This window comes from Hippoglossus stenolepis, chromosome 4 (assembly GCF_022539355.2).
Source record: "Hippoglossus stenolepis isolate QCI-W04-F060 chromosome 4, HSTE1.2, whole genome shotgun sequence".
Classification (NCBI taxonomy): domain Eukaryota; kingdom Metazoa; phylum Chordata; class Actinopteri; order Pleuronectiformes; family Pleuronectidae; genus Hippoglossus; species Hippoglossus stenolepis.
The window spans coordinates 18,561,553-18,840,699 of record NC_061486.1 but is presented as its reverse complement, the minus strand read 5'-3'; the positions used below and the strand labels follow the sequence as shown (position 1 = coordinate 18,840,699).

The 279,147-nt window shown below is 40.5% G+C and overlaps 17 protein-coding genes, 47 non-coding genes and 13 pseudogenes across 81 annotated transcripts in view; 73 read left to right on the top strand and 4 right to left on the bottom strand.

Annotated features, from left to right (window-relative positions):
• appbp2 (amyloid beta precursor protein (cytoplasmic tail) binding protein 2) overlaps nt 1–2,613 on the top strand; it is a 15,382-nt gene extending 12,769 nt beyond the window's left edge. The window contains exon 13 of the mRNA XM_035154899.2: nt 1–2,613. This exon is cut by the window's left edge and continues 1,561 nt beyond it. The gene's annotated coding sequence lies outside the window, so the exon portion shown is untranslated.
• Nucleotides 2,614–4,717: 2,104 nt separating this feature from the next.
• On the bottom strand, nt 4,718–8,840 carry si:ch1073-145m9.1. Its single transcript, XM_035154900.1, has 6 exons — nt 8,200–8,840; nt 7,980–8,075; nt 7,241–7,353; nt 6,157–6,280; nt 5,900–6,072; nt 4,718–5,770 (listed from the first exon to the last, which is right to left on the bottom strand). Exons 1-6 carry the CDS (start codon nt 8,243–8,245, stop codon nt 5,705–5,707), a joined length of 618 nt encoding a protein of 205 aa, XP_035010791.1. The 5' UTR covers nt 8,246–8,840; the 3' UTR covers nt 4,718–5,704.
• A 270-nt stretch (nt 8,841–9,110) lies between these two features.
• usp32 (ubiquitin specific peptidase 32) lies at nt 9,111–58,812 on the top strand. 4 transcript variants are annotated; one of them, XM_035154895.2, is made up of 34 exons: nt 9,111–9,305; nt 22,430–22,557; nt 26,134–26,239; nt 28,511–28,629; nt 30,122–30,281; nt 35,441–35,572; nt 35,753–35,860; nt 36,122–36,237; nt 36,327–36,389; nt 36,613–36,696; nt 36,832–36,893; nt 37,044–37,146; nt 38,481–38,667; nt 39,650–39,831; nt 40,474–40,608; nt 42,214–42,379; nt 44,753–44,910; nt 45,800–45,881; nt 46,049–46,123; nt 46,601–46,739; nt 46,832–46,937; nt 47,175–47,348; nt 48,857–49,031; nt 49,124–49,275; nt 50,466–50,577; nt 50,702–50,901; nt 51,138–51,322; nt 52,147–52,233; nt 52,970–53,090; nt 53,379–53,570; nt 53,719–53,944; nt 54,079–54,527; nt 54,609–54,701; nt 54,853–58,812. In XM_035154895.2, the coding sequence occupies exons 1-34, from the start codon at nt 9,248–9,250 to the stop codon at nt 55,024–55,026; spliced, it is 4,809 nt and encodes a 1,602-aa protein (XP_035010786.2). In that variant the 5' UTR covers nt 9,111–9,247; the 3' UTR covers nt 55,027–58,812. The 4 variants fall into 4 exon arrangements, with proteins under 4 accessions (XP_035010786.2, XP_035010785.2, XP_035010789.2 ...); XM_035154894.2 differs by having other exon boundaries at nt 38,451–38,667; nt 39,653–39,831; XM_035154898.2 differs by having other exon boundaries at nt 38,451–38,667; nt 42,214–42,331.
• A 1,943-nt stretch (nt 58,813–60,755) lies between these two features.
• si:ch211-167j9.5 (tyrosine kinase receptor Cad96Ca) lies at nt 60,756–70,636 on the top strand. Of its 3 annotated transcripts, none has more exons than XM_035153498.2 (12): nt 60,756–60,929; nt 61,080–61,240; nt 61,321–61,414; nt 62,730–62,910; nt 63,387–63,525; nt 65,609–65,707; nt 65,875–66,035; nt 66,143–66,280; nt 67,278–67,389; nt 68,287–68,386; nt 69,248–69,347; nt 69,722–70,636. In XM_035153498.2, the coding sequence occupies exons 2-12, from the start codon at nt 61,180–61,182 to the stop codon at nt 69,833–69,835; spliced, it is 1,299 nt and encodes a 432-aa protein (XP_035009389.1). In that variant the 5' UTR covers nt 60,756–60,929; nt 61,080–61,179; the 3' UTR covers nt 69,836–70,636. The 3 variants fall into 3 exon arrangements, with proteins under 3 accessions (XP_035009389.1, XP_035009387.1, XP_035009388.1); XM_035153496.2 differs by having other exon boundaries at nt 60,757–60,929; nt 62,703–62,910; XM_035153497.2 differs by having other exon boundaries at nt 60,759–60,919; nt 62,703–62,910.
• A 2,598-nt stretch (nt 70,637–73,234) lies between these two features.
• Nucleotides 73,235–75,201, top strand: tmem97 (transmembrane protein 97). Its single transcript, XM_035154615.1, has 3 exons — nt 73,235–73,444; nt 73,557–73,701; nt 74,633–75,201. The coding sequence occupies exons 1-3, from the start codon at nt 73,331–73,333 to the stop codon at nt 74,905–74,907; spliced, it is 534 nt and encodes a 177-aa protein (XP_035010506.1). The 5' UTR covers nt 73,235–73,330; the 3' UTR covers nt 74,908–75,201.
• A 3,358-nt stretch (nt 75,202–78,559) lies between these two features.
• ulk2 (unc-51 like autophagy activating kinase 2) lies at nt 78,560–115,945 on the top strand. 2 transcript variants are annotated; one of them, XM_035153882.2, is made up of 27 exons: nt 78,560–79,625; nt 83,574–83,666; nt 83,868–83,909; nt 92,369–92,401; nt 94,085–94,121; nt 98,656–98,829; nt 99,355–99,428; nt 99,576–99,677; nt 99,767–99,825; nt 100,185–100,267; nt 100,370–100,420; nt 100,520–100,608; nt 101,143–101,311; nt 102,227–102,284; nt 105,463–105,612; nt 107,544–107,689; nt 107,801–107,881; nt 108,571–108,833; nt 108,965–109,107; nt 109,661–109,770; nt 109,971–110,108; nt 110,320–110,561; nt 110,682–110,860; nt 111,015–111,133; nt 111,326–111,483; nt 111,608–111,743; nt 112,435–115,945. In XM_035153882.2, the coding sequence occupies exons 1-27, from the start codon at nt 79,536–79,538 to the stop codon at nt 112,497–112,499; spliced, it is 3,084 nt and encodes a 1,027-aa protein (XP_035009773.1). In that variant the 5' UTR covers nt 78,560–79,535; the 3' UTR covers nt 112,500–115,945. The 2 variants fall into 2 exon arrangements, with proteins under 2 accessions (XP_035009773.1, XP_035009772.1); XM_035153881.2 differs by having other exon boundaries at nt 108,929–109,107.
• A 1,435-nt stretch (nt 115,946–117,380) lies between these two features.
• Nucleotides 117,381–127,665, top strand: LOC118105799 (aldehyde dehydrogenase family 3 member A2). The gene is made up of 11 exons (XM_035153652.2): nt 117,381–117,499; nt 118,922–119,083; nt 119,574–119,805; nt 120,252–120,337; nt 120,442–120,650; nt 120,965–121,082; nt 121,266–121,407; nt 122,814–122,980; nt 123,131–123,230; nt 123,316–123,554; nt 127,192–127,665. The coding sequence occupies exons 2-11, from the start codon at nt 118,922–118,924 to the stop codon at nt 127,210–127,212; spliced, it is 1,476 nt and encodes a 491-aa protein (XP_035009543.2). The 5' UTR covers nt 117,381–117,499; the 3' UTR covers nt 127,213–127,665.
• Nucleotides 127,666–127,807: 142 nt separating this feature from the next.
• On the top strand, nt 127,808–136,558 carry LOC118105798 (aldehyde dehydrogenase, dimeric NADP-preferring). Of its 2 annotated transcripts, XM_047339595.1 has the most exons (11): nt 127,808–128,139; nt 129,148–129,314; nt 129,410–129,641; nt 130,436–130,521; nt 131,534–131,742; nt 133,928–134,045; nt 134,139–134,280; nt 134,372–134,538; nt 134,632–134,731; nt 135,216–135,504; nt 136,225–136,558. In XM_047339595.1, coding segments are annotated over exons 2-11 (1,500 nt in total). In that variant the 5' UTR covers nt 127,808–128,139; nt 129,148–129,158; the 3' UTR covers nt 136,226–136,558. The 2 variants fall into 2 exon arrangements, with proteins under 2 accessions (XP_047195551.1, XP_035009542.2); XM_035153651.2 differs by lacking the exon at nt 136,225–136,558 and having other exon boundaries at nt 135,216–136,120.
• A 179-nt stretch (nt 136,559–136,737) lies between these two features.
• LOC118107957 lies at nt 136,738–136,856 on the top strand. The gene has a single exon (XR_004696342.1). It is a non-coding gene; the product is annotated as a 5S ribosomal RNA (ribosomal RNA).
• Nucleotides 136,857–137,353: 497 nt separating this feature from the next.
• Nucleotides 137,354–137,472, top strand: LOC124851709. Its single transcript, XR_007032666.1, has one exon. It is a non-coding gene; the product is annotated as a 5S ribosomal RNA (ribosomal RNA).
• A 491-nt stretch (nt 137,473–137,963) lies between these two features.
• Nucleotides 137,964–138,081, top strand: LOC124851714 (annotated as a pseudogene).
• Nucleotides 138,082–138,561: 480 nt separating this feature from the next.
• LOC124851667 lies at nt 138,562–138,679 on the top strand. Its single transcript, XR_007032637.1, has one exon. It is a non-coding gene; the product is annotated as a 5S ribosomal RNA (ribosomal RNA).
• Nucleotides 138,680–139,162: 483 nt separating this feature from the next.
• Nucleotides 139,163–139,280, top strand: LOC124851748. Its single transcript, XR_007032692.1, has one exon. It is a non-coding gene; the product is annotated as a 5S ribosomal RNA (ribosomal RNA).
• Nucleotides 139,281–139,765: 485 nt separating this feature from the next.
• LOC124851694 lies at nt 139,766–139,880 on the top strand (annotated as a pseudogene).
• A 489-nt stretch (nt 139,881–140,369) lies between these two features.
• Nucleotides 140,370–140,487, top strand: LOC124851752. The gene has a single exon (XR_007032696.1). It is a non-coding gene; the product is annotated as a 5S ribosomal RNA (ribosomal RNA).
• Nucleotides 140,488–140,974: 487 nt separating this feature from the next.
• LOC124851686 lies at nt 140,975–141,093 on the top strand. The gene has a single exon (XR_007032657.1). It is a non-coding gene; the product is annotated as a 5S ribosomal RNA (ribosomal RNA).
• Nucleotides 141,094–141,577: 484 nt separating this feature from the next.
• LOC124851683 lies at nt 141,578–141,693 on the top strand. Its single transcript, XR_007032653.1, has one exon. It is a non-coding gene; the product is annotated as a 5S ribosomal RNA (ribosomal RNA).
• A 491-nt stretch (nt 141,694–142,184) lies between these two features.
• LOC124851703 lies at nt 142,185–142,302 on the top strand (annotated as a pseudogene).
• A 490-nt stretch (nt 142,303–142,792) lies between these two features.
• Nucleotides 142,793–142,910, top strand: LOC124851688. Its single transcript, XR_007032659.1, has one exon. It is a non-coding gene; the product is annotated as a 5S ribosomal RNA (ribosomal RNA).
• Nucleotides 142,911–143,407: 497 nt separating this feature from the next.
• Nucleotides 143,408–143,525, top strand: LOC124851750. Its single transcript, XR_007032694.1, has one exon. It is a non-coding gene; the product is annotated as a 5S ribosomal RNA (ribosomal RNA).
• A 498-nt stretch (nt 143,526–144,023) lies between these two features.
• On the top strand, nt 144,024–144,142 carry LOC124851700. Its single transcript, XR_007032665.1, has one exon. It is a non-coding gene; the product is annotated as a 5S ribosomal RNA (ribosomal RNA).
• Nucleotides 144,143–144,641: 499 nt separating this feature from the next.
• Nucleotides 144,642–144,759, top strand: LOC124851704 (annotated as a pseudogene).
• A 488-nt stretch (nt 144,760–145,247) lies between these two features.
• LOC124851693 lies at nt 145,248–145,364 on the top strand. Its single transcript, XR_007032664.1, has one exon. It is a non-coding gene; the product is annotated as a 5S ribosomal RNA (ribosomal RNA).
• A 492-nt stretch (nt 145,365–145,856) lies between these two features.
• On the top strand, nt 145,857–145,975 carry LOC124851692. Its single transcript, XR_007032663.1, has one exon. It is a non-coding gene; the product is annotated as a 5S ribosomal RNA (ribosomal RNA).
• Nucleotides 145,976–146,473: 498 nt separating this feature from the next.
• On the top strand, nt 146,474–146,591 carry LOC124851660. The gene has a single exon (XR_007032630.1). It is a non-coding gene; the product is annotated as a 5S ribosomal RNA (ribosomal RNA).
• Nucleotides 146,592–147,086: 495 nt separating this feature from the next.
• Nucleotides 147,087–147,203, top strand: LOC124851690. Its single transcript, XR_007032661.1, has one exon. It is a non-coding gene; the product is annotated as a 5S ribosomal RNA (ribosomal RNA).
• Nucleotides 147,204–147,698: 495 nt separating this feature from the next.
• Nucleotides 147,699–147,817, top strand: LOC124851682. Its single transcript, XR_007032652.1, has one exon. It is a non-coding gene; the product is annotated as a 5S ribosomal RNA (ribosomal RNA).
• Nucleotides 147,818–148,311: 494 nt separating this feature from the next.
• On the top strand, nt 148,312–148,429 carry LOC124851663. Its single transcript, XR_007032633.1, has one exon. It is a non-coding gene; the product is annotated as a 5S ribosomal RNA (ribosomal RNA).
• A 490-nt stretch (nt 148,430–148,919) lies between these two features.
• Nucleotides 148,920–149,038, top strand: LOC124851672. The gene has a single exon (XR_007032642.1). It is a non-coding gene; the product is annotated as a 5S ribosomal RNA (ribosomal RNA).
• Nucleotides 149,039–149,523: 485 nt separating this feature from the next.
• Nucleotides 149,524–149,641, top strand: LOC124851671. Its single transcript, XR_007032641.1, has one exon. It is a non-coding gene; the product is annotated as a 5S ribosomal RNA (ribosomal RNA).
• Nucleotides 149,642–150,126: 485 nt separating this feature from the next.
• Nucleotides 150,127–150,243, top strand: LOC124851685. Its single transcript, XR_007032655.1, has one exon. It is a non-coding gene; the product is annotated as a 5S ribosomal RNA (ribosomal RNA).
• Nucleotides 150,244–150,734: 491 nt separating this feature from the next.
• Nucleotides 150,735–150,852, top strand: LOC124851746. Its single transcript, XR_007032690.1, has one exon. It is a non-coding gene; the product is annotated as a 5S ribosomal RNA (ribosomal RNA).
• A 499-nt stretch (nt 150,853–151,351) lies between these two features.
• Nucleotides 151,352–151,467, top strand: LOC124851705 (annotated as a pseudogene).
• A 486-nt stretch (nt 151,468–151,953) lies between these two features.
• On the top strand, nt 151,954–152,072 carry LOC124851665. The gene has a single exon (XR_007032635.1). It is a non-coding gene; the product is annotated as a 5S ribosomal RNA (ribosomal RNA).
• Nucleotides 152,073–152,559: 487 nt separating this feature from the next.
• Nucleotides 152,560–152,677, top strand: LOC124851751. The gene has a single exon (XR_007032695.1). It is a non-coding gene; the product is annotated as a 5S ribosomal RNA (ribosomal RNA).
• Nucleotides 152,678–153,167: 490 nt separating this feature from the next.
• LOC124851697 lies at nt 153,168–153,283 on the top strand (annotated as a pseudogene).
• Nucleotides 153,284–153,774: 491 nt separating this feature from the next.
• Nucleotides 153,775–153,892, top strand: LOC124851669. Its single transcript, XR_007032639.1, has one exon. It is a non-coding gene; the product is annotated as a 5S ribosomal RNA (ribosomal RNA).
• A 492-nt stretch (nt 153,893–154,384) lies between these two features.
• Nucleotides 154,385–154,503, top strand: LOC124851725. The gene has a single exon (XR_007032669.1). It is a non-coding gene; the product is annotated as a 5S ribosomal RNA (ribosomal RNA).
• Nucleotides 154,504–155,001: 498 nt separating this feature from the next.
• Nucleotides 155,002–155,120, top strand: LOC124851664. The gene has a single exon (XR_007032634.1). It is a non-coding gene; the product is annotated as a 5S ribosomal RNA (ribosomal RNA).
• Nucleotides 155,121–155,608: 488 nt separating this feature from the next.
• Nucleotides 155,609–155,727, top strand: LOC124851738. Its single transcript, XR_007032682.1, has one exon. It is a non-coding gene; the product is annotated as a 5S ribosomal RNA (ribosomal RNA).
• Nucleotides 155,728–156,215: 488 nt separating this feature from the next.
• LOC124851712 lies at nt 156,216–156,330 on the top strand (annotated as a pseudogene).
• A 488-nt stretch (nt 156,331–156,818) lies between these two features.
• On the top strand, nt 156,819–156,937 carry LOC124851661. Its single transcript, XR_007032631.1, has one exon. It is a non-coding gene; the product is annotated as a 5S ribosomal RNA (ribosomal RNA).
• Nucleotides 156,938–157,426: 489 nt separating this feature from the next.
• On the top strand, nt 157,427–157,543 carry LOC124851681. The gene has a single exon (XR_007032651.1). It is a non-coding gene; the product is annotated as a 5S ribosomal RNA (ribosomal RNA).
• A 486-nt stretch (nt 157,544–158,029) lies between these two features.
• On the top strand, nt 158,030–158,147 carry LOC124851675. Its single transcript, XR_007032645.1, has one exon. It is a non-coding gene; the product is annotated as a 5S ribosomal RNA (ribosomal RNA).
• Nucleotides 158,148–158,635: 488 nt separating this feature from the next.
• Nucleotides 158,636–158,752, top strand: LOC124851711 (annotated as a pseudogene).
• Nucleotides 158,753–159,242: 490 nt separating this feature from the next.
• LOC124851677 lies at nt 159,243–159,361 on the top strand. Its single transcript, XR_007032647.1, has one exon. It is a non-coding gene; the product is annotated as a 5S ribosomal RNA (ribosomal RNA).
• A 490-nt stretch (nt 159,362–159,851) lies between these two features.
• On the top strand, nt 159,852–159,969 carry LOC124851753. Its single transcript, XR_007032697.1, has one exon. It is a non-coding gene; the product is annotated as a 5S ribosomal RNA (ribosomal RNA).
• A 489-nt stretch (nt 159,970–160,458) lies between these two features.
• LOC124851745 lies at nt 160,459–160,576 on the top strand. Its single transcript, XR_007032689.1, has one exon. It is a non-coding gene; the product is annotated as a 5S ribosomal RNA (ribosomal RNA).
• A 492-nt stretch (nt 160,577–161,068) lies between these two features.
• Nucleotides 161,069–161,188, top strand: LOC124851701 (annotated as a pseudogene).
• Nucleotides 161,189–161,677: 489 nt separating this feature from the next.
• Nucleotides 161,678–161,795, top strand: LOC124851662. Its single transcript, XR_007032632.1, has one exon. It is a non-coding gene; the product is annotated as a 5S ribosomal RNA (ribosomal RNA).
• Nucleotides 161,796–162,277: 482 nt separating this feature from the next.
• On the top strand, nt 162,278–162,395 carry LOC124851666. The gene has a single exon (XR_007032636.1). It is a non-coding gene; the product is annotated as a 5S ribosomal RNA (ribosomal RNA).
• A 492-nt stretch (nt 162,396–162,887) lies between these two features.
• LOC124851679 lies at nt 162,888–163,005 on the top strand. The gene has a single exon (XR_007032649.1). It is a non-coding gene; the product is annotated as a 5S ribosomal RNA (ribosomal RNA).
• Nucleotides 163,006–163,494: 489 nt separating this feature from the next.
• On the top strand, nt 163,495–163,612 carry LOC124851747. The gene has a single exon (XR_007032691.1). It is a non-coding gene; the product is annotated as a 5S ribosomal RNA (ribosomal RNA).
• Nucleotides 163,613–164,110: 498 nt separating this feature from the next.
• On the top strand, nt 164,111–164,229 carry LOC124851749. The gene has a single exon (XR_007032693.1). It is a non-coding gene; the product is annotated as a 5S ribosomal RNA (ribosomal RNA).
• Nucleotides 164,230–164,720: 491 nt separating this feature from the next.
• On the top strand, nt 164,721–164,839 carry LOC124851687. The gene has a single exon (XR_007032658.1). It is a non-coding gene; the product is annotated as a 5S ribosomal RNA (ribosomal RNA).
• A 491-nt stretch (nt 164,840–165,330) lies between these two features.
• Nucleotides 165,331–165,449, top strand: LOC124851691. The gene has a single exon (XR_007032662.1). It is a non-coding gene; the product is annotated as a 5S ribosomal RNA (ribosomal RNA).
• Nucleotides 165,450–165,942: 493 nt separating this feature from the next.
• LOC124851724 lies at nt 165,943–166,061 on the top strand. Its single transcript, XR_007032668.1, has one exon. It is a non-coding gene; the product is annotated as a 5S ribosomal RNA (ribosomal RNA).
• A 490-nt stretch (nt 166,062–166,551) lies between these two features.
• Nucleotides 166,552–166,665, top strand: LOC124851699 (annotated as a pseudogene).
• Nucleotides 166,666–167,155: 490 nt separating this feature from the next.
• LOC124851744 lies at nt 167,156–167,273 on the top strand. Its single transcript, XR_007032688.1, has one exon. It is a non-coding gene; the product is annotated as a 5S ribosomal RNA (ribosomal RNA).
• Nucleotides 167,274–167,766: 493 nt separating this feature from the next.
• On the top strand, nt 167,767–167,885 carry LOC124851739. Its single transcript, XR_007032683.1, has one exon. It is a non-coding gene; the product is annotated as a 5S ribosomal RNA (ribosomal RNA).
• Nucleotides 167,886–169,408: 1,523 nt separating this feature from the next.
• On the top strand, nt 169,409–169,525 carry LOC124851676. The gene has a single exon (XR_007032646.1). It is a non-coding gene; the product is annotated as a 5S ribosomal RNA (ribosomal RNA).
• A 490-nt stretch (nt 169,526–170,015) lies between these two features.
• On the top strand, nt 170,016–170,131 carry LOC124851706 (annotated as a pseudogene).
• Nucleotides 170,132–170,625: 494 nt separating this feature from the next.
• LOC124851707 lies at nt 170,626–170,743 on the top strand (annotated as a pseudogene).
• Nucleotides 170,744–171,229: 486 nt separating this feature from the next.
• Nucleotides 171,230–171,350, top strand: LOC124851674. Its single transcript, XR_007032644.1, has one exon. It is a non-coding gene; the product is annotated as a 5S ribosomal RNA (ribosomal RNA).
• Nucleotides 171,351–171,839: 489 nt separating this feature from the next.
• Nucleotides 171,840–171,955, top strand: LOC124851718 (annotated as a pseudogene).
• A 489-nt stretch (nt 171,956–172,444) lies between these two features.
• LOC124851733 lies at nt 172,445–172,563 on the top strand. The gene has a single exon (XR_007032677.1). It is a non-coding gene; the product is annotated as a 5S ribosomal RNA (ribosomal RNA).
• A 499-nt stretch (nt 172,564–173,062) lies between these two features.
• On the top strand, nt 173,063–173,181 carry LOC124851726. Its single transcript, XR_007032670.1, has one exon. It is a non-coding gene; the product is annotated as a 5S ribosomal RNA (ribosomal RNA).
• A 499-nt stretch (nt 173,182–173,680) lies between these two features.
• On the top strand, nt 173,681–173,799 carry LOC118106801. Its single transcript, XR_004695237.1, has one exon. It is a non-coding gene; the product is annotated as a 5S ribosomal RNA (ribosomal RNA).
• A 786-nt stretch (nt 173,800–174,585) lies between these two features.
• Nucleotides 174,586–191,033, top strand: prpf8 (pre-mRNA processing factor 8). 2 transcript variants are annotated; one of them, XM_035153649.2, is made up of 43 exons: nt 174,586–174,778; nt 175,414–175,534; nt 175,643–175,811; nt 176,022–176,186; nt 176,304–176,522; nt 176,608–176,820; nt 177,061–177,186; nt 177,321–177,426; nt 177,699–177,889; nt 177,986–178,105; nt 178,193–178,382; nt 178,645–178,764; nt 178,971–179,105; nt 179,259–179,388; nt 179,509–179,705; nt 179,918–180,124; nt 180,605–180,768; nt 180,883–181,009; nt 181,204–181,396; nt 181,600–181,787; nt 181,949–182,187; nt 182,280–182,426; nt 182,569–182,779; nt 182,895–183,011; nt 183,110–183,357; nt 183,469–183,648; nt 183,788–183,923; nt 184,800–184,969; nt 185,156–185,285; nt 185,389–185,535; nt 185,669–185,829; nt 185,994–186,185; nt 186,724–186,961; nt 187,075–187,203; nt 187,460–187,573; nt 187,689–187,862; nt 188,161–188,354; nt 188,493–188,732; nt 188,855–188,996; nt 189,095–189,235; nt 189,328–189,467; nt 189,802–190,004; nt 190,394–191,033. In XM_035153649.2, exons 2-43 carry the CDS (start codon nt 175,426–175,428, stop codon nt 190,546–190,548), a joined length of 7,017 nt encoding a protein of 2,338 aa, XP_035009540.1. In that variant the 5' UTR covers nt 174,586–174,778; nt 175,414–175,425; the 3' UTR covers nt 190,549–191,033. The 2 variants fall into 2 exon arrangements, with proteins under 2 accessions (XP_035009540.1, XP_035009539.1); XM_035153648.2 differs by having other exon boundaries at nt 174,586–174,786.
• A 630-nt stretch (nt 191,034–191,663) lies between these two features.
• Nucleotides 191,664–201,506, top strand: LOC118106383 (Rab interacting lysosomal protein). Of its 3 annotated transcripts, none has more exons than XM_035154881.1 (8): nt 191,664–192,323; nt 194,395–194,521; nt 196,071–196,192; nt 197,812–197,997; nt 198,361–198,530; nt 198,607–198,732; nt 198,819–198,920; nt 200,184–201,506. In XM_035154881.1, exons 1-8 carry the CDS (start codon nt 191,970–191,972, stop codon nt 200,296–200,298), a joined length of 1,302 nt encoding a protein of 433 aa, XP_035010772.1. In that variant the 5' UTR covers nt 191,664–191,969; the 3' UTR covers nt 200,299–201,506. The 3 variants fall into 3 exon arrangements, with proteins under 3 accessions (XP_035010772.1, XP_035010773.1, XP_035010771.1); XM_035154882.1 differs by having other exon boundaries at nt 191,665–192,317; nt 194,392–194,521; XM_035154880.1 differs by having other exon boundaries at nt 191,666–192,323; nt 194,392–194,521.
• Nucleotides 201,507–202,080: 574 nt separating this feature from the next.
• scarf1 (scavenger receptor class F, member 1) lies at nt 202,081–210,294 on the top strand. The gene is made up of 11 exons (XM_035155038.2): nt 202,081–202,609; nt 202,925–202,986; nt 203,139–203,240; nt 204,002–204,542; nt 204,630–204,848; nt 205,481–205,609; nt 206,578–206,684; nt 206,855–206,966; nt 207,253–207,377; nt 207,610–207,747; nt 207,864–210,294. The coding sequence occupies exons 1-11, from the start codon at nt 202,509–202,511 to the stop codon at nt 208,967–208,969; spliced, it is 2,742 nt and encodes a 913-aa protein (XP_035010929.1). The 5' UTR covers nt 202,081–202,508; the 3' UTR covers nt 208,970–210,294.
• Nucleotides 209,730–214,578, bottom strand: vtna (vitronectin a). The gene is made up of 8 exons (XM_035155039.2): nt 214,440–214,578; nt 214,117–214,236; nt 213,546–213,989; nt 213,299–213,438; nt 213,053–213,209; nt 212,781–212,933; nt 212,199–212,690; nt 209,730–210,648 (listed from the first exon to the last, which is right to left on the bottom strand). The coding sequence occupies exons 1-8, from the start codon at nt 214,492–214,494 to the stop codon at nt 210,530–210,532; spliced, it is 1,680 nt and encodes a 559-aa protein (XP_035010930.1). The 5' UTR covers nt 214,495–214,578; the 3' UTR covers nt 209,730–210,529.
• Nucleotides 214,579–215,384: 806 nt separating this feature from the next.
• sarm1 (sterile alpha and TIR motif containing 1) lies at nt 215,385–221,063 on the top strand. Of its 2 annotated transcripts, XM_035155442.2 has the most exons (9): nt 215,385–215,519; nt 216,073–216,546; nt 217,444–218,062; nt 218,156–218,368; nt 218,464–218,555; nt 218,644–218,970; nt 219,101–219,290; nt 219,522–219,643; nt 220,743–221,063. In XM_035155442.2, the coding sequence occupies exons 2-9, from the start codon at nt 216,080–216,082 to the stop codon at nt 220,849–220,851; spliced, it is 2,139 nt and encodes a 712-aa protein (XP_035011333.1). In that variant the 5' UTR covers nt 215,385–215,519; nt 216,073–216,079; the 3' UTR covers nt 220,852–221,063. The 2 variants fall into 2 exon arrangements, with proteins under 2 accessions (XP_035011333.1, XP_035011334.1); XM_035155443.2 differs by lacking the exon at nt 215,385–215,519 and having other exon boundaries at nt 215,558–216,546.
• Nucleotides 221,064–223,013: 1,950 nt separating this feature from the next.
• On the bottom strand, nt 223,014–227,421 carry slc46a1 (solute carrier family 46 member 1). 2 transcript variants are annotated; one of them, XM_035154830.2, is made up of 6 exons: nt 227,119–227,421; nt 225,716–226,107; nt 225,162–225,640; nt 224,539–224,622; nt 224,139–224,295; nt 223,014–223,978 (listed from the first exon to the last, which is right to left on the bottom strand). In XM_035154830.2, exons 1-6 carry the CDS (start codon nt 227,419–227,421, stop codon nt 223,924–223,926), a joined length of 1,470 nt encoding a protein of 489 aa, XP_035010721.1. In that variant the 3' UTR covers nt 223,014–223,923. The 2 variants fall into 2 exon arrangements, with proteins under 2 accessions (XP_035010721.1, XP_035010722.1); XM_035154831.2 differs by lacking the exon at nt 223,014–223,978 and having other exon boundaries at nt 224,135–224,295.
• On the top strand, nt 227,207–239,649 carry LOC118106358 (solute carrier family 13 member 2). 5 transcript variants are annotated; one of them, XM_035154824.2, is made up of 15 exons: nt 227,207–227,342; nt 230,015–230,150; nt 230,334–230,400; nt 232,657–232,785; nt 232,919–233,055; nt 233,576–233,817; nt 233,922–233,981; nt 234,323–234,494; nt 235,337–235,459; nt 235,565–235,768; nt 235,988–236,076; nt 237,113–237,228; nt 237,323–237,484; nt 238,213–238,350; nt 238,682–239,648. In XM_035154824.2, the coding sequence occupies exons 4-15, from the start codon at nt 232,687–232,689 to the stop codon at nt 238,808–238,810; spliced, it is 1,671 nt and encodes a 556-aa protein (XP_035010715.2). In that variant the 5' UTR covers nt 227,207–227,342; nt 230,015–230,150; nt 230,334–230,400; nt 232,657–232,686; the 3' UTR covers nt 238,811–239,648. The 5 variants fall into 5 exon arrangements, with proteins under 5 accessions (XP_035010715.2, XP_035010718.2, XP_035010719.2 ...); XM_035154827.2 differs by lacking the exon at nt 230,015–230,150; XM_035154828.2 differs by lacking the exon at nt 230,015–230,150 and having other exon boundaries at nt 232,593–232,785.
• Nucleotides 239,650–251,541: 11,892 nt separating this feature from the next.
• foxn1 (forkhead box N1) lies at nt 251,542–257,996 on the top strand. The gene is made up of 7 exons (XM_035154829.2): nt 251,542–251,886; nt 252,091–252,186; nt 252,579–252,709; nt 252,808–252,904; nt 256,012–256,219; nt 256,412–256,852; nt 257,432–257,996. The coding sequence occupies exons 1-7, from the start codon at nt 251,542–251,544 to the stop codon at nt 257,749–257,751; spliced, it is 1,638 nt and encodes a 545-aa protein (XP_035010720.2). The 3' UTR covers nt 257,752–257,996.
• Nucleotides 257,997–259,857: 1,861 nt separating this feature from the next.
• unc119a (unc-119 homolog a (C. elegans)) lies at nt 259,858–277,691 on the bottom strand. 2 transcript variants are annotated; one of them, XM_035153610.2, is made up of 5 exons: nt 277,314–277,691; nt 263,730–263,843; nt 263,332–263,422; nt 261,157–261,329; nt 259,858–261,000 (listed from the first exon to the last, which is right to left on the bottom strand). In XM_035153610.2, exons 1-5 carry the CDS (start codon nt 277,435–277,437, stop codon nt 260,888–260,890), a joined length of 615 nt encoding a protein of 204 aa, XP_035009501.1. In that variant the 5' UTR covers nt 277,438–277,691; the 3' UTR covers nt 259,858–260,887. The 2 variants fall into 2 exon arrangements, with proteins under 2 accessions (XP_035009501.1, XP_035009500.1); XM_035153609.2 differs by having other exon boundaries at nt 263,332–263,425; nt 277,314–277,689.
• Nucleotides 277,692–279,147: the final 1,456 nt, after the last annotated feature.

Here is a 279,147-nt window from a genome sequence, read left to right as displayed (position 1 = left end):
GGCCTTTCCTTTCCTCTCCACTCCAATATCCCATAAATGCAAGGTACCATGTATATGTGTTTTTTACTGGACTTTTTATTTTTGCCTCCATCAGTCAAAGTGTTTACGACCAAAATCGCATCTTTTGTTTCCTCTCACAGATGAACTGTCTCGACGCATCTCTTAAAACTGTGACGCTGACCTACTCATCAGTAAAAATCATCTTTCCCACCAATCTGATACTTCATTGATGTCGCTGCTTAGCTGCTGGTCCACTTCATATTTAAAAGGATCGGTTCACTCAAATTTAATTTAATTTAAAAAGAGGATTTGTCTCACTTACCAGTAGCACAGCTGTTCCCGAACTTTCACCAGATTTATATGGCTGAACAACGTTGAATCGGCTGACACATAGCATAAACAAAATCTGCAATATTAAACCATAAAACAGGATCCATTGGTTATTCATATAGTTAATGTAGAATTTCACTTACACTACACATATTACACATGAATTTATCTCAAGCATTTCTCCTGTAGATTCGATTTCAACAGTCCAGCTCCGTCTGTTACTCTTTCATACTGTCAGAGATGATCATAGCTGGGTAACTCAAACCAAAACAATTCAAGGTAAAATCCTACTTTAATTTAAAGTGACCCATTACAATGAACGGTAAAATGAATGTAACTCTAGTCACAAATACAGTAAATGTGTAAAGAGATAACTGATGAGATTTTGCTCTGAACCGTTGCGTCCTGATGGAATGTGTGAGTCCAGCTGGAAAACAGATTTTGGCATTAATATCTGCAACATTACTGAAATGTGATGCCTTCACGTACCCCACTGTTTTTTTAATGACTGAAGAAATGAAGCTTTGTCTTGATGTTGCTTCAGTGCTGTGGGACATCTCCCTCTCGAGCAGTGATGCGAGTCAGTGGGTCCAGCTGAGGAGGTCCAGCCTTAGTCCCCTTAAAGGACGCTCCGCTCCACTCATGGTGCTTCTACAGGCACGGCCCCTCCCCAATACACCCCCCCAGTGACAGAACGTTTGCACAGTGTATGTAAACCTGAGGTCGTTATCAAATCAAGTTCACTAGTCACCCTCCCTCCTTCCTTTCTTCACCCGTTCATCCTCTCTCCCTTCATCCCTTTCCCTCCTTCCTACCCTCATCTCCCGCCTTCCCTCCTCTCCCTCATCACTTTATCCTCTTTCCTCCACCTTCATCCCAAACCTCACCCCTTCAGCATCTTCTCCCTCCTTCCCTCTCACCCTCATCATCCTCTTCTCCCTCCTTCCCTCACCCCTACCCGCATCCATTCATCCTCTTCTCCCTCCTTCCCCATCCCTTTATCCTTCTTCCCCTAATCCCTGCCCTCATCAATTCATACCCTTCTCCCTCCTACCCTCATCCCTTCATCCTCCTTCCCTACCCTCATCCATTCATCCTCTTCCCTTTATCCTCTTATCCCCCCAACCTCATCCCTTCATCCTCTTCTCCCTCCTTCTCTCCTATCTACCCTCATCCCCTTCTCCCTCTTCTCCCTTCTTCCCCATCCCTTCATCCTCTTCTCCCTTCTTCCCTCGTCCCTACCCACATCTCTATCTTCCTCTCAATCCATCTCATCCCTTCTTCCTCTTCTCTGTCCTTTGCTCCTCCATATCCATATCCCTTCATCCCCTTCTCCCCCCTTCCCTCAGCCTCAGCCTATCAGTCTGCACCTCAACCTCCAATACATCATTTCAGTGAAACCTTTAAATGACACATTGTGGTAGCATTGTCTTGCAAGTAAGCAGTTGGGAGATTCAAGATTAGACCATTTGCAGATATGTGTGTTATTGTGGAGCGGGGCTTATTGCAATGGTCAATACATATCTTGTCCTTATGAAGAAAAATTGCAAAAATTAAATGGGGAAAATCTACCCTGAGATACTCGTGCATCGTTAAGATGTGTTCATTCGATCTGTCTCATCCTCTGCTACACTGACTGCGTTTAATCAAAGGTCATTTCTCTACTTGTTGAACTTCAGTCTGGTTTGTTAGGGCTGCTGTGTTTACCCCACTGGCAAGAGACTCCTGCTTCTTCTGTGGTGGAGAAAGATTTCTCTCTGTGCCACCTGCAAAAGTTCGACAAAGCTCCTGTTCCCACTGATTTTGACATGAAGTGTTTACTGTCCATACTGAACCTGAAGTGTCAGTATCTCACCATGATGTCACATTTTCTGTTTGGCCGACAGGAAAAAGAAAAGTACATTTAAGAAGATGGACTCAGACGTGTTTTAAAGCAGTGTTTAAATGTATTGAGTGTCTTTCCTTTAATATGACCTCGATAAATCAGCTGACTGGTGGAATGTAGGAGACAGGGTCTGACTCGACAACATAGAATTGTCATCAGTGTTATCTGAAAGGGAATGAAATAGTTGTAAGGGCTGGAGGAGGGGTGGCGGGTCAGGGTGGGGGCTGGCTGTGGACGTTGGACAAATGTTAAATAAAGCTGTGATCTCTCCTTTCAGTTCAGATGAGGTGACTGACACCAAATGTGATGAGGGAATGTTTCACTGTTGTCTTGTTACTGCTTCACTGTTAGCTGCAAAAACATTAAAACTTAAAGTGTATCCTTGATCACAAACACCACATGGATCTCTCTTGTATTCACACCTTTAACATCCCAGTGAAACGAAACATGCCCAGAAAAATGGCATTGACAGATTAACATTGATGTACATGTACTAGAAATTACACCATACACGGTCAGTACGGTACGAGTTTGAGTGTCACAGGGATTTTCCATATGGAGTTCTTCCTGTGTGGCTTCATTCCAGCTTCCTTCCTCAGTCCAAAGATAATGCAAGTTAATTGGAGACTCTGAATTGCTTGTACGTGTGAATATAAGTTTGAACGGCTGAGTTGTTTTTATATAAAAGCATTAGAACGACACTTACATCCAGTAAAATAATTGGTTCATGGGCACTGGACCGACAAAACATTTGCCAAAGATCCCATTAAAGGATTGATTTACCAGTGATGTATCAAGCACAAGGCTCTTCCTTAGACTTCTGATGAAGAGCAGAGTCACCATCTTTCATACCCACAATCCATTTTGAACAAATCATATATACACCACATATCAAAGCTAAAATAAATATACATGAAATAATTGTTTACAAAATAAACCCTGATGTATAAAATACATTTCACACCAATATTTGGTGTTCTATAACTAAATGATGCTAAATAGCTGTTATAAATACTAACTATTAGAGGTGCCTTATATGTTAAAATAGTGAGAGTCAGAGTAACACCGTAGATTCAGATGATGTGTACAGAAATATAAGAAGAAAATATATTATAAAGAAAACACAGGACAGAGTGGTTGTTTACATGTCAGCCCTGAGATGAACAGGTCACCTGGTCAGGGTGGATTTTCTGTGGTATACACAATGACAGTGTTCCCACAGGCCCTCAAGTTCTCGAAAATTTGATATTTTAGAAAAACATGAGGCCTTTAACATTTTTCAAAATAAAACCTATACATTTTTTTTAATTTTTTTTATTACCATTAGTTTATATGCTTTGTGCTGCTGTAGGCATACCTCCCACTGTCTAAGTTACACATTGTGTTGTTTTGCTGTGATGTGATGGCAACAGAACACAACATCACATAAGTCTTGACACTTTTAAATCTCTCTCTCATTTTAATTGTTGCCTGTTTGCTTGGATAAATAGTTCTCATTATGACACTTAAAGTAATTAACCTGGATCCATGACTCAGACTTGTGTCATTGAATCTGAGGTAATTAGGTCTGGAACGCCCTTAAAAAGTCATTGAGTGTGATGTGTAAGAAAGTGTGGGAACCCAGTGGTGATCTTACACTTTGCCAACTTCCTTGTATGCTGACCTGTTAAGAGTCTTGTTAATTTTTTACCTTGGACTGTTTTTCATGGCTTTCCCCTTTAGTACCAGTGAAAGGGATAGTTCACAGAAAAATGAAAATTCACTCATCTACTCACCACTATGCCGATGGAGGGGTGGGTGAAGTGTTTGAGTCCACAAAACACTTTTGGAGATTCAGGGGTCAACAGCATTTCAGCCGAATCCGATACAATTGAATTAACTTGTGACTCCTTCTTCAAAAATATATTTCAGGCAAAAAACTGTTACAACACTTCCAATGACTGTCTTTCAGCATTTTAGTACGAAGCACCGGCAATGTGAAGCATCACCTACCTGACATTATAGAGAAACAAGAAAGTCATAGTATCTCTATGCATTAATGCTCACAGTAACCTCACAGAGACAATTTCAGACTTACTACAAATGGGATTATTGTTAAAAAAGTAAAATAAAGCTCACTTACCACAGATTCATCCATCCATTATCTATATCGCTTATCCTCTTGAGGGTCACGGGGGGAGCTGGAGCCAATCCCAGCTGACATTGGGCGAGACCAGCACAGGTCATGCCAGCCCATCACAGAGCCAACTGGGCACTCACTCTCATATTCACACCTACAGCCAATTTAATCAATCTGCATGGTTTGGGATTGTGGGGGGAAGCGATTCAAAATGTGAACCTTCTTGCTGTGAGACAACAGTGCTAACCACCGTGCTGCCCGCCACATATTCAATAAAAGTCAAATCTGCTATTTAAATGTTTTTCTCTTTTCATCCTTTTCATGTGCAATTTCAAGGTTTGAGCAAATGGTTTTGTGAACATATCAAATATTTACATTTTTCATGAGGTTTCACAGACAGTTTTTTATTGTAAACTTAAGACTAATGAAAAAATAACAATAATGATAAGAATATTGCAGCCTAAAGCAAAAAACAGTCAACAGAACATAACAAAAATAAATCTATATTTCAACTAAAAAACATTATTGGTTCCCAGTATTTCTCATTAATAAGACATTAAATATATCATCATCTAACTGCATGCATCTTTGCATATATAAAGTTAGTAACAGTTTGTAATAGCTCCAGTTAAGATATCGAACACTTCTTTGAGCACTTACAAACAGCCACTTCATGTCTTTTGCAGCAGGTGTACAGTGCACTTTACTTCTACTACAGTGTTACACAATCTGAATCCCTTTTATACTGACTTACTGCTTTGTATCGTTATGAGCTATGTGCACACGCAACCTCTCTTTGGTAGTAAGAGTCCTATCACTAACACAAAGTGGTGTGTGTGTACTTGTACTTACATATTTGTGGGGACCCAATTTGAGCATAGACCTTACGGAGGGAGGACATTTATGGAAAGTGAGGATATTTTGGCCGGTCAGTGTTTAGGTACTTTTACACTTTTAACTGGCCTGCTGACGTTCCTGTCTCAAAATGTTTCTTTGACTCCTCTTGTTTCTCTGATTGAAGAGTAACTGGACTCTGTGGCACTGTGTTTCCAATAAATAACAGTTCTAAAATTCCTGTATTCATTCGAACAGTTAAACAAGCTGAAGAGGCTTCTTCTCCCTGAGTCTCTCATTGTCCACAGTCTGCATCACACTCTCACATGACAGTGTGGGAGAGGTGAGATTAGCCACACCTTTTATTTCAGCAGAGGATAACCAAAACTCAAAAGTGATCATATTCACCGATACATGTTTTAACCCAAAGTTTTCAGTTAGTAGGGAATGTAATCCTGACCGTTGTTTATCTAAAAGTGATGGAATAACATCAGGGTGTAGACAGGACAGTGAAAGCCGACTCTGCTGAGAGGCTTTCAGTTCTTTTTCTCCTCTGGCTCATCATTGGTGAGATATTCAATGTGTGTCCATATACACCAGATCTGCAGAGAACAGGGACGGGAGTACATCTACAACTTTACCACAGAGCAGCAACTACATGTCTTTCAACATCTGTGTTGTCATGTTACTGATCATCGCAGGGGATTGGGTGTTGAATGCCGAGTTCTTACCTCGGCAGACAGAGCCAGTAGGCGCCCTGCAGCCAGCAGCATGGTCCCCAGGGCCTGGATCCAGAGAGGTAGATATAACCAGTGAGACAGGAAACCCCACTGATACCCATACAGCCACAGAGGGAGGCAGTGCAGCCCGCTCACCACCCATGTGCCCAGTGGTGTCCGGAACCCTAACAGCACATAAATTCAAATGAACTCACACAATCTGGGATTAGACCTGATCTGCACATTTATTTACAGCGGCAGAGTGTTACCGTTTGCCATGACGACCTGTATGAACCGAGGGCTGCTGGTGAAGCTGTTCTTCCAGTTGTCACCTCTGGGATTGTGGTTACACACAAACACACACCACTCCAGTGCAGACACCAGCCAACCCCACTAGACAACAACACACACGACAACAGACAAACATTATAAATTACAGAACAATGCCTGTACATTATGTCTTGCACCAATGTCACACATGAAGTTTTTATGTCTTTGTCTTGCTTCAAATACAGAACAGTACAAGTGTTTGAGTGAGTTCTCAGTGTGATGTCACAAAGAGCAAAATGCCTATTAAAGAACCATAGTAATGTTTTTACCACAATCATATATAAATTTACCATTTGCCATTAAAAAACAAACAGTCCAAAAAAGAACAAATGTATATTTACATCTGTTTTCACTTACTAATCTTTTCTTTTTTTTCCTCCATAACATCACTCACATTTTTCCTTCTACATCCTAAGAGAACTTCAGTCACACTATTTAAAACCTGAGACACTTGTGAGAGACAGATGAATCAAATGCAGCAGAGGCTGAAGTATCCTGACAGTCAATCAATAATGGACCAAGCTCCAAAACCACAGAATCATACACCTTGCAAACAGCAACCAGTTATCATCTTTCCTTGTGTCATAAGGGACAGATTGTAGAGATAGGAGTGATTCTCGTGTCAGTCTCCGTTTTTATGAAGGCTTGTGGAAGAGATGTTACTGGATAATACTGAGCATGATTCATATTGTAGCTGATTATTTGGAGCCAGAGTCTGAGCAGTAGCAATTGGGGGATGGAATTTGTTTAAAATGTAAAGTGTTAAACATGAAAAACATTGGCTCTGTCCTTTAATCAACTTTTAGGAGTTTAAAAGAAAAAAGGGGAATTCCTTACAAAAGATGCGGGAAAAAATGTGTTTTGTGTTTGTCATTCTGAATGAAAGGGCTCACGTGTGTGTGTGTGTGTGTGTGTGTACATTTTTTATCTAAAAGATACTCATTTAAAGGATTTCAAGTGAACACCTGGTGTGAACATGTGTGTACAGCACTGTGTGTGTTGCATGTTCTGCAGTCACCAGACCTCAAACAGCAGGCCCCACAGCATGTCTCTCCCCAGATTGTCCACCACTACGTCCAGCCAGGCCCCGAACCTGGAGCTCTGGCCCAGCCTCCTCGCCAGCCACCCATCCACTCCTGCACAGAACACATCATGACACACTAGAGACAGATGACTCTGAAAATACCCAATAGTGAAAATAATTGTATCCTGTTACATTGTTTTCTGAAGACGGATGCCGTATCTGTTCTTATTTGAGTATGTCAGAACAACTCTGTGTCATTGTAGTACTTTTAAATATTCAATTACAGGGGCCCTTCTTTCCAAAAACACATCCGTCCCTACATGAGCTTTTGTGGTTATTTTCCATCAGGTACACACTCTTTATTGTCTCCTGCCATTGCTGTAATGGCGGGTGGCAGATAGAGAAATCATTTTCCTAGCAGGCAACAAATGAATATGCTAAATATATTTCTTTATTTTTCCAAGTAGTGTCAGGGGACACTCCATTGATATAATACAGCACTAAATTAATATATAAAAATAATTTCCCTCTGAATGAAGTGGATCTTTTATATGTTGTGATAGGATTGGTTGTTTTATGTCCGATGCACCAACCACACCAAGTCAATTTCCTGTATGTGAAAATATACTTGGCAATTAAAAATAATTCTGATTCGGATTCTGATGCACCACGACTTGCAGGTGAGACAAACAAAAGTTGGAGCTACACGTCAAACGAGGTAAACCCATGCTACATTACCATCAAGTGCTATGAAGACTGAGTAAAGAGGGACGAAGGCTGCTGGTGTCTCAGAGGCAGCCCATGCAGCAAACACGAGGCCAATCCTGATGTATCCTGGAAGAGACAGACACACAAGAACAACCAAGACAAATCACCCGCATCGCTGTCCATAGAAACAGCTGCAGTAATATCCACAAACAGAAAGCACTTCCTTATAATCCAACCATGTGTTCCCCACCAATAATATTGGGCCAGTACAGCAAAACGTGGAGTCCCGTCTCCATTCAGCAGCGTGCTCATGCAAATCCACGTCTGTAGCTTTCAACTCCAGCACAACAAATCCACGTCTGTAGCTTTCAACTCCAGCACAACAAACCCACGGATGTGTCCCACGAGCTGCTCCACTCAGATGTTGCTGCTTTTACTGTGACGAGCCGCGGCCGTGGGCGCTTGTCATGTTCGTCACAGCCGCTGGGCGACGCCTATAGGCTGCGGTGCCGTGTGTCCCGCTCACAGCGCGCCCCGCCGAACTCCACTGTAAAAACCGAGACATTTAACGACACGGCGTCGGGGTATGTAGCACCGAACACGTGGCTGCCTTCGGTGCGAGGAGACGCCACAGTGAAAGAAGCTGTTGACGGTGTGTTATAGTGAAGCGTTAGTTTCCCAACCGCGGCCGTGAACATCCGCTAAGTGGTGTTCTGAGAGGAGAGTCAGCCCACATTAAACCGGTGCTTTTTTGAACGGAGGCCGGCGCAATGCCTCGATGTAAACACGAGGAGGCAAATGAAGCCCCGTGATAAAATACGACTCTACGCGAACACATGAATTACATTACAGTTGAATATACAATAAAGGCGTCACAATCAAACTATAAAGCGGTGTTACAGTTATGGAGCAGTAGCGGATCAGCCACCAGATGGCGCCACTCACACTCCTGTAAATACTATCTGCACACACATTAGCAGCTCGGTGTGACTGCGCGTTATGAATCCAAATGTCTGTTTATAGTTTGCAAAAACAAACATAGAGGTAAACACTGTGGAGCAGAGGACGTGAAAACAACCCTCGGTGTCCGTCACTCCTCTGGTTTAGACGGAGCGGATCAACTGACCTGTGGAGTCCGATCATGTGACAGAGTGGAGGCGTCGCTGAAAACATTCACCCCTTCACCACACACACACACACACCACCAGGAACCGATTTCACAATAAATGGATAAGGAGACAAACACCCCGGGCCAACTCAACACCTCTCTCCTCAGGTCGCAGTGAAATGAGGGGAGCATGGGGGCCAAAGAGTCGAGGATAGGGTTCCTGTCGTATGACGAGGCCGTCAAGAGAGGTAAGCCGCAAAGCAACAGACTAAATCCACCTCAGTGGCGCTAGCTTAGCCGATAGCTACCAGGCTAACCTGGTACATATGAGGAGCACGTCCGGACCACGCACTGGGGTCTAGCGGTTTAAGTGGCCGCAGTGATTGTACAGGATGGACCCTCGTCAGAAAATAACACACGTCCTTTGCGACATCGCTCACATCCATGGTTGTATTCGGCATAGACGCATAACGGAAAGCTGTCTGGGTTTTAATTATGCCTTAAGGTTAACTTAAGCTAAGCCTGTGTTTTCAGCCGTAGCCTTCGCCTCAAAAATACACCAAGCAGGGCAGCAGCGAGGATCGTTTCCCAGTAAATAAAGCTGAATTAAATGGTCGTTAAAGTCTATTTATGGTTTAATTTCACTTCGAAACGGTGCATTCTTCAAATGAGCATCGATACAACACTGGCTGTCATTTGTGACGTCCGAGCCGTTCCCTTTCAGCAGCGTCGCGTTAAATTGACAGCTTTTTGAACGGTGTTTGGTGTGACGCTGTCACTTTGCTGTGGGGCCCGGGAGGGAACGGGCATGGCACTATTTCATCCAGACACTTTGGCAGACAGACCGTGGATGTGGGCGAACTTTCCTGTCCGACAGCCCAGTGTGTCTATTAGCTTTTATCCCAAACGGCTAGCTTAATGTCTGTGCTGCTGCTAGCTCCCCCCCCGCGTCTGTTAGCTGCTCGCTACAGCTAAGTTCACAGGGGGAAATGCGTCCAGACGGTTTCTTTTTATTTAGTGTCCGGATCACGCCTGTGGACTGTCTGCTTGCTCGAACACTAGCTCGCGGTGTAGTCCGGTGCGTTTGGCGGAACAACAAACAGATGGGCTTTGCATTGCTGCCGCTACACTGGCTGTTTTTAAACCGAGCGAGTCCTCGTTTGATCTCTGACAACATGGAGCAGTGACTCCAGGCCTGTATCCCCCGCACCGTCCTCCACTGAGCTCCTTCTCACACAGACCCATATGTGCTTCTGCTGAGGTTTCCTCCTGCCATTGCAGGCTGTATGCAGGTGTACGTCTACATTCACCCAAGCTGTGTTGCATCTCGTGCACAGTCCCAGTGTTGGTGCACTTATGCAAGATGTGGGGGAGCATTCATCAGGAAGCACATAGCAGGTCTTATCCCTGATGGCATTCTTGCTGCACTTTACTCCCCCAGTTGGCAAAAGCTGACCTTTGTCAGGTTGGATTCCAGGCATTGAGAGGCTGTTACACATTCATCCAGGAAACTGTCATATCTTTACCAGGGTCATACAGGGAAGTCAGTCTAGTCTGTTCCTTGTGTTCATATTTAACTTCATGACTATGGCCTTTGACTGATGTTAACTTAAAGGGATAGTTCACCCAAAACTGAAAATTCCCTCATTATCTACTCACCACTATGCCGATGGAGGGGTGGGTGAAAGTGTTTGAGTCCACAAAACACTTCTGGAGTCTCAGGGGTAAACAGTGTTGCAGCCAAATCCAATACAATAGAAGTAACTGGGACCACTTCTTGAAATAATGCCTCCTCACTGCTCCTGCGGTGTCACCCAAGTGTCCAAAAGCCCCACCATTGATATAACACTCGAAATGGTGTAATTTACACCATGTTTTTAGCCTAAATGTCCGCTGTTATCCTCAGCCCAGAGCCGACTGTGGTCTCCCAGTTACTTCAATTGAATTGGATATGCCTGCAATGCTGTTTACCCCTAAACTCCAAAAGTGTTTTGTGGACTCAAACACTTCCCTTCTAACTGCAACATGACAGAACTGCTAGTTTACACCTATAATAAAACTATTATATTTGTAAAATGGGGAGATGTTGAGATATTCCTGTTTCCCAGACTCAAAGCACAGTAGCTTATCAAAGTAGCTGATGCTCAAATATTCTTGAACCTTTTATCAGTACTGTATAAGCTTGTGCATTACAAGTGTGATGCATTCAGATAAAGATTCTATTGCAATGGATAAGAAATAAGGAAGTGCTGTCACTGTGAATTAATATAGAACAACAATGTGGCTGCTTGATACACCTGGTGTATTTATGAATAATGTTAACCACTGTAGACGTAAAAGGAACTTTAACTTTAAAACAAAGTTTCCATGTAGAGCAGAGATTGAACAGACACATGTGAAAAACCAAAATAGTAGGCGGACAACGTGGTCCACTACAGCCTGATAGGGATTCTCAGAATCCATGTTTTCAGAGTTGCAGTACTCTCTCTTTTTTCTACAGAGTGTGTTGAAGGGGATACATGTGAGTTTTTGCAATTGTTACATAACCAATGTTAGCGTTAACCGCTTTAATAACTTAGCAGTCTAGAAGATGCGATCGCATCACCATCACCTGCTCTCAGTAGGAAACCACGTTTGGCGGCAGAGAAAACTCAAAAACAGTTGGTCACCAGTGTGCAACCTAAGCATATATGTAGGGATGAAATGATTACCCGGCTTCATGGTATACCGTGGTAAAATTCCTGATGGTTTTTGTACAGTTTAGTCTTTACTTAACGTGATGATTTGGTTGATACTGTCCAGCATCAACCCAGTCAGCAAGTCTCCAAGATGCAGGAGCAGCAAGCCCAGCATTTGTCGTGTGTTGTAAAAACATGTTGGAGGAGCAGCAGGCAGATGGGGGCTGTAACAGACGGAGTACTGTTAGTTATCTCTGGCCTTAGCTAACAAATGCTAACATCTACTGTCGCCACATTGCATGCGAATGCTGATATTTTGTCCCTGCTTTGGAGCCGACGTCTGCACTCAACGTAACAAGTTGTCGCTCTTCAATAAATCAGGAAAATATTATCCAAATTTCACGTATATGAAAAATCTTTTGAAGATATAAAATAGCCTAAAGAGAGAGGTCATCTGGAGTCAAAACATTCAAAAAAATAGGTCACTTGTAAGGGTAATTGGACTGTAAAACCTGTATGAAACTAAGTATATGTAATTAAGTCATCAATTTTAATTATTTCTGTCTTTAATTTTCCATCATAAGGATCAGGGTTTCTTTTTGATTGAACGACAAGCTCTTGAAGTCCTTAGTTTTTTAATTTCATAGCCGTGGTTAGCTGATCATGCTCATTGTGTGCTTCAGTGTACAAAATGGATGGGATAAAAACAGGATTTCTCATGAATGAAGATAAATCCCATATAGCTATTGTGAAATTGTCCAGAAGGAGGGTGTGATCCTGTGTTAAGTAACATCAAGGGTAATGTTTGAAGTGAAAGAATACCTGCTAAAACAGCAGTGACTTTAAATCCTTGCAACAAACAATACCTCATAATGTTCAATTACCAGAACTCCTGTCTGACCTTGTCAGGAGTCTTGCCAAACCTCAGAGGTAATTCTTAAGCCATAATTTGTTTAGCTTTTGTGTTGCAGTAATTTTTTTGTGACACATGGGAATCCATCTTCCACATGAACACGTTCGTAAATATATGGTAAAAATGTCGGATGGATGTGATCGACACGTTTATGTGACAATAGCTGTGTCCTAATTCGGTGGCCGCATCGTTCAGAGGCTGCTTTTGAAGACGATTGTATCACAGTAGTGCAACTCGGCTGTCCCATTTCAATAACGAGAAACAAAGGATTCAGTGGGTGGATTCACCTGGGGCCATCTTAGCCTAGGATTTATTTATCATTGGTGAAGAAGCTAACAAGCTAGCTATGCTGGTAGGCAAGCTGCACTAGGCACAGTTACTCAAAGTAGGCAATGATGCAATAGTGAGCCTGAGACAAGCTGGCGACGCAAATAGGAGACCAGACGGTTTATTTTGGTTCAGCCTTCACAATCTACTTGAACTACGAATTCTACAGTTCAAGTAGACTGAGTCCTCTAAAGGACGCAGTCCCTGAATGGTGACATCTAACCTCATCGACCTATCTTTTGTTGTGCGATAAAGTCCAATGGAAAATTATACACCTGTTTGTATGGGCAGGGCTGTGGAGGACATATTGAAACAGGTTGTATATTCTGTGCGTTCATGAATGAAGTTCCTGACTAAAGTTTTTTTAATAATTATTTTTTCCCGGAAATTCCCTGGAGTACCTTCACGGGCCATTCGACCCTTTTGTGGTTGACTGCCGCTTTATAGTTGACTAATACAAGCACCATGGTCATCTGTCTAATGGCACAGCCTTACAGTCACCTGAGTAACTACATAGTCTCATTCTGGTTGACGTCAGCAGGCCTTATCAGCCTGCATGATAGACCCCTGCTTTGCATTCTTACCTTGTATTCCGTAGACGTGAATGTAGATTTGTTTACCGCTCCCACAAAGGCTTCCAGTGTGGTGTTTGCTTTGGAAACATAGGCAGGTTATTGTTAAATTGTTGTAATTTGCATGATAGCGTATCAAGTTATCAGAGCGTATCAGAGCTGCAGGATATGGTGAAAAGGTCTTTCAGTATTTTTAATTTATTTATTACCTAGACTTTTTCATACAATTTCTCATAATAACATAAACGATTTCTAACTCAGTGTTTTACACCATTCCTTCATTGTAGAGCTGTGTGCAGTACTCGTTAACCTGCTGTCACTATCTTTCTTTCTCTCACACAAACGCATTGACCTGTATGTTGTAGTGAGACTGGCCATCAGAAGCATCGGGAGAAATCCTGTTGCGATGGTGGGCTCTCACAACATCCAGTATTTAAAATCCTTGGCAGACAAGCTCGTCCTAACACGGGTAGTTTCCCCTTCAGCTCTGCATGGTCTGCACGAGCATACAGTTCTCAGCAGGCAGACAGACCTGACCTCTCTGTGCCCTCTCTGTCAGTTGTACATGAGATTGGACTATGTATGTGATCACTGTACAATTGCATCAACCAACCCTCATTGGGCTGCGTACACCAAACTCATTTCTGATTTTAAATCAGGCAATTCCATTTAGTACAAGAACCCAATTCAAGGTCATGTTACTGAAGCCCCATGAGAAGTCCATGATGTGTGCACATGGAAAGTATTTGTCTCAGATTTGTTTAAATGTTAAACTTATGTTCAACCACTGAAAGTCTTAAGATTTGTTGTCCTTTGGTGTGACAAACTACTGTAAACATCCCATTTTTAACATCTTTCTGTTGTGGTTGTACACAGAATGGAAGAATTTGGGACAGTAATGCTATAACGATAATAGAACACAGTGTGTGGCACACAGTTCTAACAACAATAAGATACGATAATTATGATAAGATAAATAATCCTTTTATTAGTCCCACAATGGGTAAATTTGATGTGTTGCAGCAGCAAAAAGTACAAAAAACAGACATCAGTAGAAGTAATAATAAGTCAACAGTCAATAAAAATGCAAGGAGATGTATATAAATATAATTGAAATAATATATATACAACCTAAGCAGAATATATAGACTGTGAGCTGAGTATATACAGTGTATTGGATTGCACATGAGCCATTGAATTGCACAGACAGAAATGAGTAATCGCAAAGTGAAATGAATTGAACCTGTTTTTATAGTGCAGTCCCAGAATTGGTGCATGTGGTCGAAACACAGACGGGCACACAAACCTTACCACCAGCCTTTAATAAAGCAAAGTAGCTCTAACCCACACCTCCATCTTGTTTCATTGATTAAACTCCAGGTTTATTCACTCCTGTCTTGAATTAACTTAATCTTATTACTTAATGTGGATCATTTGTTAACAACTGTAACTTAGAGGAATTTCTGACCATATTACTAATACATATACTAATTTACACATAATTGTAGGTACTTCCTAATGGTTCTTTAACATTTTCTTTGCGACTTTTGTGGGGAAAAAAGCCAATTGTAGTTTCCCAGAGTCCACAGTTAAATCTTCAGATGACCAATTTTTTGCGACAGACTCCCAAAAGCATGAGCAAGTCATGCCAATGTGACAATGAACCAGCATGAACATTCCAATGAACCTTAAACTGAAGCAGCTAAATGGCATTCAGTCGTCATTCATTTAATGTTTTTATACCATTAAACAGCAGCCCCATGCTCAGTGTTTTGTATCAGGTCTATGTATCCGCCTGCTGGTGTTTCTGTTGACAGTTCACCATGACTAAAAGGTCACCGGGGATCATGTGAGTTCAGTATTGTCATGCTGCTGCAGAAGCCTTTGTGTTTGCTGCCGGGGTTATTCCAGTCGTGCTGCTAGCAGTGGGCCAGCTAGGCCCAGCTTATTTCATAGGACAGCAAATATTGAGTCACAGCAGAAGGCTGTGCCACTTGCTGCTTTTTTGTCATGATAACTTAGTGGAGTAGTGGTGACACCAACAATCTGTGTGTGTGTGCGTTTGTGTGCGTGCATGCATGCACAGGTTTTTTACAACACAGGTATGTGTATATTGGAGAAGCAAAGAGAGAAATGTTATGTTCAAGTCTATTTCTGAAATGTGTGAGTGTGTATGACATTATAGAATGTGTGGTTGGGGGAGGGGCATCAGAACTATTGTTTACTCTGAATTGAATGGTAACTACTGCAGTTAATGCAGCCCAGTGTCCACCCATTGCATCACAGCATGACAATACACAAAGTGTTCCCATTAATCTGGAATCCTTTTGTTTTCTTCACCATTTAATTGTAACAACTTTGCTATTATCTGCCTGTGCTGTTTAGTCATCACGTTAGCGTTATAGAACAATACTTGACTCTAATTCACAAACTAGATTTCTCAGAGGCCACACTGTGACACATTGCTGTCTAACTCTTGTGTAAGAAGAAATAAGAGCCAGCAGTGATTGTTACTGGACTTAATGAGTTTGAAAGTATCTTTATGGTAACTTTTAATGAGTCCTAATAAGAACAGTAAGTATATGACACTTTTCCACTTTATCAATTCTTTTCATTAATTCTTAAAAAATCTGAAAGCAGCTTTAGTGAGGTGCCGGTCAAGGTTTTCAGCAGATTTTGTAGACAGATCCTCGACACAGTTCTGTCTCTGATCTCTGCAGGAAGCTCCTTCAACCTCAGCTGTGAGATCTCAATGCAGACAGGTGTTGTGTGTCTTTCCACTCCAGTCATGTTGTAGAAACAGCTCAGTGATAATCAAGAGAAAAAAGAGGATCGTGAGTTAAATGTCAAGTGTAAAAGCAAACATATCTGAATACTCTGGGTTTGTTCTCCTTATTAAATAAATGTCCAATATTGCAGAAGCTACTTGATTCAAGAACACACTGATGTTTGCTCTAATTCTGATTTTAATATCAACTATCTGCTATTTGCTCCAACCATGCACCATGATGAGCTGAATGTGGTTTAGGGTTACAATACCAGTGCCGAAACCTTGACTTTTAAACAGTTTTCTGACCAATACCATTTCTTCAGCTTTATGTGCGTACATTACTTACACACTATGTTTATCTATATCTATATGTGTATATAAAACTTAGTAATAGAGATAGTGTTGCTTCATTCTAGAGATGACCCCAATCCTAACCCTATCCCCCTTTATTTTAACTGCCCTAAACAGAGCATGAGGCAATTCTTAATTACAAGAAAGCAACAATACAAAAACATTCTCATGAATGTATTTCTCTGCTTTGAAAGAAAATAATATCAGACTGTACACTCTATTGTCCTTCAGGGGTAGTGCTCTCTGAAAGTAGGTCTGTGAGATCATGGTCAGGGTGAAGGAAACATGTAGCTACCAGTCTTGTGAAATATGCAACAAGCACTATTCATAAGACCTAATTCTGACAGAGACTTGTTACGCAGGCAGGTTTTGCATCGAGTGAGTGAGTTAATAGCTAAGAAGCTTAAAACCAAGTCCGTCGTCACTTATGTCTCTGAGCAGAAAGGAATGTTTGTGACAGTAGTCTGTGACAGTAGATACAGAAATGTATCATCTAGATTTAGTGTCTTACAATCAATCTCTCAAATTTTCCAAATTAAAGGTTGTATCTTCTTAGTATTGTTTATGTACTCTGAGTAGACATTTTGACATTCACATTTTCTATATGTAAGTTTTTGCATTGACAGCTTACTTACCTCTCCAGCAGCAGTAGTTGTCTCCAGGTGGAAGCCACACCAATGTTAATATTTGTTTGGCCTTTATATCCATCACCTCTATGCTTATATATGCTAATCAGCTAGTCCCAGTTAGTGGTATAGTGTAGCGTCCAGTCTGCTCTGAAGAGCTCTATTCAGAGGACGTGTTATCACTTCTTGTCTTGTAAAAGTAATGATGGGATGAAACCATCACCGTAGACTGACAAGAGACTATGTTGATCAAAATTTTAATGTTAAAGATGGTTTTCTCCAGAAACTACACAGCAAAGATGAATATATGCTTTTTTGTTCTCTAAAATAAAAGACTCAATGCATAGGTAAGGAGTAACAGGCGGCTTGTTTGGTTTGGCAGAAAGTTTTGTGTTTCTTATCATGTGAATAAAGTTCAGTTCTACCTTGTAGCTGATTTACACATGACACCTGCTGACATGGGTTCATACTCCATTATCACACAGGTACACATATTTACACCTGGAAGTTGTCCACTGAAATCACAGTGTGGTCTGATCGCTGCTGAGGACTGAAGCAGTCAGGGGCTTGTGGGTCTTACTTAAAGGCACGTCAGTTTTTGTAAAGATGGAGGCAAATGCTCTTCTTTCCCTTTCCTTCCATTCAGATTTATACAAGTCACCAGTTTTGTGTGGGGTTGTTTGCCCCTGCTACCCAAGTGTTGCTACAGAGTGTTCAGACATGCACTGAACTCTGGAGGATCCACATTTCATATTAAAAACCTGTTAATTGGGTCAAAAAGTAGTGAGAAATATCTTTTTTTTTGGGGCGAGTGGTTAACATAAGGACAAGGTAAGGGTGTGTGTGTGTGTGTGTGTGTGTGTGTGTGTGTGTGTGTGTGTGTGTGTGTGTGTGTGTGTGTGTGTGTGTGTGTGTGTGTGTGTGTGTGTGTGTGTGTGTGTGTGTGTGTGTGTGTGTGTGTGTGTGTGTGTGTGTGTGTGTGTGTGTGTGTGTGTGTGTGGCTCATGGAATTGTGGTCCTGCAGCAGAACTGCGACAGAGGTGGTTTAATTGACTCTTCACCGTGCTCAATAAAGTGTAAGATGGGTTGGATAGGATTATTCCACAAAGGTTTAATACAGCTTGGAACCAACAGCAGCAACAGAGGCATGGTCCACCTGCAAAGTCCATTTAATTGCCCTCTTTTGAAACAAAGCAGCTTGCAGATGCTCACTGTCACACTCACTGCATGCGGTTATCCTTAATTACAACTGCAGGTTTTTTGTTTTTGCCATTTCTTGAGTAGTTAGTCATAGAGCTGCTCATCAGGAAACAGTTTCTGTGTTTAAATTGTGCCGAGTGTGGGCAGGGGGCATCTTGGACAGCTGCTCTACATGGAGCAGTGTGTTAACATAAAAAAAGGAATTCATATTTTTGCTTATCTTCCTGTTACTTATGTCAGGATATCGTGATGATGCATTATTATTTGGGTTCTTTTTTTCACTCCCACATCAACCAAAATGATCCCGGACACAGAGTGCATCACCAATAGGTTCTGGATTTTGTCTTATTCTTTTGTGCTGCAGACTGTTCTATACCAAGAGCATACTCACGACTAAGCTGCTCTGCCTTGGTTTAAAATGCTCCTTTGACTTTGGCTGTGACCTTTCTAATTTGTTTATCAGTTCTTTTTTTCTCACGGGGGAATAATTCCCTCTCACTTCCTTCTCTGCAGCCATGTAAGCAATTCCCTCTCTCCTATTTATACAAGTGTTTAATAAGCACATTCTCATCAGTCTTCATAAAGCTGAAGTTGAACTATGTCGGACTTGGGCTTTGTAGAGAAAGCCGAATCCTAAGAAGTCATGCAAATCATAACAACACAAATGTGATAATTGATGTGAAATGACTTTAGGAATGCATTGTGCTTTTTTAGTACAACATAGATAGTCATGTGTAGTCTGTCACCAGGACTGATCGTTCTTTGGTCCTGCTGTCAGCAGCATGCCTTACCAGATGCAAAAACAAAACCATACAATATCATCTGTACATTAAATGATTCCATTAAATTTACAGTTTAAGATGTTGCAAAATTGCTTGTTTACTTTCTTACCAAGACCTGGTTGATCTGCAGGGGGAGGTTGGATTAAAGACAACCCATATTTCAATCATATTTTATTTGTATAGCCCATATTCACCAATCACAATTTGTCTCATAGGGGGTGACATCCTCTGTCCTTAACCCTCAATAATAGTGAGGAAATACTACCAAAAAAAACCCTATTGGGAAAAAACGTAGAAACCTCAGAGAGAGTCACATGTGAAAGATTCCTCTCCCAGAACGAACAGAAGAGCAATAGATGCCGCGTGTCACATATTTCAATGTGTGGGATGGCTTGAAGATGAATTGGTTAAAACAGCAGCTGATCAGTATTCTTCAGATGTTCCTCATGTAATAAGTCTGATATTTGGTGTCTTTGTAGTCACAGTGATTAGAGTGGTGACTCTGTACTTTGTTCTAGAAAAACAGTGCTATAAACTGCTGAACATTACTTGTGTGCGTGCGTGGGTGCACGTGTGTGTGCGCCTGGCAGGTGTACATGTCTCTGCAAGTTGGGTAAGCTTCATGTTTACGCCATAAGGACTCTATTGCCCTCTACAGGCTGGTGTCAAAACAGTTTATAACCACATGAAACTGACTCAAATTCTAAAAATAAAAGTAACATTTTTGCCACTTATTTGCCAGTGTGTGTGACACGAGTTACCTGTGTTACTTGACCCTGTAAGCTTTTAGTTGTTCTTATCACAGGGGCGCTAAAACAAACCATTTTAACTTCAATGAATTTGATAAGTGACCTGCAGCATATTGTAAGCAGCACAGATGCTTGTCAGCCTTGGCACATATTACAAAGGCCGGACAGTGGAAGTGAGTCTGTGTTCACTCATCTGCTTTACTGTTTAATAATTCATCACATCCTGTGTAACCTAAAAATATATATGTATGTATGTATGTATACTGTTGTGGGCTCCGGGTTCTTTCCAACAGGCTACTGACAAGGCTAAGTTATTTACATTTGAGTTGCAAGGTCAGTTCTCAGATCACAGTGCTTTTTCTAGTTAACATAATTTGTAGAGTAGGACTGAAAAGTTAAATCTTACTACACAGTGAGTCATTACACCAGCTTGAAGCTGGAGGACTGTTGTGTTAAGCCCATTCTATATCTACAGCAGGTAGAGTGGACATATATTGACTTGACATAATGAACTCTGCAGAATATCCACAATTGGGTCCGGACTTTGCTTTTCACAAATGGACAACGCAGAGAGACATTCTCTGCTGAGACGCATTTACAACAACACAGAAATCGGGTGAGGGGTGGTGCAGCAGACAGAGTCTGGACGTAACTTATAAAAACGCCTGTGGAGATCACATACATTTGTTTACAGCACATCGACACTGGCGTCAGCTCTTATCACCAAAAGCTCTGTTGACATCTTCATCACTGTCCTTAATGTGTATGGCTCTGCCTTTTCATCCTGAGATATACATTTTTGTGCTTGTTCAATGTTCGTGGCGTCATCAACATGTCCATTGGCTCACGGTGAATCCTGCAGAGGATCCACAGATCTCCTCTGTGTTCAAATCGGCTCATTTTGAAAGTTTTTATTTGGGGGACTGGCCAGGAACCAGGCATATATGACGTATGATATTTTTTTGTTTTAGTGCCAACAAACACTTAACTTCAGTCCAGACTGGAGAAGATTAGAAAACTACCGCTAATGTGATCTGAATGTGTAATAACCTGTGTGCCCAAAGTCATCCATCTTCGTTTATAGTTATCCTGTCTACATTACAGCAAATAATATCTAACTCCATTAGTCTAATAGTGTTATGAAATCATTGAGGCTACGAAATGGCAAAAAAATACATAAATTTAAATGCTAAAATGTCTCATTATGTCTCATCATCAGATCAAATTCTATTAAACAAATAAGAGCAGCCAAGTCATATTTGTTACCACACATGTGTTATCATGAATGAACTTATTTGTATTGTTTGGTATACATTTGTAATCAAAATTGTCATTTTTTTTAAGTCAGTAGACCTGTTGATTAATCACGTTAGTGTTTTCAGCTCTATTGGAATGACCCGCACATCTCTACCAGTTCAGCAGACAGCTCAGTCTATAGCCGCTCATGTAACTGGAAAACTCCATCAGTGTTTGATTTGGATGAAGAAACAAAAGAGCTGCATTTTTCGCTGCAAGCTCTGCACACAACATCCACCTCACAAACAATCAAAAATGTACAGTATATTGTAGAACAGTACAACACATGACAAGGAATAATTATAACATAGGGTACCGGAGCATTACCACTGGCCAAGTAAACAGGCAGGTTTCGAAAAGGCTCTGCACTTGTATGACAAATGTGAAATATGAACATCCACAGCTAAATGGTCAACTATGATGGCTTCAATCAACTCTGACCATTCGTTATTATTCATTCTTTCTTATGATGGTTCATGTAGTGGCTGAGTTTCAGCTCTGTGGGAAAAAGATGGATATTGGATGACTTGTTGGTTGTTTAGCTGTGGTGGTTTTACTCTAAAACTGTAAACCTGACCCATCTCACTCATTAGTCAACAGTGACCAAAGTATGGTTAATAGCTCATCTTTAATGGACTGTAGGTAATTTTGTGTTTGTTTCAAGCCATAAAAATGTCAGACCTGAATACATGTGCAAGACTAACAGTTACATTTAATAACAGTTTTACCCATTTCCTCAGAAATTACAGAAAAAAAAACGTTTTTTAACCCTAATGGTATTAGGGTCAGATGCTGCTGCTAATAACAAGCTTCAAAAATGACATTTGAAATCATTTCCTGATTAAACCCCAGACCTCACTGTCAACAACTCTTTACTATGTCAGCTTTTTTTTCACCTCACTGTAAAAAGTATATGAAAGATACATTATTATATCCAGTTAAGATTTTTGCTTTTGACACTCCTCATTTCACTATAAAGATTATATTCACCATTCTCTCATGGAGAAATAAAGCACTGTGTGACATCACATACAATTACACATGTTCTGTGAAAAAAAGTTGAGCACCTCTGAATGAATTCTCTCTTCTGATCATCTCTCCTCTGTAGTCACTGATGTGGAATTGAAACGGCTGAAGGATGCCTTCAAGAGAACCAGCGGCCTCTCCTATTACATGACTCAACAGTGCTTCTACAGGGAAGTGCTGGGAGATGGAGTTCCTCCTAAAGTTGCAGAGGTAAGCCCCATTGTATACTTACATTTAGCTGAACAGTCAATATGAAGAGTTTACTTCTCATGAGCAAATGAAATAGTTAGAAATTATCCCAGAGACGCCCAGAAAAGACGGTGTTAGTGGAAGTGAGTTTCTCTTTAACTCTAGACAAACTGGAGAAGACTCAGGGGTTTTAAGTGGATGTATTGTGGGACATGGGGATCACTATTGGTCTGAATAGGAGTTCCCAGAGAATGTACTGCCAGGGTGACAATGGAGACATCAGCATTTTTCACCTAGAACTCTCTGTGTCGTTCTCTTTTAATTAAGGTGCAGTGATCCTCTGATAGTTTTACCCAGCACAAAGCTCTGCATGGCACTCGAGGACTTGCAGGTCTCATTAAGATGCATTTTTACTTCCTGTTATCCTGTTGAAAGAGCATGATAGGGACAGGAATTAGACAGCCAGGGAGCAGTCTTACGGGATCTGTCCCATAGGTCCTTTTTAAAATCAGAGTTAGTAGTTAGTATCACTGATATAATTATAGTATGGTGAAAATGATAACACAAATACATATGTATTGTCTCGATGGTATGTTAAGGATCTCTTAATTAAAGCAATTTTTTGTCACTTAAAGTTACAATACAGCTGTTTATTGTCTGACATAAATGTAACCTCAGCTAGTGCACATCTCTGGCCAACATCAGAATTTACACACCCAGAGTTACAGTAGATCAGGGCTGCATGATATATCGAAAAATCTATCGTCAACGCGATATCAACATGCGCGGCGTAAACTAAGTCAGTGTATGGAGCTGGAGGAGATGGCGACATGCTTGGTTTGGCTTGACTCGGTTGGTACAGCGCGAATGATAGAGACACAGAGAGGAGCTGTAAATTATGAACAGGGCCGGTAAAAACTGTAAAAAAAATAACCCAAATGAATGGTATGAAAAGACCCCAAATTAACACTATAGGTGGACTTAGTAAAGCTGTGCATGGCTCCCTGGGTGTCTGCCCCCGACTTGGCGGCGCTGCGGCCGGGCTGTGGAGCTGTCTGTCGTCTCTGTGTCCGTAGACAGGAACCGTTTATGTTAATTTATCGCAAGTCATATCGTCATCGCGATATTAAACAACGTTATTGCATATCGCATGTTTTCCTAATATCGTGCAGCCCTACATTAGATGACTCTTGTAATTGTATCTGACTGAGCTGTTTGACCACATGTTTCAATTTCAAGTTGAAATGTTAATAACTAACATTGTGGTCATCTGGCTATTGTTGGCAAATTGCGAAATATTTACGGGGACAATGTGCCCTCATTGTATTGCCTATAAAACTGTGGCTCAGAGGGTAGAGCGGTTGTCCTTTAAGCAGAAGGTCGCGGTTCAGTCCTAGTTTTCCCCATTCAGCCGACGTGTTCTTGGGCGAGATTCTGCCTTTTGTGGACGGGGCTGGATTTCACGCAAGGCAGTGCATCGCTTCGCTGTGCACAGCCTCATTATACTACGGCAAATTTATTGCCTATAGTTACTTCTGTTAACTAAAACAGTGTTAGAATATCCCCACAGCAGAAGAAACCATAAGCTCATGGGGGCTGCAGACCATGCATCAACCAGGGCTTCTTACAGCACTCAGTCCTTCTGGACATAAATTTCCTTCAGAGTTCATCGACAAGGCCAGTGTTAGTCATCCTGTCCTCCCCCATCTCCTGCCAGAATCCTTAACCACTATGCTTACTTCAGTGAACATTACAGCTCATCTTCCCTCGTCTTTCTCTCAGCATCTTTCTCCTTCTTCTCCTCGTTTGTCACCATAACAGCAGACAGAGGTCCAGATTTAAGGTGACTGCTGCACAGTCCGATATTTAAAAGAAAGCCTAATCACTTAGCCAAGAAACAGATGTTATTTTTAATCTTCCAGAGCAATTTAAACATAAACTAGATCTATCATGTGTTCAAATACATTATTTTGATTATTTTTTTCATATGATGCTATACACAATAATTTGTATTGGGTGAAAATAGAATCAGTGTTTCAAACAGCAGGGGCTCAGATTTGGCTGTAGTGTCACTATTTGTGTATCTGCACAGTTCGATTTACTGCTTTTCTTTTGTACATTACAAGGCGTCACAAAGGATGTTTTTCTTTTACAATGATTTAACATTTTCGAGATCTCAGCACCACCTCATATTTTCAGTTAGACCCCTTTTCAAAACTGATTGTTTAGCGCTTATTACATATGTGAACACACGCAAATTCGTCTTTAATGCTTCCTGAGATCCAGTCCCTTAGACCCCTTAGAGGTGGTCCGGGACACATGTGGCCTCATTCTTTTAGCTGCATGAACGCAAATGTGTCCTGGGCCTCATATGAAGGACCGCTCACTCAGCTGATGTCTCTGACCTGCAGTTTCATAATAAAATCAAATGTATTTTTACTCTGCAGATAATTACAGACCATTGCTCTTCTTAGTGACCATTTGGGGGGTAACGGTACACAAAAAGTAACGGTTCGGTACCTACCTCGGTTTTGAGGTCACGGCTCGGTACGTTTTCAGTACAGTAGAAACAAGGAACAGATAACACAGAAAGAACAGAAAACACTAAAACTGATTTTTTTATAAATTTGATATTTGAATAATAAAATGAACTGGTCACTTATTTTGGTGGTAGTGAAATGAAAGAGGTTTCAGAATCAGAAGGCGACCAAATGCTATAGAGGAAATAACCTTTTTCTAGTTCCCTAAAATTGATAAATCATAAAACTGTCCCACATACACTAGAAGTGAAATTCTGCCTACATTTGCCCATTTTAGTTGGTTGAAGTGTTTTGGTACTGACTTCGCTCAGAGCTCCACAGTAATGCAGCATTCCCAAGGAGCCAGCCGAGATGGACTGAAAGTGCGGCTCATGGCTTTGCTCATGCGCATAGGCAGAAGCTGGCACGTCCTGCTGGTATCTTGGTTGGTTGCCCTTGTTAGCAGACAGAGCTTTGCTACTCTGACTTTGTTTAAAATATGTTATTAAATATTGACACATCAAATAGTCTTGAATGCAACTTCAGTGGCTAGACGATAAATCTTCCACAATACAATCAAAATGAGACTTGAGGTCACTCGGTTTGATATTGAACTAGCTTTTCCAGCTAAAGATTAACAATGATGCACACAATATGTAGGAAAATACAGAAATACTGTAAAAACTCTAGGGGAGTATAATAAGATAGAAAAAAACCTTCATCAATGATTACTCAAACTAAAAAGGAACTTGACAAATGAGAAGAACAAGTGATCAGAGTAAACAAAGGCTGTGTGGTGTTTTTATCACTGACCAGGTAGAGATAACGTGTATATGTAGAGAAAGGGCGTCTCAAAGTGGACTTTCCTTTGCTTCACTGACTGAGTATAAATAGATTTGAAAACCTGCTTTACTCTGAGGGGATTAATTTAATAAAGGTTGTACACGCTAGAATCACACATACTTCAAGTTATTATATTATAACAAGTTATAATAGTCTATTAACTGTGTATTCAAGCAGCAGAGTGTGAAGTAGTTTGTCTGATTCTCACACTGCCATGTGTTTTGTTGTGGTCTAGGTTATTTACACCTCGTTTGGAGGCTCATCTAAAGGGCTACACTTCAACAATCTGATCGTGGGTCTGGTGCTTCTGACCAGAGGACGCGATGAGGAGAAGGCCAAATGTAAGTTGCTTATGATGAGTCTGTTGACGTATTGTTACCCCGATATGTCAAATCTGTTGCCGTCTGAATGTTTCTGATCAACATCTTCTGTCTAAATATCTTCTAATGAGAATCTGACCTGAACAATCTAAATCATCCAGTGTCCTACATACATTCAGCCATAAAGTCCATATACTGTTTTTTTCCATTGCACGTGGGTCTTGTTTTTACAAAAAACTGAATCTTGATAACATATCACCAACACAGTTGTATGATGGAGTAGCATCAACCCTTTTTTTTTTATCATGAGCGCCACCTGGAAAATCTCATACTATGTTTGGATGAGCCTGGCGCTTTAATCCAGAGAAGCCAGAAATATTAATCTTTGACATTATTGCCCATCTATCTTTAAAAAACAGAAGCAGCAGTAAAAGAGCCTGAGTTAGAGAAAAGAGTTAACATTATTACTTTTTATGCAGTTAGGGTTACATTTTTGAATGGATGATGAAGTGTAAAAAGTGTGGAGTGCTTTGTAGAACTGACGTGGGAGACCTGCAGACTAACTTTTCCACGACAGGATTTTGTTGCAACCTTCTTCTTCATTAACGATCATTAATATTATATTTTCAATGCATTTTTCACAAAGCTTTTAGAGGGCAAACAATGTGAAATTATAGCGCCAACATCAGGCAGATGGTGGCGCTATAATTTCATAATTTTATCATTTCAGGCCCAAACTGTAAAAACCACCCACAATATGAGTCTGCATGACTTGAAAAATGAAACTTATCTTAATCTCAATGTCTTCAACAAAAATGTCCATTAAACAATAACAGCCATGGCAATTTGCTAGTTTGTCAAACGTGACAGATAGTTTTTGGACACAGACTCAATCGTAAATGTGTTGATCGTCTTGTGGGACTTAATGGGAAAGATTGATCAAAACATTTCAGTCCAAAAAACTTCATGAAGTCCGGGCTTAGCAGGAAATTGGCCATAACTCAAGTTGTCCTTGAACAATCCTGATAAAACCCAGTGGGCACCACTGGATCCTGAGCTTTCTAACCAATAGACCTAAAATTCCAGTTAAACTCTTTTCAAAACCAATAAATCAAACATATCGCACAACCAGGAGTAATTGTAGATGAAACCGGGCAAGTATTTGCATAAAAATTGTATAATTCCTTTTTTTCTTACTTTCTGTTCATAGAAACATTTCACAGTTACGTGTCATGTGAACATTGAGTGGGAGCCCCTCTTTGTGTCTGCTCAACTGATCTGTACAGTGGGAGTATAAAAGTGGCTTGTAGACTCTTTTTCAGTTTTCTGCCTGTGTTCCTGACACAATTAGATCTGCAGATTCCATGTGTGTTCTCACTACTTCTCTTCAAGGTGCACTGTCGTTACACCCACTTCCCCCTGAAGCTAAAAACAAATCTGATTTGTTTCAGAGAAGTTCCATATTTTTGTGTCAGTTTGGCCTGGCAGATGACTCGATAGGTTCAGAGACATGAGTCCGAGCTGCAGCTAATTCAGAATGCTTTGCTGTTGCAGTTGGGAAGAAAACTCTTCTCTGTTATTGCTGAGTTGTTCCAAAATTGGATTAAAGCTGGTGAATGTTCTTGTGTTTGGAGAGAGCGTATCCTTTAGCGTTCACTCACCCTTAGAAGTATTCAAAATGCCTCTTGGGAATCAAAGTTAACTTTTTACATTTTTATTTATACAAAGACATTTTTTTGACGTTTTGTCAGTGAACTCAATTTTTTCTCACAAAGTTGCTCATCTTTTGTACTGATGAGTCAAACAGGAGTGAAAATACTCAAACTGTCAATCATCCTACGTCGTCCTTGTAAAAAAACTGAACAGGATGTGTTGTTTGAGCCTGAGACACACAAATTAACTGCAACCTCCCAATTATAACTAACAAGTCAGACATTAAGGCTTCCATTCTGTTTGTGTGACTCAGATCCAGGTGTAAATTAGTTGATGTGGACTTCACCATGTTTCAAGAAAGTTTTAACCTTCAAGAATGTAATAGTTATTTTATAGTGAACAATATTGATTGGATAAAATGTTCTTTCCATCTGACTGTTCATCTCGCCCTCTCTCTGTGTCATCCTCACTCGTATTCAGACAGTTGTGGTTGATGTGTTGCAGACGGTCTAATCCATCAGGACATTATCCACATAGCTTCTATTATCATTAATACTGCTATGTGCAAGTGGCCTGACTTCCTGTGATAAAGCTCATCTCTGACACTGTGTGTGTGTGTGTGTGTCTGTGTGTTTACAGACCTCTTCAGCCTGTTTGCCAGTGATCTGGGCGGATACGCTGCCAGAGAAGATATAGAGGCAGTTCTCCAGGTCCTGGATGGAGAAGTTCCCATCTCCCTCAAGAAATGCTTCAGCGAGGTCAGCAACACGCACCAGAACACATCTTCTAGTCAATATCTATCTAGACTGATAACTAGAATATCACCACAGTCTCTTCTGGGGTTGTATCATTGAGTTAGATTTTATCATTCTAATGGTATTTTTTTTGTTTCATGCTCATAAAACAGATTTTTGTCAGAGATGATAACTAAGTTTGGTTTTATAGAATAGAGTCTTTCAAATTAATTCACTACAAACTATGAAAAACACAGTGTAGTGAAGTGAAAATCCAGCCCAGATTAGTCTCACACTGATTTTATCATTAATATATTACATTAGATGCACTGTATTGGTTTGTCAGTGTACTTAGAGTGTGTAATTCAGTGTAGTTGTTATCCCTTAAAGGATTTGTTCACTCAATCAGCTGTGGTTTTTACCTGAGTCAGCCTCTGAAATTTTACAATTCATGTTAATGGGATTTTATTTAGAATGCTCAAAGTATTTAAAGTATTTCAATGTGTTTAGGTACTTACATACAGCTTAGTAATAACATTGTTACAGGAGAGTTATATCTTAGGAACAGCAAGGTAGTACTAGTTATTATTATTACTATTGTTATTGTACCAAGGCACACACAGATTACATAACATATCCCCTGTCTATTTCACGATTTTATGGTTTTTCACACGATGTTGAAGAAAATATCCAATATTATTATTGTGATCGAACATATTTATCTTTAACTTTAAATTCTCTTTGTTTAGGTCTTCAAAGGTGTCCTATATATACCCTTCTCTTACAGTTTTTGAAATTAAACCCCGATAAGCTTCAGTGCTCCAGTACCTTCTGCCTCCAACCACATTAAATATTACTGGAAGCAGTAGTTGGTCTGTCAGGGAGTAATTACAGGGCTGTCTCTGGACCAATGATTTTCAACACAGTGTGTAACCGATGATAATTACAGTGGGGATTGAGGATTTACATCCATCATATTAATGTAACATTAATACGTTTTCATATTCAAGTCTCCTGCAGATTTGTCCATTCTCAGTATTCTGTCAGTGGTGCATTTAAATACTGATGTTTCTGATATAACACTTTGTTCTCCTTCAAAAAAACGGTCTACTTTGAAATTAGATGAAAACTGAGGTGAAAGAAAATGAGACGTCCACAAAATCTAAAAAGAAGATGCTACATGTGTTTGTTTTAACTGCTGTGCATTAGGATTTATTTGACATGTTTTTGGTTTTTTTGGTGCTTGTGCCGTGATCTTTTGTCACGTGCTTCTGTCAAATGGCCTTCGAATGTCCCAGAGCCCAATGTCACCCCTTCAAACGATTTGTTTTATGCAACAGAAAAAGATTAAGAAATTCATATTACACTGTTTCAAAGAAACAACAGAAACTGTTGCATATAAACCTGATCATGAATGAGCAGCGTGACAGGAACACAGAACAGAACACAGGCAGAAAAGAATGGGGATGATGTCAGATATAGACCAACCTAATAGTGTGATCGTGTGTTGTGTCAGGGTGACAAGGTGAACTATGAGCGCTTCAGGAGCTGGTTGCTGCAGAATAAGGAGGCCTTCACTTTGTCCCGATGGCTTCTCTCTGGAGGAGTGTGTGTCACACTCACTGATGACAGCGACACACCCACCTTCTACCAGACCCTGGCTGGCGTCACACACCGTGAGTTCATAACCACACAACTTCTGGCTTTTGATGTGAAATATTTGTGCAGGAAGTGTTGACTTTCATTGACACCAATACAAACAACTACCAAAGTGGGGGTGAAAAGATTTTGGTTCACTATGAAACTGTAGCAGGACAAATTAGGAAATATGGGGGTTGTTTGATGGCGAACACTGATGGAGATACATAATGCATTAAAACAACTTAAAATATGAACTGCTATGTTATTAGTCTATGCACATCAGATAATTGCATCAACCATACAGTACCAAACCAAAGTAGATCAGTATACGAGTCATTAACTCTCATAAGATGCTTTCAGACATGCACTGAATCTTTCGGAAGGGCTGTATGTGAGAATGCAGATGCCTGAGTTGGTTGCATGTCATCCATCTTCAAACACATTAATAGATACCTGATTATCAATAGTTGTTTTTATTTCAAATACTGACAGTGGTAATTTCATTCTTTCTTGGTTGTTACGATAAATGTATAGGTGACCAAGTGGTGGATGCTCTTCATTCATTCTAGTTTAATTGACCTATTAATTAATCAGTGTTCAGTTCAAATGAATTAAGGTTATATCTGATTACATCAAGTGAATCAGAGAGTGAGTAAATTTCACACAAGCATTTTGCCTTCATTTTTTAAACTCCCCACTATAATGCTAGCAGCTATAGCTTTCAGGGCTCTCTATCAAACCAACACTCATTTCTGTTGACTGCTGTCTCCAAGTTCTAAACAGGGTGGAAAATGACCATTCAATTATTCTAGTGGGGAAACTACTGGCAATAATGAGGTAGAAATGGCACCTATGGACCCAAGCTGCAGCTGCACAACCGGATTAAAGCTGTTCTGAAATCATTTTAACCTTGTATGGAACATATTAGTGTTGCACAGTACACTAGTGCTGATACATTATCTGTGTGCGTGTGTGTGTGTGTTACAAGGAAAAAGAAAAACAGAGGTTGTTATTGATACTGATATTAGCCTAGCAGTTAAAGTCTATACCATATAAACACAATTCCCCAGGTAGACCTTGCATGTTGTACCCCTCTCTAACTCGCTCTTATGGATGAACCAAATGAATACACCTGGTTGTCATGACATAATCATTCCAATTCAAATAACTTTTTTGGCAGTTTTATTATTAAGTTCAGTGTTGTCTTTATTATTAACATCCATTCATTTACGACAGGTCACGGATTGAGTGTTCAGTGCCACATCAATATTGCATTGTACATGAAGGAATCCAGTCAGTGACACAAAGTGAGGTCTAAAGATTCTACATTTAGGGAGAAGAGAGCATTGTTATCAGATCGGTATTTGGTATTGGCAGATATCCTGAGAACAGGCATTCATCTTCACATCTGTGCTGAAACTCAGATATTGTTATGGTTTTCAGACATTAGCCAGCCCCAGCAGTTGCATGTTTCTAGAAGGCACATAATCTATATCTTTACAGTGTTTCAGTTCAGAAATATTTGCTTGATCATGCTATTGCATATATGTAAGACATGTAGATTTGTAAGTCTTCCATTTATTATCAAAATTCCCTACGTTTTAAGTACCATACATAATTAAAAGTTAGTACGTGGGAAATTATAATAAAAACATACATAGATAGAGTTCATCTTAAGTTGCAGGCCAAGTAAATTTAGCCAGGCTTTATTTTGCCAATTAAGGACAGAGGGCTGGAAAGAGCCTGTCTTGTCCAGAGAAACTGGACGCTGCCTGTTAATCTGCTCCCAGCTTATCCTCTTAACTTTGTGTCTCTGTATGTTTGTGTGTGTGTGTGTTGGAGAGAGTGACTGACACTCTCCTGGTCCATGACTCTTGCCAGAAGAGGAACACCAAGGTTGACTCATGGCAGAGCTTATCACAGTGAATCCTCCATGCACTAACTTGCTAGCTTCTGACTTTGTCACAATATTATCAGTGTAGAAATCCGTGGGAATATCAGCTTTCTGCACAGGATAACAGTTTGTGATCACGGCTACTACAGGGACTTTACTATGATACATGCTGGCTGTGGCGACACCTCTCTAAGGATGTTCCCTGGATAATGGTATGGTATCTCTGCTGCCACTCGGAGAGAGTCGCACCTCTAGGTGGGTATGAGGTCAGCAGTGCACCTGAGCAGTAAATTGATGGAAGAATTTGTGGCCACTACTGTTCTTTGAATGTCATTTTACCTTATGACTGACATTCATGGTCACTTGTGGAAAAAGACATTGTTGGAATAGTTTGTTTGAGTTCAGGCTCAAGTTCCTGTCATCGCCTTTCAACCTTTTTAATTGACTTAAATTAAAAAAAACATTTTATCTAATAGTGTTAGCATTGGTTTAAGAATTTACAATAAACAAGAATTTATACTCTTTATTTTTTATTTTTGTTAGACTTATGAGTAGGACTGGAGAGCATAACTTTTTGAATAACAAATTGAATGTTTGTAGGACCTAGTGCTGAAAGTTGATTGCTTATCTTTTTGGCTGTTTTACATTGCGTTTATTTATTAGGTCCTTGAATTCAGCCTTTCATTCGGTGCCAGCACTGATACTAAAAAATCTACCCTTTACTCCCTACTTGTGAGGCATATTGCTCTTTTCTGGGAAACCATAGTGTGCTTACAGACCTATGGCTGAGTAGTCAAACATATTCTGATGTCTTGAGTTCAAGTCACTCATATACCGCCAATGCATTTAAGATCCTTAAGCATTTGGCAAAGTGGATAGCCAAACTCCAACTTTAAATGCAGCCATAATTCTACAGGTTTGAAGACCAACAAAGAGTGACAGTGATGTAGCCTTGAGCACTGCACTGATGAGTGTAGAGGCAGGAACAACCCTGACATGGATGGATGTACTGTAGGAGATCCACAGTCAGGATCATGAGTTTTGCAGAGTAGCAGTCAGATGGATGCACAGCCGTCATTCGGAACGTTCAGCATAACAAACAAACGTATTTATTTTCCTATTGGTCTGCTAGTACTCATCAGTGACAGATTCAAAAAGATTCCGCAGTCATTCCCTCGCTGTCACTGATACTCAGGGCTTGATACATGTGATTGTTAGCCTGAGCTTTGTTCTTTAGCACTAATGTGTGGGTGATTGTCCGCTTGTTTTGAGAGTTCTTACCTGCTTTTTTGCTGAGTTAGAAATGTTCAACTGAACTTTGAGAACTGAAGGTAGTCTCTAGTGCTTGCTCCCTGTTTGAGTCCATAATCTAAAATATTTTATCAGTGTCATACTATTCCCTCCCCCTTAGGTTGTAAATGATAAAATTGGTAAATGCTCCCTCCTAGTCCGTTTAAGTTGAAACATCTGAGCCAGGAAGCAGTTCAACCAAGGCCGTTAAAGGGGATTCAGTGCTTCCCAGTCAGGCAAAGGTCAAGTGCAAATCACAACCGAAACAAGAGGGGAACATCCCTCTTAGGCCGTCCATTCTTCAGGGTTCTGGTTCACCTGCAGTTGGCCTTAACCAGCATCATCATCCCATCCGGGAAACTGTCACCAAAACCTGCTACAAGCACTTTCAAGCTTTCAGGAAGCTTGCTTTATCAGCTCACAGTAAATACCTGCCATGAAACACCTGCCATTTCATTTGTGTGTCTGTGTTTTGACACCTGTCATATGTATTGGCTCCATGCCAAAGGCTAACTGGTTAGCTCCAGAATCCTATTACCCTAAGCTGTGGATTAGCATGTTGGAAGGGGGAGGCTGCTTCATTGAACCTGGCAGGGCTTCATATGCTATATTGGTCTGATCTGTATCACTTCAATACAAGCTGAGTCAAATATTCCACACAGTGGCTGTTACCTAACCACACCTTGGGTTTTCCATGGTATCATGACCGCTGCCACAGTATAAATAGGTTACGTCATCTGTTGACTTCATCACCTAACCAGGGTGTTTCCAATAAGGCTGCAACAAAAGATTTTAGTTAGAGACAGACACTCATCATCAAAGTTCAGTCTCTGCAGATATTCAGTTAACCTTGAAAAAGACACAAAGCAATCTTGACACTGTAGTAACTGTTTATTTAAATGATCAGTTGACAGTAGTTGTTTATTCATCATCTGTCAACCTACTGATGGTACAGGTGTATTGATTAAAACACTAATCCTTTTACCACACACCACACCATAGGAGACTTATAACAAGACAAGAATAACTGATATCAAAGCCGAACCTATGAAAAACCCTGACGCATTAATTAGTTGATCCATTCATTGCCATTTTCATGTTTGTCCTGTTGGAGAAGGTGTGACAGTGGACGGTCGGCAAAATATCTAGAAAAGTTTGTGGATCAAACTGAAGTGATTTACTGGACTATGATGGTTGAGAGTAGAACAGAGACCAGCTTGGTGATCACAAACAAATCCCTCCAACCCCATCACCACACTCTGGTCTGTCAGAGGAGACACATTGGTCTCCCCCTCAGGTGATCTGCTGTCTGTCAGCAGCTACTCTGTGATGAAGAGTGTGTGTCAGTGTGTCATTGTTGTTCTCCTTATCCCCACCAGTCATCAGCCCCAGTCTTTGATGAACACAAGCCCTGTCGCTCAGGTTTTCTCACTGCTCTGCACTTAGTCCATTATTAAGTTTTCATGGCACTGTACCTTAATACTTAATAACACTTTTCTCCATTTGATGCATTATATATTTCTACTGTTGACCAACTCATGTGTACATGCACTACATGACAACATTTAACATACATCTTGTTATTCTTTATTTTATTTATTAATAACCATTTGGCTGGGGTGTTGTGTTTTCTTTGTGTAGCTGTGCTGTTATGATGACCAGTATTCTTTAGACATGACGTGAATCTAGAAGTTATAGTTATGTATCTGTTTTTACGAATACTTTAAAAATTTAAACCAACAAAATGATATGAGATGTTATAATATAGCTTGTGTCTTGTGTACAGTTTATACAGTCTATCAAGTGCATTCTTACTTGGTATTAATATCATTCAGGAGGCCTTGTGAATTTCTGAATAATCCTAAACAAAGACAAAGAAAACGTTCTCTCCTTCTCTCCTTTGATTCCTGAACAACACAGTGAAACAGGGAGAAGTAATCTTTCTGAAGGATGCTGCTGCAAATTGTATTCTTCTGTTTCTGATGCTTCTCCTCTCCTTCTCTCCTGCAGTGGAGGAGTCGGACATTATAGACTTGGAGAAGCGCTACTGGCTGCTGAAAGCGCAGTCAAGAACTGGCCGCTTTGACTTGGAAACCTTTGTCCCACTGGTCTCTCCACCTATCCATGCCTCTCTGAGTGAAGGTTAGACTAAATTTATTCAAATGTATTCCTCACATGCTCCTTGGATTACACACAGATAGAATTTAGAGCTACATGGTCTTATTCTGGTCTTTATTCTTTTAATCCATGCCCTCACCAGTAAATACAACCCTCGTAATACTGTGTATAAATATAATCTGTCTTTTGGATCTTATTTTCCAGGCCTGTTTCACGCCTTTGATGAGAATCGGGACAATCACATCGACTTTAAAGAGATCTCTTGTGGACTCTCAGCATGCTGCAGGGGGCCCATCGCTGAAAGGCAGAAATGTAAGCCGTGCTTTGGTTTTGAACCATTACAGATAAATTCATCCCAGAGGCTTCACATAATGACACCAAGCCTTTTTATCGTTATGTGTGTTGTCTGTTTCTTCTTTGTAGCTGTTATCTCTCAGCAATGGAAGCATATTGGATTTCCCTGCTAATAGACTATAGTGCATGGTCAAGGCTTAAAATAAAGCTTTTGAGGCAGTGCTGTGCTTCATATCCACATTTGTATTTTGCTTTGACATCCCTTTCTTTCATTGGCAGTTTGCTTCAAAGTGTTCGATGTGGATCGTGATGGGGTTCTGTCTCGAGATGAACTCCATGAAATGGTGGTGGCCTTGCTGGAGGTGTGGAAGGACAATCGCACAGACACACTCCCTGTAAGTTTACATCCGTCTGTTCATTCGTCCGCAGGATGTGATCTGGTGTTTGGTGCTACTTCATGCTGATACATTGTGTAACATTGCAGGAGCTGCACAGTAGCGTGTCAGACATCGTTGAGGGTATCCTGAAGATGCATGACACAACCAAGGTGAGACACAACTCTTTTTGACAGAATCATCTTTGATGCAGCTGACAAGAAATTGATATTTTGACCCCAACATATGACATTGATTCCGAAAACGTCAACACCACATCACACTGGGAGCTGCCCAGTACACTTTCAACAACCAAACAGCCACAAGCTTTCTTGTCTTACCTCTAAACTGGTGTCTGGAAGCTACTGACCTTCATGTTGTTTCACCCCTCACCAGCTGGGTCACCTGACTCTGGAGGACTACCAAATATGGAGCGTAAAGAGCGCATTGGCCAACGAGTTTCTAAACCTTCTTTTCCAGGTCAGTAAAGCCACAAATTGGTTAAGTTTGACTGACTATGATGATGATGATGATGATGATAGTAATAATATATAGTAATAGTAATCATAATAATTTCTATACTATGGGTGTGTTTTCTGCTTGTTATTCCTCTAGGTTTGCCACATAGTCCTGGGGCTCAGACCTGCGACTCCTGAAGAGGAGGGACAAATTATCAGGTACGTACATGTCCTAATTATTGACAAATTACAGGTACACAACTTTAAGGAATAAACTGTTTGACCTTATGATCTTTGGTGTTTGGATTTCCGTGTGTGTGTGTGCGTGGGCGTGTGTGTGCACGTGTGTGTGTACGTGTCTGCCTGTAGAGGTTGGTTAGAGAGGGAGAGCAGACATGGGCTGCAGCAAGGCCAGAACTGGTTCCTCATATCCATGCTGTGGTGGCAGCAGTGGAAGGACTATGTCAAATACGTAAGTCAAGTTTGTATATGTACTGATAATAACACTGCAATATATCCATTTAACAGATGTTGTCCTTGTCTAATGTCTCAGCCAGTGTTCTGTGTCATACAGTCTGCTGTTCTGTGCCTGGTAGCTGATAACAAGGATTCAGAAAATGTGGTGCTTTTATGATTACAACTTGTTAAAACATTTTGAAAATAAGTTCTTAAGTGTAAATAGCTGGTTTGGGATGCAGGAAATTGTTATCATTAAGTTCCACATTTTGGTTAGAGGAAGTATATGTTTTTTCCTACTATTCAGACTGAATTGCAGTTTTGTTTCCGCTGCGGCTCTAACATCCCTCACATCTACATAATTTTCAGTCAGCAGTGGCACTTTTTTGAAGCAGTTGACTATTTAAATTTCAGTCAAACTACTATGCAGATTTATGAGTTGTTCAACAATTTCACTTGAGTCCGAAAGTTTTTGTCATTTTTGATTCCCATGGTTCTTTCTCTGGTACAGAAGGAAAGTGTACCATAGATAATGAAAAGTTTCTCGTAGATATTGAAATGCATGTTGTTTTTATTGAGTAGAGGTAGGGAGGGTAATCCTTGAAGGTCCGACTACATCTTGAAGATCATTTGACATCAGGGTCTCCTGTGGCAACAAATGTGATGCACGTCGTTTTCTAATTGGTTCATTCAGATCTTGATTGACCTTGAGTTGTGCTGCAGACAGAGTTGATTCTTAATCTGGTTCCCAAAATGTAACTTGAAAATGTTTCCTCTGACTGGCTGTGGCCACGCTTTGCCTTTAAACTAGCACCATCTCTCCTCGCTTCCCTTTGAGGCTCTTTGTCAAAGTACTTGGCTGGTTGCTTGTTTTGTTTTTTTTGTATCTTGTAGAATTGGCCACAGTTCTTGTGTGTCTCATTGTCGTCTGTCTCCTCATTTGATCCTAGACTAATTCCATGATGCTGAGTAGAGGGCTCTTTGTTCTTCTTGTCTCTGAATATAGTTCTTTATGACTATATCTCTGTATGTAGGCCTCTTTGTCCTGCTGCAGATTCATTTTGGGAGCAATCAATTGTTAATATGCATTGTTAAAGTAGTGTGTCCCATTTTAAGAGCCTTGTTCATTCACAGATTTCTGTCACTCCTGTAGCTTTTAAAAGTGCCACTGATGCGGTTTTAGATGTTACTTACATACCAGTTTATAAGACGAGGTTTATAACTGCTTCTTTTACAATAGCCTCACACTGGGACAGAGGCAGTGACTGTCATAAGTGCAAACACCACATTAATATCGCATATCACTTTAAACAATGACAGGGCAGTCCCTGCTGTTGTCTTCCTGTCCAGGAGCATAAAGGCATCGTGGTGGAGCAGCCATCCATCCTGAGCTCACTGCGAAGTCCGATGGCCACAGCCGCCATAGAGCCTGCCCCTCCGGATAGACTGGGAGGACTGGGAAACTTCAGCGCTGTCAGCCCCACTGAGGAGAGGTCACCTGATGCTGTGTCCAGTGCCTCAGAGGCCACAGAGACTGGTCAGTCACTTCACATAACAATTATTCTGAAGAGATCAGAGACACATGACACATCTTACATGTCGGTTCAACAGATCCCATACTAAATTGTTTCCAAGACTTATCAATGTAATTGTCCACATTTTGTTACTTTAAAAAATATGACCCAGTCAGATGCAACTGTTAATACATTAAGACCCAAGGCGCTGAATAAAAATACCCTCTATAACCTCAGCATTGTTTGAAAATAACTACCTAAAAGCTGGGGGGTTTCTGAAGAGAAGACAGAATTGCCAAAGTAAAGTAGTAAAAAAAAGTGAGCATTCATGAATATTTTAAAAATACATGAATAAATTCATGGAGATCTCCACTTCTTCCTCCCCCTCAAACACGTCTCTTACTGACGGTCAGCAGGAATATCGTCTGGGTCTGAATATTCTTCATTGTTATTTTATCATTGATTTGTCAATGAAACTTTGCTGTAATCTGCTTCAACTCTGAAGAAAAGCCGGTCTTCAAAGTATATACACACACATATGTTGCATCAAGTATATCAGACTGCTGTAACGGCCACTTAAATTCAATCGGTCTCACAAAATAGAGACAATTATTTGACATTACATTTAATTCAGCTTTTCAGTGTTCCTGAATGACATGCATTTAATATAATTTAATTGGATCAAAACCTTAAATGCCTGTCATACTAAACTCTCTTGTTTTAGCTTGTTTAACACTGTTTTCACTTTCTGATGAATTCCTATTTCATCGACTTTGCTGTTCTGTCGTGCAATATCAAGTCATCGCGAGTTACTGTAAATTAAACAGTTACCGCAGAAGTTAAAATCCTTTCAGCTCCAATGAAAGGCTGTTCATTTGAAATATCTGCAGGGAAAATGAACCGCAAAGAAGAAGAGTAGTAATGAGTAATTATTAATAGTGATGTTTTAATATGATTTTTCCCATCTATGTGTGTGATCTGGGTGCTTTTACTCCTGTGTCCCAGCAGCCCTGAGCCCTCAGGTAGCTCCGTCCGCTACAGAGAGCTGTTTTGCCCGTCAGCACAACGTATCAGACAACAACAATCAGTGTTTTTCTGGAGCCAATGGACACCTCCCCTCGCAGGTGGCAGCACAAAGACCTGGAGCTATCGACAACCAGTCTCTGGTCACCACCGACCCCATGAAGGCAAGGAGTGTGTGTGTATGTTGTTGTTGAGCGAGTCCTTCTTGGTCTGTTGCATTAAATAAAAAGTGTACAGTAAGTGCATTAACTGTCCCAAGCATGAACTGTTTGGCTTGTTGTTGACTTTCTCTTTGAAAGCAACTTATATTACATATTGTGAGAAGACTGGCTGTCTGTAAAAAGCAGTAGCATCAATCTAGAGCTTTTCAATATGTAAAAAAATAATATTTTATGTTGTTACAGTGGTTTGTGTAATTATTTACTGCTCCAAAGATAGTTTGAGTTTTAATCCTGAGAAACTGGTGCTACATCAGAAAATCAATGTTCCGCAGTCAGGAGGTAATCATGTTGCACAGATCATACATCACATTCATTATCTCTGGCACGTTTGAAATATGAGAACAGTGAAGCTACACAGTTTCAGAGAAGACTCAGAGTGTCGTGCGTTCCCTCTGGGTTTGTGTACTGAACCAGGCTCATCTGTCCTGCAGCTGTTGCACGAAGCCATGCATTGAACACACAGTTGTGATCCTGATCCTTTGACAATAGAAGCAGATCTCACAGCTTGTTGTTCTTAACAGCATTTGCCTTCAGCACATATATAACAAACCAACAAGTGTCTTTCTTTCTGCTGGGCCCCTGCAGGCCCCCACGTTAACCATGGAGGGTGGCAGGCTGAAGCGCTCCCGGCAGCTGGTGCCAGACTTTGAGACGGTGCCAGAGCCGGTGTGGCGGGCGCTCTACCACTGGTACGGTGCCAACCTCAGTCTGCCGCGTCCGGTGAGTAAAGACAACAAAAGAACTTATCTGTGTCATACAGTACTGTCAAATATTCAATACACATGGAATACCCTGAGTGTGACGTCAGAAGAAAATGGCCGTCGTGTAAATGCACATGTAAAAACTCATTGAACACAGTTTATTTTCTCAGTGAAACCTCTGATATTTTAGAAATTATAATGAAATATTAAATTGTAATGTTTCTTAGTTGCAAATTCTATATCTCTTTTCCTAATTTCTTAATATATTTGCTCACATAGGTTCCTGTTCAGATTGACCTTTATCTTTACATGACCGAATACATTATAATGAATTCTACTGTGCCCCAGAGTTCAAGGGAATGGGTCCCAAGTCCAGTCAGACAGGGAAGGTAGGTAAGGGGTTAGTTACTTTAGTTACAGCAAAAAACTTACAAGCAGGAAGAACTTACAGTACTTAGAGTTTAAACTGATTGTTGTCAGTGGCAAAAACACAACTGATCTGTGTTCTGAGAAAACAGGAGACAAAGCTCTACAAAAGGCTGAGACACTGACAAATTAAGTAAAAGAAAAAAACTTGCAGGAAGAACAAATCGTGAGGGGAAAAATCCTAGATCCGCCACTGGTTTGATAGGTTTCCCATTTTACCAATCACGTGCTTTGGTACATCTTCAATTTGCTCAAAGTTGGTCATTCCTAAAAATGGGTTGTTTTTGTCTCTGTCCCATATCAGTGTGAGAGTTAAACTGTTAGAGAGAAGAAAAGGGAATACAATGTCTCCACTATGAATTCTTTAATAGTTTTGGGACCAGCCCTGTCCGTGCATGGTTGAGCAATTTATATTTCTACGGAGAGAGAAATGCCACCTAACCAAGACTTTTGGTTACCAAGTATCCTAATGCCACTACTGGCTAAATGTCATAAGAATGCTCATGACTGGATCCCCTTAGGGTGCTTTTACACCTGAACTGTTAATTCAGTCAGGGTAATGAAATGAACAATGAAAACCGGTCTGCTGTGTGTGTCAGTTTATTTGGTTAACTCGGGCTGGTGTGAAATGTGTCATTTGTACACTGGTGCAGTCTAAACAACTGCACCGTCTGCTCGAAGAAGGGTTTCTCTGGCCAGCTCCAGCTAAGCTCTGGTGCACGATCAGCACATGGATTGTAGGAAAAGTGAAGGAAGCAAACTTGTAAACATGGACCATGATTTAACGATGATAGCACATGGATCAGTGGAGCAGAGGTGTGTTGTGAATGTGTCCAACTCTTACATGTGTTTAGATCCTATTGTAAAAGAGAGTGAAACATAGTGACCACACAGCTGCTGATGATGCAAGATGACAGTCACCAAAACCATGAACTATTGACTATTGAGTTACCTTAGTCCATGTCAGCTTTTGCTTTATTTGAACAAAGTCTCTGAGATCCAATTATATACCATAACTAAAAGGCAACATTGTATTTTCTTTTATTTGTTTCAGCCAAGTGAAATAAATACAGGAGTGAAAGTGACAAAACCCTAGTCACATGTTTCTGGCCTGATCCGTGCACTCAGTGGTTTCATGTAAAGTAGGGAAGAAAAGTTGTTGTGCAGAAACTTGAAACTTTGTCTCTCCCCCCTGCAGGTTATCCTGGAGAGCAAGACGGGCCACGCAGAGCTGGAGCTCTTTCCCCGCTACGTCCTCTTCCTCCGCCAGCAACCAGCAACGCGCTCCCCACAGTCCAACATCTGGGTCAATATGGGTATGACCAGCCTGCGAATGTTCCCTCCGCATATAAACCCCCCAAGAGGTAACGTAAGCCTGCAGCAAGACCAGAGCAAGCCGTCAAATGCTTCACTGAGCAACCCTGCATCCCCCGTTTAATCCTCCTTCAGTGGACTGATCCAGCTCAGGCAGCGCTCTGGAGTGGGCTTGAGAATGAACAGCCCATGAAGGGGAATTACTGCTTATCACTATAAAAGATGAATAATTCAAACTTTCCAGTCTTCACAGACCTTGCCATTCACGTATTAGTTTTGACAATCCTTGTTGTAGTGCTCTACAATGATAGCAGTATTTTAAGTGTTATACTAAAATAATGAAAATGTTTAAACCATATGGAAAACACATTGGAACAGAACATCCTGGATCAAAATTTCTGAAATATCTGTTCTCATCCTTTAGGATTTAGACATTAAAATCACTACCGTTGCTTTTGAAATATTGAATCATTACACTCACTCACTCTTGTTTTTCCCAAATTTTGATCATGTTTTTACAAAACAACAAAAAAGTATTCATAATTGACAAAAGCAAATCCTTCATCCCATGTAATTTCAAACACTAACTGGCCCTTATTTTGAATACAAATTGACATTGCTACAGGTGGAAAGACTGACATTGTAGGAGGGATGTCCGTTACCTCAGATGAAAATCTTTTCTGTCGTTCATCATCAACCTGCCCTCGTCCTTCCTAGTCCCTTAGAGGTGGAGCTACAGAAGTGCACCAAAATCTATGATGAACCAGATTATAGAAACTCCACCAAAAGTAGTTTTAATCACACACATTCTGTTCACCGTTCACTGTGGCCATACAGGTAGAGGGCATAACTCAGCCAAGGTCCAACAGTGTCTATGAAATCACATTTTAAATTCACTCGATCAGGATTTTTATCAAGGTCCATGAATTATTCTCTGAGAAATCAACAAAAATTCTGAAAAACACCCATCTCACAACGTTTAAGAAATTGAAAATCTGCCCCCTGATCTGAATCCACACCAATATTCAATGTTCTTCCTCTGGTCATGCCCCACTCCTCCACAATATTTCATGAGTGTTTTTTGCGTAATCCTGCTAACAAACAAGGAATCAAACGGACAAACAAGCACAGATAGAAACGTACAGTAACCTCCTTGGTGGAGATAATGAAGAAAACTTTTTCATTTCCCTTTTACAATAAATACATTTTATATAGAAGAAAACACTAATACAGTACCATTCAATCAAGTTGAAACAAATTGTACGCACTCATTTAGATATATGAATGATCCATGAAATTGGTGCATCAAAAAATGCAATGTTAAAGAAATAAAAAAATTGAAGCAACAAAGATTAAGCAAAACCACAATTGAATAGGGGGCATAATGTTGCTGAGCATTCATTTCCTGTCACATTGTTTCATGTAGTTTGCTCTCCACCAAATTAAGCAATTTAGTAATTATTCACAATGGAAGTTGTAAACACACACCCACTCACTCCCACAGTAACTGAAAATGAACGTCTCCTGGGTTTATTCTTATCATCCCTTTGCTTGACGTCTAAATGGATATTATGGACAAGTATGAAGTGAAAATGCGTAATTGAAAGAAGAAACAAGATGACAAAGCACTAAGCAGAGACATGCAGAGTTGCTCCAGTATAATCAGATTGTGGATGGCATCAGCACTCAGCAGGAGAGCGCTGATCCAAATCCTACCAACATATCAGCTTTCAGGCCACAGACCTGAGTCCCCAGTGGAGCCTTGTCCTCCACCATGACTCACTCTCTGTCTGAGCAGCTCCTTGTCATTGCTCGGCATTTAGACCCTCGCCTGACATGTGGTAAAGTATCAAATATAAATCGAACAGCATTCAAAAAGAGCAGAGGATGTTTTCCTGTAGTGGTATAATTGAATGGCAAGTCTGTGTTGATGGTTAAGACTGCGTGATGATTTACACTTTGTAGCATTAAAAATCGAATATTTAAACAATTAATTTAATCAAATCTACATCAATGAAATTAATCTTTTGTATTGATTTAACAGGACTAATATTGATTGGTTTGCATTTGATTTAATCCGATCTTTGTCCACTAAGTTGATTGACAAATCAAGTTTGCACTGACTGATAAAACTGCCCTTTTCTTGCTGCTTCCTTACAACTAATCCTCAGTCAGCTGAATGCTGTCGTTAGTATCCATGTTCGTGTGGGTCAATTATGTCAATGATTACTTGCATCTGTAGGCATCTTCTGTGCATAAGACCATGATTGTGGTTGCCATAGCAACCAATCCGATTTAGGCATGTACTTTAGTCATTATGATTCGAGAAAGTTTTAAAATGCAGAAGGATTTTATAATTGCAGTTGGTATTGTCTACCCATTACAAAGACAAATGAAAGTCCTCTCTTCTTTGTACAATCCAGCAGGTAATGTTCCATCCCCCAATGCTCCTCTCAAGAGGGTGCTGGCCTACACAGGCTGCTTCAGCCGTATGGCCACCATCAAGGACATCCACTTCTACCTGTCCCAGAGACTCCGCATCAAGGAGGAGGACATGAGACTCTGGCTCTACAACAGTGAGGTGGGCCACAGAGCTGTCACTACATTCCCCATCACATGTACTGGGGGTTTCACACATCTGTTTTGTCGTATATTGGGCTAAATATTAGCTATTTATCAGCCTTTATTTGGTACAAAACTTCCCATGGTTGTTGATGGTGGGTGCAGGAGGGATGCAAAGGTCAGTTTGTGTCCTGTTATGGTCTCAGCTTGGCCCCTTTAAGTGGTCACCACACCACACGCCACTCCCTCACTACTACTATACTGCAAGGCCTTTTACTTTGATTTGTTTGCACTACTTCTACTACTAATCTGATTAAAGGTTAAGTGTGTACAACATGTCAGCCTCCATAAAGAGGAACCGCTCTAGATGTAAATATAAAGGGGCCATTCTAGGGTGAAGAAAACATCGCAACCCAACAATTCATACAATTTAGATGATTACACACTCGTAAAAACATCACTAGGATTATTTTATATTCAATTTCTGCCAATAGATTCTTTGACCTAAATCTAACACACTGAACGTTTAACATTGTTTTGAAATATGAGTCATGTGAGCACAAAAAAAAATGTATGTGGTACATAAACTGCAATGTGACATGAAGGACCTTTTATAAGACAGGACCTCAGGGTTGCACAGCAATGCAGGTACATTTTGTTGACACACTTGAGTTCTATAAAGTCCCAAACAGATACAGTTTAGGAACTAAAGACATTTGCATTTCATCAAATGAATTGCAGGTAGTTTGTTTTTATCTTTTTTGTTAAAATCCTCTCCGTGACATAAATAATGTCACATGGATTCCATATGTCCCAAGCATATTATGTATATATATATATGATACTGTTTTTTTTCTCAATGAGTTTAATAAACATTTGGGAATATGTTTTTTCTCATTGTTTTGCAGAACTACCTCACCCTCCTGGATGATGAAGATCACACGCTAGAGAGTCTGAAGATCCATGATGAGCAGCAGCTAGTTATAGAAGGTATGAAACACATCCCTTTCTCTATTCAAATTCTCTTCAGGATAAGCAAAAATCCTTCTTCACAGTTAAAAAGAACAGATAATTTCATCAATAATAGGTCATTCTGAATACTGGCACATGAAATTGGGAGTGAAATGTTTTAATCAGAGGAATTTCTTCTGCCACAGTCAGGAACAAAGATATGAGTTGGCCTGAGGAGATGTCTTTCATTGCCAACAGTAGTAAGATGGACAGACACAAAGGTAAGCTGGAAGACACAGTCATGATGAGCTCACTGCTTTTGTACACAAGCAGATCCTGAAAAGATTGAGGTTAACAGAATATTAGAAAAATGCATTTCCCAAAAATCGCTACAAATAATAGGGATACAATCTAAAGCTTATTTTAAAAGGAGAGAGAGAAATGTATTCTGTTTTATCTTTTTCCAAACAGGTTTAGAGTATTTTGAAAATACTTTTAGAATAGTTTAAAATGTTGTTTAATAATATATTATATGTAGTTTTTGAAAAGCATGTATCATCCAAAAACAGTTTGGCCCTAATGTGGGTTATCAATTTGACTTATTTATTTTTCACATTTTTGTCATATGTGTAACAGGAAGGGTCATAAGTGGTAGTCAAATAAAAACATTTGTTACCATGATTCCGTAGATTCCATTGTTTTGCCTCCTTCAGCTATTTCTGTAAATCTGATCAGTGTGTCCTTGTTCATTAACGCAGTTCCCACAGAGAAGGGAGCCACTGGTCTCAGTAACCTTGGCAACACCTGCTTCATGAACTCCAGTATCCAGTGTGTGAGCAACACCAAGCCACTCTCAGACTACTTCATCTCAGGGAGACACCTCTATGAGCTCAATAGGTGCCACTAAAGTGCCTCACTTTTTGTATACATCTTGCCACCATTGTTCAGAGCTTTTCATTTTAACGGGGCCTGTGTTGGTGCATTTACAGAACCAATCCCATTGGGATGCGAGGTCACATGGCCAAGTGTTACGGCGACCTGGTGATGGAGCTGTGGAGCGGCACACAGAAGAATGTGGCTCCCCTCAAACTCAGAGTGAGCAGTTTCATCAGTCTTGAGTCTGCCATGCAAAGCTTTTGTGTAGAATCTGTGTTAAAGTTGTACTTAACTGTTTCTTTAACCTTTCTGCCAGCTGAATCCCTGTTTTATTTTTTTACATATTTGTGCAGTGTCTCAGAAATAGAAGACTTTTTGTCTTTAAAAAATACGTTTAAAAGTAAAGTTAAAATACAAATATTTGATCTACATATATATATATTACTTCCTCTTCAGTGGACGATAGCAAAGTATGCCCCACGGTTCAATGGCTTCCAGCAGCAGGACTCCCAGGAGCTGCTAGCCTTCCTGCTGGATGGTCTACATGAAGATCTAAACCGAGTCCATGAGAAACCTTACGTGGAGCTGAAGGACAGTGATGGCCGGCCTGACTGGGAGGTGGCCTCTGAGGTCAGTCACACCGCTGATCAAACACAGCTATCTACAATTGGAATAAGCCCTATATATATGTCGCTCTGGCATCATGGTCCAGGTCTTCAAGATGTAAAAGGAAACATGCAGGACGCAGCTCGTAGACATCATTCAAAAATGATGCTCTTCATAATTCCACAACTTGAGAATCAGCGTGTTTGACTGTCAGACTGTGTTGCTGCTGATCAGCTGGTTAACATAGTGAAGCATTAAGTCAGAATAGTCAGAAAGAGAGTTATAATAGAAAGAAAGAAGATAATAATAGAAAGAAAGATAATAATAATAATAATAATAATACAAAGAATGAGAGTAATTGCAAGAAAGAGGGTTATAATAGAAAGACTGAAAGAAAGAGGATACAAAATAGAAAGAAAGAGTAATAATAGAAAGAAAGGAGTGTAATGGCAAAAACGAAAAAGAGAGTAATGGCATGAAAGAAAGAGATTCATAGCAAAATAGAAAGAAATTCATAGCAAGATGGGAAGAAAGAAAGAGTAATAGCAAGAAAGAGAGTAACAGTAAGAAAGAAACAAAGAAAAGAAAGTAAAGAAAGAAGGAAGGAAAACAAAACAAAACATTTCTTATGTTAGATAAGAGAAACACAATCATGGTTTTTGTTTTGTGCCGCATCACTCAATAATTTGTTTGCAGGGCCTTTACAGATTCTCAGCATGGTCTCTTTTTTGAAGTCCTATTTCTGCCTTTTACTTTCAAAACTAATGCTGCAAAGAATCAAGTGGATTGGACAGTGTGTGAAGTCATCTGTTTCAGGAAACGTATTCATATATTTAGTGTTTCAGTGAGCGATGTTTATGGAGGCCTGTGTTTAACAGTTCAAAGACAATGGTCTTGTCTCCTCACGCATACAATCTGAGTATATTTCATTATTTGCTGTCATCCATTACCTCCATCAAGTAAAATGAATATATATATATACCAAATGAATATGTTTGGGTTTTCAATGCCTTTTCCCGCCTGTTTTGGGAGATATAGGAACTGGAGCTTAAAATGCAACAAAGTACACAGATTCAATCTGAAATGCTGAATGAGTTAAACAATAGGGGGGTTACTTTTGCAATATTATTGTGTATTTACATTTCATAACTTTAAATTGACAGAATCTCTATTTGACTTTAATATAATAACAAGCAAAAAACAGCACAGCGAAGTTTGGATGAACTCAATTGTAGCTTCTCTGAATCAGATGTGCATCTAGCCTCCCTCTCCTCTGAGATATTTTGTGGTAATGAGCCGTAACATCCTCTGGTGTCCATTCTGAAAGTCAACGGATGAGGAGAGAACAGAGGAATCGATACCAGTCAGTCCATCAGCTGTGCTTTCCTTTAAATTGGTAATGGAGCTGTATTGATGTTCTGTTTGATTCTGGTTGTCCTGAGGGGAGGGATTTGCAGGATTAGTGGTGTGTGATCCCCACAACCCACTGTGTTTATATGTGTGTGTCTGTGTGTGTGTGTCTATGCCTCCAGGCATGGGAGAACCACTTGCGCAGGAACCGTTCCATCGTGGTGGATCTGTTCCACGGTCAGCTCAAGTCCCAGGTGAAATGTAAGACCTGTGGCCACATTAGCGCTCGCTTTGACCCTTTCAACTTCCTGTCTCTACCCCTGCCCATGGACAGCTCCATGCATCTGGAGATCACAGGTGAGGAGGCTGGAAGACGGGGACAGAGACTCTTAGACTGAACTCCTTCTTGTAATAACACGGCTGATCCTTGCCATGTTGTGTGTTTGTAGTCATTAAACTGGACGGCTCCACACCTGTGCGCTATGGCCTGAGGTTGAATATGGATGAAAAGTACACGGGACTGAAGAAACAGCTGAGTGAACTTTGCAGTCTGAAGCCGGAGCAGATCCTTCTGGCTGAGGTCCACACCTCCAACATCAAGGTACTGAGACTGACTGCACCTCGGCTCACAAAGCTGGAAACACAGAGTACTTTAAAGACTTTATCTTTGGTGCTTTACAACACAATTTGATAAATTAAATTAAAGTTCATTCAAATCAAATAAGACTTTATTGTCATTTTACCAGACATACAACTGTAGTGCAGGCAAGTAAGAAACAAACATTTTCTTACTTTCTTAACCAAATTCATGTTATGTCCATTGTATTGGGTCTGAAGCTTTTATTTTAGAGACTAGTAACATCACATGTGTGTCACCCCCTACGTTACAAAGACAGATAAGGACAGTTTAAAGATTTAAAAGGGTCTCATAAAGTTAGCTTAACTTGAGCATTTGAGCACAGCATTCAGATTACTCTCCCTTTCCCCAATCCCAACAACAACCAGTGCCACAGCAGACTGCAGTCCTACCAGGAATGATCTGTCTATCTCTCAGGGTGTCTGCCACTCTAACAGAGACAGTTGGAAAAGAAGAAAACACACAGAACATGTGAACAGCACCATCCTCAGGCAGGGAGGGAGAATAACCACAGCATCAACACACTCAAATACAACAGGGCAATACCAGGTCAAGACATGTCAGCTGATGATATGTTCTCTGCCTTCTCAAACCCTGTGGTAACACTCCTCTAAGCAGCTGCTTTGTAATGAAGCTAAGTGATGCCCACAGAGCAGTGGAGGCTATACAAATGTATCAAAGTGCTTCCAAGTTCAAATGTCCACTGTTCAAATGCAACTGTGGAAATCGAGACAAGTTCTGGATGACCAGAAATCTTCCAGACTAAAGTGTATGTCTGCCGTCGTTTGCAGGGGTTGGTATTTACTTTCTTCATTCCTCCAGGAGTGACCGTTTGCATACACACAGTCCACATGCACAGAGCCCAGCTGTCTTATTGGTGGTTGGGGACCATTTTGACTAAAGACATTATGGAGTGAGGACTTTTAAATAGGCCTCACTTTTTCAAAGACCTGTTTGAGGGGTTTTGGTTTTAGAGTTAGGGTTAGACTTAGGTTTAGGTTAGAGAAGGGGGCTAAGGAATGTATACCAATGAATGTCCTCACTGAGATAGAAACACAAGGTTTTGTGTGTGTGCTTGTACTTTACAGATACACACTACTTGTGCTTGTACAGAATTACAATGAAACACTGATGTACAAATGCTTTGTGTGTAGAACTTCCCTCAGGACAACCAGAAGGTGCGTCTGTCAGTAAACGGCTTCCTGTGTGCGTTTGAGATCCCGGTGCCAGGTTCACCAACGTCCCTGAGCTCGCCCACACTGACAGGTGAGCTGGACAACTCCCACTCTGTGTTTGTATTAACCTTGGCTCTGTCTGAGAGTCCACAGTTGACTAGACACTTGACAGTATTTTTCCTTTCTTTCTGCCTCTCTCTTCTCAACTTCATTAGACATCACCCCAGTGGCCAATGGCTCAGCTGCTAATGGGCACCTGGGCAATAAGTCTGTCCTCATCCCTAACGGTGGGCCCAGCACTATGGTGCCCTGCAGCCCTGACACGCCCCTCGCCAGTGGAGTCGCCAACGGACACATCACACCGGTGCAGGAAAGCCCGTTCATTGGATACATCATCGCCATGCACAGGAAGATGGTGAGAGCTGTACAGCATGTTTAAACAAGTGTTGTGTATAATTGTATGGATAAATGGATGGAAGATTTTTAAATGTATAATCTGTGATAATAATTATAATAATTATTGAATTAACATAATAATCTACATAATTATTCAGGCTACACATTTTTTTTTTCATTATATTATGTAACAGCTGCTTTACCACAGTTTCCCAGTCTGTCCCAGCTCTTACACTCTACTGTGTCCACTTTCAGATGCGCACAGAGCTGTACTTCCTGTCATCTCAGAAGAATCGGCCCAGTTTGTTCGGCATGCCCCTCATAGTTCCCTGCACTGTCCACACCAGTAAGAAAGACCTGTATGACGCCGTCTGGATCCAAGTCTCCCGTCTGGCCAGCCCACTCCCGCCACAGGAAGCTAGTAACCACGCCCAGGACTGGTAGGTTGACACTTTCCTCCCCTCATTTGTTATGTATTCTCTACATGAACAATATCAGTTTGTCCTGACGCCACAATGCTTTACTAGTATCTTTTTCTGAAGTAACCAAGGAAGCTGACACAGATCCTTTCCATCTGACTGGGGGGTATTTACTAAAATGACAGTGTTCTTGTAAATATTGATTTTTTTTTTGCTCTATATTGATAAACATTTGTCTGAGACACCAGATCCTGAGATGAAGACACAAGTTGTGTTTAGTCTGAACAGAAAGAAACTGAGACTTTAGGAAACAATGACACATTCTTTTCATGACTTGACTCCAGCGGTGAAAGCAAAGCGTAGCTAACACTTAATACACAGTTCCACCTTGTCTTCACTCACAAGAAAATAATTCCCTGTCTTTCTCATTCTTAGTATTTTGCCACAAAGCAACTAAATGCTGACGAGAACATCTGCTCTCTGTTGTATCTATGTATGTGAATGTTTTTATTTCAGGTGTAAAGCTACACCACTTGACTGGATAGAGTTCAGTTTAGTTTTAAAATGGCGTTTAGAAATAAAAATGTAATAGTGTGAATGTAGCCTCAGTGTTGCACAGCAAAGAGAACATGGTGGTGAATGGCCAGAGCTGATTCACATACTGTAGCCTTGTTGCTGATCTAAAGCTTCATCCATTTCTTTTATTTACTCCGGGTTCAACCAACTGCTGAAAAACTCATCACATACATAAAACAGAGAAATAGTTTTGTAACACAGACAGTAAGCCTGACATCAGAAGGGAACTAATGGTTCATTCTGTCTCCTCCACATCTGTGAACCTGCAGTGATGACAGTATGGGCTACCAGTACCCCTTCACTTTGCGGGTCGTGGGTAAGGATGGTAACTCGTGTGCCTGGTGTCCCTGGTACAGGTAAGATTTCTTTCATGTCATTATAAAACCCTTATTAATGTTGTATCTTGCATAACCATATTCCAAATTCACCAGATTATTAACTTAGAGTTTTCCCTCATTAACATCGTAATTACTGCTCATTGATAGTAAGTAAGGAGGGCGTGTAAAAAAAACTGAAAAATCTTAATATGCTTTGCCCAGTATCTTCCTTATACAGTATTCTCCCTTAATAACACTTAATAAATATGGTCTTTTCTTGTGTACCAATCATGTTGATGATTTAAAAATAACTGCAAATTAAGTCTTTTTAACTCATAATATTTTGTGAGGTATTTCTTATCAATAATTCACAAGGATTTTGTCACTTTTTTACTCTTCTTAATGAAATAAATCAAAATGGAACCACTGGTGCTTTTATTTTGAAACAACTGGCTTGAGCACACCTTGGAAGTTAATGGTGAATTTATGACTATTAAAGAGCTAATATGCTCCTGTTACACTTGCTGATACTCAAATAGTTAATGATGAATAACTGTACCTTGATATAAGGTATTTCTTATTATTCATTTTCTACAGTCACACTGTTTGAAAACAGAAAACCCAATAAAATCTTTTGAAATCTCCACTTGTTTTTGCGTAAGGTTGATCAGAATGATTAGATTTAATTCAAACAAGGATCGTTTTTAATGGATGGATTCCAGATTTCTGTGCCCAGGTGAATGTATGTACTGCAGCTGCATCTTTATGTTTCCAGGTTCTGTCGAGGCTGTACAATAGACTGCACAGAGGACAGAGCCTGTGTTGGGAATGCTTATATTGCTGTGGACTGGGACCCCACTGCCCTGCACCTCCGCTACCAGACCTCCCAGGAGAGGGTGAGACTTGCATTCACATACGTCACTGTTTGGGACATCACAGACTTGCATTCATTTTATGCAGACTTACTCTAACCATAACTGATACCCTGATGCTTACCAGCATTGTCCTACAAGAACGTGATTTCTCAGGACCACCTTGAGGGAAACGTTAACTTGGACTCAAAGATCAACAGATTAGATTTTTGACCATAATTCACACATTTTTCTTTCACTGTATTGAGGAACCGTGTACTGTGAATACATCCTCACCCCATGCAGTCTCATCACATCATGGTCTCTCTGCAGATTGTGGAGGAGCACTGCAGTGTGGAGCAGTCCCGTCGGGCCCAGGCTGAGCCAATCAGTTTGGACAGCTGTCTGAAGGCCTTCACCAGTGAAGAGGAGCTGGGAGAGGATGAGCTCTATTACTGTTCCAAGTGCAAGACCCATCGGCTAGCCACGAAAAAACTGGACCTCTGGAGGCTGCCACCCATTCTGGTCAGTGGCACGCTTATAAGACTCTGTCGGACCTGAGCTCTTGTCTAACTGTTGTAGTTTTTACCTAGAGCTCTGCGTGGTCATCAGTATTATCAATTACCTTTGCATCAACAATAGGACAACCCTGTTTGTGTGGTCTCCTCACCAGATTGTCCACTTGAAGCGCTTCCAGTTTGTTAATGGTCGCTGGATCAAGTCCCAGAAGATTGTCAAGTTCCCGCGGGGGAACTTTGACCCCAGCGCCTTCCTGGCTCCCAGAGACCTGGAGCAGCACTGCCTCCACTCACGTAGTGAGAGTGAGGATCTACTGAGGGTCGGAGAAGACAACCTGTCCTCCATCTCTGCTCCCGCTGGCTTCTGCAACCTCCCCAAAGGTACCACATGTTGTTCATTACACTGTGTTTGATGATTTCTTGAGAGCCTGAAATAATGTTAAACTAAAGCAATTTTAGTATAACTGAACAGAGCAGTTTATCACCAAGCTGCTTCCTCCATGGTCTCCCAACAGCCTCCCCTGCCTCGAGCAGGAAGTCAGCTCCTTCTCTCAGCCGGACCAGCAGCCCCTCCAGTAGCCCAAAGAGCGGAGGGCGAAGGCCTGGCCGACTACGCCTGCCTCAGCTGGGCAGCAGACACCGCCTGTCTAACAGCAAGGAGAACCTGGATGCAGTTGTAAATCCGGAGGCTGAGCCCCGGGAGGATGCTCCACAGGCAGACACAGAGGGGAGTGCAGTAGCAGGGGCGATGGGCCTTCCTGGATCAGCAGAAGCAAACGCATCAGAGTCAATGTGCAGTACTGAGGCATCCAGCAGCCACTGTGATGTGGTCTTGTTGAACGGTGATACCAACGGGATGAGCTCAGACTGCAGCAGTGAGAGCAACATGGATGCCGACAACTCGCTGCTTCAGCACAGAGACAACATGTGTCTGGACGCCATCTACAACCTCTATGCAATATCAGTAAGTCACTGCCATACGGATAGTTATAATAGACTTACTGTTGGAAACAAATCTAAATATTGTTGTGGTTTGTCTTCTCAGTGCCATTCAGGAATCATGGGAGGAGGCCACTATGTGACGTATGCCAAAAACCCCAATGAGAAGTGGTACTGTTACAACGACAGCAGTTGTAAGGTAAAAAACAGCAGAACAGTTTATATGTTTGTTTTTCACAGTATACCTTTCATAACATATTTACTTTAGAGTTAAATTGGCTAAACATACAATGTCACACCCACACATAACAAACAGAACTCAACTGTGACCTTTTTTCTTTCATGTTTAGGAAGTGCCCTCGGAGGAAGTCGACACCGACTCAGCCTACATCCTCTTCTATGAGCAGCAAGGTGTAAACTACTCCCAGTTCCTGCCAAAGATCGATGGCAAGAAGATGGCCGACACCAGTAGCATGGACGAAGACTTTGAGTCTGACTACAAGAAATACTGTGTCCTCCAGTGATGGCGCATTGTCTTCCATCAGCCAGCACTATGCCTGCTCTCTGCTGCCCCATGCTGCTCTGAGCAGGAAGCACCAGACATTCTGATCAGTCTGAAGAATTCTCACAAACTGCTAATGACCAGAGTCAGACTGTGCTCTCTGTCTTTAGGGATGCGTCGCAGCACTTTCTACACTTGATCGCAAACATGGATTAGTGCAAAGGTTTGCCAAGACAACATGGAAGCCCCGGTGAAAGCACTAAACTGGTGCACTTTGCTCAACCCCTCCTCCCCTTCCTTCCCCTCCTCCTCCTCACGTGAACAACATCCGCCATAACATACATGTAACATATACTCGCATACTAACACATCTCTGAATGTATGCCAGTATGGCCAAGTCATGAAGTGATGTTGCTTTGTTATTGTGCATTTATCATTTGTGATGTCAGAGTGGGGAAAAAGAGACAACTGGAGTTAACGTGTGATCTGAGCCCGGATATCTTACCTGCAGAAGGAAAATAGTAAGACTACGTAATGCTTTCTATTTGTAAATGCACAGCCAATGATTGAAGACACTTTTAATGCCAAGTGTAAACAGAGCCCAAACCGTGTGCGTTGATGTCACATTTGATGCCACAAGTCAACATGATGATGAAATCTGGTGTCTGGTAAACTTTAAAAAAAGTGGTTCTAGTAGTGATTGTTTCACGAAGGAAGATTTAAGTCATATGCTACCTCATTGCTTCTTGCAGCCGCTCAGCCACTTGTACCCTAAAAGTCTGACAGTATTAATAATATAAAAATGCGTCCTTCCTGTAGGAGACATGGTACAAACATTTCACCCCCACCCAATCAATCTGCCCCCCCTTATGGGGATAATCACACACATCCCGATGACCACATGAAATTAGGCGCTTTTGCCAAAACTGTTTCATCCTGCAGCTGCCATATATCAGTGTTGATTTGTGCAATGTTGATCTGTGTGTATCCATAACTTCGCGGAGAATCTCTGAAAAGCTTGAGCAGGAATCTTTGATTTGCTTAGGACAGGTGCCATGATTTCAGAAGAGACATGCTTATATAATAATTAATATACAACATATGTTTGATATTTCTTTTCTTTTTATACTGCACATGCATTGTTTTTTTTTTTATAGATTTGTTGTTTTGAAACAGGCCTCAGGAGCCCCTTCAGGTCAGGGATGATATTTATCTCAAAGCCACACTTAGAGCAGTCAGGCTCATCTTCACAGCTCTGTCTCAACATGTACCTTTCACCCACTGCAGGTGAGATTCAAACCCGTCCGTGACACTAACGTTCGCACCCTCCCAAATAAGAAAGGAGAAAAAGAAGTGATCAACAATTAATTCACCTTCATTTTAACATTGTTACTTAAAGAGTAATTTTAAAGACTGCTCCACAGATTTAGCATCACACTCCTCTAGCACCCCTGAACTTACCTGGACAGCTTAACAAACAGGAATCCAAATCTGTGCAGCAGAACCAAAGATGTCGTCTTTTTAATTCCCCACATTCTTAGTTATAGTCAAAACCTGGCTTCTACATCACCTACAGTGCAATTTAACTTAAATTAGCTGCTAGTAGCCTCAAACCTGAAGTCTCCAGGAGACACGAGGAGCAGGCTACAGAGTCTGTCCAGCTCACTTCTTTCTAAATTCACTCCCAAGATTTTCTAAATCATATTCTTCAGCTCAATGGCTGTAGGTAAAGAAGGAATGCGAAGACTGCTCCCTTAAATTGAAGTTAAACATATGCCCAACATATCGCCCGAGTAGAAGATGGTCCAGTAGTAGTAGTGGTAGCAGCTGTAGTGTTCCTGGTGTCACTGATGGCTGTGTTGGCACTTACCTGAACCTCCAACCACACTCAACAACGATGTCACAGTGTCATGGGGTAAACCTGTACATCCCTGCAGTCGGGTGAGAAGTTGACCCTGCTAAATATCTGTGGAAGCTTTAGTAACACTGGATTACTAACTGGGTAGAGTGGCCACCTCCACTTCCCAGACTCTTATGGGCCCAAAACTAATTTAAAAAACTGCTAATTTAGTTGATACTATGTGCAGTTAGATATGAACTTATTTGACAAGGGCCTCAGGAGGTCCTGTGTCCAAATCTAGTTTTAATACCTTCAGTATTTCACTTGTCACTATAATTGTATTTCTAAATATTATTTTTGTTGAATCTATCTTTTATTCATTTATCATAAACTAACTTTATTCCCGTTCTTGTTCATGGGTTAATCTGTCCCCGTGGACCCAGAATACCCCATGGACCCAGTTATGTCTATGTGAACTCATTGGTAGGTGATGTGGTACAGTGAGAGACAGTCATTTAAATTAATCCCTAGTGTCATATCATATATCATATCATCATAATCCCACTGGATTTCAACAAATACAAGAAAAACACAACACAACTCCAGTACCTGAAGTAAAGGAAACGATAACAACATTTCAGATCGGCTGATGATTTAAGTTGACTGTTTATTTATACTTAAAACTAACCAAAGCCTGTTGAATCTGTTGAGAGCTAAGGCATGTGTCTGGACAGTAGTTGTATCTGTTATCTTATCACTCATCACTGGACCCAACATTTAGATAATGTATATCTTTTTTTTTTTTTCTTTGTGCTGAATCTAAATACCCGTTAAATGTAAATTCTAAATTCTGTTGCTCTTCTTATCTGAAGGTTTGATGTGACTGTTGAGGTTAGTTTGTAATGAACAAACGCATGTGTTGCTGTGCAGAGTCCTGCAGCAGAGATGAGTCTGCTGTGTGGGACTCTAATCACTGTGAACAGACTGCGGACGATTTTCCCACTTTGTCTTCTAGATCACATGAGATGAATCGTTGTGTTCGCCCCTTTTAGCTGCTGTATTTATGAGAAGGTGGTGTCATTATGGACGTCTGTGTGTGGAGAGATCTCTGTCACTGTTCCCTTCCTTTGCAGAGTATGTTTATTGAACAAATGGAAATGTACATACAAGGGCTCTCTTTGAATGAGCTCTTTTTTTTCCTCCCTCCTTTGCACCGAGCTGTAGCCCATGCCCAGTTTCTGTCCGTGTTTGTCATCACATGGCTCAAAGGGAAGCATTTAACTAAGGATCTGTCTCTTCAGTCCCCAATTGGAAATGTCTGCTTCCTTTAATGTTGCAATAGCTGTCAAATTATTTTACTCCCCTTTGGCCCTCAAACGACTACTTGTGTGATGCTATGCTAACTACACCTGTGGCTTCAACTGTATTAGCAAAAATACAATGTTTAGAGTTGAGGGTAATTTCAGCACAACTTTTATAATCCCGGAACAAAGATTTTTCTGCCCAACAGAACTGAGCTCTGAAGCTGAAACTGGGCGAACGCTGATCCTGTAAAACACGGGGCTCAAATCGGAAACCCCTCCCCTCTCTAGAAGCCCTGCCCCCCCCCCACCACCACCACCACCACCACCACCAGAAGAAAGGTTCAGGGTCGCAGACAGTGCAATCTACTACTGAGCTATCTGTCAGTGTCTGTAGCCTCTTTTTATTTAAGTTCATTTCTGTTGGATCTGAACCAGACGTGTTAATTTAAAGAAATTTTTTTAAGGTGTTTGTTGAAAGAAAGTGACGTTGCACTGACATGAAAACATGTACATAAAAATGTGTTTTGTAAATAAGCCAATGAAAAGTATGTATTTGAATATGAACTGTACAAAATACTGTACTTGTAGTTGTATATGGAGTGATACTGTTGATCTGTAACTAAATATCCAACAAACGAATTAAATTCTGCAGAGCAAAAAATGACAGCAGATTGAAATGTTTTCATTTATGTCCGGGGGGGGGGAAATGCATTTTTTGTTGTCGGAAATGATGTGGGACTGACACTCACCTGGTTGGTCCGTCCATCACTATGTTCTGGAGCGGATGGATTACAAGAAGAGTTGGTACAGACGTTCATGAATTATACCTTTGGTGATCCATCACCTTTTTTCAGCCAAGGTGAACCTGGTGCTAAGGCGGCTTCAGAGCTGGTTCAGCTTCACCTTTTAAGAACAGAGCTTTTCAAGGGGCTAGATTCACCATAGAGCCTCTATACGATTTCCTTGTAACACTAGCAACGACTTCAATCACAGCATCAACAACGGCAGACTACAGCGTCTTTTTTCAATTTCATTTAAAAACATCTTCAATCTTCTTTGTAGACTACACGCATCTCTTTTTAAAAATGGTATAATAATAATCCCGCCTCCAGCCCCTGATGGAGACAGTTCTTTCTTCTAGACGTCTAGACTAGCTAAGTGTTGGTGCCAGAGTCGAACCAGTTTATCTCACCAAGAGCCAATTCTTTGATTTGTCAAAACACAAAGAACTTATTCGAGCAAAGCACTGGCTCCGAACAAGCCCTTGAACTGCCTCGGTGGAAAAGGGCCGCATGACTTATTATCTAGCATCACCAGCAGGTCAAACCTTCACTATGTGAATGCATTGTGTTAGTGTGTTACATTACACCTTCTAAACATTACCATTGTCACAGTGACCATGATTTGACATTTGCATTATTTCAGTGTGTAGCTGTACAGCCGTCAGTGGAACTTGTGGTGTTGGTGCAGTTTATCTGCAGATGAGAGAGGAAACCACGCTCAGGGTCTCTGCAGCAACTTCCCCACTTCCCCTCACTGCAGAAAATACTTCTGTCCCACGCACGTATGAGGGGGCTTTTCTTCTCTGCCTCTTATCTAATCCTCTCTGTCTTATTAACCCATTCTATTCTGTTTTCTACAGTTGAGTTCCCCTAAACAGCTCCGGAGACTCAAGTGTGATTCTCACTTCCACCTCATTTCTTTTAATTTAAATTTTGTCTGATATGTTTCTTATTAATTTCTCCAGAAATTCACCAGGAGAAATAAGTGAGACTTGAGATATATATATATTTATATATATATAAAAAATTGACAATATATAGCTGCCTGTTACTTAACTGGAGAAAATTTATGATTTTACTGTCTTAAATATTAATTTCAATGAAATTCTACTTCCACAACTTGGTCTATTTCAGTGCAATAAAGGGATAAAATCACTTGAGCTGTCACTGGTATAAAGAAAATAGTGTTTTTTCTCTTTATAAGTCTACGTCCATTATCTATAGCGCTTATTCTTTGAGGGTCCCGGAGGAGCTGGGTCCAATCCCAGCTGACATCGGGCGGGAGACCCTGGATTGGTCCCCAGCGTATCACAGGGCCAACATTCATAGACATACAACCATTCACTCACACCTACACCTGATTTAGATGTGAGACATTTAGTCTCCAATGAACCAGCTGAGGTATGTGGAGCAAACCCACACAGCACAGAACAGAAAAACATGCAAACTCCAACAGAAAGGCTCTGGTTCAAACCCAGAATCTTTGAGGCTAGATGGTGGTTATAGTGTTAACCACCATCGTGCCACACATAAAAGTAACTAGATTCAATGATTCTGAGCGTTTTTGGTTGAAAGAACATGGCAAACTTGCTTATGTGATCTGAATCTAACAAAACCAGCTAAACTTGATTCATTGTGTTTTACATTTTGTTTCATCTGAGACCTTCACACCTCTGATAATCCCATCACTGATCCATCACTGCCTGTTTAAGTTAGGTTCTAACGTCTGTGATAGTTGATATGACTGCAGTTAAGTCATAGGTGGAATGTGATACAGTGTCATGCATCTCAAACCGCATGCTGCTACAGTGCGTTTCCTCTGCTTTTGTTGGTGGTTGACATGCGATGACGTCTCCTGCTGGGGACAGTACAGACAGGGTTAGCACAAGACCATGTTGAATTGTTGAGCACAATAAACAGGACAGACCCAGACGGACTGCTCCAACTCCACTGGTGTCCCAGTCAGTTTAAGGATGATCTGGTGTTCAGGTAACCACAGGTGAGACTCCGTTGTATTGTAAAGATGTAATGTAAATGTATCAGCTTAATGTGTCTCCTCTGTGTGATATTGTTTGGGGCCATTCCTCCGTTCACAAAGAAAGTCCCATGTTTCTGAGTGTTACATTTTATGACCTTTCTTTCTGCTCAGCATTTCTTTGGATCACTGATGGTATTTTAATACCACGATCGCCATCTTCCAGTCTGACGTCTCGTGTCTGAGACAAAGTCCCCCTCAGTGAGCAGACCATATGATGGATCGTAATTACAGCAATGGAGATAAAGGCTCAAATCAGCCCTCAGACTGTACAGGTAACATTTTCATCCAGCTGAGTTTAGAGACACACTGTGAGAGCACGTTGGAGCTGAGTGTTTCTCTCCTACTCTTTAAGGTTGGATGATGGACAAGGGTGTCTACTTCCTCACGGGGGCCCTCTCCTTCACCGTCCTCACGTTCACACTGCTGGGCATCCTGTGTATCAGAAAGTAAGAGAGGTCAAAATGATTTCACGAGGAATTTACTGGTGTCAGTGTCGTTGATTGTGTTTTATATCTTTGGTACAGTTGCACTTAGGCTGGGGTTTTTTTTTGATACCAAACACATAGTGTGGCCGCTGAAACATTCAAGACTAAATCCACAAGTGCAACTACATTTGAGTTAGTAGGTCAAGGTTTTCAATTACCTGTTTGAGTAGATCTTATGTTAACAGAACATCCGGCAGAGGGTTTCATATCATTCTTTGAAAACAGAAAACTGAGTTTATACAAGAGTAAATATAACCTTGTCAAAGCAGGTAATAGCATGTGTGTAACTACTTTACTTATGTCTCTATTCCATTTAAGCGTCAGCAGGCGCAGTGCAGGAGTAAATTCAAATGGAATGCAGCCACTGCTCATGTTATTGTTGCTAGTTCCTGGTGTGGTTTTCCTGTTCTGTCAAACTGGCCTCCAGCATGTATTTCTGCAGAAACGCATCACGGGCTGACCTACATTAACCGACAGGCTGCTGGCTTCAGACCAAACGTGCATCACACTATGGTTTATAAATATAACCTTTGTTGTGGTGCTTCTTTTAAACGTTTAACACTGTTGTGCTGCTTTTATGTCATTATAAGCTACTAAGCATTGCCAGTGTGAGCATATTAGCATGCTACGATTTCAATTGGTTATAAGTGTGTTATAAGAACAGCGTCACAGAACCACTAGCATAGCCCTGTAGACTCTTTCTTTTCAATCAGTCTTAGAAACATTGTCCAGATAGGATTTATTTTCTTTTCTATTTCTTTTAGTATTTCAAAAAACAACCCCCCCACCACAGCTGCCTTGAGCTTCGTATAGAATCTTTCCCTTGTTTAGAGAAGTGATTTAAATGATGTCTCTGATCCTCGGTCAGGGAGAGTCTGAGCTGAGGCGCCCTGACTGTAAACGCTCACTGAAGTCACTGAAGCTGGAACAACCAGCAGAGCTCTGGTCGAGGATCTGAGGCTTAGCTGAGCCATGAAGCTCTTTAGAAATAAACAGCACAATCTTAAATCAAGTCTGTAGTAACCAGTGAGGTGCAGACGAGAACAGCTGTTGTGGTCATGTGTGAACTGAAGGTACCAAAGTGCTTCTTGGTTTAACCCTGAATACAATTATTTAAACAGGATGAAATTATAACCTTATAACCTTCTCCAATCAGACTGAGAGAGAAAAGACTACATCTTGAGACAGTAGAGGAAGGCACAGTGTACAGTGCTGTGTGTTTCACAATATACACCACTTTCTCTTTTAGATATCGTTCTTTGATTCGTACCATTAGAGAGCTGGAGGTGAGCAAGTCGGCGCTTCACCCTGTACCTCGGCGAGAGGCTCCCGTCAGGCCTGTGAGGCCGGACCCAGCAGCGGAGGAGGAAGATGAGGAGCTTCCTCTCCGGGCTCCCCTGCAGCACAGCAGCACAGTCAGGTCCTCGTCCAGGGGGCTGTGGAGAGGCCGGCCACAGGTACCACTACTCTGCCAACTTCTCCACCCCATTGCATGATTCAGATAGAAATATTTATCAGATATCAGATCTATTTTAGCAATTGATTTCTGCCACGAGTCTGTCACACAGCAGAGGACACCTCACATGCATGAGAGAGAAACACCACACTGATACTGGGTAGTTCCTCACTTTGCTCTCAGTTCTTGGTGCCGTGGATTTAACAAGATGTTGGAAACTTTCCTTGGAGATTCTGCTCCATGTTGACATGACTGCATCCCATCATCTCTGCAGATCTGTCAGCTAATGCTTTTGTGTGTAGCATATCATCACTGCAGCTCAAGGTGGAGCCAAAATACGACAGTTCTGGTGGAATGTGGACAATAAGTGTGACTTTGACCTGGGTGGTATTGGTTTGTTGTTGGATGCCCGTGTCACTGCTGTTCTGAAGCTGCCTCCAGCCGCCTCTGATGAATATCTCATGTCATTTATTGAAGGTTCCTCGGTTCACTAAGACAGATCTGAACCTGCTGCAGCTGATCAAATCAGGAAAGGAGGGCGCCTTCTACCAGGCCAGGATGACCAGAGGGACGTGTAAAGGCCACAACATGTTCACGTGCAAGATCAGCAAGGAAGGTTAGAAACACAGGCATTTCTTTTAGGGCAGTTTCTGAGATAAAAGGCACAAAGATTATCTTGTTTTCACAAAACTAAAACCCATGTAAGTTGTAAGAGAGGGGTCAGCATTCCATTTACCTTTGTTAGAGACAAACTGCATTAAAAATTGGACCAAATCAAATCATTTCCAAAAATGTCCACTAGGTATGGAGACGGCAATTTTCAGCTATGGAAAATCATTTTTTTTATTGTGACTGTAACAGCACATCAGTCACACATGTTGCATATTGGTTTTCTGAACCTCTGTGTACTGAGGTTAATATATATATATCAGAGTATATACAGTATAAATATCCAGCATATATACTGATTCCTCCATGATTGTGGTGAAGGGCCATGGTTGTTCCAAGCCGTATCAGTTGTTGGCTTTTTGTTAAGGCCAAAGACAGAGCTTCGTAGCCGAGGGAGGATGGAGCACTATTTAGAGGACGAATGTTGGTGAACGTTCAAATAAGTCTGTGGCAATGGACCGCCACGGGCTCTCACATACAGCCAGAGACGGAAGTGTTGTTTTAACATTCTTTATTCAACTAAACATAAATTCACCTACAAACTTAGCGGACTGGCTTTGCCCCAGTCCTCCACTCAGTGTCTGGGAGTCTCTGGGCCTCAGTCTTTGAGCTCCTTCCTGCTCTGGTCCTGAGGCAGCGCCGATGCTGCCATGAGGACCAATCAGCTACCAGCTCACCTGTGCTGATTGATCCTTAGAGGTGAGGGTGCTCTCCAGCCCCTCACCTCCCTCTCCTCGCAAATTCAGGCCAGGGTTTTCCCTCTCCCCCAACGACCAGGAGAAGCCCATCCCCGCGGCCCGGTCGAGCAGGTGGGCGGCGGCGTCGCAGCGTCTCCCGGGGCGGCGCGCCGCCCGGGCGCCGGCAAGGTACGGCCTGCGGTGTCGGCCTCCCGCCGACAGGGGACCTGGGACAGGCTGCAGGCGTCGGTCTCCCGCCGCAGGAACTGCGGGGCTGGCTGTACCGCCAGCCTGGGTCGGGGCCGGGCCGCTTCACCGCCAGCCTGGGTGCGGGACAGGGAGTGGCCACCGCCCGGGTGCAGGGACAGGGCACGCTGGCTTCACCGCCAGCCTGGGTGCGGGACAGGGAGTCGGCCGCCACCTGGTGCCTGAACAGGCACGCTGGCTTCACCGCCAGCTTAGGTGCAGGGACAGGGCGCTGGCGTCACCGCCAGCTTTGCAGGACAGGGCGCTGGCTTCACCGCCAGCCTGGGTGCAGGGACAGGCGCGCCCGCCACTGTGCGTGGGGATGCTGGCTTTACCGCCAGCCTTGGTGCAGGGGCCGGAAGGGTTGAGACCGGGCATCCGTCGCGTCACGCCATCTTCACCTCCCAGGACGCCTCAGCTCCGCCTGGTCTCGCGCTCTCCTCCCGGTACGCAGTCACCAGGTCCCCATCCTCGGTACCAGTTCCCATACCGCCTGCTGGTCACGTCTGTGGCTGTGTGGAGCCCCACGTTGCCAGTGTGGCAATGGACCTTGCACGGGCTCTCACATACAGCCAGAGACGGAAGTGTTGCTCTTTAACATTTTATTCAACTAAACATAAATTCACCCTACAACTTAAGCGGACTGGCTTTGCAGCCCAGTCCTCCACTCAGTGTCTGGGAGTCTCTGGGCCTCAGTCTCTGAGCCCTTCCTGGTTCGAGTCTGAGGCAGCGCGATGCTGCCTTAATGAGGACCAATCAGCTACCAGCTCACCTGTGCTGATTGATCCTCTATAGGGGTGCTCTCCAGCCCCTCACTCACAAAGTCATAAAGCAATGAAATTACCATGAATATCTTTGTAGCTCTCACTTAAAATGTCCATCAACTCAAAAGCGACACACTATAATCCTACACTACTGCAGAGTAATTTGAGGAGTGAATGCTGATTGAATCTGTTCTCATTGTAGATAAAGGTCGGATGTTAGTGGGTGTTAGAGGTCTTTTTGGCCAGTGCAAAAAAAAGGGCAGAATTTCACACATGGTCAAATGTTGCTAAAGTAACTTATCAAACATATTGTGCTTGATTCCTGTGTCTTTTCCCTCCTGAGGTGTCCGTTCTAAGCATGTGGACATAGAGGTTGCCATCATGAGGAAACTGGTGCATCACAAGAACATCCTGCAGTTACTGGACTGGAGCAACACTGAGGGTGAGATTCATGCAGTGTATTCTGGGAGGATGAACTTGTTCCACTGGCTGGAAAGAAAGAGGGGAAAGTCCCCTAACTTCCACCCTGTTGTACACTGCTCCTCTCTGAGTTATGACTGTGTCACCATATCTATGAGTGAGTTTGACTCTGTCTATTGCTTTGTGCAGAGCCTTACATTCTGATCATGGAGTATGTGAGCTATGGCACTCTGAGGACCTTCCTGCAGAGCAACAGAAGCCACCTGAGTGCAGATCCTGAGCTGCAGAGCCTCCTCACCATCGCCTCTTACCACATCGCTCTAGCTATGAACCACTTGCGCTCCAAAATGGTAACAACATCACAGACTTTCCTCTGTATGGGGATGAGTAATGTTTCAATCTCTTACAATTTGTCCACCAAAACTAAAATACATTTCCGCTGTGGTCTTCCCTGTAGATTGTGCACTGTGACTTGGCTCTGAGGAATATCATGGTCAATAAGTTTCCTTGGGAGGTGAAAGTGGCAGAGTTCGGCCTTGCCCGAGACTTGTCACGCATCACAAGTCGCCACAGCAACCGCTGGAGAAACCCACGGGTAAGACAACACGAGCCACACGCAGGAGGAATCTGATAATGGTGACACTCATTTCACTTTTCCTGATAGTTGACATGCATGACACCATCAGGACATTTGACTTTATCAGATGACAGGTTGTTGAAATTGTATCAATTTAAAATAAATCATCATTAACCCTCTTAGATTGAAACATTAGCACTAGTTTCATTGGTAGAACATGACTTGAATACATTTGCTGAACTGCTTTACAGCACATTCTGAAAACCTTAAAATAAATCACATTCTGCATTCTTTATGTACATATGCATCACCTATATATTATTTGTGCCATTGTTAGTCAAACCTCATCAGAATTTTGATCACCTCTTTTGACAATTTAAAAAATGTTCTCCATTTAGTCAAATTTAATTGGATTTTATTTCATTTGATCACAGCTCATGTCACCTTTTTACACCTGTTTCTAAACTATGAAACAGTTTTACGCACACTTCTACATTTTCACAATCCATCCTGTTAAAGAGTTAATGTTGGAAGTTGTTTTGATTCGGTCCCTTTCGGTTATTGAGCTATTCATTTTTAATTATTTGTATTTTTACACTATGATCTACACTTTATGTTTTTAAAAAGTACTCTTCAAATTAAATTGAAAATCGACTTGACGTCACTTTTGGTTACATTTTAGTTTTAATAAACCTATTGGTGTCATGCCTTGTGACTTTTGGTGTCATGAGGCAGAATGCACTTCATAATTTCCACACTGACCACACTCTCAATTTGATCTTTGTCAACAACAGTTTCAGAAAAACGTGGTCTTGATGAGAAAGACCAGACGTAACATGACATTATGTTTACTCTTAATTTCCACCATCAACTCACCATATATAATCACTAGTATATTACAATTGTGAGACAGTCTAAAACTGTTATGAGTGATTCATACCAGGTGACATCATGTCATTTTTCTGAGGGGGGGAAGGAAAAAAATCACATTTTCCAATATGTGTAACCTGTACAGCAGCCAGTGCCACTGCGCTGGTACCCACCTGAGTACTTCAGGGACAACTACTACAGCTTCAAGGGAGACGTGTGGGCCTTTGGAATCGTGCTGTGGGAGATGCAGACATTTGGTGAGTATAGAGTAGTATATATATATATATAATGAATAGAAGGTGTAATGTATTGTACAAAATGGCTGGTTAAAGAAAGTAACAATTATTTCTATATCTCTCCCTTTGTCCGGATCGGTGCCAACATTTAATGGATTCTTTCTTGACCCATGTCCCATCATTCCACAAAGTTTAGTGGAAATGTCCGGTAGTGTTTGAAAAACCAAAAAAATGATTACTGACTGAGTAATTGGACACAGGGGGCGGGAAGTCAAGGTGGAAACACACGAGGAGCAAAAACTACAAAAGAAAACAGGAAACAAAGAACTTAGGGAGAACACAAATCCAACAAAACCTAAACACAAGGAGACACGGGGAAAAGACCATAAACAAAAGAGTCCACAGTAAAACCAAAATACTCTTCATATCAGAGTCATGACAGATAAAGTGGAAACAACCCCCAAAACAGAAAGTTGTTATAATCCCCATCAAAACTGCTGACAGGAAATGTATTTTGATTGATTTCAGTGACACAAGACTTTCATTTGATTATTTCTGTGTTACAAGGTAAAATAAAGTGTTTGAGCTAAGAGCTAACAGGCAAGTTTACTACTTAGGATAAAGAACCATTAATCCAGTAAACAGTTATTTTTGTGATTGACACAGTTTCAAACACAAAACAATGTTTCATGTTGTTCTCTTCATAAGATCTCATTCACTTTGGGTCAATCATTAACTCATCTATCCACTTAAGAGCATTCAATGAAACTCATTACTTTAACTTTCAAAAAGACAGCAGGTAACTAAAGACCCTGAGAAGCTAAATGTATTTTAACAGTGGAAAAGTTGATTTAACCAATTTAAACTATCTGTACTCTATTTTGTCATTGTGCTCATACTTACACGTTACATTTCCAGGTACCTTACCATACCCAGACCTGGAGACCTCAGAGGCAGTGGTGTACCACATCTGTATCGGTCACAAAAACACAAACCCTGAAGGCTGCAGACCAGAGATGTGAGTAAAAATCAATAAAATCAAACTGAATAATAATGATTCATATATTTTGTTTCATGCACTTTCATGTTTCAAAAACTTAAATTTGACATAGTTTTTCTTAAGTGCATACAATATTTGCTATATTGTAATGAATAACTATTAAATTACAAATAGTTTGCTGTAAATTAGCAGTTTTCACTGTTTTACTTAATAAACTAACATTCAGTTATGGTCCAAACTAATCTCACTCTACAGGGTTCAGCTCATGAAGTGAAGTTGATTGGCTGCTTTCCCAGCTTTTTCTGTGTTGCTGTATGTTCTGGGAGACATCTCTGTGATATTACATGTTGACCTTGTCACTGATTAATCATCATTATGTCATGACTCTGAGCTCTATGTAACTAAAGAGCTTTTAGCTTGTGTTGGGATTTGGTTTGTGTTCCATTGTTTTCCCCTGAGTTCTGTTTCCTGTTGTATTTTGATATTATGCTCCCTGTGTGTCTCCAGCTTGATTTCCCGACTTTGACCTGTTTCCCACCCTTGTGATTGTCTGCAACTTTTCCTAATGTGTTTCGCCTGTGTTCAGCCCTGCCTCCTTGTGTATACAAGTCTGTGTGCTTCCCTTTTTCAGTTGGTCTTGTTCAACTTGCTCGTATGCTTTCTGCTTACGAACTTGTTTCCTTCAAGTTTCGATCTTTCGTTTTTTTAAAACCTGTTTTTTCCCTCTCCCCTTATTGTGACACATTAGTCAATGAAATAATATTCTTTCAAAATATCAGTCTTATCTTCACTAATGTCCTATGTTTCAGGTTGTATCATCATCTGTATCTTTATTCCCAGTTGTTCTTAACATGATTTGAAATGTCTAATCCCCCCCAGACTTCATATCATGCAGGACTGTTGGCGGGAGCCATACACACTGAGACCCTCATTCACAGACATTGTCCACATGCTGGAGAACATCCTGGAAAATGATGCAGTAAGAAACTGCTGAATGGCTGAACCATGTTTCTAATGGTTTACATGCTTATTTGCTAAGCTTGGATCTCTTGACCTTGTTTTAATGTGTAAAATGTAGAAAAGAAACCTAATGCAAACTTCATCTAGAATATAAAACCACATGCCCTTTAAATTCCATCATGTAACACAAAAATCCTCAGAGATGAAAGAAATAATTTACATTTAGGGGTAATTTCCTAGAATTTAAACCATGATTAAAAAATGTTTAAGAAAAAACAAATCTTTCAATGAGTTGCTCATACAGTATGTTGCATCATAGTTTGACTAGGTAGATAGTTGTGGTATGTGGTATGTTGTGGGTGAATTAAAACTTCCCTGTCCTCTTCTTTGCAGGATTATGTGGACATCGTGGGTCCAGAGCTACTGGTAACAGACGGGGCTGAATATCATGACTCTAAATATCTACGAGCAGCAAGCGTCACCTTGGATGATGAAAATCACATCTAAATAAATTAACAGGAACATCAGATCCAGCAGTTTACTGGACATTTCAAATCCATGCACACTGTTTAGACTGCACCAGTGCATCTGGTTGGGGGCAGCCTTTCAAGTGCTGTCTCAAATTAGGCAACAGTGAGATGATCACACATAAACAACCCATCAAAAATAAAAAAGTGAAAATAGATGCAACAGGAAATGGAATAATATTGTTTGGACGGTAAATGTAATGTCATTTCATGGGCTGATTTGTCACTGTAAAAAAATGATACCGTGCCTCTACTTTTTAACTTTGATCCAAGTCATTTGATGTGTTGTGCATATTCTGTTTTGACACAAGTACAACAGTTTTAGTTTGACAAAAGGGATTTCTCTCCCAGGACGGACAGAAGTGAACTAGACTTCACAGGTATCAGAGCACTTAAACAATATTTACAACGTTGATGATAGTGGATGACATAAATGGAGAGGTGTATCTATGTTTAAAATATTTGTACATAAAAAATGTCTGACAGAGATAAAGGGAGCAGCAATGACACTTGTAATGATATAGGTATTGACAATGATGGTATTATATGTGATTAGGCATAGTGTATATACTTATAAATCTGAACCCACGATCAGCTGCCACCACGATCTACAATCCATGGTCTTCATCCACGATGTGGCCATATTTTTCAATATTTATAATTTTTTCTCAATATAAGAGTAAACCCAGAATACCTTTGGTTACACAACATGGGTCAGAGGACTCACTGGTTCAGAAACACAGTACCGAGAAGAAAAACAATAAATGAATATTAAAAACAATTACATGGAGATTTCATCATTATGTGACAACTTTTTTGTTCATGTTCCGATGTGGGCAAACAGCAGAACGCTGAATGGCTCCATCCTGGATTCCCTTAAGTGTCTTCAGTTCGGTGAAGAAAATATGGAGACTTTTGCTGCTTTGGAGTTTGTGTTTGACCAGTCGTGAGGACACATATTGCCACCCTCTGCACATTTGTAATTTCTAAGTCGTTCTATGTAAAAACTTTCCTTTTGCATGATTCTTTTACTCATAATGAGCACAAGGAGCTGTCATAACTAACAGCTCTCACTGGAACCTGTTCCTGGAGCTGTCTTTTTATGTCATCATGTCTTTTTATCATTTTAGCAGAATAGAGCAAAATTATTATAATATATTATGATGTTTTCTATCTATTAGCCCAAATGTTTCAAACAAACTAGTAATAGGCTGCCTGACACATGGGGGTTGTTCAGCCTCATGTGTGACTGAATGGAAATGAAACACAGAACGACGTCAGACTCTCATCCTCTCGCTGACTGTCCCACATGCATGTTTCATACGTTCAGAGAACCAATAACTGATCTTGAAGATCAGTAAAATATTTATAATGAAGGAACACAGTTACTTTTTTTTTTTTTTCAATCAGACCCCCTTTTTGAAGGAGGATCTGAAAATATATGACAAGTAAAAATCTTGGTATTGAACACTGTAAGCCATGGGTTTCATGTACGGAAAGCAGAGTCCATCAATGTGCAGACCGTGAGTGTGTGGTCTCACTCACTGAACTCAAACACTGTCTACAGCATTTTTCCTCATGATCCTTGGCTTACTGAACCAGCAGAGCTGTCGCTGTATAAAACAGGCCAATCATTATCTTATATATGTTGGAATTAGTGATACTTTCAAAGTTTCCTTGCAGAATATCAGAGATGAATTCTGCTTTTGAATAACTTCTAGATCTTTTAACTGGTCAACAGTTAGCGGGATCTGACATAAGGGTGATATTATCCATCCTGTGTGCACAAGATATTAACTTGTTCAAATAGAACAAGTTAATATCTTGTGTGAACGAGTAAATGATCTTGTGCGAAGAAGTTAATTATCTTGTGCAAAGAATAAATATATTTTGCAAACAAGCTTTTTAAATGAGTCAAAACTGGACAAACTAAACACCTGTTGAGTTTTTATGACAACTGACGCTACCACAGGTTCTCTTTCATGTTTGGAAGAGGAGGATGAGGTGAGGGGTATTCAGCTGCAGCATGTAGCTTCACCACTAGATGTGACTAAATTCTACACACTGAACCTTTAAGTGAGTTTCTTCGGATATTTATACACTTGGGTATAAAACAGCAGTGATGTTATGACGCAGTTTGCAGCGTCTAATAGCAAATTTTTGTTTGACAATGAACATGGTCTTCATGTCTTGTCCTCCATCCTCAGCCCTACTGAACAAATGCTACACCTCTATATATACAGTCTATGAAGACACAACTGTGCAGGAACGATTTCCGGCTCAATCGAGAATCTCGCGTGAAGACCCGCCCACACACTACTTATGATTGGTTTACCCTGATAATCTCCCGTGAAGGCAAAGAGCACTAGCCAATAAGAGACAGGAAAGGGGCGGGTCTTTGTGCACCTCGGTTGAGGAATAAACAAAGGCTGCGCTCCAATAGTCAAATTTGCTCAGGAACCTTCCTCACTGAGTGACACGACCCGGAAAGTGTTTCAGCGGCTGCCATAATAAGAGTTGTTCAGATTTTCTAAATGATTAGAAAATGAGCTTCAATGCTCCCTGGACACACCCAAGTAAACATAACAAACAGAACAGCTGTATTATTCTCATGACACGATCCAGAAATGATCCTCACACGACTGTCTGTTTTCTTCTCTGCCACATCTGTCCAGTCTGGACTCACAGTGATCAACAAGCATATTTAACTTATAGTTCACAATACGACTTAATATAAAGATACAAGTTATTTCAACCTCCTGATCATTTTTTCCTCTCCATTTATATTGGGTTTTCTACATGTATATCCCTCACGTTATCATATTATTTCAACATTTCAGTCATGTTTGTTTTATTTTCATTTAAAATTCTGTTTCTGTTTTGTTGTTTCTTCCTGTGAGGAGGTAATGATTAAATGTTCCCTTTGTATAAAATGAAAACATATTTTCTCAGGGCGTGCCGTGCTGTTTTGGACAGGAAACTGTATTATAACTGTCAGCGCACAGCACAGAGTGCTGTACATTTTGTGCGTACCTTCTATTATGAATAAAGTTGTTTTTAAAAACAGCGAGTGATAATTGAGTCAGATTATCTTCGCACCGTGGTTCTCCTTTCCTAACTCCTAACATCTTCTCGTTTCCTAACTCCTAACATCTTCTCCTTTCCTAACTCCTAACAGCTTCTCCTTCTAATCTCTCCTTGCATTAGTGACATATTCCATCGGGCTCGAGGACTAGTGGTTAGGAGAGGAGATATTTTGGACTTTCTGAACGCACCTAAAAAGCAGATCAGCCTCGAGCAGACTGCAGCCAATGGTCTCCATGTGTCGATGAATGGTGCGTCCGGGAACGCCCCCATCCTTCGCTGTGAACCAATAGGATCCACCCTACCAACACGCGGTTTGGCGACATCGTGCTGCTGAAACTTCCCTGTGTGTTTACCTTCACTGTCACTTGTGTTCCGTAAACCAGGGACAATGTCTATACGTGTGTTAGAGCTCATCTTCTTCTTCTACTTTGCCTCTCACATTCCCATCACGTTATTTATCGACTTACAGGCTCTGCTCCCTGGACATGTGTACCCCCAGCTGGTAAGTAGACCAAGTTCCATGTACTGTAACCGTGCTACCAGTGACTGCTCGTTAAACAGGGACGGTGTGGTGTCAGTAACTCTTCTGTAATGTGGCCCCTTCCTACCTGCAGCTCAAAGATCTCCTGAAGTGGTATGCAGAGGAATATAAAGACCCCATGATGTTGGATCCTCCGGTCTGGTTCAAGTCCTTCATTTTCTGCGAGAGTCTGTTCCAAATTCCTTTCTTTCCCATCGCAGCTTATGCTTTCCTAAAAGGTCAGTAGGTTTCTATTGCATATGTCTATTAAATGCCACTTAGAAATACATGCACATACATATACATGTATTTCCCTGAGTGCTGGAACACATGGTGAATAAAACTCAACAACTCATAGACAGTTGTTCATCAAACTTGCCCACAGATGATTAACCTTTGTATCTGTAGGTGTAGTTTGTCAGATAAGAGAGAAGCCCTGTAGAAATAATGTGGTGTTATCCAACAGCTGCAAAGAACTGTGGTAGAGGTAAGAAGCCAGAAGCTGTGAAAGGATTCATTTTATCTTACAAGATATTCATATAATTTACTTATAATTCACATGTGTCTTTAACAACTTCAGATGCACACAGCCACCATGATGGAGAGAACTCAGCTCATCAATCAAGTCTTATTTTCACTTTAGAATTTCATATAATTAGATAATTTTTGCTCTTGTACAGAGACATGTGATTGTTATCAGCAGGAGTCATTTGCTGCACATACAAAAACTTGTTCCAACAAGGAAATTGTGTGCACAAAATGTTTATCATGTGGGAACAAGTTATTCTCTTGTTATGTTATCAAGATAAAAAAATGTCACCTGTCAGGCCTTTTTCTCCTTCCTCAGCCACTTGCTTCGAGATAGTAAGAAATGCACCTTCTGTCAAATGTTATAATTTTGACTCTGTACGCAGCACAGTGGATTTGAACTGAAGCCATCTAAGTGTGATTGAAGTGATGACTTTCAGCTTTGATTGAAGGGGTTTTACAGAAACATTACATTATCTTGAAGGAATCGTTGCCATGTTTATACATAGTTCCTACATTTTCCAGAGGCTTAAATGATTTAGAGAAACTAACATTATTCTAAATATAAGGACTATTTGTAATACTTTGAGGAGAGCTGGCTGTAGTCCACTACACTGTCTGAAGACATATGTTTCTTTTCAGGTGGCTGTAAGTGGATCAGGACTCCTGCCATCGTGTATTCCACCCATGTGGCCACCACGCTGGTGCCGATCCTAGCCCACATCCTTTTCTATCAGTTCCCTATGAAGCCCCACCCAGGGCCCCAGACTGTGCAGGAGCGCTGGCTGCTGGTCTCCATTTATGTTCCTTACCTGCTGGTGCCTGTGCTGCTGCTCCTCACCATGCTGCTGTCCTCCACATACAACTCCACCTCCAAGTCTGGAAATGCATCAGCCAAGACCAAGAAGAAGAAGTGACACATCACCATCGTCTGCCTAACTCTGAAATCAAAAGATATTTTTCTACATTTATGAATGTATCGTTTATATGTGATATATATCGATCGAAGAAGCTGTGTTTTCTACTGCGGAACATGTATTAGGAAGAAAGGGCCATTGTTAAACCAGCCAAATATAAGGATTTTCAATCTGATTGTGGTGGTGGATCCTGATCGTGGTGGCTGCTGATCGTGGTCTATGATTACAACAAAACTGCTTGATATACAGTATGTCTACTCAGATACTCTACCATTACTGACAATAACTCCTCAATTCATTTACTTTCCATTATGCTACAAACTGTTTCTTCGAATCAATGTTGTAAATACTCTTATTTTTCTGATGTTCTCAATTACACATGGCATCTATTGCACTTCTGTCTGTCCTGGGAGAGGTTTCTAGGATCCTTTCCCCCTGTTAATAGGGTTTTCAGTAGTTTTTCCTTACCCTTTTTGAGGGTTAAGGACAGAGGATGTCACACCTTGTTAAACTCTATGAGACAAATTATAATTTGTGAATATGGGCTATACAAATAAAATGTGATTGATGATTGAATGTGAAGAACCGAACCCTTTTTGACCAGTAAGTCGAATTTGTTAAGATTATTAATGAGTCTGTATGAAATTGGGATATAAGTGTAGACTCTCTAAAGGGTAAGTGTGTCATGGTGGCTCATTGGGCCCTGACGGTTGGTCAGTGACTAGAACCAAAAGCAATATGTGTCAGCCGTCAGCAGCTACTGTAGCTCAATAGTCAGTCTGTTTATCTCATTGGTTTGTACCTTAGAAAAATAAGCAGAGCTGTAAAACCTGTTTACTGGTTAATCAAAGGCCCTCAGAAAGAAAAGAGACAACTACACTATATTATTCAACTTTTACGCCTTGTTGCTATCACTGCAATAAACTAAAGTAATCTGAACTGAAAACGTTTGCACTTATCACAACTCACCTAATGTGATGGCTGGATGAAAATCTTTTGCTTTGAGTTACTATTTGCTTTGGACAGATAAATAATGTGTTCCTACTTTCCTCATACACTATGTATAACATGTTAAATGGACTGCATTTATATAGCGTTTTTCTAGTCTTAATAACCACACAAAGCACTTTACAATAGAAGTCACATTCACCCATTCACACACATTAATACACTCCCTGCACAGCCGGCAGGATCTTCCCTAAGGACACTTCAGCATAGACTGGAGGAGCCGGGGATCAAACCTCCTCTGGCTAGTTGACAACCCTCTCTACCTTGTCGAACAAATCACTGTAATAGACTTGTTCATTGTCAAAACTATTTGTAGGAACAGTGTTAAAAGTCCATGGCAATTAAATACATTTATCCACTGTATAATGTGAGCCTTGTGTTAAGATGGAAATATCCGTCAGACACAGTGTAAATGACAAGTTGTAAGACCTTGTAGCTTCTATTCATTTTATACTGTTCTAGGAGGGTTTCTTGTGTTGCTCTACAGTAGCTGATAAGTGCTAATATTCTATGCCTTTTATAATAGGCTCCTTTTTCACCACAGACGTATTGTCAGAAAGGTGTAATAACATTAACGGTGTTCAAGGGTGTCATCTGAAGAGGCTCGGAAAAATCCATCCTGTTCACCAGTGTTACGTGCAGCAAGGTCAGGCAGGGTCAAAGGGCCTGTGTGTTTTCTTCCCTCCTGTCTGTCTCTCTCTCCCTCCCCTGTCTCTCTCTCTCTCAGGTGCTGCTGTTGCTGTTGCTGTTGCTGATGATGACGATGATGATGATGATGGCTGCCATCTGTGTAGATTGAGCTGCTGCATTGGTTCAGCCTATCACAACCAAGGGCTCCAGCATACAGGGAGCAAGCCCTCAGAGTTCAGGGTCTTTTTGACTCAGTCTCAGATCTGTTGTGATGCTGTTTTGCTGTTAGCTATTGCTATTTGTAAGGTTTGTGGTGGGAGGTTTGTTTGCACATTAGGTAAGTCGGGGTACCCTATACACTTTTGCACACACAGAGTCACCTGTACAGACACACTAGGGTTATTGGTTGGTGTCACCCGTGTATTTTGGAAAACTACTCCTTTAGATTAGTTAGTTAGGCATTTTGGTGGTTTTATTTTAAGAATAGACGATAGATCAGGTCGTATTTTGACACCAACCTTGTCTTCACATCAGCCACATTTGTAAAACCTTCCCTTTGTTTGACCACACTAAACACTTTTGTCACGTACACCTTTTAACTTTATTAGTTTGGTTGTCCTTTGTTTGTCTCTTTTTAGTAAAAAAAAGGGACATAACAACCAAAGAGAGCAAATATTGTGTTTATGTAAAAAAGGCTTTTCTTCAGTGTTGTACTTTGACACAAATTTCCCCTCACCTTCCCTGAACTTTGCATAAGAACACATGATTTTGCAATACTCAGCATACATGCACGGCCCTTACTAACACATGGACTTTCATTGTGCAAAGTGACTAAGTTCAATTTCAGTTGGCAAAGTGAACATGCAGCTCTTAAAAATAATTTTACAGGCTGTACTGCTAATGTCAAGAGGTTAAAGGTCATGTATCAAATTATGCAGTATATGCCAACAATGTATTCACCATCACTGGGGATTAAATTGTTTTTTCTGAGTAGGGGAAACCCTTGTTTAAATATTCTGTTTCTATATTAGTTATATAAGTTATATATTAGTATATATTATAATAGTTATTTTATATTAGTTATATAAAATAAGCACATACTCATTTACTTTTACTAAAAAAGGGTAAATGTAAAAAAGGTCATGTGGTATTTTTATGTATTTATTTGTATATTTACCTGTTTTAAATGTTTGACGTCAGTACCTGTGTCACTCTCACATCTGTCATCCTTCGGTCACACATGTGTCATACAGTTAACATATGACAACTGTCTGCCAAAGTCTCCTTGAAACCACAGTCACTGGGCTTGAACACGTGTATGTGTCTCACAATACAGGCTTTGTTATATATGTTTAGGACATTAGTGTACTGCAAATTATGTTTGCAGCCATCAGGGGGCGTACGATTCTAGACAGCGTATAGTCTGTGGGCAACAGCAAGCCTGATTTATACGTACATGTGGAATTTAGTTATTATTTATCTGCAGCCCGAGTACTGTGTTTACTCTGAATAATTTCTGTGACAATCATGTATTACAATATCATTTCACATCTTCATAAATGTAATGAAATGTAATTGCATTTCCCTCCGGTTTCACCTCAGCTCTCTTTGTTGCAAATGATTAGAATGTTGATAAACAAGAGTAAGATACAGTGTATGTCTCAGAGGTTCTCAGATCATTTTTTGTAGCACGCAAACAAAAAACACTATTTCTATAACTATATCTATTTCTATATATTTGATTTAAATACAAGTCAAACTAAAACGGTCTTGGGACCCCTGGTAAACTGCGCACACGGCAAACATTTGATATTTTCATAAAAAGCGCATATAATTGTGAAAAAAACATCACGATTATTTCAAACAGCCCACTTAAAAAAAACAAAAAAGCAAACATGACTTTGTCAAGCGGGGTTTTAAGCTTCAGTAGACGGACTAACCCTTGCAGCGGAAGGAAAGGTGTACATCTGGCCTGCGCGGAGGGATAGAGTATAAAGCAGGAGCACGGTGGTGGGTCACAGTATTGTTGGAGACAGCAGCAGAAGAGGAGCTGTGGAGTCAGGTGATGAGATAGAGCTGTGCACTCATCTCCACTCTTTATATCAGCAGCAGCTCACAGCCTGACGTGGAAGAGACTGACAGTGAAGGCGACAGCTGCTCTCAGCGCCAACGTCAGCTTCATCCCAGAGGAGGAGTCAGTGTTCACGTTGAGACGCTTTGAGGAAACCGTGTCTTCGGGAGGACAGAGATGTGTCTCATGGACTCGGACGTCTCGTTGAAGAAGACACACAATGAGGACTAACGCCTTCAGACAAGTGTTGACATTCCTGTTGCGTCCTTGTCATTAATGCTAACACTAGCATCTTGCTAACATCTGGCTATAACGCGTATATTTCGGCAGTTGGAATTATTCAGTATTACACAACCTGCTAACGTCATTGACCTATTATTGTTAGCATGTCCGCAGAGACTTGCTAACTAGACATGGGCTATGACCATAGCTGTAGCCACAGGGTATCATCAAAGTCAGGCTAGCTCAGTGTCTGCTTCACTGTTGTCACGGTCATGTCCAGCAGGCTTGGCATCATGTAGACTGTCCCTGTGAACAGCTCCGGTGACTGGTGACACTCCGTGTTGGTGAGCGAAGCTGAATCGCAGCTTTCCCACTGGGTCAAACACTGACAGCTGGCAACGGGTGAAGCTAAGCTCAGAATCGTTGCTAGTCATGCCCAAAGCCGTCTGGTCTGTGTGACAACACAAACATCCCGACCCACTCAGAGGGCAAGTGAATGCACCATGTCCTGACTGCATCTCTTATTTATGCAATAAGCCACATCAGAGCTACTCGACATGAAATAACTCGCTGTGCACGAAGCAGCATCGCCGGGACCGAGTGGATCATCTGCTCCGGGACTGTTTTGTGAAGAGGAGAGCGACACCCGAGGCTGTTTACCAGTGCCCAGCATCAGCTGGACCATCGGCCCATCACAATGGAGACGGTGGGAGATTTTGAGTACAGCAGAAAAGACCTGGTTGGTCATGGAGCGTTTGCTGTGGTGTTCAAAGGAAGACACAGGAAGGTAAAGAAATGGCTCGGCTGCAATGTTTACTTCTTTCGTTTCCATCTTCTCCTCTCGCAGGAAATACAGGGGGCAGGTTGGCAGCTTCGTTTGTAAATCTGGGTCATTCAGTGGCAGTGCAGAGTGCGGTTCTGCAGCACTGTATGTGGGCTGTCACCATTTTTAGGGTGGTGATATCCGCTGCCACTTCAATAACTAAACATCTAGATGCAGTCTGATGTCATGTGCAGGACAGAGCCGTGACAGCGGATTCCATCTGCCTGATGTTAGCTGTGTAAGTTGTATGTGATTTGGTTCATTCATGAAACGGATGAGTCAGGCACCACTGAATGACTTGCTGACGTACTGAGGCAGGAGGGAGGATGAGGTGCAGTGTTTTTCCTTTGCCATTTTTAAAGGATACAAGCCCTCCTTATGTAAGAGCTGCACGAGGTTCATTCATACTGAAGCCATAAAACCCATGACTTCATCAGTTTGTAATGCTCAGAAATGGAATTAGATAATTACATTTGAGTTGTGTGTTATTTTCTGTCACAGGACACTAGGATAGTTTGTTTGTGTATGTGTGACAGAGATGCAGGAGGTGTCATCATGTTGCCCCCATTACTACTGGTGTGAAACAGATGGCCCTGAATTGCTCAAGAAAAGCCAACATTAGAGCATCCCCCCCACCCCCGCTTCCAGGGCAACTTCTGTCTATATTTCTATGAATTCAGAAAATAACTGGGAGCCTGGGAGCCTGGGTACTGAACTGAATGGATCCCTGAAAACAGTGACTCTTGCTTACATGAGCACAGCTTCACTGGAACATGTGCACATGTAACAACACATCATTCACATGCCACCGTGTGGTGTTTAAAACAGATGAGGCATGTGATCAACATATTTACTGTTGAAGTCCTATCATCTGCATGACCTCAACATATTAAGCTCCACCTTGGAGGAATAGCATGTTAGTGCCACCTTCATGGATGACTCCATTGCTCAGGCAGTGCTTGTATTGGCTCTAGTTACACTGTTATATCAAGTTATTATTAATATGCATAGGCTCATCAGACAGGAGATAGGACAATCGGCTAATAGCGTCAGCAGCTGTGTATTTGACATTGTTATGCAACTATCCAAAACCCATATATAATAACCACTACCAAACAAAAAGAAACAAAACTCTATAGCATAATTAACAATTGTATCAGAATCTAATTCATTTAAATCAAACAGACAGATGTGCTCCTCTACATTTCTGCTAAAACCTTCTCAGAGACAAGCTGCATCATGGCCCAGCAGTGACTACCTTGTTTGTCTTATTTTTCTATGTGAGCATGTGTCTAAAATTTATTCTGCTGGAAGAATAAATAATTTAAAAAGGACCGCAACTGCCATTTACACTTATCAATCTCATAGATCAATTCTAAATTGATAAAAAGTTGAATGTACAAAATGTATAAAAGTGAAAACCCAGCTCATGAAAAGGCTTGTTATTTGTTTGACCAGCAAATCATAAGCCAAAGTTATAATTATTAAACTGATATAAGCTGCTGTTATGTCATGTGAAGCATGTCAATTTTAGATACGTTAAACCCCCCTGACCAGATTGAGTTTCTCCAAGATATAGGAAGCACTCATTGGTACCAGTGAGGCTATTTATTTATGGTTTAGTGATTTCTTTGCTAGTAGAAAGAAAGAATAACAATAATGGATCAAACATCATCAAACACCATTTCTCTTTACTTGCATGTCTGATTTTCATGAGATTGAATGAGTTTTTTGGCCATTAACTATCCCAAAATAAATCAATTTCTAAATTGGATTAAAATGTCTGAAGTGTTCTTGGGCAAGATACTGAACCCCTATAATGGCCCTCATAGATGTTGAATGCACTAATTGTAAGCTGCTTTGGATAAAAGCTTCCGCCAAATGACATGACATCTTCCTTTTCAATGTCACAGTCTCTTTCTTCACAGGCTATAATGACAGTGTGGAAAGATGAAATAGGTGTTAAGATAGCAATTGATGCATAGAGAAATACCTAATACCTGTTGTGTTAATACTCCAAAGTCTCTGACATCCACACCTGTCAGCCCCAGCAGTACTTGATTGGCCAGCAGGTTCACTTTCTATTGATTGTGACCCATTTTTTCTATGGGTGTGTTTTGGCAGCTCAGTCACACTTGGCTGAACAGGTTGCCTGTGAGCTGGGGATGGATGCCACTCTGTTGGCCTTGTATTACGCCAGCCTCTAGGCGGTGTGCACCCGCAGAACAAGAACATCTCCTATTAACCTAGATTCATGTGGAAAGCATGTCGCTTTATTCACAAAATTCCTTCAATGGTTGTCCACTTCATTTGACTTGTGTTTTTTCTTAAAGGCATAGAAGCAGTCTAGTACTCTGCTGGATTGATTGCTGTGTCCTTAGTTGGATGTTTGCATGTGCAGCACATGTCCTGAGTGCCTTTCAGCTCACATGAGCTCCATAAGTCTTTTTATACCTGCTCCGGGAGCTCAACTGAAAATAGCTGCCCAGAGAAAAAATAGGTCCCTCTCCTCGAACTTAAATTTTAGCGTAAGCAGGCTAGCTACTGCCCTATCTGTCATCTGAGTACCTCGTCATTCAACATGTCATTCAGAGCAAAAGTGACCTGGTGTTACTGTGACCGCTCAAATTTCTTCCATCCTGCGAAGCCATCCCTTAAACATTGATGCTGACAATACAGTTTATATCAACACAGCTTGGCTTTAAGTACACAAATATATTCATGTATATTGTGACTTTATCCACTTATGTCAAATTATTTAAAAAAGGTACACTCAGTAGGGCTGTGTAATATGGTTAGAAACCAACATTATATTAATACTTAATATAATGTATTATGTATTGAATATGAGTTTTTTTTAATCATGTCATGAAAAATCATGTAGACTATAATATGACTCATTCTATTAGATTGAGTTGGTTACACAATGCACAATTGTGTAAAATGATACAACTGTCTCATCAGAAAAGCCAATAAAATGGCAGAGATAACAATTTTACTTATTTCCCGGAACAGCCCAGAATGAGTACAGTCAACAATTCTAGTCTGATTTATTCATCATCAAGTACAGTAGTTGGCTTATGACCAGGTTTAATGAGACCTGGTTCCAGCTTCCTTAATGCAAGTATTAGCTACTTTTGTTTGGCTTCTAATGTTTTAAGAGTTTTAACATCTTCTGCTAGATTGATAAGTAAGTTGTAGCAGTTAACTTACACATAGCACGAAAAGTAAGCAGAGGTGGTATTTCACACAGCAAATATCTCATGTTTACTACTAAACGAAAACGTAAATGATTTATCATATATTATCAACATATAGCACTCCCCTTCTCTCTTTTAAAAATGCAGAAGACTTCTAACTGACTAATGTACTTTTATCAGATTACATCATACACAAGTAATTCTACTTCTGCTTTTAAGTATTGGACATCTATATTTACTCTAGTAAAAGGTGTCTACAGACAAGGAGAAGCTGCTGCATCAGAGCCAAAGTAGCACTTTGTTTATTTTTATTGGAAGTCAAATAAAAAATTCTGATCATAAAAATGCTAAATTTCTGGCAGCAAATTCATGCTCTTCCGTTAGTGGTTGTTGAATGCCAATTCTGACAAATGTAGAAAATTACAAAAACATGTAGGAATAGATGGGTGGCTGTACCAAAGACTAATTGGTCGGTGTTAAGAGTAATACGACTATAATGTCTGAATGTTGTTGAATAACTTGAAAATAATGGTTCAGGAGGAATACCTATATTAAGTGTGTATGTGTCACATTATAAACAATTTTGGTTTATCACGTTTTCTTTTGATACAACATAATTGAAAACTGAGTGCTGGGAGTCAGTTAATGTCAGACGAAACCCATGTACTGCGTTTTAATCTGTTACCTTTCTCTCCTGCTCTCTGTTCTACAGAAGACCGATTGGGAGGTGGCCATTAAGTGCATTAATAAAAAGAACCTGTCCAAGTCCCAGATCCTTCTTGGCAAGGAAATCAAGATCCTGAAGGTGAGCATGATTGCCTCTCACTTATCTCCTCTGTGTTCTTACGGAAGGATTTGACATTGATCTTGTGTGAGTTTGCACTTTTGACAGAGATGAGCCTTAACTTCCCTGATAGAAATATCATTGGCAGGGATCCCATTAGCGGCTGTAGCCGAATTAATGCTCATACTAATCCATTTTGTTTTTGACTCTGTTTTTACTCAGGAGCTGCAGCATGAAAACATTGTGGCACTTTACGATGTCCAGGTAGGATTCTTATCTTTTCTGCAATAAATGAAAGTTTACCAAGAGCATCCCTCTTTATTAGGAACACCAGTCAACCTTATTCATGCAATTATCCATTATGACAGTCAAGCAGGAGCAATACAATGTATAGCTCCTGTAGACAAGGAGCTTTAGAAAATTTTCATATCAAAGATCACAAAGATGAAAAATGTGATCTCAGTGACTTTTACTGTGGTATGACTGTTTGCGTCAACGGTCCAGGCTGCTGCTGGTGATGTGATAGTGTGGGAAATGTTTTCTTGACTCACTTCGGGCCTTAAAGGGATAGTTCACCCAGAAATTTAAATTCACTCATTATCTACTCACCACTTTGCCGATGGAGGGGTGGGTAAAGTGTTTGAGTCCATAAAACACTTTAGCAGTTTCACGGGTAAACAATGTTGCAGCAGAATCCAATAAAATTGAAGTAACTAGTGACCAAAACTTCTAATAAAACAACAGAAAAGACATAACATGCCTCCATACTGCTCGTGTGGTGGCATCCAAGTGTCCGCAAGCCTCGACTCGAAACAAGGTCTAAAAATCCACCAGAAGTGGCTAAGCTAGCGGTTGTTATAATTTTCAACGGTACCGGGATGCACCTTGTTGGAAGATATCAGTGAAGATTCAGGCTAAAAAATTTGTGTAAATGGCGCCGTTTCTAGTCAAATTTCAATGTCGGGGCTTGTGGACACTTGGATGACACCACACGAGCAATATGGAGGCATGTTATGTTTTCCTGTTGTTTTATTACGTCTGAAGAAGGACTCACCATTGACTTCAATCGGATTCGGCTGCTACAAAGTTTACTTCTGGAGTCAAAGTTTACTTCTGGAGTCCAGACTCCAGAAGTGTTTTGTGGACTCAAACACTTCACGCACCCCTCCATCGGCATAGTGGTGAGTAGTTGATGAGGGAATTTTCATGTTTTGGTGAACTATCCCTTTAAAGGTTCAGTGTTTAAATATAGTGACATCTAGTGTTGAAGTTTCATGTTGCAGCTGAACACCCCTATCCTCACCCTCCCCTTCCAAACAGGAAAGAGAACCTTTGGTAGCCTTCAGTTGTTATAAAAACGTAAAGAACATGGCGGCCTCCATAGAGAAGGCCCGATCCTGATGTAAATATAAAGTATTTAAATATAAAGGGCTCATTCTAGGGTAAAGAAAACAACAACTCATACAATTATGGTGATCACACACTTGTGAAAACATCACTAGGATTATATTTCATTTTTGGCTATAGATCCCTTTCACCTAAATCTTACATACTGAGCCTTTAATCAATCATGGTTTGATTGTCACAGTCTTTTCATCTCATTTTTTTAATAACCTTTATTTATACTCAAAGTGCATTGAGGGAGGTCCCTCTTTTAAAATTAAGTCAAGTGAGAGTAATGATGCTGACCATGTTCATCTCTCTGTGGCCACAGTTTACCATCATCTAATGGCTACTTCCAGCAGAATAATGCTCCATGTTACAAAGTAAAAGTTTAGATTCATGAACAGGACAGTGAGTTCAGTGAACTTCAGTGACCTCCCCAGTCACCAGATGTGATTCCAGTAGAATAGTTGTGATGTGGTAGAACAAGAGATTGGACAAATCTGCTGAGATGATGTGATGCACTCATGTCAACATCTCAGAGGAAGTTTCAACCTCTTGTTTAAGGCTGTTTGAGGCATACTTGAAGCATGTTACAGATTCATGAGGGATTTGCGAAACCAGCAAAGACTAACTGTTCTGCTACCTCTGTTTCCCCCTGTCTTTATGCTAAGCTAAGCTATCCATTCTTTTGGGTTGGGGTTAAATAGTAGTGGCTGATTGTAAGAAAACTACTGTTGGTATTTTCATGTCTTGAGTTTATCTTGAATTTGTCTCAGGCATGATGGTTTGAAATTCATATCAGGGGACACAGTACCGTAAATGAAATCAATAGTTGACTCAGCGACTGTAATTGCTCATCACCCAACCTCAAACCACGGAGCAATAATGACAGATGCTGAGATATTGCTGCTATCTTTGCTTTTATGCATTCTCAGTCCTTCAAAGCTCACTTTGTCAGTTTAGTGTATGATTTGAGTTCGTTCATCCATTCTCTTTGTGCCCTTATTTTGTTTTCCTGCTTACTGTCATCTCTGCCTCTGTTGTCTGTAACATTCACTGAGCTGGTCTAGTGCAGCTTTAGCCACAGAGTCTTCCTGTCCTTTATTTCCCTCCCCTGTATTGATCTGTCTGTTGGTAGCCAGTGTAATGGTGTGCATTTCCTCTTCTATAGACCTTGGTGTATTGCATCCCTTTCGTGACTTAAGTCCAACTGGGACCTGCCACTTTTATTTCCCCATTTTTCATTGTTTCCATTCCTTATTCAAGTTGTATGTCTCTTTTTTGCAATTTCCCCATTTTGCCTTTTGTCAACATGACTTCCTTCATCTGCCTCATCAGCAGTTGTTGTAGTTGTTGTTGTAATCATGTGCCATATGACTGTGCTTACCCAACAGAACAGGAAATGTATCCCAAGTTGGTTGGTGCAAAAGTATAAAAGCCTATATTTATCAGAATTAGCAGAGATCTCTACGTGTTACTGTCATTTTGAATTCTGCTAATAATGACCTTTTTGACCTGTCTGTTGTAAAAACTATAGGTAAATACTGATAGACCTGGTGACAGTTGTTTGCTGTTGGGGAAGGGCATGTCTTTGTGTCATTGTATAAGCTCATAAAGGATGGCGATGGTGAGAGTTTTTGAAAGTTTTTGAATTATCCACTATGTCGGATTTTATCCGGAGGTTATGTCTGAATACGGCTTTAGTTAGTTCCAGGAGATTGACTCAATGTTGAGACATGTCTCCACTCTTGGTTAAAATAGACAGTTGCATTAAACACATGCAGGACAATTTTAGCCAATCCAGCAATGCTTGGACCAATGTTTGGACCTGTCTGAACTGTTAAATGGATTGCCATAAAATTCTCTTCAAATATTCATGGTTCCCACAGGGTTGAATCCCAATAACTTCTTTGTTCCCCTGGCTTTTCCTCCAGTTTTTTTCTTGGGGATTTGAGTGAACTATCTCAACAACTAACTGAGAGACCACAATGAAATTTGGTCCAGATTCATGTTTCCTGCTCTGTTCCTTTTAACTTTGATCAAACACCTTTAGACATGATGGCAATCCCACCAGCCTCACATGTGCTTTGGAACTTGCTAGCATGCTACACTAAGATGATAAACATTAGAAACATTATACACACTAAATATGAGCGTGTTAGCACTGTCATTTTGAGCAGGTTATCATGCTAATATTAGCATTTGCGTTAAAGTACCATTGTGCTCACACAACCTCACAGAGCTGCTTGCACATGTCATTACATGTGACATGAATTTGATAGATGGCAAAGTTCAACCCAAATATCCAATTAATTTTCACTGTAGGGTTGAAGATGTGACAAAGATATTTTAGTCATATCAAACAGATTTTGTTCCTGTGGTTGTTGAATCAAATTATTTAGATTTGGTCTTGGAACAGATTTTGACCTCTAATTAACTGTATTGTACTGTTTACAACCCGTAAAGCTAAAACCGAATCCTATATTGCAATTTCTTCTGTGAGCTCCCTCAAGCTCACACCACAGCTGACTGTTTCTGTTCACACTGCTCTGTGTGTGTATAGTGGCACTATATTCACTTGGCTGCATTGTGACAGTGTGGACACTGAATAAACACTGAGTAGAACTGCTCATGTCCCTTTTGTATGTTTGACGTGATGTGTTAACACACCACCATACTACCTCAGCACTTCTTGTGTTCTTTGCTCAATGCACAAAAGAAAACAGTCTGTTCTTTCTCAGGACTTTTTACTTCTGCAGATTTTCAGTGTATATCTGACTTCAACATAGTTGAATATGGTTAAAATTTAAAGAATATTTTTCTGTATTAATATAGTATGTGCGCCCATGACAGATTGCAGGTCCTTATTCACTGTAGTTTGTTGGAGCTCTGCTCATTTGCTGCTTTTAATGACAGTCTTAAGTGCACAGCTGAGCACCTCCAGGTCCTCCTTCATGGAGCTGTTAATGTTAAGCAAGCTGCGGCAGTGTGAGGTAGATGAGTCTAATTATAAGATTTCCTATATGTCAGAGCCCCATGACTCTCTCTCTCCTCCCTCCCTTCACCAGTGGCAGTGCAGATAATATTGTGCTTTTTTCTCTCTGTTTTAACATTAAAACTTAATTAGGAATTTCATTTGATCTGGGAATGAAGATTATTCACTGTCAAATCCTTCAAAATGTCCCTTAAAATCACTAGGTCACCTTCCATGTGCCTTGAGGAGACTGTTGAAATATATAACTGTCTGTTATATCACAGTCTCTGTTGTATCGTGGATTGCTTATTTGCTCTGCTACTGATATAAACTGAACCATAAATATATAAGTGGAGATTGGTGTTGGTGTAAAAGGTAAACAGGAGAATAGGGAGGTGGAGTTTGTTTAAGTGAAATTGCTCTTGAGGAACATTGTGTTCTTGCCAGAGGGGCCCCCAGCCTGGTGTGTTTTTTTGTGAGTCCTAATTACACAAGGTATTGAGGCAGAACTGACACGGAGAGGGCTGAAAGGAAAGAGTGGCAGTACATGTTCTTGGATACTTTCAAGGGGGATTTTTGGAACTCATTGAGTTTTCCTAGAAAACTTGTTGTATGAACCTCCCTGGCCTCTGTCCAACATTCCTTTACAGAGATTTGCTTTCCATGTATTTAACAGGCTGTGACACAAAATCAGATGAACTGTTACTGCTCACTAAAGCACAGTCACACACGTATGCCTTTTTAAACTGAAATTGCTGGTCGACCAGTTTGTCGTTCTTTTCAGACTGATGTTGAGTTGCTAGCTACTGTACAGAATGATAGACATTGCTCTCCTCATTTGTGTGTTATGAATGTGGCCTCATCAGCATATCTGTCTCAGTCACATCTGAACAAAACAAACAATCCTGACCTTTTGTCCTCAGTACATAACAAGTGTTTTCTTGTTGCCGGCACTAACACGGTCATCTGACATTGTGTGCTGCTGCTACGACCAAGTGCAGAATACTCAGGATTATGCTGGCCACTTGCGTGACAAAAGCACGTCAGCTCTCCACAAATGCTTAACCCCCCTCCTCTCTTGTAAACACACAAGCATGCACGCACACATGTAACCACTCACGCACACACACACACACACGCACACAGGCTCCTCAGCTCCTCCAACTTCTCTAGTTTGACCATATCCCATCCCCCATGTTGTTACATAACTTTTAACTCCTGGAGTTGAAGTGTGACGCAATATCTGAATGAATAACCAGAAGCTCTGTTGTTGTTTTTTAGCTCACAGTGACTCTTGGAAGTTCTGAGTATTTCTTTTATGGTTTTGTTTTTGTGCCACATATTTTTCAGTGCCTGTGTATTGTGTTGTCAGTTTTCACATCTCGGGATAAAAAACATCCTCTCAGCCTTCTATCTAGCCTACAGATTTGGTTGCTTGCAGAACAGCTTCTTAACGTTACATGAGTGTGACAAGGTTATGATGACAGTGGTGTTATTTATATCATAGTTGTTTTGGAATATTTGTGCTGGAAGGGAATGTTTTTGGAGCTCAGCCCTCATCTGGCAGCAAACCATCAATGTCCAAAGTCCAACAGTTTTTATTCCAGATGTGGCCAATGTTTGACAGTGTTCTCTAGAAGACATTTGTTCTTGTAATCACTTTGATCACTTGTCAAATTCATTACTGCTACTCTCTCAAGGTCCTCACAAGCAAAGGCTGCCCTATGTGCCTCTGTCCCCACCTGCCTCTTGAAATTCATCTAGCTCCTTGGCTATTAGGCAACAAACCAAACTGAGGAAACTGCAGCCGCCAGATAGTTGTTAAAGGGCCAAAACACACTGGATAAAATGTTCCTCCAAGCAGCAGATCTTCTTAGAATTACCCTCAGTCTCTGCTGTTTGTTGATTTACATTTTTTCTCTTACACTCACACACGTGTTTGTGTTTAAAAAAAGCATTTTTGAGCAGTAATTTATTTCTGTGTGTGTGTGCTGGAGCAGAGGTCTCCCTGGCCTCATGGTGACTCTACTCCCATCCCCCCTCTTTTCCAGACTGCAGAATACATCCTCATTATGTAATCCCTCCCCTCTATACACATGCATATTCTCAGGCACATACAGTCAGAATGGGTACTGGTGGCCCTTCCCCCACAACCACCTGCACCTAATTGGAAAAACACAGTGTGTCCTTTCACAAATGTAACACAGAACCGACTGAAAATACTTTGACTATGTCCACACTAATCCTTTTTCATTTTTAAATGGTGCTTTTTGGTGTTTTATGAACTGTGTTTTTAGCTTTAAATTCGTGTTTCAGATTAAAATGTATGAGTGCAGTGTCGGGCTGAAAACTAACTGAAAATGTATTGAAACCGACATTTATTTTAGCCCCTTACCCGAAGCTTAACCATCACAACTAAATACCTAACCCTAAACCTAATTCTAACCCTAACCCTAAAACCAAGCCTTAACCCTCAAACAACCCTTTGAATTTGTGAGGTACCGCCAAAATGTCCTCACAATGATGGTATTGAACCAAAATTTATACTATACCCCTACTAAACCCTAACTATAGAAAGACAAGCACACACACACACTCCTGCAGACAGGAGATACATTCTTCCTGCAAATTATGACGCAATGCTGTGTTTTAACTTCAGTGTTGAAGTGACGCCTTGTTTATCCAGGAACATGAATATGAATTCAGCAGGTTTTAATGATCAGTTTTACGTGTGAGTGATTATGAAAAGGAAAGAGGAACAGAATCACTTGAGAAACAACATGCAACTTCACCATAGATGTCAGTAAATCTTTAAGCAACTGACACAATCTTCAGAACCAAATTTACAACTTTTCAACGTAAGAGCTCTGTAATTCTGCTTAGTATAAACCAGTGCAACTACAAAAAAACTTTGTGCTGTTACTTTGAAGACACATTCCAAACAGGAAGAGATTCTGTGAATGGTGTTGCCATTACAGTGACCTGTCTGTGTCCGATATGGTGATGAAAAAAATCACAATGATCGGATGGGGATTTTGACCATAAATCACATTGTTTTGTTTCTATTGGGTTTTTGCACCAGTTGCTTGAAACGTCATAAACACTTAGTGGTTGTGAATTCTCCAGACACTGATCCACTCTGTTCACACATGGACTCGAGTGGACTATTCAAGCTGGCAGGGGAAAGTCTGTTCAATGTCCAAATGATGGGGACATTGTGTTCATACGTACAGCGCCGGTGGTTAAAATCTAGATAAGTTCAGGGTTACAGTGCATTATAGGATTGGATAAGACTTGAGCTACTTACCAACCAAACAAACAAGCTCTTTAGCATAGGGTCTGACGTCAGTTGACTTGCATAGTGGCACACTGTCGGAACTTGTGGTCACATTGTGTTTGAAGTGAGCTGAAGACCGTGAGAAATACTGGATTGCCTTTTGTTGTATTGTTCTACTCCTAAGAACAGAATTAAATTCTTCTGGCAGTGATTCATTGCTTTCGATTCCATATACATGCAGACAACTAGATTCTGTGTGAGTGATCAAACAAAGCAGTATTTGGATTTTGGAGGAATTAAATCACTAAAACTTATCATTAAACATTTTAACTCTTATCACCCAACACTATACCCTCTTAAAGGAGCAAGCAACAACTTCATAGCTTGTATAAATACTACTTCTACGTTTGATGCCTAAATACTACAATACTAGTGAGGTTTTATTTGCTGGGAGTTTGGTCATTTACCAAATCTCCATTGGGTCTGTGAGGGAAAAACTCCTTATGTTTACATTACATAATATTACATTTATTACAAAATTTAACTCCTCTGCTGACTTCATGACTAGTCTAAAAAGAGCCAACATTTAAATATTTTATCAGTCCAATTGATAAAGTGGTAATGGACTTTTTGTTCCTGATTTCAGTCACAGTGTCTCAGTACCTAGAACTAAGTGGTTAAAATGTTGGTGGAAGTTTGGTAGTTTCCTACAGAATTAAAGTAGCATTGTAAGATTTCTTACTGTAACAGGCATGTACAAAATGTGTGTTAAAGAACCCTTCGTGTCAAAATTAATTACTGATAACAGTCATTTAAACTCCTTTGGGATTATTTACTAAGCCATTAACCACCATTTGTACTCATGGAGTTTAAGTACAGTACATACAGTTCCTTGAATACAATATGCAAATAAAACTCTTAAAAAAAGAAAATGTTCAGAAAAAGCCCTGGGGGGGTCATAAATAGAAGTTCTGGTGTTGTGTGCATTGGATTCTATCCAGTGGCAGTTTTTTTCTTTGTGGTGAAGCAACAGCTGCTCCAGGATAAATGGCTTCTGTAACTGATTCTGTGTCTCTTCTGTTCCAGGAAACGCCCAACTCAGTTTTTCTCGTCATGGAGGTAAGTTTAGAAATGTGACTGTGTGGATATTTTCTGATCAGAAGTCATATCCTATTCTCAACAGCAACAACAATTAGTTACTTAACTATGTTTTCTTCATTAAAAGTAATTCAAGTGATGACATCAATTATTATACAGTACATGTGCCCATTACCACTACATAGCTCTCTAAATATTCATTACAGGGCAGTTGTTTACCCCCAATAATAGTTGTCTTCCCCATTTGACAGGCTGCACTGATCTCACCCTCCACTGCTCACAATCTCTTTCACATTTTGTCCAAATTTCCTCTTTTATTATGTTGAGAGCCTCACCCTCGGCATCTTTCCCAGCTCTCTCAACTAGTTTGGCCCCACACTCTCAGCTGGCTGCAGGCTTAGAAAACAAACCTCAAGTTACTCACTAAAAATACACGCCTCTGTTTTCTAAGAATCATGTTCCTCGAAAGCCTAAGTTTTGACAGCTCCACAGCATACTCCGTTTATAATCCTTCACAATCTTATAGGTTTGGATCAACTGTCAAATTACTGATAATGTTTATTTGAGGATATTTACAATAAACTGTCTCTTCATCATGCTGTTTTCATAGCTGACACGATTGAAAGACAAGGCAGGGAGTAGGATCTTTTAGTTAATTTACTTTTTGTTCTTATATTTTAAATTCTAAGCAGTCAAATGTTTTAATAAATATTGTGAGGATTATGTTCTCACTAAACTTTGAAGCATGGCCCTCAGTCTGGTTTCATCAGTGCTGATGCTGGTTTTCCTTAGCTGAAAAAAAGCCTGTCTTACTGAAACACAGGTGGAAGTATAAGATGTAAGTAGATGAGTGCACTAAGCCAGGTGGAATCCCAATGACAAGAATACTGTGCCCTTTAAAGACTCAGTCTGGCGGGGGAAAACAGAACTCATTGGTTGCAACAACATTTTAAGTGAAGGAAGATGTTGTCTTGGAAGCTTAAGCGCAGCCTTCTGCCAACGTACAGTAGCAGACCGTTTGAATTAGACTCAAATATCACAGATAAACTGCAGGCGGGCTTAACAGCGAGGCAAAATTATAGATGGCTAATTGCATACCTCTGGGTTTTTGACACTATCTTTAAATCCTGTTACCATGTAAGTGTGAAGGTGTGTGGGGCCATTATTGAGTTTTTCAGTCGCTTAAGTGTCTTAAATACACAGCACGATCTCCATCATCAATATCAAAGCATTAGATGAGGCCATGTCTTTTGGAAGGATGCTGTTCAATCAACAGCTTGTGAACCAGTACAGTTCAGACTTTTAGACCACCCCATTTCTTTTCTTTTTGCTTTAAAATGACACCTGTCTGTACATGACGATCGCCTCAGAGGCAGGAACAGCAGATTTAGAATCGTAACTTCATTCGGTCTCACTTGTCTGTTCTTATCCACTCAGCAGTTCAGGTTTTCTTAACTCACCACAACGACATCATCTGTCTGTTCTTGTCCCTCTTGAGAAGTAACTGCACTCGAGCAGAGGTTGTCAGCACAGATAAAGCAACAGCCATTCAGCGGATTAATTGATGAGGCTGCTACTATCTGGGCTAGGAACAACACACTGAAACAGATACACACCCATGATAACTAACTGTGCTTCTGAGCATGACATTGTTAAACCTTATTTTAATTGTTGCTGTTAGTGATTATGTGTCTCCCCACACAGTACTGTAATGGAGGTGATCTTGCTGACTATTTGCAAGGTAAGCATCACACTAATCTGTCTGACACACACACACACATACACACACAGATTATTGCTCATCAAAACAAAGTTACTAATGCTGCAGATGAGGAAAATCCACAAGACTGCGATTGTTGTGAATGCAGGGTTAAGAAAATGTGCATGTGGTTCACTTATTATCTATGTGTGACGGATAGCTTGTGGAATATTGTAAATTGGTATTATGTTGGAATGTTAGAGAGCATGATTGTCTGTGTGTTTGTGTGTGTGTGCACATCTGTGGGAGAGAGAGTGAGTGTTTATATGTGTCTCCATTAAAATTTCTATGTGGGGGATGTGAGTGTGTGTGTGTGTGTGTGGGAACCACTGCAGCTTTCTACAATGACTTCCTTCTCTAGTTCAGAGCCTGATAGCACACTGTTTATCATTGTGATAGTTTATAACAAAGGTCAACAGCTCTGGTTGAAGAGTAACAAGTCAGCTTCAGCTGAAATTATACATAATGGACATGTAATGGGAAGAGATGTTTAAAGATAGGGTTGGAACCTTGTTTCTGAGGCACTTTTTTTTATCTTATTTGATGAAATCTTCTTGTCCTGATAGCCCTCAATGAAGTTGTCTGGGGAAAGTGTGGCCCTTGCAGGACTGTTATAAACATGATAATTTCATTCAGACCAAATTAAATGATTTGCTGGCGTACCTGCCGGTCACTAACCGACCTGCCTGCCTGCACGCACCCTGCTCGTGCTCTCAATGCACATGACTGGAGTCTTCAGTCAGAGAGACATACACCGCTGAAGCAGAGACTATAACCAGAAGTTGGGGAGCGAGTCATAGAGAAGTCAGCTTGTAGCAGTTTTCAGGCAGTGTTCATGTGTTTTGGCAACGGCAAGAGGGTCGATCGGAAATGGGATGGGATGTATTGGTTGCAGTGTTTCAAAGTGTTGCCTGCTTACCAATCCTAGGTTTAACAGGATCAGAATCCCCCCCAAAAGTAAAAATTAAGAACATAAATCAATCCAGATGCATACACACAGTGTCCTTCACTAATGATGCAGTCCTCCTCTCAGCCTTGTAGTGAAATTAGAATATATTTATACATAGATTTTAATAAAGGCTGTCATGTATGTAGCATTCTAACACTAGTGAAACACCATGTGAGAAAAAGACAAACACTCCCAGTCATGGCTATCATTACAACACAGTTTCTATGACTAGTTTTACATTACCACTGAGGTGTCTGTGTTGTCAGTGATGTCATGGGTGAAGGATGATCTCTCTTACAGTAAGGGTCTAACGTTGCACTTGAGAGAACAGACAGTTGTTGAATAGATGTCTCTGGTAGTTCTGAGTGAAAGACATTCACCACAACGTTTCTCCTCGAATGCTTGTAGGTGGACCTTGCTGAGAGACATTATGAAAGACACTGTGATAAGACACTGTTTCAAAGCAAATTTTGCTTCATAGATTATGCACTTTATCATGCACTGTTCCATCATTGGTAAATTTATTTAACTTCATAATTGAGTTTAAAGGTTTGTTTTTTGACTTTGGAAACAGAGGTTTGATGCAAAAATCTTAACTGAAGGTTTTCAAGATGTCCTCCAGAGCTTTTAGCTGCAACCCTTTTCAACAACATCACTTGAGGGGAATTGGATGAAAGCTCCAGAGGAAATTCAGTATGTGGATTTTATAGTCTGGTATTGTGTAGTTTGTATGGGTGTCTTGGTTGTTTTTTACATTCCCCCCTCCACTGGGCCAGCGACCATATGGGACCTCATAATCCATTGGAATTTATATGTAAAACAGTCAGAGGCTAGCATACCCATTGCTCCCTCTCTCTCCCCAGTTCAGACCGTGGTTCACCTGTTGGAATCTCAAATCCCTTCAAATTAATGGCAGTTTGCCAATACACCTCCAAGGCTCCAGACCATTTAGTCACATTTTGCGAAATTTTATAACTAGTCGCACCATGGCGACTTGCAAATATGCCCCCTGTTTTTGGTTAAAATCATCAATGTATAGGCTATCACTTAAAATACCAACGGCGAGCGAAACGTGTGTGTGTGCTCCCAGACCCTTCAGACTGGGAGCGAGGTGGAGTCTTTACACATACAGGCCCCGGGGCCCCGCCCCCACTCAGTCACACACAATGATCAGCACTGCTGCTTCATGATCAGACGCAAAAGCAGAAGTCAGTTTGTACCGTGCTGGAGTTTCCTGTGTCCTTCCTCCACACTGACCTGCAAGTTATTAGCACCTGATAAGTAAATGAAGTTTGCTTAGTGTTTGTTTGATTCGCTCCATAGTTTATGAGGCTGCATTTAAACATCATGAAAAATGTGTCACAGTACAACACGAGACACGGTCAGTGCTAAAGTGACCGGAGGATCTTGATTCGTTATTGGACATCATCGATTAATAACGAAATACATGATAGTAAGTTTGTCATCTAAATCATAGCCATTCTGTTTACTGAGCTGGTTACACATACCACGTTCCAAATGTTTAATATTTATTCGAGAGCAATTTATGTTAACAGAGGCAGATTATATGATATATATATATATATATCATTTTATATATTGTTTTGGTTATGAAGAATTGAAAGTCCATTGCAAGAGTGAGCTTGCAGGATTATGCTCTAATATTATAATTTATAATTTTTCAGTGGTATGAAATGGTTCAAAATGATGACTAATATCATTTATCACATAATTTCTGGGAAAATATATCATCCAACAAAATTTATTATCATGACAGGCCTACCTTAATATTTTCAATAATGCACCAAGTTAGAGGTTTCCTTGCACATTTTACAGCTTTAGTTCTCTGAGAATCTCTTTCATATCCAAGCAAAATTGATATTGTAGACTGAAATATCCCTAACTGAATCGATATTGAATAGATTTGAGAAAGTCTGTGGCGATACCCAGCCCTAATCAGCATGAATTTAAAGTAAAAGTGCAGAATAGACAATTTCAGAATAATATACGACAGGATTCTCAGCACAGAAGAGGATTAAATCTGATGTCAGAGGGTCCCTCGATGTGGACACAGTGGAGGACCTAATTAGAATACGTCTTGAGGGAACTAGCTTGGTGGAGGTTGATGCTAAGAAGACGGTACAAATGAGGTTCAGTTGGGGCAAAAGAGCTACTAGGCTACAAGGGTTGGCCTTCAGAGGTGACAATACCTAGTGGTCCTCAGGGGGATGTGCTCTAAAGGGAGGGGAAGGAGAGGCATTCTGTAAGAGGAAGTTCCTTGTTTTGTTGTGGTTGCTATTTTGTAAATGTTCTATTTATTACAAAAACATTTATCACTAAAACCGTTTAGATGGCAAAAAATATCAATGTGTTGCATTGTGTGTCATTGTAAGTGGTACGCCCACATTTTGCGCATTTGCCCCTAAAATTTTCAGTAAGGAGCACCAGTGCTACTAGTGGAAAATGTTTGTCTGGAGCTCTGACCTCTTAGATAACCACAGGTGGTTAAAAGCACAGATTGTGTTGCTGGAACTGCTCTCTTATCACTGCACTTTTGCATAATGTCCCATATGTCCACATGTGCAGTTTGCAGAGTGGGTCATGGTCAGAGCCATCAGAAGAAGAGTAGTCTAGCAGCGTCTGCTTGAGTGACACTGATGGTTGTGAGATAAAACCACAGTATTAGTGTTCAGACTGTTACAGTGCTCTGTACCCTAAAGCTCCTCGTGGTGAACTCGTAAATCCCTGAGACAGTGTGCTTATCAGGTGGGGGGGCTTCTGTGTACACTTAGAGTTTCAGTAGGTGTTTCATAAGGCTTAAACACCACGTAGGTAATCACCATAATTCACAATATAAAAGGATCTTCATTGTGAAGGGTTCTACTACTTGTTACACAACCTTTCCATGTCAGAAGTTGGTCCACTGTGGTGGGCAGAGAGGACCTAGCCCTTCAAATCCTAGATTAATGTTGGTAAGCTTACTGGTTTGATCGATGCACACACTGCAATCACAATGACTTAACAGAGAAAAAGGGAGAGAGAAAGAGTTAGTTAGAAAGAGGGAGAGAGAGGAATCCTCTTAGTTTCACATCAGATTAGACTTATTTCACTACCACTAGGGAATAGGACCTTCACTGCCTCAATTTACTATTAACCTCAGGATTATTACTATAATATGCTAATTATAAGATTTAATCAAGTGAGGCTAATAAGTACTTTCTGTGGAACAACAGATGTTTTTCTTTCTAGTGTAGAAGTAATGAAGGAGCAGCCCCAGTACAAAAACATGTCCACTAGCCCATGTTGTTGTTGTACTGAAATCTTTCTCTTGCCTTATTTAAAGGCAGAAGTGCTGTGCTTTATTATGTAGCTGGAAGCAACTGAATGAGATCAATAGGAAAACTTTTAAACGCTTACCAAGGGATATGCCTGAGCAATAAAGGCAGCAGGTTTCTCATTATTGAGAGGAAACATTGAAGAGATCTCAACCTGTTGCATCAGCTCCAGCAAATGTGAACTGATTGACAATCCTGGGTGACTTTTCATTTTATCTCCCCTTTTCTTTAGCTAAGGGGACCCTGAGAGAAGAAACACTGAGGGTTTTCCTGCAGCAGATTTCTGCTGCCATGCGCATCCTCAAAAGCAAAGGAATCATCCACCGTGACCTAAAACCACAGAACATCCTGCTGTCGTACATTGGCCGCAAGAAGTCCACCATCAGCGGCATTCGCATCAAAATAGGTAACAATCCTTATAGACTTGTTGTGCACATTGACAAGAATTTGTCAGAACTTTATTGTAGCTACTCTCTGTAAGTGCTTCAGGTTTTCTGAAATTTGAAAATCTTTTTGTAACAATCATAATCAAATACCTTAGATTTATACATTCTAGATTTAATATGCTTATGTATCTAGTGTCTTAACAACTAGAATAAAGTATATTTCCAACCTTTCAAATACTGACTAAAATAAAAACTGTGCAGTGCATCTATTGATTCCAGATCTATAATTATCATTTTTTGGAAAGATTTTAAGCAGCTTCCTAAAAGTCATGCTGTCTGCAAGTGGCCTGAAATATGTTTGGTCAACAGTAGAATGAGAAGCAATTACAATGGCCATGGAAGAGAGCATATTATTGGCTAAACATTTTTGTGTACATTACCTTGACCATCAAACAAATAGCTCTCTAGAGTCCAACAATGCTGTATTTTGTTAGTTGTAATCGTAACATTTACTAACTGGTTTCTTTCATATTTCTGTCCTGCAGCTGACTTTGGCTTTGCACGGTACCTCCAGAGCAACATGATGGCTGCCACACTTTGTGGGTCACCCATGTACATGGTCAGTGTGTCATACTCTATGTGTTGTGTGTGTCTAGAATAGCTGTTGAGGTCAGGCCTTTTTAAAATTACCTGTCAGCTTTCTCAGCAGTATGTTACATAACTGCTAATTACTGTGGAGCTTAACTTGTGACCTCCTCACCCTCAGGCCCCAGAAGTCATCATGTCCCAGAACTATGACGCCAAGGCCGACCTCTGGAGCATAGGGACAGTCATCTACCAGTGTCTGGTTGGCAAGCCACCATTCCAGGTTCATACTGAGTGCAACAAAGTTTAAGTGACAAATGTGTTTGTAAATGTGTGTGTCTGTGCATCTAATTTCTATGTTAATCTTTGCAGGCCAATAGTCCCCAAGACCTGAGGATGTTCTACGAGAAGAACAAGAGTCTACAACCTATGTAAGTCACAGAAGCTGTTGATGAAATATCTCTGCTTGCATCTGTTTTAGTATTTGTAGTGGTCGCCATTTGATCCTCCACTTTGGTCCTAACTGAATTATCTCAACATCTATTTTATGGATTGTTATAAAATCTTATACAGACACCCACAATTCCCAGACAATGAAGCCTACTGATGATCCTTTAAATGTTCCTCTTGTCCCACTAGCAGGTTGACATGTTGTCAGCACATCAATATTTCCCCCAGGCATCCAAAGACTTTATCATCTGGCACAGTGTGACATGCATTGAACTTGTAAGATTGTTGTTTTCCCAGGCATCAAAAAAGACAATAATATACCCATGCTCTCTTTACCCAGCATCCCGAGAGAGACTTCCCCACAACTTGGCGATCTTCTTCTTGGGTTACTGCAGAGGAATCAGAAAGAAAGGATGGACTTTGGTGAGTGCTGACATAAGAGTACTGTCCTTAAATATTACATGCTACATGTATTGTTGGTTTCATATACTTTGTGTCCTGATCTTGTAACCCCTCCCTCTACAGACACATTTTTCAGCCATCCTTTCTTGGAGCCATCACCCACCATTAAAAAATGTAAGCACAAAGGTGTTCCTGAGAAGCACAAAATACTGTTCAACATGTTCTCATATTCCAGCCTGAAAACACCATTAACTGTGTATCTATTTGCCACAGCATGTCCAGTGCCGGTCCCCAGCGCCACCAATACCGTGACGGATTGTTCCTTTGGCAGCTCTCCATGCATTCGTTACAACTCTCCTCCTGTGAGTCTGATATTACTTTATATTAGAAATCCTCATTCAGAGGGGATTATACCTTCTGTGCTTGTTTGCTACAAACAGTGCTGAAAGATTAAACACTGCGTCCAAAAGGGGAAAACAGACCGAGCCTTCTTAAAATTTCTAGCATCATTTTACAAACTCATTTATCACAAATCAAATCCTTTGAAAAACTTATCTTCACCACCAAGTTTATACATGAATGATTCTGAGCATAATGTGTTCCCCAGAATAAGTGCCACTGCTCATTATAACAATCTCTTTGCACAGTGGCACATCTATCTCACAGCAGCAGTGGGAATGCAGGGCCAGTCACTTTCTCAGGATGTCAGTGTTCACTGTAACTATATGATTACATTAGTTTGACAGTCAGCACTGCCTTGCCTGGAAGTCATGTAATTTCATCATTCAGGAGCCGCACTACAACATTGTTCTCTCTCTCTCTCTCGCTCTCTCTCTCTCTCGCTCTCTCGCTCTCTCGCTCTCTCGCTCTCGCTCTGTCTCCGTCTGTGGAAACAGTCTCTCCCAGACATGCAGACTCTTGCAGAAGATGGTCTTTCATCCCCTCCGCTTGGTCCTCCCAACTTCCTGCAGCTGTCCAAAGAGTCTGCAGGAAGCACCAGCAGCAAGAACTCGTCCTGTGACACTGACGACTTTGTCTTAGTGCCTCACATCTCCACTGACAGCTGTAAGTTCTATCAGACATATTGTACAGACACATGCTGTGCCTACACCTGTATTTCCCCTAAATAGACTTATGTGTTAATCATAACATTATTTTAAAGGGATTTCCTGCTTTCACTTTGTTTATGTCGGTTGATATTGATATATTTCACAATATCAGTTAAGCCACTATTCCTGTAATGTTTGAAGAATCTCATAGACCTGAAATTCTCTTCTCTGCAGTAGATTTAGAACCTAAAAAATGACCAGGAATTGTATGAGCTTTTATGAATGACTTGAGTATCTAAAATGATCTATATATAACCATAAAAATCTCCAATCATGTCAACCATAACTATTCATCATACTGTAATATATAAACAAATGCTGGTTCACATACTAAACAGTACAAACAGTATCAACAACATGTGAGTTGTGGAACAAAAGTAAACACATTAATTTACATGTCCAATATATGAACACATGGACATGCACTAACATCTGTTCTGTACAAGCATGCAAATGTCTTGAAACATACCACATCTACAATACAGTCTCATCGAAGTCTCATTCAGTACCTGCCAGTGACACACACACAGCACGTCACTTAATCCACAGCCAGTAAATTAGACAGCTGCTAAGCATTTCATGTTGTAATTGTAGACTGCAGTCCACAAAGAGAAGGCACGCACACTTGCCCTCTTGACTGGTAAAATGAATCCTCGTGATCTGCACCTGCTGCAACACACAGACATGCACACTCACTTGCTTGTCCTTTGCTCACAATGAACTAAGTGCAAAGCTTTGTGTGTGTCGGCTGGTATTTCAAGTGGCATGTAATCAGCTAATACTGTAACTGATAATGGTACATCATCATTTATTAGTTATTAGCAAAGCTTTTTACACCACTCACATTCTATTCTTTTCTTTACTTCTGCAGATGACCAACCAATGGGAGCTTGTCGTCGGCCGTCCAGTGAGTTCCTCATGTGTGCAGGGTGAGTACTATGCCGCCTTTGGAATCAAGTGTATATTTTTAGTTTTGAAAATTAATCTCATAATGTTTTTTCAATTAGTTGAAATAATAATGAGCCAGTGCTCAAAGCTATAAAAAAAGAAATTAAGAAACCCTGAGACAGTATTTGTAAGAATAAAACCTGTTGCACACACACAAGAATAAATAGGATTAATGGAATAAAATAATCTTCTTGGCTTTCTTGGTGAGACATGTTGAAGAGTAATAGCAGAATAACAACTAGCATTGTTCTTTCTATAGGTAACGCAATCCATCTACTATCATCTGTAAGCTCACTAATAAACATATTATTTCTTGTTTCTCTTAGTTTTTCTGAAAAGGATGTGGTTTTATGAGGTTATGACAGGTTAGATGCAGCATCAGTTGAAGCACGTCAGTCTACAGAGTCACAGGAAAGATTGTGTTGGTGATAAATATCCTTTGTGCTTCAACTGCCTCCATGGTGGTCACATGTCTCTGGTACTGTTATTTAGGAGGCTGAAAAATTTGGCAGCCCCATCTCTGACGGGTTCACCAGAGTCAGAGTAAAAATACACTGTCTATGCTATCGAAGTGTGACATGGTGCTACAAGGGACACACTGCTTTGACTTCATGTGTATGTGTGTAAGGTCATATGATCTATTCTTCTCTTGAAATACCAGTAAAATAGCACGATTAGTGAGTTATGAATCAGAGTTGGCCAAACAACAGGGTGGTGCTGTGATAAATAAAGCACGCGACTCACCAAGGGCTGTGGGATAAGAATAACTTCACACAGTTGCCAAAACTCATCTGCAATAACAAATTGTGACTGTTATTACGGTGCCTCAGCTGTGTTGTGCTCACAGGTCCAGCAACCACAGTGAGAAGATGTATAAACTATAACAGTACATTTCAATATTCAACCTTTTGTTTCTGAATTGGTTTTAAATTTAGCTTTAGGTCAAATGTAAGAAGTAGAAAAATGCATATATTACAACATAGGGAATTTCTCTCTCGGAAAGTCCTGCTGTCTGTTACTTCTTTGTTTATTCTCTTTCCTTTGTTTAGGAAATATAAAGCTGGCATTATTCCCAATGTTCCTTCTGCATTGCCAACAACACTAACAAGTGTTGTTCAGTTTGTCAATACATTCTCTACTTTGTCTGTGACATTCAACCCAAATCCTATTGGCTCTTACTGAAGATGCAAATCTCTGGTTTTGCATTGTTCACAAATATATTTTCAATTTTAATAAAGTCTCAGAAATCTACTCTCCAGCAATGGAATAAGACTCAGGGCTTTAGAATGCCGGAAGGTGTCTGTATGATTGAATCAAAATAAAATACAATGTGTGTGTTCATGGTATCATAAAAACAACAAAGCTCTATTGTGCAGTAGAATATGATATGGCAGGCACTGATTATACCCACAATGCTCTTTGTTAGTGGAATACATTAATCATTTTTGTCTTTTCATGGGATTTGTTGACAGTTGGAAAAACGTTAAATGTCACCAGCCGTGTCCCTTAAATCCTGTTGTATTTTTATCAACGCAACAATAGTCATCACACCTACTACACAACATCATGTCCACCACTCATTTTCCTGTGGTTCTGTGTACTGTAGAGTTTCAGAACTGACACTATGGGTTATATGAAACCCCTTTTATCTTGCTGCTTTCCCTTTTGCACATGTTAACAGCCTCAAGCAAAACAGTTACCTCCTCTCTGTTCCCTCTTAATTGCACCTGCATTTGATTTTCTTGCTGTTCTGTCAGTCTCATCCCCCTATAACTATTTAATCCCATCTGTTGTCCTCCCAACGGCTTTCACCATACCAATCAAATGTTCCTACGTAAATTAGGTAACCATTGACACGAGATGAACCATTTTTGTCTTCATTACTGCAGTTTCCCCTTACAATTTAGTAACAAGAACTTTGCTATCAAAGAACTCCGAAATCCCAGCCTTGTTTATCCTCTGTCCTCTGTGTGACCTATATTGATTGGTGACGAAGAAGATAGAGGGAAAAAAAAGGAACAGAAAATGGGTTTGGGAAGATGGCGATAAGAGCAGGGTGCTCCCATTGTAATGGTGATGTCATTGTAAAGAAAAAAAAAAGATAAGAAACAGGACAGGAGAGTCTAGGTAGGGAAGTGAGGGAGATAGATGAGGAGAAAGAGAAGTGAAAATGAATAAATGCTCAAATGGTTTAATCCCATCCCCCCTCTGCTGGGCTGCTTGGTAAAATCCAGGTCAGTTGAGAGACAGACTTCATTCACTTCTGATCCAGTCTCCTCTTCCACTCGTGTGTCTTTTTTAAAAGCAGCTGTTCACTGACTAACAAATCCTCTCTAAATACATCTTTTCACAACTTGGAGAAAAAATAGCCTCGATCATGGGCTACAGTATCAAATGTCATTCTGGTCAGTGTTCGGTTAGTGGAGCAGGGCAGCACATGGTGAGGTTTATTTCTCAGAACTGCAGATGTCCCACAAAGAAACTGCTCCCTGATTCTTTGTCCGGACTTGTCTTTGCCTCACGTGTCCGCCTCTTCTCTCCCCTGTCGACCCACCCAGGCTTCTCATCATTACATAACACTGGTTTCCAACTGGTGCTGTACTCTAATGGCCATTTCCTTCACTCCTCCTCCTATTTTTGCATTATATATGTAGTCAGAGGCCCGGTGTTGTGATGAGGTCATGACTTTGTATTCTAGAACATTATGTCTCCTCTAGAATAACAAAGGAATGTAAATTAAGCTGTCTCTTTTCACTTCCCCTCCTGTGTCGGCTGTACACAGAGAACCAGCCTTGCATGTGCCATTGGTTGGCCCCGCCTCCAACCCTTCCCCCAGCGGGATGAGCTTGAAGCTGATTGGTCCTGCCTTTGTGTTTACAAGGAAGCCCAACCTCCTTTTTCACCCACTGACTCCCCTCATGATGTCCCAGGCTAAACTTAGTTCCTCAACCTGCCTCCATACTGAAGTAAACAAAGACCTCAGGGCGACAGAGACAAAGTCCCTACATTAAGAATTATTCGAGTAGCAGGACTCAAGCAGCAGTCCTTTGGAGATTTAAATAATTATTGGCAACCTGAAGATGTCCTGCAGTTATGGAAGTGTCAGCAGCCTTCATAGGACTAGCTAAACAAACGCCTCTCCTGGTTCTTCCCTTCCAGGCAGCCGCAGCCCACCCCAGGACAAACCCCCATGGTGTCCCCACGGGCCGAGACCACCCCCATCCCAGTTCCCACCCAGGTCCGCAACTACCAGCGCATCAAGCAAAACCTCTCCAGCAGCCCTACTACCACACTCTACGGCTCCCCCAGGTAAGAGCTGCCTCTGCTGGGTCTGAGGGTGATGTAAGTCCTGACTCGACTCTGCATGATTCATTTATTCCTCACAGTGATTAGTTATTAAACACCTGGAATGAACACCTGTTTGCCCAGATCAACTTGGGACTAATGTTTGACTCAACAATTAGTGATGAGAAGTTTTAGGAGTGACTTGTGTAATGAAAACTCAGGATGTTATTTCATCAGCCACAAAGTTGGACTAATATTGCATCAGCTTGAATTTGTGACTTCCCAACCGGTTGCCGGGAGGATTTGTCGGGGGTTTTGTCTGAAGACAAAGCAGATGGGAGGACAGAAGAAGACAAAAGGGTGACAACTTGTTTCACAGACAGATTAGTTCAGTTGTTTCCATTCCCAGTCTGTTTTCTGAAAAGGAGAGCACAAGAGTTACTGTGGATTGTAATCAGCTGTACTTTATTGGTAATGTGTTTGTTATTGCAACGCTTATTTGTGCTGGTGTCTGTATGGGCTTGTGTTCTTCTGGTGGTTTACTTGTATTGTCATTTGCCATTAAAATCCCTTTGTTGTGGTTGTAGCTCTGAAGATTAGGATTAGTTTAATGTCTCAAGAGAAGCACCTTGTTCGGTTTATGTCTCTGGGGGTTAGAGTAAATGTCTCCCTCACCCTGCACCCTTGCTCTGCTTCTTTGTTCACCTGTCTCACTCGTCTTTCTTGTCAATCTGTTCAGGGAAGATTAAAGCCTTTTACTATTGTTTTTCTCACTGTATGGAGCAACAATATGGCAGGTAGAAACTCTGAGGGAACTTCTTTATATACCTTTACTGTATAGATCTTAATATTGCTCTGTCAAACAAAAACAAATCTGTAACCAGATCCTGACATAAGACTGAAACCCAGAGGAAGCGACAAGGGAAGTTCATGTTGATCTGTTGATATTACCAATTAACATTTAGTTACAGAAATTAGCTTTTGTGCACCTGCAATATTGTTTCTCAGTTGAACAAATCCAGCACAGGTAACGTGCCACATGTTGGGAATGGGAGATGTTCCTTCCTCTTTTAAGATCCAGAGAATTTAACTGTGTTTTAACTGTAAATTGTTTCAGATGCACAATTTGTCTTTATCTAATGGACACCGGTTTTTCATTTTTTGCTTTGAGACAACTTAACGTTAACCATGCTATTTTAAATGCATTCCCCACATTTGTTAAGGCAATCTCAATGTTTGTACGATATTTATGTCTGTACTATAAACATAACTAACACTTTACATGGTATTTATTGTGAAATTTATATCCTCTGCAGTTGTATCCAGGGCATTTTATTTTACTTCTCCTCAGATGATGTAGTGCATCTCAGTAATTACATGAGACCCTACAAGCCCCGCCTCTCCTAACACCTATAACACCCTAATGTGCCGACTAGAACTTGTTTTTTTGGTGCACTTCTTTAGCTGATCTCCCACATATTGTCATATTGAGCAAATTTAGCCTTTAGTGCTTACTAAGGGTTTAGTTTTGTCTCCCAGTAAGTCAAGATAAAAGTGAGTCTGGTAAATGTACAACAACTCACTGCAGTTGTACCACATATTCTGTGGGATGGATATGAACTGTGCAAATGAGTTTCCACAGCAGAGTTTCCCACACATTCTTTGTTTCTGTGTGACTCAGATCTACTTAGTGTACAGTGTTGCAGCAGTAACAGCTTGTATTTACCAACAAACTGAAACCCTCTCAAAAAGGAGATGCATCTCAAGGGATTTATGCTGGAGAATAAACATGTACTACTAAATTATTATTTGATCATTAATATTTTATTTAACTCTTTTAATTAGTTAATGTTTAATAAGGGCATTTATTCTCATGGATCTGAAAACTGAAAAACTTTTAGAACTGAATTTTACTTCCACCTAATGTTTTTTTGTGATATGTATGTGTTTTCTAGGTCTGGCACAGTGAGGCGCTCCAACACTAGCCCAATGGGGTTTCCCAAAGTGGCCTCAGGGTCCCCAGGTTCTGCAGATGTCCCTCAGACAGTGAGCCGACGCCTCTCTATCGGCAGCTCCCGGCCCTATTCGCCCTCACCTCTTGGTAAGGTCATGTCTAGACATATCTCCAAGCTCATTTGTCAATCAGTAACATATTTTAGACAGGAGCTGGACATGTCTCAAAGCTCACAATTTGAAATCACTGTGTTTACAGTGGGCACCATCCCAGAGCAGCTGGGTCAATGCTGCTGTCATCTGCAGAACCATGAGCCTCGCAGCCGGAGCTCCTCTGGAGGTCAGTTCATGTGCAAAACTTCAGCTGCTCCCTACAAAGGCCAAATATGCTCACTTGGTTTAGCTTTTAAATTAAATGAATCAGTAAGTTATTAGCAGTAGCTCTAGTAAATTGTTTTGATCCTCTTCTCTGCGTCATGACTCTGTTATTGTCATGTCAAGTGCATGAGTCACCATGAGTCAAGGTCTTTTTAAAAGTCTCTGACGCTGCTGTTATATTCATACTTCAGACATATCACAACACCGGGACTGTTTGTGGCAAGAGGATTGCTGTCATGGTGACCATTTAAAAAGAGGGGGAGTTACAATGTACTCTCTGAAACGGAGCCTCAGTCAGACAGACAACAGTACTTTGTCCCCTGTGATGGAAAGTCTCACAAACAACCAGATTTTATGACCCACACAGTCTGTGAGGAAAGTGCCACGACTATTTTCTTTTGTTGAAACGCTTATGAAGCAAAGCTCATGAATGTGTCATCAGAGCAAATGTTAGAGCTAAAGAATACAGCTGAGTGACATCAGAGACATGCAGGGACATCTCCTCTGACCACAGAGGATGTTTACAAAGATGTACTGTCCATGATCAACCTTATTTTATAATTATTTACTATTTATTACTCTCTTGTTGGGTTGTTTATGGGAGGCTGTTAAATTTAACTAAGTTAGAGTTTCCCTCTCTACCTTCTTCAGGTTCTCCTGTCCCGTCCTCCCAGCTCCTGGGGGCTCGGCTCCAGAGCTCCCCCACGTTGACTGAGGTCTACCAAACCAGGCAGAAGCTCCACAAGCAGCTGTCAGACCCCGTTCAGCCTTCCTCCTCCTGCAGTCACTCACCTCAGCTCGGCAGACCGGCAAACCTTGGCTCCTCACCGACCAAGTTGCTGGGCTCCTCGCCCCGCACGTCCGACTGGCTGCAGAAGTCCCCGCTGCCCACCATTATTGGTTCTCCTACCAAGGTGAGTGCAATTCTTGGTGAGTCAGCAGATGGCCAATACTAATAATAGAAATAAACATGTCATTGAGGTTTTCTCAAAAATTCTTTTTCATCCAGATCATTTTGGCACCGTTTAAAATTCCCAAAACGCAGGCGTCCTGTAACTTGATGGCACTGGCAGACAGCCCTGTGCCCACCAAGACCTTAGCAGATGCCCGGGATATCTGTGCCCACCACTGCAGCCCGTACGTCACTGGACGGCCAGCTGCCCCTGAGGCCAGTAAAACCTTTGGCAGGTAGGTCTCACTGAAAGAAACACATCTCATGTCTCCATACATCTCAGCCTCTACCTTAACTAAAGGTAGAATGATGCATAAATATACATTAACGGATTGTATTAAATCTAATGGGACACTGGAAGAGTTCTTAGCTGCCTACTTATTTACTTAGTTTGCTGGGTTTAAATTGTTTAAAAGTGTTTCCACTGGCTTTTTTTTCCCCGATCTATTCCTCTGCATGAAAAATACAATTTGAGTTCAAATATTAAACATTTTTAAATTGTAGGACTTTCTTTGCATTATGAGTAAAGAAAAGTGAAAAAAAAGCAAATGTGTTTCCTTTCCAGTTTTTGATCAGTTTTAGACCCTTGATATCTTACTTATGCCACGTAAATAACACGGCAGAGTTTATAGAGGAAATGTCACCAGCTTGGAACACTGGCCACTTTATACGTGTTTACAAGATTGAATTTCGTCATTAGTGAAGTGAAATGTTGAGTCCCACTGTGGTACTGTGACGTCAGTTTTTCTGCTGTTTTACGTGCTGACGTTGCCTTTGGTTTCCCTGCAGGTCTGTTAGCACAGGTCGTCTGTCTGATCAGCCAATCAGAATCACTCTGGGCGGACAAGCCTATCAGGGGAGCACTGATAGCTTGAACACAGAGCGACCAATGGACACAGGTATGAGTATATTGCTGCACAAACTCTGAAATGTGTTTTAAACAGGTTGCGTTAACATTTGGAATGACTAATGGCTTGTCTGTGTTCTTCCATATGAAATATCTGCAATGAAAACTGTTAATTCATACATTTCATTGAAGCTTCAATGAAATGTCAACAACAGTGTATAAAAGAGATTATCTATGTTTCGTATCCCAAAGCCCCTGCGGGTCCCATTGGTCTCGTTCAGGGTGGGTCAGCGAGTCCCCGTACTGTTCTTTTCACCGTGGGTTCACCACCTAACAGCAGCACTCCTCCTGCTTGCAGCCATCTGTGCACCCGACCACGTACCACCTCTGGTGAGGACCCTTCACCTTAGCACAGCTAGCGTGCAAACCAATTACCTATAAACAGCTAGAAGTAGGAAAAGTTAGTTTGCCTCAGTGAGTGTACTTGTTAGTAGTATTTATATCATGATTTCTTTCATGCTCTTACTGCCTCAAGTCATTGCAGCAGAGGTTTGATAACAAAGGCTAAATTTTCCTCTTCTCTCTTTGTCAATTTCCTCAGTGGGATCCAACAGTTCAGCTGGTTCTCTCTGCTCCACCAGCGGTCGGATCTATGTCGGTTCTCCCCCAGGCATGACAATGGGCACCTCTCCTCCAGGAGGTTTTGGGGGTGGGCAGGCAGTCCCCGGGGCAGATGGGGCACCGAGCAGTCTGCGCTATGTCCCCTATGGGACCTCCCCTCCGAGCTTGGAAGGATTCATCACCTTCGAAGCACCTGAGCTGCCTGAGGAGACTCTTATGGAGGTGAGAGAGACTAATATGATATTTTTTCTCTCCCCACATTTAAGGGGGAAGTTCATCAATTAACCACTCAGTGAGTCATTTGTTTGATTTTACATTTAATCTTGATGTCTCCTGCTGCAGCGTGAGCATACAGACACACTGATGTACCTGCGGATGATGCTTTCTTTCACTGACTGCGTGCTGGAGATGGCAGCAATTCGTGCTGGTGGGACGGAGCTTGGAGTGTCAGCTGCGTCCCTCTACCCTCCCCAGGACAGTGTGGTTGTGGACCAGATAAGCCAGCTCAGCAAAGAGTGGGGGTAAGAAATGACCAAAGTTTTGACTTTAGTCTTTGATAATCTCATTTGATTAATAATATCATGCAGTCTTAGCAGGCCTGTTGTTCAGTAGTCTTGCTGCAGTGATGAAGATTTTCCATGCTTCTAATATACTGTGTTGTGCTGCCCTCTACAGGCAGGTGGAGCAGCTGGTTCTCTACATGAAGGCAGCTCAGCTCCTGGCTTCCTCCCTCCATCTGGCCAAGGCTCAGATTAAATCAGCCCAGCTCAATCCTTCCACTGCTGTCAAACAAGGTGAGGAAATTCTTCATGTCCCATCAGTGTATTATACTGTAACCTGCTGTTCACCCACTACATCAGCAGGAGAATGTCACCGTGGTTTTGTGTATGAAACAAACCTCTGTCTATGTACCTCATGGGTACACAAATACAGTCTGTAACCTTTTAAATACAAGTGCACTAAACCTTTTCCCTTTCTTCTCTCAGTGGTGAAGAATCTGAATGAGCGTTACAAAAGCTGCATCTCCCTCTGCCGGCAGCTGACTGACAAACTCAACCACTTCTTCTCTGATAAGCAGCGATTTGTGGATGAGATCAACAGCGTCACTGCAGAGAAGCTCATCTACAATCACGCCGTGGAGATGGTGAGTGTCAGACGCAGCACGGAAACCCCCCCCAAAAAAACCAAAAAGGAATTCATAATTTTGTCTCTTTTTCAAACGGCATGTTCAGTACATTTCTGCTGTTGTGTGTGATTGTGTGTGTCAGGTTCAGTCAGCAGCTCTTGACGAGATGTTCAAGCAGACGGAGGATATAGCTTACCGCTACAGCAAGGCCGCCATGCTGCTAGATGGCCTGTCCAAGATCCTACAGGACCCCACTGACATTGAGAATGTGGTTAAATGTGAGTAAAAACTACAATCTCTGACCTACACACACATCTGACACACTGAGCCTCATGCAGGAGCAGTTGTATGAACAGAGAAGTTGTTAAGTGGCATGTACGAGCACTAGTTGCTCTCACCAATCTTCTTGTACTTAGACTCAAACTGAGGGGTACATGTACATCTAGTCTTCCCATTCTCAACACTTAATTAACTTAACAATTCTAATATTCTCATCTCAATGAAAGCAAAGTTTCAATATTTTACAGCTATCAACTACTTATTTTGAACAAAAGATTGTATTGCCACATTGCAAGACAATTTACACAACTCACTTGATGTAGATCGTCAACTTGACCTTCCCATTTAAATCACGGATAGTTTTGCTATCTGTGATTTAAGGGTTGTGGGCGATTTCTTTAGTAGTTCTTCAGTAATACTACTATCATTTTTAGATCCCTGGCTATCATTATGTTTTGATAAATATTTTTGGGAATGAAACATCCATACATAAAGTATGACAGGAAGCCACTTTTGGGTTGTTGTTTAAGATAACGATTAAACCTTGTGAACAGATAACATTCATCAGGTTGAATCTGCATGGGGCCCATTGTGTCTTGGAGGCCTGCTCTTGATCTAATAACTGTTTTACTTCCGTTTTCTGCAACAACTTCTATTAATAACATCTTGTTTTGTTTATTTTCCCGGCAGACAAGGCCAGTGTGGACCGCAGGATCTCAGCCCTCTGCTACTGTACTGTCACGCTCTATGAGTAGCAGAGCTCACATAAACACACGCACGCACAGGGACCACGTCCTAAGACTATCGAGAACCATCCTCACAAAGCCGCTGTTCCCTCCTGTAGCAGGTCAAGCACTTTTTCATTTGATAGGTTTCATCTGTATTTATCATCAGTTCTTTTTATCCGCTGCATCACAGAATGAACTGTAACAAGTGACTGATGCAGAAACTTACAACCAAAGATGACCACGGATCCAGAAACAAGAGACTGAAACCAGATGTGGACATAATTCATGCACTTTGATGTGCATGTTTTTTTATCAAGGATATTATTTGTGTTTTTTTACCAGAAGAAAAAGAGAATGGACGCAACAATGAGACTTTGTTTTGAACTTGACAGACTCAAGCGCCACATGAAGCAGTTCATCTTTTTAAATGCTACTTACTATGTGAAATCAGTGGTTATCAACTCTGTTTAAGTTGTTATTCTTATTTATTGGTTCAGAAGAACATGGGTGTTTGAGTCTCCTGCCTGTCTTGAAAACCTGAAGTATTCAAGTGGAAGGAAATGGAGGAAAAGCAAAAGGCTTACGGCCGTGCACTGTAACAGGTCCAACATGGACATTTACACAGAACACAAGCTCCTGTTACAGAAACACACAGCCATGAGAGCAAACAATTGGTGGATTTGTAATTGCTTTGTTTTTATTTTTCTCATGTTTTTGGGTCAAGCACTTTATATTGGGCAGAGAGGAGAAGATGGAGGAGTCCTATAGGTAGAAATATGAAGGCAGGGGAATGGTTGTCTAATCACTCCTGCTTTCACACTCAAAACTGAATTGCTCTGTGTTCATGAGCATCAAATCCACTGCATACATTTCCCATAAGGCAGAGCAACCTGGGAAAACAGGGCAGGGAAACGGTGCTGTCTGGCATAACATTTAGGCCACACCTCAGCCTTTTGGGGCAGTGACTATCAGAGATTAACAAGATGCTTGACAGAAACACTTATCTCAACTTTAAATCCTCAGTTAAAGGGGCATTCCACTGATTTTAGAAATGGAATTCATCACAAGGAGTGTTACATGGTCTGTGAAAACAATTGGGTAATTAACCCTGTAATTCTGTCAGGAGCTTTGTCATGTCAAACAAAATAACCCATGACCATCACTGCTGTGCTGATACCTCTATGATGATGTCAACAATGTTATCTTGAATTCGCCTCGAAAACCCTGTTAATAACTGGAGTGTGGAATTTCTCAGTTATGGGCATTTACCAGACAGGTATGGTCTAAAGGCAGAGTGATATGGTAAATGTATGAGCTTGACCCATCCCATGAGAGGTTATAAGTATAATTTCAGCCCCTGCTGCTTTGAATTTGTATTTAAACTGTATCTGGCAGATCTCCAACTTTATGGAAGTGTAATACTAAATTGGTGGAATATCCCTTTAATTCTAGATCCATTAGTTGTGTCAAGCATGTGAAGAATGGTCTACAGTTTCCCCATTATAACACTTCTTCATAAAATAGACATCTTTTTTAAATAGTTTGATTAATGGAATAAAACTAAGCGGCTGGGAAGCTTTGATTGGCTCGTATCAGCTTAATATTCATGTTGCACTTTGAATGCAGAACTGTCACTCATGACAGCAAGTAGAAAAAATGTGACAGGCGTTTGTCACATCCCCTGTTTCCCTTTTCCATGGTGACTTGTTGATCATATTGCTCACAATGAGGAGGGGTTAAGGTGAATTTGATGATGGTTCACTCTGCTCACATTGTCACAGGGTCTGTACGTTCAGGTATTCAGCAGAAAGCCACAAGCTGAGAACCATTGCAGTTGTATCAGACTCGTTTCCTGTTATAGTGCTAAACAGCAAGACATGTTCACTGTAAACCCCGATCGAGTGAATTGGGAAACTGAACGGTCATATTACTTGACAAGTTACCTGAACAATAAGTTTCAATCTACTAAAAAAATACTACAGCTTTTTTATGTTTTCTCAGTATCTGTAGCTACTTTTTAACAAAACTTGATGTTTGCAAACTTGTTTATATTTGTATGTTGTTCATGCGATTGAATCCTTTCTCCTTTTTTTGGGAGTGGTGTGTGTGTGATTGCGAGATCATAGTTTGAGTTTTGGGCCTGTCGGTGATTATGCCATCAGACAGCCTGCCTGTCAGTCAATGAGCACAAATCTTTATATGTACATATATGAATTTGATACATTTTATTCATGTCTGCCAAGGGTTTGATAAGGAAACCTATTGTGGCACAACAGGGGTGTGCCAACAAATAAAATAAAACTTATGGCAGCTCTGAAACTTCCCAGAGAACTCTTTCTACCAGGACTGTTCATTGTTGAGATCAACACACACATATTTGTTCAGTGATCTTATGACATTTTCTGAAATAAGTGTGATGTCTTCAGATTTTGTGCTTATATCATAAAATTTTGTGAGACTTGATTTGTCACAATCTTCACTGCCTAGTATCCACGTAGTCCCTCTGCCTCCCCTCAAGTTGTCTGCTGTCCTCCCAACAATGTATGTACTGTATGTATCTATGAGTGTGTATATACACACACACACACATGCACTTGCCAGGTGTGCATTAAGGCCAGTAGTAAACAGTAAAGGATAGAAAAGGAGGTACCTTCTTCTTGTGAAAGCAGACATAGGCCTACTCTTGTACAGCTGTTAATACATTGTTTTTCTATGTAAAAGTAAAAGGTGTGTAAATCCATTCACAGGCACCAGTGGACTCTGGGCCTGTTTCTCTGATGTACTGTTTATTTTTTTCTAGACATATTTGGGGTTCAGTTTCCCTCATCCACATGAAGCCTTTCACTGCACACCGAGTGAGGAGGGAAAAATATAGCTGATGTAAACCCACCTGAATCTTTTCTCTGTACCATTGTGTCCATGGACTGTCACTGAAGATGGACTGTTTTAGATAAAGCATGGGTACCGACTCTGTATGTTACCCCGTAGAACCTCTAGAATCTTGAATGTATGTGCCCTGTTGTTTGCGCCTCTCCAGCTCGATTTGAATGCATTTTGAAAAACCCCACTGTCAGTCACAACCCTGAAAATGCAACAACTTTCCAAGCGCAGATTTTTTCAAAGAGAAATGTTAACGTTATACTCGTGTCTCCCATCGATGGGTGTCTCTCTTTGTTCTTTATGGAACTCAAATACAGTCTTTGTTATTAAAGAGAGGAAAAACAAAGATATCTACCTGTCTTTTTATTTTATTCTTAAAACCATGTAGCTTTTCTTAGTTTGGATGAAAAGTTTGCAACTGAAAAGGTGAACAAATTAACTTTGAAAGTGGTGTCAGATGAGTAGTAAAAATTAGAATAATGATTATAATTACAAATTGTTCAACATTATGTTGAAAGTTAAGCTGTGGTTCTACTGTGGTACAATAAAGATTCATTTGGAGTAAATAAAGTGCATAAACTGTTTGATACAAACAGTGCAGCAATGTCAGAGTTTCTTTCCTCCATTGTGTACAGTACACATGTACACAGTAAAGCTACACAGGTGTTAGTACGTGACAATTACATTCTGTACATTGTGCATATCACATTGTACTATTATGATTAATGATTATTACAGTTTCCTTTAAGGTTTGAAATGTGTGTTGCCTAAAACTGCAGCTGTGTTACAACTCAACTGGTGGCCTGAAGCTGCATCATCAGCTGAGTTCCATGTCTTGAGAAGTATTTTTCACAGGAGGCTCTAAAGCCCTTTTTGACAGTGTCTGTCTGAGGTAATTTAATATACCTGCCAATTCCACAGACGTCTGTCTGTCTCTCTTCCGTATTTCTGTTTGTATGTGGAACTCGTATCTTGAGAACTGTTCAACTAATCAGATTCACACTTGGCATGTTTATTGTAAATGGCCAAGAGAATTGCAGTGACGACTTGGGTGCGATTTGGACTGAAGATGTATTCAATATCAATAGAAATGGAATAAAATGGCGACCAGCGCTCTGTAGCAGTTAGTATGCCTCCAGTCTGTCGGTAAGTTTGAACATGCCTTCTTCCAAATTTGATCAGATTAACATCAACAGCGGTTAGTAACTGGGTCAAAATTGCTGCCAGATCATTATGACAATCTTTCTATTTTTATGTCACCTTAACAGACTGACACAGATATTCACGGGTGTCACAGGTGCAGATCTCTGTCATGGCAACAACATTCATATAATCACTTCCTCTTTAGTAATTTGTCTACAAAGCAAATGTGCAACGTTCATTTTGTCACTGGAATGCTTTAGATTTAGCCGAATTAAATAGCTTTTATTTTTGAAAAGTAGTGAATTTAGGTCTGAAGATTTTGTCAATTGCTTAACAGATCTCTGAGATAGCCAACATGCAATCTTTATATACAATCTATGCATGCAATGTAAGAAAAAAATAACAGTTAAGTAAATGATTTAACTTATGTATAAACCACACGCATGAACAGTAATGAAGCATTCACTTTGAGCATTCAATCTTCATCTTGATAAACCAGGTAGGATGAACACAAAGTTTTCTAACTTCACTCTGCACCATAGACTGTTTATAAAAAGCTCTGCACACAACGTCCAGCACACAAACAGCACTAAGTGGCAGTATATTGAAGAACTGTTTGAGGAGGATTTACCAAAGAACAAATCTGAAGTAGCTCCAGGGCTTTTACACAGGACAAGAGAACCGAACTTTCCGAAAAGACCAGGCACTGCTAATAACACAGGGGCAGCTAGAGGTGCACGGGGGTTGTGTGATGTTGTTGCGAGACACCTGGAAACCAGCAGTGAAAAGTGCAGCCTGCGGCCACAGTATGACGGTTGTTATGGTGTGGGGGGGGCCAACTCACCATGCGTCGCGCTGATTGGCGCTTTTCTTCATTGACGCACTCACTGACCAATTGCTGCGGAGTACACTGGGCTTTTGCCAGTGTAACAACAGTAGCTTATAACTGTGTAGATAGGACGTAGTTAATATTCAAACTGGTCGAGGAGGATAAGCTCTGGAAGGTAAACAACTATTTTTAAGGCGTGTCTTTGTGTATGCGTTTATTAACGTTACGCAGATAGCACTTACCAATCTGCTGTAGCTTTAATAACTGTTTCTAATGCCGTCAGTTATAGCTGTTAGCAACCAAGCTAAAGCAGCTTGGCTTACTACACTGAACTGAACATTATCCTCGCAGATAACTTCCACTGTGAAGCTGGTTAGTAACTCTGGGTTTTTCGCATCATCGCCATATTTCACAAGGTGAAATGTAAACAACATCATCACATGACGAGACTAGAAAAGCAGCAGAAGTGTTATTGATGAACAAACAGAGGAACTTTATTGAGTTTACCACTTGCTCTTTTGTCTGACGATGAACAAACAGTGAGCATGTGATGCAGATTAAAAAGATTAAAGTAATATCAAACTGAGTTCATGTGAGATGAGCTCAGTCTGACTCAAATGTTCATTACTATTGAATAGCGTGTAGATCATTTTTAGTAAAAGGAATCAGAGGGTTTAGTTTTTATTTATCTTCATGTTCTAAGGTGCACTCATGGAATAAGAGTTAAGCATCAACACTGTCAGGAACTGTGTCACAATCAAATCTTTGTGGAATTAAAGTGAAGCTTTATATTTCTGTTTCTTTCGAGTAAAGAGTGGATTGTATACACGTAGTTCTTTACCAGTCTTATCGATCACTCAAGGTGCTTTACGGTACAAGTCACATTCACCCATAAACGCTCATATTCATACAACGCTTTGATACATTGCCTGCAAAGCCATCAGAGGCAATTTGGGGTTCAGAATCTGTCTTAAGGACACTGACCTTCTGGTTAGTGGACATCCCTCTCTGTGGCTCAGCAGGTGTGATAAACTCTTCCTTTGTTTATTAGAAGCTCTGTTTAAGAACCAGACTAAACAAAACCATCCCAATTATCTATAAAAAAATACCAATTTTACTTTGATGTTTTCTAAACTGTTTTGTGCCTGTCAGGATCCTGTAAATCGATAACTCTGGTTTTCTAGTGATGCGATTGGTCAGTAGTTAGTCTGTTGACAGTTTTGATCTGTTATCACAAAGTAACCTGGTTAGCAGTTCAGCATGAGTTACCATGGTGAATTACTCTGATAAGAAGTGAGCCAGCTCTGAAAATCCAGAGTGATACGTAAAGGTATAACCACAAATCCTGCCTCGTAGCAGAGGCCTGTGGTCATAACAAACACTTTTCATTATTTATTAATGTGAACATGGGAGTATCGGCAGCAAATGTTTTCGCTAGCAGCTTCATAATTTTATCAATTCGCTAAATTTGCTTTTAGCTGGTAATTGATTTCAGAATTTCGTAAATGGCTAAATTAGCCAGATAGTCGCAGATGTGACAACTTGATATAAAGGGCAACAATTGTAACATCTTTGTGTATCATTGTTTCTGTTCAAGATGTCCCGGGAACAGCTTGTTGTTCAACGGGCCGGGAAGTCTTACCAGACAGGAAACACCAGGCGTCTGGAGTATAGGATCCACCAGCTGAAGGGTCTGCTCCGCTTCATCACAGAGAGACGGAAGGACATTGCAGATGCTGTTAAAAGGGACCTTGGCAAGGTGGGTCAAACTCAGGAGACTGGATGTACTGTCAGAAGAGTGTGGTGGCTGTACAGGCATGTCACTTTGCAGGAATATACAACAGAATGCAGCCCTCTTTAACTTCATATATATATAAACACACACACTATCTAGATAGATAGATAGATGGATAGATGGATAGATGGATAGATGGACAGACTATTTTGTGTTGTCTAAATCTATTCTGGTAGTGTGTTTATAATTTTTTCTAATGAGAGCATTCATGAATCTTGGCATTGAGGAGAATCAATCAGTGCAATCATTCTTTCACCAAACACATACTTAAATATTTATGTAATTTTAACAAATGTGAAATTGAAATGAAAATTCAGTGTCAACCTTAGACTGAATTATTGTAATTACAGAGATTACAAGTTATCAGTGAGTATATGGGACATGTGAATGATTTTGGTGTTGGGACTGAAGGTTTGAACTCGGCTTCTGGGTCTGTCCCATCTTCTGCTTTCAGAGTGAAAATGCGACGGAGCTGTTTGAGACTCTGGGACTGGAGGGGGAGATCAAGCTGGCGATAGAGAAACTGGCAGAGTGGGCAGCTCCTCGACCTGTGGAGAAGAACCTCCTCACTCTACAAGATGAGGTTTACGTCCAGCCTGAGCCCCTGGGAGTGGTGCTTATTATTGGAGCCTGGAACTACCCCTGGGCTGTCACACTCCAGCCGCTGGTTGGTGCTATAGCTGCAGGTACCAAATACACTCATGTACAGCACACCCACGTATACACTAACAGAGAAATGTATTAGTTAGATGCAGTTTGACCACAAGATGACGCTTTTACTCAAAGTTGCACCCTTAAGAAACAGTCCAGTCTGAGTGGGAGCAAAATAAAACAATAAAACAAAGGAATACAGGCAGAGAGCTAGAGACCAGGATCTGTGCAAATACATACATTGCTACACACTTCTAATGGGTCAGAGGTGATGATTGAGAGTGTTTTAGGAAAATGTTGCATTGTATAACTAGTATTTTTGTTGATTGAACAAAGAATCAGCAAACACTATTTTTTGGTATCTCATTGTGTGAAAAGATTAAGGATTGTCATTAATCTGCCATTGTGTTGTATTTATGTTATTAACAAATGAAAAACGCTAGTGAAATTGGTGATCTATGGCTTCTTCTTCATCTTTCAGGTAATGCAGCAGTAATAAAGCCATCTGAAGTCAGCTCACACTCTGCCAAGGTCATGGAGGAGCTTCTCCCTCAATACCTAGATAAAGTGAGCCATCCACTTTGTTTGATATGATGTGTTGTGCCTTTTTACCTTCATTTATCAATTGTAAATCTACAGAGAACTTTAATGACTGGATTTTCTTTCTCTAGGACCTGTACCCAGTTGTGACAGGTGGAGTGTCAGAGACCCAGGAGCTGCTAAAGCAGAGATTTGACCACATTTTCTACACAGGAAACAGCACAGTTGGTAAACTGGTGATGGAGGCTGCAGCTCGCCACCTCACCCCAGTGACCCTGGAACTGGGAGGGAAGAGTCCCTGTTACATCGACAAGAACTGTGATATCACCATTGCATGTCGGTCAGTGTCATTTAAAAAATATTACAAGAAATTGTGCATTTCCTGCTCATTGTCAGGACTTTATAGCTCCCAGTAGATCTTAGGGTGCATCCATATGAATGTATACAAAGCAGCTATCTGGACTTTTAAAGATCAGTTGTTCTGAGGGTTCTCACTGCAGTTTTTTAATCTGACAATCTCAGTGAGGTCTACTGTGGTCTCATACACAATGAATATCAGCATTTGTTTTCTTAATAATTATATGATACCAATAAAACATAAAGCTATATCTAAGACTTGAGGTGTAATCAGAATTTTTCTCTCCCTCAACACAGTCGCATCACATGGGGAAAATTTGTCAACTGCGGTCAGACATGCATTGCTCCAGACTACATTCTGTGTGAACCCTCCATCCAGGACAGAGTAGTGGAGGAGATTAAGAAGAGCATTAAGGTTGGTCTGACATGAAGGTTTAGTACAGTTTTGGGGAATTTTACACGAATTAAAAAAAAATTTGAATCGGTGTATCTGGGTTTTTTATGCCCAAGTCTTGAAGAAACGCAATTTTCTTTTCTTTGTTGAAACTCGTATCAATCTGAAGAAACTCTTATATATGTTTTATGTAACACATCACAGGAGTTTTACACTGATAATCCAAAGACCTTCGAGGACTATGGACGCATCATCAACCAGCGACACTTTAAGAGGGTCATGGCTCTGATGGAGGGGAGCACAGTTGCTGTTGGTGGAGATAGTGATGAATCCCAATGCTACATCGGTACGTGACATGTTTGGCTCACAAGGCTCGCCCATGATGTCATATTTAATCTGCTGGCAGCCTTTACTTGCATGCTCATGGCATTGATAAACTTCTTTGAAAATCACTGTGCTCTGTTATTGTGCCTCAGAGGGTGTGAAGCAAGATGTGCTGCATGTAACTTTCCTGCGAGAAGCGCCTAACTGAGTGACAGCGTAAACCACCAGAATCAGGCTTAGAAAGTTTAAGAGTATTGTGGAAGTGTAGATCAGTTAAAAAGAGTTAGAAGTTATTAAAAAACTAGTGTTCATTTCTGATATTCAGTAAAGAAACTTTTATGAATTAGGCAGCTCTTCAGGTTGTAGCCAGTCGGGGCTTCAGTAAAGCTACTGATGACCCTTGGTTTTCTGCACATGAAAACTGCTTAACCTCTCACACTCTCATCCCAACATTAATAATTACCACATTTGGCTTGTTACATTGTGTTTCTTTAAAGCAATACTGCACCAAAACAGGTTTTGAATATTATTATATCATAATAGAAAGCTGGCACTGACAAGTTTGTAACTTTAACTGCATCTTCATGCATGATGTCTGTAGTCAGCTTGGACTCATAACAGTTCAGGAAATTCCAATGATCACCCAGTGTTATGGCAAGAAAATAAAATAAAACCAACTAGAAGAATAGACTAGAAGGCCTGCTCCTTACATACAAAACCCTTAATGATTGAGCCCCATCATATATTATAAAGCTCATAGCACTCTAATATCCCAAAGCTGTTTTCAGACATGACAACTGTGTCCAGACTTTAAACAACGCAGCGGGGAGATTTTCCGCTTAGGTTCGCAACAGCAACAAATCGTCCGGAGAATTCAGGTAAGGATGGTGCAGCAGGCAGAGGCAGGATGTAACATATTGATTATTGTTTACAGCAAATTCACACTTATCAGTGCGGCCCTTATCAGCAAAAACTCTCTTGACATCCTCGTCGGTGTCTTCTACGTGTATGGCTCTGCTTTGTCATCCTTATATACTTTTTTCTTTTAGTTTTTTTCATTTTGGCATCTGTCACATGTTAGAAAACATCTCCACTCCCACCAAGACATTTCACATTGTGGAATGAGTGGATTTCTTTTCTCTTCCCTTATGATGAAAAGTGCCTTGAGAATATGTAAGTTTTTAATACAATTTTATTTGTATAGTGCCAAATCACAACATACATTATCTCAAGGGACTTTACATAGTTAGGTCGAGCTCCTGCAGCAGTTGGGGTATTCAGTCATACTGTATCATGATGTGAGGTTGTGGACGTTTGTGGTTTCGTCCTTTGTTTCAAAATTGTTACACCTCTGTTCTGTATGAAGAAGTATGAGTAGATTATAGTCCACAACCTTTGAATGACCATCTGCTTCCTGTACCGTGGCAGCCCCGACTGTGCTGAAAGATGTTACGGAGACATCTAAAGTGATGAAGGAAGAGATCTTTGGGCCACTCCTGCCAATCATCACTGTGAGCAATGTAGACGAGGCCATCCAGTTCATTAACGAGAGAGAGAAACCGCTGGTTGTCTATGTGTTCACCCATGACAACAAGGTAAAACAAAAATCCCCAACAGACATATGTTTCCCTTTATTAAAATTAACATTCAAGACAATGTTTGTATCCCTGATTTTGGTGTCCCACCTTTTTCGCACCCTGCTGTGTTGTACCGACTTGCCCTGATCTGTCCTCTCTGACCAACAGCTGATCAAAAGGGTGATAGCTGAGACATCTAGTGGAGCTCTGCTGGCTAACGACTGTCTGGTCCACTTTACTGTCAGTGCTCTGCCCTTCGGAGGAGTTGGTGAGTGTGTGAATGTAAAATCCACCTGCAGCTTTTTCTGTGCAGGAACACAGCTCATGAGCTTATCCTCCCTCTGCCTCCTCAGGTAACAGTGGTACGGGCTGCTACCATGGCCAACACAGCTTCGATCAGCTGAGCCACCTGCGCAGCTGTCTCATCAAGCAGCTGAAGATGGAGGGAGTGAACAGCATGCGTTACCCCCCACACACTGCCAAGAAACTGCGCTGGGCTCGATTCTTTCTGCTCAAGCAGGTCAATGTGTGCAGGCTGCGCCGCATGGCCCTGCTCGCCATATTCACTGGCTTGGCTGCATTTCTGGTTCAGGTAAAGGAAAATGTCATTTATCTCCAGTTAGTTCAGTGACGCTTTTTTGGTCTAAATGGTTAAATGAAGCAACATTTTATGCTTCAATATAGAGTAATTTCACTTTTGTTCGTTTGCTGGCAATCAGTAGAAATATATTAATCAGAAGATGAACACTGTCTCCATTTCTCTTAAAATTATACATCTATTCTTCCTGGAAACATACTCTCATACAATCACCTTAATTGTCTTTTTATAACAAGTATATTTCAGTCAGACCACTCACATTGAAATGTTTATTTCAAAAGTAGAACAGGTTAGTGTTTGGCGTCTAAGCTCCGACTTAATTACTTAATCATCCCCCAGATATGATTACATAGATATGATGGGAGTGATCAGCAAATATTTATAACCCCCCGTCACAGCTTACAGGTGGATGCTGGGGTGGTGGAGGGGCCGAAGCAACTGGCAGCAATACTGACGCAGTAGCAAGGCAAGCAAAGGGAGTCAGGAACATTTTCTCTGCTTAAATAAACCACCTAATAGGGTGTGTGTATTATAGATGATTGTGGAGAGTGAGGTATGTCACATGATGTATGTCACATGATTGGAGCAGCGCAGCTCGAGTTGGCTGCCTGAACTAGCTAGAAGCGTCACTCCATATAATGCAACAACATAGTGTGAAGGGTTTAGTGTTTTTAGTATGAAAACAGATGAGATTGTCTACTCAATAAACCGTAAAACCTTGATCAGATAGACTGAATCATGTGGCGGAGGAATCTCTCTCACACCACAAGTTAATGATCACCTGTGACAGAGGCAAACAACAACAACAGTAACTTCAAAACTTTGCATGAAAGTGCTTGATGGGTGATAATGTTCCTGCAACCAATACCACGGTTGAACACAGAGAGCACACACAGTCCTTGTGTACTTGTGTAATCAGTACAATTCGATAATTCCAGGGAAAGGCTCTCCCAACCAGGAACTTACTATTACCTTTGACAACTCCGTGGTAGCCCCCACCCAGACTGCTAGGAACCTAGATGTGACACTCGACAGTCAATTCTCCCTTGCAAACATTACTGCAACAACCCGTTCCTAAAAATACATGCTGCACAACATCAGGAGAATACGTCCCCACACTACTCCGCTCCTCCAATCTTTTCACTGGTTACCAGTGGCTGCCCGCATCCATTTCAAAACACTAGTACTTGCGTACCATGTTGCGAACCGATAGGGCCCAGTCTACATGCAGGACATTGTCAAACCTTACACCCCAGCCCATCCACTCTATATATATATCCCATTAACCAGGGAGGTAACTCTTTTTTATTTACAGATGCTCTTTCCCATGTTATTCTAAGCAGAATACTTCTGCGACAGAACACAAGACGTACAGCCCCTGTCTTCGACTTTAAAGCCACATTAGTCATAAGTTGCCCATTGATACTTGGCGATACTTGGAAGCTACAAAGCCCATCAACCAGGGAATACACTTACTTTTCTCCAGTACATCATTTTCACGAGTGGACTGTTTTCCTGACAAGCAACTCTATGATGACAGATCATCCATCCAATCGTCATATCAGATCATCCCCCAATCAGCTTCATATTGCACCACAAAACAGAAACTAAAAGCAACCAAAGATGGTGATTCATCACATCATTACTTAAAGATAAAGAATTTCACTCATATTTCAAAAGAGAATGGACTCTTGTTATGGAAAACAATTACTCAGCAATCACCTCACCAACACTAATCTGGGAAACGGCCAAAGCAGTGCTGAGAGGGAAAATCCTCTCATATTCAACACATCAAAAAAGAAAGATCGAGAAGTAGAAAACAAATTGGAGGAAAAAATCGAACAATTATAAAATTCCTATGCAGCCACTCCAACAGAACAAATTAGAGATGCTAAATTTCAACTTGACACAGTCATCAATAAAAAGACAATTCATGTTACAAGGACTACGCTACAACCATTTCGAACATAATGACAAATCCGAGAAAATACCTAGCAATACCTTGCCCTCCCTAACAAAAGACCAAGCAGATAGCTCTGACACTCCACTAACATCCACAGAATATGAAAAAGCTCTAAAAAACAATGTAAAACAATAAAGCAGCCGGACTAGATGGATTCCCTGCAAACAGCTACATATGACATTAAGAAACAACAAAACTTTCAATACATCCACATAAAACATTCAATCAAGGCCAAGATACATGTAGATACCATCAATAAAAGCACTTTCAAAAATGTATAAACTCATATCTTCCACGGACTCTGCCAATGTCCCTCATATTCCAATAAAGAAATGGTAAAAAGACCTCAACATCCACACCGATAACCATTTTTGGAACAAAACATTTAATAAGATCTTCAGTATGTATCAGAATGCAAACATATATGATTATTACAATTCAAGATCATTCACAGAACACACAGCAATGGACAACTACCTCCATGCACTCTGGCCCTTGCCCACCGATGCAACATTTCTGGAAACAAGTAACCACTACACTGTCTGTATCCCTTGGCTGCAACATTACATTATCCCCTTCTGTATGTTTACTCTATAATCTGGACAGATAACAGATATCAATGGAACGATCAGAGCTACAACAAAAAAACTGTTTGAACAGTTCAATAAAGTTTGCTCAGCAATCCTCAAATCTATACTAATGCCGGTGAATTATTGCCACAACATATATGTGAAAAGTAAAGTAATGTAACCATATAACTGGGGAGGAAGGAAGATAGTAAAAACATAAGGAAGGCAGAGAAGGATAATTGAAAAAAGAACAGAATTGGAAAATGTATGCAAGTGGAAATGTGTATAATACCAAACCCATCCTGTAAAGCTCCATGAATGAATATCAAACCCAAACAGATTACAATTATTTTAATTTATTGTTTGTTTGTCTTTGTATTATTTGTTTTCTGTTTATTCTATTATCATAATTATTACTATCATGATTTATTAGTTTTGTTTGTTTGTCTCTTCCTCCACACACTGTGTCCTGCAACCTGTCTATATCCCCCTCATCTCTTGTATGTTTAGTATGTCCGTATTAAGAACAAGTGCTACTTCTTTATCAATGATTGACACACTGTTGTTTGCCACTGTCTGATCCAAGGTCTAAACTGATTCTGCACTAATCAGTGCTGGCACGACAACAGAATGACTGATGGGACCATTTTCACCTTAATAGCAAGCGTCATTTATGCTATGGCACATGACTGTGTATAAATTGTATCATTTGAAGTGACGTGCATGTATTTTCACAGTGAACCTTTTGTTCAATGGGTGTTTACAGGCTTTTAAATAATGACAAACATATTTTCCCAAGATAACCAGATATGAGTACTCCGCTCCACATACCTCAGTCCTACAGGCCTGTACCCTCACACAACAATGGCTTTGTCTGCGGCAGACAATGTGTGGTGTTGTCAAGGAAATGAAGCACTGAACGCCCCCTCATCTACCCTCCCTTTAATTACCCAGCATGCTTCACTCTCCTCTGCTAAATGGCCTCTTTTGTCTTGGTCACCCCCACTATTTTTGTTGACATCCACACTTGTTGTGCTCCTGCAAACAGTTAAAGTTATCTCTGTGTTTCTAACAGTTTTGTTTCTTGTATTTCCTGCAGAGTTTCCTGCGAAGAGGCTAATAAGCACAAACTGATGGCCTGTGCTAAACCGTCATCCTGGGGCAGCCACATGGACTAATGTCCCATAATAAAATAAGGCACTTATGTGATTTATTGGTCCATATCATTTCTCATTTCTGTAGACAGATTGAACTGATTTGTCTTTAAAATATGTGTCTCACTTCTTGTTTCTATTAAACTTCAAGCTGCTATTATAGTTTTTATTGTCTTACACCTTTTTATAGAAATAAATCTGTAATGTTCTAATTTAACCTGGTAAATGAAGAATTTAGTATTAGAATTTGACATTATTTTGACCACTAATGAAATTCATTTCATTACACACAGACTACCTTTAACATGTTCATTCATCACAGTGATTATCATGTGTGCTTTTAATCCATGTGTGATTTCACTTTGACCCCTGATAATATTTTATTGTGGTTTCTGCAATTAAACATCAACCAAAACGTGTATTTTTATTCAGTGTGTTGCTGACGACTTGTAATTGTTAATCTGGTTGGAAAATGGTGAATATAGTATCGGTGTCATATTATTCCCAAGAACCCAAGGTTATGGTCAGTTATGGCCTGATAAGCTGTTATAAAGATACATTGACCTCCATGATGACACAAGTAAATAATTAGCTCAACTAAGTGAAAAATGGAACATATAAAGTGAGCTATAGAGCAGCTAGCTAGCATGAGAATGTGTGTGTGTGTGACTGAATTAAACTTGGTACCCTGTGAATGAGTGTATTTGTGTGTGGGTGTGTGTGTGTGTGTGTGTGTATGGTTGGGGGCAGTCTCCTTGTCACAGTGACTGTGGTTTGTGAACAGTGCAACCACACAGTCAGTGAGGCAGAAGCGTGTCAGACATCTGAGCCTCTGTCGCATCAGACCCCTGACGGACACTGACGCAGTGTTTCTGTAGAGTCTCTGGACTCAGGTGAGTACAACTCTTCATACTCCCGTTCATTATAGTGCTTGTCACTTTGTCGTTTGTGTGTTTTGGCTTGGCAACTCATCAACTGGATTAAAATGATATATCATCTGAAAGAATGCAAAACCCTTTAAAAAATAATCTGGTAATAATTTGTACTTTTCTTCTTTGTATTAAAAACTGACAAAGAATAACACATAATCAAGCCATTGATTCCAATTAGACCACTGACCCACTGTTAATGTAATTTATGAATCCATGGTTGCAGATGATTTCATATGGTTGACAGTATGTACTGTAAAAACTACAATCATCTACTAAGATTATTCTTTTGTTTAGGAGATTTTAAGTTTATTAAGGGTATAACATGTGACAGAACTCACTGTCTGTTTTAGATCTGACGTTTCTTGAGCAGAGGATATTGATATTTTTAAAAGCAAAGTCCTACACATTTCAGAATGTCTTTTAACTGAATGTTATTTATTTATTTTGGTATTTATTTATTCTAAGATTGTTTGAATTGGTATGTCCTGTCATTCTATGTTTATTCATTTATCTATTTTCTCTGGATTGTTAATAACCTACATTTACAAGAGAAAATCTGTTCTCTTTTAACATTTTATTATTTTAGCTTTGTTTTCGCTATCTTTTCCCCTTTTTATTATTTTATCAATTTATCTTCATCCTTTTATCTCTTATCTTTGTTTACCTACTTTGCCGTTTCATCATTGGAACTTTATGAGATTTATGAAGTGTCTTGTCAGTCCCATATTGTTTTACTCTGTTTGTGAGGAGGGTGAGGAGAATTTATTCTTTTGTTTTTATTTCATTTTTTCTATAGCTCTAGCTCTAGCTTAAATGAACCATGGGAAAGTGGTCTCAGATTTTAGTTCCTTACTGTATATGAGGTGGGGTAGAGAGCAGTGCTAAGAAATAGAGGTTGTTCTGGGACATTTACATTTTTCAGTTTTAAAATGTAAATATGTTAATCCAGAATGGATAATGGCGTTTCAGGCAGTGTACGTATGGAGAGACAGGCGGTGCAGCGGACCAGGGAGGCCTTCCTGAGTGGCAGGACCCGGCCTTTGGAGTTCAGGCTGCAGCAGCTGCATGCCCTGAAGCGGATGATCAGTGAGAAAGAAACAGAAATTTCAACTGCACTTAAACAGGACATCAACAGGGTGAGTGGAAAGACAGCCACAGCTGAATATAATATGTAGGCCCATGTTGCTGGCCATTGAATTGTCCAGTTGACAGAATGCTGGGTTTCCCACAGAGCCAGTACGACACACCTCTCCTGGAGCTAATCGGCATTGAGAATGAGATCAAGCTGGCGATAGACAAACTGGCTGTGTGGGCAGCTCCTCGGCCTGTAGAGAAGAACTTCCTCACCATATCAGATGAGGTTTATATTCAGCCTGAGCCCCTTGGAGTGGTACTTATTATTGGAGCCTGGAACTACCCCTGGGCCCTCACTCTGGGGCCCCTGATCGGAGCCATAGCTGCAGGTAAAGAACCCTTATTGCTCCATAACCCCAATAACTGCCTGTAGCTTATTTAGTTAAGTAGACCTCCAAGTGCATCGACAGTGGCAGACTGAAATCAGCACTTAGTTGCATTATATGGCACTTACATGTAGCACTTTGTAGTTTGGCTTTTTTGAAGCAAATTGAACTTACTTGATTCTTGTTGTTCTGGGTTGGTACCCTCATGGTTGAATGCACTTATTGTAAGTTGCTTTGGATAAAAGCTTTGGCTAAATGAAATGTAATGTAATGTAAAGCACAGATTGTTATTCTTACAAGAGCATTAACTAGAAAGGCCTTATTTTCTGAAAATAAATGGGTGTCAAAGATCGATCTCAATATATGATTCACATCCATTAATTCTCACATTTTGGTGAAGTGTCTTGACTCCAGACTGATGTTAAGATAATCCTGTCCTCCGGGTCTATCAATCAATCAATCAATCAATCAATCAATCAATCAATCAATCAATCAATCAAGAGTACCTTCAATCAAGAGTACCTTCAATAGTACTAGTAATATGTGCACAGTTTAAGAGATGGTAGTATTTCTAACCATTTTCAGTATTTTAAATGCAAATGATGTAATACATTTACTCATATTGTTGACATTGTTATGTCCCGCTAATAATGGTATAACGCATGTTGGTCAAATTTTAAGTGTAAGAGAACCATCCTGCTGTGAACATTTGCTAACCCACCCCAGCTCTGCTTGTCTGCTCTCCGTCACTCAGTGATCTCATCCCATTCACAGAAAGCTGTGTTCTGTCTCTGCAGGCAATGCAGCTGTGGTGAAGCCGTCGGAGCTAAGCGAGTATTCTTCCCTCCTCCTCCAGGCACTGCTGCCTCGCTATCTAGACAAGGTCTGAATAATGCTCATAGCTGCTGTAACCTTGAAGCCTTGTGCCAACACAGTATAGTACTTTCCATGGTCACGTAGTCACTGTATGAGGATGCCCTTTTAGTCCCAGCTGGATTGTCAGAACAGGTCTTGGGTCTTGGGACTGTCCACCACTTGAGTCCAGATGAAGATCTCTTGTCAATTTCATAATGAGGAGGAATGTGTTATTTATTTTACATTGTCTTCAGACAATAAAAAACAACAACTTTGGTGACCCCATGACTTTCGAAATCTTTTAAGAGGTCAAAAATCTTCCCTTTGACCTCCTGGTGCAATATTTAAAACTTTTGGTCTCGTTAAAGTTTTGTTTATTAAAATCAAATTAAATCTAACCAAATTATAATTTGTATAGCCCATATTTACAAATCCCAATTTATCTCATAGGGCTTAACAAGGTGTTAAGTTCCCTGTCCTTCAACAAAAACTGTGTGATGAGTCATTATTGACTTTACAAATAGTTGTTCAACAAAGCAAGCAAGGTCCACTTATTGGCTTTATAGCTGTTTTCATTAATCGATCACATTAACTCATCTGTCATGGGCTGCATTTATCAAACATCTAAGAATTACACCAAACAAGCCTATTTAAGACCAATACTACAGCCTAGCTGAGAGTGAGCAATAAGACACATTTATCAAGTGACTTACTTCATGTTACAGCTAAGTGACAAAACAACTTTTAAGAGGAACTATTACAAGTGATCATATGATTAATTAGAATATGAATAATATTTAATTATACGGATTGGCTCCAGCTCCCCCACAACCCTCAAAGATGAATCGGTACAGATAATGGATGGAAATATACATTTTCAGAATTATTCATTCTCATTGTAATTCAGCTATGTTAAGCATTACTGAATGTGATACATTACTGTGAATAAAGCCACTCAGAAATGGCAATGAACCTATAATACATGAACAGTTAGTGATTTACCTATATAAACCTGTGGTGTTCATGCTGGTTGTTTTCAGGACCTGTACCCAGTAGTAACAGGTGGCGTGTCTGAGACCCAGGAGCTGCTGAGGCTGAGGTTTGACCATGTCTTCTACACAGGAAGCAGCACAGTTGGTAAACTGGTGATGGTGGCTGCGGCTCGCCACCTCACTCCAGTTACCCTAGAACTGGGAGGGAAGAGTCCCTGTTACATTGACAAGAACTGTGACATCAGAACTGCCTGCCGGTAACACACTCATCAGAACAGCCCAAATCACATTATCCACAGAGTTGAACAGATTGTACAATTTGTGGTTTGTGCTCATAATACAATACTGTGTGTGGTATCCTGCACTGAAATAGAACTTGATGACTTTGCTGACATCTTGAGATTTAGCTCATTCAACAAACAAGGCAGCTTTAACCACTATAGGTGTAATGTCTGCTCTTACTTCATCTGTTAAAGTGTTTTTATAGAATGGATTGGCGACTCAGACGATTTGGGTGTCTATGGTTTGCACCATCTAAGCTTCTAGCCAAAACGTCACTTTACATGATCTAATTTTCAAAACTGACTGGATTAAAGAGTGATTGATCATACCTTATCTACAGGATTCAGTTTCCATTGTTTTGAAGATTAAAAAAAATAGAGTACTCAAGAATTTGTCACAGTGAATAATGTGTTGGCTTCTACATGTAAGATTCAGAAGAAAGCTGCTCAACACTGTCTCCTCTACATCATTAAATTCATAAATAAATCTAAATTATTTGTATTGCCCATATTTAATAAATCACAATCGGTCTCATAGGGCTTAACAGGGTGCGAAATTCTCTGTCCTTAACCCTCAGCCACAGTAAGGAAAAACTGCCAAAAACCCCTATTAACAGGGGAAAAAACCTGTAGCTATATAAGAGAGTCACATGTGGAGGATCCCTCTTCCAGAATGGAAAGAAGTGCAATAGATGTCCCGATTAACAGAGCACATCAACAAAATAACAATATTTACAACATTCATGAGAAAAGGCAGCGTCTAACATAAATGGAGAGGTGTATCAATGTTTAAAATATTTAAACAAATGAAAAAGTCAAACAGAGATGAAGGGAGCAGCAATGACAATCGGCCACCATGTTCCATGATCTATTATCTACCATCACAAAGATATAGCGGAGGACTTTGGGGAAGAAGTTAAGTCAGTAACATGTACTGATGAGACATTAATGTGATGGAGAGGAGGAAAGATAAGTTCCATGTTCCAATGACTTCTCACCCTTATGCACTACAGTGATATCAGAGTAAGCCCTTGTCCAATAATGATGTTCCATTGTTTCTCTCAGGATTGTTTTTCATTTATATGTGAAGCTATTTAACATGACCAGCAAATGGCTAAAAAAAAGCAAAAAAAGTCTTTTATTTGTGAGCTGATTTTGAGAAAATAGGGTTAGGGTTAGGCTATATGCTTCAGGCTATACGCCAATGTTGAGTGGCTGCCTGTTATAAGGAAACTTTTGAATAACCTTAAACTGTTTAAATGGCAGAGTTTGCATGAAATTATAACCATTTATCTGGCTGATGGTAGTCTCCTTAGTTCTGTTAAAAAGCGCACGCTTCCTCCTCATGTCTGCTCTGTGTGAGTGTGTGTGGCTCGCAAGGGCGACGCCATCCAGCAGCTTTGTCATTAGAAAATGTATTTCTCAGGTGTTTAGGGCCAAGTATTACAGCTTATATTTTGTCTAATTTAATAGGAGAAAATTTAAGGTCATCCAGTTTTTTATGTCCTTAAAATGCACTTGAAGTCTAGTTAGTTGATTATTTTGTTCTGGTTTCATTGATAGGAATAACTGTGTATTATCTGCAAAGCAATGGAAATTTACAGAATGTTTTCTGATAATGTTTCCTAATGAAAGCATATATATATATAAGATAAATAAAATTGGGCCAAGCACAGAACCTTGAGGAACCCTGTGATTAACTTTGGTATGCACACATGACTCATTCATGTTCACATCTTCTAAAGTTTTTTGTCAGAGTTATTTTGGCAGCCAAATAACAATCTCAGATGTCAGAGTGTCAAGCAATGTCTCACTTACCACAGTTATAAAAGCAATGTGATAGTATTTTGCAATCTTAAGTCTGCAAGTTATTTTCCAAACGTAGCGATGTAGTAAAACAAATGGAAACCACTGGCTCTCACAGAACCAAATGTAAAACTTTCAGTGGTTTACAATACAAATATATTACAATTGCAGGTTCTTAGGATAGAACACACATAAAACACACACTGATATGATACTTTATCTATCTGCCAAAAAAATTTCATAAATGTAACTGAATGTGATTAAATTATTTAAAACATTGACATTGTACATTAGTATAGATACTCACAGTGATCACCACTGTTAACTAATGCTTCCATACCTTGTTTGTGTGCAGTCGTATCACGTGGGGTAAGTTTGTCAACTGTGGTCAGACCTGCATCGCTCCAGACTTCATCCTGTGTGAACCCTGCATCCAGGGTCAAGTGGTGGAATGCATCCGACAAACTCTGCTGGTAACATTTAAACTCTAAACTGCTCTGTCCTGACATGCAAATGCAAAGCTCTGCTGTCTGGTGTTTTATCAAGACCTTTTTAATCCATCCCAGGAGTTTTATGGAGCTGATCCCAAATGCTCACCTGACTACGGCCGGATTGTCAACCAGCGTCACTTTAACAGAGTGATTGGTCTGATGGAGGGTTACACTCCAGTGGTGGGAGGCCAGAGTGATGCTTCACAGTGCTACATCGGTAGGAGGATACACTCTGTTCAGACTATACAACAATTCAGTATTGTGTGGTCTGTATTTCGGTTTTATGAATATTGATGCTTCACTTAAAGCCCCGACAGTCCTGAAAGACGTGCCTCCCCAATCCAGAATGATGCAGGAGGAGATCTTTGGTCCTCTGCTGCCCATCGTCACTGTGAGTGACATGGATGATGCCATTCACTTCATCAATGAGAGAGAGAAACCTCTGGCCCTGTACATCTTCTGCAGTGATAAGAAGGTGAGAGGAAATAGCAGGAAAACAGAGATTTAATTTTAATTTAGAGATGAAACTATTCTTTAGGTTTCTCTTTTCTTCCTTTGTCTCCCAAAGGCTTCAAAAAAGATGATTGGTGAGACCACGAGTGGAGGAGTGACGGTCAATGACGTGATGATGCACTACACACTCAGCTCTCTGCCGTTTGGTGGTGTTGGTAAGACTGACTCTGACTGACTCCCACAGGTCAAACATATGCAGCTGAAAGTGTGGTGTGAGCGTTAATGGTTGTTTGTCTCTGTATACCAGCCCTTTCATGTACTGTCCGTGGTGATCCCGTCTATTGCCCAATGCCAGCTGGGATTAGCTCCTGGTGATTCATATTTTGCTATACAGATTAAATATCCTGTAGGAGCACATCTGGTGTCACAGTTTGGCATTTCTGCAGCCCAACAACAGTGTTGCTGTGTTCAGTCAGGTAGAAAACTTAAGCAAAACCTCCACGAAGTCAAATAATTACAAATAATAAAGAAATATACAGTAATAAAGAGAGCCATATGAAAGGCTTCAGATGAAACTGATGTCAGATGTGTTGCATGAGGACTAACGTCACCATACAGCCCTCTCCCAGCTGCCTTTTACAAGGACTTTGAAATGCTATTTGAGGTGAAAAGACACATACTTTTTTGTGCCTCTTCCAGGTCAGAGTGGTATGGGCCGCTACCATGGAAAACACACCTTTGACCAGCTAAGCCACCAGAGGGCGTGTCTGATCCGGTCTCTGGGCATGGAGAATGTCAACTTGGCTCGGTACCCTCCCCAGGACCGCCGGCGGGCACGTAGGGTGCGGTTGGCCCTCAGGTCACCCCTGATTGACATGTCCAAGAGGACGTTCATCTGGGCTGTTGTCGCCACCATCATTGGCTTCGGCCTGTTCATCAGCCTCCTGGTCATCCTGCTCATAGCTTCAGGCCTCAACTGTACCTGCTGGTACTGGAGAGGCTTTTATAACTACTTCTACTGATAACCAGAGACACTTCTCAAAGACAGTGCCTGTAATTTGTGTTCCATGTTACAAACCTGAACAAAATGAATCCTGTTTTACATTCAGATGTTTTAAATCTTTCCATATATGTTTTAAATATACAACTGAGGGTTGAGGGTTGAGGCCATTAGATCTAACTTCTATTTGCTGTGTGCCTGATTTTGTACATAATATGGTTCTTATTTGTTGCAAAATTAACGAAAGCACAAATTTGATCATGAAGTGAGAAATCCACAGTCCACATACAGTATTCAATAATTACATACATGCATTTTTTGCTTTTTTATTACAAAATAAGATTTTTGTTAATATGTTACTAATTTATTTAGCAATTTTGTTGAAGTTCTTCTGAAAATGCCTTTTCTTTTTAAAATAATATGTCAGTTTCAAGCTGCCTGTGACAAGTCGTTATCCTTTACATTTTCAGCTCTAATTTTCGATCATACTATATAAAACATGCAGATCAAGATGAATCGCATCTTTTTTCCACTCTGTGTTGATTTTTGAAACAACAAACACAACCTCTACGGACATTAAAATGAACCCTTCTTCAAATAGTAATGCTCTGTTACTATTTATTTCACTGACCAAGATTAGTTATATAGTTGCAGATCACTGCAGGTTTTTTGTCTTCGCTTCACTACAGCATGTTTATCTACCCACAGATCTTCAGTGATGTTCAACTCCGGGGACTGTGAAGGTTGTTTCAAAAGCTTCAGCTTGTGCTGTTGTAGAAGCCAGCTTTTTTTGGGACTTTGGGCATCTGCATCTTAAACCTGTGGATATTCAGTGAAATCAAGTCTTCCCCTCTGTGTGCATTGTTTCCTGCACCACTGGCTGCCACACAACCCAACAGCAAAAATATTTCCACCATCAAAGTTTCCTGCTGGGTACTGTTCCTGCTGCTTCACAGGAGAAACATCTTGGAAAGAGCAGGAAAGACTCACCATCAAAGAAAAACAGGATATGGAACACACACATCATCAATGAAGGAAGAGAGTGACCATTCAAATGACTTTTGATATTCAAAACACGACTTTATTCATGTGATATTAACATATCACTCTCAAAAAAGTAACAACAACAAAAAACAAGTTTCAATGGTCACAAAGCAACAATAGTATTGATGACGGTGGTGGTTCACATGTATAAATAAGGTATTGTGGGCTGAGTCCTTCGCTTACGGCCATACCACCCTGAACACGCCCGATCTCGTCCGATCTCGGAAGCTAAGCAGGGTCGGGCCTGGTTAGTACTTGGATGGGAGACCGCCTGGGAATACCAGGTGCTGTAAGCTTTTGCCAATTTTCTTTGCAACCAGCAGAGGGTGCTGTTGCTGCTGCTTCAGAGGAGACACATTTGGAAAGAGCACGAAAGATTTACAATCAAAGAAAAAAAGGATATGGAACACACACATCACCAATGAAGGAAGAGAGCGACCATTCAAATGACTTTTGATATTCAAAACACTACTTTATTCATGTGATCTTCGCATATCACTCTCAAAATGTCATATTTGGAGAGAAGGATGAAAGAGCAGGGAGTTTACTCACCATCAAGGAAGAAAGACTATATGAAACCCGGACATTTTCACTGAAGGAAAGTATTGAAAATTGTAATGATTTTTTTCTTGCAATATTATGAAAAAAAATTGCACCTTGAGCTTCTTTTCCCTTAACATTAAAAGTAACAACAACAAAAAAAAAACAAGTTTCAATGGTCACAAAGCAACAATAGTATTGATGACGGTGGTGGTTCACATGTATAAATAAGGTATTGTGGGCTGAGTCCTTCGCTTACGGCCATACCACCCTGAACACGCCCGATCTCGTCCGATCTCGGAAGCTAAGCAGGGTCGGGCCTGGTTAGTACTTGGATGGGAGACCGCCTGGGAATACCAGGTGCTGTAAGCTTTTGACAATTTTCTTTGCAACCAGCAGAGGGTGCTGTTGCTGCTGCTTCAGAGGAGACACATTTTGGAAAGAGCACGAAAGATTTACAATCAAAGAAAAAAAGGATATGGAACACACACATCACCAATGAAGGAAGAGAGCGACCATTCAAATGACTTTTGATATTCAAAACACTACTTTATTCATGTGATCTTCGCATATCACTCTCAAAATGTCATATTTGGAGAGAAGGATGAAAGAGCAGGGAGTTTACTCACCATCAAGGAAGAAAGACTATATGAAACCCGGACATTTTCACTGAAGGAAAGTATTGAAAATTGTAATGATTTTTTTCTTGCAATATTATGAAAAATTGCACCTTGAGCTTCTTTTCCCCTTAACATTAAAAGTAACAACAACAAAAAACAAGTTTCAATGGTCACAAAGCAACAATAGTATTGATGACGGTGGTGGTTCACATGTATAAATAAGGTATTGTGGGCTGAGTCCTTCGCTTCGGCCATACCACCTGGAACACGCCCGATCTCGTCGATCTCGGAAGCTAAGCAGGGTCGGGCCTGGTTTAGTACTTGGATGGGAGACCGCCTGGGAATACCAGGTGCTAAGCTTGACAATTTTCTTTGCAACCAGCAGAGGGTTTGTGCTGCTGCTTCAGAGGAGACACATTTGGAAAGAGCACTGAAAGATTTACAATCAAAGAAAAAAGGATATGGAACACACATCACCAATGAAGGAAGAGAGACCATTCAAATGACTTTTGATATTCAAAACACTACTTTATTCATGTGATCTTCGCATATCCTCTCAAAATGTCATATTTGGAGAGAAGGATGAAAGAGCAGGGAGTTTACTCACCATCAAGGAAGAAAGACTATATGAAACCCGGACATTTTCACTGAAGGAAAGTATTGAAAATTGTAATGATTTTTTCTTGCAATATTATGAAAAATTGCACCTTGGGCTTCTTTTCCCTTAACATTAAAAGTAACAACAACAAAAAAACAAGTTTCAATGGTCACAAAGCAACAATAGTATTGATGACGGTGGTGGTTCACATGTATAAATAAGGTATTGTGGGCTGAGTCCTTCGCTCACGGCCATACCACCTGAACACGCCCGATCTCGTCCGATCTCGGAAGCTAAGCAGGGTCGGGCCTGGTTAGTACTTGGATGGGAGACCGCCTGGGAATACCAGGTGCTGTAAGCTTTGACAATTTCTTTGCAACCAGCAGAGGGTGCTGTTGCTGCTGCTTCAGAGGAGACACATTTTGGAAAGAGCACGAAAGATTTACAATCAAAAAAAAAAGGATATGGAACACACACATCACCAATGAAGGAAGAGCGACCATTCAAATGACTTTGATATTCAAAACATACTTTATTCATGTGATTCGCATATCACTCTCAAAATGTCATATTTGGAGAGAAGGATGAAAGAGCAGGAGTTTACTCACCATCAAGGAAGAAAGACTATATGAAACCCGGACATTTTCACTGAAGGAAAGTATTGAAAATTGTAATGATTTTTCTTTTAATATTATGAAAAAAATTGCACCTTGAGCTTCTTTTCCCCTTAACATTAAAAGTAACAACAACAAAAAAACAAGTTTCAATGGTCACAAAGCAACAATAGTATTGATGACGGTGGTGGTTCACATGTATAAATAAGGTATTGTGGGCTGAGTCCTTCGCTACGGCCATACCACCCTGAACACGCCCGATCTCGTCCGATCTCGGAAGCTAAGCAGGGTCGGGCCTGGTTAGTACTTGGATGGGAGACCGCCTGGGAATACCAGGTGCTGTAAGCTTTGCCAATTTTCTTTGCAACCAGCAGAGGGTGCTGTTGCTGCTGCTTCAGAGGACACATTTTGGAAAGAGCACGAAAGATTTACAATCAAAGAAAAAAAGGATATGGAACACACATCACCAATGAAGGAAGAAGGCGACCATTCAAATGACTTTTGATATTCAAAACACTACTTTATTCATGTGATCTTCGCATATCACTCTCAAAATGTCATATTTGGAGAGAAGGATGAAAAGAGCAGGAGTTTACTCACCATCAAGGAAGAAAGACTATATGAAACCGGACATTTTCACTGAAGGAAAGTATTGAAAATTGTAATGATTTTTTCTTGCAATATTATGAAAAAAAATTGCACCTTGTCTTTTCCCCTTAACATTAAAAGTGACAACAACAAAAAAACAAGTTTCAATGGTCACAAAGCAACAATAGTATTGATGACGGTGGTGGTTCACATGTATAAATAAGGTATTGTGGGCTGAGTCCTTCGCTTACGGCCATACCACCTGAACACGCCCGATCGTCGATCTCGGAAGCTAAGCAGGGTCGGGCCTGGTTAGTACTTGGATGGGAGACCGCCTGGGAATACCAGGTGCTGTAAGCTTTGCCAATTTTCTTTGCAACCAGCAGAGGTGCTGTTGCTGCTGCTTCAGAGGAGACACATTTTGGAAAGAGCACTAAAGATTTACAATCAAAGAAAAAAGGATATGGAACACACACATCACCAATGAAGGAAGAGAGCGACCATTCAAATGACTTTTGATATTCAAAACACTACTTTATTCATGTGATCTTCGCATATCACTCTCAAAATGTCATATTTGGAGAGAAGGATGAAAGAGCAGGAGTTTACTCACCATCAAGGAAGAAAGACTATATGAAACCCGGACATTTTCACTGAAGGAAAGTATTGAAAATTGTAATGATTTTTTCTTGCAATATTATGAAAAAATTGCACCTTGAGCTTCTTTTCCCTTAACATTAAAAGTAACAACAACAAAAAAACAAGTTTCAATGGTCACAAAGCAACAATAGTATTGATGACGGTGGTGGTTCACATGTATAAATAAGGTATTGTGGGCTGGAGTCCTTCGCTTCGGCCATACCACCCTGAACACGCCCGATCTCGTCCGATCTCGGAAGCTAAGCAGGGTCGGGCCTGGTTAGTACTTGGATGGGAGACCGCCTGGGAATACCAGGTGCTGTAAGCTTTGACAATTTTCTTTGCAACCAGCAGAGGGTGCTGTTGCTGCTGCTTCAGAGGAGACACATTTTGGAAAGAGCACGAAAGATTTACAATCAAAGAAAAAAGGATATGGAACACACATCACCAATGAAGGAAGAGAAGCGACCATTCAAATGACTTTTGATATTCAAAACACTACTTTATTCATGTGATCTTCGCATATCACTCTCAAAATGTCATATTTGGAGAGAAGGATGAAAGAGCAGGGAGTTTACTCACCATCAAGGAAGAAAGACTATATGAAACCGGACATTTTCACTGAAGGAAAGTATTGAAAATTGTAATGATTTTTCTTGCAATATTATGAAAAAAATTGCACCTTGAGCTTCTTTTCCCCTTAACATTAAAAGTAACAACAACAAAAAAAAACAAGTTTCAATGGTCACAAAGCAACAATAGTATTGATGACGGTGGTGGTTCACATGTATAAATAAGGTATTGTGGGCGAGTCCGCTACAGCCATACCACCCTGAACGCGCGCCGATCTCGTCCGATCTCGGAAGCTAAGCAGAGTCGGGCCTGGTTAGTACTTGGATGGGAGACCGCCTGGGAATACCAGGTGCTGTAAGCTTTGACAATTTTCTTTGCAACCAGCAGAGGTGCTGTTGCTGCTGCTTCAGAGGAGACACATTTTGGAAAGCACCAGAAGATTTACAATCAAAGAAAAAAGGATATGGAACACACACATCACCAATGAAGGAAGAGCGCGACCATTCAAATGACTTTTGATATTCAAAACACTACTTTATTCATGTGATCTTCGCATATCACTCTCAAAATGTCATATTTGGAGAGAAGGATGAAAGAGCAGGAGTTTACTCACCATCAAGGAAGAAAGACTATATGAAACCCGGACATTTCACTGAAGGAAAGTATTGAAAATTGTAATGATTTTTTTTCAATATTATGAAAAAATTGCACCTTGAGCTTCTTTTCCCTTAACATTAAAAGTAACAACAACAAAAAAACAAGTTTCAATGGTCACAAAGCAACAATAGTATTGATGACGGTGGTGGTTCACATGTATAAATAAGGTATTGTGGGCTGAGTCCTCCGCTTACGGCCATACCACCTGAACACGCCCGATCTCGTCCGATCTCGGAAGCTAAGCGGGTCGGGCCTGGTTAGTACTTGATGGGAGACCGCCTGGGAATACCAGGTGCTGTAAGCTTTGCCAATTTTCTTTGCAACCAGCAGAGGGTGCTGTTGCTGCTGCTTCAGAGGAGACACATTTTGGAAAGAGCACGAAAGATTTACAATCAAAGAAAAAAGGATATGGAACACACACATCACCAATGAAGGAAGAGAGCGACCATTCAAATGACTTTTGATATTCAAAACACTACTTTATTCATGTGATCTTCGCATATCACTCTCAAATGTCATATTTGGAGAGAAGGATGAAAGAGCAGGAGTTTACTCACCATCAAGGAAGAAAGACTATATGAAACCCGGACATTTTCACTGAAGGAAAGTATTGAAAATTGTAATGATTTTTTTCTTGCAATATTATGAAAAAAATTGCACCTTGAGCTTCTTTTCCCCTTAACATTAAAAGTAACAACAACAAAAAAAACAAGTTTCAATGGTCACAAAGCAACAATAGTATTGATGACGGTGGTGGTTCACATGTATAAATAAGGTATTGTGGGCTGAGTCCTTCGCTTCCGCCATACCACCTGAACACGCCCGATCTCGTCCGATCTCGGAAGCTAAGCAGGGTCGGGCCTGGTTAGTACTTGGATGGGAGACCGCCTGGGAATACCAGGTGTGTAAGCTTTTGCCAATTTTCTTTCGCACAGCAGAGGGGCTGTTGCTGCTGCTTCAGAGGAGACACATTTTGGAAAGAGCGAAACGAAAGATTTACAATCAAAGAAAAAAAGGATATGGAACACACACATCACCAATGAAGGAAGAGAGCGACCATTCAAATGACTTTGATATTCAAAACACTACTTTATTCATGTGATCTTCGCATATCACTCTCAAAATGTCATATTTGGAGAGAAGGATGAAAGAGCAGGAGTTTACTCACCATCAAGGAAGAAAGACTATATGAACCGGACATTTTCACTGAAGGAAAGTATTGAAAATTGTAATGATTTTTCTTGCAATATTATGAAAAAAATTGCACCTTGAGCTTCTTTTCCCCTTAACATTAAAAGTAACAACAACAAAAAAAACAAGTTTCAATGGTCACAAAGCAACATAGTATTGATGACGGTGGTGGTTCACATGTATAAATAAGGTATTGTGGGCTGAGTCCTTCGCTTCACGGCCATACCACCCTGAACAGCCCGATCTCGTCCGATCTCGGAAGCTAAGCAGGGTCGGGCCTGGTTAGTACTTGGATGGGAGACCGCCTGGGAATACCAGGTGCTGTAAGCTTTTGCCAATTTTCTTTGCAACCAGCAGAGGTGCTGTTGCTGCTGCTTCAGAGGAGACACATTTTGGAAAAGAGCACGAAAGATTTACAATCAAAGAAAAAAAGGATATGGAACACACACATCACCAATGAGGAAGAGAACGGCGACCATTCAAATGACTTTTGATATTCAAAACACTACTTTATTCATGTGATCTTCGCATATCACTCTCAAAATGTCATATTTGGAGAGAAGGATGAAAGAGCAGGAGTTTACTCACCATCAAGGAAGAAAGACTATATGAAACCGGACATTTTCACTGAAGGAAAGTATTGAAAATTGTAATGTATTTTTTCTTGCAATATTATGAAAAAAATTGCACCTTGAGCTTCTTTTCCCCTTAACATTAAAAGTAACAACAACAAAAAAAAACAAGTTTCAATGGTCACAAAGCAACAATAGTATTGATGACGGTGGTGGTTCACATGTATAAATAAGGTATTGTGGGCTGAGTCCTTCGCTTACGCCATACCACCCTGAACACGCCCGATCTCGTCCGATCTCGGAAGCTAAGCAGGGTCGGGCCTGGTTAGTACTTGGATGGGAGACCGCCTGGGAATACCAGGTGCTGTAAGCTTTTGCCAATTTCTTTGCAACCAGCAGAGGGTGCTGTTGCTGCTGCTTCAGAGGAGACACATTTTGGAAAGAGCACGAAAGATTTACAATCAAAGAAAAAAAGGATATGGAACACACACATCACCAATGAAGGAAGAGAGCGACCATTCAAATGACTTTTGATATTCAAAACACTACTTTATTCATGTGATCTTCGCATATCACTCTCAAAATGTCATATTTGGAGAGAAGGATGAAAGAGCAGGGAGTTTACTCACCATCAAGGAAGAAAGACTATATGAAACCCGGACATTTTCACTGAAGGAAAGTATTGAAAATTGTAATGATTTTTTTCTTGCAATATTATGAAAAAAAATTGCACCTTGAGCTTCTTTTCCCCTTAACATTAAAAGTAACAACAACAAAAAAAAAACAAGTTTCAATGGTCACAAAGCAACAATAGTATTGATGACGGTGGTGGTTCACATGTATAAATAAGGTATTGTGGGCTGAGTCCTTCGCTTACGGCCATACCACCCTGAACACGCCCGATCTCGTCCGATCTCGGAAGCTAAGCAGGGTCGGGCCTGGTTAGTACTTGGATGGGAGACCGCCTGGGAATACCAGGTGCTGTAAGCTTTTGCCAATTTTCTTTGCAACCAGCAGAGGGTGCTGTTGCTGCTGCTTCAGAGGAGACACATTTTGGAAAGAGCACGAAAGATTTACAATCAAAGAAAAAAAGGATATGGAACACACACATCACCAATGAAGGAAGAGAGCGACCATTCAAATGACTTTTGATATTCAAAACACTACTTTATTCATGTGATCTTCGCATATCACTCTCAAAATGTCATATTTGGAGAGAAGGATGAAAGAGCAGGGAGTTTACTCACCATCAAGGAAGAAAGACTATATGAAACCGGGACATTTTCACTGAAGGAAAGTATTGAAAATTGTAATGATTTTTTTCTTGCAATATTATGAAAAAAAATTGCACCTTGAGCTTCTTTTCCCCTTAACATTAAAAGTAACAACAACAAAAAAAAACAAGTTTCAATGGTCACAAAGCAACAATAGTATTGATGACGGTGGTGGTTCACATGTATAAATAAGGTATTGTGGGCTGGGTCCTTCAACTTGGCCATACCACCCTGAACACGCCCGATCTCGTCCGATCTCGGAAGCTAAGCAGGAGTCGGGCCTGGTTAGTACTTGGATGGGAGACCGCCTGGGAATACCAGGTGCTGTAAGCTTTGACAATTTTCTTTCAACCAGCAGAGGGTGCTGTTGCTGCTGCTTCAGAGGAGACACATTTTGGAAAGAGCACGAAAGATTTACAATCAAAGAAAAAAAGGATATGGAACACACACATCACCAATGAAGGAAGAGGCGACCATTCAAATGACTTTTGATATTCAAAACACACTTTATTCATGTGATCTTCGCATATCACTCTCAAAATGTCATATTTGGAGAGAAGGATGAAAGAACAGGAGTTTACTCACCATCAAGGAAGAAAGACTATATGAAACCGGACATTTTCACTGAAGGAAAGTATTGAAAATTGTAATGATTTTTTCTTGCAATATTATGAAAAAAATTGCACCTTGAGCTTCTTTTCCCTTAACATTAAAAGTAACAACAACAAAAAAAACAAGTTTCAATGGTCACAAAGCAACAATAGTATTGATGACGGTGGTGGTTCACATGTATAAATAAGGTATTGTGGGCTGAGTCCTTCGCTGCGCCATACCACCCTGAACACGCCCGATCTCGTCCGATCTCGGAAGCTAAGCAGGGTCGGGCCTGGTTAGTACTTGGATGGGAGACCGCCTGGGAATACCAGGTGCTGTAAGCTTTGCCAATTTTCTTTGCAACCAGCAGAGGTGCTGTTGCTGCTGCTTCAGAGGAGACACATTTTGGAAAGAGCACGAAAGATTTACAATCAAAGAAAAAAAGGATATGGAACACACACATCACCAATGAAGGAAGAGCGCGACCATTCAAATGACTTTTGATATTCAAAACACTACTTTATTCATGTGATCTTCGCATATCACTCTCAAAATGTCATATTTGGAGAGAAGGATGAAAGAGCAGGAGTTTACTCACCATCAAGGAAGAAAGACTATATGAAACCGGACATTTTCACTGAAGGAAAGTATTGAAAATTGTAATGATTTTTTCTTGCAATATTATGAAAAAAATTGCACCTTGAGCTTCTTTTCCCTTAACATTAAAAGTAACAACAACAAAAAAAAAACAAGTTTCAATGGTCACAAAGCAACAATAGTATTGATGACGGTGGTGGTTCACATGTATAAATAAGGTATTGTGGGCTGAGTCCTTCGCTTACGGCCATACCACCCTGAACACGCCCGATCTCGTCCGATCTCGGAAGCTAAGCAGGGTCGGGCCTGGTTAGTACTTGGATGGGAGACCGCCTGGGAATACCAGGTGCTGTAAGCTTTTGCCAATTTTCTTTGCAACCAGCAGAGGGTGCTGTTGCTGCTGCTTCAGAGGAGACACATTTTGGAAAGAGCACGAAAGATTTACAATCAAAGAAAAAAAGGATATGGAACACACACATCACCAATGAAGGAAGAGCGCGACCATTCAAATGACTTTTGATATTCAAAACACTACTTTATTCATGTGATCTTCGCATATCACTCTCAAAATGTCATATTTGGAGAGAAGGATGAAAGAGCAGGGAGTTTACTCACCATCAAGGAAGAAAGACTATATGAAACCCGGACATTTTCACTGAAGGAAAGTATTGAAAATTGTAATGATTTTTTTCTTGCAATATTATGAAAAAAAATTGCACCTTGAGCTTCTTTTCCCCTTAACATTAAAAGTAACAACAACAAAAAAAAACAAGTTTCAATGGTCACAAAGCAACAATAGTATTGATGACGGTGGTGGTTCACATGTATAAATAAGGTATTGTGGGCTGAGTCCTTCGCTTCAGCCATACCACCCTGAACACGCCCGATCTCGTCCGATCTCGGAAGCTAAGCAGGGTCGGGCCTGGTTAGTACTTGGATGGGAGACCGCCTGGGAATACCAGGTGCTGTAAGCTTTTGACAATTTTCTTTGCAACCAGCAGAGGGTGCTGTTGCTGCTGCTTCAGAGGAGACACATTTTGGAAAGAGCACGAAAGATTTACAATCAAAGAAAAAAAGGATATGGAACACACACATCACCAATGAAGGAAGAGAGCGACCATTCAAATGACTTTTGATATTCAAAACACTACTTTATTCATGTGATCTTCGCATATCACTCTCAAAATGTCATATTTGGAGAGAAGGATGAAAGAGCAGGGAGTTTACTCACCATCAAGGAAGAAAGACTATATGAAACCCGGACATTTTCACTGAAGGAAAGTATTGAAAATTGTAATGATTTTTTTTGCAATATTATGAAAAAAATTGCACCTTGAGCTTCTTTTCCCCTTAACATTAAAAGTAACAACAACAAAAAAAAACAAGTTTCAATGGTCACAAAGCAACAATAGTATTGATGACGGTGGTGGTTCACATGTATAAATAAGGTATTGTGGGCTGAGTCCTTCGCTACGGCCATACCACCTGAACACGCCCGATCTCGTCCGATCTCGGAAGCTAAGCAGGGTCGGGCCTGGTTAGTACTTGGATGGGGGACCGCCTGGGAATACCAGGTGCTGTAAGCTTTGACAATTTTCTTTGCAACCAGCAGAGGGTGCTGTTGCTGCTGCTTCAGAGGAGACACATTTTGGAAGAGCACGAAAGATTTACAATCAAAGAAAAAAGGATATGGAACACACACATCACCAATGAAGGAAGAGGCGACCATTCAAATGACTTTTGATATTCAAAACACTACTTTATTCATGTGATCTTCGCATATCACTCTCAAAATGTCATATTTGGAGAGAAGGATGAAAGAGCAGGGAGTTTACTCACCATCAAGGAAGAAAGACTATATGAAACCCGGACATTTTCACTGAAGGAAAGTATTGAAAATTGTAATGATTTTTTTCTTGCAATATTATGAAAAAAAATTGCACCTTGAGCTTCTTTTCCCCTTAACATTAAAAGTAACAACAACAAAAAAAAAACAAGTTTCAATGGTCACAAAGCAACAATAGTATTGATGACGGTGGTGGTTCACATGTATAAATAAGGTATTGTGGGCTGAGTCCTTCGCTTACGGCCATACCACCCTGAACACGCCCGATCTCGTCCGATCTCGGAAGCTAAGCAGGGTCGGGCCTGGTTAGTACTTGGATGGGAGACCGCCTGGGAATACCAGGTGCTGTAAGCTTTTGACAATTTTCTTTGCAACCAGCAGAGGGTGCTGTTGCTGCTGCTTCAGAGGAGACACATTTTGGAAAGAGCACGAAAGATTTACAATCAAAGAAAAAAAGGATATGGAACACACACATCACCAATGAAGGAAGAGCGCGACCATTCAAATGACTTTTGATATTCAAACACACTACTTTATTCATGTGATCTTCGCATATCACTCTCAAAATGTCATATTTGGAGAGAAGGATGAAAGAGCAGGGAGTTTACTCACCATCAAGGAAGAAAGACTATATGAAACCGGACATTTTCACTGAAGGAAAGTATTGAAAATTGTAATGATTTTTTCTTGCAATATTATGAAAAAATTGCACCTTGAGCTTCTTTTCCCCTTAACATTAAAGTAACAACAACAAAAAAAAACAAGTTTCAATGGTCACAAAGCAACAATAGTATTGATGACGGTGGTGGTTCACATGTATAAATAAGGTTATTGTAGGTTGAGTCCCCGCTTACGGCCATACCACCCTGAACACGCCCGATCTCGTCCGATCTGGAAGCTAAGCAGGGTCGGGCCTGGTTAGTACTTGGATGGGAGACCGCCTGGGAATACCAGGTGCTGTAAGCTTTGACAATTTTCTTTGCAACCAGCAGAGGTGCTGTTGCTGCTGCTTCAGAGGAGACACATTTTGGAAAGAGCACGAAAGATTTACAATCAAAGAAAAAAAGGATATGGACACACACATCACCAATGAAGGAAGAGCGACCATTCAAATGACTTTTGATATTCAAAACACTACTTTATTCATGTGATCTTCGCATATCACTCTCAAAATGTCATATTTGGAGAGAAGGATGAAAGAGCAGGAGTTTACTCACCATCAAAGGAAGAAAGACTATATGAAACCGGACATTTTCACTGAAGGAAAGTATTAGAAAATTGTAATGATTTTTTCTTGCAATATTATGAAAAAAATTGCACCTTGAGCTTCTTTTCCCTTAACATTAAAAGTAACAACAACAAAAAAAAACAAGTTTCAATGGTCACAAGCAACAATAGTATTGATGGCCGGTGGTGGTTCACATGTATAAATAAGGTATTGTGGGCTGAGTCCTTCGCTTACGGCCATACCACCCTGAACACGCCCGATCTCGTCCGATCTCGGAAGCTAAGCAGGGTCGGGCCTGGTTAGTACTTGGATGGGAGACCGCCTGGGAATACCAGGTGCTGTAAGCTTTTGCCAATTTTCTTTGCAACCAGCAGAGGTGCTGTTGCTGCTGCTTCAGAGGAGACACATTTTGAAAAGAGCGAAAGATTTACAATCAAGAAAAAAAGGATATGGAACACACACATCACCAATGAAGGAAGAAGGCGACCATTCAAATGACTTTGATATTCAAAACACTACTTTATTCATGTGATCTTCGCATATCACTCTCAAAATGTCATATTTGGAGAAAGGATGAAAGAGCAGGAGTTTACTCACCATCAAGGAAGAAAGACTATATGAAACCCGGACATTTCACTGAAGGAAAGTATTGAAAATTGTAATGATTTTTTCTTGCAATATTATGAAAAAAATTGCACCTTGAGCTTCTTTCCCCTTAACATTAAAAGTAACAACAACAAAAAAACAAGTTTCAATGGTCACAAAGCAACAATAGTATTGATGACGGTGGTGGTTCACATGTATAAATAAGGTATTGTGGGCTGAGTCCTTCGCTTCCGGCCATACCACCTGAACACGCCCGATCTCGTCCGATCTCGGAAGCTAAGCAGGGTCGGGCCTGGTTAGTACTTGGATGGGAGACCGCCTGGGAATACCAGGTGCTGTAAGCTTTTGCCAATTTTCTTTGCAACCAGCAGAGTGCTGTTGCTGCTGCTTCAGAGGAGACACATTTTGGAAGAGCACGAAAGATTTACAATCAAAGAAAAAAGGATATGGAACACACATCACCAATGAAGGAAGAGAGCGACCATTCAAATGACTTTTGATATTCAAAACACTACTTTATTCATGTGATCTTCGCATATCACTCTCAAAATGTCATATTTGGAGAGAAGGATGAAAGAGCAGGAGTTTACTCACCATCAAGGAAGAAAGACTATATGAAACCGGACATTTTCACTGAAGGAAAGTATTGAAAATTGTAATGATTTTTTCTTGCAATATTATGAAAAAATTTCACCTTGAGCTTCTTTTCCCTTAACATTAAAGTAACAACAACAAAAAAAAAACAAGTTTCAATGGTCACAAGCAACAATAGTATTGATGACGGTGGTGGTTCACATGTATAAATAAGGTATTGTGGGCTGAGTCCTTCGCTTACGCCATACCACCCTGAACACGCCGATCTCGTCCGATCTCGGAAGCTAAGCAGGGTCGGGCCTGGTTAGTACTTGGATGGGAGACCGCCTGGGAATACCAGGTGCTGTAAGCTTTGACAATTTTCTTTGCAACCAGCAGGGGTGCTGTTGCTGCTGCTTCAGAGGAGACACATTTTGGAAAGAGCACGAAAGATTTACAATCAAAGAAAAAAAGGATATGGAACACACACATCACCAATGAAGGAAGAGGCGACCATTCAAATGACTTTTGATATTCAAAACACTACTTTATTCATGTGATCTTCGCATATCACTCTCAAAATGTCATATTTGGAGAGAAGGATGAAAAAGCAGGGAGTTTACTCACCATCAAGGAAGAAAGACTATATGAAACCGGACATTTTCACTGAAGGAAAGTATTGAAAATTGTAATGATTTTTTCTTGCAATATTATGAAAAAAAATTGCACCTTGAGCTTCTTTTCCCCTTAACATTAAAAGTAACAACAACAAAAAAACAAGTTTCAATGGTCACAAAGCAACAATAGTATTGATGACGGTGGTGGTTCACATGTATAAATAAGGTATTGTGGGCTGAGTCCTTCGCTTACGGCCATACCACCTGAACACGCCCGATCTCGTCCGATCTCGGAAGCTAAGCAGGGTCGGGCCTGGTTAGTACTTGGATGGGAGACCGCCTGGGAATACCAGGTGCTGTAAGCTTTTGCCAATTTTCTTTGCAACCAGCAGAGGGTGCTGTTGCTGCTGCTTCAGAGGAGACACATTTTGGAAAGAGCACGAAAGATTTACAATCAAAGAAAAAAAGGATATGGAACACACACATCACCAATGAAGGAAGAGAGCGACCATTCAAATGACTTTTGATATTCAAAACACTACTTTATTCATGTGATCTTCGCATATCACTCTCAAAATGTCATATTTGGAGAGAAGGATGAAAGAGCAGGGAGTTTACTCACCATCAAGGAAGAAAGACTATATGAAACCCGGACATTTTCACTGAAGGAAAGTATTGAAAATTGTAATGATTTTTTTCTTGCAATATTATGAAAAAAAATTGCACCTTGAGCTTCTTTTCCCCTTAACATTAAAAGTAACAACAACAAAAAAAACAAGTTTCAATGGTCACAAAGCAACAATAGTATTGATGACGGTGGTGGTTCACATGTATAAATAAGGTATTGTGGGCTGAGTCCTAGCCGCTTGGCCATACCACCTAGAGCACGCCCGATCTCGTCCGATCTCGGAAGCTAAGCAGGGTCGGGCCTGGTTAGTACTTGGATGGGAGACCCCTGGGAATACCAGGTGCTGTAAGCTTTGCCAATTTTCTTTGCAACCAGCAGAGGTGCTGTTGCTGCTGCTTCAGAGGAGACACATTTTGGAAAGAGCACGAAAGATTTACAATCAAAGAAAAAAAGGATATGGAACACACACATCACCAATGAAGGAAGAGGCGACCATTCAAATGACTTTGATATTCAAAACACTACTTTATTCATGTGATCTTCGCATATCACTCTCAAAATGTCATATTTGGAGAGAAGGATGAAAGAGCAGGGAGTTTACTCACCATCAGGAAGAAAGACTATATGAAACCGGACATTTTCACTGAAGGAAAGTATTGAAAATTGTAATGATTTTTCTTGCAATATTATGAAAAAATTGCACCTTGAGCTTCTTTTCCCCTTAACATTAAAAGTAACAACAACAAAAAAACAAGTTTCAATGGTCACAAAGCAACAATAGTATTGATAGTGGTGGTGGTTCACATGTATAAATAAGGTATTGTGGGCTGAGTCCTTCGCTTACGGCCATACCACCTGAACACGCCCGATCTCGTCCGATCTCGGAAGCTAAGCAGGAGTCGGGCCTGGTTAGTACTTGGATGGGAGACCGCCTGGGAATACCAGGTGCTGTAAGCTTTGCCAATTTTCTTTGCAACCAGCAGAGGTGCTGTTGCTGCTGCTTCAGAGGAGACACATTTTGGAAAGAGCACGAAAGATTTACAATCAAAGAAAAAAAGGATATGGAACACACATCACCAATGAAGGAAGAGCGACCATTCAAATGACTTTTGATATTCAAAACACTACTTTATTCATGTGATCTTCGCATATCACTCTCAAATGTCATATTTGGAGAGAAGGATGAAAGAGCAGGAGTTTACTCACCATCAAGGAAGAAAGACTATATGAAACCCGGACATTTTCACTGAAGGAAAGTATTGAAAATTGTAATGATTTTTTTCTTGCAATATTATGAAAAAAATTGCACCTTGAGCTTCTTTTCCCTTAACATTAAAAGTAACAACAACAAAAAAAACAAGTTTCAATGGTCACAAAGCAACAATAGTATTGATGACGGTGGTGGTTCACATGTATAAATAAGGTATTGTGGGCTGAGTCCCTCGCTTCGGCCATACCACCCTGAACACGCCCGATCTCGTCCGATCTCGGAAGCTAAGCAGGGTCGGGCCTGGTTAGTACTTGGATGGGAGACCGCCTGGGAATACCAGGTGCTGTAAGCTTTTGCCAATTTTCTTTGCAACCAGCAGAGGGTGCTGTTGCTGCTGCTTCAGAGGAGACACATTTTGGAAAGAGCACGAAGATTTACAATCAAAGAAAAAAGGATATGGAACACACACATCACCAATGAAGGAAGAAGCGACCATTCAAATGACTTTTGATATTCAAAACACTACTTTATTCATGTGATCTTCGCATATCACTCTCAAAATGTCATATTTGGAGAGAAGGATGAAAGAGCAGGAGAGTTTACTCACCATCAAGGAAGAAAGACTATATGAAACCCGGACATTTTCACTGAAGGAAAGTATTGAAAATTGTAATGATTTTTCTTGCAATATTATGAAAAAAATTGCACCTTGAGCTTCTTTTCCCTTAACATTAAAAGTAACAACAAAAAAAAAAACAAGTTTCAATGGTCACAAAGCAACAATAGTATTGATGACGGTGGTGGTTCACATGTATAAATAAGGTATTGTGGGCTGGAGTCCCGCTTACGGCCATACCACCTGAACACGCCCGATCTCGTCGATCTCGGAAGCTAAGCAGGGTCGGGCCTGGTTAGTACTTGGATGGAGACCGCCTGGGAATACCAGGTGCTGTAAGCTTTGCCAATTTTCTTTGCAACCAGCAGAGGGTGCTGTTGCTGCTGCTTCAGAGGAGACACATTTTGGAAAGAGCACGAAAGATTTACAATCAAAGAAAAAAGGATATGGAACACACACATCACCAATGAAGGAAAGAGGCGACCATTCAAATGACTTTTGATATTCAAAACACTACTTTATTCATGTGATCTTCGCATATCACTCTCAAAATGTCATATTTGGAGAGAAGGATGAAAGAGCAGGAGTTTACTCACCATCAAGGAAGAAAGACTATATGAAACCGGACATTTTCACTGAAGGAAAGTATTGAAAATTGTAATGATTTTTTTCTTGCAATATTATGAAAAAAATTGCACCTTGAGCTTCTTTTCCCCTTAACATTAAAAGTAACAACAACAAAAAAACAAGTTTCAATGGTCACAAAGCAACAATAGTATTGATGATGGTGGTGGTTCACATGTATAAATAAGGTATTGTGGGCTGAGTCCTTCGCTTACGGCCATACCACCTGAACACGCCCGATCTCGTCCGATCTCGGAAGCTAAGCAGGGTCGGGCCTGGTTAGTACTTGGATGGGAGACCGCCTGGGAATACCAGGTGCTGTAGACTTTTGACAATTTTCTTTGCAACCAGCAGAGGTGCTGTTGCTGCTGCTTCAGAGGAGACACATTTTGGAAAGAGCAGAAGATTTACAATCAAAGAAAAAAGGATATGGAACACACATCACCAATGAAGGAAGAGAGCGACCATTCAAATGACTTTTGATATTCAAAACACTACTTTATTCATGTGATCTTCGCATATCACTCTCAAAATGTCATATTTGGAGAGAAGGATGAAAGAGCAGGGAGTTTACTCACCATCAAGGAAGAAAGACTATATGAAACCGGGACATTTTCACTGAAGGAAAGTATTGAAAATTGTAATGATTTTTTTCTTGCAATATTATGAAAAAAAATTGCACCTTGAGCTTCTTTTCCCCTTAACATTAAAAGTAACAACAACAAAAAAAAACAAGTTTCAATGGTCACAAAGCAACAATAGTATTGATGACGGTGGTGGTTCACATGTATAAATAAGGTATTGTGGGCTGAGTCCTTCGCTTGCAGCCATACCACCCTGAACACGCCCGATCTCGTCCGATCTCGGAAGCTAAGCAGGGTCGGGCCTGGTTAGTACTTGGATGGGAGACCGCCTGGGAATACCAGGTGCTGTAAGCTTTTGCCAATTTTCTTTGCAACCAGCAGAGGGTGCTGTTGCTGCTGCTTCAGAGGAGACACATTTTGGAAAGAGCACGAAAGATTTACAATCAAAGAAAAAAAGGATATGGAACACACACATCACCAATGAAGGAAGAGAGCGACCATTCAAATGACTTTTGATATTCAAAACACTACTTTATTCATGTGATCTTCGCATATCACTCTCAAAATGTCATATTTGGAGAGAAGGATGAAAGAGCAGGGAGTTTACTCACCATCAAGGAAGAAAGACTATATGAAACCCGGACATTTTCACTGAAGGAAAGTATTGAAAATTGTAATGATTTTTTTCTTGCAATATTATGAAAAAAAATTGCACCTTGAGCTTCTTTTCCCCTTAACATTAAAAGTAACAACAACAAAAAAAAACAAGTTTCAATGGTCACAAAGCAACAATAGTATTGATGACGGTGGTGGTTCACATGTATAAATAAGGTATTGTGGGCTGAGTCCTTCGCTTACGGCCATACCACCCTGAACACGCCCGATCTCGTCCGATCTCGGAAGCTAAGCAGGGTCGGGCCTGGTTAGTACTTGGATGGGAGACCGCCTGGGAATACCAGGTGCTGTAAGCTTTTGCCAATTTTCTTTGCAACCAGCAGAGGGTGCTGTTGCTGCTGCTTCAGAGGAGACACATTTTGGAAAGAGCACGAAAGATTTACAATCAAAGAAAAAAAGGATATGGAACACACACATCACCAGAAGGAAGAAGCGACCATTCAAATGACTTTTGATATTCAAAACACTACTTTATTCATGTGATCTTCGCATATCACTCTCAAAATGTCATATTTGGAGAGAAGGATGAAAGAGCAGGAGTTTACTCACCATCAAGGAAGAAAAGACTATATGAAACCGGACATTTTCACTGAAGGAAAGTATTGAAAATTGTAATGATTTTTTTTTCAATATTATGAAAAAAATTGCACCTTGAGCTTCTTTTCCTTAACATTAAAAGTAACAACAACAAAAAAAACAAGTTTCAATGGTCACAAAGCAACAATAGTATTGATGACGGTGGTGGTTCACATGTATAAATAAGGTATTGTGGGCTGAGTCCTTCAGTTACGGCCATACCACCCTGAACACGCCCGATCTCGTCCGATCTCGGAAGCTAAGCAGGGTCGGGCCTGGTTAGTACTTGGATGGGAGACCGCCTGGGAATACCAGGTGCTGTAAGCTTTTGCCAATTTTCTTTGCAACCAGCAGAGGGTGCTGTTGCTGCTGCTTCAGAGGAGACACATTTTGGAAAGAGCACGAAAGATTTACAATCAAAGAAAAAAAGGATATGGAACACACACATCACCAATGAAGGAAGAAGCGACCATTCAAATGACTTTTGATATTCAAAACACTACTTTATTCATGTGATCTTCGCATATCACTCTCAAAATGTCATATTTGGAGAAGGATGAAAGAGCAGGAGTTTACTCACCATCAAGGAAGAAAGACTATATGAAACCCGGACATTTTCACTGAAGGAAAGTATTGAAAATTGTAATGATTTTTCTTGCAATATTATGAAAAAAATTGCACCTTGAGCTTCTTTTCCCCTTAACATTAAAAGTAACAACAACAAAAAAACAAGTTTCAATGGTCACAAAGCAACAATAGTATTGATGACGGTGGTGGTTCACATGTATAAATAAGGTATTGTGGGCTGAGTCCTTGCTTACGCCATACCACCTGAACACGCCGATCTCGTCGATCTCGGAAGCTAAGCAGGGTCGGGCCTGGTTAGTACTTGGATGGGAGACCGCCTGGGAATACCAGGTGCTGTAAGCTTTGTCAATTTTCTTTTGAACCAGCAGAGGGTGCTGTTGCTTGCTGCTTAAGGGAGACACATTTTGGAAAGAGCACGAAAGATTTACAATCAAAAAAAAAAGGATATGGAACACACACATCACCAATGAAGGAAGAAGGCGACCATTCAAATGACTTTTGATATTCAAAACACTACTTTATTCATGTGATCTTCGCATATCACTCTCAAAATGTCATATTTGGAGAAGGATGAAAAGAGCAGGAGTTTACTCACCATCAGGAAGAAAGACTATATGAAACCGGACATTTTCACTGAAGGAAAGTATTGAAAATTGTAATGATTTTTTTCTTGCAATATTATGAAAAAATTGCACCCAGAGCTTCTTTTCCCCTTAACATTAAAAGTAACAACAACAAAAAAACAAGTTTCAATGGTCACAAGCAACAATAGTATTGATGACGGTGGTGGTTCACATGTATAAATAAGGTATTGTGGGCTGGAGTCACTTGCTTACGGCCATACCACCCTGAACACGCCCGATCTCGTCCGATCTGGGAAGCTAAGCAGAGTCGGGCCTGGTTAGTACTTGGATGGGAGACCGCCTGGGAATACCAGGTGCTGTAAGCTTTGCCAATTTTCTTTGCAACCAGCAGAGGTGCTGTTGCTGCTGCTTCAGAAGGAGACACATTTTGGAAAGAGCACGAAAGATTTACAATCAAAGAAAAAAGGATATGGAACACACACATCACCAATGAAGGAAGAAACGACCATTCAAATGACTTTTGATATTCAAAACACTACTTTATTCATGTGATCTTCGCATATCATCTCAAATGTCATATTTGGAGAGAAGGATGAAAGAGCAAGGAGTTTACTCACCATCAAGGAAGACTAAGACTATGGGAACGGACATTTTCACTGAAGGAAAGTATTGAAAATTGTAATGATTTTTTCTTGCAATATTATGAAAAAAATTGCACCTTGAGCTTCTTTTCCCTTAACATTAAAAGTAACAACAACAAAAAAAACAAGTTTCAATGGTCACAAAGCAACAATAGTATTGATGACGGTGGTGGTTCACATGTATAAATAAGGTATTGTGGGCTGAGTCCTTCAGCTACGGCCATACCACCCTGAACACGCCCGATCTCGTCCGATCTCGGAAGCTAAGCAGGGTCGGGCCTGGTTAGTACTTGGATGGAGACCGCCTGGGAATACCAGGTGCTGTAAGCTTTGCCAATTTTCTTTGCAACCAGCAGAGGTGCTGTTGCTGCTGCTTCAGAGGAGACACATTTTGGAAAGAGCACGAAAGATTTACAATCAAAGAAAAAAGGATATGGAACACACATCACCAATGAAGGAAGAGGCATGACCATTCAAATGACTTTTGATATTCAAACACTACTTTATTCATGTGATCTTCGCATATCACTCTCAAAATGTCATATTTGGAGAGAGGATGAAAGAGCAGGAGTTTACTCACCATCAAGGAAGAAAGACTATATGAAACCGGACATTTTCACTGAAGGAAAGTATTGAAAATTGTAATGATTTTCTTTGCAATATTATGAAAAAAATTGCACCTTGAGCTTCTTTTCCCTTAACATTAAAAGTAACAACAACAAAAAAAACAAGTTTCAATGGTCACAAAGCAACAATAGTATTGATGACGGTGGTGGTTCACATGTATAAATAAGGTATTGTGGGCTGGAGTCCTTGGCTTCCAGCCATACCACCTGAACACGCCCGATCTCGTCCGATCTCGGAAGCTAAGCAGGGTCGGGCCTGGTTAGTACTTGGATGGGAGACCGCCTGGGAATACCAGGTGCTGTAAGCTTTGACAATTTTCTTTGCAACCAGCAGAGGGTGCTGTTGCTGCTGCTTCAGAGGAGACACATTTTGGAAGAGCACGAAAGATTTACAATCAAAGAAAAAAGGATATGGAACACACATCACCAATGAAGGAAGAAAGCGACCATTCAAATGACTTTTGATATTCAAAACACTACTTTATTCATGTGATCTTCATATCACTCTCAAAATGTCATATTTGGGGAGAGAAGGATGAAAGAGCAGGAGTTTACTCACCATCAAGGAAGAAAGACTATATGAAACCGGACATTTTTCACTGAAGGAAGTATTGAAAATTGTAATGATTTTTCTTGCAATATTATGAAAAAAATTGCACCTTGAGCTTCTTTTCCCTTAACATTAAAAGTAACAACAACAAAAAAAAACAAGTTTCAATGGTCACAAAGCAACAATAGTATTGATGGCGGTGGTGGTTCACATGTATAAATAAGGTATTGTGGGCTGAGTCTGCTTAAACACGGCCATACCACCCTGAACCGCCCATCACGTCCGATCTCGGAAGCTAAGCAGGGTCGGGCCTGGTTAGTACTTGGATGGGAGACCGCCTGGGAATACCAGGTGCTGTAAGCTTTTGACAATTTTCTTTGCAACCAGCAGAGGGTGCTGTTGCTGCTGCTTCAGAGGAGACACATTTTGGAAAGAGCACGAAAGATTTACAATCAAAGAAAAAAAGATATGAAACACACATCACCAATGAAGGAAGAGGCGACCATTCAAATGACTTTTGATATTCAAAACACTACTTTATTCATGTGATCTTCGCATATCACTCTCAAAATGTCATATTTGGAGAGAAGGATGAAAAAGAACAGGGAGTTTACTCACCATCAAGGAAGAAAGACTATATGAAACCGGACATTTTCACTGAAGGAAAGTATTGAAAATTGTAATGATTTTTTCTTGCAATATTATGAAAAAAATTGCACCTTGAGCTTCTTTTCCCCTTAACATTAAAAGTAACAACAACAACAAAAAAACAAGTTTCAATGGTCACAAAGCAACAATAGTATTGATGACGGTGGTGGTTCACATGTATAAATAAGGTATTGTGGGCTGAGTCCTTCGCAGCCATACCACCCTAGACACGCCCGATCTCGTCCGATCTCGGAAGCTAAGCAGGGTCGGGCCTGGTTAGTACTTGGATGGGAGACCGCCTGGGAATACCAGGTGCTGTAAGCTTTTGACAATTTTCTTTGCAACCAGCAGAGGTGCTGTTGCTGCTGCTTCAGAGGAGACACATTTTGGAAAGAGCACGAAAGATTTACAATCAAAGAAAAAAGGATATGGAACACACACATCACCAATGAAGGAAGAGGCGACCATTCAAATGACTTTTGATATTCAAAACACTACTTTATTCATGTGATCTTCGCATATCACTCTCAAAATGTCATATTTGGAGAGAAGGATGAAAGAGCAGGAGTTTACTCACCATCAAGGAAGAAAGACTATATGAAACCGGACATTTTCACTGAAGGAAAGTATTGAAAATTGTAATGATTTTTTCTTGCAATATTATGAAAAAAATTGCACCTTGAGCTTCTTTTCCCCTTAACATTAAAAGTAACAACAACAAAAAAAACAAGTTTCAATGGTCACAAAGCAACAATAGTATTGATGACGGTGGTGGTTCACATGTATAAATAAGGTATTGTGGGCTGAGTCCTTCCCTTACGGCCATACCACCCTGAACACGCCCGATCTCGTCGATCTCGGAAGCTAAGCAGGGTCGGGCCTGGTTAGTACTTGGATGGGAGACCGCCTGGGAATACCAGGTGCTGTAAGCTTTTGACAATTTTCTTTGCAACCAGCAGAGGGTGCTGTTGCTGCTGCTTCAGAGGAGACACATTTTGGAAAGAGCACGAAAGATTTACAATCAAAGAAAAAAAGGATATGGAACACACACATCACCAATGAAGGAAGAGCGAACCATTCAAATGACTTTGATATTCAAAACACTACTTTATTCATGTGATCTTCGCATATCACTCTCAAAATGTCATATTTGGAGAAGATGAAAGAGCAGGAGTTTACTCACCATCAAGGAAGAAAGACTATATGAAACCGGACATTTTCACTGAAGGAAAGTATTGAAAATTGTAATGATTTTTTCTTGCAATATTATGAAAAAAATTGCACCTTGAGCTTCTTTTCCCTTAACATTAAAAGTAACAACAACAAAAAAAAAACAAGTTTCAATGGTCACAAAGCAACAATAGTATTGATGACGGTGGTGGTTCACATGTATAAATAAGGTATTGTGGGCTGAGTCCTTCGCTTACGGCCATACCACCTGAACACGCCCGATCTCGTCCGATCTCGGAAGCTAAGCAGGGTCGGGCCTGGTTAGTACTTGGATGGGAGACCGCCTGGGAATACCAGGTGCTGTAAGCTTTTGACAATTTTCTTTGCAACCAGCAGAGGTGCTGTTGCTGCTGCTTCAGAGGAGACACATTTTGGAAAGAGCACGAAAGATTTACAATCAAAGAAAAAAAGGATATGGAACACACATCACCAATGAAGGAAGAGAAGCGACCATTCAAATGACTTTTGATATTCAAAACACTACTTTATTCATGTGATCTTCGCATATCACTCTCAAAATGTCATATTTGGAGAGAAGGATGAAAGAGCAGGAGTTTACTCACCATCAAGGAAGAAAGACTATATGAAACCGGACATTTTCACTGAAGGAAAGTATTGAAAATTGTAATGATTTTTTCTTGCAATATTATGAAAAAAATTGCACCTTGAACTTCTTTTCCCCTTAACATTAAAAGTAACAACAACAAAAAAAAACAAGTTTCAATGGTCACAAAGCAACAATAGTATTGATGACGGTGGTGGTTCACATGTATAAATAAGGTATTGTGGGCTGAGTCCTTAGCCTACGGCCATACCACCTGGACCCGCCCGATCTCGTCCGATCTCGGAAGCTAAGCAGGGGTCGGGCCTGGATTAGTACTTGGATGGGAGACCGCCTGGGAATACCAGGTGCTGTAAGCTTTGACAATTTTCTTTGCAACCAGCAGAGGTGCTGTTGCTGCTGCTTCAGAGGAGACATTTTGGAAAGAGCACGAAAGATTTACAATCAAAGAAAAAAAGGATATGGAACACACACATCACCAATGAAGGAAGAGGCGACCATTCAAATGACTTTTGATATTCAAAACACTACTTTATTCATGTGATCTTCGCATATCACTCTCAAAATGTCATATTTGGAGAAAGGATGAAAGAGCAGGGAGTTTACTCACCATCAAGGAAGAAAGACTATATGAAACCGGACATTTTCACTGAAGGAAAGTATTGAAAATTGTAATGATTTTTCTCTTGCAATATTATGAAAAAAATTGCACCTTGAGCTTCTTTTCCCTTAACATTAAAAGTAACAACAACAAAAAAAAACAAGTTTCAATGGTCACAAAGCAACAATAGTATTGATGGCGGTGGTGGTTCACATGTATAAATAAGGTATTGTGGGCTGAGTCCTTCGCTTACGGCCATACCACCTGAACCCGCCCGATCTCGTCCGATCTCGGAAGCTAAGCAGGGTCGGGCCTGGTTAGTACTTGGATGGGAGACCGCCTGGGAATACCAGGTGCTGTAAGCTTTGACAATTTTCTTTGCAACCAGCAGAAGGTGCTGTTGCTGCTGCTTCAGAGGCACACATTTTGGAAAGAGCACGAAAGATTTACAATCAAAGAAAAAAGGATATGGAACACACATCACCAATTGAAGAGGCGACCATTCAAATGACTTTTGATATTCAAAACACTACTTTATTCATGTGATCTTCGCATATCACTCTCAAAATGTCATATTTGGAGAGAAGGATGAAAGAGCAGGAGTTTACTCACCATCAAGGAAGAAAGACTATATGAAACCCGGACATTTTCACTGAAGGAAAGTATTGAAAATTGTAATGATTTTTCTTGCAATATTATGAAAAAATTGCACCTTGAGCTTCTTTTCCCCTTAACATTAAAGTAACAACAACAAAAAAAAACAAGTTTCAATGGTCACAAAGCAACAATAGTATTGATGGCGGTGGTGGTTCACATGTATAAATAAGGTATTGTGGGCTGAGTCCTCGCTACGACCATACCACCCTGAACACGCCCGATCTCGTCCGATCTCGGAAGCTAAGCAGGGTCGGGCCTGGTTAGTACTTGGATGGGAGACCGCCTGGGAATACCAGGTGCTGTAAGCTTTGCCAATTTCTTTGCAACCAGCAGAGGGTGCTGTTGCTGCTGCTTCAGAGGAGACACATTTTGGAAAGAGCACGAAAGATTTACAATCAAAGGAAAAAAAGGATATGGAACACACACATCACCAATGAAGGAAGAGAACGACCATTCAAATGACTTTTGATATTCAAAACACTACTTTATTCATGTGATCTTCGCATATCACTCTCAAAATGTCATATTTGGAGAGAAGGATGAAAGAGCAGGAGTTTACTCACCATCAAGGAAGAAAGACTATATGAAACCGGACATTTTCACTGAAGGAAAGTATTGAAAATTGTAATGATTTTTTTCTTGCAATATTATGAAAAAAATTGCACCTTGAGCTTCTTTTCCCCTTAACATTAAAAGTAACAACAACAAAAAAACAAGTTTCAATGGTCACAAAGCAACAATAGTATTGATGACGGTGGTGGTTCACATGTATAAATAAGGTATTGTGGGCTGAGTCCTTCGCTTCTGGCCATACCACCTGAACACGCCCGATCTCGTCCGATCTCGGAAGCTAAGCAGGGTCGGGCCTGGTTAGTACTTGGATGGGAGACCGCCTGGGAATACCAGGTGCTGTAAGCTTTGACAATTTTCTTTGCAACCAGCAGAGGTGCTGTTGCTGCTGCTTCAGAGAGACACATTTTGGAAAGAGCACGAAAGATTTACAATCAAAGAAAAAAGGATATGGAACACACACATCACCAATGAAGGAAGAGAGGACCATTCAAATGACTTTTGATATTCAAAACACTACTTTATTCATGTGATCTTCGCATATCACTCTCAAAATGTCATATTTGGAGAGAAGGATGAAAGAGCAGGGAGTTTACTCACCATCAAGGAAGAAAGACTATATGAAACCGGACATTTTCACTGAAGGAAAGTATTGAAAATTGTAATGATTTTTCTTGCAATATTATGAAAAAAATTGCACCTTGAGCTTCTTTTCCCCTTAACATTAAAAGTAACAACAACAAAAAAAAACAAGTTTCAATGGTCACAAAGCAACAATAGTATTGATGGCGGTGGTGGTTCACATGTATAAATAAGGTATTGTGGGCTGAGTCCTTCGCTACGGCCATACCACCCTGAACACGCCCGATCTCGTCCGATCTCGGAAGCTAAGCAGGGTCGGGCCTGGTTAGTACTTGGATGGGAGACCGCCTGGGAATACCAGGTGCTGTAAGCTTTTGACAATTTTCTTTGCAACCAGCAGGGGTGCTGTTGCTGCTGCTTCAGAAGGAGACACATTTTGGAAAGAGCACGAAAGATTTACAATCAAAGAAAAAAAGGATATGGAACACACATCACCAATGAAGGAAGAGAAGCGACCATTCAAATGACTTTTGATATTCAAAACACTACTTTATTCATGTGATCTTAGCATATCACTCTCAAAATGTCATATTTGGAGAGAAGGATGAAAGAGCAGGGAGTTTACTCACCATCAAGGAAGAAAGACTATATGAAACCCGGACATTTTCACTGAAGGAAAGTATTGAAAATTGTAATGATTTTTTTCTTGCAATATTATGAAAAAAATTGCACCTTGAGCTTCTTTTCCCCTTAACATTAAAAGTAACAACAACAAAAAAAAAACAAGTTTCAATGGTCACAAAGCAACAATAGTATTGATGACGGTGGTGGTTCACATGTATAAATAAGGTATTGTGGGCTGGAGTCCTTCGCTTACGGCCATACCACCCTGAACACGCCCGATCTCGTCCGATCTCGGAAGCTAAGCAGGGTCGGGCCTGGTTAGTACTTGGATGGGAGACCGCCTGGGAATACCAGGTGCTGTAAGCTTTGACAATTTTCTTTGCAACCAGCAGAGGTGCTGTTGCTGCTGCTTCAGAGGAGACACATTTTGGAAAGACGCACGAAAGATTTACAATCAAAGAAAAAAGGATATGGAACACACATCACCAATGAAGGAAGAGAAGCGACCATTCAAATGACTTTTGATATTCAAAACACTACTTTATTCATGTGATCTTCGCATATCACTCTCAAAATGTCATATTTGGAGAGAAGGATGAAAGAGCAGGAGTTTACTCACCATCAAGGAAGAAAGACTATATGAAACCGGACATTTTCACTGAAGGAAAGTATTGAAAATTGTAATGATTTTTCTTGCAATATTATGAAAAAAATTGCACCTTGAGCTTCTTTTCCCTTAACATTAAAAGTAACAACAACAAAAAAAAAAACAAGTTTCAATGGTCACAAAGCAACAATAGTATTGATGACGGTGGTGGTTCACATGTATAAATAAGGTATTGTGGGCTGAGTCCTTAGCTACGGCCATACCACCCTGAACACGCCCGATCTCGTCCGATCTCGGAAGCTAAGCAGGAGTCGGGCCTGGTTAGTACTTGGATGGGAGACCGCCTGGGAATACCAGGTGCTGTAAGCTTTTGACAATTTTCTTTGCAACCAGCAGAGGTGCTGTTGCTGCTGCTTCAGAGGAGACACATTTTGGAAAGAGCACGAAAGATTTACAATCAAGAAAAAAGGATATGGAACACACACATCACCAATGAAGGAAGAAGCGACCATTCAAATGACTTTGATATTCAAAACACTACTTTATTCATGTGATCTTCGCATATCACTCTCAAAATGTCATATTTGGAGAGAAGGATGAAAAAACAGGAGTTTACTCACCATCAAGGAAGAAAGACTATATGAAACCGGACATTTTCACTGAAGGAAAGTATTGAAAATTGTAATGATTTTTTCTTGCAATATTATGAAAAAAAATTGCACCTTGAGCTTCTTTTCCCCTTAACATTAAAAGTAACAACAACAAAAAAAAAACAAGTTTCAATGGTCACAAAGCAACAATAGTATTGATGACGGTGGTGGTTCACATGTATAAATAAGGTATTGTGGGCTGAGTCCTTCGCTTACAGCCATACCACCTGAACACGCCCGATCTCTCGTCGATCTCGGAAGCTAAGCAGGGTCGGGCCTGGTTAGTACTTGGATGGGAGACCGCCTGGGAATACCAGGTGCTGTAAGCTTTGACAATTTTCTTTGCAACCAGCAGAGGTGCTGTTGCTGCTGCTTCAGAGGAGACACATTTTGGAAAGAGCACGAAAGATTTACAATCAAAGAAAAAAAGGATATGGAACACACACATCACCAATGAAGGAAAAGAAGCGACCATTCAAATGACTTTTGATATTCAAAACACTACTTTATTCATGTGATCTTCGCATATCACTCTCAAAATGTCATATTTGGAGAGAAGGATGAAAAGAGCAGGAGTTTACTCACCATCAAGGAAGAAAGACTATATAAAACCCGGACATTTCACTGAAGGAAAGTATTGAAAATTGTAATGATTTTTTCTTGCAATATTATGAAAAAAATTGCACCTTGAGCTTCTTTTCCCCTTAACATTAAAAGTAACAACAACAAAAAAAACAAGTTTCAATGGTCACAAAGCAACAATAGTATTGATGACGGTGGTGGTTCACATGTATAAATAAGGTATTGTGGGCTGAGTCCTTGGCTTACGGCCATACCACCCTGAACACGCCCGATCTCGTCCGATCTCGGAAGCTAAGCAGGGTCGGGCCTGGTTAGTACTTGGATGGGAGACCGCCTGGGAATGCCAGGTGCTGTAAGCTTTTGACAATTTTCTTTGCAACCAGCAGAGGTGCTGTTGCTGCTGCTTCAGAGGAGACACATTTTGGAAAGGCACGAAAGATTTACAATCAAAGAAAAAAAGGATATGGAACACACATCACCAATGAAGGAAAGAGGCGACCATTCAAATGACTTTTGATATTCAAAACACTACTTTATTCATGTGATCTTCGCATATCACTCTCAAAATGTCATATTTGGAGAGAAGGATGAAAGAGCAGGAGTTTACTCACCATCAAGGAAGAAAGACTATATGAAACCGGACATTTTCACTGAAGGAAAGTATTGAAAATTGTAATGATTTTTTCTTGCAATATTATGAAAAAAATTGCACCTTGAGCTTCTTTTCCCCTTAACATTAAAAGTAACAACAACAAAAAAAAACAAGTTTCAATGGTCACAAAGCAACAATAGTATTGATGGCGGTGGTGGTTCACATGTATAAATAAGGTATTGTGGGCTGAGTCCTTCGCTTACGGCCATACCACCCTGAACACGCGCTCTCCGATCTCGGAAGCTAAGCAGGGTCGGGCCTGGTTAGTACTTGGATGGGAGACCGCCTGGGAATACCAGGTGCTGTAAGCTTTTGCCAATTTTCTTTGCAACCAGCAGAGGTGCTGTTGCTGCTGCTTCAGAGGAGACACATTTTGGAAAGAGCACAGAAGATTTACAATCAAAGAAAAAAAGGATATGGAACACACACATCACCAATGAAGGAAGGAAGGACCATTCAAATGACTTTTGATATTCAAAACACTACTTTATTCATGTGATCTTCGCATATCACTCTCAAAATGTCATATTTGGAGAGAAGGATGAAAGAGCAGGAGTTTACTCACCATCAAGGAAGAAAGACTATATGAAACCCGGACATTTCACTGAAGGAAAGTATTGAAAATTGTAATGATTTTTCTTGTTGTATTATGAAAAAAATTGCACCTTGAGCTTCTTTTCCCCTTAACATTAAAAGTAACAACAACAAAAAAACAAGTTTCAATGGTCACAAAGCAACAATAGTATTGATGACGGTGGTGGTTCACATGTATAAATAAGGTATTGTGGGCTGAGTCCTTCAGCTTGCGGCCATACCACCCTGAACACGCCGATCTCGTCCGATCTCGGAAGCTAAGCAGGGTCGGGCCTGGTTAGTACTTGGATGGGAGACCGCCTGGGAATACCAGGTGCTGTAAGCTTTGCCAATTTTCTTTGCAACCAGCAGAGAGGTGCTGTTGCTGCTGCTTCAGAGGAGACACATTTTGGAAAGAGCACGAAAGATTTACAATCAAAGAAAAAAGGATATGGAACACACATCACCAATGAAGGAAGAGCGGCGACCATTCAAATGACTTTTGATATTCAAAACACTACTTTATTCATGTGATCTTCGCATATCACTCTCAAAATGTCATATTTGGAGAGAAGGATGAAAGAAGAGAGTTTACTCACCATCAAGGAAGAAAGACTATATGAAACCGGACATTTTCACTGAAGGAAAGTATTGAAAATTGTAATGATTTTTCACTTGCAATATTATGAAAAAAATTGCACCTTGAGCTTCTTTTCCCTTAACATTAAAAGTAACAACAACAAAAAAAAAACAAGTTTCAATGGTCACAAAGCAACAATAGTAGTGATGGCGGTGGTGGTTCACATGTATAAATAAGGTATTGTGGGCTGGAGTCCTTCGCTTACGGCCATACCACCCTGAACACGCCCGATCTCGTCCGATCTCGGAAGCTAAGCAGGGTCGGGCCTGGTTAGTACTTGGATGGGAGACCGCCTGGGAATACCAGGTGCTGTAAGCTTTTGACAATTTTCTTTGCAACCAGCAGAGGTGCTGTTGCTGCTGCTTCAGAGGAGACACATTTTGGAAAGGCACGAAAGATTTACAATCAAAGAAAAAAAGGATATGGAACACACACATCACCAATGAAGGAAGAGAGCGACCATTCAAATGACTTTTGATATTCAAAACACTACTTTATTCATGTGATCTTCGCATATCACTCTCAAAATGTCATATTTGGAGAAGGAAGGATGAAAGAGCAGGGAGTTTAACAAGTCAATGGTCACAAAGCAAGCAATAGTATTGACACGGTGGTGGTTCACATGTATAAATAAGGTCAGCTGAGTCCTTCGTTACATTACTGACTTCTGAACACGCCTGATCTCGTCCGATCTCGGAAGCTACAGGTCGGGCCTGGTTAGTACTTGATGGGAGACCGCCTGGGAATACCAGGTGCTGTAAGCTTTTGACACTTTTTCTTTGCAACCAGCAGAGGGTGCTGCTGCTGCTGCTTCAGAGGAGACACATTTTGGAAAGAGCACGAAAGATTTACAATCAAAGAAAAAAGGATATGAACACACACATCACCACGAAGGAAGAGCGACCATTCAAATGACTTGATATTCAAAACACTACTTTATTCATGTGATTTTCGCATATCACTCTCAAAATGTCATATTTGGAGAGAAGGATGAAAGAGCAGGAGTTTACTCACCATCATGAAGAAAGACTATATGAAACCCGGATACTTTTCACTGAAGAAAGTATTGAAAATTGTAATGATTTTTTTCTTGCAATATTATGAAAAAATTGCACCTGAGCTTCTTTTCCCTTAACATTAAAAAAGTAAATAACAACAAAAACAAGTTTCAATGGTCACAAAGCAACAATAGTATTGATGACGGTGGTGGTTCACATGTATAAATAAGGTATTGTGGTTGAGTCTCGCTTACGGCCATACCACCCTGAACACGTCTTCGATTCGTCCGATCTCGGAAGCAAGCAGGCCGGGCCTGGTTAGTACTTGGATGGGAGACCGCCTGAATCACTGGTGTGCTGTAAGTTTTTGACACTTTTCTTTGCACCAGCAGAGGGTGCTGTTGCTGCTTCAGAGGAGACATTTGAAAGAGCACGAAAGATTTACAATCAAAGAAAAAAACAGGATATGGAACACACATCACCAATGAAGGAAGAGCGCTAATTATTCAAATGACTTTGATATTCAAAACACTACTTTATTCATGTGATTCGCATATCACTCTCAAAATGTCATATTTGGAGAGTAGTGATGAAAGAGCAGGGAGTTTACTCACCATCAAGGGAAGAAAGACTATATGAAACCTGACATTTTTCACTAAGGAAAGTATTGAAAATTGTAATGATTTTTTCTTGCAATATTATGGGAAAAAATTGCACCTGAGCTTCTTTTCCCTTAACATTAAAAGTAATAAACAAACAAAAAAACAAGTTTCAATGGTCACAATAACAATAGATGATGACTGGTGGTGGTTCACATGTATAAATAAGGTATTGAAATATCCTGCTTACGGCCATACCACCTGAACACGCCCGATCTCGTCCGATCTCGGAAGCTAAGCAGGGTCGGGCCTGGTTAGTACTTGATGGGAGACCGCCTGGGAATACCAGGTGCTGTAAGCTTTGACAATTTTCTTGCAACCAGCAGAGGGTGCTGTTGCTGCTGCTTCAGAGGAGACACATTTTGGAAAGAGCACGAAAGATTTACAATCAAAGAAAAAAAGGATATGGAACACACACATCACCAATGAAGGAAGAGAGCGACTCATTCAAATGACTTTTGATATTCAAAACACTACTTTATTCATGTGATCTTCATATCACTCTCAAAATGTCATATTTGGAGAGAAGGATGAAAGAGCAGGGAGTTTACTCACCATCAAGGAAGAAAGGATTATATGAAACCCCGACATTTTCACTGAAGGAGGTATTGAAAATTGTAATGATTTTTTTCTTAAATATTATGAAAAAATTGCACTCTTGAGCTTCTTTTTCCCTTAACATTAAAAGTAACAACAACAACAAAAAACAAGTTTCAATGGTCACAAGCAACAATAGTATTGATGACGGTGGTGGTTCACATGTATAAATATGTATTAAAAATGAGTCCTTCGCTTACGGGCCATACCACCCTGAACACGCCTGATCTCGTCCGATCTCAGCTAAGCAGGGTCGGGCCTGGTTAGTACTTGATGGGAGACCGCCTGGGAATACCAGGTGCTGTAAGCTTTGACAATTTTCTTTGCAACCAGCAGAGGGTGCTGTTGCTGCTGCTTCAGAGGAGACACATTTGAAAGAGCACGAAAGATTTACAATCAAAGAAAAAAGGATATGGAACACACACATCACCAATGAAGGAAGAGCGCGATCTACATTCAAATGACTTTTGATATTCAAAACACTACTTTATTCATGTGATCTTCTGCATATCACTCTCAAAATGTCATATTTGGAGAGAAGGATGAAAGAGCAGGGAGTTTACTCACCATCAAGGAAGAAAGACTATATGAAACCCGGACATTTTCACTGAAGGAAAGTATTGAAAATTGTAATGATTTTTTCTTGCAATATTATGAAAAAATTGCACCTTGAGCTTCTTTTTTCCTTAACATTAAAAGTAACAACAACAAAAAACAAGTTTCAATGGTCACAAAGCAACAATAGTATTGATGACGGTGGTGGTTCAGCATGTATAAATAAGGTATTGTGGGCTGAGTCCCTTCGCTTACGGCCATACCACTCCTGAACACGCCCGGATCTCGTCCGATCTCGGAAGCTACAGGGTCGGGCCCGGTTAGTACTTGATGGGAGACCGCCTGGGAATACCAGGTGCTGTAAGCTTGACAATTTTCTTGCAACCAGCAGAGGGTGCTGTTGCTGCTGCTTCAGAGGAGACACATTTTGAAAGAGCACGAAAGATTTACAATCAAAGAAAAAAAGGATATGGAACACACACATCACCACGAAGGAAGAGCGCTAATTATCCAAATGACTTTTGATATTCAAAACACTACTTTATTCATGTGGATCTTTGCATACTACCTCAAAATGTCATATTTGGAGAGAAGGATGAAAGAGCAGGGAGCTTAATACTCATCAAGGAAGAAAGACTATATGAAACCCGGACATTTTCACTGAAGGAAAGTATTGAAAATTGTAATGATTTTTTCTTGCAATATTATGAAAATTGCACCTGAGCTTCTTTTTCCCCTTAACATTAAAAGTAAATAACAACAACAAAAAACAAGTTTCAATGGTCAGCAAAAGCAACAATAGTATTGATGACGGTTCACATGTATAAATAAGGTATTGTGGGCTGAGTCCTTCGCTTACGGCCATACCACTCCTGAACACGCCCGATCTCGTCCGATCTCGGAAGCTAAGCAGGGTCGGGCCTGGCTAGTACTTGGATGGGGAGACCGCCTGGGAATACCAGGTGCTGTAAGCTTTTGACACGCTTTTGCAACCAGCAGAGGGTGCTGTTGCTGCTGCTTCAGAGGAGACACATTTTGGAAAGAGCACTGAAAGATTTACAATCAAAGAAAAAAGGATATGAACACACACATCACCAATGAAGGAAGAGTGACCATTCAAATGACTTTCCTTATATTCACAAAACACTACTTATTCATGTGATTCGCATATCACTCTCAAAATGTCATATTTGAGAGAAGGATGAAAGAGCAGGGAGTTTACTCACCATCAAGGAAGAAAGACTATATGAAACCCGGACATTTTCACTGGAAGGAAAGTATTGAAAATTGTAATGATTTTTCTTGCAATATTATGAAAAAATTGCACCTTGAGCTTCTTTCCCCTTAACATTAAAAGTAACAACAACAACAAAAAACAAGTTTCAATGGTCACAAAGCAACAATAGTATTGATGACGGTGGTGGTTCACATGTATAAATAAGGTATTGTGGGCTGAGTCCTTCGCTTACGCCATACCACCTGAACACGCCCGATCTCGTCCGATCTCGGAAGCAAGCAGGGTCGGGCCTGGTTAGTACTTGGATGGGAGACCGCCTGGGAATACCAGGTGCTGTGCTTTGACAATTTTCTTTGCAACCAGCAGAGGGTGCTGTTGTTGTTTGTGAGGAGACACATTTTGAAAGAGCACGAAAGATTTACAATCAAAGAAAAAAAGGATATGGAACACACACATCACCAATGAAGGAAGAGCGACCATTCAAATGACTTTGGATATTCAAAACACTACTTTATTCATGTGATTCGCATATCACCTCTCTCAAAATGTCATATTTGGAGAGAAGGGGATGAAAGAGCAGGAGTTTACTCACCATCAAGGAAGAAAGATCATATGAAACCCGGACATTTTCACTGAAGGAAAGTATTGAAAATTGTAATGATTTTTTTCTTGCAATATTATGAAAAAATTGCACTCTTGAGCTTCTTTTTCCTTAACATTAAAAGTAACAACAACAACAAAAAACAAGTTTCAATGGTCACAAAGCAACAATAGTATTGATGACGGTGGTGGTTCACATGTATAAATAAGGTATTGTGGGCTGAGTCCTTCGCTTACGGCCATACCACCCTGAACACGCCCGATCTCGTCCGATCTCGGAAGCTAAGCAGGGTCGGGCCTGGTTAGTACTTGGATGGGAGACCGCCTGGGAATACCAGGTGCTGTAAGCTTTTGACAATTTTCTTTGCAACCAGCAGAGGGTGCTGTTGCTGCTGCTTCAGAGGAGACACATTTTGGAAAGAGCACGAAAGATTTACAATCAAAGAAAAAAAGGATATGGAACACACACATCACCAATGAAGGAAGAGCGCGACCATTCAAATGACTTTTGATATTCAAAACACTACTTTATTCATGTGATCTTCGCATATCACTCTCAAAATGTCATATTTGGAGAGAAGGATGAAAGAGCAGGGAGTTTACTCACCATCAAGGAAGAAAGACTATATGAAACCCGGACATTTTCACTGAAGGAAAGTATTGAAAATTGTAATGATTTTTTTCTTGCAATATTATGAAAAAAAATTGCACCTTGAGCTTCTTTTCCCCTTAACATTAAAAGTAACAACAACAACAAAAAAACAAGTTTCAATGGTCACAAAGCAACAATAGTATTGATGACGGTGGTGGTTCACATGTATAAATAAGGTATTGTGGGCTGAGTCCTTCGCTTACGGCCATACCACCCTGAACACGCCCGATCTCGTCCGATCTCGGAAGCTAAGCAGGGTCGGGCCTGGTTAGTACTTGGATGGGAGACCGCCTGGGAATACCAGGTGCTGTAAGCTTTTGACAATTTTCTTTGCAACCAGCAGAGGGTGCTGTTGCTGCTGCTTCAGAGGAGACACATTTTGGAAAGAGCACGAAAGATTTACAATCAAAGAAAAAAAGGATATGGAACACACACATCACCAATGAAGGAAGAGCGCGACCATTCAAATGACTTTTGATATTCAAAACACTACTTTATTCATGTGATCTTCGCATATCACTCTCAAAATGTCATATTTGGAGAGAAGGATGAAAGAGCAGGGAGTTTACTCACCATCAAGGAAGAAAGACTATATGAAACCCGGACATTTTCACTGAAGGAAAGTATTGAAAATTGTAATGATTTTTTTCTTGCAATATTATGAAAAAAAATTGCACCTTGAGCTTCTTTTCCCCTTAACATTAAAAGTAACAACAACAACAAAAAAACAAGTTTCAATGGTCACAAAGCAACAATAGTATTGATGACGGTGGTGGTTCACATGTATAAATAAGGTATTGTGGGCTGAGTCCTTCGCTTACGGCCATACCACCCTGAACACGCCCGATCTCGTCCGATCTCGGAAGCTAAGCAGGGTCGGGCCTGGTTAGTACTTGGATGGGAGACCGCCTGGGAATACCAGGTGCTGTAAGCTTTTGACAATTTTCTTTGCAACCAGCAGAGGGTGCTGTTGCTGCTGCTTCAGAGGAGACACATTTTGGAAAGAGCACGAAAGATTTACAATCAAAGAAAAAAAGGATATGGAACACACACATCACCAATGAAGGAAGAGCGCGACCATTCAAATGACTTTTGATATTCAAAACACTACTTTATTCATGTGATCTTCGCATATCACTCTCAAAATGTCATATTTGGAGAGAAGGATGAAAGAGCAGGGAGTTTACTCACCATCAAGGAAGAAAGACTATATGAAACCCGGACATTTTCACTGAAGGAAAGTATTGAAAATTGTAATGATTTTTTCTTGCAATATTATGAAAAAAAATTGCACCTTGAGCTTCTTTTCCCTTAATATTAAATAACATTAAAAAACAAGTTTCAATGGTCACAAAGCAACAATAGTATTGATGATGGTGGTGGTTCACATGTATAAATAGGGTATTATGAAGTATAATTAAACCCAGACATTATTTTTGAAGGAAATTATTGAAAATTGTATTCAATTTTAATTGTCAAAACACTACTTTATTCATGTAATATTACCACATCATTGTTCAACCATGGAGAATTGAACCTGCAATGTATTGTAAAACAGTAAGATCACCCCAACACTGCAGGCGGCAGTAGTGCACCGGAAACTCGATCATCCGGGCATTTGCCAAACTACGCTCGCCTTACGCTTGCGTACTTTCCCACGTAAACCCACTAGGGTATGGTTGTTATCGGTAACAAATACGTGCATCTGGCGTAACCGTCGTTTGTGAATTCCGCTAAAGTGCGACCATCGTGTGGCCGCCGTTTTTCGTCGCGCCTCCGCAAGAAGACAAGTCAACACAACGGTGGATCGCAGAAAGACCGCACAGCCCTGAAGGAAAGAGAAATGTGGTGGTAGCCGATCGTGTGTCGAATAAGATCGTCGTCAACTTCAGGAAATTACTGCTAGAGTGAAGGTAGCGAGGTGTGTGACCTTTTCTTTGTTTCCCCCCTAACATGCAGTTGTTAGCCGCTGTGCTAATCTTAGCAGTTAGCTAGCTTACCGCTTCCTCCACGCTGGGCCATCTCAACATTCAGACTGTAAACGTCGCTTACTATTCACTAAAACTCCGATGTGACTCGCTGAAACTCATCCATTTGTGATAGTTTTCACTTTTATATTCATTCAATGATAGATAAATGAACTGGTGATACAGAATTGTTTCACGCTTCTGTATCCGCTGTTCGCGTAGCCATATTTTAAACCAGTTGACTAAGAGTTTACTTGGCCTGGTTGATGTTTTCCATGGTGCCAGTAGACGAGTACCAGTGTCTGTCGAATCATCAAATTGGATTTATTACAACCTTTTCACTCACTTCGCTGAGTTTGTATATTATGTGTTAGTATGAAAAAACGAGTATTAGGTAATGGAGCCGGACGGAGGATTCATTGTGCCAATGTTTTACACAGTGTTTGACCTATTTGTTTAAAAAAACACACATTTGTATTTTATTATCCTCTCCTTAGTTTGACGATTACACACAGACACTTAACTAATATCGTAAAACTGGTTAGTTTTTAACGTTATTTCGTGCGTGTTTTTGTTCTCAGTGTTGAGGCACCATGGCGGCTACCTTCCCCTACAGAGGGGTCCCTCCAGCGATGCCACCAGGCGTACCCCCTCCTGTGCCAGTGCCAGACTACATGTCTGAGGAGAAACTACAAGAGAAAGGTATGTCTTTTTCCTCTAAATACAGCACATTTATGGTTGTATGCTCAATTGTATTAGCATGCATTGATGTGTGTGATGTTGTTATAATGTGTTAAATGTCCTCCGCAGCAAGAAAATGGCAGCAGTTGCAGGCAAAGCGCTACTCAGAAAAGAGAAAGTTTGGATTTGTGGATGCTCAGAAGGAAGACATGCCACCTGAGCATGTCCGCAAGATCATCAGGGACCATGGAGACATGACCAATAGAAAGTTTCGCCATGACAAGAGGGTCTACCTTGGGTAAAAATGAATAATAAAACCAAAAATAAGTCTAGTTTAAAGTCACTGAATTTTTTCTTTGCAGAGTAACCTCTCTAGATGTCCAAGTACAAAATTAAGTGTATATGTCGCCTTAATTCACAGAATTTTGGTTTATGTTGGCTCATTGGTAGATGGAATCCACCACTCCTCCCATAGCTCATCCTGTATCTTTTTCTTTTTGTTGAACAGTGCCCTCAAGTACATGCCCCACGCAGTTCTGAAACTGCTTGAAAACATGCCCATGCCTTGGGAACAGATCAGAGATGTGCCTGTTCTCTACCACATCACTGGAGCTATTTCCTTTGTGAATGAAATACCCTGGGTCATAGAGCCGGTTTTCATTGCCCAGTGGGGGTAAGTGATAGTGTGTTGTGGAATGATCCTAAGAACTCAATGTTCCATAGCACATCAGCGAAATACATACGTGTGTATTTTTTTGTATTTTGAAGTCATTGCTTATCCTCCTCGTAGCACCATGTGGATCATGATGCGTCGTGAGAAGCGTGATCGTCGGCACTTCAAGCGGATGCGTTTCCCTCCATTTGATGATGAGGAGCCGCCGCTGGACTACGCTGACAACATCCTTGATGTGGAGCCACTGGAGGCCATCCAGATGGAGCTGGATAATGAGGAGGACGGTCCAGTTGCTGAGTGGTTCTATGAGCACCAGCCCCTCAAAGACACTGCCAAGTAAGCTCACCACGTCAGACATGTTAAGTTTTACAAACTGATGTGTTGCTGGTAGAATGAAAAAATAATACATTTGTGCCCTCAGGTTTGTGAATGGCACCACCTACCGTCGCTGGCAGTTCACACTGCCCATGATGTCCACGTTGTACCGTCTGGCTAATCAGCTGCTGACAGATCTGGTGGATTTCAACTACTTTTATCTCTTTGACCTCAAGGCCTTTTTCACTTCTAAGGCCTTAAATATGGCCATCCCTGGGGGACCAAAGTTTGAGCCACTGGTGCGGGACATCAACCTCCAGTAAGCACACCCTGCTTTCAATAAATGACAGAGCTATACACTTTATGCTGTTCATTGTTATGAATGTTGGAGGCCACTTTTATCCTCATGGATGTCAACACAAAATTGTTAAACTTTGTCTTCAATTTTCATGGAATCTTTCATCTATTTAAATACCTATGTTGCTTTATCTCAAATGTAAGGTAAGAACAGATGCTAAATGATTTTTGCCATAGCTGATCCCCCTTGTTTCTCCCACAGAGACGAAGACTGGAATGAGTTCAATGATATCAACAAAATCATCATCCGACAGCCCATCAGGACAGAGTACAAAATCGCTTTTCCCTACTTGTACAACAACTTGCCACACCATGTCCACCTTACCTGGTAAGAAATTGCTTAAATTGTGAACTGAAATAGAAAAGTAATTAAAATACATTACAGCAAAATAGTTTGGATATAATGTATTTGGAACTCCCCTGAACTTGCTTATCCTGATACTTGTGACCTTACCTCTGAAGGTATCACACACCAAATGTGGTGTTTATCAAGACAGAGGACCCAGATCTGCCAGCGTTCTACTTTGACCCGCTGATCAACCCCATTTCACACAGACATTCTGTCAAGGTAAGTGTGACTGATAATCCACTTATTGGCAGCTGGGAAAAGTTTAATATAATTAAAATAAAAAACACAAGCAAAGTTTGATAGACATCCTCTTACAAAGGCGCACTTACATTGGTATGCTTGTCTGTGCGTAAGAACTAGAGGAATATTAAAATGAATGGTGACTTTTATTTCTGGCTGCAGATGCAGCTGGCCTTTCACCACTCAGATATTGCTTTTATTTTGGTTAATTTGAGATACTCAAAATTGTCTTTCTTGTGTTACCCACTCAGAGCCAGGAGCCTCTGCCTGATGATGATGAGGAATTTGAGCTTCCTGAATATGCGGAGCCCTTCCTCAAAGAGACCCCACTCTATACAGACAACACAGCTAATGGCATTGCTCTGCTGTGGGCGCCAAGACCCTTCAACCTCCGATCTGGCCGCACAAGACGTGCCATTGACATCCCCCTGATCAAGAACTGGTGAGATATTGATAAACATGTTGGATCAAGATCGTGTCTTATCGAGTTGTTAAATGGTGATTTACTAAAAGTGCTTTATCGTGGGTGTTTTTACAGGTACCGTGAGCACTGTCCTGCAGGACAGCCAGTGAAAGTACGTGTATCATACCAGAAACTGCTCAAGTACTATGTGCTCAATGCTCTGAAGCACAGACCACCCAAGGCCCAGAAGAAGAGGTGAACATCATTAGCCACTTTTTTTTTTTTTAACTCAAATCCTTTTTTTGGTATTACCTGTTAACATTTTCCCTCCATTGTCTTCAGGTATCTGTTCCGCTCCTTCAAGGCCACCAAGTTCTTTCAGTCCACCAAGTTGGACTGGGTGGAGGTGGGCCTGCAGGTTTGCAGACAGGGTTACAACATGCTCAATCTGCTTATCCACCGCAAGAACCTCAACTACCTGCATCTCGACTACAACTTCAACCTGAAGCCTGTCAAGACACTCACAACAAAGGTACAAGTACATCCATCTCTTGGTCCCAGTATGAAGTGATTTCATGTTAAGCTGAAAGAGTTTAGCAGAATCCATTATTTTTCCCATTGTGGGAGGTATTATGTATAAAAAGATGTTTCTGTTTTGTCATTCCATCCTTTCTGCAAAGCTACAATTTTTATTTGCTTTAGTGTCACATTTTTGTTTTAACAATGTCAAACAAGAAACAACCAACAGTTGCAGTATTAACTGACCAATTTGTTCTTATTTTTGTGTCCCACAGGAACGTAAGAAGTCCAGATTCGGCAATGCCTTCCATCTGTGCAGAGAGGTGCTGCGTCTCAGCAAGCTGGTGGTGGACAGCCACGTGCAGTACAGACTGGGAAACGTTGATGCTTTCCAGGTTGGTTCTGGCTATGGTGTTTACACGGCACATACCATCTAATTTAAAGGCTAACTACACTGGCCTACTATATTTGCTTTTTCTTCTGGAAGCAACCTCACTGACAGGTCAAGTGGTGCCATTTTAATGTTATTTGGACATGGTTTTGGTTATTTTACAGTCAGTTCACACTTGGTCAATCTAACACACTTCTCTCTATATTGTAGTTGTCTGATGGAATTCAGTACATCTTCGCTCACGTTGGTCAGCTGACAGGCATGTACCGCTACAAGTACAAGTTGATGAGACAGATTCGGATGTGCAAAGACCTGAAGCATCTCATCTACTATCGGTTCAACACTGTAAGTACACTTACTATGATGTTGATCTTCCCACTGTCTAAGGATTAAAGATCATACATTCAGCACCTCTAGAAAAGATGCAGAATCACACACTTCATAAACCTAAAGTCTGAATTCAAGTTTGGGTTCCTCTGTGTGTGTTTCTTTGATCAGGGTCCTGTGGGCAAGGGTCCAGGTTGTGGCTTCTGGGCTCCCGGCTGGAGAGTGTGGCTGTTCTTTATGAGGGGCATCACTCCACTGTTGGAGAGGTGGCTGGGGAATCTGCTTGCCAGGCAGTTTGAAGGTACATATACATATTTCCTTTTATTTATTTGAGCAACAAGTGGTGTGATGCACACACTCGGAGGTATTGGTTGGAAGAAACTGTACCAGTTTAAACAGCAGCTTTTTTTAATTATCCCAGGACGTCACTCAAAGGGTGTGGCCAAGACAGTGACCAAACAGCGTGTGGAGTCTCACTTTGACCTCGAGCTACGCGCTGCAGTGATGCATGACATCCTGGACATGATGCCTGAGGGTATCAAACAGAACAAAGCCAGGACCATCCTTCAGCACCTTAGTGAGTCCTGGAGGTGCTGGAAGGCCAACATCCCTTGGAAGGTCAGTGCATCACAGAGATGACCTCACTGTACTGTATGTCAAAGGGGACATTTGATCATAGGATTTGTGTTACTCTGCAGTTTCTCAAGCACCTGAAGCGTTTCAGTCAAGTGCTTCAAGTGAAATGTCACCTAAAGCTTTCAGCACTTTATTTTGATCTGTTGAGTAAGAATGAAACACTGAATATTCATTCTTTCTTCCCATCATTTCAGGTGCCAGGCCTCCCCACTCCAATTGAGAACATGATCCTGCGCTATGTGAAGGCCAAAGCTGATTGGTGGACCAACACGGCCCACTACAACCGTGAGCGAATCCGTCGCGGAGCCACTGTGGACAAGACCGTGTGTAAGAAGAACCTGGGAAGACTGACTCGTCTGTACCTGAAAGCTGAGCAGGAGAGACAGCACAACTACCTGAAGGTCAGACAGAATCTTTCATTCACGTGTACATGTACAAATATATGAATCCATTCATTGTATTTCTTTTGCTTTTTCTGAACCTTAAAGAAATTTCCCATGCCTACATTTGCTAGTACAGTAAATATATTTAGTTCATATCAAATTCCCAGTCCAAGTTTTGAATGAATCCTCTTACAAAGGCGCACTTGCATTGGTCTGCTTGCCTGTGCGTAAGAACTAGAGGAATATTAAAATGAATGGTGGCTATTTTATTTCTCTTTGGCTGCAGCTGCAGTTTTTTTCTTCACCATTCAGATATTGGCTCTGTAAATGTATACCCTGATTCTAATGTTTGAACGTTTACATTTTGTCATCAGTAACCTGTTCTCATCTATATTTTCTACTAACTTGATACACAAATACTGTTATACTATCTAAGCTACCTTGTTTTTTTCACATTTTGCCATATTTTTAATTGACGTTTACATGTTCTACTTACAGGATGGTCCCTACATCACAGCTGAAGAGGCAGTGGCCATTTACACCACCACCGTTCACTGGCTGGAGAGTCGGCGGTTCTCACCCATCCCCTTCCCTCCTCTGTCCTACAAACATGACACCAAGCTGCTCATCCTGGCATTGGAGAGGCTCAAAGAAGCATACAGGTAAACATGCTTCGCAACATGACCAACTTTATCAGCAAAATTTCAGCCAAACCAGGCCACATACCTGTGTCAGAATATATATTCTATATTATTCATTTTATCTCTGTCTCCTAGTGTGAAGTCTCGTCTGAACCAGAGTCAGAGGGAGGAGCTGGGGTTGATAGAACAGGCCTACGATAATCCCCACGAGGCTTTGTCCAGGATCAAACGTCACCTGCTCACACAGAGAGCCTTCAAAGAGGTCAGGACCAACACGAACAGATACTTTTATTTTTTTTATTTACACTCTCGGAATATAGAATGGTGAAGCTTCTGCTTTCAAACACTATATGGAATTGGAAATGTTTTGTTGCCTGGAGTTTCAGCTATTTCATCAGCATAGTTTGTTACCCATCATGCTTTTTTCCAGTGTCTGAATGTTTTTGTCTTTTTTAGGTGGGTATCGAGTTCATGGACTTATACAGCCACCTGGTGCCCGTGTACGATGTGGAGCCCCTGGAAAAGATCACAGATGCTTACTTGGACCAATACCTGTGGTATGAGGCTGATAAAAGACGCCTGTTTCCACCCTGGATCAAACCTGCTGACACCGAACCACCGCCACTGCTTGTCTACAAGTGGTGCCAAGGTCAGGCTTGTCATGTTAGAAAAGAACCAATAATAGAGGGTTATTGTATGATGTTTGATCATCTGATTGTGTAATATTTTCTTCTGGATTTAAGTGGCAGGGAACTGATTTGTTAATAACAGGGGCTCCAGGTTGGACAATCCCACTGTTAACATGAACGACTGTCAACCTTTGTCTAAGGGCTTTTTGTTTCTTGTCCTCAGGCATCAACAACTTACAGGATGTTTGGGAGACTGCTGAGGGAGAGTGCAACGTGATGCTGGAGTCTCGCTATGAGAAGATGTATGAGAAGATTGATCTGACATTGCTCAACAGGCTGCTGCGTCTTATTGTCGACCACAACATCGCTGATTACATGACAGCCAAGAACAACGTGGTCATCAACTACAAGGTAAAATAGGTCATGTATAGCTCATTATCTAGACTTAATAGAATTTATACATAGTTGAATAACCTTTATATTTCCCATTTTGATGCATTTAAGATGTTCTTTTATGGCTGTTTGATAAGGAATATTTTTTGCACATTGTCTCCTGTCTTTTCTCTGTCTAGGACATGAACCACACCAACTCCTATGGCATCATCAGAGGGCTCCAGTTTGCCTCATTCATTGTACAGTACTATGGCTTGGTGATGGATCTGCTGGTGCTGGGCTTGCACCGTGCCAGTGAGATGGCCGGCCCACCTCAGATGCCAAACGACTTCCTCAGTTTCCAGGACACGGCTACAGAAAGTGCCCACCCAATAAGGCTTTACTGCCGCTATATTGACCGCATCCACATATTCTTCAGGTGGGATTGAATCACTAAAGACAGCCCTTTCTTACTGGTCTGGTTTTTTCTGCCAAAATGTTGAGAATAAGTTTTTAAAAAACCTCTTCCAGGTTCTCTGCTGACGAGGCCAGGGATCTGATTCAGAGGTATCTGACGGAGCATCCAGACCCCAACAATGAGAACATCGTTGGTTACAACAACAAGAAGTGCTGGCCCCGTGATGCTCGCATGAGACTGATGAAGCACGATGTCAACCTGTGAGTTACACCTCAAGACTGTGACTAATAAACGATTACTTTTATTGTAATGTTAAAGCTTAGTGTTGAACATTATGCACAACAGATTGCATTTAGAGTTTGAGACAAATGGCTGTAACCTTTCTTATCTTATTTTCCTCAGTGGACGTGCAGTGTTCTGGGACATCAAAAATCGTCTGCCCAGGTCTGTGACCACTATCCAATGGGAAAACAGCTTTGTGTCGGTCTACAGCAAAGACAACCCCAACTTGCTCTTCAACATGTGTGGTTTTGAGTGTCGCATTCTCCCCAAGTGCCGCACCAGCTACGAAGAGTTTACTCACAAGGATGGTGTGTGGAACCTGCAGAATGAGGTGAGGAAATAAAGCCCAAAATAAGAAATTGACACTGGCATCTCTAAAAAAAAACATTACTGCTTCATTTTTTCAAATGGTGACAACCACATTCTCTCTGTTTGTTCATGTGTAGGTAACTAAAGAGAGGACTGCACAATGTTTCCTGCGTGTGGATGATGAATCAATGCAGCGCTTCCACAACAGAGTGCGTCAGATCCTGATGGCCTCTGGATCCACCACATTCACAAAGGTCAGCAAACAACTTTATCCCCAAAAGCTCCAGTGGATAAATCAAAAAAAGCAATCGTAAGGAAAAAGACTATTTCAGCATGTCGTTTTTACCCTCAGATTGTGAACAAATGGAACACGGCTCTGATCGGCTTGATGACATACTTCCGTGAGGCTGTGGTCAACACCCAGGAGCTTCTAGACCTGCTGGTGAAGTGTGAGAACAAGATCCAGACACGTATCAAGATCGGTCTGAACTCCAAAATGCCTAGTCGCTTTCCCCCTGTAGTCTTCTACACTCCCAAAGAGCTGGGTGGCCTTGGCATGCTGTCCATGGGCCATGTGCTCATCCCACAGTCAGACCTACGGTAAGGCAGCATACTGATATATTTTTTTCCCTCGTAGGTAGATTTCTTGTGAATATATTAAGTCCTGGTGCCAAATCCAACTGGATCGTTGTTTTTATTTCTCTGCCCCAGGTGGTCCAAGCAGACAGATGTGGGCATCACTCACTTCCGGTCTGGAATGAGTCATGAAGAGGACCAGCTGATTCCTAACTTGTATCGTTACATTCAGCCATGGGAGAGTGAGTTCATCGACTCTCAGAGGGTCTGGGCTGAGTACGCACTCAAGAGACAGGAGGCCATCGCCCAGAACAGGTGAGGCTTTTAATTGTCAGCTTCTTAAAGTTGAATAGCGAGGATTGATTGATCCTCTGTTCTACACTGAGAAGTATTTGTGTATAAAAAAAGAGAGCTGAAACTAGATGAAATAAATGGCTGTGTTTTTGTATTTCAGGCGTCTGACCCTTGAGGATTTGGAGGACTCGTGGGACAGGGGAATCCCCCGTATCAACACCCTTTTCCAGAAGGACAGACACACACTGGCTTATGACAAAGGCTGGAGAGTCAGGACGGATTTCAAACAGTACCAGGTATGATGGAGACCCCCTGGTGTGTTGATGGGTACCACTTAACTGCGATAACTGAATTATTTAAAGATGCATTAATCCAAGAAAACTAAAACGATAAAGCCTCTCAAGTGACACTTGAGGACTTTACAGGACGAAACAATGTTAAGTTTTACCTGAATCTTAACATACAAGGCATCAGTTGTTTTGACTTCGATACAAACAATACCAGACCAAAATGATCACAGTTGTTAATGCTAAAATACAGAAATGTACTGTGTCAATATTGTTATGGGAGTTTTCTGCAATCTGGTGAAAGGAGAACTCGGGCATCAGCTGCTGTCTTATGCAGAAGAGTTTAATGTAGACTTGATGCATCAAGGAGACCAGAAGGTGAAACAATATACAAACGCCAAAGAGTAACATGAGCAATTGTCACCTCCAAGTGAAGATGTTTCCCACAGCATCCCCATATATCTTCCTCTAATTGCGTCACCCATTCCAACAGCACATCCATGAATTGCTGTCACTCTGTTACATGTAGGTGTATGCATCCTATTGGATAGTTAAGTCTAAAGAAAGCGTTCCTAAATCACGTTGTGTCCTTACGTCTTGTCACTGGTGTAATATGCAAAAGAGTCGGAACCTCTCTGTCTGGGGCATCTGAATTATATGTGAAAGTCCACGAGCGTAGACACTACAATGTACTGCTAGTTGGCCCTTTATCTATAACCTGACCTTGGGTATTGCTGGGAAAGAAGGGAGGATGTTTTGAATTAGACATGCACTATTCTCCTAATGGTGTACGGATGTAATGTGTGAGGATGGTCAAAAAAATTATATTTAACATTTTGCTCTAAATGTGGATATTGATCTCTTTCCCGTCTTGTCTGAGTGCAGGTTCTGAAGCAGAATCCATTCTGGTGGACTCATCAGAGACACGATGGCAAACTGTGGAACCTGAACAACTACCGCACAGACATGATCCAGGCTCTGGGTGGTGTGGAGGGCATCCTGGAACACACGCTCTTCAAAGGCACTTACTTCCCCACATGGGAGGGTCTCTTCTGGTGAGTGCACTTAAACATTAAAAATGCTTTTAATGCATTTTAGGAAATGAGGACTGTTGCACTACACAACCATTGCATTACCTTGTTTTTCTATTCCCCTCTGATTGTGTACATGCAAAGGACCTGATTTCTTTCACATGAGATTACATTAATTAAAACAACTACAACTTTGTTTCTGGACTTTAGGGAGAAGGCCAGTGGCTTTGAGGAGTCTATGAAATGGAAGAAGCTGACCAATGCTCAGAGGTCTGGTCTCAATCAAATCCCCAACCGTCGATTCACACTGTGGTGGTCACCCACCATCAACCGAGCCAATGTTAGTACAAGTTAATGAATCTCTTACCAGGTCATGTAATTTAACTGTTGTGGTACACACTTCCTGCACTGGCTAACTGTTTTAACCCTCTTTTTGTTTCTAGGTGTACGTGGGTTTCCAGGTGCAACTTGACCTGACTGGAATCTTCATGCACGGAAAGATCCCCACACTGAAGATCTCCCTCATTCAGATCTTCAGGGCTCACTTGTGGCAAAAGATTCATGAGAGCGTTGTCATGGATCTTTGTCAGGTACGTTCTGTACTTTAAATCTGTTAATCAGAATTTTTTTCCTTCTGCATCCTGACAAACTCAGTCAATATGTTAAAATCATACTGCAAATCAAACTCAATGTGAGTAACTGCTATGAATTTTTGTTTTACAGGTGTTTGACCAGGAACTGGATGCTCTGGAGATTGAGACTGTACAGAAGGAGACCATTCACCCCAGGAAGTCGTACAAAATGAACTCGTCTTGTGCAGACATCCTCCTCTTTGCATCATACAAGTGGAATGTCTCTCGACCGTCTCTGCTCGCTGACTCCAAGTATGATTTCTGGAGCAATATTCACATTATGATACCGACAGAAAAAAAGTTTGAGAATTCTGAGAACTTTCCCCAGAACAAGGAAGACCTTTTACATGAGCTGTGCTCAGTTAAAGGCCATTATCTTTTTTTGTATGAATAAAATTGTTCATCTCCTTCTACAGAGACGTGATGGACAGCACCACCACGCAGAAGTACTGGATTGACATTCAGCTCCGCTGGGGTGACTACGACTCACATGACATCGAGCGCTACGCCAGGGCAAAGTTCCTGGACTACACCACTGACAACATGAGTATCTACCCCTCCCCCACTGGGGTGCTCATTGCTATCGACTTGGCCTACAACCTCCACAGGTAAGGATTGTTTAAAGCACAGCTATGTGACCAGTTATGATGGCAATATTAGATGAATAACATAATAATCAATGCTATTATTATAGATTAGCTTTTGCATGATTGTCCATTATTTTGTAGGTGCAAATATATGGAAAATATGTTACACAATCAACATAATCTGATTTGGGTCAGAGTGACATTTCGATCTCTATTTTCTTCTCCTTACATTCACATATTTTTTTATTTAAGTCACTAAACCTATTATATACTCCATAGTTGCATTATTATGTTTTTAAAAAGGCAACTCAGTCATTTTATTTAGTTATTAAAGTAAATCCTTGTGGATTTAAGGTGTCTAAAAATAACTAGAAAACTGACAGACAAATGCTTGGCACCATCTCCTAGATATTAGCATCCACTTCATGTTCACAAATGTTCTGCAGCTGCCTGTAAAGTTTTCACACTAACGTACTAAGTTGTTGTATATGAACAAAACTGTCAACGCACATGAGCTCAAACGGCATGGTTGGGTATTTAATTTGTTCTCCCTCTGTAGTGCCTATGGTAACTGGTTCCCGGGAAGCAAGCCTCTGATCCAGCAGGCCATGGCTAAGATCATGAAGGCCAACCCCGCCCTGTATGTGCTCAGGGAGCGCATCCGCAAAGGTTTGCAGCTGTACTCTTCAGAGCCCACTGAGCCTTACCTGTCCTCACAGAACTACGGTGAACTCTTCTCCAACCAGATCATCTGGTTTGTGGATGACACCAATGTCTACAGAGTCACCATCCACAAGGTGAGGGCTGACTCACTGAAACTTTTTTTATTATAATCAATTGAAAATAAATATATTGCTTTTGTGTAGGAATATAAAAATGACAAACATGTTTTCCTTGTGAATGACGACAGACATTTGAGGGTAACTTGACCACGAAGCCCATCAATGGAGCCATTTTCATCTTCAACCCCAGGACTGGTCAGCTCTTCCTCAAGATCATTCACACATCTGTGTGGGCTGGACAGAAACGTCTGGGACAGGTACAACTTTAGCACTACTAACTTGAACTTTTACGAACTCTTACTATGGTCAGTTTGGGTTTTGGTTTTTGTTTAGTCCTGTTCTTTGTTACAGTACATATACAGTACAATACATGTACTGGGATGAAGTAATGCTGAATTTTAAAATGTTCTTAACAAAATAGTCCTCAAATACATTACCCTTGCACTTTAACACCTTTTCTACCCTTTTGGGTATATGTCACATACACTAAAGTTGTCAATTCTTTCTCTGTAGTTGGCGAAATGGAAGACAGCTGAAGAAGTGGCTGCCCTGATTCGCTCCCTCCCTGTAGAAGAACAGCCAAAACAGATCATTGTCACCAGGAAGGGCATGTTGGACCCTCTGGAGGTGAGGTCGCGCTAAGAACTGTGAAAATCGTTTTGAAGCCTTGATGTATCATCTTTTTGTTTGATGGATACATACTGTGCCTTCCTGTCCTAATACCATTGTTTTCTCTGTGCAGGTCCACTTGCTTGATTTCCCCAACATTGTGATCAAGGGCTCTGAGTTGCAGCTGCCTTTCCAGGCCTGTCTGAAGGTGGAGAAGTTTGGAGACCTGATCCTGAAGGCTACAGAGCCTCAGATGGTGCTGTTCAACCTCTACGACGACTGGCTCAAGACCATCTCATCTTACACAGTGAGTTTCACTCCGCACAAGAGATTCACATCAGGATTTAATGGATTCTATCAAATTCATATAGATGTGTGCATCTGTATTGAAGTTCTTCTGTTGTATTTGATCCTACTGGGAAATTACAAATCAAGCTGTTAGAAAGAGTCTGTGCTTATTTATCAGCATAAATGATGGGTACTAACGAACCTGAGCTGATCTAAGGGGATTTACTAACACACCCATTTGGGTGCTTTTTCTTTGGTGACATCAACTAATTCTCTTGTGTAAACAGTTTGTGTTTGGTTGTCTGCTCCATCTCTAGGCCTTCTCTCGACTCATCCTGATTCTCAGAGCGCTCCACGTCAACAACGACAGAGCCAAGGTGATCCTCAAGCCTGACAAGACAACGATTACCGAGCCTCACCACATTTGGCCCACACTTACTGATGAGGAGTGGATCAAGGTAGAGGTGCAACTCAAGGACCTCATTCTGGCTGATTATGGCAAAAAGAACAAGTGAGTATTGTTTTGGATTGAAATTCTTGGGCTAAAATGAAGGCATAATGTAGCTCGAATAATGTAATTGTAATCTTTGATAGAACAGAATAAAACCAGACTTGCATTTAGTAGTTAATGCTTCCTTTCTCCCTCCAGTGTGAATGTGGCATCGCTGACGCAGTCTGAGATTCGTGACATCATCCTGGGTATGGAGATCTCTGCTCCATCACAGCAGCGCCAGCAAATTGCTGAAATCGAGAAACAGACCAAAGAGCAGTCGCAGCTCACCGCCACACAGACCCGCACTGTCAACAAGCATGGTGACGAGATCATCACCTCCACCACCTCGAACTACGAGACGCAGACCTTCTCGTCCAAGACTGAGTGGAGAGTGAGGTATGCAGGCAGTGTTTAAGTTTGTGTGTGCTGAATTAAACTGTTATTAAGGCAATCATAAGTTTAGCTCTCTTGGTTTCCATCTCATTCGGCTTTAATGATTCTTGTTTGTCACCTGTCAGGGCTATTTCTGCTGCTAACCTCCATCTCCGAACCAACCACATCTACGTGTCGTCTGATGACATCAAGGAGACGGGTTACACCTACATCCTGCCCAAGAATGTCCTCAAGAAGTTCATCTGTATCTCAGATCTACGAGCACAGGTATGAATGATGCTTCTGCGTCTCTCCACATGTGCGCGTGTGCAAACTAAAGAAACCCTTTCTGTCATTGTTCAACACGTTCTGAATCTGTGTTCCAGATTGCAGGTTACCTGTACGGCACCAGCCCACCAGACAACCCCCAGGTGAAGGAGATCCGTTGTATCGTCATGGTACCACAATGGGGGACGCACCAGACTGTCCACCTGCCCAACCAGCTGCCTGGCCATGAATACCTTAAAGTGAGACACCTGTAGTGTGAGAAATTGATGTTCAGTAGTTGTACCAACTCTTTTCCTTTCAAGTTTTTAACTTCGTTCCTTTACTTAAACAGGAAATGGAGCCCCTTGGCTGGATCCACACCCAGCCCAATGAGTCACCACAGCTGTCCCCGCAGGACGTCACCACCCACGCTAAGGTCATGGCTGACAACCCTTCATGGGATGGAGAAAAGACCATCATCATAACCTGCAGGTAGGTTTTAATACAAGATGCTGTCGGTCTATAAAAGCAGGATTTATGTGACTGGAATGAGTAAAATCCCAAAAACTTTCTGCATTTTATCAGTTATTGTACAGTATGACATAAAAGTCAAGCTTTTAGAAGTTTTTAGAAGTCTATTGTTAAAGAAAAATTCATCTTTTTGCAAGATTTCTTGATAAAAATGATTGTTTATTAACTGAGCTGCTTGATGTTTACGATGAATTAGACAAATAATGGCGTTTTTGGACTTAAGAACTATCACAATGTCACAAAGAAGCAGTATGTAGGAAATTAACTGGTAATTAAATGTACTTTTGGTTTTCAGCTTCACCCCCGGCTCGTGCACACTCACAGCCTACAAGCTAACACCCAGCGGCTACGAGTGGGGTCGTCAGAACACAGACAAGGGCAACAACCCTAAAGGTTACCTGCCCTCCCATTATGAGAGAGTGCAGATGCTGCTCTCTGATCGTTTCCTGGCCTTCTTCATGGTGCCTGGACAAGTCTCCTGGAACTACAACTTCATGGGTCAGTAGCCGTAGTTTTTATTTTTTTCAGATTAGCTTTTGTGTTCTATTTCATTTGGATGATTAATTTGCGTCAAACTGCCAGGTCATATGTGATATCCTCAGTGCTACATCTTGTGTTCATTTGTGACACAAATCGTTGGCATGCATTGATGTTTCCGCTGTGTCCCTGTTTCAGTTTGATTTGATTTTACTTTGCAACTGGTTCACAGCTGAAAATCTCTATCATGCTGAAATGCAAATAGTCTTTTCATTCCTCACATTAATATACATTATATTATTTAAATTAGATAACCATGACTTATTTAGGCTAGACTGGCATAATTGCGTCATGCAGTGCTCAAACCAGGATTAGCAGAATAGATCACTAAATATCCATTCTTTCAACAGGTGTGCGCCATGATCCCAACATGAAGTACGATCTCCAGCTGGCCAACCCCAAAGAGTTCTACCATGAAGTCCACCGGCCCTCGCACTTCCTCAACTTCGCCTCGCTGCAGGAGGGCGAGATCTACAACGCCGACCGAGAGGACATGTATGCTTGAGTCGACCCGTCGCTCTCGATACATTTTGTAGATAACTCTGCCAGCCTCATGTGGAGCCGGTCCAGAAGAGCCGCTGTAATATTTCTATCGAACATGTATAACTGTGATGGTTGGAATTTTTTTATGAAAAGGCTTCAGGAATTTTTAGGAACCTGTTGATCTTTTTGTTATTTTTTTTTCTACAAATGTTATTCTTTTTCTTGCTGCCCACTCTGTCCCCTTCCCTGTTTTGGTTAAGGCTTCTTTGAGTAAGTCTTTGATTCATGTGGCTCCTCCCTATGTGCATCTGTGTGTAGTTTTCAGCATACAATACTTTCAGTGTAATATTTGATAATGACATCATCTTTAAAGGGGGAGGACTTCTACTTCCCCTCAGCTCTTTTGAGAAATGAAAGCTGTATTTTCATTGCCAGTTACTATGTTGTACTGTACACCCTGTGACATTGTAGCTTGGGTTTAAATAAAAATCAAATTTTTTATAAACATTTGCTATGTTTTAATGTTATCTGTAATAAAGCTACTTTCAGACCCACACTGAACTCTGGATAATCTCCTGATATTTTCCAGACGGTCTATTTGTGAGAAAGCAAATGTCGGAGTCAGTTGCCCCGGACATTCTCTGGAGTTTCTCCAGCCGGCCCCCTTGTAATAATTACTATGTCAAATACTCGTGATGCGAAGAGAAGTGTGGATGTTTTGTTTTGACAGTACAGGGGAACTGTTTTGGCTTGCTTCCCTCTTCAGTCAGAGCAGAGTTCAACAGTGTAACTCACTGAGCTTGGTTTAGTTTCAGTGACATGCTCAAGCACACTTCTTTTTACACTCCAAGGTTTTAGAAACAAGTCCTGCAATGAAACGACTGTCTTAACTGCCTCTAAGTGGGATTAGAAATCCTACTTGTAGCTTTTCCTGTACAAGTTGAGTTTCTTGCCTCTCACAACTTCATTAATTTATAATTCGATTGACTTTAATTAGGCAGCCATAGGTCAATGTTTGTGACTGCAGATCTGTAGAGGAAATCCAATGTTCATGCTCTGCTGCCTGCATTACTGCGCTCTGCTTGGCAGGCGAGCTTTTGCATGTAGTTATGAGTGTGTGTGCTCGCATTACATTGGACAGAGAAGTAGGAGGATCCTGCAGAGTATGTAGGCTGCACGATCACTGTCCTGGACTGTACAGTGGATCGTGAGTACGCGATGTTCTTGTATTTTTTTTAATGTGGGCTGTTTTTAATGTGGGCAGGTTCGTGCATGACGCGTTGTTGTCGGAAGAGGAGCGGGTCACTCTCCGATGTGGGCTCAGCCGTGCACAATTGAAACAGTTTTCACCTCTACATTCACTTGCTTTCATTACGTGTCAACTGGCATGCTGCGCTGACTGACTAGCCACCGTCGCTTTCGATACCGCACAGCGAGGAAGACATGGAGGCGCACGAAGCCCAGCGGGACACCGGCGCCACGGAGAGCTGCTTCGACAAGTCCTGCTCGGCTCTGACGCTGGACGACGTGTACGAGATCGCCAAGCTGATCGGCGCCGAGGTGGAGAGGCTCATCGACGGGTACGGGAAAGAGAGCGTCCTGGGGCTGGTGCCGAGGATCGTGAAGGTGCTGGAGCTGCTGGAGAGCTTCGCGTCGAGGAACCTCGCTCACAAGCTGAAGGAAGAGGAGCTGCTGAAGACCTTCGAGGCCATTCAGCTCCAGCAGCAGCAGCAGCAGCACAGGAAACGTGGAGGTGGTAAAGACGGCGGCAGCGAGGAGGACAGACATGAGGCACGGGTGAGACGCGGACATGTTAGCTGTGTGATCCTCCCTGCAGTCTGTACACACGGTCCCAGCCTCCATGTGTTATAGCTGTGGAACTAAGCAGCGCCATGTTTGTAGTCAAAAACACATTTCTCTCATAAGTAATAATACTTTTTATTTATACATTTTATACATAAAATGCGGCTCAAAGTGCTTTAAAATAAAAGCAAAGACATGAAATGAGATAGATCAATAAGAGCACGTTAGCAATAAAACAAAGACTTAGGATACAAGCATTAAACTAGCAAAAGGTATAAAAAGAAGTACAAAATGAAGACAATGGTGCTTAAAAAAGGATACAATTAATTCAAAGTAAGATCATAGAAATAGGTCTTGAGTTGTTTCTTAAAACTATCATCAAAGGGCAGAGGAGAGAGGCCAACGCCTTCTGAATACAATAAAAACATTAAAGATAAAGACAGTTTTTATATGACACGAGTTATAAATTCATGCTTTGTTATATGTGTAATCACGATCTGAACCTGGATATTATCTGGAGTCATCTGTTCTATAAGTGTCCCCTGACATTTGCCCCAACCTGCTATTACCAGCTGCCCCCATGTGTCTCCAAGGCAACCGCCGCTTGACAACGGGGCTGAAATATATATATAAATATTTACTTATAAAATTGTATTTTCTCTCACTCAAAGGGCTTGTCCTTTCGCCAATAAACTCCCACAAATGTGGAAAAAATGCCCACCCCATATCCTTAAATCATAAAGTTGCGTCCTCAAATGTTACCTGCATAAATTGGATATTTAGATTACTGTCATGTATAAGGAACCAGAAAAAAAAAATTCCATCAAGAAGCTAAAGCCACAAAACCAGAAACATTTTCATATGTTCTTTTTAGAAAATCCCTCAAAACTAATCATCTTTGTTCCACAGATCAACTAATCAATAAATCAAATGTTCGCTGCAGCTCTACATGACAGCTTTGTGGTTGAAAAGTGAGGATATTTAACATTTGGATTTACCAGTGTAGTATAGGTTATCAATGTTATAAAACTACCTCTGTTAAATCACTGTATTTGGCTTTGGGAGGATTAAGGGCAGATAATAACTAATGTTAGCTATTGTTTTGGAGGAAGAATCTAGTTAATCTGAAGAGCTATAATTTCTTCCACCCTAGGCCCTTCCCTACTGTTAATGGGTTAGTTTAGATATGAAGACTGCTGATTGGTTAGTTGTTAGGAGAGAATATCAGGGCGAACCAATCAGAGATAAGCAGGGGCTATCAATCTTCTTCCTCTACACAACAACATAACATTGACATATTTACTGCAGGGGTTCAGTGTCTTGCCCGTGGACACTTCAGCATGGGAGAGATGAACCAACAACCTGCTGGTTCCTCCTGAGCCACAGCCGACCTCGACAATAGAGACTCAAAGCAACTACAGAGGGACACAAAAGCACACGTTATTAGTAACAGTTATTAGGGTGATCAGTTAAACCTTTTTTTGTTCCACGTGATCAATGCTGTGATATAAGTACAGACAGTTACTGTATGTGCCATTACACTGTATGTGTTATGGATTATTAACTCACAAAGAGCTTCATTGTTGTGAAACAACAAATCTTTCAAATGGCTTTATAAAAGCAACACAGTTATTTCTGGAATTACATTGATTAACTCAACTAGCTAAACTAATAATGCAAATATTTTGTTCTATGGTGTTTAAGCTACATTGTTTCCAGTTCTACATTATATAAAGTCAGATTTTTACTACTAATCCTTCAGTATGTCGAGCACTTCACAGTTTAGTGTCATTACTCTGTAGACATGACAGTTTTGTTATAAGCATGGTTGAGAAAGTAAAAGACAAGGTGTGGTTGTTATTCAGATGTCCATACAACATTTATGATGACTCAACAGTAAAGGTACACACCCTGTTGGTAACGACCCGTTTGGCTGAAGGCAGATTCATGGATGCTCAAGAGGCTTTTACAGCTCACGTAGAGTTCTGATCTTATTTATTTATAAGTTTTGTATCCTGTCTCTGAGGTTGTGGTTTTACAGTCTGTCTCTCGTCCTCTTTAGCAGGAGCAGCAGCAGAAGGAGCAGCAGCAGTGGAGCAGGAGGTGTGAGGAGCTGCAGGTCCAGGTGCAGCAGCTCCAGGAGGACAGGGAGGAGCTGCAGAGCAGGCTGAAGGGCAGCTATGCACAAGAAGGTATGTCCGAGGATCAAATGAGTAAAGTCAAATGTTAAGCATGTTGCTGGTTTTGAAACTCACATGACTTTTTAAGTCCAAGAAATGTTATGGCTTGCACTTTTTAAAACCCTGAGGGAATCATGAGAAGAGTGGACGAAAGGGGAAATGTTTGGGGCTCCGTGTTTTCAGGATGGCTCTCACTTATAGTAAATCTTAAGTAACATAAAATTACTACATGTGGCTATCATAGTCTTATGTGCAAACATATAGATTTTCTAAATAAATTTAGTTATTTTGCACTGGTGGTCCCTAGAAAACCCCCAGCACCTATCCAAGTCTGTTATTAGATGTTCTCTAAATAGGCAAATCACCCTGAAGGCCATTTGATTATTTGGTTTTCATCTCAACCAATTAAAATACAGATTCAAAGTGGTGGGTTAACAGTCATGTACAGGGACGCTGATAGCTGTCAAACTGGTCGCTGCACTTTCAGTTGTGCGGTAAATTTTTTGAGATCAAGCAGCAGATGTTCTTAGAGAGGACTCAGAGAAGAGGCTGTGCTTACTTTGCAAACACAAAGAGGACGCTAGATAAAGTGGACTGACATATTTCAGCATGTAGAAACCTCACAACAGTAATGTGAGCCAGATGGGGGGCACTTTGGTGGCTCTTGTTTTCTTGTGCTGACAGGAAAAACATGCAACTTGAGTTATTTGACAGGAGGTCATGTGGCAGGTGAATTGGTTAATTTATTTTATTTTATGAATGTGACAGAGATCAGGCTCCAGTAATTCAACCGGCCGAGTTCACATGTGCTGCCGATTCTTTTTGTTTATGTAGAAGAATTTAGTTTTGGGACTACAGAACATGACACATCTTTTTTTTTTGTCCAAACGATCCATGTATGCAGACCACGAAAAACATCTTGGCATGGATGGCATCGAGCTGTGGATAGCTTTGGTTTTATTTGCCCAGGTTTTGAGAAATCCAAGATTTCTTACTCCTCAACAATACAATAGAGGAGAGTGGAATGTGTGGAATCTGTGGCATGTTTGCATGAAAAAAAATACAAAAGAAAACGTCTCAGTTTCTGTTGCTACTGTAGATAAGATTTTCACTGTGAAGTGTTGAACCTTTTAAAGAAAAAAATAGTTCCTACAATTATCCTAATTTTCGGGTATTTGACTCTGGACAAGTTTTTATGGCTAAATACGCCATAAAACAAAAATAACCTGCATGGGAATATTACATGCTCTTAAATGTACCATGTGTTTTATCATTTGGGTGAACTGATCCTTTAAGTCAGTATCTTCTGTCACTTATAGAGTTGTTTTGAGGAAATTTGGTAACAAACTTTTATGTAAAGACTATTTGTTGATAGATTAAGCATGTTTTGTCTTATTTTTTCGGTATGCGTACAGATTCATAAAAAAACTCTTTCCACTGACATTTTCTCAGAAGCTGCAGAATTGCTATGATCTTATCTTTGGCTCGAGATGAAAATATCCTGCCAAGTGCTTTCATAACACATATGCAGTCAAGGCACTATTTTCTCTCCCATGGTCAGACCGTGTGCAGCGGCAGGAGCGAGAGGTGATGCTGAAGCTGAAGCAGGTGGTGGACAAGCAGAGGGACGAGCTGAGGGCCAAGGTTCAGGAGATCACCACCATCTCCAAAGAGGTGGAGGCGGTAAGGAGACACAGGCGCTTGTGTGTGTGATGCTTCCTCTGCCACGTTGACACATTCTCATTACTAGAATGCCACTCAGTAGAGCGCATACCTCCACCAAGGCCCAACCACAATCCTCATAGCTGAGGCTGCATTATGTTTCTCAGTGACACGATGGTGGTGGTTTCAGATTTCTTGACCTATTTGTAACAATACAGTGGCTGAAAAAGCCTACAGCCTAATTAAACCACATTTAAATGCACCTGTTCCAGATTTTAATTTGGATCCACAAGATATTGCAAAACACTCATCGATGCCATACCCCCTAAGTATGTCTGATTTTTCATCAACGAGAATGTCAGAACATATCCTTGCATCAAGTTTTGTGGTAAACCGTTTTGTAGTTTTTGCGTAGTCCTATGAAAACACAACCTCCATGGTGGTGGTAAAAAGGCCAAAGGTTCACACCAAGCAGCTTCATCAACTCATAGTTCTCAGAGAAACATTTGTCATTTACTTGATGAAACAGTTTGTTAGCACTAGGTTTTAGACTTGAGAGAGAGACAGAGAGAAATAGAGCTGCTGCACCTTTCACACGTAGACACACAAACAACATGATGTTTATGATTGTGGCTTCAAAGGTTCTTTCTCCTTAAAGGCTCTTTTACTTTCCAAACAGATAAAATTACGTCTTTTATATCTCTATCATGCTTTGGTTATACATTTTGTATTATTTGTAGATATATAGACTTCTACACATGCACACTTTAATGCATCACATGCAACGTCAAAAGAGAAGTTCCATCTTGTAAACCATTGCGGTAAACAACCAGAAAGTTAACAGTCAGGTAGAGAGCGCAGGGATTATCCACATAGTTACTAGTTCAGGGTTAAGCTGCACTTTAGACACATCTGAGCGGAGTTTGCTCCCTCACACGACTGCAGAGTGTGTGTGTGTGTGTGTGTGTGTGTGTGTGTGTGTGTGTGTGTGTGTGTGTGTGTGTGTGTGTGTGTGTGTGTGTGTGTGTGTGTGTGTGTGTGTGTGTGTGTGTGTGCGTGTGTTTGTGTGCATGCTCTGGTATGAGTGTTTGCACGTGTCTTTATTTGTGTCAAGGCATGTACACCACATGATTTAAATAGCAGCCATAACTGGGTGTGTATTTGTTGATGTGTAACTTTTAAAAGAGAATGAGAAAAACAACTCAAATAAACTAGTTTCTCTGTTTGCTCTAATGGATGCCTAGAATTTTTTTCAGCCTCTAAATGAATGTTGCTCTTGTCTTGACGTTGTGTGGTTTCATTCGGACTCTTCTCCCTCCCCCAGACTTAAGGTCTAATCCCGAGCATGGACACATTTTCAACCCACTCTACTGCAGTGTTTTTTTTGTTTTTTTGCCTGATGCAGATTGGGTTTTGGTCAAGCTTTGGCATGTTGATTTTATATTTATACCTGGCTGAAAGGAGACTTCCTTTATTTAACCAGGAAAATCCACTTGATATTAAGAATATTTTTTCTGGGGTGCACTGGTCAAGAGGGCGTCTAAATAAAAACACCTAGTAGACAAAAAATTGAAGGCAAATTCAAAAAGAACTAAAAATTGAATGTGTATCTGTGTATATATGTGTGTGTGTGTGTGTAGCTCCAGGAGCAGCTGGACCGCTTCATGAAGATGAACGCAGAGCTGCGACACAAGCAGAATGTGCTGCAGACTCAGCTGACGAGCACCGTGGAGAGGAAGGCCGACATGGAGGCCGATCTGAAAGAGAAGAGCAAAGAGATAGAAAACCTCCAAGCACAGCTGGACAGAACCAACAGCAACAGCCCTGTAGGTTTCTGTCATTTTAACTGCCAACACTGTAATTTACAACACTGTGCTTGTGTGGGTTTGCTTCTCAAATTCAATGATATTATTAACACGGACAATGTAGATTATTTAAAAACCTGTTCGTATTAGGAATATAGGATATAATAAAGGACACGGTTAATTGAAGAGTTGACTTATATTATGTTATAGCTGCTCAGGATTCATTCTACAAAGAGCTCAATGTGTAAAATCTAAAATTGACATGTGTTAAAGTAACATTTTCTTTCAATCAAGCTTGGTTCTCTTCCTCCTAACAATCTCAAGATACGACATGGTTCCTCCAGTTTATAAAGACAACCTGAAGACTCTTTGTTTTCTCATCAGTCCAGTCCAAGTCAAAAAGCTCGTGAGTCAACGAAAAAGACGACCGGTGATCAGAAAGATCCCGATCGGCCGTGCTTCACCAAGAAGGAGGTGCGTGACATCATTTTCGAGAGGAACGAGCTCAAAACCAACCTGTTCCTGGTGCAGGAGGAGCTCAACTACTATCAGAGGTAGGTCCGCCTGTCGCAGTGTGTGTGGACCAAATAGTGTTTCTTATGATTTGACATGTGAATGATGTTTCTGCAGGGAGATCCTGAATGAGGAGAGGTGTCCGGGTTTCCTCTTAGAAGCCGTCCGCTCAGCCATCAAAATAAGGAGAAAACTCATCAAGGCCAAGATGCTCGGAATTTCTGTGAACGAGTGCAGCAGCAGGTCTCATCACACAATAATGGGTCAGTTTAGGTGTTCAGAAGAGAAGATTTAGTTTTGTTCACAGTTATTATTTGTTTTCTCTCCAGTGATGAGGAGGAGAGGAGTTCTCTCTTCGGACAGACAGAAGTAGACGGTCCACAAGTGGACACTGTCACTGACAAACCAGCTGAGTCACGCATACGAAATCTGTGAGTACAACTTCGACCACCACCAGGGCACCACTCAGACGTGCATCTTAATGATGTTTATAACGGATGCAAAAGAAAACACAAAAAACGCAAAAAATACAAATACGTGATTGAAACGTACATGCTTTTCATCTCAATCAGGAAAGTGTTATTCTCATTGGGACACAAAGGTATTGGTGATCTCAGTCAAAACCTTGTTGTATGTGCTTACAATTTGTTCGTCAGTATTTGCACAATGTCACTGACTGAGTTCCAAAACAAATGTTTGAGCAGAGAGAGAGAGAGTAGGTTCTAAAACTCAGCCTGAATGACTTTCCCATGTTGCAAAATGTCTCCAGCTGTAAACAGAGTCACAGAGCCTGTAATCTGTCCCTTTTACCTGCTAGTGGAACATTTTATCCTGTGCACCTGGCTGCTGTCAGTCCCCTTTGTTTCACAATGTCTTGATTTGATTTGAATTTATATGTTCTTGACATTTTATCTGCTTCCCGGGATACAGTTATCTGCAACATAAACAACATTTGGCACAAGGGTGTAAGGTGGGAGGGGAAGAGGAGAGAGAAACATAAGCGTCTCACATGTGATTTGAGTTCTGAAATTCAGCAACTCAACTAAGTAGATGTGATGTGTTAACATGTGTTCATGTTTTTTGCCTTAGATTAAGTGTGTCTTTTTAGAAATGTACAATTGTTTAGACAGAGGACATTAAACAGTTTCAGCTGATGAAGAACAGGGCCTGGGCTGTAGCTAAGACTGATTTGTGATACCACAGTATCTATGAGAATGTGCGAGTCTGGGTGAGGGGGAAACCTCTCGACTGAATTATATTAATTGAAGATTGTGAGTAATGTTGTCTGGTCTGAAAATACAGCTAAGTTTAGGGTTTAGATGTGTTATGAGTCTGCTTGGCTTTATTAGCCAGTCGAATATAATTGAATTATCATAATAGAAATTATGATTAGAACTGAAACTTCTGCTTTAGGTAATCTGAAATAGAGGTATCACTTTATTACCAAACCTCTGAGACACGAGTAGAGATTAGATATTATAGATAATGATCAGTTAAACTCTTAACAACTGAAGCACTGTACAGCTTGTGTTAAAGGTGAATCAGAAATAAAACAGACATCATCTGTGAATCAAAGCGTTGCATTTATCGCTGTCTGCTGTCACAGTGCAGGGATCCTCATCAGTCCTGCTCTATATTTAGCTGTAATCCCCCTCTACAGATCTGACCTCAGGCTTGTCTTTTCTACTCTGCAGCTTTGGCTTCCTGACGCGGTCAGGCAACGGCCGTAGCCCCACCCACATGAGCAACTCCGCCTCTGGCTGGGAGATACTGGGAGATGATGAGACGGAGCAGCGACCGACGTCCTGAGCCCGGTACTGAACCTGAGATCCTACGAGTCCTGACACCGTTTTTCTCCTTTTGGTCACAACGTCTTCGTCTGGTCTTTGCTCAGTAGAGAGGTCAGGAGGTTGTCTGAGTACAAGTGTGTGTAACACAAAAAGCACTATGTGAGCATGAAAACTGAATGTTTTAATGAAACGCTTCAGATATATTTTTAATCATTTACCTTTGACCTCTTATTTTCCCAGAGGTCATAAATATGAGTTACACTGTTTAACTTCAGTATAAACCGCTCAGTGTACCACAGTATTAAGGGAAACCTTTTAACTCACCACAGCTTCCTTTTATATGATTAAGTATTAATACAAATAATAATATTTTTCTTCTTTGTTTTATTGTTGGTGATTTTTTAATGAACACACATAAATATTCTTTCAAGTTCAACAAAAACCAAAGACAAAAGATTATAAAAGTATATATTGTGAAATGAAACTATCCCCACTATTAAATCTGGAAACCAGTATTTTAAGTTCACCTCTAATCCACAAGAGGGCATTGTTTCATTTGATAACTAATAATAATATTTACTCATATATTTTACATGATTTGAAGCACTTTGTAGTTGCAGTACTCGACTCCTCAAGCAGTGGGTGCATTTTGAATAAGCCTTAACATGTTATAGTATATTTTCTTAATTTTAAGTCATCAGCTGCTGTACAGCTCCAAAGCATCTGGCTGGTGTGTATGTGATGCTGTTGCCATAAGTGTGCGTGTGTCTACACACACGTATGTAGGCTGGTGTACCAGCCTCTGTTGACCGGTGACTGTTTAAGGAAGTTGTGCACTTCCGTTTGGAAATGAGAGGGGACTTGGGAATTTTCTTTCTCTCCAACATTAACTGACAAAGTAACATAAAATATCTGAACACTCTAATCTGACACCTGTGTTAATGTCTGAATATAACGCAGCTCACAGACCAGTGGTGTTGTGTTTATACAGAGATAATGTATGACCTGCAAATCACACCATGTTTTCATTCATTTCTGTTTGCAATCTATTTTTGTAAGCATCTTTATAATGACATTTTATGCTGATAAAAAAATATTTAAGATGTCAGTTGCCATTTGAACTTTATTGAAAATGTGACAAAAACAATTGAAATGTGGATTTTCTGTGATGTTGAAATATCAAACTTAAATAAAATCCATTTAACACACTGGTATTGAAAAGAAAAATAGTGTCAATCCATTTTTTCCTCAAGATTCTTTAAAAATAAGACGCAGTATCAGATTCAGAAATGGTTCTGTGCAGCTCATGTTTTACATTTTTTTCAATACACATTTTTTCCTCCACCAAGGATGTTATGTTTTTAGTCTGCGTTTGTATGTTTGTTAGTTAGCAGGATTATGAATGAATCACTCAACCGATAAACATAAAATGCAGTGGAGGGGTGAGGCATGACCCAGGAAGGAATCCATCAAATCTTGGAGTGGATCCGAATCAAGGGGACGGATTCAGGACTTTTTTTTTCACTTTCTTTAACATTGAGAGACAGGGCGTTTTTCAACATATTCCTTGATTTCTCATTAAATAATGAATGGATCTTGATTTAAAACAATCGGAAATGTTTAGGAAACTGATAGTTATGAGTGTGTGCAATTCTGTGCAGATCCAATTTGGTGACTTTAAATGTGGTTTCATAAGGAGACTGTTGGGTCTTGACGGAGGTATGAACTCTATTGAGTGTCATTCTAGTTTGATCATGTGACCATCTTTGTAATTTCATGACTTTTAAGGAGCACTGAGGCTTTCGTCATCATCTCCAGGAAGACTGTAAACATCAGATTCTGGGAAAAAGGTGACCAACAGTGGTGTGTGTGTGTGTGTCTGTGTGGGGCGTGTTTTGTGTGTTAGTGTTCAACCATCTTTAAAAAGCTCTGAGTCTGGCTGAATAGAAGGAAGTGGCTCTGACTTCCCCAGGAAATGGGAAGAGGAAACCTGGGGGCTTCGACCTCTCTGGCTGCACTGGAGCCGCAAGACGACTCACAGGAGAGAAAGAGAGGGAGCAAGGGAAGGAGGGAAGGGTGGGGGGAGGACAGAGAGATACAGCTGCCTCTTATTGTGTTCTGACTGGAAGGAGAACAAACTGAGAGGAAAGACAGAAATCAGGAACAGACTGGACATTCAGACAAGAAAGATATTCGGCTCCAGGTTTTGGTTGCGGTCTGGCGTTGGAGATGAAGTTTGTCCTCACAGCGCTGAGTGTTCTGCTCTGCTGCTGGTCTTCATCCTCACACACACTGGACCCCACTGGGAAGAACGTCTGCCGCAGTATCAGGTGCAGTCAAACTTCACCTTCACTCACACCTGTTGACTCTTTACTTTTTGGTTAAGTGATGACAGCAGGAACCCGTCGCTTACAGAAGCTTGTGACCAAAATATGTTGACATCCCTGGATACCAGAATATAAGTGCTGTTCCTGTCACACATTTCACTGCCATCAACGTTTTTCTCAGTATAGGTTGTGTTCGACTTTGACCTTTGTTAAAATACAAACCGATTTTTTACATATCTTCTTTCTTTGGCTATTACTAGTGTTGTCTTTTGTCTATCATATTTGTCAGACTGATTCAGTTATTTTCTATATTTCAAGAGACCCCTCCGCCCTTGTCTGTTGCACTGGATGGCGTCAAGAGGGAAACGAGTGCACTATACGTGAGTTTTAACTGTTCTGATAGAAAGCAGTATGGAGAAATAATAATTTCACTACCTCTATTTTGGCTTTATTTTCCTTGCTCTATAAATAAATGTGTGTGTGTGTGTGTGTGTGTGTGTGTGTGTGTGTGTGTGTGTGTGTGTGTGTGTAGCTGTGTGTGAGGGTGAGCAGGCCTGTCTAAAGGATGAGATCTGTGTGTATCCTGGAGTGTGTCGCTGCCCACCTGGCTACTACGGAGCTCACTGCAAAACACGTGAGTTACATTAAACAGCAGAAGATGTTCCGCATCATTTGAATAATGCACGTGTTTAAAAAGTTTTTTTATTAAACTACACTATAGATTTAAGTTTAATTGTGTAAAAAATACGTTGCTGTTGATGGTCTAGTGGTTTTATACTAATATTGGTAGTTTATTATAGGTACCCAGAAAGAAGTGTTCAGATCTTTATCTTTAGTGAAATTACCAAAACAACAATTGAAAAAATACTCAATTACAAGTAGAAGTAAATTGAAAATCCTTTCCTTATAAAAGTACACAGGTATTATCAGCTTGATGTACTTAAAGTGTCAAAGGTAAATGTATTTATTCAACCCCTGAATGATACATTTTTAAATACATTTTTACTTTTGTATTAGTTCGAGCTGGAGCTATTTTAATTCTGTGCAAAGAAGCAGGAAGCAGTGTTTTGAGCTGAATCAACACTTAAATGAAAATAAAAATATTATTAGAACACCTGTACCATACATCATTAAAAGAGAAACTAATTGTGAGGTTCAAAGGGAAAATGTCTCCTTAAGCACTGTAAATGTAATAATGTAAATGTAGTTAGTTAGATCCTCCTACTTCATACAGTGGTTACACAGTTTTAGTAAGTATCTGCAGTTTTAGTGTATTTATAGTTCTAGCATATATTCACAGTATTAGTGTGTATGTACTCATACTGAGTGTGTATTAACAGTTATTATTAGTATTTTAATATTAATTGTATTCTGTTTTTGTTTGTTTGTTATCAGGCTGTCCTCCTGAGTTCTGGGCGTCAGACTGTCGCCAGGTGTGTCGGTGCCACCCACACGGCCGATGTAACCCTGTCACAGGTGAGTGCACCTGCAACCCCAACCGCTGGGGTCCGCTGTGCCAGTACCCCTGCAAGTGCACCCGCCATGGCCACTGCCACCCCAGCTACGGGAACTGCACCTGCGACGAAGGCTGGTGGACGCCGACCTGCTCCAAACCGTGCCAGTGCGTCGGCAGCGGCTCTGTGGGCCCCGGGTGCGACCAGCTCACAGGCCGCTGCCAGTGCCTGAGAGGACACTGGGGGCTTAAATGCCCCGTCACCTGCAACTGCTACCTGTCGCTGTGTAATGAGAGGACTGGTGTGTGTGAGTGTGAGGCAGGCTGGTGGGGACCCAGCTGTGACCGGCGATGCAACTGTGACCTCACACACAGCAGCTGTGAGCCTGGTAACGGGCAGTGCCTGTGCCACCCGGGGTACCAGGGTGACTACTGTAACCAGCCCTGTGAATCTGGAAAGTATGGCAGTGGGTGTAAAATGAGGTAGGTGTAAAAGTTAGATTATATGTGTGTTTCTATTATCTTGAGCTTGCAGGATATACTGATAGAATCTGTCTGGTCTGTCCTCAGCTGTGGTAACTGTAAAGACAACCAGATCTGCTCTGCCACTGACGGGGCCTGCGCCGCCTGTGAACCCGGATGGAACGGGACACAGTGCGACCGCCAGTGCCCGTCTGGTTTGTACGGTGACGGCTGCCAGGAGAAGTGTCCACGTTGCAGGAACAACGAACCATGTGACCCAAAGACAGGGGACTGTTGGAGGTGTGACCCCGGATGGACAGGACCCAGGTGTGCACATATAGGTTTAAAGCATATGTGAGCATGTGTGACCAGACTGTGTGTAAGTTACACTGAAGGTTATATGGTGGATTTTTACATGTTTCAGACCAATGTGATATGGTACTAATTATTAATGAAAGTGTCTGATGTTATAGTTATTGTGTAGTTGTTAATAAATACTTTAAGTTTCCCCACAAGCAGCTGAACCTGCTAAAAAGAAAAAAACTATCCAACCTCTAGCTCCTCATAACTGCATTTCTATTTATTGATCACATGTGATTGATGGATTGGATTATCTCACCATGGAAGTTTTAACTTGATAAGGTCAATGCAAATAACTTCCTGTGAGGTGGATTGTGAAGAGAAGGAACTTTTCTATCTTATGTATTTATTGTACTTTTGTACATGAAAAAAAACAATGCTATGATTCTTGTTTGTTTTTGTAAGGAATATTTATGTCTTTGCATGCATCTTCACATTTCAAAAGCAGCCAGTAGAAAGTGTGTGTACTTTTTATGGACTATGAAAATGAAATGAGAGTGTGGACAATGAATGCAGTGTCCTCAACGTGTGGAACAATATCTACAAAAGGTGAGTCAGTTTATTGTAAGTGTCTTTGGTGACTGTTCTCTGTTGCCCAGGTGTGAGGAGGCCTGCCCTGACAGGACGTTCGGAGAAGCCTGCAGCTTCCTGTGCAGCCCTTGTTTCCATGGTAACTGCAGTCACGTGACAGGAAGATGTGTCTGTCTGCCAGGCTTTCAGGGAGAGAGGTGAGAGTTACAGAAGTGTTTGTGTTCGCTTTGGACAGGGTTATATAGTGTCACTTCCAACATGCCCAAACACACAGACACAGACACACACACACAAAGTTGTCTGACTCTGGAGTATATTTGATTCATTTGTGTGCAAATATTTGGTCAGAACTGCAGTTTGATGTCTGTTTTAACATTTGAACATTCCTATACCAAAGGAGTTTTGAAAATGTACCAAAATGTACAATTTTAAGTTTTGTTCCTCCAACAGCTCAGATATTTAGTTTTGTTACATAACATAAATAAAGTAGTCATGAAATGCAACTGTAGTGGGGGGGGGGGGTAAGCACCAGGTAAACTAGTCCTACGAAAGACTAAAAGCTAAGCTATCTTTCCAGCAGGATAATCAACTTTAAAGCACAACGGTAAGATTTTTCAACACATACAGCTGTTACAAAAAAGAAGCTTTCAAACTTCAAACTTTAATTTATCTCTCACCTCCAGGTTTCTGTAGTCGCCTTTGTTAGTTGGTCTAGTCAAGACTGTTTAACCCTCATTGAGGCATACTTGATTTAACCCATTAGCCACTATAATTCCATTTGTATGGCAGCTTAATGTAGGTTACTGTCTCATGGTAATACAGTTAGAAGCATAAACTCAAACCCAGAGGAGAGACTGTAAACTAATGTGAAATAATTTTTGTATTCTCAAACCTGAATGAGGGGAATTTTCAAACCAACCAGTGGTATAATCCAAGTAATTTAAACATAGTAGTTGGCAGTAATGTTATTGTTAGGAGTATACCATTTGAGGTTACTAGGTTAAAACATGCAGAACCTTCTGTAATGGTTCCTTTAATTTTTCTCTCTATGAGGTCACAGTGTTTATGAGTCATCACAGTATTTTTAGCGAGTTGTGTATGCAGGGTTTTTGGTTTGATTGCTGTGGTGATTACGTGTAATTGTGTGATTCTCTGTTGTTTCCAGCTGTAACAGCAGCTGCTCTGCTGTGCAGTTCGGCCTCAACTGCTCCTCTGTGTGTGACTGTGGTGAGGGGATCCCATGCCACCCAGTCACTGGCGTCTGCCCCAACAGTACGTCCATCCATCCATTTGAACATCTGTCTATCCATCCATCCTTGTGTCATATTTTGTGTGTGTGTGTGTGTCGTGTGTGTGTGTGTGTGTGTGTGTGTGTGTGTGTGTGTGTGTGTGTGTGTGTGTGTGTGTGTGTGTGTGTGTGTGTGTGTGTGTGTGTGTGTCAGGTGGCAGGAGTGCTGTACTTGCAGGAGTGTTGGTCCCTTTGCTCCTGTTGCTGTTAGCTGTGCTCTGCTGCTGTTTGTGTTGTGGAGGAGGCCCTGTTGACAGCAAAGACAGGTCTGTACCTCACTCACTTTTAAAATAATTCCGTCACAGATTTCTATACACAATCCTCCGCTCCAAGCTCTGCTGATTCTACTTGAGTAGCACATACAAATAACCAAGGGTGCAGGTTTACTATACAGGTGTTCAGCGACAGCAGAATAGCTAGCTTTGTATTTTGTGTAACATATGTGTAATATGTGTAAAAACGCATTGTTACTGTATTATTACAATCGACACAAATTTAGCTGTGGCACTGTGCTATAGTGTGAAACTCTCACTTTATTAACCTTCCTCTTAGGGCGGTTGTGGCTGACGGAGGTTTGTCTGTTCGGATGAAATATCACGTCTACAGCGTCCTGGCAAACATCAGTGCTGCTCTGCCATGTATCTCTAACTGGTCCTCAGGTCTGCCTCGTGTCACCGGTCAGTAATACACCTTCATTCAAAGCTGTACATATACATAATCCCTAACCCCATAGCACAGGACAGACCATGTTACAAATCACCATCAACCTCTTATTATCATGAAGAGTGTGCATGGGCAGTGAAGGCTAACACACAGAGGTGAGACACATAGTACTTAGATAAGCCCTGTCTGGATTTGACTAACATTACCTTCTATATTATTTAATCTATTTTCATGCCACACACACAGTATCTCACCATGACCCAGAGCTGACCTTCAACCACAGCTTCATTGAGCCTCCGTCCTCTGGCTGGGTGACTGAGGGGTCGTCCTTTGACAGTGATGAGGAGGAGGGTGAAGCTCTCTACTGTGTCCCTCCAAGAGAAGGTAGGAGGAGGGATACTTTTCACCAAACTTTATATTGCCTTCTTTTAGTGGCGAAAAGGACTGACATCTAATATACTTCCCATTTATTTCCGTCGTTCTGGATGTTACTTTGACAGACATCCCAGCCGTGGCAGGCGGCGAGTTCCAGGAGATGAGCTCAAAGTGTAACATGTTCCTGGACCCATCAGGCTTCAGCAGCGAGGACATCACCTCGCCCTTCAACATCCCTCGCACCTCCAGCATCGCCAAGTCCAAGCGGCCGTCTGTCTCTTTCGCAGAGGGCACCCGCTTCAGCCCCAAAGAGCGCCGTGGCTCCGCTCAGGACCCTGGCGCTCTCCTTCGCACCAACAAACCCAAATCCACCTGGGGAGTTTTGATGCTCTCGGCCCTTCAAAGCCAGGGAGGTGCTGCTAGAACTGGGGACGAGGATGCAGCAGAGGGCGAGGAAAAGGAAGAGGAGGAAGTGGATGAGCAGGCTACAGACAACCAGGAGTCAAGCTGTGAGGCAGGGGACCAGGAAGTAGACAGAACCTCATCCCGAGCCACCTCGCAGGTCCCAAGCTCAGCAGGAAGAAGACGGACTATGTCCAACACAGCTGCACATAAAGGGAACCTGCCGCAAACATCTGTCTGTGATGCTCAGGCCGGGGTTTTAGATAAAGTCACCACAGTGTACGTGACAGTGGGTAAAGCAGGGAGACCCGTCTCAGATACGAGCTCTGATGGCCCTGTTCAAGCCATGCTGCGAAGACTTGGCAGCCTTCAGAGACAAAAAGAGCAGGAGTCTGGCAAGTCCAAATCAAAGGGAGGTGAGGGGATCACCAAACCACCCAGACGGAAGCTTGGGGTTCGGGCGAGTGTGTGGGAGGAGGGAGGGCCGTCTGGAGGGGAGGTCGCCATTTGTAAACCTATAAGGCGGAAGCATGCTTCCCACAACTCCTCTGACACAGTGGGCCTTAGTGAAGTTTCACAATCAGAGAGTGGCACCCCTAAACGACCGCTGTCATCCATTTTGAAGAGCGTGCCAGAGCTGGCTGCATCTGACCCAGGTCTGAGGGCTGAGGATGAGGACTCCAGTTCAGGAAAGACTGAGAGCAACTACTTTACTGTGGGACCGGCAGGAGACGCTGCAAGTCTCACAGAGGTCATCACCAACGAAGGAGCGGTGGGCAGTGTGAGTGATGAACCCTGCTATGAAAATGTCATGATTAACCACTTGTGACCTCTGACGAACCACGTCATCAGCAGGTCTGATTCTAACAGATGCATATTTATTTTTACTACTGTAGATTTCAGTTAGCAGACCATGGTTTCTTGAATTATGGTGTAATCATGTTTAACAGTTATGTAAAAGTGCAGCTTACATCAGGATATTCATGCAGCGAGCATTTGCATAGAGAATATAGAATAAACATTAACAAATATATAGTTAGGGTAGAACACAAATACTATAGTATCAGGTGTGGTATTTGGATAATTTCAAGAACACCACTTGTTGCATTTATAACCTCTATTTTCATATGGAATTTTTTATTGTGATAGTTGCTTTTGTTGCACCAGTGTTGTGTTAAGTGTATACAAACAAGTACTGTAATATCTGGGCCTTTGCCAGAAGAGAAAAACATTTAGCCTAGAGAGTAGAGAATGTCAAGCACCTACTTTCTGGATTGTAACAGAAGGACGAGAACAAATGGGTTGTATTTATAGAGTTTTTCTAGTCTTATCAAAAGTCATATTCACACGCTTCGATAGACAACAGTTTTTCTATCACACACGGCTAACAATTAAAGGGTAATGTAGGATTCAGTGTGTTGCCCAATGACATTCCAGCATGCAGACTGGAGGAGCCAGGGATCAAACCATTAACCTTCTGGTTAGTAGATGACCTGCTTTACCTACTGAGCCCAAGCCATCCCAAACAAATGACCCAAATATAAGCTGTGGAGAAATGTGTGCTATTATTTTGAAGTGAACACAATGAATGAGATTTGCTGATGTTTTATTGAAACACAAATAAGAACAAACTGTGAATATGCAAACAAACGTGACTCCGTACACAGAATGTCCTGTAGTCAAAAACCCGTAACATTTACCTGCTTCGTTCTGTCAATGCATTATAGTGTTCAATTTTGCTCTGTTGCACTAATCAGTAATGTGATAAAACTGGAATTGTAAAAATGTTTTTGTGTCCTCGAGCATGAGCCCAGCTGTCACTGCACAATGACCTCTGATGTGATATCACATTTTTGCTGTGTGAAAACACAATTACTTTTCTTTTACTCAAATTATATGACCCCTCCTGCCCTGCCATTATTGTTTCATTATATGTCACCGTATATATGTTTACAATTAATAACCAAAGAATTAATTTTTTTCTGTAGATACATGATTTAGAAAACATCAGGGATTCTTTGTGAGTCTTTGAATGGAGGCAGTGTAACGCACTCCTCAATTATTACCACACTGGAGACTTAAATGAAAAGCTGTAAATGTATAAAACATTAAACCTTTTAACTGTTGCAAATAAACATAGTTTTTCTTATATCAGAACGGTTGTGTTCGATGAAGTAGGTGAACTGATGACCTGCAGCGTTCAGAAAACCCACCTGCTGAACTTTGGCCACAACAAGGAGCATGTGGACTTTCACAGATCAATATTTTCTAAAGTTAATGAGCAGCTAGTTATTTGTAACACTGAACACACTGACACAGATATCACAGTGAACACAGCTCATCTGGATCCTGCTGTACACAAATGTATCAATATAGACATTTGAAACCGCTACTTCTCTGTTCTACTGGTTTTTGAGCAGCCGAGCCAGTACTGGGCAATGGATCTGGGATATGGAGGAACAGCGGGGTCAACTCTCTTGGTGCTGAGGTCCACTCTGTAGTATTTATCTATAGAAAACACACAAAACAAGACAATCATTCATTCTGTCTGGAGCTATAACTGGTTTCAAGGGTTAAACCAGTGTAGAGTTATTTCAAGCATCTGTTTCTTTGTCATGTGGACTAATACACAGCATGTGAAACCAGTTATAATAACTTTGGTGTGGTGGGACAGAGCCGGGGAAAGTTTCTGGATGAACCTTTTATTAAATTACTGAGTTCCTGCCTCGTCTGTCAGCTGTCGTCTGTGGCTCTAACTGAACAAAGCTGAAATAATGTTCTTGGGGTTACATGGGAACCTTCTACTGTTTAGATCACCTTGCACTTTGAACGTACACAGAGATAACACAGTGGTTACTTTTTGACCACATTTAACCATACGTACTATGTACATTAATTCACCTTTTAGCTCTTATTTTTGGTCAAAGCTACAGTACTTTCTGCATGGGGGACTGTGTGTGTGAGGGGCATTTTGATTTTGTTGGTATTGAGGGAGGGTGATGTTATGACAACATACAGATTTTGCTTTGGTATCTTTCCTTGCATGGTTTCCCTGCACGTCTGACCAAATGAATATCCTCATCCAACAAATAAAGTAAGACACGATTTGATTTGATTACAGATCCCATGAGGCTTTAATTGCACGCCAGTAGCAAATACTCATGGGACATGTTGTGGACAGCGTATCATATCCTGTTTGTGTAAACGAAAGTAATTTATTAAACAATTAGAATGGCACTCAGATGCTCTGCCAAGGCCCAACGGTCCCCTTATGAAACCACATGCAAAAACTCAAATATCAGCCCCATAAACATGCATGATTTTTTTCATCAAGATCCAATAATTATTCTCTGAGAAATCAACAAAAAAGTTGAAAAATGCCCTACAGTATATCGCAACATTAGAGAAAGTGCAAAGGAAATTCTGGAATCTGCCCCTAAATTGAATGGGTTCCTCTCTGACCCGTACCCCTAGGTTTCGTGGTAATCCGTGCAGTAGTTTTGCGTAATCTTGATCAAAACAAACCAACTAACAATAGGAGAGAGGTGAAAACAACCTTCTTGGCAGACGGTAAAAATGTTAAATGTTCATAAGTTATTGGTTCTCATATGTGGTGTTTAATTGGTTCTCTCAGTTTTATAGCACTGATAAATTAAATATCTAGGTTTTGGACACTTGTTGGGTTTTCTGACATTTTTGTCTTTACTTGACAGGACAAAGTTAAGTGTGAAGGTGTTAAGGGAAGACATGCAACTGGGGGTCAGAACTGAACTTGTGGCTGCTGCGGGACAACTCAAGCCTCTGAACATGGGGTACCCGCTCAACTCGATTATCTGACATTTAGAAATTTCAAGGACTAGGCAGTTAGTTAACCAATCAATAATGGAACTAATCATTAACAGAAGGCCTAACTGTTTTCTCAGGGATTGACTGGCATTCACCTAAGGCCGTGGTAATGCGTCTAAAGGTTAAATGAATAAATAGTTTGTTGAACTGTTCTGTCTAATTATTCCCAACCGGAATTTCTCTGTTAATGTTAATTTCCTCTGCTGACTTACCTCCTTTAAAGAAGAAGACGCTCTGAATGGGCATTGTGCTCCCTCTCTCCAAGTGCCACCTTTCATTTCTGGAGTCGGAATTGCGTCTGTTGTTCTGCGGGTATCGGTCCCCCTCCTGTTCCCACTCTCTGTCTCTGCCTCGTCCAAGCCTCTCCTCCATTTCCATCCTTCTCTCTGCCAACTTCAGACCCATTTCCATCCCCTTGGCAGCCAAGTCCTGACCCATGTTCATGCCCTGCTCAGCCACGGAGCCCCAGACGGGTGAACGGCTTTGCCTCCCACGACCCGACTGTTGTCTGTACTGCTGATCCCACTGTTGTCTGTACTGCTGATCCCATTGTTGTCTGTACTGCTGATCCCACTGCCGGTCCTGGCGGCGTGACGACGTCAAGGGAGTCACATAGATCCTTCCTGCCATGGCAGCATCCACAGGAGACTTGAGGCCCTTCCAGTCTTTGTCAATAAAGTGGTGATTGCTATGATGCTGAGGCACTAAAGAAGGTTGGAAAAACATAAAGCTGTGAACATGACACGTGCCTCAAATCCAGACACACACAAGTGATTCACAACAGCACAACTCACAGTCAGAGAAGAGTTCGCTGAAGAAACTTTCATAGGCGTTGGAGTATACGTCAGTGTAGCGTCTGAACAGCATGGACGGAGACCTCTCAGACATGGTGATACACTCCTCATGAGGCGGCTGGTGCAAGAACTCATACATGTAATACTGATCCGCTGGAGAAACCAACAAGAGACCATATGAAAATCTTTGAGCACTTTTTACATGTATGTTATGTATGATTTTCAACAGTATCATGTGTTCATCCACCAAATTGTGGAATATGTGGCGGTACCTTTGAAAAAATAGACTCTCTCTCGTCCGTGATGACCAGAGGCAGGGAGGGAAAACGCTGCGTCCAAGTGATCGGGAATTTTGTCAAAGCCCACACTGATATCTCGAGGATAGTCTTCGTCCAGGACGCCACTGTCAAACCTCCAGTACTTGTTACCCTGTTTAAAGTTTTCATGCATTAAAACATAAATATTTGGTAGTCTGACACACTGATGACAAGTGAAAAGATAATTGTCTGTGTCCCCACCTTGAAGATGTAGGTCTTCCCTTGACAGTTGATGCGGGTGAAAGCAGCATCGATTGGCCCGTCGATGCCCCACACATCCTTAATGAGCTTTGGATAACCAGGCACAACCGACTGCTGGTTCAGTTCAAAAAAGTAGTCCCCTAGAAAACACACATGGTTAAGAATCCTACATTAAAAGGCAGGTTTGCTCTTCAAATATCAGATTACTACATTTGAGTATTAGAGGGTTATATTGCCAGTCACTCACCTCTGAAGGCAAAGATGGAGCCATTTTTAAGCTGCATGAAAGAGTCAAAAGGCCTCCCACTGCAGACCTCAGCGTCTGGGTCGGGGGCTTCAGTGGTGCGCGTAGTGACGGGTACAGTGGTCATCTGAGTTGTTGTATCAATCTTAGGGGGTTCAGTTGTTAAGGGGACCTTCTGTGTAGGGAGGACAGTGTTTGAGGCGAGTGTCTGCTGTCTGACAGGGACTCTCTGAAATAAGGTGTCCATCAGTCGTGGTGGTTTGGTCATGTCTAGTGTGGATTCTGGAGGCCACTGTGGTCTGAAGTCAGAGATGGGCGGACGCGTGGGCTTCAGCTGATGACCAGCTGTGGTAAAAGACTGTGTTGAGCGTCCGGGGGAAGAAGTAGTGCCTTCCAACACCTCATCTTCATCAGCATCCTCTGGAGACGAAAACGTGTCTCCACGAGCTGAAGGGAGGATGAAAATGACATCAGTGACAATCGTTTGCTGCAAGATTTTGACTGATGACTCTATGCATTTTGTAATACTGTAATGTAATGTATTTCGAACAAACAAAGCAGAGAGGTTTCTTACTCATCATCCCACAGGTCACCTCGAAGTCATAGCAGCAGCTCCTGTAATACTTGCACATCGAGTCACACTGACACTTCCTCTCAGAGTCGAAACCATTCTCACAGCGATCCATACACGACTCTTAAGACAAGATGAAAGTTGAAGAAAACTGTATCCTACTTGTTGTGTTTTTATACTGCATCTTCTGTATTGTTCTTCTGAAGTAATGAACTTCATTCTTTGGATAATAAAGCTCATGGGAATGTTGCTCTTAATTAACAAAAGTGTTTGTAACTACAAGTACTTTGTTAACTAAAAATATAGATTAAAAATGTTGTGCTTACCTTCAGCAGCAAAGGGGTGAGCGAGCAGAACGAGCAGGACAACCTGCAGCCTCATGTTGCCTCTGCTGTGTGTGAGGACAGAATGAGAAAGTAATGATGGACTGTGTGCTCCCAATCATTGGAAACATGTGTCAGTCACCCCACATCCTTGTTTACTAATCTCATTGGCAAACCTCTTTTTCAACTGAATAAACAGACACAGAAAAAAAAGAGCTCAGCAGGAAACAAAAGTTTGAGCCACATGATCGTCTCTTGAACTTTGAACACTCAACTTTTGAATTTATACTGGGGAATTACTGCATTTTCATCTTAAAATCAACTAGGTGAATGTTTTCGTATATATAAAATATTACAAATACTGGCTAGACACAAATGAATTAAACTTATTCAAATAAAAAAAATGATTAATTGTGATAGTAGGCCTATATCTTGTTAACTTTACTTAGAGCAAACTTAATTCATTTGTGTCCTACCAACTAAATCGTTTTTTTTAAGTTGGTAAAAAAAAAGTTTACCAAGGTATGGTATGAGGTTATGTTTTCACCCCTGTGTGTTTATTGGTGCGTTTGTAAGTATTAAGCAAAAACTGCTGATGGATTAACACAAAACTTTGGCATGGATCTGGATCAGGAGGCGGATCCAGGAATACTTTTTCACTCTCTTAAGGGCGTTTTTCAACATTTTCGATGCATTTCTCCGATAACATTTGGGATCTTGATGAAAATATAAATGTTCAGGGGACAGGTTTTTATGAGTGTGTGCAAATTGGTGCGGATACAAATGTAAACCCAGATCAAGTGACTTTAAATCTGGTTTCACAAGGGGACTGTTGTGTTCTTTGGTGGAGGTGTACGCACTCTACTTAGTGCCATTCTAGCTTCCTCTCCTCACACGTTCCAACCCAATTCATGGGCTATTCCCCAGCTCCTCCAGCAGGGGGCGGTCCTCACAATGAACCTGTTCTCACCGGCCTTGCTGCAGGGAGGATGGTGCGCTTCTCTTCTTGTACATAGCCGGCAGTGTTAGGAGCCAGTGGGCGGAGCAGCCCCCAGAAGATGCGGATGCTGACCTGAAGATGCGGTAGGTCAGGTGCTGCTATATTTAATATGTTTTACGTGAAACAAGACGCTGCGGCACTTCCTCTAATGCGGTGGAATGAAAACCCTACATGTGATGAAGAGACGGTCTTTGTCTGCTAAACCCCTGAACAGAAACAAACGATAGAGGCTTTATTTCCGGTAAACAAGCAGGGCTACCCTTCATGTCTCTGCAGTTTGAGTGTGCTGAGATCTGGCCTCTTTAAGCACATTTCTTCAAACGGATGTATTTACGTTTATGTCTAATGATCGTTGGTACGAGAGAAAAACAACAGCAGCTGTCACTGTGCGTGAAAATCCTCTGAGCTGCTTAGGTGTGAGGGATGACATCCACAGGGAAGTGATGCAGTGTGATGAGATGTGTCCGCTGTGATTTACATCCGAGGCCTTTGGGAGGAGGCTTTTTACTGGATCTCACTGACAGGAGCTTTACATCTCATCTTTGTAAACAAACAAGCTGCAGCATTGTATCGTATTGTATTGAAGAGGTTCTTGGGTCCACCATCATACAGAGACACTGATCTCACTTGTTTCAGCCGGTAGATGCTCCTCTCCCTGACGCTACTCCTGTGGAGGCTCCATCGATATTTCTGCGCCATGTTCAGCTCGGAAAGACTCACGGTGCCGGATTATGTCAGCCGGCTGCAGAGAGGGAGGAGCGGCTCCGGCTCCGACCCCCAAAGACCGGTGTCCCCGGGCGTCAGCGCCGACGTGCAGGCGGTGCTGAGCGTCTCGCTCCCCGCCCTGCGAGCCGCCATCGGGAGGCTGAAGTCGGCCAAAGAGTCCTGCGATTCGGAGGAGACCCGCCGGGGCATCGCGGAGATCTTCCAGCTGGTGGAGGAGGCCTGGGTCCTACCCACCGTGGGCCGTCAGGTGGCCGAGGAGATCTGCAACAGGGTCCGGCTGGAGGGAGGCCTGGAGCTACTGCTTCAACTCCACCAGACACCTTCTGTGGAGATCATCTATGAGTCTGCAAAACTGCTGGAGCAGATACTGATCTCAGACAACAGGTACAACAGCGATGAAACCTGTTATCTCTCCACTATCTATACATTATTAATATTACAATATTAATGTTTAATTTCTGTTGTCAGACATGTGCTGTGTTTGCACATGAATCAACAAAAAACACTCAAATATGATGCAATACTATAACATACTAGGTGCTACTCTGTAGAACTAAATCTTTTTTTGTATATGCAACTAAAAATTAACCTCTCAACAACGTCTCAACAAAACTTTGACATTGCAAGATTTATAAATGTTTCAGGCAGTATTTTGTTTTGTGATCACAATTTTGAGAGATACAAAAGTTAACAAGGTAAAACTATTTACCAGAAGGAAAGTAAGCTCATGTAATCAAATGTTAGCAATAAATCCAAATAGTGGCATCTTTCATTTCCTCTTTCAATTCCTCTAAAACAAAATGCCAGGGAGTGATGATGAAGGGGAGCGTTCAATAATACAATAATTTAGGCAGTATTTGTTTTTGTGCAAACCTGCTATGTTGGCTTTACAGCTCATTTTAACTATCAGTTGATCTTAAGTTTTATATTTATTCTCTTTTAGTTCATCTTTGTTTAGTTTTCAAAATGTCACTAAAAGGTAATACTGGCATCTTGTAATTTATTTTCTCAAACCTGCATCCTAAAACTGAATATATTCAATCAACAATGCACACAAAACAGAAAAGCAACACGTCCTCATAGTTAGAAATGCTGATCTTGTCACATTGTCAAAATATTCTTTTGATCAACAAATCACATCACTAACTGTTTCTGCACCCGCTGGATTTTAACTCAATACCTGTTCCATCTTATGACCATTATGAATTGATGTCATTCTACACACACCTACAAGTTTGTGTGATTCATGTATTGCCATCATGTACACATTTCTGTTGACAGAGATTACATTGCTCGTATCGGACTGGGGGTCATCCTAAACCTGACCCGACAGCAGGAAGATGCCCAGCTTGCTCGCAGCGTCTCTGGGATCCTGGAGCACATGTTCAAACACACCGAGGAGACGTCTGTCCACCTCATCTCCAATGGCGCCCTGGATGCCCTTCTCTTCTGGTGCCGGGGCACGGATCCCACCGTGCTGAGACACTGTGCTGTGGCCCTGGCTAACTGTGCCATGTATGGGGGCCACCGCTGCCAGCGTTTGATGATTGAAAAACAAGCGGCTGAATGGCTTTTCCCTCTGGCTTTCTCCAAAGAGGACGAACTTATTCGGTTCCATGCATGCCTGGCTGTGACTGTGTTGGCCGCAAACAAAGAAATTGAGGAGGAGGTGGTGAAATCTGGGACCTTGGAGCTGGTGGAGCCGTTCATTGCTTCCTTGGATCCGGATGAATTTGCCCGCAATTTATTGGACAGAGCAGACTTCATGCAGGGGAGGACAGCATCTGATCTGCAGCACTTTCTGCCTTTACTGGATGGCACAAGACCGGAGGGAAAGTGCATTGCAGCCTTTTACTTTTGTGTTGAGTCCAGCATCAAGTCTCGTCAGCGCAACACTAAGGTACAACCGAAGTCCACTTTCCATAGAACTCAACATTTTAGCTTGTACTGTCTGGTAACTTTGTTGTGAATAAGTTTTGTCTTCTGTTCCAAGATATTTCAAGAGATCGGAGCAGTGCAGGGCCTTAAAAGAATCGCCATGTACTCCAGTAATGGTACAGCCTGTTCCCTCGCCAAACGGGCACTGAAAATGATGAACGAGGAAGTTCCAAATCGCATCCTGCCGTGTGTTCCAAACTGGAAAACCTGTGAGGTGCAGAAGTGGCTACAGCAGGTTGGGTTCAGTACTTACTGTGACCGTTTCAAGGTGAGTCAGATATCGAAGAGTCGTAGATCCATTCATCCTTTCCACCAACATCTGTCTGCAATGTGTCTGACATAGTTCACGATCTTGTTATGTAGGAGATGCAGGTGGACGGAGACCTCCTGCTGAACATCACAGACCAGGATCTGAGCAGTGACCTGGGAATGACTGCAGGCCTCACTCGAAAAAGGCAAGTGGTAAAAACTCTTTAACACACAATCGGAGCAAAACCTCTTCTTCTTCTTCTTCTTCTTCACCTTTTGTATTACCCTCTCCAGATTTCTGAGGGATCTGCGTGTGTTGAAAACATATGCCAACTACTCCACATGTGACCCAAACAACATGGCGGACTGGTTAGTTGAGGTGGACCCTCGCTTCCGTCAGTACACCTACGGTCTGGTCCAGTCAGGCGTGGATCGCAATAACTTCCAGAAACTGACCGATCAGCAGCTACAGTATGACTGCAACATCAACAACGGAGTACACAGAGCCAAGGTACTGTCTGCCAGTCGCCAGCCTGCACAGCCCTGCCTCACAGACGCCCAGCCTGCAGGACCCGACGTGTTCATAAGCTACCGTCGGACCACCGGCTCCCAGCTGGCCAGGTAAGAACTGAATCAGGACTAGAGGAGGTGATTCAGGATGAGAAAATAGCTCAATTAAAGCCAGTTTAAAAGTGCGAGATTGAAAATTCAGTCTGTATTCATGCATATTTACCTTCTTCCCTGGTCCAAGCCTTCTGAAGGTTCACCTGCAGGTTCGAGGATACAGCGTCTTCATAGATGTAGAGAAACTGGAGGCCGGGAAATTTGACGACAAACTGATCCAGAGCGTCCAGCGAGCTAGCAACTTCATCCTGGTCCTGTCGGCCAACGCACTCGACAAGTGCATGGGTGATACTGACATGAAGGATTGGGTGCATAAGGTCAGTAGTTTTTCATTCTCTAAATGTTGGGACTCATTATATCAAATTTTGGATTAAAAGCCTCAATCAAGATAATCCACATGACACCATAACACCAACCTCATTTATGTTGATATAACATCTGAACAGTATTAGTTGGAATAAACCACATCAGATTTGTGAAAGGTGCTTTTACATGTCTTTACATTTCAGTAGCTCATAGACTCTGTAAAATGATCATTTACTTTGCAGGAGATAGTCACGGCCTTGGCTGGAAAGAAGACCATAATCCCTGTCATAGATAATTTTGCGTGGCCAGATGCCATGTCTCTGCCAGAGGACATGAGATCGGTTCTCAAATTTAATGGCGTCAAGTGAGTAACACATTTACTGTCTATTTGGGTTGGTACATTCTGGTGTTCACCACATAGTGTTCACCATGTTAAGTGCAACTGATCTTTTATTTGAATTTTCCAATGACATGACATACAATGGTCATACACAGTGACTGATACAGTAGAATGTCAGTAATTCCCTTAACCCATGCCCCCCACAACCCACCCAAAACCCACCCAGCTCAGGTTGGGCCCCGATGGGGACAAACAACACTCCAACAAACGTCAACAAACACACGCACACATACAGAACAACAGCTGCCAAGCATCAAAAAAAAAAAAAAAGGGGGGGTAATAATAATAATGTAAATATACAAACACACATGTATGTGTATATATATCTATATATTGAATAAATGGATAAGTAAAAGGGGGAGGGAGTGGAGTTAAGGGGTGAGAAGCTACTACAGTAGTACAGGAGTGTGGGGTGTAGTAAGAGTGAGCGAGAGCCTAGGCTTCTTCCAAGTCCGGAGACAAATCAAGGAAAGGGCTCCATGTATCTTGGAATACCTTGGTAGATCCTGAAAGTGAAAATCTAAGTTTTTCGAGTTTTAAATTACAGAGAACTTCCTTGATCCAACGGTCACATGTGTTGGGGGACGGGTGAGCTTTCAATTGAGTAAAATCAGTCGCCGGGCCAGCAGGGTCGTAAAGGCCAAGGCTCGTCTCGTCGCTACAGAGAGATTAGTGACAGGAGAGGTGCCAGATATGGTTGGGCAAGATGGTCCGACCATAGGCTCTGCTCATTGTGTCAAAAACTCTCTCCCAAAAGGTCGTCAGTTCGGGGCAAGACCAGAACATATGAGCGTGATTAGCAGGGGATTGTTTATATCTGTTGCAAGTGTCGCTAATTTTGCATTTGTGTAATGGACTCTGTGGAGAACTTTAAGTGCAACTGATTGAATAGATATGATGTTGTTAATCTTTCAAAGCTTCAGATTCCTCAAGTGAATTTTTATCAAACCAAGTTTGAACTTTCAATTGTTTTTGATTGATGTTTAGCAGATCTGTAAAATCCATCAGAGACAACTGATTTATCTTCAAATCATCAAATGCCTGTTACCTTCTTTTGACACAGGTGGTCCCACGAGTATCAGGAGGCCTCCATCGAGAAGATCCTTCGCTTCCTGAAAAGATGCACGGACCAAATCGACGGCCCAGACACCTCCAAAGGGCAAAAGACATAAACTGTCACAAACGCAGCTATAATAAATTTCAATGATGCCAAATTCCACATGGCCTATGGTGAACTGGCCGGCAGCTTCCCCTTGCTCTGCCCAAATGCATGTGAAGCGAATTTGATGTGCTAATATAATTCGACTAAATATATTGCAAACAATACACGGAATTGAAAAAGGTAGTTCACATTGTATATAATAAACTCAAAGCCTTTAATGTACTAACTAATCATACTGCTGTATATGTATATTCAGGTACGCCTTCTGTTTCTCAGGAAAACAACTGTGATAGATCAGCTGTCACTGACACCCAGCAACATCATTATTAGCAATTTCTGAGGCTTCCACTGACACTGACATCCTCATAAAAGCTATAGAGATTCATCTTTTGATTAAGTCTCATACAACATTCATATGATGTGTGTGTTTTGTTCTTAAGTTTGGGTTGTGGCAGAAAAGAAACCTTTCGTTGCATTGAAGTGATTTCATGATCAGAGTCTCTACGATGGATTAAATGTCCGATGGAAGCATTTTTGTACAAAAATATGAGTAACACACTATAAGTGCACGCCTAATTTAACCAAACAGATGTAATGAGTGTACAGGCAATGAAATACATGCGTATAGTATTAAATGCTTCCTTTCCTCTGTAAAAGTAGATAAGATCACAAGCAATCATGCAATGGTAACTCCTGGAAAAGTATGACCTATTTTGTTTTACAGTGTTTTCTTCACTTGTTGCAACACAGTAACACAATACGTAACACTGTAATTAATTCAGTTGACTTGAGGTTTTATCTGCCAGTGTTAAGACTGTTGAGTAATTACCTATCTGCTTTTGCAGTTGATATTTCATCCTTGCAAGTAAGTAAGTGTATTCAATAGAAGAAATCCAGAAATATGACATGAACACCAAGGTTTGTGAAAATATAAAAGAGAAGCGGTGGATAACTGCTGTAGCTGTACACCTGTGACGATCGAACATCAAAACTGACAAAAAAACATCCTTCTTTATTGATGCTGAAATAAAGACATGATGAAACATTTGCAAATTAACCAAAGCAGTTGTTAAGATGTGTTGTCACATGTTGTTTGATAATTGATTTGATTTCTTTAGCTTGAATGCAACTTCTGTTCTGAAGGATTTCATCCGGTTATGCCTTAATATTATTTGCCTTCAACGTCCTCATAGCATCCGTTAAAAATGCTCATTTACATTTTTTCAACTAGTTGTACAGGACTTTATTTTTTTTTATTCTCAAGTGTTTTTATGGTTTTCAGTGTAAAACAAACAAATTATTTGGTCTCTTTATTTGAAACATGAAAACAAATAAAATGTGTTAAAAACAGTGAAATGATCTTTCATTTGAAGTTCACTTACATACATGTGAAATGTGAACAGCTGTCATAATCTTAATCACAAAACAAACATGTCGATTCCAATAAATAAAATGAATGCTGCACATATTGATTATGATGAAGTAAAAACAGCCTCATTGGTCAGTTTTGTCACTCAGTATGTCTGAAGAACGGCTTTGATCACATGATCTGAACAAACTGCTGCCCCGTGTAAAAAACAATCTTCATGCAGATCAATTCAGTCATCCAGTTAATGCTTCACTTAACATTGTGACTTCCCTTTGTGCATTTTAAAGCTGATTTGGCAGCTCTTGTTCCCTCAATGTGGAACCAGGTTGTGACCCCTGTGCGCATGTCGGGCTGTGGGTCTGAGCTCTGGGACTATCCAGTGTTGTTCAGGGAGTTTGGACTGTGCACTCTGCTTTATGGGAAAAGGACGGAGGGAGGGAGGAGGGTCAAGGTGTAACTCAGTAATCCCAGACTGCTGCTGCAGTTTTAATCGTAGTTGCGTTTGGACATGTTTGTACAAATTCTTTGTTATGAGTAAAATCCTGCAATCAAAAGTACCAAAGTAATAGAATCATACATTAAGTACCAAGAGTAATGGATGTTATATTATCTGAATATAATAACTGATGCAGGTGGAGCTCAATTTAACCACTTTACATACTGCTGACTAGTCCCCAGTTTCTGATAATGCAGTGTTTTCACAAAAAAAAAAGATAAAATAAGGTGTACTCAAAGCAGATGATATGTATAAAAAAAAACAGTTGACTTCTGATTTGAAATAAATTGCACATGGTGAAATTGTCCATATAAAAGTTAATTGACAGAATATTGGTTTGAAAAACAGTATACAGGAAACAATTGGATTCATAAACTTTCTGTAAGATAACCTCTGTGAAGTTCTTTCCCAGAAGGAACAGAAAGTGTGTGACCAATCTCATATCCTGATTTCATATCCAGATAACGATACATATCACTCCTAGTTAACCGCCAATCGTATCTTTTATTGACTATGTAAATATCTTTGCAGGTAACAACAGCAGCTATTATCTCATTCCATCTTCATGATTCTTTATGATTCTGTTTCAGGTAAAAGTCTTTTACAACGTCTGTGTCTGCATTTTCTTTTGTCGCACTAATCCGTCTCTGTACTGTTTGATATGATTCTTGTGAAGGTGCCAAAAGAGGTTAGTGGTGTGAGTCTGCTTTATGACATAATTTGAAACGTACCGTTAGTCGGAGTCCTCTTGCACTTTACCTTCCCCTAGCACTTTACTCTGCAGTGTGCCATTCAAGCTATTGAAGTCCATATATAAAAAATGGAAATGTACAGAAAATTCTTTGGCACTCATTGCATTGATAGTGAAAATGTGTCAAATCACAAAATAAAAGCATGAATAAAATCTTCTTCATTACACCACTACCTGAGTACAAAGTTGAGATTTTAGGACCCGCAAATATTAAAAAAACTCCAGTGTCTAGCATCTAATCATTAAGACATTGTCAGTGAAGTCAGACAGAAGTTTGATTCTTCATCCTTTGGTCTTTATCACTTGATGTGACTAGAATCCAGTCGCTCAACTCTCTTAAAATCGTTTCCCTGAGGATCACAGATGAACATGATGGATTTCTCTGTGCCAGAGCTGCTCACCGCACACACTGACACCAGGAGGAACTGAAACCACATGACAGGTTCCTCCTCTGCATCTTTTCAGGTCAGGATACTGTGGAGTCTCTGAGGTCTCTCCTCTGGTCTAAACATTGTAGAGTCCTTGAAAGACAGATGATAAAAAGTAGCAAAACATTTTTAAGGAGTGGATATAGATTTTCTGATATTTCACAGGTATTTGTTGAGAATTTCTACCTCTTATAAGAAGAGCACAGCAGTGAAATAAAGAAAAGACAAGTTACTGAGACACAAGCAGACTCACCCTATGATTCCAGCGGGGACGAAGAGGATGATGGCAGCAAAAAGGAAGGAGAAGCCCTTCATGAAGTGCAGGGTGGCTGGGTACAGTGAGTTGAAGACACCACTACCCACCAGAAAACATAAGCTCTCCACACAAGCAACAGAGGCAAACAGGGCACCTGCAACAAAACAAAAACACACACAGTTATCTACACAAGCTGTGCCTCTGGATCAAGGGACATGTGCTGCAAATGAAACAGCGAGTGGTGCAACACTGCTCTACATTTGGTTCACCGACTAATTCAAACAAAACACAGCTGCGCTACCTCAAAATATACTGGTTTAATGTTATCCATACAGTTTGCTGTGTCAAAAACAGTTGTTTTAAACATGCACAGTGTTTAAATGTGATGGCAGCTGACCTTGCTCTGATGGGTCCACCAACTTTGACAGCTTCGACCTGAGAACAGGTGTCGTGGCCATGAAGAGGAAACACAGACCATAACCTGGTGACACACATAAAATGATATTTTTACTTTGATGCTCAAGTAAACTGATCTGAAGTTACATGGGAGTTTTTTGATTGCCTGGTCTTCACGTTTACATTCTCAGTTCGACAGCTTGGTAAGTCTGTCAGATGCGTTTGGCTGATAATGTTAGATCAGTTTCACCTGACCACCAGAAGGAGTGTGTTTGTTTTCAAAACTTGTCTTGTAAAAAGGTGGGAAAGCACTAATAACGGACAATGAAAAGAAAAATGTATCTTTGTGTAATGTGCAATTTTGCTGCAAAGGATAAACCCAGAAAAGATCCAATTAGACAATCAAGCCGAAGCCAAATATGCTAAATAGAGCACATATAAACACAGATTTCTGTTCTGAGAGTGATTTGATTTTGAATGGATCTCACCTGTATTGTCCAGATTTTTTCTTTATGAGTAGAAAATCTTTTAGTTAGAAAACCTTATTTTCAACCACCATAATACTTTACGAGGAAAGCTGTTTACAAAACATCTGGATCATTAACTCACTTCTGAGCCTCTCACCTGTGAACATGAGTTGAATGGTGTCAGCTACAGAGAAGACCACTAGCCCCGTAATGTTGGAGGCCAGACCCACAAGAGCCACCCAGGAGTCCTCCAGGCAGCGCTGCATGATCTTCAGCCCCAGCAGACTGCTCAGGTAGGCCAGGTGCTGAGCTGCTGACCCGTAGCCAATGAGGGCGGGGCCCCAGCACAGTGGCGAGCTTAACTCGTACAGCACATACAGCTCCCTGCAGCCGGAATGTACCATCACCACCAGGAAGAAGCTGAGTGTGTAAAACCATAGCTTGCATCTATGAAACCCTCCACCATCCTCACTGCTCCTCCCTCCTGATGAGTAGAGGCGCCAGACAGCCTTGTGGTGGCGAGGGGTGAGGAGCTTCGCACTTGGGTCTGGCAGGACAGACTCTCGAACAAACAGGTAAGCGTACAGAGCTGAGGCCAAGTTGGTGGCCAAGGCCAGCCAAAATGGGTTGATGTACCTAAATGCAAGCATTAACATATAGTAAGGATTTTGAATCAAAGCAAAGTGCACTAACTTGCCTGACATTTCTTACCCTTGTGCACGCCGCCACTGCCCCCCGATAATGCTGGCCAGCATCCCTGACAGACCCAGACAGGCCTCCAGCACTGCCACCCTGAAGGTGCGGGACCTCCTGTCACTGGTATCAGCCACATATGCAAAGCAGCCTGCCAGGATGGCATTGAAATCACCTGAAAGGCCACTCAGCATTCTGCCCAGTAGAAAATAGACCACCGGCAGCTTCAGGTACATCACTACGAGGTAAACTACTGCCTGCAGTGCCAGGCCAAGGTTAGGGAGGATGAGGACTGGCCTGCGACCCGCGAGGTCACTCCATGAGCCCAGGAGAGGCACAACCAACAGGCCTACAGACAAGCCTGCCAGACTGATGTACAGGTTCCAGTGGGCTGTTAGGGTTTCCACCTCCTGATGGAAAAAAACAGAAGGCAGGGTGGAGGTCATCATCATCATTCTTGTCAGGGAGACTTTACAGATTGTGGAAAAACACAGTCTTAGTTTTGTTAAAACTTATAAGATATAACTGAAAACAGGTTTCATTTATTTTTCCCCACCCAGAGGTTTTGATGAAAAACCATTATACTTATGGAACATATCAACCCACAAATATACAGAATCACAATGTTCTATTTACTGTTGTTTTCTTTTCGGCCAATTTCTATTCTTTTGGAGTTTTTGATGAAGGCCCACTTTGGATAGCCACAGGTATTAAGTGCTTCCCTGATGTGCCTCTGCCCCTTCACCCTTGGTCATTGTGGGTATGTTTTACTCTAAAAAATAACCAGAAAAAAATGATCACATGAAAACAGGTGGAGACCAAAACCACTACCAAACCACCTCAGGCCCCGTACACACCTGGTATGAACATGTGGTTTTTGTGATCTGACCACAAGTGGAAAACTCTGAGTGTGCCCCTTCACATAAAGTAGTTTGAGGTTTGCCTGAAATTTATATTCTATATGTGCAATTTTTTTTACTTTTCTCTTCCACCTTCCAGACCACAGCCATATCTGCCACTATTGCATATGTGACACTGGGTATTTACACTGACACAGAATTGGACAATAAAACAACATCAGCAAATCATCACAATATACTTTTCATAAATAAGAAAATAAGAGAAGTTGAATAATATATATCAATATAATGGTTATACATTGTGCAAACACAGTGAGGACATATAAATCCTAACTGATCTAAGTCAGATTTGTAAAGTGTTTTCTCTGCTCACAAATAAGAGTTTAAAGTCACAACCCTCACTCAGGAGCAGAAATCGGTTGTTTACTGTTGCACTTATCGTGACAGTTTTCAATCTCGACTAATCAACTATCGAATAGCCGTATCGATCCGCCCTGTAGCAGCCATACGAGACGATACGACGATAAATAGCCGTTAGCAGACGGTGGGTGTGGGCGTCACCTTCTGCAGAGGGTCGGGGGGCGCGGAGCCGTTGGTGCACTCCGACCTCTTGGAGCCGTTGTAGCCGAGGTCCTCGCTGAGTCGGTCCCACAGATACTGAGTGGACAGAGGCCCTTGCAGGACCAGAGAGAACATGGAGAGGAAGAGCACCGGCTCCACGGACACCGGCGGCAGCAGCTGCCATGAGAACCGGGGTCGGGGGTCGCAGCTCCCGGTGGTGGTGGGTACGTCAGCTTGCTCCGCTTCGGATGTAGCGTTGAGGACATCAGCGGGAAGAATGGCTGCGGTTTCCGACTCCTCCATGTCGAGCTGGATTAACTGTAAACATGAACTGTGAACTTCTCGGACTCAAGTCTCCACTGAGGATTCACACACTAACCAACTAGTTAGTCCTTCTCTGACTGCTAACTAGCTAACTATGCTAATGCTAGAAGAGTTAGCGCTGCCGGAGTTTGTGTTTAGTTCAAGTTAAAGGAGTTAACTTATCAAGCAGCTCCGCTCCATAAAGGAAGTAATACACGTTAAAGCATTGACTCAGCGACACCACCTGGACGAAGAGGTGAACTACACTTCATTTAACACAAACAGTTGTTTATGTCAGTGGTTTATTCTGGGTTAAGGCCCCTACATGATCATATATGAATATATATAAGAAAATATTCCAGAGACCCCTCATATATGTTCATTGGAATAATTGGACATAGCCTAATTTTGACACTCTTACTTCATTATGTGAAAGAACCACAGAAGTGTCTCATTAGATATTTTGATATACAAATACAAGTCCTGGAGATATACCATGATCTGCACAACTTGACGCTAAAAGTGTGGGCACCGTGGCACCTCACAGAAACTAAGATCATGTCTGATACTCATGCACACACACATGTCATTTCACCACAGAATAAAACTAAGAAGTATTTTTGTCCACACCTTAATTATCTGAGTGTATGGTCTGAACTTACTTTTGTTTTTTTAGGTCACTTTATAACTCAATTTTTTATCCAATTGCTTTCTTTTATACCAGATACAAAAATCAAGATTTATGTATTTGAAAATTATTATTATTTTATTGTTATTGTTATTATTTAATTTGATCACAATACTAATTGATCAACACAAACATATATAGAAGACATTTTCACTGAGCCAGAGTTTACCTAGAAGGCTTATTATTAACGTCTGTAGTTTCTCGTTTCTCTGCTGAATCACATGATTGTAACTTGAGCAGCTAACATGAACACACCCTTTCAGGTCAGTTTAATACAAATAATTACAGAGCAGTGATGAAAATGAGAACACCCTGCAGTCATTTAGGATGCTTGACAAAGAGTTTTGTTTTTTCAGTCAGTCACTGCATTTAGACAGGAGCTTTTGTGTGTCTGTACTAATCCTTCATTTAGAGACCAATAGTTTGTTTTCTTTAATAAAAAAGAATCAGCTTGTAAAAACATTAGCATACAACTCTCTTCTCATCATAAGTTGTACTTAGTCTCTTAATTAATTATGCTTTACATATGGATATATTTTATGGTGTAATATGCAATAAACCAATCAGAGAGCTATCTCGCTTTCACATTAAAAGCCAGGTGAGTTTGGACATTGGTTATACGATTATAAGATTGCTGTTATAAGTTTTTTACAAGGTCGTAAGAGAGAACATTTGGCTGTAGAGGAAACAAATGTGTTTCCTCTACAGGAAACACAAAAACAAGTGTGCATGTTCACATGTTGTTCATCCATCTACAGTATATAGGTGCATATTACTATTTAGAAAATACACTCTTAAGATAACAGTGGAACACTGCACCTCTGTTTTGTTGGTCAGTACCTTTCTGCTGCTTCATGATAGAAATACACCTGATCCCACCTGACCAATGAGACCAGCACACCTCACCCAAAAAAACCCTCTTATTTGACGTGGTCACACTTGCACTGATATTTTTTTAATGAATTTTCTTATATAATTTTTTGTCTCTTAAATAAAACCTTGAAGAGGATTATCTACAATATAATTTAAGTCAAAACTTGAATTACAAATGTTATATGTTTTTTCCCAGCAGAGAATCTTTTCCTTGTACAGTAACTGTCAGGGACTTTCGCCAGTGGAGTAATTAAATACAAACTCAAGGTTTGTCTCAAGTGATAAAATGTCAATCATGAATCTCACACACACACACACACACACACACACACACACACACACACACACACACACACACACACACACACACACACACACACACACACACACACAGCAGGGGTTTGTCTGCATATCAGCCATTGTGGGAGATGTTTCATTGGAACCACATTGTTATTCATTAGTTACACCCACCTGAGTTATGTTATCTGATGGAACTTTGTTGTTTTTACCTTTCCTGCTCCTTCTGCAAGACATACACAACAACACAATCGTCACTTTGTAGTTCATATACAGGGGTTGAGGTTTTGTCTGCTTTATCTTGAGATATCTGTACTTGATTCAATGCATCTTGCTCACTTTGATAATTATTGATTAATTCTGATTAAATCTGACCTTACTCTCCCATAACTTTAAACTTATTCAAACATTTTTATACCGATTTATCTATTTTCATACTCTTTTATTTTGATATTTTTAATTGCTTTCATATTACTTGGAAATTATTTTAAACTTAAAATTGATTTCCGCTCATTTTATCTCTGTGTTGTTTTTAATGTCTCTGTCCAGCACCATGAACTTACCGCTGTGTATGAAATGTGCTTTATAAATCAAGCAGCCTAGCTATTATGTCCCATTACTACATTAAGTGTCTGCAGGTTTAAAATCACATGAATGTCGTTGACTGGATGTGCTAACCCCGTGATCGGTCATGATAATAAAAATCATTTTTTTGTTTTTATTAATCCTTTACAGCTGATGCAGACGAAGCAGCTACCGCATTTTACAGTCGAGATCAAAGAGATTATCTTGATTCTGTAGATCATTGGTCCCGGTTTCTTACTTTATCAACCACCTGCTAAACACTTGGAAACACACCCTCAAATTGCAGGTCCCTCACTCTAAAGTTAATCGTTAATCTTTTTCCACTATATAAACCGACTTCATATGTAACAGTCTTCTACATTGAACAGTGGGATCACAAATATTTTTTCTCTCTTTGACTCAATACCGTGGATGTGCATCACACCTCGTGGATCATGGCTGGATTTCTAACATGGCTGTGGCGATATAGGAATTACATCGTGGTCGTCCTGACGCCTCTTCTGCTTCTGCCGCTGCCACTCGTCAGTCCGACTCCAGTAAGAACATGAACATGTATATGTGTACTTTTCTGTAAAAGAGATAATCTGCAGACCGTTTTTTGACTCAGATGTGTTGTATAAGGATCACTTCTCTGATTGGATAATGTGGTTCAAAGTCATGCACTATATTAAGCCACCACTATGAAACTTTCAGCCTTTAAATGTTGCTGAATATATAGGTTTAAATAAGTGTTTCTGGTGTTGAGTTGCTCTGTTGCAAAATTGGCTAGAAATGCATTAAATTACAGCTTATATTACTTTAAATTAAGCAAGTGTGGCTTTAAAATGTATAAGTTTGATATGAGATGGCAACTATTTGTTTGGGTAGATGCATGAAAAGTTGCTACCCAAGTGCAGCAAGAATTCTAGACAAGCCCTTACTCATGACTTCTCCAGGTCAACCTCACTGCACATTTCCTTAACTCCTTTTACCAAAACATTAAAAGAACATCAGAGAACAGACCTGACAATAGAACCATAAAGGTGCATTATCATATCTGAACTTTGACCTTTGGCCAAAGGTGCTTCGATACCAAAAACCTTTATGAACTACACTGTCACTCAGTAGAGCGCATACCTCCACCAAGGGCCAGCAGTCCCCTTACATTCAATCAAGCTGCACAAAATTTCTCATAGATAAGTTTTTTTCATCAAGAACCATGAATTATTCCCTGAGAAAACTGTGAAAATGTTGAATCTCGCATTGTTTAATTAAGTGATAAAAAATTCCTTTATCTACCCCTTGATACGGATCCGTGCCCAAATTTCATGGGTTGTTCTTCACCAACAGATTTGTGCAAATTCAGTTGTTTTTGTGTAATCTTGCCTACAATATAACAAAGCAACCAACGAGCAAACAGACAGGGTTGAAAAGATAACGTAACTTTACCATAAACACAGTGCTCATTATGACTTAAATAACCACAGATGCTCAACAAAGCATCAGTTAACTCTAGACTGACTACAAACACTAATGTGAGGTGTTAAGTTTATCAGTACTGTCGATTCTCCCTAAAGTCCAGAGACTCTAAACTATAGCAATGGTGATAACTAACCAGTATCTATACATGGTGCACGGTGCCCTCGATTCTCAACAACGTAGGAAAGATTTAGCTCAACCTTCAACTCCAACCTTCAACAAATGTTCCCCTCCTAAGTATACAACGTCACATTTCTAAAATCGTCACGATTTTAGAAAGGTATACTTACTGTAACAATAGTGTTAAAGATTATAATTCAAACCTAAAGTGATGACTAGAAAAAAAGTATTGTCAAGGTCCTGGTGCCCTGACTGTACATGTCATAAAACTCAGTAAAACATAAGGAAAGTAGTAATAGAAATGAGAGGTGATATTTCAACAGAGCATATAAAGATGAGTTGTGTTTAGAAGTTAATGAGGCAAGTAAAGGCTGATTCTGCCGTCATGGCCGCAGTAATGAAAGTGATTTAAAATGTCATTCAGTTTCTGAAGAGTCAGGAGGGAGAGGAGATGAGTTTCATCAGGGAAGAAGATTATTTTGTGAGCAGAAATGGGACTTAGGTGTGGTAGCTTCCTAAACACAACACCAGTGGAGGGTGGAGACACCAGTTGTTCAAGCATAATTATTAAAACATTCGGATTATTACAGAATATTATACACTATTATATTCCATTGTTTTCTAATACACTGTTACGTGCTTCAAAGGGGATATTGTAGGTTCATCTCAGAAATTAATATAGTTGGTATTTTGAATTAAATGAAGGATCTATTTCTTGATTTCCTAAATCCACAAAGTATATTTTAAACGAAGATATATATCAAGTGGTATTGTATCCAAATCTGTATCCAAATTTTGTAAGACCACTGCATTAAAAATTTAAAGTGGTAAGCTTTGATAATCCAAAAAGATGAAAGACGTCCGTCCGGATTTGTGTTTATTGCTTTACACTGTTTTCTCAGCTGTAACATGTCCAGGGAAGGCCTCTGTCACTGACCCTTTGTACCATGCAAACTTTGACCATGATAAACTGAAAACTGGGATCATGTTTAAGAGATCATTCAGTCCCAATAATCCAAAATCAAAGTCCACAATCTCTACTATTTTCAGCTGATCAGAGAATGTTGAACCAGGATGACTCAGCTGTTGAAGGTTAACAGAGGTGTTTGAGTCTCTCACCTGTTTGATGTGTTTTCTCCTTCTCGACTAGACATCAACACCAGACATCACGTGTGTCTGAATTTAAGTAGCACAATCTTTGTTGGTCGTTACAGGAAGCAAAATGTGGCTATGCGATCATCCTCATGGCGCTGTACTGGTGTACAGAGTGTATCCCCCTGGCTGTGACCGCCCTGCTACCGGTCATTCTGTTCCCCATGATGGGCATCATGGAGTCAGGAGAGGTATTTCCAACTGTTTTCTGTTATTCACAAAATTTGAATATTTCTGAGAATTTATTGACTGGCTGAAGACTGGCTCTTCTTTTAATTTCCAAGAATTAGTTCAGGATATTATTTATTTTCTTCTCTCACTCAGGTTTGTATCCAGTACCTGAAAGACTCCAACATGCTCTTTTTTGGTGGGCTGCTGGTGGCCATCGCTGTCGAGAACTGGAACCTGCACAGGAGGATCGCCCTTCAAGTTCTGCTCATTGTAGGAGTGAAGCCTTCTCTGTAAGAGACTTTGTGCTGTATATACAAACAAACATGTGCACATACATTTACATACTGCAGCTACAATACATAGAAGCATGAGGACTCTCCTGTCTGTGTCTGTGTGGCTCAGGCTGCTGCTGGCAGGAAGTTTCAGAATATAATTTTGCCTGACATTAACAAACTAATCAGTTTGACAAACTGTTGACTCTTAACAATCATGATACAGGGAAGGGAGGTATTAAATAGTTTACAGTAAATAGTTGTCCAACTAATTTCAGTTACACATTTGAATTTATAACAAATCATTCTCATTTGCTGAATGTTCCTCAGCTCTTCTTTAAAAATTACCTAATATCTAAATTACCTGTGGTGTCAATGTTTTGGTGAACACTGAAATTTGACTGTAGTATAAACTTGATTTCCTCCAGTGAAGATTTTTTTAATCGAATTAAAACAAAACTTTATTTAAACTATTAATATACATGTTTTCTTCGACCTTCACCTTATCATCTAACCATTTGTTCTGTGTCCTCTCCAGTCTGATGATTGGTTTCATGAGCACCACAGCCTTCCTGTCCATGTGGATCAGTAACACAGCCTCAACAGCCATGATGCTGCCCATTGCAAACGCTGTGCTGCAGCAGCTGTGTGACACAGAGGCCAACGCTGAAGAGAGGGAATATGCTCATGGAAGGGACGGTTTGGAGAATCCGGAATTTGAGATGAGCGAAGAAAGCTATGACAAGGAGCTCAGACTAAAGGAAAACAAAATCCACTTCGGTGTGTGATTGTTTATGATTGTGTCAGTATTTATTTTATTCTTTTTAAACTTTACATGTACTTGTCAATTGTTATGTTTACTGTTGTCCTAATGTTTTTTGTAGATTCAGATGATGATGACACCAAAGACAAAATGGAAATCAAAGAAAACAATGTCAATTCAAGTATGTTTTCTAACTTTGACTTTAAAGTAACTTCCTGCTTTAGAAAAAAAATTAAATACAGATGAAGAAGAGGAATAAAAGTGCAGGCCAAATAAATGATTATGGTGGTTTTAAATATCTTAGGGTTAGGGTTAGGCTTTGATGAATCTTAATTCATCAAAGTGCTGGCTCTGTTTATAAAGTTTTACACTAATCCAGAAGTGATTTTGTCTTTAATAAGTAAAACGGATACAGATAATGGTAAAGCCTGTAAGACCACGAAGTAAATTCATGTCAGACACAGCACTGTACACAACAATTGTATCTTCTCCATGCTGAATGTCTGAGCTCTGTCCCTCTAGGTGTTAGTGAGAGGAGTCCAGAGGCCGAGGAGCGAAGACTGAAGAGGGAGCTGTGGTACAAGAACCTGTCGAAAGGCATGAGCCTCAGTGTGTGTTACGCCGCCAGCATCGGAGGGACAGCCACCCTCACTGGAACCACGCCCAACGTCATCCTGAAGGGCCAGATTGATGAGTGAGTATGACCTGCGCTCATGAAAATAAACACACAGACAAATTCCATCAGTCTACGCAAGGGGTATTGGTTTGTAAAAAGGAACAAATCAAAAAATGTTTTACTCCCACAGAGGTGGTTTACATAAAGTGATTACTAAAACTATGTACTTTGGAGTTTACATTCTATTTTGTCCGTGCTTCACTCATGTAACTAGTTCTCTCCATTTTAAATCAGCCAAGTAGATTTATCGATGAAACTCAAGATAAGATAAGATAAGATAGGGCGTCTATAAGATAAGGCGCCCTATTTCTTAATAGGTACTTCATTGAGTCATGCACCACCCATGCACAAACTTGCATGGAAATTGGATAAGTAGTTTTTGCGTAATCTTGCTGACCAAGAGATAAAGGGGAATGAAAACATAACCTCCTTGGTGGAGGAAATTAGTGTTGGTGTTCCCCTACCAAAGGATAAGTGAAAGCTTCAACCAGCGATTCTCAAACTGGGTGTCCCCATCCCTACGAGGGCCGCAAGATAATATCTGAAGGTCGCCAGATGGTCTTTCACTTATCGCTTTGGATAAAAGCATCAGCTAAATGAAAATGTAATGTAATGTCTTGGAGAAAAAAACAATACAATACATTAAAAATTACATATTTCAGACTGATGATTGTTTTTCCACACCAGATTATGTCTGTGCACACCAGTCTGGTTATACTGGTGGGTCGTGACTTGAAAATGTAAAGAACCACTGGCTTAAACAACAATGTAACAGCAGTTGTAGATTTACTCATCTATTATCCAGAAGGTGTTAAAGGTCTGTCACTTTTTGAAATACATTTTTTCTCTCTCCTAAACAGACTCTTTCCAGGTAATGGAGGTATAATCACCTTTGCGAGTTGGTTCGGCTTCTCATTCCCCAACATGTTGCTCATGCTTGCTCTCTCTTGGTTGTGGCTGCAATTTGTGTTTTTGGGTTTCAAGTAAGTTTGGTGAAGTGGAGTCATTCTCTGTTTCAGAGATTTTTATTTCAACCAAAGCCTGAAAAGTATGAAAACATCATTTATTTTCACGTTGTGTTATTCCAGCTTGAAAAAGTCCTTTGGATGCGGCGAAGCTGGTGACAGCGAAGCGTACCAGGTGATCAAAGATGAGTACAAAAAGCTGGGCCGTATGTGCTTCGCTGAGGGCTGTGTGCTTTTTATCTTCATTTTGCTGGTTATCCTGTGGTTCACGAGGGAGCCTGGGTTCATACCGGGCTGGGCCACTGTCCTGTTCAACAAAGACAAGCCGTGAGTACAATCATCATTTTTTTAACAGATTATCTCCACTCCACAGATAAAGTCAACCAGGGAATCAGTAGATTATATAGCCGGCTGTATCATTAAGTGCTGGTCCAGTGTCACTTGTTTGATTTGGTTATTAAAAATCTAAATTACATCAATTTTAAGTTAGTGTTTTTTTATAAAGTTATTATGTGAACCAGGTATTTTAAATCTTCTCTTCATCAGGTTCGTCACAGACGGCACTGTGGCCATATTAATGTCTTCGCTCTTCTTCTGCATCCCGTCAAATCTGCCGAGATGTTGGTCTAATGATGGTAGGTCAAGTTTGTGATGACAACACATGTACAACAGGTGCACTGATGTAATCATCATAACAATAAAACGACGTGTAAACAGAGTAGTGATTCTGCTTTTTTTTAGGATCACATTTTTAAGGTGGGGAAATCTGAGTATATAAGGACTGACATCACGTTGCCTGTTTTGATCAGAATTTCTATATCAGTTATTTTTCTATTTCTTAAGCAACATTGATGCAATTCTGATTAAAAGAACACAGGTCAACAAGTTTTAATTGAAATAAGAGTATATATTTAAGGAAAAAGGAGCAGGAGCTTATTCTCTTATCGGCTTTAAAGTGTGTGTCTGGAAAACACGATGGGAAGAGTTCATCCACTGTTGCGTCACAGTTTTATGTTTGGGGCATGTTAGGTCTGTCACATGAAGATAGGAGCGCAGTTTTATAACCTCGTCTGTCCACTCCAAGATCCAGTCATTAAAGTTTACTGCCTCTGGCAACACATCTCGCTGATTCAGTGCTTTCTAATAAATGTTATCCGAACTCCTTCCCCTTCTTGTAGCCTGATAGCTTCAAGGTCAAGCCTGTGCAACAGCACATGCTGTGCTACTCCTTCCACAAACCACTTCTGTATCATTGATAACGTTTTTCTCTCTTTGTAACTTAAGCTGAGCGTGACCTTCTTCCATATGCAACGAGCTCTTTGTTCCTCCTCAAAGTGTAAAAGAGTGTTTTGTACACAGAGAGGCGACAATGATTGACGCACACTTAAATTAAAAGGTGTCATGCAGACTTTAAGGTGCCAAAGTCCATTTGTCACCTTGGACAAGAGAAAATCAGTTAAAAAGTATGACTCCAGTTACAGCACCAGATGTTACTATGATTTTCATGGTGTACCACTGCATCATGTTTCTTATCTTCACAGAGCGCCTTTAAAGTCTCAGTATCTTATCTGTGGACTGTAAAAGTTGAGCTTTTCTACAGTAAGGTTAGACACCTTCCTAACCAATGGCTGAAAGTAAACTGTCGGCTTCTTTATCTTCTTCTTCTAATAGGAGCACCGGCTGAAGCCCCCTCTCCTCTGCTAACTTGGGACATCGTCCATCAAAAGATGCCGTGGAACATCCTCTTACTTCTTGGCGGAGGTTTTGCGTTGGCCCACGGAAGTGAGGTATTACAGTTGATCAAGTCCAAATTTTTTTCTGAACATAAACCTTTCTGTAAATGTTTGGATGCTGACGTGTGTTTTGTCACCCTGGATAAAGGTATCTGGACTCTCTCAGTGGCTGGGAGACACTCTCATTCCGCTGCAGAGCATCCCTCCTTTCGCCATCTCCATCCTGCTGTGTCTGCTGGTGGCCATGTTCACCGAATGCTCCAGCAACACCGCCACCACCACACTCTTTCTGCCAATACTGGCCTCCATGGTGAGACAGAAGAACATAGAAACTTCTTTTTCAACTCTTACACTACAAAAACCCCGCTGTATAAAACACAACTTTATAACTTATGATGCAATACCATGTTATCTGGAGAGTTTTACGAAATCTTTTCTACAGAACATATCCTACATTGTAAAAGTCAAATTTTATTGCATTTTGAGATCAGATACATATAACATAAATATGTTCTGCAAACTGCTCACATTTAGTACCAGCAAAACTGTCAAACCTATTCTCTGATATAGCTGTTAGGAATATTTGTTACTGTACAGTATCTGAACAAAGATCACCCTAATAAAAAAAATATTTACAAAATTATTTACAAAATCCAAATCATCTGGATCAACGCTAAAATTATACCTGTTCCCATATTAGCACTCTACACATTTCAGATTTTTCATGAAAATCTCAAAGATTTAAAACAACGTCCTATCCTATTATAAAAAATTCTATATCTGACCCCCAGTCAAGATTGACAGCAAAGGAAATTAAAAAAAAAGATTAATATATAAATACAAGCAGGGACAGATAACACTAAAAATGATATGGAAACACAGTAATCAGACTGAAGCACTAAACAGACACAGACACATATGGGAATCAATGGAAAAAAATTGATTATGAAAAATATAAAGCCAATACATTGTATGACAACTGATTTTAAAATATTTGTACTTGCCGATTCTTATCAGAGTGAATTCTTTATTTTCCAGGCAACTGCCATTAAGATACACCCGCTGTACGTCATGTTACCCTGCACCATCTCTGCCTCGCTGGCTTTCATGCTGCCCGTAGCCACGCCACCCAACGCCATTGCCTTCTCCTACGGCAACCTCAGAGTTATAGACATGGTAAGACTGTTCAGAAAAGATAGAAAACCTGAAACTGTGTGTGTTGACATACACGCACTGTTTTGGATAACGGCTCATATCCAATTTCTAGATAAGCAGCTTATATTAATCCCTGTATCTGATCATTATTATGTATTTGTATATAGACAGTATTCTGAGTATTTCCATGGAAACAGGTCAAGGGGACTGAGCAGCAAATGCTATGTATATGTAGCTAGATGGTATTAATATTATTAGATTATTATACTGTAAGACCCATTCTGATTGTGTTGACAAAACATTGCACAGGGGTCCAAATATAATGTTGTTTGTGTTTCTCTCTTCATTTCAGGCTAAGACTGGATTCATCCTGAACTTTGTTGGTGTCATAACCATCAACATTGCCATTAACACGTGGGGTGTGGCCATGTTCGACCTGAATACGTTTCCCTCTTGGGCTAATGTCACCAAAGGTCCGTGAACATGAGCTCAGGAAAACGGAAACAGGGGAGAAAAAAGAGGGGAGATGAACAATATCAGAACAGCCCGATGTGCACTGAGGCCTGTCCCTGAAGGCTGATACAGGTTCCTCTCTGCAGCTTTCTGTCTCACATCCTGCCTCACACTGTGAGCTGTGTGCTCAGAAACCAGTAGGAAACACTGGGGAATCTTTTTGTTCATGTTTTGACTGAAGTGAGTTCAGTTCAGTTAGATCATTTATCTTCTGGACAGACAAAAAAACTGATCAGAAGTTAATATAATTCATATCCAAGATTGACTTTCTGTATTTTACATACAAGACATCATATTTAAAATCCAGTGTTCTTGCATAAAAACAAGGAGATTGCTGTAAAGATATATATTGTGGCAAATGTTTATGTTGTGAGTTCATTGCATGTGTAATAAAGTGCTACACTATCCTAATATAATAAACTTAAGTTAAACAAATAATAATTTGCAAACATTTACAATCTTTATTTTTACAGTACTTTACAAGAGTCACAAAGTGCTTTACAGGGAGATAACATTTTTAAATCAGAGTTGTACAGGTTCATACATAAATGTTAAATGGTCTGTATTTATATAGCACTTTTCTAGTCTTGATGACTACAAAACAGAAAATATACATAGGAAAACAATACAGAGTACAGTTAAAAGCATTAAACAGAGCTTGGACATATTAATTACTTTAAGATCTTTTGAAAAAGATTTGTCTTTATGTGTTCTTGTTATTAAACACGGGATGACATCCCCTTTAAACCAAATGACCAAAAAACCACCACCTTAATAACCTGCCAATACTGCCACCCTGTCTCAGCCATCCCCCCATCCCCTATGAGAGAGAGAGTGCTGCTGTGCAGACAGAGAATTTGTGTGTGCAAGTGAAAATCCTATAGTTAATGCTGCTTCGCAATTTACTTTTTAATGGTATAGAATAGAACAGGAAGACAGAGCTCTTTGCCTCACTCTCCCTCTTTCTCTCCCACACAAACACACTGACTGACTTTCTTTCACAGTCAGATTAATCATCATCAACACTGGTAGAACTCCTACCCACGTTAAGGGCGGCTAAAACACCCATAAAGATTTTACTATCCTTAGCAGGCAGGCAGGATTCTTCATAAACTTGGTAGATTTCACTGTGCACTTTCACACACCATACATACATTTCTCTACAGCAGGGGCATCACATCCACACCCCCACCCCCTACTGATCAGCTCCAAAAGTTAATAATTGTAAAAAAGATTTCAAAATTAACAAAATTAACAAATTGCCTCATATACAATTATTGTCTTTTGAGTGAGGACACTCTGCAACCTTTATACTCTATATATAGGCTGAAGAGTCTTGACGCTACAGAGAACATTGCTAATACTTCAATTGGATGCTTATAGCAAATTACTAACACTTTACTGCGTTGAATTTCAATCACTTAAACTATTTTCTGATGTTTGTCAATGTCAGAAGAAAATAGAAATTTGCCGCTACAGGTTCAGTGGTACACTGTAGTTTTGGCTAAAACTGTTAAAGTTAATGATGGCCTCAAATCTCATTGCCTTCCATAGGATTAGGACTACAGGGTTCGCGGATTGATTTAAAGAGATCCAAGAGGACGGGAGGCAAATCCTTTCAAAGGTCAATGTGGGAGAAATGTAAAAATGATGATGGGAGGTCACAGAAATCAAAAACTGACTGAAAACATTTGATTGAACTCCTTGGCAGGGGTCCGTATATCTGCTGTATGTGAGGGGATTTTAAATTCATGAATCTACAGCACACAGAGGTCAAAGGAGTCAGCAGCCATGAAATACAAAAACATTTTGGGTTAATCTAGTGACCGCTCCTCTGGTGGAGACTGAAAGACAGAAACACGCAACGTAAAAACCTTAAAACTATCACTCTCTCTTTTGGTAAATTGGTTCTCACAGTGATGGAGGTTGATGGAAGTGTGTTGGACGTCTGCTATCAGAGGTAAGACATCTACTGTTTTACTTTTGACTACTGTATTTTTCTGTATTTGTAAGTGTCCCACTTGTAATGTTATGATGCAGCAGTATATTTTCAGCTCAAAACCTCATTGGGATTGTCAGTAATTGGTCTTATTTAAGGACCTTGTGTAAGAAGTATTAAGATTTGAATCAATGTGATGCATCTGTAATTATCGTACTCTCTGGAAAGCTATACCACTTGAACTGTACCTATATTTCTGAAAGTATTTTAAACAAGGGACCTGAATCAATTGAGTAACTGGGTATTGTGAATATATCACCCTGAAAACAGTTACATGGGATGACATATCCCTGAGACAGGAAAAAGTAATGTCTGTATACAGTACTAGTAGACAGTACTTTGATTGTTTGGTATGTTCCTGTGATGCAGCCTGTTTTGATTTGTTTGTCCTTTGAGGGGATTAGTTAGACTGTGACCAAAGGTTTAAAATACTAAAGATTCTAATGACATCCTATGGTTGTAAATAATGCGTTCGTCAATCAAAATGTTGCTCTGTGAACACGGCAGCAATCCCACCGACAGTTATAATGACAGTTCTTGATAATTGATCAAAGCAAAAGTCATTGATCAGGCAGAAATGTCAAACATGAGCTGGTTCCTGCTTTTCAAATGTGTGTATTTGCTGCTTGGAAGGTTTCTTATAATTCTATCGAGGTGGCCCTTAGATGTGAAACCCCAAAACAAAACAGAAGAGTTGATAAATTCAGTATTTTGTGTTTTTTGTCTTTTTCAGTTGTGTTTTTTGTTGTATAATTGTGTGTCTAATGTTGTTATTAACCACACTTTGGACTGTTGTAAATCAAAACTACTTTGTGTGTGTGTATCTGCAGTGCTTTGTCTTCTTGCTGGTGTTGTGTATGTGTGTTGTGTTTGTAGCACGTGTGCGGATGAAGATGTTTTCTTAATTTGCTGTGTTTTGTATTATTGAGTGCGTGTTCTTACGTGTGTTGAACTTTCTCGGCCTTGATAATTTCCCCCTATAGGTGCAATTAAAGAGAGATGGACAGTTATGGTCTCATCTTCACAGTCAACACTGCACTGGTGTAGTTCCTCAGAAACACACCTACCTAGGCATGCTTATGGCTGAATGGTTAGATCTCACACCACATGGGCACACACATTGGTCGCCTCCCATCTGGCCAGACAATGTCACCTTTATTCCTTTCTCTCCTTCACTGATCAAATGGATCATTAAAGTTAACACCCAACCACAGAGTTTAGAGTTGACTGGATGAGCGGTTGAAAGAGAAGTCAAGACAGAGATGATGGACAGAGAGACAGACATATTTCTCTGTTTATTGCCAAGACATAGGCTACCTCACTCTGAGCCAAACAGTGAGGTATGAAGTGATAAATCTCAGCCTCTCACTGCCTCAGGGACAGAGGTGTGTTTTCCTCAGAGTTTTGAAAAGACATTCATAAATCAGTCTTTTTAATAACATGAAATATGGAATTGGATCTTACACCCATCCATTGCTTTATGAATAATTTTCATAGAGAAAATCAATACATCTACACCGCTTATCCTTTGATGGTCACAGGGCGGTTGGAGCCAATTCCAGGTGACAGTGGCTGGTGAGAGGTGGAGTGTCTGCAGGGGAAGGTCAGAAGGAAGGCAGCAAATTTGTCCTCCTCATATGTCAATACAGTTCAATTTAATTCACCTTAATGGACACAAAGCAAACGGTGGATTTTGTTATCGGCACAGAGAACATCACATCATGGTTTCAGCAACATCATAATTGCACTCATGTGATTTGGGGAAAAGGGGTGGACTGACTGGTAGATCAGCATTGCCATTACAATTTATTGATTACTTTGATCGCTGAAAATCCATCCATCCCTTATTTATACTGCTTATGCTCTAATGGTTGCAGGAGGGTTAGGGGGATCACCCTGGACAGCTCACCAGCGTATCACAGGACAAACATACAGAGACAAACAACCATTCACACTTACATTCTCACCTACGGACAATTTAGAGTCACCGCTGTTAATTTTGAATTTAGTCTATAGAAAAAGATACTCGTAGATGCATCAAAACAACTGCGTGCACAAGTCAACATGTCTAGATCACTCTGCTAATTTGCATATGTCAGAATATAAAGTGCGTGCTCAGATATGTGTGAGTCATCATGATAACATCATCAACTGACAAACTGTCAGCGTGTTTTTACTGTGGTGTCTCAAAAATACATTACAAGGCCAGTTTCTCAAATTAAGATTCATCTATGTTACAGTTAACACTGACTGTAAACTCACCGTCACTACTTATGAATTATAAAAGGTTTCATAACATGTTCAAGCGCTGCACAACATGATATTGCAACTGAGAATGCACGAGCATTGGAGCAATTATTTCCCAGAAGACAATGAGACTTTCACCTAAGTGCCCCCTGGAATCTCTTCCCACATTACACCCTCCTCAAGAACTCCGTCTTTGGCAGAAAAAGCCTTCGGCAGGAGCCTCGCTCTGCAGAGGCCTTGCACTGTAACACAAGAGTTTATTCAATCTGTAATTAATCCTCCGTCTCTCTGTCATTCTGCCTCGCCCTCTCACTGAGGACAGGGTTTGTTCAAGGTATAGCTACGAGCGAAGGGTTCTGATGTTTTTCTGGTTCATCGGGAGGATAGGATAGGAATCTACCTGTATTGACATACCTCTACTCCCTCTCCCTCTCTCGCTTGCCTCTTATTTCTCTGCCTTTCGAGCTTCAAACCTTGGCTGTGAACGTTTCAGAGAAGAATGCAAGTTTGAATTTATCAAGAAAGAAGAAATTCATTGAGAGGCATTGCCGTGGATCCTCCTAAAACATGTGTAGGACCTGCCTGATGGTTCTGAGATTATAGTTTACTTCACGGCCTGCAGACCACAGCAACCTGATGATAGGTACGTCCATCAATTGTGACATTAACTCCAGCTTCTCTTCAGCAGTATTAGTGTGCTTTAGTGTAAATGGTGCATTTTTGCATGCTCCAAATGCTCACATACTCCTGTCTGTGTTTACATGTGCACATGTTTGTTTGAATGTGCATCAGTTAAGTGGGACTAGATCACATTTGAGACCGCCACTGCCATGGGCGAGCTCAGAAACTAGGGCACGGTGCCCACTCGCTCTCTGCCACGGGCTGTAATCAGTAGTGTATCTTATATCCCACTCAGACAAGTAACCATTCAGTGAGGCAAAGAAAGAGTGATGGAAGGAGGAAGGGAAAGGAAGGGAGTGCTGCCAGCTGCCACTGACTGCACCGGCAGATCTTTTTTGGAACCTGCTGGAACAGGTTTTTCTTTCTGTATATCTTATTGCTGGGCTAGCCTGGACGAGTGCCACACACACACACACACACACACACACACACACACACACACACACACACACACACACACACACACACACACACACACACACACACACACACACACACACACACACACACACACACACAGAATTAGGATGATATGCCGACCTGCCAAAATGTGAATCCAGCCCATCAACCAGCTTTGTACATATTTAGACAGTCAATCTAATCGAAGTGGCTCACTGTCAGGGCGAGGGAGGCTTGAAGAGCACACATCCACGAGCTGAAGATGTGGACAGAGGTGACAAGCTGAAACTACAAACCCACAATAAGAGAGAGAGGGCAGAGTCAAAGGTTAGGTGAGTTCATTTAGCTGGTTGTGCTCTGATATAAACTTGACTATATGATTTAAACTTTTTGACTCATGCAGCAGTGTACTGTTCCGTTCTGAAGCTGTTGGCACTGCTGCAGGAGCTGACAGCTGGTTCACCTCTGAGAATGTTTGAGTGGCAGCCTTCTCATGTCACTGTCAGTATATAGTTATGCTAAAGTGAGCATAAACCGCTGTTCTTATCTCCTGATAATTGAAGACATAAAAGATAATTAGCAACTTCATTAACATTTTCGTAAAACCGAGCTTGGGAAACATGGGGCTGGGATTATGACACTTATTGTCACTAATGACAGACTCTGATCAGCTCTACACTTTGTACAAATAAAATCCGTTTAGAAATTAAATGAACTTAGAAGTAATCTATTATCTTTTATCAAGCTTTTATCTCCAGTATTATATTTTCAGCATCACATACCGTTCTCAAATATTCAGAAGCTGCTCCCTTTATTTTTGAGCATGATTTGAGTTTTGACAACTTCTGGTCAATTTATGTTAAACCAACTCAGGACATTAAGTGAGAAGAATTCACTTTTCTCTTCTTTCAATATGCCTTTTTTTTAAGTTGAACTTTAGTTGTTAAAATGTTTTATATGAAATAAGGGTGCAATGTGCTTATATACTACTGTAAACTACTAAATAAGACTTGAAATAATTGTATTCCTATAAAACATACAATGTCCTATTTTGAAAAGCTAACTGAGTCAAGTTGATTGAAATTGATTAAACAAATTGAGAAAACTTATGACAAATTTTAAAAGTCAGTTCTATATACCAGCCTCCATCATAGTCATCACTGTATTTATTAATATGAAGAAAAAAACACGAGTTAATTTAACATAGTTTGAAGATGTAAAAGCAACTTCTCATCAGACCACAATCAGTGTGGTCTCTGGAAAATGTTCACCCTGAACACTGGGAAGTCTGATGTTTCTTTAGAGACTTAATTTAATGAGTTCGGTGAACTCTCAGCACCTCATACACTAAACTCATTATTTCTAATCAAAATACTTTTTACTAACTGGGAATGGAAATTGATTGGTCTGAAAATGAAACTAGTGGTCAAATAAACTAAAACGTATGTAGAATCATCATTAAATACAAACAAGACTTCCAACCAGAGGATAACTTAATAATTATAAATAATTTTAAATCTCCACAAATTTTATGATGTTCTGAATCTCCATAAAATACAGTGATTGAAAGAGAGACATTTTCACACAGCCTTTAAAGTACTTCACAATATAACTGGTGCATTTCAGTTCATTGGAAAAGCTCAGATCCAGAGGGATACGCTCATTAACCAAAATAAACATTTCGATATGTCTGTTCCCTTTGGTTCTATCAGCCGCAGTGGTTGACCTTGTGTGAGTCAGTCTCCAATTATGGCCACGTCAAACTCCCACCTTGTAGAACTAATTCAAAGAAAGTTTAGAACATTAACAGATATACAAACAAGTTCAAACTTATGTGTTGATGTTATTTGTATTAATAACTTTAGAGCTGTACTCATACGGTCAAGAAATTATAAAAATAAATATAAAATAGATTTTAGGACATGGTTTGAAAAACATCTTTAGTGTATTATATATGCTAAATATATGCTGTAAATGTGCACTGTCATTTTATTATTTTCCTGTGTATGTTAACTTAAAGGGAACCCTACACTTTTTTAAAAATATGAATAATCATTCATGAAACAAATTTCAAATGACCACAAATTGGTTGAATTGACTGGTAAGTAGTAGTGATTACCAGTATTATGGTAGTGACACAATAGTACTGGTAATTACTGCTAATTGGGAAATACTACCAATTAGAATGATGTTTTAAGTCTAATTCCCTGGATTTAAATTTTTACACCACAACAATGCATTTAATTAAGCAAGGGTAAAAAGTCCCCTGAATGAGTGTGCCTTTTAAAACAATATGAATTTAGATCCACAATATAGATATGCTCAATCCCAACTGTGCTAATTTTATAGTTGTATGATACTTTTCAGAAGGAGTGAAAACATATTTTTCACACCATTTAACACTTTAAGTATTACGGCTTAATAATTGCTCTATGGTTATTTGATAAATTAATGAAATAATATGGTTATTGGTTCACATTATAAATAAACTCTGACAACAACAACAACAGCATTCAAAAAGAAAAACAATCATTGACCATGAGGGTTCCCTGATTTGAAACAATTCCGACGCAGTTCATGTTAAAGCTGGATTAAAAAACAGGAATCAGATTTACCGATTTTATCACACATGATAGCAAATGTCTGTTGATCTAAATCATTTCCTGACAATATTTATAGGTGATGTCAGATTTTAAATAATTCAATGAAAGTTTAACACAGTTAGTTTTAAGTTTTTAATCCCCACAATAAAAAAAGAAAACTTGCCCCACTACATGTAACATGTGACTCATTCATATATAATTACCTATTCATTGATATAAACGCTACGTGTCAGGAAGATTTGTGATACTGTATTGCGATATGTAAACCTCAACTGTTTTTCTTTTGGCCTCTTTGTAAGTTATCAGTTATTAGATCTAAGCCATGAAGATGAGACCAGACACTGTAAACTATAAACACTTAACAGCTACACAACACTGTCATGTTGACACTTTGATCTTCTTAAGTTAAAAACTTTTTTGATATTTTTTATACAATGGACAAAGTTGATTGAATAGACTGAAATCACTGAGAGAGCTGTAATGAGCTTATGTCGTCTGCTGCTTATACTGTGCAGCATCAGGGGATATGAATAGTCCAAACGCCCCTATTAAAATTGAAGGTTTTAACATTCCACCTTTAACCTGTAAAATTTAAGTGAAAATTCAACTGAAACAATAAAAAAAGTACAATAACCTGATTGATCTAAAGTGTGCACACCCTCTTGTGATGTAAATCTTGTGAGCAAATAGAAGAAGGTTTTGAAGTAGCAGGATGTCTTAAAAGGAAATAGTTAAGCTTGATCTATCAAGGAGAAGATAAATGAGCAGTATTTCATACTAAACACATGTCTGAGTCAGGTTATTCTCTTTTCTATTGGGTATTGAATCTGAAAACATCTAACCACAGTGTATGTCTGTTCTACAAGTTTATCTGAGACTTGAGCTGTTTGTTTTGGGTGTTAACCCCTTCAAACACAGGCTGAGCTAAGCATATTCACAACCTTGGTTCTCTCGTAAGTGCCTATGAATACTATCAGACAGACAGTGCACCAAGCTGTCAGTTAGTGACGTGTGAGTAACAAGTCAACACACTCCATAAAACTACTTAGAGATGCAAAGATTTATAGAAGCGAAAATATCCTTTAGACTTCTCATAATTAGGGATGTGGTTGTGCTCAGAATCAACCAATCACATTCAACCTTTTAGTTGCGTCCAAATATCCGTAAAGAGGTTTCCACGCATGAAAGGGATCTCGTTGTTGAAAGGTATCGATCAGGTGAGAGGTGCAGGGCACTGGATATACAACTGAAGAACAGACTAAAGACCAGATTTACATGTGGACAGAATATGGTTCAGTAGTGACATAAGAACAGGATGTTCCTCAGAAAATTGATAAAAAAGAAAAGGTGAAAACTGATCATGGAAGCTGCCAAAAGGCCGACAGCTACTTTGAAGGAGCTGCAGGAATTTCTGGCAAGTACAGGATGATCCCTACATGTGACAACAATCTCATTTATTCTTCAGACAGGTAACCTGGGCTGTGGGGTAGGAAGGGAAGTCCTGCAGTCAGTAGGCAACACAGAAGAATATTGTCAAGGAAAAAAAGCACAAATGTAACACAAAAACAACACAGCAAATCACTGTACAAACACCAAACTCACAGTGAAGCATGGCAGTGGCAGCATCTTCTTTTGGTGCCTGCTTGTCTTCAGCTGGAACTGAGGAGGCGAAGGGAATCATGAATATCTCAAAACACCAGTCGACTTTGGTGTAAAACCGTTAGAAAACTCAAGGTAAAGATGATCTCCACTTTTCAATATGACAGTAACCCTGAATCTAACTCGAAATATGAATCATCACCAAAAGATGATCAAAGTTTTTTAATGGCTCAACCCGTGCTCAGACTTGAACCCAGTTGAAAATCTGTGGGGCGACATGAAGAGGGCAGTGCACAGGAGATGTCCTCACATATTTCAGTTCATGCCAAACTGATGGAATCCCAACAAAAAGTGCTGTGACAAAAATCAAAAGGTGCCTCAACAAAGTCTCAGTTTGGGCACACTTATGCAACCAGGTTATTGTGAGTTTTTAACAGGATTCACAGAAACCTATCATTTTAAGTCAGGTCAGGTTTAAACTTTTTATAAACCAGAATGAATGTTAGATACACAAACTGTGATTTTTCTGTCTTGAAATTGCTGATAAATGAAACAGTTGATATTTTTCATGAAGCTGTATGCATCCAATTATTTAAAAAAATAAATGCCCAAATGTTTTTTTAACAAAGTTTCAGGTCCAGGGTATGCCTGCTCTATTTGTAAAACACAATCAAAAATAATGAACATGTTATTTGTATGAAATATTGGAACGAAACATGGTTCATGTTTAAAAATTGAGCAGGAACCATAGACTGTATATAAAAAGGCAGAAACATGTGTTTGGATGATGTGTTATTTCATCTCAATGGTTAGACGTGTTGTTAGATGAATGGAGTTAACTGGAGGTAATTCATTGTTAGAATATCAGATGCTATGCTATGTTACTTAAAATCTAATGTTCAAACATGAGACACAAACAACCTGGGGCTAAATCTGTACACACACACACACACACACACACACACACACACACACACACACACACACACACACACACACACACACACACACACACACACACACACACACACACACACACACACTCTCTCTCTCTCTCTCTCTCTCTCTCTCACCTATGCACACACATCACAGACGAGGTTTGTCTGCCTCAGCTTTATCTGGCTTTGTGTGACCCAACAGCCACGGTTTGTTGGCAGTTTTAATGAGCTTGCTGTATGTTGGGGGTTGAGGTTACCTTTAATGGAGCCTGTGCCACGTGTCTCTCACCTCCTCTTGGATCAGATAACACTTCTTCACACTCCAGATAAACCCCTGTCCCATGTACTGTACGTCAAATGGTGGAGTTAGTACAGAAAAATGATCTCCTGTTCCCACGCCAGCTTTTACACTGTCAGAGATTTAGATCTCAAAGGATCAGTGACTCCGTCTCAATACTTTTGCTTCCTGTTATGTGGCAACAGAAGTATAAATCAAAAACACAATATAAAGAGTTGAGAGGAACTTTTTGACAGCTCCTCTCAACACATCCATTTAAGAAATCATTATAACCCCCAGTAAAACTCTTATTTCCTATCTTTGGTTTTTATATGAATTCAATCATAGACTGACAACGTATCTCCACCCTCTTCCACAGTCCAGAAATGACAGTAAAATATCCTGGATATGAAGGCTGCCATTGATGTAATTTGGAGACTGTGGAGTACCTATCGGGGGATGGAGCCATGGTGACGAGGTCCTGCTAATATACGCGATCAAGAGTCAGTCATAGCTGCCAATCATGATGTTTCGCCCTCTTCTGGAAAGTAATTAAGCCAAGCATTCACTTACAGGAACATTAAACTCTTGACCAGAACTACCCTAAATGACAGAAAACATAATTAGGAAAACATTAATTTGGCAGCGTATACTCCCATCTGCTAACATGGAGGAAGCAGGGTTTATGACCTATGCTGCAGCCAGGCACCGGGAGGTGGAGGTGGGGGATCAAGACACTTTGGCTTCACTTTTGTGGAGCAGTCATGTCGGCCATCTTTATACACTGTGTATGAATCAAACAAACAACATGTAATATATTAATTAATACGTTTTTTATGTTTTTTAGAAGGGTGGGTTTTATCACCATTGCTCAATGTTTTTAATGTGTTTTCAATGTTTGTGCTATGCTAAGCTAACTTAGATTCTTAATTATCGTATGAAAAAGCACATTTCCCATACCATTGCTTCAACATTCTTGTGACCTTTTATTTAAATTGATGCAGCTCACAGCCTCTTTCATGATGAAGCATATTCTATTCAGACCCCTGTTGGATCAGTCAGTAACAAGACGCATCATCTGCTTGAAAAAACACCACATCATCACAATAGGACCACTCACACACCGCAAATATGGAAAATACGTTATTTAGATAAATTTTTCTCAAACTGAGCCTGTTGTTTTTGTCTCTTCTCGGGTGCAGATTTTGGTGCAGAATGTCAGACTTGTCGACGTGTAGCAGGTCTCAAACATCAACCCCTCAGGCCAACCTACACACCTGTGAGCCCTGTGGGACGTCCTGCCAGCAGATGGCAGAATCACAGGTACTGAGCTGCCTCAGGCTCTACTCTGGTTTTAACCCCAAAAAACTTCTTTGGTGTAAAGTGTAAACAGAAAATCACAGCTGACTGGGGTTTGAGTCAAGTGTAGCTGCTGTTTGAAATGCATGTTTTAAAAATGGAAGTTACTTGTGAGTTGTGTTGAATATTCATTGAGAAACAGTCTTTGCTTTCCAAGATCCAATATTCTCACCTGCCATTTATAAGGATACATTTTTTTGAGGCAAATGAAATACAATTGTATTCATTATTTTAAAAAAACGACTCTTAATAATAGTTAACATTTTTGGGAAACATTGTTCGCTTTTGTGAGTTTTAAGTATTAAATATAATAAATATAAAACTACAACCTGCAGGTGCAGAGCTTAGAATAAAGAGTTAAAACAAATGGCCTTGTTCATCTGCCCACCAACACCTCCGGAGCTTAATAATTAACGTGTTATATTGCATGTGTTTAATTCATGTGAAAACAATATTCTGTGTATATGACAGACGTTTGCTTGTAATAGAAAGCATCTTTATGTATTTGTTTCAAAAGGGGGGAAGACAAGAATAACAAAACTCAGTTTTTATGGTTGAGTTCAGTTTTATATAAAATTAATATAATCTGTATCGCCCATGTTAATGATCACACCACAGATTACTAAAGTCAGGGACGTCTGCTTCACTCAGCAGGACGCCTTCACCCTGAGGACCGCAGCTGTGAACAGGAGGCACAGCGCTGATGGCACCATGGGTTCAGGATCAGGGTCAGCAGTTGGCAGAGGTCCCGTCGATTCCGACCGATTCCACCCATACCGCAGACAGTACGGAGATGGAGCAGCGACGGCCGCAAGTTGCCTCCAGCAGTGCTCTTCTTCCTTCAGCTGTCTGCAGGAGGGGTTCAGTCCAGACCCAAGTTCACCGGGGTCCAGCAGCGAGGGGCCACCACCACCCTGGGACCAATACAACAGCAGCATTCAGGTTCCTGGTCTTATGTGCTACAACTCACCTGTTATATAGAATCCAAGGACGGTGACTTCTACAAAGTCTAACAATGGAAAGAAACAATGACTAATCAGAGATGCGTTTAAGATGCAATACACTTTGTTCCTCACATGAAAGGACATAGTTACCCAGACACACGCTTGCACACACAGTTTCACTTTTATTTTCTCTTACTTGCAGAGTTCGTACCCAGAGCTACCAGCTGTACCAGTGGAGCCCTCCTGCTTCCTGTCTCAGAGTTACCCATCTTACAGCTCATCCAGGCCTCTACCACAGGTGAGTGAGCGATCATACATGCACACTTGGCTGCTGCAGAAGATTGGACGTATGTGATGAACAATAACTCAAGTGGCAGGTACATGGGTTTTCTTTCACGATTTAAAAATATAACAATAATTGATGAAAGACAAGATAATGCCAGATGTTGATGCGGTGTAAGAAAAGCATCTTTATAATTGATTATAGTTGATTTTATTGATTATAATAAACATACACTCAGTTAAAGCTTTATTGTGGCAGTTTATAGATCAATATATATGAGTCAATCAAAGCAAATGAAAGAAAATGTCAAGGAAATATCTGAGCCACATATCTGTATTTTATCAGCTTTCTGGTCATGATATGAGTGTGTGTGCGTGTGTATGTGTCTGCTTGTGTGTTCTCTACAGGTCTCGTCCAGACTCTACTCTAACAATGAGCCTTCCAACAGCTCCAAATATTCTCTCCAAAGTCTCTCCACTCAATCTCATCAGGAGAGCATCACTCAGTCCCTCTTCCCTAAACCCATCTACTCTTACAGGTAAAACTGCATCACACTTCAATATATATATTTAACTCTGTAACAATTAAAGCATCAATTAAAGTGCTAATTAGAGAAATTCTCCTTTATCACTGCAGTATCCTGATCTTCATGGCTCTGAAGAGTAGTAAAACAGGAAGTCTGCCCGTCAGTGAGATCTACAGCTTCATGACGGAACACTTCCCATATTTCAAGGTACCACAATGTGTGTTTTTTTTTTTTAACCACACACACTGAATCTAATACAAGAATCTCAGACTCAGTAGCAGAAATTGAAAATACAAAGTTTGGCATTCATATTGTCTAAATCTGTCCAGTATTTCAATATATCTTATTATGTATTATTAGAATAATTATTTAACTAGGCTAATCCCATTGAGATTTGAATCTGAGATTATCTGAGATTATCTTGACTACATCTTGTTGTTGCACTGTTTGTCAAACATGTTTCCTCTGTAGTTGCACCTCTCACAAACCTATTGGACTTTAAACGTTATCTGGTCATAGCATTGTCAGTTCTCCTCTGGAGATGTTAGAGCTCAGATTTGGTTTTAACACTGTTTACTTATTTTCATTTACCTGTTTCCAAGCAATCCCCCATTTTTATGCAGAAGCACAAAAATTATGTTTCCAAATGAAAAAGTTACTGTTCTTTAACCATTTTGATTACAGTCATAAACCAGGCACAAACATGGTTGAAATGAGTTTTTGTTGAAAAAACTAAATCTAGAAATGCTAGAAAGGCACTCAGAGAGTGCATACCTCCGTCAAGGCTCTATCTCACCATATTAAAGAAAGAGAAAAATTCTTGAATTCACCAATTTATTCTGATCTGCTCCAAAACATAATGGGTTATTCCTTGGGTCAAGAACCACACCTCCACCAAATTGCATGGAAATTGGTTTGAGAAATCCTGCTGAATGACAAACAAACACACATGAATGGTGGAGGTAATAAAGAGCCCCGTAACCACAAGTCTGAAATAATTGTTTCAGTGATAATAATGACCTCCATCACTTGTGAACTTAAAATACTTCACACAGATCAGATCAGACTCAAGGCTTCCAAACAAAATACAAGTTGTCATATTTGTGCTAAGACAAAACCCAGAACAGACCAAACACACCTAAAGCAATGCTACCAAGGTCAAAGTGTCCCACGTGTTTACAGTATGATCACAGTAAGCACGGAGCTGTAGCTGGTGCCATGGTTAAATATATTATCTTTCATGTGTTGAGTTGCCGTTATGGGTTGATCTGAGGCCTGTCTACCCTGTGTCATGAGGGCAGCATTCACACTGACTGAATTTGTAGCTGTTTAAGAGGAACTCTGTGTGTGTACTTGTTTTTGTTACCTCTGTAGGACCTTTTCCAATATAAACACTGACCATGTCAGGACCAGCAGACGTCATGGGGACCATGAAGTTATAATGACACAGGGGAGACTGTCTTAATAAGGCAAATCTTAGTTTTGGAGGCCCTTGTTAAGGTTCGGGGTAAGATGGGAATTGTGATTATGGTAAGGTTAAGGAAAGGGTGTTGGTTAGGCTGTACTCAATGAATGGAACGCAATGCAAAGTCCGAACAAGGATAGCTGCACAAACTTGTGTCTGTGCATGTGTTTGCACATGTTTGTAACAGTGGTTTCTCTGGTTTGGTAGATGAAGGGCTGATGTTCATGTTTGCCCAGTGTTTTGCTGTAAGTGAAAGATTTTCTCAAACCACATCTCTGTTGTAGCTGACATTAATTACCCCCATGAAATGATTTATGGCACTGTGCAGTGTGCAGCACCTGCAGCTGGGTGGCTCTGGACCAGCGGGACAGAAGCCTTTAAAGGCGTGAGGCTGGTATGTGAATTGGGATGGAGCTTGTTTTGTGTCTGTTTAATATCACCAGCATGTGTTTGTACGTGAGTGTATGTAGGCGAGTTCAGAAAAACAAGCCTTATCATTAAAACCAGATCAGTTACCCTGATATCCACAGTTCTTATCATTTCATTTAGTCAAGATGGTATATTAAAACTCGTCATAAATCCACAAACCTGTGATTTAATAGTGGTGAAGCATTCACCTGCGGTGTCAGACCTCGGTTTGAACCCTCAGTCATCACAAATGCGGAAGATTTCGATAAGGAGTCAAGATATCTACAAATCAAATCTGTTCATATTCACGTCTGGAAGGAGCTCAAAGAGTTGCCACCAATTTATTATTCAAGAAGGTACCTTATTGATGGCTGCATTCCAAACAGCTGCCTGTGACCTTGAACACAGGCTGCAGAGCCATAGAATACACCTGACACATGACAGAGTGATACTCACTGGAGGAAAGTCAGGTGGATTTAGCAAAAGCTTTGAGATTCGTTGAAATAACTTTATGAATATTGTAGAGTTTGTGTGAGTTCAGTTCAGTTCAGTTCAGAGGACACTTGCTATGGCACGCACACATAAATCATTGCAGATTGCAGGAAAATGAATACATGTTTTAATGTTGCCTCAGGGGAGGGCATGGTGTTGGTTTCTGTCAGTTTGTAACAGTGCTTGGATTTGACTCATAGTCAGTGAAACAGAGTCAGATTAAGGGTGAAGCTGCAACAAGGCTGGACTCTTTGTTTATCAATCCTAAACAATCATTAGAGAATGATTAACATTTACATCAAAGAAAATAAAACATGATCACAGTGATTTTAATAATTTAAGTACAAATTTGACGGTTTTAAAGGTTTGATTGAAACGTTTAGATGAGTAATAATTTAGTCAAATCAGATTTTAGATTTTTTCCATGTTTGAGAAAAACATGACAAATGGATAACAGGTTCAAGTTCATCAGTGAGAGAACATACTGGGTGACATTTATTCTGAAATTTTTAATAGAAAACTAGAATGCCAATCAAAAGAGTGCATATCCTCCACCAAGGCCGAACTGTATACCCGTGAATTCAATAAGTTCTCTAAATGTGTGTGATAAGTTTCTTTAAGAGCCATGAATTATTCTCTAGAAAATATATGAAGATGTAAAAAAACGCCCTATCTCAAAAAAAATTGGGATCCTACTCTGGATCCAAACCAAAATTTAATAGATTCTTCCCTGACCCATACCACATCCTTCCACCAAGTTTTGTGGTAATCCGTACAGTACTTTTTGCATAATCTTGCTCATTAATTGATGTGCGTTGGTTGCCAACTGGTTTGTCTTCCTTACTGTTCCTCAGTGAAGTATCTGGGCATCCAAAGCTTGAGAGCTATGTCTTTAACCTGTTTCATCCTTATCTGCGGCATTAAAACCTTCCCCTCCCCCGTCGTTCAGACAGCTCCCGATGGTTGGAAGAACTCAGTGCGTCACAACCTCTCCCTGAACAAGTGCTTTGAGAAGGTGGAGAACAAAAATGGGAACTCGTCCCGTAAAGGCTGTCTGTGGGCTCTCAATCCTGCCAAGGTGGCGAAGATGCAGGAGGAGCTGCACAAGTGGCGACGCAAAGACCCCATCACTGTTCGCAGAAGCATGGCGAAGCCAGGTGGACCCCCTCAATACACTGAACAGCAAATCCATTAAAGAAACTGAAAATGAAAGTTTAGAATTCAATTTGATAAAGATTGATTTTTACTGTGAATTAATCTCAGTGTAAGAAAAAACAATGCACTTTACAGATGTTTGATTAAAACTGAATCTAATTGAAACTTGATTTGATCCTCACTTTTCTCTGCAGACGACCTTGATCGTCTTGTGGGAGAGAGACCAGACAAGCTCAGATCTTTACCTCCTTACACCAGCTCATCCCTCTTATCCAGAGTGACTCCATTTTACAGCACCTCCTCGTCTTCTTGCAACCCGGCCCAGCTCCGACCGCCCTGCCAACCTGTGCGGCGTCCACATTACAACCATATTCTGCCACAGCAGCCCCGCTACATTCCCCCCACCACAGATCACCCCGGCAACTCATTTGCCCTGTGCTCGCCCTGTGGACAGCAACCTCCAGCTAGAGGCCTGAACTCATTCCTAGCAGGAAAGATGCCACCGGTTTATAATTCTGCTCTGCAGGCTGATTACAGTGTTGGCCCCAGGAGTATGCAGGACTTACTGTTGGAGGGAGATGCCAGTTATGACATTGACACGTTTAACACCTGTCTGACTGACCTGCAGCTGCAAGGTATGACAGTGTCACAGAAAACCAAACATTGACATTATCAGGGAATAAAAGCTCACAGGTACAGTCTGTATCTGTTTGTGTCGCCTGATTTAAGATCACTTAAAAATCTTACATATCTGACATTTGACCCCCAAAAGCTGATCATTTCTACTTTGAGTCCAATTGAATGTTTGAACCAAACTTGAATAAATTCCCTCAAGGTGTTCCTGAGATGGTGTATTCACAAAAGCGTGATTTGTAGGGTCTCTATGACCTTTACGTTTGACCTTCAACCCACGAAATTCGAATCAGTTCATCCAGTAGTCCAACTGAAAAGTTGTACCAAATTTGAAGACATTTTCTCAAGGGGTTCCATAGAAATCTTGCTCACAAGGTAGAAGTTCCTCCCTGAAACAGTTTTAAGATAAAAAAATATTTGGATGAGGAAATTGAGATAATTTCAATTGGGAATATGAAATTGAATTTATCTTTTATCCTTCAACAGTGAAATAATTAATTTGTGGGAACTCAGCATTTTTGTCTTTTTGTTTTGTTTTAATACTTTCCAAAACACACCTGAGGTTCCCTCTTTGGTTTCAGGTAACCTCTGGGAGGAGTTGAGGGAGGACACCCTGGTGTCAGATCCACAAGTTACCGCTGCATCGCTGTCCACCCCTCCTGTCCTGCAGGAGCCCCACATCCAGACCGGCTGCCTGCAGGTGATGCTGCCTGTGGGTCAGACGTCACAGGTGACTGCTGTGGGTCGATGTAAAGCCGGGTATGAAGACGAGGATGCCGGCGGTGGACGAAGCTTGGAGCAGCATGGCAGTTTGAATGGACTTCATCCTGTGGCTTATTCAGGGGTGGAGAACATGGCTGGTTATCTGACCTCCTGCACCACATCCATCTCCTTAATGTAAAGACCTGACGGCTGATCATTGTCCCTGAAAACTGATATTTAACAGAATGTGAAAAATTATAACAAGCAGCTTTGTGCCAAAGTATTAGTGTGCTGGTTATTCAACCCACGAGATTCTCTGTGGAGGAAATGATGTAAACATATTCACTGTTTGCATTCACAAAAATATCTCTTATTACACATTTTTTTCAATTTCAAAAATATTCTTTCCCCCATTCTGTTTATTTACAAGAGATGATATATGGTTAATTAGCAAATGATATACAATATAATTGTAATAAAGTTCCTTATTGAATATGTTATTGTTAAATTTATTTGTGAATTTAGTTATTTATTTACCTTTTATAAGCCTCATTGTCACATTGTTATAAAAATGTTTCCTTATTTTAGATTTTAAAGACATTTAAAAAATACTAATAGTCTTGTTGTCATTTGTAAATAAATGTTCCTATCAAATTAAATATAATTGTCAATTGTATAGTTTGCCCTTTATTTTTGATCAGTTCCTTGATATCAGATTTATTTGTTGTCAGGGTTTAGTTTTTCCATATGAGAGTTTAAAAACACAAACACACAACATGTTAAAATGAGGACGTCCTCTTCTAAAGCACCTTGATATCAACTGACAAACCAGCAGTCAACACAACAATCAGTCTCTGATTAGACAGCTTCTCATTAAATAAATTCAATATGATATTATATTAAAAACAAACCTGTGAAATTGTATGTTGTATATTTTACTATATGTGACATTACTGGCTCCAGTGTCATTGGATCGGTGGAAAACGCTTGTAGAAGTCGACAGTCCTCAGTGTAGTAAGACTGTTCTTACAGAAGATGGCAGCAGAGACAATTTGTTTTTCCTTCGTTATGAGGCCTGATAAACACTGAGGTAAAACACATTCAATTACATTAGGTATAATATATTAGCTAAAGGTTTTTGGGTTGCCCAGTTCATTTATAAGAATGATCAAAAACTAGGTTAAAATGAAAATACAAGTTCTCTTTTTTTAAGTTGGAAACCATTCCACGGCTTAAATTTGAAATTCAACATTATTGGCGGACGCTTTTATCCAAAGCGACTTACAATTAGTGGATTCAACATTTAGGGGTTCAGTATCTTGCCCAAGGTCACTTGGCATGCAGATGGGCAAGACTGAGGATCGAACTACCAACCTTCTGGTTGGAGGACAACCGCTCCAAGCATCAAAGGTGCACATAGACGGAAGAAACATATTTTTTGAGTCAAAACAGTATTATTGAAGTGGATGGATCTAGGGTACATTCTTGGTGCAACTGATGTTGCATTCTGAAATTGTATGGAATCACATAAATTTTCTGTTCTTGGTGGGTTGCCTTAATCAACATCCTGGGGGTTGCCTGTACAGATTGCTACTACAGTATCCACTGCAATTAAGTGCAAATACCAAATACATTCATTAGTATGTTATAAACATAGCAGCTGACTCATTTAATGAGCTTACAACCCAGAAGTGTTTTTTTCTGTCAGTGTGCAGACAATCACACTCTCCACTGTTGCTAATGTCTCCTGATCGTGGCCGTGTTTTTTGTCCTACAGATTCAGGCTGAGACCTCAGGTTCTGAAGAGACTCTCCAAGACCAAGAATCATGTTTAATTAATACATGCATTAAATTAAATAATGAGACAAACACAGCCCTTTAGGCGAGTTTATACAGCTTGTGAATATTAGACATTGCATTCATATCCATATTCATAGATTCTGGATTGTTTAATGGGGAGAAGAATAAAACATTTTAATATTTATATCTTAGGCAATTACAGAAAAGTATTTTTTTTATTTCTTTTTTTTATGTCTTAAAACAATGTCTGGAAGGTAGTGTAACTTGAATCAGTGCTTTAGGGGAGAAAAGTATTAACTGAACAACATCTGGCAACTTCATTATTTTGTAATAAATATATTTCTTCCCACTGGTAGGTAAGTGTAATGAAACTAAGACTTTAACTCTTAATAATATTTATTGTTTTGATAATATATTGTCTGTTTAGCATGGCTTTTAACTTATGGTTTATTTCTCTTGTTCTACGTTTCATCCTTTGTGGAAAAAAAACACAACGTATATAAAATCTTTGAAAAAAATCCCATATTTATTGCAGTGATGGTATCTCGGCTGTCAAAACTTTACATACTTTTTTTTAATTTAAAACATTTATCATAAAATATACATAGTGCTTCAGTACTACAGAGAACATACTGGTTATCAAAATTGATATCAGACCTTTGACTTTTGGCTAATGAATGTTTTCTGACACTTCAAAATGGCTATTTATTTAAAAAATACTCCTGACGTTAGTAGTAGTACTATGAACCAGAGGACATAAAACAAATGACACATTAACATAGACAAAGTACACATCTCTGTTTGTCATTCGACTGAACAATGACAACGCTCACAGGAGGACTGAATCATTCGGACGAGAATGACGTCTACAAATCTGAGAAGCTTCAGGAGTAAAAATGTAATGAGATTCTATACAAACTATATAAATATACTGTACATCCAAATGGATGATTAAACTTTTTAAAATTTGAATTTAAACTCTCTCTTTGTCTCATGATGTAATTCAGGACAAATATTGTCTCCTCATCCTCTTCACATTCACGACTATGAAAACACACAACATGTAAATGAATCCTGGTTTCCCTAATGATCAAGTGGAGCCCACATATACACACTGAAATCGACAGCATGTACAGACACTGCATGTGTTTACTGCCCACACAGACACACACAGACAAACACACACACACACACACACACACACACACACACACACACACACACACACACACACACACACACACACACACATGCGCACACACATGCGCGCGCGCACACACACACACACACACATAAACACACAGACACACACACACACACACTGATGCAAACTGATGATAAAACTGGCAGAATTCAATGTTCCTGCAAAAGAGAGGGAGAAACGTGACTGAATACCTGAATTGGAATAACATGTTAAAGTAACAGGAGCGAGACGAGAGTGGTTTGTCCATCAGTTGTGGTCAGACGTGGTGCCTGGATCATGGAAAATGTCTAGAACAGAGGGGGAGTGAAAGGGTGGAGGGTGGGGTGTCTTCCTAAGGCCCCCCACTGTAGGAGTAATCCGCCTTGTTGTGCATCACCAGCTTGTTGTCCACAAAGTAGAAGCTGTCAGACTGCGTCTCGTAAGGATGCAGGATCATCTCACGCACTGACAGGGAAGAAGTACACAACAACATCAAATCCTGTTAGATCTGATAAAACATCTACGTGTGGGTGTATTTGTCGCTTGTGATTCTTGTGTGTGTGTGTGTGTGTGTGTGTGTGTGTGTGTGTGTGTGTATGTGTGTGTGTGTGTCACACTCACTGATTTCCTCTGACAGTGCGGGGAACTCGTAGATGTGCTCGCATGTGTTCTTGCTGCTGGGCATGCAGAAGCCAAACTCGAAATCAAAGCTCTTGAGCAGCTGATCGCGGAAGTAGTGTCTTTCGATCATGCGGAAGTTGTTGATGGGGGTATCGCCCACTGTGAACTCCACCCTGCAGAGACACAGGGGGAGAAATGAAATTTATATCTGTATTGTAAATACAGATGTTTTAGGCAGCTCAAAGGTCAGGTGAACTTTACAGGTTACTGACAACTTCCATCACTTCTAAGTGAAATATGGGAATCGCAGCAACATCATTTCAACAAAGTCCATCAGATTAAGAAATATGATCAGTCAGATGATCACACACATTAAGAGTTAACCTTTTAAACACAAAAAAACACCTTTGGCTTAAAGCACTACCGCACCCCAAAAATATAGAAGGTTACAGTAAATGACGTATTGCATCATGCACTTTACCCATAATGCCATGCAAATAGCGGTTACGAACTGTAAAGATGTTTTATGGTATTTCTACTGTGTATTTTTTGGTATTTAGCTGTAAAAATACAGCAAAGGTTAACAGTGTTGGTAGCACTGCTGTTGGTGTGTTTTGGTCTTAGCTGAAATCAATCCTGACACAACCTTAATAGATTATATATAATATATTATATTGTTTGAAGACTTTAATTGCCAGAGCTTTTTTCAGTGAATAATCTGAGGATCTCTGGGAATGGGAATCACCATTATCACTGCAACAGCTATTGAATTGGTTCAGATTTGTGGCAGTGGTTCTAAAGTGCTTTCAGAACAAAAGGTACTTTGCTGCACATTTGATATTCCTGTTTTTATGCCAGCATAAAGGCCAGGCAAAAACCTTCAATTTCTTTTTTTGAACATGTTTTCTGGATTTTTTTTACCTTTTTTTTTTTTTACATTTTATTTAGACAGTGGACAATGGACAGTGGACAATGCAATTAAAATGGGGACAGAGACGAACTGCAGCAAAGGTAACCAAACACGTGGCTGCTGCAGAATGACTCAAGCCTCCGTTTGTGGGGGGCCTCTGCACCAGGACAGGTGAGCTAGCATCATGTTTGTGTCTTTTTAAGTTTGGTTCATTATATCTTAGACTAATTCTAAATGTGTAAAAGTTGAAGTCATTACTAACTGGTAAAACGAGAAGAATTGTAAATGTGTATATCTACGATCAGTGCTCTACAGGATTGCCCTGTTTCTGACCTCAGCAGTTCTATGATTTGGTCAAACAGCGTTCGCGATGCAGACCAGAGTGTCTGCATCTTCAAAGTTGTTTTCATGATCAAATTTTCCGTCCAGAATGGTTTCCTGGGGTGAACCCAACTTTTAAATCAAAGTTTTTCACAGATTGTGCTGCTCTACTTTATCTCCATCATTGGCTAAAAGTCCAGTGTGCAGAACACGTCAGTGGTGAGGGCAGTCTTTAGAAAAACTGGATTTGTATTTAATCTGTCTCTGCAAAAAAAATTTAAAACGGTGGGGGGAAAATATAATGTTTTTCTTTAGGAAACGCGTGTGACTAAATCATGGCCACGAATTGAGTTGGTAAGTCCAACCATGAAACCGACCAACAATTTTATTTTGTTGCCTCAATTTTTTTCTCTGTTCAGCCAATCTGACATAATCTTAATGATGTCACTGTACAACCACAACTCATTATTATTAACATAACTTAGTGAATACAACTTCTGACAACATTGACAAAAAAACTTTGACAACTGATCCTTCAAATTGATCCTCCAGAACAACAATCGACATGTATCTTTTCTGAGGTGCTGCCAATGATATCTGAAATATACATTGATCTTTTTCATTAGATCTAGATGAGTTAGTTGTTGGTTTAGATGGAAATCTGCAGTCAGAGTAGGAGTCAAATGATAAACACCACTCAGGAGCTCTGACAGTTATTTGCTGCCTGACTCAGGAGGTGGGCTGCGTCGCTCTGTGTGTTCACACTCATCATCGTCAGCCTGTCGCCACACACTGAAGCCCACACGCCTCCTACATCTGCTGTGTGTCTTCTGTCAGAGCAGCAGGGGTTGAAAGGACGTTATTGCATCACTGTGCTCGTTCAAGGACACAGGTCTCAAGTCTTCATCTCTCGTGTGGAGGAAACACACACACAGTGAACTTACGTGGCTCCAACCTGCCGCAACTGCAGGAAGGCTGGGGTGAACTGGTATCGCACGAAACGGCCGGCGTTGGGGTCACAATGCTTTTTATCTCCTGCTAAACAGAGAAAAAAAGAAAAGCAGTTAGACCAACAAAATCTAACTTCTCCAAATCCTTCATTTCATTAATTTCATCAGGTGAGATAAATGTGGCTATAGCTCACTGTAGTTACAGTCAATATTAAGTTGACAAGAAAAGAAATTCATTACTACTACTATTATTGTTGTATTAGCATATCCTTTACAAGGCCATCGGACAAGGAAAAGATCATACAAAACAATTTTAAATAATGTTTTGAAGCTTTCATTAACTCAATCTGGAAAAGATATGTAACAATTTGTGCGTCAGGTTTGGAGCTGACCTGGTGTTGGAGGTTTAGTGATCTCAAACAGGACTGTCCCTGTTTCCATGTCACGGATCTTAAACCTGGTGAAGTCGATCATGTGGACGTTTTCTTCTGGAGAACAAAGATAATCTGCAAAACAAAAAACAGAGAGGAGAGGAGCCTTTAGACTGTATACATGGACACAATTATACTACACACTTTGAATAAAGCAAACTTTATATCAGGCAGCAAACTGTCCATTTATAAAATTGTACTAAAGACGCCTCTGTGACCTATTTTTGAATTCTCAACTCTGTAACTTCACAATCCAGGGAAACAATTTCCCTCATATCAGCTATTTCTCTATGCCCAAAAATCTTTACGTCAGTTACAGCAAACAAACAACGAAGCTAAAAGCACAAACTAGCCTCAGAGGCTAAACACCTTACATTCTTAAACCCTTGATTTCAATGTGGAAAAAAACCTTTAATGGGAAACAATGAAGAAAAACTCAGAAGAGGAACAGAGAAGGGCTCTCTCTGCAGGATCAACAGAAATTACACAGTATCAGGTATACACAGCTCATATTTACTGCAATATAACACAACATATTCACGTTTTATGGTGGTGGTAGCATAATGTACATACTATGTGTGAATGGTGGTTTCATTTGTTTATTATTTCACCCTTTGGCATGTCTTAGTTTTTTATATTTTTCAACTTTGTTTTATGTCTCTAGTGTAGTTAAATGTATTTTTGTTCATCAAAACAAATTAGAAAATCCATTTTTTTCCACTTTTGATTTGAATGATTTATTGAAGAATTACATTTGTAATCTGAAACTTCCAACATTTCATATCAGCACACACTTGCACCTCTTGACTCTTGAATTTGAGAAATGGATATTTTGCTGTATACCTGTGATACAGTCACTTGAACTTTACTTTTCTCTGAACAATTTTTTTTTTTAATTAAACAACAGATCGTCAAGTCCAGTGAACACAAACGCAGTGGAAGAGTGTATCAGTATCCTGAGCAGAGGGACAGATTTGTCCATGCTGGCACTGCATGTGTGTGTGAGTGTGTGTGTGTGTGTGTGTGTGTGAGAGAGAGAGAGAGAGAGGGGGTGTACTCTCTCTCTCTCTCTTTCTCTGTAAGCATGGGTGAGACACTACCCTCCCAACGGGGCAGGATTAGGCCTAAGAGGCTTATTGTTTTTTACCATCACATGGACCAACTGGTTATCAAACACACACACACACACACACACACACACACACACACACACACACACACACACACACACACTATCTCATTAGGGTTATTATTGGCAGTCTATGTTGCATAAGCCTTGAAGAGACTTTCTTACGGCTACTTTCACATGTAACGTTAAAAAAAGACAAACGCGGAACATTAACTGAGGTGAAACGTTACACTGACTTTATCACAAACACAGATGAAAGATGATCTGTGTATTTGTGCAAGCATATGGTCACAAATACACTCACACTGTTACATCTTCTTCTGTTTCTGAGGGTTAGGGAGCAGATGGGCCACACCGGCTTTAGCCACCTGCTTGAAGATATTTATAGACCTTTTCATAAAGTACAGTACACTGTAGCTGACACCTTGCACAAAAATGTCGCTCTTGTGAAACAGCGCTATTTAGAGCTCACAGCGGATGGCATATTTTGAGCGCTCGTGTAAAAGACAGATGAATCGAAACAGAAAAAGTTTCTGACAGAGATACTACAGCAACGACAACAATGTCTCGTTCTTGGGCTGTGACAGTCATGCAGAGAAAATGCAACTTATTTATTGGATCATTTAAATGCTAATATATTATTTACATAAGAGATGGAGTCAGGCTTCATCGCTGTCCACCTACAGGCATGACTTTACAAACCTTATTACCATGTTAAAGCAGCAGAGCATTGAGAGTGTGCTGGATCCATGCTGCGCCACAAAAACGGATCTAAGTAATTTTATTCATAAAGCAGCTTTCAAAAGGAGAACATCACAGAGCTTCACAATAAAAATAAAGCAACAGACTGACAACTTGAGCTTTAAGTCAATTTGCCTTTATAACACTGAGGTTCTGCTGTGATGCACAGCTGGTCAGCAGGTTGATTGGATGTTTAAATCACATCTTTTACAAATCAGCAAAGTTTTATAATTCTGCATTACAGCATTCAAAATACTACGTTTACTACATGAGGTAAAGAACTAAAAAACTTCAAATGTATTTTGTATAAATCTCTCTGATGCTTATATGACCTTTTATATAAAAGTGAAGAATGTTATGTCTTCTTCTTGACTTGTGCAATCATGGGTTTCATGTCTGGATGGTCTCTCATAAGAAATATTGGAGTAACTTTGAACAAGAAATGTCCAAAACTAAAGTTGTTCCTATGACGACTTCAAGGACCAATTCGACAGTAACTGTAGAATACCAATTATGCTGATGGGAAAGTGGAGATTCTACATATGTGTGCATATGTGCAGAGTATGCACATACATGTGTATATGTATGTATAAGCACTGCATGCACACTTGCTGCTGTTGCATCTTTCTGCACACACACTGCAGCGTGGACAGGCCTCCTCCCTGGTGATGAGTTCATGTTAATGTACTGTCGATATGAGCGCAGTGTTTCCATGGTGAACGTCACAAGACTGGTCAAGAGATTTGCACGTAAAGCTGCTCTGGCTCAAAAACGCAGTCTCCTTATGTTGCTTTCCAAACAGCAGTAAGAGGGTTAGCGGGCCGCCACTTGATGCAGTGCCCTCTAGTGCCAGTTCATTTGATGTGAGGCGCTTATCTGCTCTGAGAATATTACTATAAGCCTACTGTTTGTCTGGGACTGTGTGTTTTTCTATAGCAACAGCAAGAAAAAAAAATCCACACGCTATTTATAGAGTGACTGCATGTGGCCTGAGTCACTGCAGAGTTAGTTTAAAGTGACCAGAATCATTTAAGACTAGAAGATAATAATAACTTCATCAAATACTACTAATAATACATGATAATACTGTACCAAACTACTTTCTACAGCTAACACATATTGACACTGCATGTCTGTTCACCACTTAGAGCACTCATATGAACAATACATGCATATATTTTATATATAAATGGTCGAAGAGTCTCCATTTCCTCCCACTATCCAGAAACGAAGCCAAAATATCCCGGATCCAAACCATCTTGCACATTCAGAGCCAGATAGAATCAAATAACTAATCAAAACATAAAAACACACTTGGAGAAACATCAGTGTGATAAGAAACTAAAAGAAGGGTTACGGTTAGAAACCATATTTGAGGAAAGTTTATATGACGTTTACTTTGACTTTTTATTTTGGTCCACGTCCCATATACTAACATGGGGAGGCAGGATTTATGACCTATACTGCAGTCTGCCAATAAGAGGAGGGCAATCAAGACACTTTTGGCTTCCCTTTTGGAGAGCATGTCGTCCAACTTTATATACAGTCTACGGTTTAAACACTTTCTCAGAGCACCAGTGTTCATCCCCAAACCATATAGTCATAAGTAAGAAATCTTCTCTCTAACTGTAAATTACAGTCTGCCAATATAAAATAAAAATCTGTTGGCTCTGTGCTCTGAATACATCTCGGTTGCTATCAGTGAGCTCGCCCTCTCTGTGGGCAGATGACCGCGGGATGTATTTTGTGAATCAGACAATACCACTTGCCAAACCTGCTGAAAAAGACAGATGGAGCGTTTAATCTATTAGCACAGCCAACAAAGTCACTTTCACACAGTCCACTTCAAGAAATCCCACATAATCACATCACACCTACAGTCACATGAAGCTCAACACTACACAAACCCTCTCTGTAAACGTCTACTACTGAATCTGATCAATGTAGCCGCTTCTATAGGCTGCAGTTTGATCAGTTTTTAAATGACCAACCAAGGCCTTGTGTCAGTGATAATAGATCTCTATAGGCTTCCAGTTAGGGACGTTTAGGAAATGTATAAACAATATTGTGGCAAAATATTTTCATTTATCAAATTGTAGATTTTAATTTCTGACAAGATACAACACAGAGGAATCCACCACAAACATCATTAATTGACACCTGATCAATGGCAGAATCTAAATTAAATCAATGGAAACAATATCTTACTCGTGGGGTTTTGATGTTGGAAATATTTTCTAACCCTAACCTTCAATAGGCGTAAATGATCAAAGCTAATGACAAAAATTGTGTTATATCTAAACATTGCTATGATACTGAGAATAATTGACAGACCTCATATGGAAGCTTTTCATTAGGAACATAGGATGTGTAACCTGAAAATGTGGGTGAAAAAACTGAGAAATAATTCCAGAGGCCAACAGAACATAAAATCACACTTGTGCAAATATGAAGAATTGTTAAAAGAAGAGTGTGATAGTTTGTGAAACTTGCTTGTCCTTGTTCGAGAAAACAGATCACACTAGTTACGCCAGTTAGCGTAATTTAGCCTAGCTATGAAATAGTCCACATAAAACCACAATTTGTTTTTGTTTTTTTATGGATTAAACAAATGAAATGTGTAAAGTTGTAAGTGTTAGCGACGCTTCCAGTCTTAATGCTGAGGTAAGCTAACTGGCTAATAGCTGTATGGTCATATTTTCTTTACCACTGTTCCTTGAGTTAAGACGTTTTTTTCTGTTTTGGCATGTTTTCAGTTACTCCCTCTTTTATTTTGTTGTCTCCTATTTCTGAATACTTTACTTCCAATCTTTGTCTTATTTCCCCTGCGACCCACTGATTGTTTGCCCATATAATTTTTACCTGTTTCCTGTTTTCTCCTGTATTTATACCCTGTTTCCCTGATCTCAGTGCCAGTTTGTCTCATCAGTTCCCAACATACCAGGAATTTCTATTGTGATCATTCTTTAAGTTAACGGCAAAGCTTTGTTTTAGACCTGCCTCTAGTCTCTGTGTTTTTGGAAACCTTTGCATGGTCGTGTTTTTACGTCCTTACTGAACAGTCTCGTAAAGACTGTTTTAAAACTTTGATCCTGTCTCAGATATCCTATCAAAGTGGTATTGATCTAATTTTTGAAATCTTTTCAAGAAAGTGAATAATTGCAATAATAATGAATATCGAAATATTCCTTATAAGAATGATTTTTTTTCACACAAGTTGCCGTAGTATTTTTGTAAAAAGGAAAACCATACTACAGGCATTATTGCCATATTTTCTGTTCTTCTAACAGGAAAATACAATATAATGCTAGGAGGAATTAACCATTAAAATCTGCCTCAATGAATCACAATGTCTTGAAATTATCAGGGTAGATTGACTGCAGTACAATATTCAAAAACACCAAGATAAACACGTTTGTATCTCATTTCTTTCTTTCTTTTTTCATTTCTTCTTTCACCTGCACAACACACACACACATACAAAAAATGCTCCACTTCACTTCCTTCAACACTGTCGCCTAGCAACGCTCCTTCTGATAGCACGCCAGCTCGATTAGTCCGTCTTGTTGCTTCCCCTCATCCACCTGGCTGCTCTGCAACAACAGGGTGCAGCAGCGAATCAAAGGAGCATATCTTGGGTTTGACATCAGTCGTATGCAAATGGGAAACGTTCCTCGTCTGACACTTGATGAACGGCAGGCTATACCTGAGGCCTACTCCTATAAAAAAGAGGCCTACCTCTCGTCTAGTTTCACAATCCTGAAGCAGCGGAGCGACAAAGACAGTATAGATTGGAGGCAGAATATTAAGAGGATATGTTTATATTACAGGATAAATTACAATATTCTTTACTGTTCCTGTGAAGAAAGATATTAACTCTCAGCACAGGTGGTCTGACATCATTACACACTATGGTCTTCCTACTCTCACTCCAAGGAGGATTGTTCAATTCTACATTTACTTTTTATGTCTTAACATGATTTCGAGTTGTTTTTTGCATTAGAAAGGATTTTTTGTGTGGTTTCAAATAATGGATCATCTGTGTCAACACACAAGTCATGGCACCTAAGACCAAAAGCAGATTTATGTCAAATTTCACTCTAAAAATCAATAGTGTCCTGAAAAGATGTGTTTGGCAGCAGCCCCCATAGGGAGTAAAATTAGCACCGGGTCTTGAGTCATGATGTGTTCCTGTATTCAGATACTCGAAGTCTGTCTGACACCAAAGTGGCATTCATGAAGAGCAAGCGAGCTGCCACTTATAGCTCCTTAATCCCAGAGATTAGCCCGGAGTTACAGACTTTCAGCCACAGGGATTGACTTCACATGCCTTATTCTTTCCGTTTGACTTTGTGGTCTCCGATCGGTGCAGAGACTATGTTGAATTAATCCCACAACATGAGGAACAACGATACAGGCATGTTGACTTCACATTATAATAATCTGTAGCTGCAGGCGGCTATAGTGACGTGAGCATTAAACCTTGTCCACATTGTGATATATAGTGCACCTGTGTATGGCAGGTTGTTTCATGTCTCTCTGTTCATATCACCTGTAGGCAAACTGGCAACTGGTGAGGTTCATGGAGAGGCTGCTCTCTGAGCAGCTGAATGCAGATTAGATTCTTATCTCTTGTCGCTCTCTGGTCTGTGTAACAGAGTGGAAAAATAAAATAACTTACCTGGTTGTATAAATCTAATCTAAACTTTGAAACATGGGGCCATTCATTGAAGGACAAAAAAAAACGTTGCTTCCGTCAACCTAAAGCCAATAGTTAGACTCTCTGGCTATGCGCTTATTAACTTTCTTGCTTCGTGAGAAGATCATCATGACTTTCGAATCTGTCTGCTAAATATAAACTAGAAACTCGAAATATCCCTAAATCTCCCTGTCTCCTTCCATGTCATTTCCAACGACATGATGCTCAGGTTGGAAAGCTTGCTGCTTTATATAATGATGGACGATTTGACATCTCCCCAAAAGCCAAATTGCCACCTTGTGGGTGGCTACATTATAGGTCATAAACCCTGCCTCCTACACATTAGTGGATGGGACATGAACTAAAGTAAAAAGAAAAAATTACACGTCAAATATATTAATATTAATATATGCCTCAGAGATGGTTTCCGGCATTATTGGCTGTTATTATCACACTGATGTTCTTTCAAGTGCATATTTTCCTGGTATGTTTGGTTTTAATTAGATTATTTGATGCGATAATAACGGGGTGAGACGTCATGATTGAAAGTCCAGACTGACTCGTGATTGGTCGAGTGTGTATTGATGACATCTCAATAATGTGAACTCCTGGTCGCTACTGAGCAGACTCAGGTACAAGATGGCAGCGTTCATATGTTGAATATTTTGGCTTCATATCTGAGGAAGTGAAGAACGTCACATACCTCCAGGGTTGAATAAATCAGTTCAAGAGGTGCACTGTTGAAACCCTTTTTTCCATCATATCACATGACAACAGTATCAAGCACTTATGTTAGCAGCGAAGTGGTTGAATGCTAATGTCAGCTGTTGTCAAATAGCTAATAGCTGATTGCTAACGAGCTAACGAGCTAATGTGCCATATATGTTGTTTTTAACCTTGAAGCATTGCTCAATCTCCCTCCACTCTGTCACATTCAGGGTCAGACTGTGAGAGGAACCTGGAGGGACATCAATGATTTGTCTCACACTCCCCCCACTCCATAGATCACGCCTCATCTATGGACATGATCTAAAAAGACTTCTGAGACACAAGTGCAGAATAAAAAGAGTTTCATTGAAATCATATCATCCTAGGCATTTGATTAAACAACTTGAATTCTACATGAATTAAATGCAAACCCTAACCCGCCAGCAAATAATAAGCAATATATAGATAAATTAATGTGTGAAGTGAGGTCCCACCAGCAACCTCTTTATACAACAAGTAACCAAAGTATTTCAGGTGCTCCGATTTCTTTCAATGTACACGTCCAGTAGCACTGAACAAACTTCTGGTTTTATTATGTTTGCATCGATGTATGTTTTTATGAAGTTTTTTTTCTAAATTTCATTCAGGGAGACAAAAGTTCCTTGTGTGAGTCTGCAGGGACTATAGTTCTATCCATAATGTATGTCTAGATTTTTTAAAAATGAATACGTCAAGGGCGCCAAGCTCTGCAGGAAATAGAAAATAGAGAATAGAGTAGGATTCTCTCTGTTTAGTGTCATCACTGTTTAATTTTAAATGTTTTGGCCATAGTAAACACACATCACCTTTAATATGTATGTTTCTGGCCGGTGGTCTAAACCACTGGCTCCCAGTCTGGGATCTACCCAAGGACCCATAAAATGATCTCAGGGGACATGACAGTATTAATGAAAAGCAGTAAAAAAGATTTACACCTTTGCTGATGTTCTTCTAATCATTGGTGTTTTGTGATCAGTGTCTGGGGGTCTCTATATGTTTGAAACAGGGGAAAAAAATGTGTCCTTCTTCAGTCGATCTGGTCACAACCCATGGACATCTAGCAACAGTAAAGATCAATCGTGTTAGAAACCACTGGTTTAGACTTTATCATCAAAGCATATGGAACTGTTGAAAATGCCATGAATATGTATGTATGTATGTATGTATTGTATGTATGTATGTATGTATGTATGTATGTATGTATGTATGTATGTATGTATGTATGTGTGTATCTATCTATCTATCTATCTATCTATCTATCTATCTATCTATCTATCTATCTATCTATCTATCTATCTATCTATCTATCTATCTATATAATGCTCTCTCTCTAACTCTCTATCGCTCTCCATCTTTCCATATATCCATATATCTTAATAAATATTTATCTGTATATATCCATCTCTTAATATTTCTGTATCTCTTTACAGCTTTATATATCTACCTTTATCTTTATCTCTCTCTATGTATTCATCTCTCCATATATATATATCTCTATATGTTTATGATTATAATGCACCTTTCCAATGATAACATTTATAATATTTGACATGTGGTTCTCGGTCTAAAAACAGCTGCCAGTTTTGATCTGATGAGCGTGTGTCACTGAAGTGGACGTAAAAAAAAAGCTTCTCTCTCTCTCTCTCTCCATGTCAAATCACTCTGAAAGAATAACCTTGTGACAGCTGTGTGCATTTCAGATTAACTACCGGCCGCACCAATCAATTTTAATTAAAGCTGCCTCTATTGTGATGGTTGAAATCACAGAGCAGAGATCCCACCCAGCGCAGAACAAGGGCCGATCTGTGTCCCCGACTTATTAAGGCCAAATAATTGATGAGCCATTAGTGTAGAAGGAACCTTTGAGTCAAATATACAGCACAGCAGGGGTTCAAATGTGGTATCCCATTACACAATAACAATTAATGTTGTTTTCATATACTGTGTGGTATCTGTTCTTAGAAAGCGTTCTAGTGATGCTGTTGTGTAAGTGGGAATGGACAAAAAGGAACTGCTGAAATTTTTAAATAAAATTAAAAAATATATCAAATGTTAGCAGCTCGAAAACGGGTCAAGGGCAAAACATACAGTATATGTGTTCATGAATGTGCTTTTTAACAAAGTGATGGTAAAGCAGCATCTGACGCTCACTCCTCCCACACCTGCAAGTTACAGGGGCTGCATCAGACAACTCGTGTGACTTTTAAAAACTGACGACCTGAGCATGTTCTCGTCACGCTTGAGGTGAGAGATAAACACAGAGTTTGAGCAACTCTCTCAAACTCTCTGTCGTCATTCTTTACAAACTGCCGTCTGTTTTGGTGCTTTCAACTATGTTCACCACTATGAAGGCCTTTGAGAACAGTCTGTGAATCTTATTTCTGTTTTATATGAGTGATTGTGTCTCGCTCCTCTCTATGATCACAGGCTTTTGCCCCATCTTCAAGTTTGGCCACTATGAACATCTACAAATATTTTTTTTTCTTTTAGATTTAAGAATTAAATTTGTTTGGGACCTTGACATACACTATAGGGACGAAACATAAACAATTGAATAACAGGACCACCACCAAAGGACCACCCTGACAACTTAGTAAACTGCTTGGTAATGTATTTAAGGAATGGGGGTCAATACTATTATCATTTTTTGATATGAAAAATGGCACATTATCAGTTTACTGTTTACATGATGGATGAGTTATGATACGCAGCCAGGCAAACAAACAGAAACACTGTCCCTGCCAAATATATCTTATGTTCATAACTGTCATTTTGTGACCTTATAATGCAGAGAATTATAATAATTATCATTAACCTATTATTTTATTTTTTTAAGTAATATATGATTCAGTTTTTACAGTTAAGTCAAACAAACAACGAATATTTGTGGAACTCAGGAGCAGTGATCAACTTGAATTTGACTTTCAGGGCCACGGGGGATACATTGTTACAATTCAAAGTATTAAACACACTTTAATTTATTTATGAGTAATTCATTGATTAATAATAGACGTGGTGAAATGTAAACAAACGATTCCCTGATGCATATGTTGTTGTGTATTGAATTATAAATATTGAGTATTTTCTGTATTTGAATATTCAAATATGTCCTATATATTATTTGATGTCCTACATTGTGTACACTGGGAGAAACATCAAATAATACATGAGTATATATGAGAGACAAATTACTGATTATTGGTTATTTTTTAAGTTTTATGAGAACAAAATATGGATTTGATGGATTTAATAACAGTTATTGCTTTATGCAGCTCAACCTTATAAACTTCTCTCCATCTGCAGACCAGGTATGAGGAGCTCTAAGTTTGTTATGAGTGAATCTTTATTTTCACATTTGAATCCCCAAAGTGAAAGACTAAACCGCATTTTTAGAGCATTTTTGGTGATATTACTTTTATTTATCAGATAATTCTGACTGCTCTCTTCAGTCCACTTCCATGCAAACACAATGAGACATGATGATTTAGAGGTAAACAACATTCTCCACACAAAATGATCCAGAAACGCATTTAACACCATAAAACACTGAACGTCAAAAATAATTGTTATTGCTGATTGTAACCAAGGATGATTTCTATTTCACACTTCTGTTGTCCAATGATAATTATTGTAATTCTCTGCATTATAAGGTCACAAAATGACAGTTACAAACATAAGATATACAGTATTTGGCAGTGACAGTGTTTCTGTTTGTTTGCCTGGCTGTTTATCATAACTCATCCATCATGTAAACAGTAAACTGATAATGTGCCATTTTTCATATCACAGCGGCTCTTCTCATCTGCCTGGATTATATTTCTTCTCCTCTCTGCCTGTGTGACAATGACGCGCTGCGCCTCGCTTATCAGCACTGAACCACCGTGACAAACTGGAGCCGGGCTGCACCAAAATGGTGGTACAGTATTTACCTCCCAAAAGCACAACTGAAAAAGTCATTTACCAACAACAATTTTCTTTCCCTTGCAGCAGAAAATGATGAGTCTGAATTGTGCGACACTCAATGCTTCTCTCTGTGGTGTACATCGCTTGTATGGTCTGCCATTTAAAATGGTTGGGAGACATTTTAACCGGAAACAAAGAAGCAGATCCAACGCTAGCTCATTTGTATATAGACCCAAATATCATCCAGCTACGGTTCAAATCACCAGAAATGACATTGTTGACATGTGACAGATGCCATCTTTGACCATTAAGGATTTATTTTAGTGGATATTACATTTACTGCTGTCAAAAGCCAGAAAATAAAAGACTATGGCTGTATTTTAATGTGACCTGCAAGGTCATTAATTACCTGAGGTGCATCTCGTCATTGCAGAATGCTGTGATACAGCCGTCCTGACATAATCCAGATTACATGTCAGTGGAGAGCAGAGATTACTGCACCATCATGAGTAATTTAGGCTTTATCACACTGATGCAGCACGACCCAGCATTTTGATGAGGTGGTACAGAAATGAAAACAGATTTGGTACTCTGAGAAGGGACGAGGGCGGAGAGTCGGTTTTAAAAATAGTTTTCATTTTTGAGTAATTGAAAATTAATGCAAATAAACTTTTGCAGTATCAGAAAATGACAACAACTTTTCACTTTTCACTTTCCTGTGTCGTCAATGTATTAAAGGACCAATCAGTCCATCAATCAATTTCGGAGTAAAGGCAAATACAAATATTTACATATTTTGTTCGGGTTTAAGTGGGTTTTTAGTCAAGATGTGTATTTAGATGTTTAGTTTAGGAGCATAGGATTCAGAATAGCATTAGACATTGAACAACAACAAAAAAAGGTTGACTACAATATTTTTCAGAGCTTTAATACCCACTCATACCCTGATGATAGACTTTACTCACATTTAATGACCAAGATATTGGGTGAGGTTGAAAGCTCCAAAAAAACGTTAATTAGATTTTGTGATTTAGGATTTTATTTTAAATTAAATTGTCAAGCTAATGTTTCCTTAGTGATCTAAACTAGTACATTGACTGCTATGCTCAATATTGGACAAATTAAGTCGACTACACAAAACATTTTATATTTTATTTTTTTATATTATTTGCTCATCTGTAAATTATTGGGTAATGGCACTTCCACAAAATTTACACAATGCATTAGTCTGACTGGACTTAATTAGCAAGATTCCACAAGCAATTCACCAATTATATCAGCAATCAGAAGAAAGTCATCCGTGTAACACTATATGATATTATGAAGCACCCATGAATTGTAATAATAATAATAATAATAATAATAATAATAATAATAAAAAATGTATTTTACTGTGTCATTCTGGAGAAACCTTACTATAAATCATCAGTAAATACATGAATAAAACCAAGAGTTAAACTAGGATTAGGAGACACACACACCTAATCAATATACAACATATGTAACAGGTTGTGAGTTGTATTAGAATTTCCTCTCTGACACAACTCTGCTGATATTGGTGCTTGAAACCAGATCTACCTGAGTTACTCGCTGTGCTGTTTCCATGACCTAACGTGGGAACAGATACCATGATATGTCAAACAACATGCTGATAGTTTTATTCTCTTGTATTTGTTACGTCAGATTACTCGTCAGTGAGGAGCTATAATCGGCAGGTCACATCTCTGGCCACCTGTTACCTCACAGCCACAGGTGCCTTGAGGAGAGATGAGGATGTGGAGAGTGCCAGGATGGGTTTTTTGGGCCAGGATTTGTGGAGCACACACACACACACACACACACACACACACACACACACACACACACACACACACACACACACACACACACACACACACACACACACACACACACCTTCAATTGCTTTCCATGCCCACACACTCAGCACACAGAGATGCAAACCCCAACAAACACATGTAAGAAATCATACAGGAGCACTGATAGTAACCTGAACTCAGGTAAGGTCAATAAACTGTTCTCCTTATTAGAAGAGGATTATGGGTAATGTAGTCGGGTCAGACTTTGAACCCATAACGGTTCATTGACTTCCTCTTATTCTAATCTATAGAGACTCATTGATGACCTTTCAGACTGTGTCGCTGTCCATGGTATCTATGTCTGCTTCCTCTGCACAGCCAATACAAACAGGACAATTACGCACAGAGTGTATATGTTAGTGTCAGGACACAGGGATTGGAAGCAGCAGCAGATGGGTGACATTAATCAGGCTTCAACTACAGTCTCAGTTTCAGCAGGTTACACTCACTCTTGGTGATCTTCTGGAGCCCCAGCACATCCTCGGGCGTTATTACGGTATTTCTGCGCAGCTCTTCTTCGGTTGTAGCCGGGATCCCCATGTCTGCTGAGTTGCAGCCCTGCTGCACTTTCATGTCCAGCGGAAGAGGTGCTGTTTGAGTCGGCGAGCGACCTGACGGGAAGCCGGGGGTTCTGCTGGAGATGAAGATGATGGTGATGATGATGCTCTCTCGGCGTCGTTCGCCGCAGGAGCCGATTTTACTTGCGTCGGGGCTTCTGGTGACGCGCAGGCTAATACTCTGCGCAGCAAACAGGCTCTGTGTGGCTACAAGAATAACTCATTCTCCGTGCCGCCTCCTCCTCCTCCTCCTCCCTCCCTCGATCCGGTAAAAGATAAAAATCAGCCCTTAGCTTTCCTCCTCCCTCCCTCCCTCCCTCCCTCGCCCAAGGCTCATCGGCTCTCTCACAAGCTATTTAATCCAAATCCTGTGGCTTTAAACCGACCAGAGGTGCATGGCTGACAGGTCTGCGCGCCTCGTCATCTGCACACACACATACACACACACACACACACACACACACACACACACACACACACACACACACACACACACACACACATTCAGTGTCTTTCCATACCCACACACTCAGCACACAGAGGTGCAACCCCTACAAACACATGTAGGAAAACAAACAGGAACACTGATATTAACCTGAACTCAGGTAAAGTCAATAAACTGTTCTCCTCATAAGCAGAGGATTATGGGTAATGTAGTTGGGTCAGACTTTACTCGTTACTCAATACTACCAACTTTATAAAAGAAGTCCACACGTGTCAGAAATAATCTCTTGAAAGGATGTGTCCTCTAGGTGTGAAAAAGAGAGAAGAGATCCCCATGTACAGAAATAAATAGAGGTCAGCTTCACTTTGCTCCCTAAACCTCAGTTTAATAAAATATCCTGGGCCTTAAATTTTTTCCATGTTGCATGCTTTTTATTTACAGTCTATGGTTGCATGTTTCAACATATAAGGTAGCATCACGTGGCCTGTTCTTTTTAAAACAGATTTAATGTTAATCGCTTTTTGGCCACTTGGGGCAGAAGAACAACCTGCTAATCAACCTTGGTATATTAAGTTGTTATGAAAAACCTGTTACCCACGCAACTGACAGTGAACAAACTATTATTTTGGGGTGACATTTTTCACTTCATGATGGATGTAAACCAACATTTACTGTTCTTTTTTGCTTTATTTTGGTCTCCACCAGCTCCTGATGGATCCCAGCCCTGGCTCCACCTGCTAAATACATCACTATATTCACCAGCTTTTTTTGGTTGCCAACAGTGGCCTGAAGCAATACAACCAGAACACAAGAAATATCTGTACACCATCATGCTCCCACAAACCTTTTAGTTACCTCCTAAGTAACGTTTCAGGCACAGGGCCCAAAACATTACCCAAATATGAATTCAAAGTTGGTTTGCATTGCTTCGGTCAACACACACCTTATCGATCAAGTTTGGATGTGCTTGCTTTCATGTACTTTCTGAAAACAACTGCCTGACATGTCTGGCCACAACATTGATGGGAACACTTATAGTCAACTAGAACTGTAAAATTGCTGTAAAATCTGAATGAGCTGAAAGATGCTAAAATACCCCAAAGAGTTAGAGGGAACTCCAGAGTTTGGTTCATGTAAAAAAAAATTAAGATAAAGTTTCCTGTATCTTTTGACCTGAGCTAAAGACCGTTATGTCCTTTGAGAGAAAACAAAAAGAAGGAGATGAGACAACTGTCCAGGTATAATATTTTTATTTCATTTTTTCTAATGGAAAGTTGCTTT

Excerpts from the sequence above, each read along its gene's own strand:
- LOC118105798 (XM_035153651.2), top strand. The coding sequence starts at position 129,159 with ATGGAGAGACAGGCGGTGCAGCGGACCAGGGAGGCCTTCCTGAGTGGC. Across the intron at positions 129,315-129,409 it reads TTAAACAGGACATCAACAGG|AGCCAGTACGACACACCTCT; the intron begins GTGAGTGGAAAG and ends GGTTTCCCACAG. Across the intron at positions 131,743-133,927 it reads GACATCAGAACTGCCTGCCG|TCGTATCACGTGGGGTAAGT; the intron begins GTAACACACTCA and ends GTTTGTGTGCAG.
- LOC118106383 (XM_035154880.1), top strand. The coding sequence starts at position 191,970 with ATGGAGGCGCACGAAGCCCAGCGGGACACCGGCGCCACGGAGAGCTGC. Across the intron at positions 192,324-194,391 it reads AGGACAGACATGAGGCACGG|CAGGAGCAGCAGCAGAAGGA; the intron begins GTGAGACGCGGA and ends CGTCCTCTTTAG. Across the intron at positions 194,522-196,070 it reads GGGCAGCTATGCACAAGAAG|ACCGTGTGCAGCGGCAGGAG; the intron begins GTATGTCCGAGG and ends TCCCATGGTCAG.
- si:ch211-167j9.5 (XM_035153496.2), top strand. The coding sequence starts at position 61,180 with ATGATGGATCGTAATTACAGCAATGGAGATAAAGGCTCAAATCAGCCC. Across the intron at positions 68,387-69,247 it reads GAAGGCTGCAGACCAGAGAT|ACTTCATATCATGCAGGACT; the intron begins GTGAGTAAAAAT and ends AATCCCCCCCAG. Across the intron at positions 69,348-69,721 it reads ACATCCTGGAAAATGATGCA|GATTATGTGGACATCGTGGG; the intron begins GTAAGAAACTGC and ends TCTTCTTTGCAG.
- prpf8 (XM_035153649.2), top strand. The coding sequence starts at position 175,426 with ATGGCGGCTACCTTCCCCTACAGAGGGGTCCCTCCAGCGATGCCACCA. Across the intron at positions 179,106-179,258 it reads TCTACTATCGGTTCAACACT|GGTCCTGTGGGCAAGGGTCC; the intron begins GTAAGTACACTT and ends TTCTTTGATCAG. Across the intron at positions 182,427-182,568 it reads ATGAAGCACGATGTCAACCT|TGGACGTGCAGTGTTCTGGG; the intron begins GTGAGTTACACC and ends TATTTTCCTCAG.
- LOC118105799 (XM_035153652.2), top strand. The coding sequence starts at position 118,922 with ATGTCCCGGGAACAGCTTGTTGTTCAACGGGCCGGGAAGTCTTACCAG. Across the intron at positions 119,084-119,573 it reads TTAAAAGGGACCTTGGCAAG|AGTGAAAATGCGACGGAGCT; the intron begins GTGGGTCAAACT and ends TTCTGCTTTCAG. Across the intron at positions 120,651-120,964 it reads GATATCACCATTGCATGTCG|TCGCATCACATGGGGAAAAT; the intron begins GTCAGTGTCATT and ends CCCTCAACACAG.
- usp32 (XM_035154893.2), top strand. The coding sequence starts at position 9,248 with ATGGGGGCCAAAGAGTCGAGGATAGGGTTCCTGTCGTATGACGAGGCC. Across the intron at positions 9,306-22,429 it reads TGACGAGGCCGTCAAGAGAG|TCACTGATGTGGAATTGAAA; the intron begins GTAAGCCGCAAA and ends TCTCCTCTGTAG. Across the intron at positions 51,323-52,146 it reads AGTAACCACGCCCAGGACTG|TGATGACAGTATGGGCTACC; the intron begins GTAGGTTGACAC and ends GTGAACCTGCAG.
- vtna (XM_035155039.2), bottom strand. The coding sequence starts at position 214,494 with ATGAGGCTGCAGGTTGTCCTGCTCGTTCTGCTCGCTCACCCCTTTGCT. Across the intron at positions 214,237-214,439 it reads TCACCCCTTTGCTGCTGAAG|AGTCGTGTATGGATCGCTGT; the intron begins GTAAGCACAACA and ends TCTTGTCTTAAG. Across the intron at positions 213,210-213,298 it reads GGAAGACCTACATCTTCAAG|GGTAACAAGTACTGGAGGTT; the intron begins GTGGGGACACAG and ends AACTTTAAACAG.
- si:ch1073-145m9.1 (XM_035154900.1), bottom strand. The coding sequence starts at position 8,245 with ATGGAGACGGGACTCCACGTTTTGCTGTACTGGCCCAATATTATTG. Across the intron at positions 7,354-7,979 it reads AGTCTTCATAGCACTTGATG|GAGTGGATGGGTGGCTGGCG; the intron begins GTAATGTAGCAT and ends TGTTCTGTGCAG. Across the intron at positions 6,073-6,156 it reads ACAGGTCGTCATGGCAAACG|GGTTCCGGACACCACTGGGC; the intron begins GTAACACTCTGC and ends ATGTGCTGTTAG.
- scarf1 (XM_035155038.2), top strand. The coding sequence starts at position 202,509 with ATGAAGTTTGTCCTCACAGCGCTGAGTGTTCTGCTCTGCTGCTGGTCT. Across the intron at positions 207,378-207,609 it reads AGGTCTGCCTCGTGTCACCG|TATCTCACCATGACCCAGAG; the intron begins GTCAGTAATACA and ends CCACACACACAG. Across the intron at positions 207,748-207,863 it reads CTGTGTCCCTCCAAGAGAAG|ACATCCCAGCCGTGGCAGGC; the intron begins GTAGGAGGAGGG and ends TTACTTTGACAG.
- slc46a1 (XM_035154830.2), bottom strand. The coding sequence starts at position 227,421 with ATGGAGGAGTCGGAAACCGCAGCCATTCTTCCCGCTGATGTCCTCAAC. Across the intron at positions 226,108-227,118 it reads CCCCCGACCCTCTGCAGAAG|GAGGTGGAAACCCTAACAGC; the intron begins GTGACGCCCACA and ends TTTTTCCATCAG. Across the intron at positions 224,623-225,161 it reads CATTCAACTCATGTTCACAG|GTTATGGTCTGTGTTTCCTC; the intron begins GTGAGAGGCTCA and ends GTGTGTCACCAG.
- sarm1 (XM_035155442.2), top strand. The coding sequence starts at position 216,080 with ATGCTCCTCTCCCTGACGCTACTCCTGTGGAGGCTCCATCGATATTTC. Across the intron at positions 218,971-219,100 it reads ACCGGCTCCCAGCTGGCCAG|CCTTCTGAAGGTTCACCTGC; the intron begins GTAAGAACTGAA and ends CCCTGGTCCAAG. Across the intron at positions 219,291-219,521 it reads TGAAGGATTGGGTGCATAAG|GAGATAGTCACGGCCTTGGC; the intron begins GTCAGTAGTTTT and ends TTTACTTTGCAG.
- ulk2 (XM_035153881.2), top strand. The coding sequence starts at position 79,536 with ATGGAGACGGTGGGAGATTTTGAGTACAGCAGAAAAGACCTGGTTGGT. Across the intron at positions 107,882-108,570 it reads CAGCCGGAGCTCCTCTGGAG|GTTCTCCTGTCCCGTCCTCC; the intron begins GTCAGTTCATGT and ends TACCTTCTTCAG. Across the intron at positions 111,484-111,607 it reads ACAATCACGCCGTGGAGATG|GTTCAGTCAGCAGCTCTTGA; the intron begins GTGAGTGTCAGA and ends TGTGTGTGTCAG.
- foxn1 (XM_035154829.2), top strand. The coding sequence starts at position 251,542 with ATGTTAATGATCACACCACAGATTACTAAAGTCAGGGACGTCTGCTTC. Across the intron at positions 252,187-252,578 it reads CATCCAGGCCTCTACCACAG|GTCTCGTCCAGACTCTACTC; the intron begins GTGAGTGAGCGA and ends TGTTCTCTACAG. Across the intron at positions 252,710-252,807 it reads AAACCCATCTACTCTTACAG|TATCCTGATCTTCATGGCTC; the intron begins GTAAAACTGCAT and ends TTATCACTGCAG.
- unc119a (XM_035153609.2), bottom strand. The coding sequence starts at position 277,437 with ATGAAAGTGCAGCAGGGCTGCAACTCAGCAGACATGGGGATCCCGGCT. Across the intron at positions 261,330-263,331 it reads TTGCGGCAGGTTGGAGCCAC|GGTGGAGTTCACAGTGGGCG; the intron begins GTAAGTTCACTG and ends GTGTCTCTGCAG. Across the intron at positions 261,001-261,156 it reads CGCACTGTCAGAGGAAATCA|TGCGTGAGATGATCCTGCAT; the intron begins GTGAGTGTGACA and ends CTTCCCTGTCAG.
- tmem97 (XM_035154615.1), top strand. The coding sequence starts at position 73,331 with ATGTCTATACGTGTGTTAGAGCTCATCTTCTTCTTCTACTTTGCCTCT. Across the intron at positions 73,445-73,556 it reads GACATGTGTACCCCCAGCTG|CTCAAAGATCTCCTGAAGTG; the intron begins GTAAGTAGACCA and ends TCCTACCTGCAG. Across the intron at positions 73,702-74,632 it reads AGCTTATGCTTTCCTAAAAG|GTGGCTGTAAGTGGATCAGG; the intron begins GTCAGTAGGTTT and ends GTTTCTTTTCAG.
- LOC118106358 (XM_035154821.2), top strand. The coding sequence starts at position 230,299 with ATGGCTGGATTTCTAACATGGCTGTGGCGATATAGGAATTACATCGTG. Across the intron at positions 237,229-237,322 it reads CGTTGGCCCACGGAAGTGAG|GTATCTGGACTCTCTCAGTG; the intron begins GTATTACAGTTG and ends CCCTGGATAAAG. Across the intron at positions 238,351-238,681 it reads ACCTCAGAGTTATAGACATG|GCTAAGACTGGATTCATCCT; the intron begins GTAAGACTGTTC and ends TCTTCATTTCAG.